General features: G+C 47.5%; 6 protein-coding genes, 2 long non-coding RNA genes and 1 other non-coding gene across 23 annotated transcripts in view; 3 read left to right on the plus strand and 6 right to left on the minus strand.

Moving 5' to 3' along the window:
• Nucleotides 1-13,809: 13,809 nt before the first annotated feature.
• On the plus strand, nucleotides 13,810-24,231 carry Paqr7 (progestin and adipoQ receptor family member 7). 7 transcript variants are annotated; one of them, XM_020158730.2, is made up of 3 exons: nucleotides 13,810-14,091; nucleotides 17,957-18,056; nucleotides 22,304-24,231. In XM_020158730.2, exon 3 carries the CDS (start codon nucleotides 22,331-22,333, stop codon nucleotides 23,366-23,368), a length of 1,038 nt encoding a protein of 345 aa, XP_020014319.2. In that variant the 5' UTR covers nucleotides 13,810-14,091; nucleotides 17,957-18,056; nucleotides 22,304-22,330; the 3' UTR covers nucleotides 23,369-24,231. The 7 variants fall into 7 exon arrangements, with proteins under 7 accessions (XP_020014319.2, XP_073937049.1, XP_073937054.1 ...); XM_074080948.1 differs by having other exon boundaries at nucleotides 17,960-18,056; XM_074080953.1 differs by lacking the exon at nucleotides 13,810-14,091 and adding an exon at nucleotides 14,456-14,829.
• An 880-nt stretch (nucleotides 24,232-25,111) lies between these two features.
• LOC141425096 (U2 spliceosomal RNA) lies at nucleotides 25,112-25,301 on the minus strand. Its single transcript, XR_012450201.1, has one exon. It is a non-coding gene; the product is annotated as a U2 spliceosomal RNA (small nuclear RNA).
• A 1,162-nt stretch (nucleotides 25,302-26,463) lies between these two features.
• Aunip (aurora kinase A and ninein interacting protein) lies at nucleotides 26,464-48,551 on the plus strand. The gene is made up of 3 exons (XM_074080947.1): nucleotides 26,464-26,641; nucleotides 43,538-43,673; nucleotides 45,824-48,551. Exons 1-3 carry the CDS (start codon nucleotides 26,564-26,566, stop codon nucleotides 46,660-46,662), a joined length of 1,053 nt encoding a protein of 350 aa, XP_073937048.1. The 5' UTR covers nucleotides 26,464-26,563; the 3' UTR covers nucleotides 46,663-48,551.
• On the minus strand, nucleotides 47,744-60,589 carry Mtfr1l (mitochondrial fission regulator 1 like). Of its 5 annotated transcripts, XR_002212054.2 has the most exons (8): nucleotides 60,346-60,485; nucleotides 57,866-57,989; nucleotides 57,270-57,374; nucleotides 54,408-54,517; nucleotides 53,983-54,194; nucleotides 52,182-52,503; nucleotides 48,410-48,722; nucleotides 47,744-47,893 (listed from the first exon to the last, which is right to left on the minus strand). XR_002212054.2 is itself a non-coding variant. In XM_020158728.2 (7 exons), exons 2-7 carry the CDS (start codon nucleotides 57,887-57,889, stop codon nucleotides 48,617-48,619), a joined length of 879 nt encoding a protein of 292 aa, XP_020014317.1. In that variant the 5' UTR covers nucleotides 57,890-57,989; nucleotides 60,508-60,589; the 3' UTR covers nucleotides 47,744-48,616. The 5 variants fall into 5 exon arrangements, 4 of the variants coding, with proteins under 4 accessions (XP_020014317.1, XP_020014316.1, XP_020014318.1 ...); XM_020158728.2 differs by lacking the exon at nucleotides 60,346-60,485 and adding an exon at nucleotides 60,508-60,589 and having other exon boundaries at nucleotides 47,744-48,722; XM_020158727.2 differs by having other exon boundaries at nucleotides 47,744-48,722; nucleotides 60,479-60,572.
• Nucleotides 60,590-62,681: 2,092 nt separating this feature from the next.
• Selenon (selenoprotein N) lies at nucleotides 62,682-77,556 on the minus strand. Its single transcript, XM_020158723.2, has 12 exons — nucleotides 77,365-77,556; nucleotides 76,627-76,744; nucleotides 73,693-73,826; nucleotides 71,273-71,482; nucleotides 70,934-71,058; nucleotides 70,442-70,579; nucleotides 68,971-69,052; nucleotides 68,661-68,849; nucleotides 68,252-68,357; nucleotides 66,817-66,929; nucleotides 66,632-66,733; nucleotides 62,682-64,977 (listed from the first exon to the last, which is right to left on the minus strand). Exons 1-12 carry the CDS (start codon nucleotides 77,554-77,556, stop codon nucleotides 64,807-64,809), a joined length of 1,680 nt encoding a protein of 559 aa, XP_020014312.2. The 3' UTR covers nucleotides 62,682-64,806.
• A 4,764-nt stretch (nucleotides 77,557-82,320) lies between these two features.
• On the minus strand, nucleotides 82,321-84,401 carry LOC141425005 (uncharacterized). Its single transcript, XR_012450038.1, has 3 exons — nucleotides 84,163-84,401; nucleotides 83,620-83,739; nucleotides 82,321-82,599 (listed from the first exon to the last, which is right to left on the minus strand). It is a non-coding gene; the product is annotated as an uncharacterized lncRNA (long non-coding RNA).
• Nucleotides 84,376-89,317, plus strand: LOC141425004 (uncharacterized). The gene is made up of 3 exons (XR_012450037.1): nucleotides 84,376-84,604; nucleotides 87,996-88,555; nucleotides 88,868-89,317. It is a non-coding gene; the product is annotated as an uncharacterized lncRNA (long non-coding RNA).
• Nucleotides 89,318-90,722: 1,405 nt separating this feature from the next.
• On the minus strand, nucleotides 90,723-223,772 carry Man1c1 (mannosidase alpha class 1C member 1). Of its 4 annotated transcripts, none has more exons than XM_074080954.1 (13): nucleotides 222,973-223,772; nucleotides 170,130-170,226; nucleotides 154,534-154,620; nucleotides 120,177-120,292; nucleotides 117,767-117,847; nucleotides 111,364-111,458; nucleotides 107,176-107,293; nucleotides 104,008-104,101; nucleotides 99,772-99,887; nucleotides 95,646-95,865; nucleotides 93,683-93,855; nucleotides 92,521-92,636; nucleotides 90,723-91,493 (listed from the first exon to the last, which is right to left on the minus strand). In XM_074080954.1, exons 1-13 carry the CDS (start codon nucleotides 223,501-223,503, stop codon nucleotides 91,367-91,369), a joined length of 1,971 nt encoding a protein of 656 aa, XP_073937055.1. In that variant the 5' UTR covers nucleotides 223,504-223,772; the 3' UTR covers nucleotides 90,723-91,366. The 4 variants fall into 4 exon arrangements, with proteins under 4 accessions (XP_073937055.1, XP_073937057.1, XP_073937056.1 ...); XM_074080956.1 differs by lacking the exon at nucleotides 222,973-223,772 and adding an exon at nucleotides 221,485-222,322; XM_074080955.1 differs by lacking the exon at nucleotides 154,534-154,620 and having other exon boundaries at nucleotides 222,973-223,770.
• Nucleotides 223,773-266,745: 42,973 nt separating this feature from the next.
• The window catches only part of Ldlrap1 (low density lipoprotein receptor adaptor protein 1), a 23,772-nt gene continuing 4,930 nt past the window's right edge, over nucleotides 266,746-285,587 (minus strand). Inside the window, exons 1-9 of one of the 2 annotated variants that reach the window (XM_074080957.1) lie at nucleotides 285,076-285,587; nucleotides 281,828-281,970; nucleotides 280,950-281,062; nucleotides 278,820-278,934; nucleotides 272,959-273,031; nucleotides 272,522-272,605; nucleotides 271,544-271,674; nucleotides 270,128-270,162; nucleotides 266,746-269,008 (exon numbers count right to left, since the gene is read on the minus strand). The exon at nucleotides 285,076-285,587 is cut by the window's right edge and continues 1,824 nt beyond it. In XM_074080957.1, the coding sequence (XP_073937058.1) occupies nucleotides 268,864-269,008; nucleotides 270,128-270,162; nucleotides 271,544-271,674; nucleotides 272,522-272,605; nucleotides 272,959-273,031; nucleotides 278,820-278,934; nucleotides 280,950-281,062; nucleotides 281,828-281,923 (792 nt within the window). In that variant the 5' untranslated portion in view covers nucleotides 281,924-281,970; nucleotides 285,076-285,587 and the 3' untranslated portion in view covers nucleotides 266,746-268,863. The remainder of the gene's footprint in view (nucleotides 269,009-270,127; nucleotides 270,163-271,543; nucleotides 271,675-272,521; nucleotides 272,606-272,958; nucleotides 273,032-278,819; nucleotides 278,935-280,949; nucleotides 281,063-281,827; nucleotides 281,971-285,075) is intronic. The other variant, XM_020158764.2, reaches the window with a different exon arrangement.

Consider the following 285,587-nt stretch of genomic DNA (forward strand, 5'->3'; position numbering starts at 1 on the left):
TTTTGTTTTTCTTTGACAGACCGTGCCCTAATTCTCCTTCTCTCCTTGCTTTGGATGGACTGTCTTGTTTCCCTCTGTGGTGAGGCACCCAAGGGCTGGCCCCCTCCCTCATTCATTCTGCTTATCAAGAAGCCTGCTCTGTGCTGAGTGCTAGCAATGCAGAAAAAGTCACAGGACAAGACGCACAATGTAGGAGAAGACAGACAATTAACAAGCATCACAGTGCTATGGGCACTGGTGGGATCACCAGAGGGACCAATACAGCTACAAACTAGGGATGGGGTGGGACCAACCAAGGAGGGTTTCCAGGAAGGAGTTGCCACCTGGATTGAGTACCAAAGAGATAAAGCCGAGCAGATTTTATAAAAAGCAGCAGTAGGTGTTTCCAACATGGGGCACAGCAGGTGGAGGGCTGAGAGGCAAGGTGGCAGTGTGTGTGAAAGACTGGACTGTGGAGGGAAGGAAGCAAGGAAGCGTGAGGCTGGGAGGTCACAAGGTGAGAAGTTTGGACTTGGTTGGGAGGTGCCAGAGGAGGGGAGCAGGGTTGGGTCTGGTTAAAGCTGTCTGGGCACTCCAGAAATACTTGTCGATGGAATGTGCATAGGAGAAGGAATGATAACTACAAGGTTCTGTGCTGTGTCCTGCAGGACAGAGGGGGCAGTAAGTGGCCTGACAGTGGAAGGACAAGCCAGGCAGGTGCTTAGACACAAGCCAGACCCCCCTTACTTCCTCCACAACTCCCCTGCTGGGCCCCCTCTGCTACTGGCAGTAGCCTCCACACTGGTCCCGTTGCTTCTGCCCTTGGTCTGTGCAGAGTGTCCCCCACGGGCAGCCGAAGAGCCTTTTATGCCAGGTTCTCCCACCTTGGGGTTCTGCACAGTGCATTTGCCTCCTCAGCTATGCCAAACACAAAGAAATTGCTGTATTTGCAATCGCCAGTGGATCTGGCATGAGCAAAGCTGGCCCGGAAGGCACTAATGTCCCCAGGGGCTCATGGTAACCTGGGCAAGGTATATAGGTGGTGAGCTCAGGGCAAGAGCAACAATCCTGACCCTGAGCTGACAGGCGCAGGGAAAAGTCTGGTACCATACACCATGCAAGCTTCATGTTGCCTCGAGGAATTTATATTCTGCCTCCCAAAGCACCACTGAAATCTTCCCAACAGGTGGAGAAGGACCAGATCAGGTCTGAGAACTGTGACACCCCCGAGCTTGCAGAGGTGTTGCCCTCCCCATGTACCTCCGATAACATTGCTAACATTTCTGAGGTGCCACCCAGCCATTGCCATTCCTGAAGGTGACACCCAGCCCTGGCCCAGCCTCTAGACTTGTCTTGACAAACTCAGGAAGATCCTGACAATAAGAGCTTTTGGAGCTGGGAATGCAGCTCAGTGGTGGAGCACTTGCCTAGTGAGCACAAGGCCCTGACTTCATCCCCAGCACTGCCATAAAAAGGCTTCCAGTCTCGCTCCCGGAGCACAGGACAGTGGCAACAAGAAGCCAGATGTCCAGTGTCTGCTCTACTCTCTGCCTGGGCTCTGGACCCTGTGGCATGTCATGGAACCATGCCCAACTTGGTCCTGAAGTGTGATGCTGCCACTCAAAAGGTCCCATGTGCCATTATGGGTTCCACCATGTATCTGGAGCTGCTGACAGAAGGCAGGGAGGAACCACAGCTCAAGCCCTGGGGTCAAGATGATGAAGAGGGTCTCTGTCCTGTGCTGAGGACTCTGGGGTGGGCTTTTCCGCTGCTGTTCTCTCCTCTTCTGGTGGATGTGACTCAGCCCCAGGGAAGGGAGAGGGTAGGGCACACCACCAACCCCCCTGATGCCTCTGAGTGGTATGGATACATAGCATCTGTGGCAGGAGTTCATTCTCTCTCTCTCTCCCTCTCTTTTTTTGGTGGTAGTGGTACTTGCGCTTAGCTCAGGGCCTCCCACTTGCTAGCCAGGCAGGCACTCCTACTACTTGAGCCACTCCATCAGCCCAGGAGTTCATTCTCAAGTGACAAAGCACATACACTCATGACAGCCTCATAAGACTTTTTTTCTGTTATACTAGGATTGAACCCAGGTCCTTGGGCATGCTCGGCAAGCACTTTACCACTTGAGCCTCATTCTGAGCGAGAACAAGCCTTTGAGAAGGAGCCTGTACCTATGAAAATAAATATCAACCCACTACTAACACCCTCCCCTCCAAAAAAACCTCATGTGGCCTCCCCATAGCACCAAACATACGATGCAGTCCTTATACCTTAGGATTGGTGTCAGGCCCGAAGGACCTTTTCTATTCTTCCCCTGCTACCCTCAACTCAGCATAGGGCCAAGGTTTTGTGCCTGCTGTTCCCCTGTAACCACACAAATGTAACCTTAGCAGCAGCAAGGCATTCTCTGATGACTTTCTCTAAAATAGACACCTCCTGCCCCCAGCATCACTCTCTATTTCTTAATCTGCTTCATTTCTACCCCCAGCCCCACCTATTTTTTTGGGGGGAGGGGTACTGGGGTTTGAACTAAGGACCTTGTGGTTGCTAGGCAGGTGTTCTACACTGGAGCCTCTTCCCTCCTCTCAGTTAATGTCCTTCGGAAGGCAGAGTCTGTGTCTAGCCTATTAGCAACTGTACCCCTGGCACCTGGAATAGGGTCCCACACATAGCAGATAAGGTGCTCAAAAAGTACTTGTGGAAGGAAGATGCCTGTATTCCTGAATACCTGTGTGGACTGGACCCATAAATTGTTCCCATCCCCCTTCCACTGCCACGATCTCTGTCTCTATCTGTCTCCAGCTCCATGGTGCTGAATCTCCCACCAGCTGTCAGTGGGGGGAGTGGAAATTTCCACTTGGAAGCTGGAAGGGCAGTCTCATTCCCTGGCCTGGGCTAGAGGGACTGAGGGGAATTTTCCACAGCCACAAAGTGTGTCTGTCAGCAGTGAGTGGAGTAGCTGGGGAGTCCAGAAAGGGAACGAGACTGCTGGTGAATGTCTGTGCCTGCCCGTCTGCCTAGGTCTGGACAGTGCACAGTGTCTGCAGATCTGTAGATTGGGTCCTCCATCTGGGCTTATCTCACACTAGGATCCAGCCTGCCTATCTTAGGGTGTCCTAGAACCAGAGGAGGAGCTACAAAGATCTGAGGCTATCAGCAAGTTTAATCTACTCTTATCAGATGAAGAAACTGAGGCCCAGACAAGGGAAACAATTTGTCCCAGGTTTTACAGAAAGTTAATGACAGGGAATAAGCTCACACTCACTGCAGCCCAGTACCCTGGACTCTGTCTTAGACCTTCAGGCTCCCTGAGTCTTTGGCATTGCCTCACACACACACACAACCTGGCCTCAGACCTCAACTGTCTGTCCCTTCTCCCCACACCTTTGTCCCTGCCATACACTTTGATACACATTAAAAAAAAAAATGGTGCTGGTGGAGTGACCCAAGTGGTAGAGCACCTGCCTAGCAAACTTGAGGCCCTGAGTTCAAACCCCAGTGCTGCCAAAAAAAAAAAAATGCTGTACATACGTGAAAAATATACATTTAACTGGGAGCCAGTGGCTCACGTCTGTAATCCTAGCTACTCAGGAGGTAGAGATCAAGAGGATTGTGGTTTGAAGTCAGCCCAGGCAAATAGTTCCAGGAGACCCTATCTTGAAAAAACCCATCACAAAAAAGGGCTAGTGAAGTTGGCTCAAAGTGTAGGCCCTGAATTCAAACTCCAATATCTCAAAAAAAAAAAAATTGTGTCCAGATTGTTCCCTATCCCAATGAGATCAGAATGTCCAGATTGTTCCCTATCCCAATGAGATCAGAATGCCTGGGCTTGGCTGGGCAATTGTATTTTGCAAAGGTCCTGGGATTGATCCATGTGCAGCAGGGCTTGGAAGCACAGTTGCACCCATGACTGTCCCTTGGCTGTAGGGCTGCAGATGACCTGGTGGTTTTCTCCCTCTCTTCACTGATTTATTTTCTGGGCTCTTGGGCCTGGGCCCCAGGACAGACCTTTGCTGAGCAATTATATCTCCCTTCTGTTTCTGCCCTTCACCTAGTCCCAGGCCTCCAGTCCACCTGGATTGCCTGATCTGACCAGTGCCATTATCACTAGTTGCTTAATAAATATTTACTGTTGGTGATGGCAATGACCTTGAAATTGATGCGCAGTCTGGCTAAGAGGATCCTTGATGTAGAAGAAAGAAAAGGGCTTTGGGGACAGGCTGACTTGGATCCCAATGTCAGTCAAATCTGCTTGCAACCCTTGGGTTTCAGTTTGCTCCTCTGTGAAGGAGGACAGGGAGTGAGAAATGCTTCTTAATAGTTTGTTTGTTGTAAGGATCAAAGAAAAGGGCCCAGCCCTGCACTGTGGGAGCAGGCTGCTCTTGCCCTGATGGTAGGGAGTGCTGAAAGCTGCACCCTGACTCCAGCATCCTCCCTCTTTCTTAACCTGCCTCACTTCTATTCATGGTATATGGACTCCTTTCCTCCTTCAGATAATGGGCTTCAGGAGGGTGGAGTCTGTGTCTGTCTTATTTGCAACTCTGTCTCTGGCATCTGGAATGGGGCCCTGTATGCAACAGGTGAGGTGCTTGTGGAAAGAAGATGCCTGGATCCCTGACTACCCTGTGTGACCTGGATCCACAAGTTGTCTCCCCATTCCCTCCCATTGCCACAATATTTATCTGTCTTCAGCTCATTGGTGCTGGCCGGTGGAACCTCCAGAAGGAAGGTGGCTTATATATCCAAGTGTGATGTCACATGTCTATAATCCCAGCACTTGGGAGGCTGAGACAGGAGGATTGTGACACCAAAGCCAGCCTGGGCTACATAATGAGAACCTGTCTCAGAATAAAAAAGAAGCAGGAGGGGGAGCTGAAGGAAGAGGAAGACGAGGAGGAGGAGGAGGACGGTGGCTGGGAGCCTTCTAAAAGGACCCTGTCTGAGGAGGTTCCCTCCATGACAGGTGAATAGAGAGAGCAGCACTTGAAGGGTGGAAGTCATCGGGGCTCTGCCAGAGTGCCACTATCTGCCTGGGAATGCAAGGCAAAGTCCCAATGAGTTTTTCTGGAAATTCACAGAAGTGCTGGAGGGGGATGGGGTTCAGCCTCTGAGTACCTGCTGAATCCAGCATCCTCTTCCACAGTCCAGGGCCTCAGCTGAGATTATTCCAGGGCACAGTGATGAAGCTGTAGACTGAATAAGAGAGGAAAACTCTGACAGCAAACAGCATGGACACTTTAGTACCTAGACGATGAGACTGTGTTTGTGGACCGAAAGGCAGAAGGTACAGGAGTTTCTCACACAGGCTCTGGCAAAAGAGAAGCAAGGTGCTGCCTCAGCCACCAAACACAGCTCCTTCAAAGACTGCCCCTGGGGCTGCCACACTAGGAACCAGTCTGTGCTGGACATCAGTGGAGCTGCCACAGGCCTGTGTATCAGGCAAGGCCCCTTATGTCCTGGGCCGAAGTTGTTTGCCAGTCTGCAAAGATCAAGGGCCTCTCAGATTCAAGCAGGCAAACTGAGCATATCAGAGGCCAGAGCCTAAAACCAACTGTGGGGCCTCAGGAAGTCAGTCAGTGAGTCTGAAATCAGGTAGCAAGTCTGAGCAATGACCTCCTCCATGTAGTGAGAGAATAAAAATCCTAAATTTGTTGCTTAGGGCTGGGGTTGAAGCTCAGTGGTAGAGTACTTGACTGAAGGCCCTGAGTTCCATCCCTAGCACTGGAAAAAAAATTGTTTAAAGTTGTTAATTGCAATGCTATTTTTAAGGACGCTTTATAGAGCATAATTTACACATCACAAAATTCACCTTTTTTTTTTTTTGCGGCACTGGGGTTTGAACTCCGTGCCTACACCTTGAGCTACTTTGCCAGCCCTTTCCTTGATGTTTTTTTTTTTTTTTTTTTTTTTTTTTTTTTTTGCGATAGGGTCTTGAGAACTATTTCCCGGCCTGGCTTCGAACTGCTTGCTATCCTCCTGATCTCTACCTCCTGAGTAGCTAGGATTACAGGTGTGAGCCACCGGTGCCTGGCAAAATTCATCTCTTAGAAGTAGAATGTAAGCTGGAATATTTGGTTTTGGTGGATTCTTGGAAGTGGAATTACTGGCCTGCTTGGGAGCAGAATTGTTTTGATTATCTGGGTACTTTGCATTTTTATATTCATTGTAGAACCATCTTGTTAATTTCTTTCTTCCTTTTTTTTCCCCCCTTGGTGGTATCAGGGTTTGAATTCAGGGCTTCTGCTTGCTAGGCAGCACTCTACCACTTAAACCACACTTCCAGCCCTCAGCTTGTCAATTTCTATAAAAAATAAATCAGCTAGGAGTTCGGTAGAGATTGAGTTAAAGAACTGGATCTTCAGATATACTTTGTGGATTTTATTGTACAGGTCTTGCACTACTTTTGTTAAATATATTCCTTAATATTTACTTCTTTTTGATGTGACAGTGAAAGAAATAATAACTATAATTTATAACACATGATATTTTATTTTTGGTAATGAAGACTGAACCCAGCGCTTCATGTGCCAAGCACATGCTCTACCCCTGCCCCAGCTCCTATGGCACTGAAAAGAGAGATAAAATGAATGTGCAACATCTGGGGAATCACAAGCGTTGGTCTGTTCTATTGGTAGGATACTCTGGAGCTATTAAAAGTCATTGTTTAGCCAGGCACCAGTGGCTCACGCCTGTAATCTTAGCTACCCAGGAGGCAGAGATCAGGAGGATGGCAGTTCAAAGCCAGCCTGGGCAAATAGTTCCATTAGACCCTATTTTGAAAAAAACCCTTCATAAAAGAGGGCTGGTGGAGTGGATCAAGGTGTAGGCTGTGAGTTCAAGCCCCCAGTACTGCAGGGGGAAAAAAAAGTAATTGTTTAGGGATAAGGATGTAGCTCAGTGGCCTTTTTCCAAGTTCGAGTAGGGAGCTGGCATAGACTTAATGTTCTGAGTGGTAGCCAGTAAGAACTGGCTGCCCAATATTTATTTCTTCTTTGGCTGCATTTCCTTCCCACCTTGTGGCTTTAACTAATGAAATATGAATGCATGTGATGTGTGTCAATCCTAAACAGAAAGTCTAAGAGCCTGATCAGAATTTATGTTGTTGGAATTCAAAGAGGGATGCCCCCCAAAATATGGCATTTTTTGACATGCTGAGCAATTTGGTCTAAAGCCTTAAAAGCAAACTCAGAATCAAGATCCCTCTAACTTTTCCTGCTCCTTTCTCCCTAAGCACAGGGCAAGGAATTCCTTTGACTACATAAGACCAGATTGCAAGTGGGCATGGTGGTGCACACTGGAATCCCAGCACTCAGGAGGCTGTGGTGGGAAGATCACAAGTTCAAGACCATCTTGGCCTACCTAGTGAGACCCTGTCTCCAGAAAAAACAAAACAAGAACAAACAAAAAAAGACAGACTGCACAGTCAGCCTTCAACTCATACCCTGAAATTTCATCATCTATGAGGGGAAAGAAGACTGACATGTAACCCATGTAACCAATGGATGGACTTTAATTACAAGACAATGTCTGTCCTTTGGGCTCACTCAAATTCAGTGAATTATTTTGCAAGTTGGTTTCTATTTTCCCCTAATAATTGTTTACTATTCTCTTAAAAATTACCTACATTCCCCATTTCTCCCTTCCTCCACTATAGACACAGGGGTCTAAACACTTCTGGACAATCTTGACCTCATGTGTAACCACACTCCTAGATTATTCCCTTTTTGCATATTAATAAATTTGTATGACAGGCTGAGTGCAGTGACTCAAGCCTGTAATCCTAGCTTCTTGTGACTCAGAGATTGGGAGATCTCAGTTCAAGACCAACCCAGGCAAAAAAAACCACCAGACCCCATCTCAACCAATGGCTGGGTGTGGTGGCATACCTGTCGTCCCAACTTTGTGGAGAAGCACGAATAGGAGGATTGCAGTCCAGGCCAGCCCGAGCATATAAAACAAGACCCTATCTCAAAAATAATCACACAAAAAGGGACTGGTAGAGTGACTGAAGTGATAGAGTGCCTGCTTAATAAGAATGTGGCACTGAACTCAACCCCTAGTACCAAAAAGAACAAAAACAAAACTGCACGCCTTTTTGTTTTTTCTTTTTCCTTTTTTTTTGGAGGTGGGGGAATGGCAGCATTGGGATTTGAACTCAGGGCCTCTTACCACTTGAGCCACTCTGCCAGTCCTATGCTTTTCTTTTCTTCTGTTAATCTTTGTCAGCTTATTCCAATGAATCTTCAGGGAGAGGGGAAATTCCCCCTTGACCCTGCCACCACACTCAGCCTCTGAAGAAGTAGCTGGCTGCACCTCAGGGTTGCTCCATCAGCTGGGGCCCTAGAGTTAGGATGGCATGGAGAAGGAATGAGAACTACATTCTAACTTACAGTGCTGAAACATGGGGGTTGGTTGTTACTGCTTTATAACCTAGCTTATCCTGACTAGGATGAGGTACTCAGACAAATGTTTGTTGAAAAACTACAAATGACACAAAAGAGCAGAACAGGGGATTGGTTAGGTAAATTATGATCCATAAATACAGTGGAACCTCAGCCATGAATAGACGTGAGGAAATAGTTATATACATACAAGGAATGATCCCCAAGAATGTGAAGTGAGGGAGGAAGGTAGCAAACACTGAGTGGTATGTATGCTGCTGTTTGTACAAATAAAGGGGGAGGCTGTGTACACGTCCACAAGGGGCCGGCACATTGAGAAGTGGGGACTTGACATAGCAAAGAAAACGACTTTGTCTGTGCCCCTAGTACCTGTTTGAGTCGCTTTTTGTGGGCTGGTTCTTCTGAGCATTTCCCACGGCTTGACACTCTCAGATTAAAAAAAAAAAAAAGTTTCCATTCACTTTAAGTCATGAAACAGTTTCATTTCAGTAACTTGCATTAGAGTCACAATTTCAGACTATTCGGTCAACAGCTTCCTCTTCCCCAGCCCAGGCTTGTTCTAGGCTCAAAGCCAGTTTCTTTCCTCCCATCCTTATTCTCCCTGCCTTCCTTCCATTAATCTCTACAAGTAGTCCTGTGATACGGCAATGACCAGGTGTGATCCACCGCTTCTGGGGCAGACATTCTCTGGGGAAGAATGGGTCCATCTCTCCTGGATGCTAGGTGTACCCAGCTGAGACTAGGTTTCTTAGAAGCAACTGGTGGGGTATGGGAGGTGCAAGTTATTTGGTGTTAGGGGAATTTGGTGTTAGGGGAAAGCCTCTCTGAAAGGTGACATCTAAGAAAGATCTGAGGGCCAGTACAACAATAATGTGATAATTTAAAAAAAACGATCTCAGGGAAGTAGGAGACCAGACCTGGGAGCTATCTGCAGCCTGTGGCTGGTTGTTGGTCTCAAGGCCCTGACACTCCAAGAAGCCTGAGGCTTGGCTTAGTGTTTTGCTGTTGTTATCTTGAACTTAATTTGAATGAACTCTGAGTTTTCATTTTGTACAGGGCTCCCTCCACAAGTTGGGCAGTTGGTCCTGTCTGGAGCAAAATAAGTTCCAGGCAAGGTCACAGAACCAGCAGGTGTTGGCATCGTTCAACCTAGAGTAGAGAAGGAGGACATGGCTGGCCTTTCCTCTATTCTGCCCTATGGCTATTGCCCTCCTCCCAGCTGCCCACTGTGCTTCTGACCCCTCTAGGACAAATGCAAGAGGGACAGGTGAGGATTCAGAGGCAGCAAAGTTCTGAGTGTATTTTCCAGATTGCTGCTTTAGATGACAGAACCCAAACAGAGCAAATCTTTTGGCTGGGAGGCCAGGGCCTCTCCAACAGCTCCCCTTCAGTACTTCGTGAGGAGTGTCCCAATCAGTTAATTTCTGGCACTGGTCTGCCCCTAGGCCAGCAGACCAGGCAGCTCCCACAGCTTCCAAGAGAGCCTGAGGGAGGAAAGTGGAAGGATGCCAGGTGGGCGTGTAGGGTGGGGCTGGGTCAGTGTGTGTGGTGCTGTTCACCACTGATGACGCTGAGATCTGAAATAGACCCAGAAGGTGCCACCTGAGCACTCATGTCTGCCACACTGGAGGTTGTCACTGTGGATTGCTGTCTGCAGATCCCTGTGGTAGGGGAGGGGAGAGAGCCAGTTGCCTACGATGACCCCTCTGTTCTCAGGACATCCTAGGATACCTCCAGTGGGGGTCACTAGACCCTGCAGAGATCTTCCTGAGGTTGGCTCTGTCTCATGGTCCAGCTCTGGCCAGGCTCCATGGGGATGCAGCCCCTACCTGTGGTCTCAGAGATACCAATTCTTCCTCTTCAGATTCTCAGGCAAAAGCCAGACACTAAGCCATGTTGTCCTAGAAGGCAGCTGGTCTCCTTCAAGCCCCAACCCACCCCACTCTCTCCAAAGTCAGTCCTCTGTCTAATCCCTGATCCCAGCCCCTACACTGCCCTCAGATAAAGTCCCATCCCTGGAGCTGGAGGCATGGCTTAAGTGGTAGAGCACCTGCCTGACAGGCGTGAAGCCCTGAGTTCAAACCCCAGTACCGCCAAAAAAGCTCAACCCCTAATACCATCCGCTACCACCAGATTCTCTGGGCTCAGCCCTATGGCACCACAGCTCATTCCCTAAACTCACCCAGGTCTCACACCTCTGCTCCTCTGACAGGCTGTTTCCTGGAGGCCTCAAAGCTGTGAATTTCTGAGAAACTCATCCTACTGCACAGGGTACCACTGCCTGTGCCCTGCTGACATTGTGATCTTGAGCCAAGCTTCTGGGTTTGAATCATGGCTTTACTGTGTGTAGGAAGCAGGAAGTCTTCGTAACTGCTTAACAACACTCCTCAAAATTCCAGAGCTACAACAAACCCTAATTTTTCTCTCTTGTTGGCAAAAATTGGGGGGAGTAAAGAGCAAAATAATACATGGCATTTATCAAGCAGTGACTGTATCCCAGGCACTGTGAGCACATCACAGGTTTTATTTCATTCATTCCTCATGCCAGCTTGTTAGTGTCATGACCTTGTTTTTGAGTGGAAGAGACTGATGAAGAGAGGTTCCATGACTTGCCCAAGGTAAAATAGCTTATGCACAGCAGAGCTAAGATGTGAACCCAGGCAGGATACACCCATAAACATCACTGTTTTGCTGCCTCCACTGAATGAACAACCTTGTTTATGTTGGGGACAGCTCAAATACCATGCATTCATCCTTTCTCTTGAGTCTCTTACCTGACAGTCCCCAATCTCAGAGGCCTAGTTTTCTGAGGCCTGTTAACTCCTTAGGCCTACTCAGGAATCCAGTCTCAACCAGAGACCTTGTTCCTCTGAAGGCTGAGCCTGGGACAGCAGCCAGGTGACTCATGGTTACCCATAAGTCTCTCCCACCTCTCCCTGACACCCCCCACACCCCCCTCCCACCCCAGCTTCTAAGCTCAAAGGATTACCAGGGTCTAGGCTCCTGGAACAGTAAGTCATTGGCCTTACGCAGATGCCCACACTGAGCTGGGGGAGGCACTCTTGGCTGTCCCGTCTCTGGGAAGGGAGCTGTTGCAGAGCAGGGATCTAAGCGTTGGGCTTAGATCCAGGCCTGCCACTAGCCCATGGGTGGCATTGGTAGCACCTTACCACATGTTTTCTCATTCACAGACTGAGGTAATGACAGAACACCCTCGAGGACATTGCTTTGCATCAGGCCTGATACATAAGCAACGGCTCCATAATTGATTACTGTCCTCATTTTCATTTATCTGCTCTCAATTATCTGCCAAAAGGTTCAGGTTAAGCGACTTCTCTTCTGAACGTATACCTCTCAGTTGACTTTCCAGAGGCTGAACATCTGAAGCTGTGCAACCTGGGGGGCATTTCTCCCCTCTGGGTCTGATTTTCTGTCCATAAAATGACACACTGGCCGATGCATGAGGCTTTACTGAGCTAAAGTAAAAGTCCCTGTGACCCCTCCCACTAATTTATAAAATGGATTAATTTTAACCTTTCACAGCATTGTCTAGATCAGAAGATGTCAGCACACCAACTGTTTGGCACACCAATTAGCACATGATAAGAGCTTAATAAACTGTTGCTTTAAAAACAAGTTCAGGGTTGGCAGAGTGGCTCAAGTGATAGAGCGCCTGCCTAGCAAGCATGAGGCCCTGAGTTCAAAACCCTTCCTGCCCCGAAACAAGTTCAAGCCGTGCACCGGTGGTTCACACCTGTAACACTAGATACTTGGAAGACGAAATCCAGAGGATTGGAGGATCAAGAATCAGTTCCAGGCCAGCCCAGGAAAATAGTTCTCAAGATCCCATCTCCAAAATAACCAGAGCAAAATGGACTGTAGACTGGCTCAAGCAGTGGAGTGCCTGCTTTGCAAGCTCAAAGCCCTGAGTTCAAACCTCAGTCTCATCAAAACAAAATTCAGGAGCTGGGATGTAGCTTGGTGGTACAGTGCTTGCCTAGCATGTGCGAGGCCCTGGGTTCGATCCCAGGACCAAAAAAGAAAAGACAAAAAAAAAAAGTAATTCAAGGGCTGAGGGCAAGACTTAAGCAGTAGCCCCAGGTTCAGTCCCCAGCATCACAAATAAAATAATAAAATAAGTTCGGTATAGCACAGGTGTTCTAAAAATCAAAGCTGAATCCAAACCATCTTCCAAGTTTTTAGTTTTTATTCACTATAATAGACTGTCTTCCATTGTATAGAATATTTTCTCCATAATGTCTTTACTTGGGCTGGAAGTGTGGTCAAGTGGTAGAGCTACTGCCTAGCAAGCTCAAAGGCCCTAAGTTCAAACACCAGTACCGCCACAAAAAAAAAGAGTCATAATGTCTTTACTTATTTTAATTTTCTCCCCCATCTGTTCTAAATGAGGATTTTCTATGCTACTTTTTCTATCCTCGTGGGTAATGAATATTTAAGTAATTCTTTCTATTTATTTATTTAGAAAGAGTCTTGAATTCCTTGGCTTAAGGGACCCTCCTGCCTCAGCCTCCCAAATAGCTGGGACTACAGGTGCAGACCATCATCTAAGTAATTCCTACAGGTTTGTCCAAACAGAGCCGGGTTTCATGCTTTTTTATTAGAACCACAGATTCATTATAATGTGGATTGAAATATCCCTTCCTCCCTCTAGTACTTTGCAGTTTACAAAGAACCTTCACACCTGTCATTTTATTTAATCCTAACAGGCCTGTCGGGTTGGAGATTGCAGATTCTAAAGCCGAGGCCCAGATGGAGCAAGGACACTTGCCCAAGTCTCCTAACAGTTGGGATAGTGTGAGGCTTTAGATCCCACCGTGCCTGTGCCCCGCAACAGCTTCTCTCAGCGGCCTCCCAGCTCCCTGAAGACAGAGCAGTGACCCTCCATTCACTGGGCCCTGGGCTCCCAAGGTGGGATATGGGTGTCATATCCCTCCAAGCCCCCTGGACGGTTCAGCAGGTCCAGGTCTCCGCACAGCAGAACCGGCAATCCATGGCATCCTGAGCCAGTATGTCCTGAAGGCCTACCTTGTGCAGGTACTCCCCATCCTACAGGTGCCTGCACTCCTGGGGAGAAGGGAGGGTGACACTGGGTGTTTTAAAACAAAGGTCCAGACAAGGAGCACCCACCACACAGGTCCTGCCTGGGGAGAGCTTTGGGTGGGAGCTTGAAACCCAGTGGGGGACGCAGCTCTCCAGGTGATCGCGTCTGTGCCATAGCAGCCTTGCAAGGGGTGGGGTGGGGTGTTGTGAGTCCAGGCCCAGCACTCTGGATGGGACATTTGTCTACTCTCTTGCTAAGCTGCCTCCCACTGTCTCCAAGTTGGCCAAGCCCGGAAACTGGAGCTTGTGGTTCCAGTCATCCGGAAATGTGAAAGGTCAGGCGGAGCCTCCGCGGCCCCCCTGCAGAGCCCAGGAACTTGGACAACCACTTCTGCTGTCTGGGCCTCCTTGTCTCGCGTCAGTACAGTGACCACAGGAGGTCCCAGGACGCTGCGGCGGCCGCTGGCAGTGACCGCTCCCAGCTCGAGCAACGGGCTTGGCCCGGCAGCGGGAGGCGGCCTTGGCCGGGGAAGTCGCAGCGCCGCCTGCCCTCCGCCAGGGGCGGGGCTGTAGCCTGGCCGCCCCTTTATCTGCTGCCCTGGCGCCCGGGACGCCGCGGCTGCTGGCAGCTCGGCCCTGGCCAGAGGTAGGACTGGGCCCGGATCGCGGGAAGCGGGCGCGGGGCCGAGGGGCGCGGGCGCGGCGGGTGCTCCCGGCTGCCCACGTGCGGGCGTCCAGGAGTTGGGGCGGCAGTGAGGCCCCGGACAGCGGCGCAAAGGGGCACCACGGGCAGGGGAGGGGCTGGGAGCACCGCGGAGGATCGACCGGAGGGAGGAACAGAGCTGGGGTCATCTGGGGAAGGGTGCGCAGAGGAAAGGAATGGAGGTGGGGATGGGGGTGGGGTGGCGGTGGGGGGGCACCCTGGACATGGAGGGGAGGGTGAGGATGCAGGTATGGCTCTGGCTAGGGAAGGGCAGGGAGGGAGAGAGGGATGGAGAAGGGGAGAACAGCGGACCACCTGTGAGGAGGTGGGCAGGGGAGTTGGGTTGGAATGCACAGGCAGGGAACGCAACCCCCATAGGGAGCACCCCTTTCCTGGAGGGGGAATGTAGGCGAGAATGGGTGCGGGTAGTCCATATTGGAGAGCCATGAGAATATCACTGTTGGAGGCCAAGCAGGGCTCTTGCTCCCTGGGATGGGAATACCTCACCTGGGGTCAGGAGGGGAGGGAGGCCCACACCATCCACAGCGCTGGCCTCCACCCACAGCCTTTGAAGACCAGCTTTCCCTGGGGCAGCCCCCCGAGGCCTGGGGGGCAATGTCGGGCCAAGGCACCTGTTGGAGCTCCTCTCATTCCAGGGTTTGTGCACCTTGGGGCCCCTTGGTAAGAGATGACCTCTATTCCATCTCTGTTCTCCTGTGTAGAGGACCCTTCCTGGTCAGCAGAACAACTCGGATCAATTTCCTGTGCTCTGTGCTGGGAGACTGTAGTCAGTTTGCCTAACTTCTCTGGGCTGTTTTCTTCTCCAGGGTCCCCTCATTTGAGCAGCAGTGAGGGTGAGCTCTGCAGGATTTCCTCAAGAATTAGTCATTCCATTCTGATCGCATTTCTGAGTACAAATGGTGGCCCAAAGTGCAATTACAAATGAACAAAAACTTTCTGTTCGCAGTCTTGGAAGACTTGGAGGGGCTTTTTTCTTGAAACATGGTGGGTTGAGTTGGCACTTGGTTTGTGGTGAGGGAGGTGACCCAGTTACTGGGAGACCAAGGGCTTGCCATGCCTCGTTGAAGATGGCTCCATCATAGGGATGGACTCCGAGTTTATTATGGTGACTGAGACAAGAGCGCTGGTTTTGGAGTCTGACAGAAGTACTGTGCCCACCTGCCTCCTGGCCTGGAAAGACAGGTTGGGCTCCAGGCAGAAAGGCGAGGAGAGAGGGAAGGCGTGGGGGAGAGTTCCTGGAAACAGCAAGCTGCCCTAAGTGACTAATGTTTGTGCCTAATGGTAACTCAGGCTCTGCCATAATGTGCCATCCTTGGCAGGACCCTCAGGAGGGTTTGTCTTGGATAGCTCCAACATTAACCCTAGCCTGGCCTTATTATTATTGTCATTGTCTTATTTATTTACCTTTCTTAGGTAAATAAATAACAATAGTGAGATGCCCCATCTCACTCTGTTGCCCAGTCTGGCCTTGAACTCTGGGCTCAAGTGATCCTCCCACCTCAACCTCCTGAATAGCTGGGACCTGGGTTTATTATTATTTTTTTAAATTTATTTTCTTTATATAATTTTTTTTTGAGAAAGGGTCTCTCTGTGCAGCTCAAGCTGGCTTCAACCTCACTATCCTCCTATCTCAACCACCTGTCTGCTAGGATTATTTATTTTTTAACTGTCACGTAGAAATTGTCCTTATTAGCGTAGTGGCAAAGTGTTTTGCTACATTTATACATTGTATAACGTTTAGATCATAGCACTGTTTTTATCTAATGAAGTTAGACTTTGTTCGCTCTGGCAAGATAAAGCAAATTCTTTAAGAGAATTTGCTGAACAATCACATCCCAGAAAAGGAACAATGCATGTTTTGCATGCCAGGAAGGAGACAGAGGGAGAAGTGGAATTACAACCAAATGACGCTGATAACGGGTGTTACTTAGGCCAAGAGGGCACAGTAATGCCGAGGTCTTGCCCTCAGGGATTAATTCGCTGGGCTGTTAGTTGTCCAGGGCAGAATATTAAATGGCTCTGTTCATTGTGAGACACTAGCACCTGGCACATTGTAGGCCTAACTGTTGGAATGTCACAGGGCTCCAGGGTCCCTTTGAAGTCATTGGTGAATTCATGCTCTGCCTTGACTTTTGAAAAAATAGGGCCAAGAGTGGAAGGAGTGTGTCCATGGTCACCCAGGGTTTGAAAGACTGAGGCAGGAATAGTACCCAACAAAAAATAGCAGAGCTGGCACTGAGCCAGGGCCAACATTGAGCATCCCAGACTTTGTTTTGCTTTCACAAGAGCCCAAGAGGTGGCTCTTTTTATCCTGTGATTATAACTGAGGAAGCCAACTCAGACAGATTAAGGAACTTTTGTCAGGTTACCTAGTAAGTTTCCAGACCTTAATGGAGGATCCAGACAGAAGATTCTGTCTTCTCCTGAAATAGGCTGCCAGAGGCAAGTGGTGCCCTTTCCCGTTCTCTATTTCCCTCCTGCCTGGATCTTCTAGGCCCACCGGCATTTCTGTGGGTGAGCCCCTCGGGGCAAGGAGCCTGTCAGCTTCCCCAAGGCATTTGCAGTATAGCAAGCATCCAACAAAGTCTGTGGATGGGGTGACCAGGGCTTGCTCTCCAAATCCCACTTCCCCCATATCCACACAGGCCCAGGGGAATATGGAAACCTTTGATCAAGCATGTCACATGTCACATGGAGACCTGAAGAAGCTAGGGTGGCAAGCCTTGGAGGAGGGAGGGAGGAGACTGATCTTGAGTTTAGGAAAAGGGGAATGTGGTGGTACATGCCTGCAATCCCAGCAGTTGGGAGAGGATAGCAGGAGGATCATGAGTTCAAGGCCAGCCTGGGCTGCATAAATGAGACTACTTCAGAAAAACAAAAGCAAAAGAAACAAATATACATGAGAGATATGAAGGTGGGATGGGGGACTTGGGAGTATGGGAGAGGAAGGAAGGAAGTCTCACTGTAGTCCTGGCCATTGTAGGGGCCCCATGCCTTTTGTCTTTCAGGTCGCCTGCTGGAACCATCTATCCTCTTGTGCCCTCCCACTTTGGGACTGGGCTGTTGACTCTAAGGCTCCTTTCCCTGGGGATGTCACTTCCCAAACACCTCTCTTGGGCCTGTGGGTGCCAATTCTCAGGTCATAGTGACTCTAGAGGGGTCACCGTGGATGGTCTTTGCTGAGAACAATTTAATTATTAAATAAGGTCAGTGTCCTCAGAAGTCCAAACTCCAGCCAAAATTTCCTGGTCTGAGTACAGGAGACACGGTTAACTTTCTGTCTGACTCCCCAAATCCAATGGCACAGCTACTGAGGTGCTTTTCTTTTTTCTTTTTATGGTGCTCGGGAAATGGAAGGAAACCAGGGCCTCATTTATTTGAGACAAGTGCTCACCACTGAGGTACACCCTAGCCTCGGGACTGAGGTGTTTTGTTTTGTTTTGTTTTGTTGCCAGTGGAGGGGACACGACTGAGTTTTTTAAAAACCCAAGCTCACCTGCCTAGCACTCCAAGGCTCTGATTTCAAACCCAATACTGAAAAAAAAAAAACCCAAGCAAATTGAGCAGTCTATGAGGTAGAGAGGTAGATAATATTATAATTCCCATGACAGAGGTAAGGATCAGAGAAGGTTAGTCACTTGTCTAAGGTCTCAAAGCAGGTATGTTATGGAATCAGGTATCAAACCTGCTTGTCTGCATCTGAAGTCCACCTCTGCATAATCCTTTATAAGAAAGTTGCTGTTTTCTCCTTTTTTCCTAACTTTCTCCTCTTCTTATTCCAACCAAGTAGGGGACAGGAACCAGCCAAATTTGCCTGACATTCATCAACCAGGCTCTGGACACCTGATCCCAGCCAGCTTCACTCTTGCCTTGCTCTGTGATCTTGGGTAAGTCATGATTTTCGGCCAGCCCTGGGCTTTTCCATGTGTCTTACACAGAGGTGAATGGGGAGGTGCTTTCTGCAGCTGAGGCCTGGCTAGGAGGGCACACAGGTACCAGTATGGGAGTCTTGCAGGCAGGAGAGAGGGTTGAGAGGTTGTCTATAGCCCCACCCTCTGGTGACATCACACAAGGTACCTCCAGGCCCTGGAAGCCCCACCTCCAGGGCCCTTTACCTGTGGAAGTGCCACCCAGTGCTTGCATCTGGTGACTTTAACCAGTCACAGCAGAAGCCATTGGTCCCCAGGCTCAAGGGAAACACCCCCAGGTACCCAGTGCAATTTGAGAGGCCTGGAGGGGCCTATGGAGGTGTGCTGGGCTGGGCTAGGCCACCTGGAACAGGCAGGGCCTGGCAGCCTGGTGGGCAGACTACTCAGGATACCATCATGGTCCTTTCCAACTGGTTCATGCTGGACCCTGGTGCCTGCTTCTCATTTAACGCTGGATTCAGGGGATGAGAACGAATTCTGAAAATAGATGCATTTAGATGGCATAGAGCCTCTGCCTGACTGAGGTCTAAAGGAAATAGGGCAGCAGGACCTCTGTTCCTTAGTATGTTCTGTCTGTAGGGCCTACTATGTCAGAAGCACAGGGCTTGTGAGTAGGCCCTGTCCCCCTCCGGAGGAGGAGCTGGGCTTCCCTGGTGCAGAGTAAGCGGGCAGGTAGAACCAAGGGAGACTGAGTTGCCAGAAGCCTAGGTAAATACTTTACAAGGGCTCAGTTGCCTGCTTCAGACTGTGGGATGCAGGCAGGTGTGACAGGAGGAGGCGTGCAGCAGAGTGGTTAAGAGTATCTGTGCTCTGCTGGATCTGAATCTTGGTTCTCTGCCCCCACCCCTTACCTCTCTGGATTTCACTGTCTATGGAAAGAAAATGGGTAGAATAATACCTACCTTACAGGGAAGTTGTGAGAATTGCAACAGGCAGTGAAGAATGAGCATATAGTAAACACTTAACTACATTTCAGCTGGCTCTATACGGTAATTATTAGTGGGAAAGGAATCAATCCTTGGTCGTTTAAGTTTGGTACATGTAGGTTCAACAAAACTGAAACTTCTTTCCTGTGGGACTTCTCAGAGCCTTGGGAAGTACTGTTATGCCTTGGGAATTTCCACGAGTGGGATATAGAGAGAGGACTAGATTGAATAGATCATAGGGGTCTCGAAATGAGGTGTCCACAGGGCACCACTGAGCTTCATCATTCCTTGATCTTTTCCTATGGCAGAATAAAGATCTTGCTGGGTTAGACAAGTCTGAGAGGGCCTTCTGGCCTCTGGGCTCTGGTTTCCTCCTTCAAAACAAGGGAGTTGCATGAGTGTTTTTGGAAGCTTTTTCTGTCCGCCCCCCTGCCCTGCTCCCCGCCCCAGTACCACTGAGGTTCCGAGTTGGGAAGACAAAGCTGTGGACAAGAGTGGAGGCCAAATTGTTGAGGCTGAAGCCCTGCCTCTTATGGAAAGGAAGAGGTTCAGTCATGACTCCCAAACCACCAGGGCAAGTCTCTTGCTCTGGTAGAAATGGCCCCGTCAGCAGGGTCTGCTTCTTAAACCTATTCTTTGCCAGGCTGTAGGGGTAGAGGAAGTGGGACAACCCTGTGTTCCCTGCAGTTAAGGGAACACTGCACTGTGTGCAGTGGTGTAATGACTGATTTAACTCCTGCCTCTCCTGTGGACTAGGAAAGGCAGGTGTCAGTACTGACTTCAGAATCCTAAAGCAGGAAGAGTTTAAAGATGGTAACAAGGCTCAGACCTGTCTTTTTTTTTTTGTTTTTTTTTTTGTGGTTCTGAGGTTTGAACTCAGGGCCTTGTACTTGCTAGGCAAGCATTCTGGGGGCGTTGAGCCACACCCTCAGTTCTTTTGCTGTTATATTTGTTTTTCAGATAGGGTCTCATGGTTTTGCCTGGGGCAGCCTCAGACCTGTGATCCTTCACTCCCTGAGTAGCTGGGGTTACAGGCATGTACCACCATGCCTGGACTGTGCATGAATTATTTGGGTGACTTTGGGGTGACCACAGGGCCATTGGTGGTGGAGGTTGTGAATGCTTATCCTGTCCATACAGTGTCTGGTGCAAAGGTAGCTGTATGAGAATGAGCAGTAGACAGAGTGCTTGGGTGCTGAGTCCAAAGAGCTTGCTGGAGAGAATTTATTTGGTGATTGGGGTGGTGGGGCGGGGGAGTGTCAGCTGGCAGGGTTTTCAATAGGTGTCTGCGTTAATGAACGATGATAAGCCTGAATGAAGCAGCAGGTACCAAGCAAAACAGTCAATAGTTATGTAATAGCTCGTAGTGCTCACCACCCTGACTTGCAAAGGGCAGTTGAGGTTAGTGGTTAAGCACACAGCCCGAGTCTAGACTGTGCCTCTCCACTTCCTGGCTAGGTAAATGGGTAGGGTACTTGACGCATTTTTACCTCAGCTTCCTTACCCTGAAAATGAGAATAATTTGAGTATCTACCTCACAGAGTTGACAGTAAAGTTTCCATGGTGGGGGGGGGGTTATGTGTAAAGTGCTTAAAGCAGTGCCTAACAGCCGGGTGCTATTGGTGATTTACTAAACCCATAATCCTAGCTACTTGGAGACTGAGATTGGGAGGATCTCAGTCAAGACCAGCCCAAGCAAACAGTTCCTGAGACCCCATCTTCAAAATAACCAGAACAAAATAGACTGGAAGCCTGGCTCAGGCAGTAGAATACCTGCTTTGCAAGCACAAAGCCCTGAGTTCAAACCTCAGTCCTACCAAAAAATAACAGTGCCTGGCAAGTCATGAGTGCTGTGTAAGCATTTGCTGTCCCTTGATTTCCTTTCTGTAACCTCTGCCAGGTCATGGAGTTCCCCAGGGCGACGACTGAATCCTTTTCCATGGTCCCCTTTTCCCACACACCACACACACTGTGGGAGGCAAAGCAGCCTCCATGTCTGCTAAGCAAACAAATGAATGAATGGAAAGACTGAATTGTGTCTGAATTGTGTCACCCACTGTAGGACAGAGAAAAGGAGTGGTGGAGGGACCCTTGGTGGCAGAAGATTTCAGGAATAGGAATTCTGCTCAGGGGTGACACTGGGGTTAGGTGGGAAGTTGGGGAGCAGGGAGCAGTTATGAGGCCTGAGTGCCAGGATGAGAGATTAGATTTGATTTATATAGAATTAATAACCCTGGGCAGTGGGAGGAGGGGCCGAGGAGGAACTAGAGAGTGGGGGTTTAATAGGATTTGGTTTTTGGCTGGGGACTTTTCTCAGGAAAAAAAGTGGCCTTGGGGATTGGCTCTTGAAGGGTACGAAGTGTTATCAGAATGCTGTTATGTTGGTCTTTCATTCAGCAATCAGTGCTAGCTACTTGCTAAACACCAGGGGTTTACAAAATTAGGAGACAAACTGCCTACCCTCATGAGCTCACATGAACAATTTTAATACCTATCAGATGTGTTAAAACAGTCAAAGGACGGTCTGATGGTAGACATTCAAGTAGAGATGGCAGGGGACAGGGAAAGCATCACAGAAGAAATGAGTTTAGATGAATGAATAGGAGTTTTCCAGATTGATAAGATGAGGAAATTGTTTTAGGCAGAGGGAACAGCTTGTGTGAAGCTATAGACGTGTAGCAGCTGTGGTGGGGGGTTGGGGAGGCTGTGGTGGATTTGAAGTACACTGTGGTTGACCAGAAAGGCTGGGAAAGAGGTGGGGACCAGACTATGCAGGGGAGCAGCCAGTGGGAGTCCCTGGCAACTTTGAAGGGGCTGTAGTTAGAGGAAGTAAGTCCATTAGTAAGGTCATTGTTGCCCCCAGGTGAACACTGATGGTGGCCCCAACTTGGCCGGAAAGCCCATCCCCATCTCCTGTATTCAATGTGACAGGTCTGTACTTAACAGAGAAAACAGTGGGGGTTGCTGTGTGGAGCCTGGATGGGGAAGGCAGTGACCAAGGCAGAGCCTTGGGAATTCTGCAGCCCTCAGAGTTACTGAGCACTTACTATGTGTCAGGCCCTGTTCTAGGTACTAGAATACATTAAAGAACAAGCCATGCTCTCACTATCCTGGGGTCAGAGCTGAGCTCTTCCTTAGGACGACTCTTCCCAACTCTAACCCGGCATAAGGACAAGGGGATGAGGAGGAGGGAAGAAGACTGGGGATCAGAGCTGGGGTTGCTACAGGGGACAGGGAGGGCACACCAGGCCCCTGACTTCACTCTGGCCTTTCTCCCAGCTCCCTGCCCAAGCCCCAGCCATAGCCATGGCCATGGCAGTAGCCCAGAGATTCAGCCACCTGCTGTCCAGTCTGTGGCACGTTGGCCAGAAGCCCATGCAGCCTGAGCCCATGTTCACAGTGGACCGAGCTGAAGTGCCACCACTCTTCTGGAAACCTTACATCTATTCTGGCTACCGGCCACTTCATCAGACCTGGCGCTTCTACTTCCGCACACTGTTCCAGCAGCACAACGAGGCGGTGAACGTGTGGACACACCTGCTGGCGGCTGTGGCGCTGCTGCTGCGGCTGGTCATCTTTGTGGGGACCGTGGACTTCCAGGAAGACCCTCATGCCCTGCCCCTCCTCATCATCATCTTCACCTCCTTCACTTACCTCTCCTTCAGCGCCCTGGCTCACCTCCTGCAGGCCAAGTCTGAGTTCTGGCACTATAGCTTCTTCTTCCTGGACTACGTGGGCGTGGCGGTGTACCAGTTTGGCAGTGCCTTGGCCCACTTCTACTATGCTATTGAGCCCGCCTGGCACGCCCAGGTGCAGGCCATTTTCTTGCCCACGGCTGCCTTCTTGGCCTGGCTTTCCTGCACCGGCTCCTGCTACAACAAGTACACCCAGAAGCCGGGCCTGCTGGGTCGCACTTGCCAAGAGGTGCCCTCAGCACTGGCCTATGCCCTGGACATTAGCCCTGTGGTGCACCGCATCTTGGTGTCCCCTCACCCTGCCACTGATGATCCAGCTCTTCTCTACCACAAGTGCCAGGTGGTCTTCTTTCTGCTGGCTGCTGCTTTCTTCTCCACTGTCATGCCTGAGCGCTGGTTTCCAGGCAGCTGCCACATCTTCGGTCAGGGTCACCAAGTTTTCCATGTCTTCTTGGTGCTGTGCACACTGGCTCAGCTGGAGGCCGTGACGCTGGACTATAAGGCCCGGCGGCCCATCTATGAGCCTCTGCACACCCGCTGGCCCCACAACTTCTCTGGCCTCTTTTTGCTCACAGTGGGCAGCAGCATCCTCACTGCCCTCTTTCTCAGCCAGCTGGTGCGGCGCAAACTCCATCAGAAGACCAAGTGAAGGGCCATGGGTGGTAGCTGGGAGGGAGGGAGGAGTAGTGGAAGGACAGAGGCTCCTCCAGCTTAGCTCCAGATCGGAACAGGCCTGGTAAAGTTATTTGTGTCTGGCCTGCGGTGACTCCCTGCATACACCTTAACTGCCAAGGTAGCACTGGCCAATCTTTGGACTTGGGGATTGGGCAGGAGCTACTGGGTCAACTTCTGGGCCCTCCCAGCTCCCTGTCCTGGGAGAGGGAGAGATGAAAGTGTGGGCCACCCTGGCTGCCCTTCCTCAGCCTCCCACTATGGGAGTGGGGGTGGTGAGCGTGGATCAGGAGCCTGGTTGGGGCATCTGGGTTGTCTAAGAGGGAGGTGAAACTTAGGCCAGGATCAGATTGGGGCTGAATGGTGGGGGTGGGGGTGGGGCACAAAGGGGGCTCAGCAGCTGCCACTACCCAAATTCTACTGGTGAACAGAAAGGGGTAGGCCCAGGGATGTGCCCCAAAGGCAGACTGTGCTAGACGAAAGGGGATCCTATCCCATGCCCATATCCTCCACAGTGAGTCTCAAAACTCCTAGTTCTGGCCTCTGTGTCCCACACAGCTATGCCACTTCTTTCCTTGCTCGTGGTTCAGCCTTCTGATCAGTGTTTCCTGCAGGATTACAAAGGCTTTCGTATCAGGATCAGTCAAAGGAAGTACAGAGAGGGAGTAGTTGGTGCCGCCTGAGGCATTCGGCCTTGAGTGAGGAGGAATAGAAGGGCTGTCCAGACAGAGGGGGAAAACCTGTGCAAAGACCCGGGGTGCAGAAGGAGTTCAGTGGGGCTGGAGCTACAGGTGGTCTAGACTCTGTTATGTCCTGGATGCAATAAAGTGACTGACAACAGCTGCCTCTTTGTCTTCTGTCTTCTGTCCCAGGAAGGCATTTCTCTTCACAGTATTGGACAAGTCTTTAGGGGAAACCTGAGACCGCTAGAAGTGGACAGAGTGGGGAACAGTTCTTGTTTTATTTTTGCCTGGAGGTAGAGTTGGTGTGAGGGCCTCATTGTGTGTGTGTGTGTGTGTGTGTGTGTGTGTGTGTGTGTGTGAGAGACACTTCAAGGAGCAGGGGTCAGCTTTGTTACTAAATAAGCTTTAAATAAGCTTATTTAATAAGCTTAAAATAATAAGCTTTAAATAAGCTTTAGAAATAGTTAAAATAATGTGTTTAAAATATACATAATTCCACTTTTTTAATTTGACCAAGATTTCAGTTTTTTGGTTTTTCCTTCAATCACAGAGGCTTTAAAATTTTTTGAAATACATTATTATTGTTACTTTTTTTTTAATTTATTTTTTCTTTTATTTATATGTGCATACAATGTTTGGGTCATTTCTCCCCCCCTTCCCCCCACCCCCTCCCTTCCCCCCACCCCCTCCCTCTCCCTTATTGTTACTTTTTATGGTGCTAGAAATTGAACCAGGGCCTGGTGCATGCTAGGCAAGTGCTCTACCACTGAGCTGCATCCCCTGGCTCTCACAGAGGATTTAATGTGTTAATATTTATTTATTTATTTATTTTCAGTATGGGATTTAAACTCAGGCCCTATACCTTGATCCATTCCACCATCCCTTTTTTGTGATGGATTTTTTTCGAGATAGGGTTTCGCGAACTATTTGCCCAGGCTGGCTTTGAACTGAGATCCTCTTGATCTCTGCCTACTCAGTAACTAGGATTACAGGAGTGAGCCATCCACACCCAGCTCTAACCATTTTTAAATCCCGCTCCGGGGTGCACCACTCCTGGAGGTACTGCAATACCAGGTCGGTGTGTGGAGTGGACGGAGCAAGCTCCTATTCCATCTCCTGTTCCAAAAATCCATTTAATATATTGTCCTCGGATTGAGGATGTATCTGATATTAAACTGATTAGCACAGACATTACACTTGGTCTTAGCCAAAAGGCTGAGAAACAATGTGTTAAATTTTATAATAATTGTTTTTCCATAGTACACAGGCCATATATATATATATATATATATAAATATATATAAAATGAAATTAGAAAGATGAGAAAAAAGGAAAGCTGGGGTGTGCTTCAGTGGTAGAGAGCACGTGTAAGGTGCTGGGTTCCATCCCAGGCCCATCTGAAAAAAAAAAAACCTAAATAAGAAATACCCTTCCACTGCTAAAATATTCTGGGCTGCCCCTATGTAATATATTAATAGATATTTATATGTTAAGAATTAAAATATGTATATATACATATACAGCTGTGAAGATTGGTGAGGCATGGAAGCAGGTGGATAGGATGCATTTTTGCCCTTCCCAGCGGACTTTAAGAATTTACAAAATCTTTTCACAAATGTTACTTCACTTGATTTATTTTAAAATCCAAGGCCACGCAGTAATTGCTGGGCGCTAGTTTGCTCTTTGTTTTGTGCTTTGCGGTGCTGGGGATGGGACCCAGAGTCTTACACGTGCCGAAGGCTGGTTCTTAACTTTTTTTTGGTGGTGGTATTTTTTGGGTTAACTCAGGGCCTCACACTTGCTAGGCAAGTGCACTACCACTTGAGCTGCTCTATCAGCCTTTTTTGTGATGGGTGTTTTGGAGATAGGGTCTCCCAAACTATTTGCCTGAGCTGGCTTCCAGCTCAGATCCTGCTGATCTCTGCCTCTTGAGTAGCTAAAATTACAGATGTGAGCCACAGGCGCCCGGCATGACTTCTAATTTTTATTTCACGTTTTCAAAAATCTTCCATGTGGAGTTCGGTCACTACGAACTTAGTCACAAGCTCAATAACCACTGTGATAAGCGTTGAGGAGCCCGGCTCTCTGGAGTGAAGGTGAGGACAGAGCTAGTCGTGAGCCTGGGGTAGTTATAGTTACAGTAAGGACATGCAATTCAGCAGAACCAAAATGGACCAATTCACACAGCAGGGTTTCTAGAATATTGCTCTCCAGTAAGGATCAGAAGGAACATGGACGTCTGGGTGAGCAGACAACCACTGCACCCAGAAGGTTGCTCCAATGCAGTGGGCGGGGCCTTGAGAGGGGGCGGGGCGACGACCAGGGCCGTGCTCTTCCGGGGGCGGTGCTACGTCCTGACGGCTGCGGCGTGGCTCCGCCTCCCGCGTTGGCGCGAGATTCGAACAGCCGCGGAGCCGGCGCAAGCCGTTCCCTGAGGCGTCCGGTGTGCGGCCCGCGGGAGCTTTGCTGGCCTGGTTTCCTCAGTCGCCATGAGGCGGAGTGTCCCCGAGGAGGAGGCGTGTGGCGTGTGGCTGGATGCCGCGGCTCTGAAAAGGCGGAAAGTGCAGGTGGGCTAGGGACTTTGGGTTTACGAGGGAGGAATTTGGGGGGCACCTGGAGGTGATGGAGACGAGTCCGTGACCGAAAGAGCAATAGCTTCGGGGACTCACAGGCGAAAGGAATTGAAGTCTGAAGGAGGGGTTGCGGAAGGACGGGGTGGGCTGTGGAGGGACTTGGAGGGGCTAGGGACAGGATTTGGAGGTAGGGGAGGTGGTGAGGTGAGAGCTCGCCAGGACGCTAAGTGCCCCCTGCCAGAGAGTACTTAGAGGCTGGAGCAGGGAGAGATGGTGCCTCTGGCAAATTGGGGAATCGTCACCCCGGCGCCATGATGTACCCAGCCTGCCAGGTTGCAGATCCTCTGCTTGTCCAGAACTAGTAAGTTTGGGCAAACAGAAATAGGAAATAGGGGAAGGGGAGCTGGTCTAACTCATGATGAGCATCCGCTGGGTCCCACACACTGTAAGAGGCGTTTAATATGAATTGTATGTGTCATTCCTTTTTTTTTTTTTTTTTTGGTGGGATTGGGGTTTGAACTCACAGCTTTACAAGTGTAAAGCATGTGCTCTACAGCTTGAGCCACACCTTCAATTCATTTTGGTCTGGTTGTTTTGGAAATGGGATCTCTCGAACTATTTGCCTTGAACCTGGCCTTCAACCGAGATCCTCTCCATTTCAGCCTCCCAAGTAGCTCGGATTACAGATGTGAGCCACTGGCGCCCTGCTGTGTCATTACTTTTATTAGGAATGAGGGAACTGAGTAACCCAGGTTCACCCAACTAGGAGGGGCTGAAAATCACACCCAGGTCTGCTACCTAAGCAAGGTGCTCTTTAGTCATTGCAAACAACCAAAGCATGAGATGATTGTTGTTTATTCAGCCTGTTATGCTGGGCATTGTGCTGGGTGTTTTAGATATGTTATCTTGGTAGAACAACTAACTCTATGGTTGATAACACAGTGAAATCCATTGAATACATTAAAAAGTGTACAATGCTTAAAATAGACACCAAGGGCAGGATTCTTGATGTCATGTTGCTTACAGGTTTGTTTGTTTGTTTGTTTGTTTGCGGTACTGGGGTTTGAATTCTGGGCCTTGTGCTTGCTGGACAGGCCCTCTACTGCTTGAGCTATGCCCCCAGACCTTGCCTAGTCTTAAGGGGGAAGAAAAGCAATGTACAGATAATAACAATACCTAACATTTGTTAAGTGCTTACTATTTGTCAGGCACTTTGCTAGGATTTACCCACCTTATCCATAGCAGGTACTCACTCAATCAGTGAAATATATTCTGTCATTATCTTAGTTTTATAAATGAAAACATTGAGGCTGGGATTTAAAATTTACTCAGGTAAGCAGGTGTTTAAGCTAGTTCTGATTGTTGCAAAGGCCAATACTCTTAACCCATCTCTAGGCAGAAATATGGTATGTCCCAATAAATGGTCTCAAGGGAAATGTGGTTTGCCAGACCAGAAAGATTACTACTGACTTGGGGTTATCAAGGTAGATTTAACTGAACAGGTAGATGGAGACTTGAGATTTAGTTTGAGCAGTAGTCTGAAGGTCGAATGGTTAACCTAAGTGTCCAAACCATAAATGAAAATCTTTTGTAGGTGGCTACAACCTTCTGAACAAAAATCAATGGAGGACCCTTAAAATAAAAGGCATCTTACACATTTATAGGTAACTCACTGATGTGCTACATAATCTAAATGTATAGAATGTACAAAGAAACATCTCCCTTGTACAACTAATTATCTTTCCCTTCTCAAAGGCCTGGACTTTCTTTCTTTCCAAAGACATTTCATGTTTGCATAGCAAATGCATCTTTTTGCTTCCTTATCAATAGCAGCAATATTTGGCAGTTTGCTTTTTTCACTTGTTGCTCATTTATGGATCATGGGTTTTTTTTTTCCCCCCACAGTATTAGGGATTGAACACAGGGCTTCACACTTACTAGACAAGTGCTCTATCACTTGAGCCATGTCCCCAGCCCTTTCTTTTTTAAGTTTGTTTTTCGATAGGGTCTTGTGCTTTGCCCAGGCTGGCTTTGGACCAGGATCCTTCTACCTCTACTTCTGGAGTAGCTAGGAGTACAGATGTGATGTGCCCTATCGTATCTGGCTTGCTTTTTGAGATGTGGTTTGTTGCCTGGTCTGGCTTCAAACCATGATTCTCCTCCTTTCCTCCTCTCTAGTAGCTGAATTCATGCCACCATGTCTGGCCCTCTGGTGTTTCTTCTAAGAGCTTGAATCGCATCACGAGGGCCCCACTCTCATGACCTCATTTAACTTTAATTACCTCCCATCAGCTCTATATCCAAATACTATCACACCAGGGGTCAGTATCAGCCTATGAATTATAGGGGAATACAGTTCAGTCCAAAGTAAGTATATTTACCACTCCCTTATTGATGAAAAGATGTCTCCAATCTTTTGCTATTAAAGACACTTCAATAATGGAGAATGTTGTACACATCATATTTTTCATGTGTGAATACATCTGTAGGATGAATTTCTAAAAGTGGAATTGCCCAGGTTAAAAAAAAAATGTCAGATATTTTAAAATTAAGAATATGAAATACATAACTTTGATCAGTAAATAAAAATTCTCACTCCAGGTGCTGGTGGCTTATGCCTGTAATCCTAGCTACTCAGGAGGCAGTGATAAGGAGGATCCCGGTTTGAAGCCAGCTGGGGCAAATAGTTCCTCTTCCCACTTGACTTCTGAACAGAACTGTCTGCTATTTTGGGGAGGATGGGGAGCGGTCACTTGTAGTTTATCCAGTAAGACAATTAAGGCCTACATTTGGAGTGAGTTTGCATCTCTCCCGGTCTCACTACCCATAAAGGAGGCAGCCTTGGCTTCATTATTTAGGCTGTGGTGCAGAGGATACTGGATTTGTTTTCACTTTTTTAATTTAAAAGGTAATATATGTTTATAAAAATAGTATAGAGTTGTTAAAAAAAGAATGCAACTACTGTTAACAATTTGGTATTCTTCAAGATAGTTTATGTGTGTAAATAAGTACAGTAGTCCTCTTATTTGTAGTAGATATATTCCAAAGCCTGAGACCTCAGAAAGCACTGAAACCTATATACACTGTTTTTTCCTGTACTTGTATACCTATGAAAGTTAAGTTTATAAATTAGCCACAGTAAGAGATTACCAACAATAATAAAATAGAGCACTTATAACAATATACTGTAATAAAAGTTATGTAAGTATGTTTTTTTTCTCATCTGCCACAGGGAGGGTAGCATATGCAGTGTGGATGAATTCACTGGAAAAAGGAATGAATGAGTCACATTCTGCTGGAGCAGGATAGTACAAAATTTTATCATATTATTCAGAATGACCATTTAAAAGTTAAGAATTGTTTATTTCTGGAATTTCCATTAATATTGTTGGGCCTCCGTTGAGTGTGGATAACTGAGCAAGATCTTTTTGTTTTTGCAATTCCTGGAATGGAACCCACGTCCTTGCACATGCTAGGCAAGCGCTGTGCCACTGATCTGTTTCAGCCCTGAGTGTGGGTAACTGAAACTGCAGAAAGCAAAACTTCCAATAAGAGAGACCTACTGTATATACATTTGCTTCCCTTATGTATGGGCCTACTCATTTATCACTAAATATATGGTAGAGAACTTTCCATATGAGGCCTACAGGTTTTAATAGGGGATTTTTTTTTTTTGGCAATATTAGAGTTTGAACGTAGGGCCTTATGCCATTAGGCATGTGCTCCTCCACTTGAGCCATGCCCCCCAGTCTTGAGATTTTTTTAATTTACATCGTTTTCAAAATTTTTATTTTAACTACTCTTCCTCTATGTTAAAACACTAAAAAACATTTCTAACAAGTTTTTTTTTTTCTATACATTAAAGAGGTAAAGGGTTGGCAGAGTGGCTCAAGTGATAGGTGCCTATCAAGCACAAAATATGAATTCAAACTCTAGTACCACCAAAAAAAAAAAAAAAAAAGACAAAAAGATTTAAGATGTGATTTATATATTTGCTGGTTATAGTTGTATTTAAAAGTCAAAATTAAAGAAGTAATTTCTATTTTATCTTTACTTATAATACATTTAGTTTCTTACTCTTGAAATAAGTAGTAGAGAAGGAAAAATGACTGAAAGAGAAATGGAAATGTAGTTTCGAGGCCAGCCTTGCTGGAACACTGAATGTCAGCTTGATATTTGACAGCTTTACTGACATTCAGTCCATCGGCAGGTTCTTCAGACTCTGCCTTTAAATGTGTTTAGAATCTTATTTCTCACTGCCCCACCTCTACCCATGTGAACCTGAATGACCTTTTGCTCACTGTTAAAATTAATCCCATCTCCCCATAAAAAGCCACAATCTTTTTAAGGCCTATGAGCACCGTCTGGCCATGCTTGTGCTCTTACTAAACCTTTTAGACTTCTGGTCCACCTCTCTGTTTCACTCTGCCCCAGCCTCACTGGCTTTCAAGTAAGCAAACCTCTCCTTGGCGCTCTTGACTCCTCTGCTTGAAATGCATAGGGATTAGATAGTCACATGTTCTATTCCTTCATTTGTTCAAATATCAATTTACCAGTGAGCTCTCTCTTAACCACCATAAAATAATGACCTTTCCCTTATCCCTATGCTCCATACTCCCCCACTTCCTTATTCTTCCTGTATTTTTCAACATAGCACTTGTCATCCTTCATAATACCATATGCAGTGTATTTCCTTTTTCATTTATTGTCTTTTTTCTCCTACTAGAATGAATGTTCCATCAGGTAGTCCTTCAAACAGTGTCTGGTACTCAGTGAATACTTATTGAATGAATCCATTAATGACCTAATCCATCTGGGCTTTGCTTTCTCTGTTAGAGTTGTCTCACTCTGGTGAAAGGATAAGTGGAAGGACTTTGAGCTTTCTAGGGTATTAATGAACTGGAGACCTAGGAAAATGGCAGTTTAAAGTATATATTTAACAATCCCCCTTTCTGATATTTATTGAAAATGATTTTTTAAAAATAGGGTTCGTTTCATTGAAACTGAAAAGGTTCAATAAAAATACTGAAGCCCAAGATAGCAGCACTGTTACCATCTGTACTGTAAGACTGAGAAGGATCTATAAATATAACTTAAAAATGTTTACAGTATAGTGAATTTTTATAATTGTATATGCCTTGGCAGCCATTTTAATTATAAATTGGACTTTCTCTTGCTGGGCACCAGTGGCTTACGTTTGTGATCCTAGCTACTTTGGAGGTAGAGATCAGGAGGATCGAGGTTCAAAGCCAATCTGGGCAAATAGTTCGAGAGACCCTATCTTGAAAAAAATCCTATCACAAAAAAGGGCTGGTGAAGTTAGTCGGGGTGTAGACCCTGAGTTCAAGCCCAAGTACTGCAAACAATTAAAAAAAAAATTGGACTTTCTCAGTACCAGAAGCAGGGCCAGTCACCCTTTTACATAGCTCTATGCCTAACTCCCTTCCCCCTAGTTCATGGATCTCCCTGTGTGTGGTCTTCAGGCATGTCACCTGGGATCAAGGGTTCAGGAATAATTAACTTTTTTTAACTTTATTATTTTTATTATTATTGTTATTGGTGCAGCGCTAGGGGTTGAACCCAGGGCCTTGTGCATGACAGGCAAGTGTTCTACCACCGAACTACATCCCCAGTCTGCAGGATAAAATCTTTATCTCCGTCTTGGGTCTACTAATCATTGGAGATACTCTGAATCTTAAAGATCCTAAATTTAAAACAGTATGTTCTTTGTGCAGTGACTTACGGTTTGTAAAACCTTTTACATGTAGCATTTCACTTACCTTCTCAGTAACTTTATGAAGGAGGCAAGATTATTTTACATTTTATAGATGAAGGAATTTAAGTTCAGATGTTTAGAGATTTGCTTAAGATAACATCAGAGTAAACACAGCTCTGAGACTTGATCTTCTTTTTGTATTTCCTCCTTCTCTTTCCTTTTCCTCCTCTGTTTGTTTGTTTTTGAGGTGGGGAGGGTACGCTAGGCAAGTGATCTATCACTGGACTACACACTAGACCCTGATTCCAGGTTTTGTTTGTGACTCCGGGTTTAATGTGTCTTTTTCATAATATGTAAGATGTCCTCAGACAATAAAAAGATAAAGATGGTTCCACCTCTAGCATCAGAGAACAAGTGTCCAAATACCACAGTCCATACATGCCTTAGAAGCATGAGATTGTTTTATGGGCTTAAAAAAAGAAGAGATTACACTTTACTGTGGGTGAAGAAGTGTGGTGATTTTAAAATATGTCCGCAAATTCTTCAGTGCTTCTCCCTTCAGAAGATGTAGCCATACCCTGCACAGCTAATGTATGATAATAAAAATGCTCTGAGGCCCACCAGTGGCTCACGCCTATAATTCTAACTACCCAGGCAAACAGTTCTTGAGATCCCATCTCAAAAGTACGCAACAGCAAAAAAGGGCTGGTGGAATGGCTAAAATGCCTGCCTAGCAAGTGTGAGGCCCTGAGTTGAAACCCCAGTACCACCCCAAAAAAAATATATGTATGACCTAAGGGCTAGGGGCATAGCTCAGATGCACAAGGCCCTGAGTTCAAACACTGCAAAAAAAAGAAAAAAAAAAAATATATATATATAAGGAAAATTGTGTACTACAGACTGATTGTGGTTACATACTTCTGTTAACAATGTAGCAGCGTCCCATGGGTTTCAGGGAACTACTCCTGGAGGGGCGTAGTGGGAATGTGCTGGAGGGATTCCTCCTCCAGTACATTTCAGTCGCGGCACATTCTTTCTCCTAAATGAGCACAGTACTCCGTTTTCTTTTACGAGACTGTCATCTGCTACTGAGAGGTTCACATGTGGTCATGGCTGTATTGGAAGTAGTTAAAATAAGGGAAAGCTTAAACAGATCTTCACTAAGAAGTGCTTATTCGGGGAAAAAACTGATGGACAGTAAGTGTACTAAAACATTGTAATACAATGACTTGGCATCCTTGTACTACAGTTGTACATCCATTGTACCATGGTGACCTCTGACATCCCATAAGTGAGAAAAATCTCATTAGTAGGAAGCCCATTTTATGACAAAGTAATGCTAGTGTGTGTAGACATATGGGCTCTCCAATTTAGGAGGTATGATAACTTGAAGAAATTTGATTTTTGTCTTCTCCGTTTTCACTTTTCATTAGGTTTAAAGGAGAACCAGTGCCAGATTGTTCTGAAAAGGAGCCTTGTAATAATTTTCTGATGTTAGATTACTTGGAATGAAAACCTTCGCATTACTCAGTGGATGTACCCTCCCATCAATGTTTTGGGCCTTATGTGTTACTCAATTATAGTAACAGGAGCTTATCTTAGCTTGATCACATTATTAAAAAAGCCTCAGTGTTTTCTCACAGCTTTGTTGATGTATTATAAATGTAATGAGTAGGTGTATATAAAACAGAAACTGGAATCTATTCTTCCTGAATATCTGCCTTCCTAAAATATTTATTGAATCTAGTTCCTATTATGTATGCTATCTTAAGTATGTGGAAAATAGAGGGGGGAAAAGTATGTGGATCAAATGTTGATTCTAAGATTTTTGTAGGGCGATAAATGGCAAGTTCAGAAGAGGAAAAGACTTCATGTGGCCTTGGGAATCAGGGGTGCTTGGGTCTATGCTAAATTATCCTGCATCTCAGTTTTGGGTGTAAAAAAGTCTCTTCTGTGTGAGACACAGAAGTGAGGACAGTGGAGGCCATGGGGGGCTGGTGTATAGCTGAGAGTGTGTTATGGAATATGTGAAGGGTTTTTGGAATGGAGTGAAAGGTAAACTGGAATCATTAGTGTGAACAGTCTGAGTCTACACTTTATGCCCTGAGTAGTAGAGAAACAATATATGGATGTTTTTTGAGTAAGATGATAGTTATAGCTGTCCTTTAAGAAGATTAACCTAGAAACTGCTGTGGGATCAATTGAAGTAGGTAATGAGTGGGGGCCTGACCCGTTAAGAGACTGTTGTCATAGTCTCTGGCTGTCATCATAGGGGCTAGGTAAGAGAGTTTATGAAATGAGACCCTGAACTAAGGTAGTCTGTCATTAGTTCTGTAAGTTTGGAGAGTTTTGAGGCACATTTTGAATTAAGATAGTCATACATCACTTAGTGATGGGGACTTCATTGTTAGGTGATATTGTTTTTAGGTGATCTGGTCTTTGTGTGAATCATAAAAAAGTATGACACAAACCAAATGGTACAGATCAGTCATTCAACATAGCCTGTTGATGCAATCAGAAGGCAGGTAAACAAAAGATGTATTGATGCTTCTGCTAGTATAACCTGGTATACTGTTTTACTGAACACCTTATTTTTTTCATAAACAGAAGTTTACTAATGATGAAAATATATAAACCAGTTTACTTTATCATTATTATCAGGTATTACATACTGTTCTTAATTCTATGTGCTGTACTTTTATACTACTGAGTTGTTTACACCAGCATCACAAATAGGAGGAATGTGTTTTATTACAATGTTGTGATAGCCACAATGTCCCTATGGAGCTCATAACTACACTTTGTTACTAATTTAACAGAGGTGCTTTTGGAGATGCTCAGTGAAGCTTCTCTTGGTCAGACTCCTGAAATGGTCCTCCTTGAGTGCACTTGTGCCACAGCATCCTTTCAGCCTAATTTGATGAGGCATGACAGTGCTGTTAGGTTTTTCGTCCCAAATGTCATCAAATTAATGTTGTGAGAGACTAAAAAAGGAGAGGGGTCTTGGTGAAAATATTGTCAGTGACTTTAGAAGTGGGAAGAGAATGAGATAGGCCCTGGCAAGTGTAAAGGAAGAGGTGGCATGATAAAAATAGCATTTTCATGTTTTCAAGCAATGTCAGTGTACATGGAAAATGAAACTTGATACAAAATTCAAGACCAAAGTAATTTATGAAAAAAAAAGGAAGTTGAATGAAATTATGTCCTAATCTTCCCACTTCTCGGCCTTTTAGGTAAGCACACGTGAAAATTATGTACTAGTTTTGAAGGACAAAATGAATCACAAAAGGGGAATTAAGTTGGTTTGAAGTAAAACTTTAACACAAACTCATAAATTAAAAGAGATTAAATAGCATGAGGGTTCAACAGAATTTAAGTGCTGTAGATGTGTAAAGACATTTTCTCAGCTAGACGCCAGTGGCTTACACCGGTAATTCTAGCTACTTGGGAGGCTGAGATCGGGAGGATCAAAGTTCAAGGCCAGCCACAACAAATAGTTTATGCGTCCCCTATCTCAAAATAACTGGAGCAAAATGAATTGGAGGCATGGCTCAAGCGGTAGAGTGCCTGCTTTGTAGGCACAAAGCCCTGAGTTCAAACCCCAGTATCACACAAAAAAAAAAGATATTTTCTCATTTCTCAAAAAAAGTGCCAAAACATGTCACAAGAGAACCTTGTTTATATATGTGGTTTCTTTTTTTTTTTTTAATGGTGCTGGATTTGAACTTGGGGCCTCACCTTTAGCAAAGCAGGCACTCTGCCCCTTAAGCCACTTTACCAGCCCACAAAGGGTCCTTGTAATAGCAAGAATGAGGGTCATTTTTTCCTTTTACCGTTGTCAAAGAACACCATGCATGTGATATTCCAAAGAACTATGGAGTCTTTGGTTTGGAGGATGCATTTCTGTAAGTTAAGTTCTCTCAGGGTTTTTTTTTGTTTGTTTGTTTGTTTTTTTTGGTACTGGGGTTTGAAGTCAGGGCCTTCACCTTGAGCCACCCCACCAACCTTTTTTTGTGAAAGGTTTTTTGAGATAGGGTCTTGTGAACTATTTGCCCAGGCTGGCTTCAAACCTGATCTCTGCCTTCTGAGTAGCTAGGATTACAGGTGTGAGCCATCCATGCCGACCTAGCACTCAGAACATTTTTATAGGGTAAGAATTGTTAATATCAAGATTAGTGCTTACTAAGGGTTTTAGTCCTGCAGGAATGTGATGCCTATTAGGTAGGCTTTCTTACATTGTATAGCGTACATGTAAAGAGTGCCTTTATTTTGTGTCAAGGATAATCAGCTGAAGGACTTTGTACCTGAATCTCTTGCCATTGCAGAGGACCTGTTCCCAGAGTCTTAATACTCCCCTGAGATAAATGTAGATCCATGAAACCCTGGGTATTCTTTTTTGGGGGAGAGGGGGCTGGGACTGAGGTTTGAACTCAGGCCTTCATGCTTGCAAAGCAGGTGCTCTATCACTCGAGCTACACCTCTAGTCCATTTTGCTCTGATTTTTTTAAGATAGGATGTCTCAAAATATTTGCCCAGGATGGCCTTGAATGAAGGTGCTTCCAATCTCAGCCTCTGAACTATCTAGGATTATAGGTGTTAGCCACTGGTGCCAGGCTCCCTGGGTATTCTAACAGAGATGTTAAAACAGTATCATTTCTAACATCACTCTAACCTAAGGAAAAAACTTCCTTAGCTCCTGCCAAGTATGGCCAATTTGGTAAAAAGCTTTATTCTGAGAAGTTTTGTTAACTGAGGTCTTAACTATTAATATCCTTTTTTCTCTTTGAAGCAGTAAACTTTACCAGGACAGAGTCTGTTTTGTTCACTGTGTTTTCAGTCCCATGATATAGATACTCAAATATTATTCACATTATTTCACATATCTAGAACATGGCTCCCATAAAATTTGAAGAGCCATGTGTGAACTTGGACTTTATTATAATGTGTTGACTAGTTTCCAAGAGTGAGCACCTCGAGAGAACAAGGTAGAAATGTGTAGCATTCTAGTTTGGGGAATCATGTATTACTTCTATCATACACTTTATTGGTCAGAGTAGTTACAGACTTCTTCCAAAGTTCAAGTAGAGGAAATTACCTCTCCACTGATAAAAAAGTGTAATGGTCACATTATAAGGAGAATGTGTTAATGGAAACTCTTGTATTGTCCATCTTTGAGAAAGATAATGTTATAGTTGTTTATAGTTTTCATCAAATTTGGAAGTTTTTGGTCCTTATTTTAAGTATATGTTATCTCCCTCCAGCCTTTTTTAACATTTTTTTGAGACTGATTATATGTATGCCTTATAATCCCACAGATGAAGACTTTTATTCTTTTTCAGTTTTGTTTCATTTTGGATAATTTGTATTGCTGTGTTTTCAGGTTTAATTATTTAGTCTCTAAATAGTCTGTCATTAAGCCCATCTAGTGAATGTTCATCTTTTCCTTCCTTATTATGATACTTTTTCCTTTAAATCTCTAAGTATATTTGAAATAACTATTTTAAGTTAGTTATTAACTTGTCTGCCAATTCTGTTGTCTGACCTTGCTGGGTGTTTCTCTTAACTGACTCTCCTTTGCTTCCATTATAGATGTTTTCCAGTTTCCTCATATGTCGAATTTATTGCATGGTAGACATCATGAATGCTACATTGTGTGTCTGGATTTTGTTGTCTTTAATATTGAAATTTGTTTTGGCAAGTGCTCTCAGTTTGGTATTTTCAAAACTTGCTTTTAAGCTTTGTTAAGGTAAGTTTGGGATAGGTTTTGCCCCAGGTCTAGTTTAGCTCTACCACTTGAATGCCTCTGGCGTTCAAGGTCATCACTCTCTGCTCTGAGTAGTGAGAACTCAGAAGTCCCAGCCTTGTGTGAGCTCTTGGAACTGTTTAGCTTGCAATTCCAGCTTGCAGTATCTTTTTTGCCTAGCCTTGTGGGGTTTCTCCTAACACAGGTGTAGCTCAGTATTCAGTAATGAACTGACGGGATCTCTATGCAGATTTCTGAAGGACTTTCTTTGAGCTCCAAATCCCAGTCTCAATTCACTCAGTTTACAAAGCCTGCAGTGCTCTGCTTGGGTATGCTTTCTGATCTGGAAAGTGCTTCAGCAGAAAGCTAGGGTGATCTCAGGGCTCACCTCACTTGTTTATCTTTTCTACATTATTTTAAAATTTGTTTTTTTTAATGTATCTTTGGTCTAGTTTTCAAGTTGTATATGGTGGTGAAAGAGTGAGCTCCATATTAGCACTATCAGTTGAAGTATGAATTTTACATCCAGGATTTTCTCTTTTTTTTTTTTTTTTTTGTGGTGCTGGGATTTGAGCTCATGGTCTTGCATGTGCTAGGCAGCCACTCTGCCACTTGAGCCTTACCTCCAGCCCTTTTTGCTCTAGTATTTTTCCAGTAGGTCTCCCGTTTTTGCCTGGGCTGGCCTGGATCCTTTTACTGACGGATGACAGGTGTGCACTGGTACACCCAACTTATTGGTTGTGATGGGGTCTCACAAACTTTTTGCTCATGCTGGCCTTGAACTGCATTCTTGATCTTGACCTCCTGAGTATCTGAGATTATAGGCATGTAATTACTGTGCCCAGCTGTTCTTCCTTTTTTAACCACTTAAAGTGCCATTTAGATCCGAATTAAATGAAGTCAGCTCTGAGCCAGAATTAATAACTTGGAGCCAGGTGAGGTGATACAAGCCTGTAATGCTCATAATAAGCAAGAGAAAATAATAAATCACACTAAAAAAGATGAGACTATATCTATAGTTAGCTGACAAAAACTTCCTAAATGCCTATCTTCCTGTTTGACACTCTAGTGTAAAAAGGCCTGAGATGTAAGTGTGGTAGCACTGGTGCTGTTTCATTGCTCCTCCTCTTAATAACAGCCTGCTGTATTATACCATGCATTCTATCTGATCACAATGCAATAAAACTAGAACTCAACAACAAAAGTAAAGACAAAAACATGCAAACAGCTGGAAATTGAATAACTCATTACTTAATGAACAATGGGTCACTGATGAAATAAAAGAGGAAATTAAAAGGCTCCTGGAAGTTAGTGAAAACGAAAACACAACCTACTGGAACCTATGGGACACAGCAAAGGCAGTCCTGAGAGGAAAGTTTATAGCCATGAGTGCATATATTAAAAAGACTGAAAGATCTCAAATCAATGACCTAATGATACATCTCAAACTCCTAGAAAAACAAGAACAAGCAAATCCCAAAACAAATAGGAGAGAAATAATAAAAATAAGAGCTGAAATCAATAAAATAGAAACCAAAAAAGCCATACAAAGAATTAATATCACAGAAAGTTAGTTCTTTGAAAAAATAAGCAAGATTGACAGATACCTGGCAAATCTGACTGAAATGAGGAGAGTAAAAACCCAAATCAGTAAAATCAGGAATGCAAAAGGGGCGATAACAACAAATACCATGGAAGTCCAGGAAATCATCAGAGACTACTTTGAGAACCTATATTCTAATAAATTTGAAAATCTTGAGGAAATGGACAGATTTCTAGATACTTATGATCATCCAAAACTGAACCAAGAGGACATTAATCACCTGAATGGATCTGTAACACAAAATGAAATTAAAGCAGCAATCAAGAGTCTCCCAAAAAAGAAAAGTCCAGGACCTGATGGATTCTCTGCTGAATTCTATCAGACCTTTAAAGAAGAACTGATACCAACCCTCCTTAAACTGTTCCACGAAACAGAAAGGGAAGGAAAACTGCCAAACACATTTTATGAAGCCAGTATTACACTTATCCCAAAACCAGGCAAAGACACCTCCAAAAAGGAGAACTATAGGCCAATCTCCTTAATGAACATTGACGCAAAAATCCTCAACAAAATAATGGCAAACCGAATTCAACAACACATCAAAAAGATTATTCACCACGACCAAGTAGGCTTCATCCCAGGAATGCAGGGATGGTTCAACATATGAAAATCAATAAACGTAATAAACCACATTAACAGAAGCAAAGACAAAAACCACTTGATCATCTCAATGATGCAGAAAAAGCCTTTGATAAGATCCAACACCATTTCATGATAAAAGCTCTAAGAAAACTAGGAATAGAAGGAAAGTACCTCAACATTATAAAAGCTATATATGACAAACCTACAGCCAGCATTATACTTAACGGAGAAAAACTGAAACCATTCCCTCTAAAATCAGGAACCAGACAAGGATGTCCACTATCTCCACTCCTATTCAACATAGTACTGGAATTCCTAGCCAGAGCAATTAGGCAAGAAGAAGGAATAAAAGGAATATAAATAGGTAAAGAAACTGTCAAAATATCCCTATTTGCAGATGACATGATCCTATACCTTAAAGACCCAAAAAACTCTACTCAGAAGCTTCTAGACATCATCAATAGCTACAGCAAGGTAGCAGGATATAAAATCATCATAGAAAAATCATTAGCATTTCTATACACTAACAATGAGCAAACTGAAAAAGAATGTATGAAAACAATTCCATTTACAATAGCCTCCAAAAAAAAAATCAAATACCTAGGTGTAAACCTAACAAAAGATGTGAATGATCTCTACAAGGAAAACTACACACTTCTGAAGAAAGAGATTGAGGAAGACTATAGAAAGTGGAGAGATCTCCCATGCTCATGGATTGGTAGAATCAACATAGTAAAAATGTCGATACTCCCAAAAGTAATCTACATGTTTAATGCAATTCCCATCAAAATTCCAATGACATTCATCAAAGAGATTGAAAAATCTACTGTGAAATTTATATGGAAACACAAGAGGCCACGAATAGCCAAGGCAATACTCAGTCAAAAGAACAATGCAGGAGGTATCACGATACCTGACTTCAAACTATATTACAAAGCAATAACAATAAAAACAGCATGATACTGGCACAAAAACAGACATGAAGACCAGTGGAACAGAATAGAGGATCCAGATATGAAGCCACACAACTATGAGCAACTTATCTTTGACAAAGGAGCTAAAAATATACGATGGAGAAATAGCAGCCTCTTCAACAAAAACTGCTGGGAAAACTGGTTAGCAGTCTGCAAAAAACTGAAACTAGATCCATGTATATCACCCTATACCAAGATTAACTCAAAATGGATCAAGGATCTTAATATCAGACCCCAAACTCTTAAGTTGATACAAGAAAGAGTAGGAAATACTCTGGAGTTAGTAGGTATAGGTAAGAACTTTCTCAATGAAACCCCAGCAGCACAGCAACTAAGAGATAGCATAGATAAATGGGACCTCATAAAACTAAAAAGCTTCTGTTCATCAAAAGAAATGGTCTCTAAACTGAAGAGAACACCCACAGAGTGGGAGAAAATATTTGCCAACTATACATCAGACAAAGGACTGATAACCAGAATATATAGGGAACTTAAAAAACTAAATTCTCCCAAAACTAATGAACCAATAAAGAAATGGGCACGTGAACTAAACAGAACTTTCTCAAAAGAAATTCAAATGGCCAGAAAACACATGAAAAAATGCTCACCATCTCTAGCAATAAAGGAAATGCAAATTAAAACCACGCTAAGATTCCACCTCACCCCTGTTAGAATAGCCATCATCAGCAACACCACCATCAACAGGTGTTGGCGAGGATGCGGGGGGAAAAAGGAACCCTCTTACGCTGTTGGTGGGACTGTAGACTAGTACAACCACTCTGGAAAAAAATTTGGAGGCTACTTAAAAAGCTGGACATCGATCTACCATTTGATCCAGCAATACCACTCTTGGGGATCTACCCAAAAGACTGTTACTCCAGAGGCACCTGCACATCCATGTTTATTGCGGCACTATTCACAATAGCCAAGTTATGGAAACAGCCAAGATGCCCCATCACTGACGAATGGATTAAGAAAATGTGGTATTTATACACAATGGAATTTTATGCAGCCACGAAGAAGAATAAAATCCTATCATTCGCAAGTAAATGGATGGAATTGGAGAACATCATTCTGAGTGAGGTTAGCCAGGCCCAGAAGACCAAAAATCTTACGTTCTCCTTCATATGCAGACATTAGATCAAGGGTAAACACAACAAGAGGACTGGACTCTGATCACATGATAAAACGAGAGCACACAGGAAGGTATGAGGATAGGTAAGACACCCAAAAAACTAGATAGCATTTGTTGCCCTCAATGTAGAGAAACTAAAGCAGATACTTTAAAGCGACAGAGGCCAATAGGAGAAGGGGACCAGGAACTAGAGAAAAGGTTAGTTCGAGAAGAATTAATTTAGAAGGTAATACACATGCACAGGAAATCAATGTGAGTCAACTCCCTGCACAGCTATCCTTATCTCAACTAGCAAAAACCCTTGGTCCTTCCTATTATTGCTTATACTCTCTCTTCAGCAAAATTAGAGATAAGGGCAAAACAGTTTCTGCCTGGTAGCGAGGGGGTTGGGGGGGAGAGGGAGGGGGGCAGGGGGAAGCGGGGAGAAATGACCCAAACATTGTATGTACATATGAATAAAAGAAAAAAAAAAAACAGCCCGCTGTTATGGAATGCTTTCTGTGTGCCAGGAATGGTGTCTTTCGTGTGAATTAATTCACTAAATTTTCATAACTGCCATATGGGATAGTGCTACTATTATCCCATCCCACACTTGAGAGTGAGATTAAGTAGCTTTCTTATACACAGCTAATAAGTAGCAGTGGCAGAATTGGGATCGATTTGAACCCAAGCTGTGTGGCACAGAAGCCATGCTCTTAACCACTGTGTAACTACTTGAAAACTATTGAAAATGGATCAACTGCTGATGTAGAATCATTAATTATCCTTAAATCTAAATAGGAGTGCTTGTCTTTTTTTTTTTGGTGGGACTGGCGTTTGAACTCATGGCTTTGCACTTGCAAATCAGGAGTGCATTGTCTTTGGATTCGTTTCAGCAAATGTTTGTTTAGTTTGCCTGATTTTTACTGGTAAGCAGAAAGGTTGGGCTAGGGTTGAATATGTGAATTCTAAGAAAAATAACATCAGGATGGCAGGAAGTGGCAAGAGATGATGTCCAGCACAAAAGACCTAGAGAATACTATGAGTGGAGCCCAAAGGGTCCAGTATGGTTCCAAGAGTCACTTGTGTTAAGTTTACTTTCCTGTTTGGCAGAGAACCTAGTAATAGTTCTATTATTGTTTTTCTCCCCCTTCTCAGACACATTTAATCAAACCAGGCACCAAAATGCTAACACTTTTTCCTGGAGAGAGAAAGTCTAATTGTTGTCAAAGAAGGATTCCATCTGCAGGCATTCGACAGACCAGCATTGCTTCTTTCTTCACCTTACAGCCAGGTATGGTAACATCTGGGAATGCTTCATTGTCCAGGGAGCAAAAAAAAGAGTGTGTTCACTTCCTCCTCATTGGAACATTTATGAGAGGTAGTGAAACCAGTATATTATGTTAAACTTCCCTGATCTGTTGTGTTATAAAACACAGGAAATCATCACCTTTTGAAAAGCAATATATGCATGCTTTTACAAACATACTTTGCAGTTCTGTTTTGCTCAGCGTAATAGTCACTATTTGTATTCCCTGATAGAGCAGTGTGGGAAGCTGCTGCGAGCAGGCTGGAATTTATAGAGTGGAGTTCCTACCAGTTCAAGTACATTGATAGGAGTGCTCTGACTCTTGGTGTGATTCAGGATTGCTTTGTATCAACTTTTTTTTTTTGTAATACTACTGTTTGAACTCAGGACTATATGCTTACAAAGCAGGCACTCTACCACTTGAGCCACTCCACCAGCACTTTTTTGTGTTGGGTATTTTAAAGATAGGGTCTCATGAACTATTTGCGTGGACTGGCCTTGAACTGTGATCCTCCTAATCTGTGCCTCCTGAGTAGCTAGGATTATAGGCTTTTTTGTATAAACTTTTAATGTGCACTCTCCTGCCCCAAAACAAAATTTAAACACTCTTGGACTTTATATACTAGGGGGAGATTTTTTTCAAAAATACCTTTTCCAATTGCAAAGTCTGATATGTTATAGTCTACATTGGATTCTTAGGTAAAAATTGAGAATTCTCATACAGCAGTTTTTACAGAACTTTTTTTTTATTGGAGAAGGAAAGGAAATCCGTTAGTCTGCTTTTTTGTAATTAGATCTTGGTGTAATTTGGGTAGTGTGAGAATCCCATGTCATTCATCCTTAATGCAGAACAGAATCTGTTCCACTTCTGATAACATAGGCTGGACATTAGGTAATTTTGTTTTAAGTTATTGTTCTTCCTACCGGTTGATTTAGCATCCTAATAATGTCTTCACTCACTTTCTCATGAAATGTTTGGGGATCGGTAGACCTATGTTCTTCAACTGTCACCAAAAAGTTGGATGTTTAATGTGATATTTGAGCTATTGTGTGCTGAGCATGTTTTTCTTTTTTTTTTTTTTTTTTTTGGTGGTACTGGGGTTTGAACTCAGTGCTTTGGCACTTGCTAGGCAGATGTTCTACCACTTGAGCCACGCCTCCAGCCCCCAAGCATGTTCTTTAAGGGTAACATTCAGGAGCATGTATTTGGCCAGGATCACACTTATTAAGAACCATAGTAAATAAAAACAAAAGCAAAATTATTGTGTCCTATGTTAAACAAACCACATAAATTAAAACTGAGCTAGAAAAGTAGGCTGTAGTCTAATCATATGCCATGGTGTTTTTCTTTTTTTTCCCAGTACTGGGATTTGCACTTGTTAAACAGACACTCTACTATGATATGCCATTTTTGACTATTAGGTAGAGAGAGACCACAGGAAATATTTACATATTTGAGTGGGGAGAATATAAGATCTATGAGGGTTTTTTTTTTTTTTTTTTTGGGTGGGTGGGGTTGTACTAGGGTTTGAATTTAAGGCCTTGTGATTGCTAGGGAGGCGCTGTACCACCTGAACCATGCCCAGAGTCCTTTTTTGCTTTAGTTATTTTTCAAATAGGAGTTTTTTTGTGGGGGGGTTGTTTGGTGGGACTGGTGTTTGAATTCAGGGCTTTATGCTTACAAAGCAGTCACTCTAGCCCTTGAGCCACACCTCTGGTCTGGATCTTGTTTATACCCAGGTTGCTCTGGACCATGACCCTCCTAGTTAGGCTTCCTAAATAGCTGGGATAACAGGTGACCATTACTGTGCCCAACCTTTATGGGTTGAGATGGTAGCTGGAGAACTTTTTGCCTGGGCTGGCTTCTAACTGTAATCCTCCTGGATCTCTGCCTCCCAAGTAGCTAGGAATCAGTTCTGAGCCACTGCACTGTGCTAAGATCTATGTTTTTGAAACATTATTACAAAGAGAATAGGGATATTGAAAACAGGAAGATCAGCTACAGAGTAATTTCAAAGTCTTAAAACTCCTGCACTAGCTAGTAATAGTAGCCATTACTGATTTCATAAAAAGGCAATTAAATCCTACTTGGCAGTTTTCCAACAGATGATATTTGTCCACTCCTGTTTTACTAGGAATGACAAATGGAGGTAACCAGAGAAGTGTTTCGTCTAATATAGAAAATCAGATGAACAAGAAGTCCAAGAAAGACGTAACTCAGCTAGACCATTTGATCCAGGATTTGGGGGATGAATGCATGGCACTCCCTTTGGCCACTTCAACCCCTGCAGGCATTCAGGTAGCTGGACTTTCTCTTCAGCCTCTTCAGACTTCTGGCCACCGCAGTATGGAAACCCCATTTTTAACAACAATGCTGTCTTTGCCCCAAGACACCCTGGTCTGTGCTGGAGAAAGTAAAGCCTTTACCCAGAACTTGGAAAGTGCTTGTTTATTGGACCCAAAGAAGGGCATGAGGGAGTCTCCCAGGAAAAGGAAATGGCTTCATGGATGTAGGACAAATTATCAGGGTAAGGAAGGACACATTAAACCACCCTGGGGTAAATGCCATCAGCCCCTGGACAAAGGTGAATTGGAAAGGAAGATATCTGCCAAAGAAAACAGGCAGGCCCCCATTTGCCTTCAAACTTACAGGGAATCCTGGAGTGGAGAAAATACAGAATCAGTGAAACAAAGCCTCCGTCCTTTTTCTGTATTTTCCTGGGAGAGTGAAAAAAATGACAAGGACTCCTGGAGTCAACTTTTCACTGAAGATTCTCAAGGCCAGCGGGTCATTGCCCACAACACTAAAGCGCCTTTTCAAGATGTAACTAACACCACGAATCAGGATTTAGGGCACATTCTTGACAGCCCTCAGGCTCTGTGCCAGGATCTGCCCATTCAGTTACATCTACAGCCCAACTTGCTCTTTACCCAGGACTCTGAAGGTAATCAAGTTATGAGGCACCAGTTGTAAACATTTATATGAGGGTTTGGTTCTTAAAGTACCTTAAAATGGCAGAGATGTAGGAAAATATCTTGTAGGGTGAGGGTGAGGGTGTGGGGGGATAATGAGGGTTTAGGTGGGAAGTTGGTATGTGATAAAGCTGTTGTCATTATTGAGCACTTTCTTTGCGTAAATAAAAGCAGGAAATCAGTGCCATTGGTTCAGAAAGTGTAATTGGCATCATGCTTGTTCTCTGAATGAGTCTATGCTAAGTGCTGAGGATGCAGGGTGGAAACAGCAACCTCTACTAAAGAACCTGCTATTCAGTCTGCCCAGAGCCATCTCTTTGCCCTTTCAGATGCCTGGCCAGGTTTTTGCTTCTTACAAAGTTCTTTTCATCTCTAGTATAATCTCACCCACTCAGCCTGAGTTTAGGATCATTATTCCTGACCCACTTTGAGAAATAAGGCAAATCTCTCCAACCTAGGTGTGTGGCGGTGGGGGAAAGAGAGAAGGAAAATTGTGGTAGTTTTATTCTTTTGTACTTATTTTTGTGGTAACTATACTACATTCTAAAGTTATATATTTTGTTTAAATATCTTTCCCTAAAAAAAACCTGAGCTATGTAACAATCTAGATATGACTATTATTCCTCTTCCACAAGGTGGGAGGGAATCCCCTTTGTAAAACTATGAATCCAAGTTAACGTTCTGATGGTAGTTAAAATACTAATTCTATTTTTGAAAAAGCAACTTTTTAATAATATATTTGTTATTACTTTGTGCCCAACCTGATAGGCAGTCTAATTTGGCCTGTGGTCTACTGACCACATCATGTTGCAGGTGTGGTACTTGAGGTCTAAACAACCTCTGGGGCAAATGCAAGTTATCAGATAGAACTGCTTTTGGGAGTTTAGAGCACAATCTCTTTGGAAAGAAGGAATAAATCCCCTCAGGAAGATTTCTCTTGTTAAAGGACAGGACTTTTACAAGGAAAGAGGGGAAACCAGGAGCCTGTTTAAAGTTCATCTACCTTAAAATTAACTGGAATTCTGTACCCCAATGGACACTAAGTGATCCCAACTCTAGAATGGACAAAGAAAATACACTACTTCTCCAAATCCTTCATTTAATGTCAGATAGTGCTTCAATCCAAACACAGAGTATACATACCATAGGAAAGGGCCCAAGGGCATCTGAGTCATGCATGATGTAGTAGGTCCAAACCTTAGCCCAACCCAGAGGAACAGTCAGTCAAGGGCCTGGAAGAAGGATGGTATGCTCATTCCCCTCCACATTTACCTTTCCTGCTGGACTTAAGTCCATGGAAGTTTTCATTCAGTGGAACTTGAGGGCCCAGGGCCTTAGAGGGTAGATTTGGTTGTACAGTATTATAAAATATGTTTAAGAAAAAACAGCCCAGGCCTCCTAGCAGTAGCCCAAGTATTGGCTGGTCCACGGGCCTGACCTCTACATCTAGACCAGGAAGTGGTGATTGCTGGGCATTGGTGAAAGTTTGTGATGGAGCAGCATAAGATCTTCCCTGCCCTGTGAACATGTACATAAACACATAGCCCCTTCCCCTCAGCCCTGTTCTGCTGCAAAGAAGCTGAGAGTGAGTAAAAGGTACACACAAGGTGTCCAGTGAGACCAGTTATTGGGTCTAATGCAATGAAGTAAAGTCATTCATTTGGGACCTATTTTCACACTGGGGCAAGGAAAAGCAAGAAACCTGTACTTTACCCCTTAAATGGAGACACTCCACCCTCCACAATTACCTGTAACAAATGTCTCAGTCCACAGGCCTTAGCTTTTGCTAAGATTGAAGTATGAGAAACAGCAATCCAGTCTTTCAGTCCAAGCTCTAGTTATCAAGACTGTTGCAGAAGATTTCAAACTGAGAGGCAGAAACATCTGCAGTGAGGAAGGCAGCTATTGAAGGAATTCCAGGAGCATGAGACTGAGTTTTGCAGAGCAGTGTGCTGTCAATTTCCTTTTCTACTAATATCCTCTTCCTTCAGAGCAAACTTCCTCCTTAGGACCTCTGAGATAAGCACGGCAGGGTCTTCCTCCTTTATTAAACTCCGGGTCCTGGAGACACAATAATAGCTTATAGTTAGGGAGTACTTGCTCTGTCCTGGGCAGTGCTCTGTGTCTGAATCCTCACATCAGTCTTGTGAGGTAGCTGCTATTACAAGTTCCTCTTACCTATGGTAAATTGAAGCACAGACTGGCTTGCATTTTGCCCATAGTCATTAGTTTTCTAACGAGCAAGTGGTGAATCTAGACTTTAAAACCAAGCTAACTGGTTCCAGATCTCATCTCCTAAAGAATTTTACTATTTTTTTATGGGTAAAATACAGGACCATCAACTTGTTGAGGTTGGCCTCTGATGGCTAAGCTTCTGCACCCACCCTCAGACCCTATCTTTTTGTGGAAGCACTTCTCAAGAGAGTTTTCAGTGGAAGTGACTGATGACTCAGCCATTCTGACCCTTACTAGTTCTAGGGAAAAGTTGTGCTGAAAATATCCTACTCCGCTCCCCACCTCTGAGAAGAGCTGATATATATTTTTTTTTAAATAAGACATCCAAAATAATAGCAAAACATTCACATTATGAAGAACTTGGAGGGAATAAAATCAACTCCAGATTGGTGTAGGCTCAAACTACCTAATGTGCCACAGAAGATACCTAAAAAATAGTTGTCTGAAATTGTAGTGAACTTAACATGCATCCTTTTTTTTTTTTAATTAGGATATATTCATTGTACAGGGAGGATTCACTGTGACAATTTCAAATATGCTTATATCATACATTGGTTAGATCCTCCAACCATCTCTCTCCCTTGACCCCCTCCCTGCCCCACTTAAAGCAACTGCAAGAGGTTTCATTGTTGTATTTCATATAAATATGAAGTCCAACAACAATACTGCCCTCTCCTTAATCACACATCTTTTTTTTTTAATTTTTATTTTATTCATATGTGCATACAATATTTGGGTCATTTCTCCCCCCCTTCCCCTCCTACCCACTCCCTCTCCCTCCCTACCCCCTTGCTACCCGGCAGAAACTACCCTGACCCTATCTCTAATTTTGTTGAAGAGAGAGCATAAGCAATAATAGGAAGGACCAAGGGTTTTTGCTAGTTGAGACAAGGAAAGCTATACAGGGAGTTGACACGCATTGATTTCCTGTGCATGTGTGTTACCTTCTAAGTCAATTCCTCTCGAACTAACCTTCTCTAGTTCCTGGTCCCCGCCTATTGGCCTCAGTTGCTTTAAAGTATCTGCTTTAGTTTCTCTGCGTTGAGGGCAACAAATGCTATCTAGTTTTTTAGGTGTCTTACTTATCCTCAAACCTCCCTTGTCACATTCACATCTTTACGAAAGTGTTTTTTACTGGCCTTTAGGCAATACAGAAAGGTCAATATTGATTATTAAGCCTAGAAAGTAAAAACAATTGCCTTTGTTCTGTCACATTTCTGAACCTTTGCTAACTGGGCTACTTTCCTATTCTTAGTCATTGACCTAGGTCCTTTTATTACAATGTAGAAAATATCCCAGAACGTAAGTGGGAGGAGGGGGCTTGGCAATAAGGGTCTTGAATCCAATTTGGTCCAAGAGGCAAGTAAAAGAAGTTTGACAGTCAAATCTATAAAACACTGTGACCAGAAGAAAATGGTACAAGGCAGACCAAAAGAAGATAAAGCATAGCCAGCACAGTGGCTCACCCCTGTAATCCCAGCTATCTGGAAGGAAGATATGGGGATGATTGTAATTTAAGGCTAGCCTGGGCCAAAAGTTTTCCAAACCCCATCTCAACCAATAAAAGTTGGGTGTGGTGGTATACACCTATCTTTCCAGCAATTCGGGAAGCGTAACTAGGAGGATCAGAGTTCACGTCTTCCCTGGGAATAAGTGTGAGACCATATTTAAAAAAAAAAAAAAAAAAAAAAAAAAAAAAAAAAACCATCAAAAGCAAAATGGGCTGGACACGGCTCAAGTGCTAGAGTGCCTGCCTAGCAAGCTTGAGACCCTGAGTTCAAACCCTAGTACCACAAAAAAAAAAAAAGATGATGAAGTCTTAGCTGAATATGGGGATGTAAGAAATCAAAGAACTGTGGTCAATACCCAGATGAGGAAGGTCAGAAAAGTACCTTCCCTAAAGAACAATTACCAAGAAGCAATGAGGTAGTCACTTAGCCTTATCTAGCTCTTGTTGGGTTTTTTTTGTTTTTTTTTTTTTTTTTGTGGGACTAGGGTTTGAACTTGCTTTGAATATGCAAAGCAGTTCTACTGCTTAAGCCAAACCTCCAACCATTTTGCTTTGGTTATTTTAGAGATTGGATGTCATGGACTATTTGTCTCTAACTGTGATCCTCCTGATCTCAGCCTTCCATGTAGCTAGGATTACATGAACCACCAGTGTCTGGCTTCCTTGTCTACTTTTTGCGGGGGGTGGGGGGAGAATGGGGCTCAGGAGACAAAAAAGGATCATTGTACAGGGTAAGTCATGATCCCTTCAACAGGAACTTCATCAACTCAGGAGAAAGACCTCACTTCCAAACCCTCAGACAGATTCTTTCCCTGCATTAACAAATATACAGCTGCACTGCCTGGGCAGTGCTGGCCATCAAGATCTGGATGTCAAACTAAAGTGCTCAGGAACCTACATTTGAACAAGTTCCTTTGGTAAGTCCCAGGCAGCTGCTCAGACCATACTTGGAAAAACACTATGCAAAGTGGTGACTCCCTCAGGCTGGAGCTCTAGGGCATCTCTGCTAGGTAAGTTTCTCAAGGGGGTCAAAGGGTGGTGTTGCTTCAGTTTCAGGCCTTATCAAATGCCCTTGGACTTGAGTAAAATCAGCTAGAGCTCCACTCCTTAGAAATTCTGTTTTGTCAAGTAAAATGTGTATTTTTAAAACAAATCTGAACAGTTCTATGGGCAGCCAGGTTTAAGAACTCTTTTTTGAATCCCAATAGTCTTGTTTTCAAATCCCTGAATTAGTAGGATGTTTTGCATTGCAGGACACTGTTTTAATGTAGAAGCCCCCAACTTTACAAAATTCTACCCAAAAAAATCTTATCAATTTGAAGTACTAAAATTATATATCAAACTCCCAACTTGGAAGAGTAAGGCATGGAGACACTGTCCCTAGCAGTATAAAAACTGAAGGGGTGGGCTGTGGGCATGGCTCAAGTGGTAGAGCACCTGCCTAGCAAGTGAAAGGTCCTGAGCACCAAACCCAGTAGTTAAACCCCAGTAGCATCAAAACAAAAAAGCTCAAGGTTGAAGCCACTAGAGATAGAAGGTGGATTAGATGAGCCTTCTTATAAAATCCCTACTGGCCTAACATTTGTTTGGGACCACTTAACCCAACAAATATAAAGTGTTGCTCTTTCCTCAAACTGGGCCCCAGGCACTAGGCAATCAGCTAGCTTTATGAATGAAGTCATGTGGGTACTAATGAGAACTTACTATGTAAATATGCTGCATTAGCTCATTGGTCAAGGGTAACTTTAAACCAGAGCTCCTAATTAAATACTTACAGATCTTGGCTCTGTTTTATCCGGTGAAAGTCCTTCAGAATACCCATCATGTCTGCAAAGCTGCTGGCCTTGGACAAAGAGATGCAGTCATCCTCTTCAGATGAGCTGCAGGTAGCTTTGTGTTCTGGTTTGCAACATTCGGGGCTGGCAGAACAAAGCAGGGGGACTGATGGAAGCTCAGGGACCTCTACCTCAGTCTCCTCGGTGATGTCACTAATGACAAAGGAAGTTGTAGAGTGGAATGAGGATCCAAAACAAGGTAAGGGAGAAGAGACATTTGAACTTCCTGGAGATAAGAAATCTGGCGTTAATGAAGCCGAAGCTGAAAGAGAAAACAATAGGCATGGATGGACATTGGGGCTACAATATAGCAATGATATCTTATCACCACAAGCACTGCCTACAGAATATATTCATTTTCTGAGCTGACACCAAGAGATTCTGAGCGATCCCAGGATGGTACCTGTAGCCAGTGAAGCCCCCGCCCCCAAATCCTTCCTACACAAGGGTTCAAGAAGATGGAGAAACACAGGGCTCTTCCAGTGACCCAAGAGGGCAAAAAAACCATCCCATAAAGGCCTTGGCTCCTAAAAGCTCCCATTCCATAGTGGATTATGGAGTGACAGTCTAGGCCTATCTTTATCCTTCTCTAACTGGAATAGTGCTTTTGACTCTGCTTCTTAGAATTTTGCTATCTGTGAGCTGTTGTTTTGGGCAACATTAGTATGGCGATGGGCCCAAATTTTTTTTGGCAGTACTGGGCTTTGAACTCAAGGTTTCACACTTGCTAAGCAGATGCTCTACTATTTGAGCCATACCTCCAGTCCTAATATGCCCAAATTTTAATGGAGACAATTTCTAAGTGTCTAAGATTTTTCATAGACTACTTCTACTTGTCTCTTGGATGACAAAAAGTAGGCAAGAAATAAATGGAAAATTTAAATGCAAACTGTCCATAAAGCTTCCATGAGAGAATTCAAAGAGAACACTGATTTTTATGTGCTTCACCAGGTGATAATATTTAGGAACTATGTCTTTAAGCCACTGAGCTTTTTTTTTTTTTTTTTTGGTGGAACTGGGGTTTGAACTCAGGGCTTTGCCCTTGCAAAGCAAGCATTCTATCACTTGAGCCACGCCTCCAGTCCATTTTGCTCTGGTTATTCTGTAGCTAGGTCTCACGAACTATTTGCCTGGGCTGGCCTCGAACCACAATCCTCCTGATCTTAGCCTCCCAGGTAGCTAAGATTACAGGCGTGAGCCATCAGTGCCTGGCACGCTGAGCATCTTGGGAGAGATCTACTTTCTCTGGTTTAGACAGGCTCCCATCCATTTCCAGTGGTTCTGCCTTAACTGCAGGAAGAAAGCTAGAGGGATAGGGAGGTGATCTCTGGTTTAAAAAAAGACAGGACAGGGAAAGGTGCTTAAAGGGAATACATCTTGTGGTGGTGGTAAAAAAATGCTTACTACATTGAAAAGCAAAGCTACTGTGAGTTCATAGAAAATGTGATTTTGAAGACACTGCAAGAAAGCATTGGTTTTATGGCTAAGGGAGGGAATCTGTCTGGGAGTTCACAGCTTAAGAGAAGACTTTGTTACTAACCAAACCATTTAGCCCAAAATAACTAGTGGAAATCATCCAAAAGACACTATAGGCTAGCCAAGTCTCAGACTAATCCCCTTAGTCCAAGGTCTTCTAAGTCCCCCTGAATCAGAGATCAGCATTTTCCTTACCCCTGTCCTACCCAAAAGCCAAGAGGAAAGGACAATCTACTCTACTATAGCCTGATTCAAGGGCTCCTACCGACATCAGCTGCCACTATCTTGGCAATTTGGCTGCGCAGGTGGCTCAGCTCATCTTGCAGTTCAGTGGTGCGACTTAGGGCTGGCAGGGCTGGCTTCTTCAGGGCCAAGAGCCTCTCCTCAGACCCACGCAGGTTGGGTACTGAAGCATTGCGCTGCATGACAATCAGAGGGCTGGGCTTCCAGGTGTGCCTCAGTGGGCGTGTATCACTTCTGGACCAAAGAAAGACAAAGCTGTCCGTGACAAATGGCTGGCCAATATAACCATCCTAAAATTCCTTCACCTCACAGGTTTCACTCCCGTCTTGAGCCCAGAGCTCTCATCCCTATTGCCCTCAGCCTCTCATGAGCACCCTCTTTGCTGCTTGCCACTTCTAGGAAGAAGCTGCCCAATTCCCTAGCAAACTGGCTACCAGCTTCAGCTACCTGACCCGGGCATATGTCTCCTCTTCATCTGCAGCAATCCAGGCGATGTCAGCCAGAGTAGGGACTGGAGGCACATCTCTCAAACACAGATCAGAGATATTGGGCAGGGTCTGTGGGGAAGCCAAATCCATCAACATTTACTGACAAGTAAGCAGACTGATACACAGTGAGACACCTAATCCAGCACTGGGTGTCAGGAAGGCTTCCTAGAGTGGGTAGAAACAAGTTCCTGGGTGGAAACAGCTTGAATAAGAGACCAGAAGCAAAAGTTTGTGGAGTTATAGATCAGGTCTTCAGTGGACTGGCCTGAGTTACTTTTTTGTTTTTTGAGATAGGGTGTTGCTATGTAGACCAGTTAAACTTTTGTTTTGACTTTGCTACCTCTACCTCCCAAATGCTGGGATTACAGGCATGCACCACCACCAGCATTTAAGTCGATTTTTAGTAGATATGGCTACTGTCTACAATCGTCTTGTCCTCTGGTTGTGAGAATAATTATGGCTGTTAAGATCACCAACAACTTGTTAAATCAATGGGAAATTTCTCTTGGCTAGCTCTTTTTATTTATGTTTATTTTTTTTGGCTAGCTTCTTTATATCGTTATAGCTAATTGGGTCTTTGTTATTTGATGCTGGGAATTGAACCTGATAGCTAATTAGGATTTATATTATTATAGCACTGTTGTTTTAAGCAAATCTGGTAATTTGAGTATTTAAATGTAAATAGAAGTGATCAATTATTCAAAAGTAACTGAAATTTCTTAAAATAGCTTCTCAACCTAAATGAACAGCAAGCAAGGAAAAATTAGGATTCAATTTTATGCTTATTCCGATTAAAACAAAGTAAAAAACTTGCATCTACAAAAATAGTTAACTACACTTAAGACATTAATAGTTATTATGTCATCACTGTGTGATTACATGTAATTTATTTTCCTTCACTCTTTATAATTTAATAATTTTATGTCATTAAATTTAAAAATATAGTAAGACTTCCTTAATTATTTAAGTTAATCTAATTTACATCAGAAATCTGAGGATATTAATTATAATACCTATAAATTCAATTGTTTCTGCTACAGATTGTTTGGTAGGTGGATAAGGAGTTTGATAGCTACTGCTTTTTTAGTACAGTACCTGGGACTCACAGGAGTGAAGTGATACTTCAAGGTCACAGAGTATTTCCACTCACCCAGGAGCTACTGTTTAGATGGACCATTAAAGAGAAGCTTTAATTTGTTTTCCTGGATTAGCTCTGAATACTCTTGGCAATTAAATGAATCAACACAGATAACTACTTAGCACAGTGCCTGACAAACAGTTATGTGCTTAGTAAATGTCAGCTAATATTATTAATACTATTCACACATACTCCTGCTCTGAGGGAGCCTGTGTCCTTGACTATCTCTGCCCTGCAGCATCTGGCCAACAGACTAGAGAGGGCACAGTCAAGTGTGGGGCAACCTCCATAGTCAGTTATACTCCCTAACTGTATTTCCCCTTGTTTCTGATGCTTCAGAGGCACCCAGGACCACACCCTATTGGACCCTTTAGGCAATTCTAGATAGTTGGCAATCTGAGTCATAAGACAGCCCTCACCCATACATACTTCCAACCCCATTCCTGACTCTAACCCTGACACCATTATTAACTCCAGATCCAGTTCTGCAGACTTTGCAGTTAGCATCTTATATAGAATCTTGGCTCCTTCATTTCTACCTAGACCTGGGACCTTTCATGCATATATTTCTGTATCCTCTGTGTGTATAAAAAGTACTGTGTCCCAGCTTCAAACTTACACCCCTATCTAGCCTGGAGATGATGCTTCACCATGAGTTCCTAGATGGAGGCAGCTGGGCCCAATAAATGCTACTTAGCTTTCTACTGTAGGAGGGAGTCTCAGAGACCTAGGCCATGAGGGTGGCTGCAAAAGGCTCCCTGGACACAGAAGGCTAAAGTAGCCCAGTAAAGGCATGGCCTATTTAGCCAGAAAGAGGAGCTGGGGATTTGAAGCTTCAGAGAAACACTAAAAATAGTAGCTAAGTGGCCAAGTCATAGGGCTGGTGAGAAAAGTGGAGTTCCACTCAAGAATTACAGCACTTGAAATAAATCTGTACTGAACTTAAGTCATCCTATTCAAATCCAGCCTCTTTACACCATCCCTGTAGAATGTTCCAGTCCACATTTCTAGGCATCATTCCAGATCTAATGACACATAATCTCATTGGGTCCAGAGACTTGATATAGACTCAAAGTACTCTTTGTCAGTACTATAGATAACTTTTTTTTACAATGATGGTAAGCTGTTTATCTGAACTGTCCAATATGGCAGCTTGTTAATCATCTCTGTGAACAAATACCTGACAAAAAACTTAAGGAAGAAAAGACATATTTTGCTCATGGTTTCAGAAGTTTCGGTCCATCACGGTGGGGAGGACATAGTTGGTGAGAAAAGTGGAGTTCCACTCAAGAATTACAGCACTTGGTGTCCCATTAAGAACCTGCCAGTTTGCACGCAAACATCTTTAAATACAGACGTAACCTATCTGGAGATCTGGTTCTTTGGAGGCCTTTGGCCTGCTCTGATAAGCTTGGTTGCTACACCCTGATGCAATCTGAGTCACTTACCAGATAAGATGCAAAACTGTTAATCTATGAGCAAATTGGAAATTTGACTGTTGTGATCATTGAAAGCACAGTGATGAGGATCTATCATAATAAGCACTTAGTAAATATTTCTTAAAATGAAAAAGTGACCAAGAAAGATTGCCGTGGCAAATGCCAAGATGTCTGGGGCACAGAGTTGCACTGTTCTGCCACAGTCTTTGAGTCTCTACTTTTCCTGCCCTTCCAGCACACTCACCTCAAAGGATGCCCGGGCACATGGCTTCAGGGGTAGATTGGTCCCAATTCTTCTTACTACACTTCGAGCAGCCCCATGGGGCTTGTTTTGCCAGATTGGGATAGTCTAAAGCAGAGAGAGAGACAGCCACAACCTTAGTGACAGTCTAGCCATTGTCCCTGCCCTCGCCCTCTAGCAAGGAGACTGGATTCCCTACTCCCAGGGACAGAGCACCATCTGGGAGTAAGTCAAGTCTCAATTATGCCTGAGGGAAGGGTCTCTCGTTGCCAGTCTTCATCTTGGCTAGCAAGCAAGAGGCACCTGCTGCTGCTAAGGCAGTCAATGCTGGGAGGGCCCAGTCAAGGGGCTAAGAATTAACTGGGTATAAGGACAATGCAGGCTTCCCTCCCCTCCCTCTGCAAAGAAAGGTAGAAGCACATTGACTCCTGAGGTGTTCACAAGATTACAGTAAGCTCTTCTCTGAGGAGGGAGGAAAGTCTTGCTCCAATTCCAGGTCTCCAGGGGAAAGAATTAACTGGAATCTTAGGGCCTCATACAGTACTTCAGCAGGTCTAGCACTCAGTCCCTTCTCCCCCCATCCTGGGAATACCACTTACCACACTGGCTTCCATCCCTGACATTTCGACCAACTCCAGCACTTGAAGGACAGGACAGCTTGGGGAGGTGAAAGGTGTGAATCCTTCATATCAGGCCATCTTGACAAACACCAGACTTCCCTTCCTGTGAAACAATCCCCACGGTGGAGACTCAATGGCTACCACATGAACACAAAACAGGCCCTGTAGAGTCATGACTAAAACCAAGATCTCTGATGTTTTGCAGGGAGAGAAAATCTGCCTGAGAGGTTGCCTGCACTTAACACTGGCTTTTCTAAATCTAGACCCTAAAGGTTGTGTTCCAGAGAGCTTGGCCTTACTGGGCCCTAAGGTTTTGGGCAAAGCTTCAAAAGATCCATATAGAACCTTTGGTAGCTATAAAGCTCATGGGCAAGCCAAACTGAAGGTGCTATCCAAACTCAACACTGATTCTATTTTTTGAAATACAATACAGAACAATTTTTGTTCTCTCTATGGCCATGCTGGGGTTTGAACTCAGGCCTTCACACTCACTAGGCAGGCATTCTAACACAACTCCAACCTTGCATTCATTCTTGAAGATGAGATCTAAAAAGCACTGTAAGTGCCAACCAGCCTGCATTGCTTGGTCCTTGCAAGGGAGTAAGAAAGAACCCACAAGTCAGCTTACGCTAATTTCAAGCTATTGGAGTACAGGGAAAAGTGGGGGGGGGGTGAGATAGTGTTGGAGATTGAACCCAGGGTCCCCTAAGACTCCTAGCATTGAGCCACACCTCCAACCCCAAGAGCCAAATTTTTTTATACTGGCTTAGCCACCTACTGGCTCAACCTTTGTCAGTGTTATTTCTCAAACTGTAAAAAGGAGCCAGGAAAAGCTGCCACTCTAGGATACCAAAGGCCTCGTGAAATAGGGAATTTTAAGGTGATTAACGAACTTAAGGAGTCATATGAAAATATGACAAAAATAGGTGGCATCACTCCTGACTGCATTCTTCACAGCTGTGCTAGCATGGTGAAGCAGATAGTCAGCTCATGGACTCCCTTGTCCATCAAATGCCAACAGTAACCACTAATGCCAGGCCCATAGGGTCTATGAAGGGATAACAGTCATGCTCTCAGGAACTCACAGTCCATCAGAGACAGGACCTGAACACATCATTCTAAGGAAGGCTCAATACCATTTACTTGAGAGGCACAAGAGGCAGGTGGGCTCAGTGCCCTAGCCTCAAGGCCCCATGGTGTGTACAGAGTAGGTGGGAGGGGGAGAAACAGCAGCACTAGCACAAAAAGGTGAGGGATATGTAAAGAGGGGCAGAGTATCACAAGGCTGCAAAGATCCTGAGGGCTGGGAACAACTGAGTGAGAAGTCTTGCTCTGAAGAGATGGACTGAAGTGACAATGGCTCTTTCTGGAGAGTTTCTTGGACGTTTTTCTTCTACCTTGGGAGAGGAGGCATCATTTTATGATACACATGGGGAAAGGAAGCTGGAGAGGAAGTACATGCAGCAAAAAGCGCCTAAAGTCTGTCCATGTTTTGCTGCGTCCAGCTGGGGCTCCATCTTCCCACTTCCCTTTAAGCCTTTTATCAAAGTCCCTGGGTGTGCCAGGCTCTGAGTTGAATGTCAGTGCCTGCTGCAAGTTCACTTAACAGTGCTGCTGCATTTCCCACTTTAGTCATTGCAGCCACTCCTCCTCACCGCCAAAGGCTCAGTTGGACCAACCCTCAGCCGCAGCCAGAGGAATTTTAGCAAAACACTAATCCCGTGCTCGAGAGTTTAAACCCGTTTGCCAGAGCCAACGAGATAAAACCCAGACAGTTCAGCGCACCGCCCGTGGACCTCCACACGGCCCACCCCATCTCTGCCCTGGCCAGACCGCGCCCACAGCTGGCCAGAAGCCTGGACAGCTAGCCAGAACACACTTCTCCCTCGTCCTCTGCCCTACCCCATCATAGACCCAGCAGGCCGCTCAAAGCCTGCTGCGCTTGGCCAGGAGCTCCTGCCGTCGTGGGACGCGGGAATGGGAGCGGGAGAACAACTTTGCTCCGAAACCCCGCCCGCCGCGGGTTCGAAGCGCCCCTTCCGCGCGGCTGACCCGACGTGCTGATGCGCGCTCTCCCGGCTCGGGGGACAGCTGCTCCGGAGCAGGGCCTCGCCTGCTCCGACCTGTGCTAGCGCAAAACTTTGCCGAGCGCGCCGCGACGACGACAGTCCCCCCATCCCACGAGGGCCCCGTGCGGCGCCGAGGGCTGCGGGACCCGGCCCTGGCCGCGCCCCCTCCCCCGGAGCGCCGACCCGAGCAGGACCAAGGTCGACCAAGTCCTCGCCGCCTGCCCAGCGGCCCTTGAACCCACAGGCCGGCGCCGGTCTCCAAAGGAGCGAGGCGGCCTCGCGGAACGCGTTCGGAACGGTTTGGTCTGGCCTGGCCTCGCTTTGCTGGGTGACTCGACCGAGCAACTACCCCTTGAGAACTCAGTTTACCCCCTGCCAAGTAAGACATACAGCGGCTCCCGCGAGAACTCGCGCCGGAACGGGAGCTGCGGGCTCCGCATAGTGTCCCGCACCGACGCCCGGTCTACGGTTGTGCGGGAAGGCCGCGCTCCTACTTGCCGGGCTGTCTTCAATCATTTCTCACCTCAGACTCCGGCTCCCAGACTCACTCACCTCACGGCCCCTCCTACCACAGCCGGCCGCCCAGCCTCAAACGCCCTCACTTCCGCTGACCCGCCCTCCCCGGAAGCGATCCTTTGCGGCTGCGCGCCAACGCGGCCTCCTAGGGGGCGGGGCGCCGGCGGAGGACACGCCCCCGAGCGGGTCGGGCCCGCCTCTGCTTTCTGCTTACTTGGTCTCCAAGTTCAGTCCCATCCAACTTCCGTGTTGCTGCTCGGTTCCTAAAATGTGCAGTGTCTGCTGTCCCCACTCCTACTGCAAACTTCAGTCCTCACGTGGCGTTCCAGCTTCCACATCTGGCGCTTACCACGTCTGCCTCGTCCTGGTTCCCTGAGTTCATGTTTTCAGCCAAGGCCTTTTACAGTGTCCAGCAAGAATGTGCAGAAGGGAACCGGGGGTGTGGCTCCCTAAGTGTAGAGCACTTACCTAACAAGCAAGAGCCCCTATAAAATTAAAAAAAAATAGGAATGGGCAGAAGAGCCCCTTTCTCCTTTGATTGTTGCCCTCTAGTGCTTTGTAGCTTTCTTCTATTCCTCTGTTTTCTCTCTCCCTCTCTCCCTCTTTCTCTCTCTCTCTCTCTCTCTCTCTCTCTCTCTCTCTCTCTCTCTCTCTCACACACACACACACACACACACACACACTGTGTAGTATATTCAGTTTATGGTTACATGGTTAAATTGCTGGTTCTGGGAGAGAGAGACCCACGTTCCTTACAAGCACACAAGCCCACTCCCTCTCTGTGCTGAAACCTTCACGTCTCCATGGCATCCAGCTACTCCTCTGCCCTCAGTACATGGCTTTGCCTGGCTCTCTGGCTGCAGTTCCTCCGTCCCAGAGCTGCAATCCCTAATCTGCCAGTGACAGCTGGCTTCGTGGGTGAACAGCCCGTGTAGTCACAATGGGCCCCACGCCCAGAACAAAAACCCATACTGCCTTACTGCTCTGCTGCTGCCCTGCTGAAATTATAGGCATGTGTTGCTTGATAACAGGGATACACTCTGAGAAATGCATGCTTAAATGATTTCTTCGTGGGAACGTCGTGGAGTGTGCGTACACAGACCTAGATGGAATAGCCTACTGCACACCTAGGTGATGTGGTAATAGCCTATTGCCCCAAGCTACAAACCTTACAGCATGTTACTGCACTGAATACTATAGGCAAGTGTAACACAACGGTATGTGTACATTCAAACATAGTCAGGGTACAGTAAAAGTGCTAGGTGATAAGTTTTCAACATACCGTCACACACACAGCTCATTGTTGACAAACCATCATTAGGAAGCACATAATTGTATATATTTTTTGACAGTACTGGAGTTTGAACTCAGGGCCTCTAGGAAATTACTGTTCCTCTTGAGCCACACCCTCAGACCTTTTTGCTTTAGTTTTGTTTTTTAGATAGGGTCTCATGCTTTTGCCTGGGCAGCCTCTGACTGTTATCCTTCTACCTCTGCCTCATGCATAACTGGGATTATAGGCATGTACCACCACTCCTGGCCCTTGACTATGTAATTTCTTTAACATGAGACATTTCATTGGACTTTCATTTTGCACAGAGCCCAAGTTATGAAAGGTTGATTTCAGGATGGCAAAATGTGCTTTAATCATTACTTGCAGGGAGAATGGAGCCTCCTAACCAGGGAATTTACTTCTCCAAGTTCATGATCAATTGATAGGTGATATAAAAGGCTGTTTGACCCTGCAGTGTGATTTATGCCCTAGAGCCCTTCCCTGTGGGTCAAGCCAAAGCTAGGCTTTGAGACTCTATCTGCTCAGCATTTTACCTTTTCCTCATCTGCCTCAATTCCTCTTTTACAGGTCTTTCCTTTATAACGTATACTTCTCTCCAAAATCACTGAATGCTTATCCCAGGCTCTGCTTCTAATTGAATGGGTCTAACTTCAGGATTGCTGTCAACACAGAGCATCGAATTCTCAAAATAGTATGTTCTATCTACCATTTGTTCTGTCACAAACTTATTTTAGGCAAGTCACTCAGGCCCTCTGGTGACAGACAGGATAATCTTCAAAGGCATTCCAGCTCAGGTATGTCCCCTGCCAAATGCCCTTGCCCATCTGTCAACCTTATCCGAACAGGGGAAGGAGTCAAGACCATGGAAGGACAGAACTGAACATCTTGCTCAAAGGAAAAGAACTGAGAGCCACCCTAGTCTCTCCAATTTTATTATGGAACATGTCTGAGGAAAGTGACAGAAGGCAGCTAGGGACCTCCCAGCTGGGAAGGGCAAAGGCATCACACGAAGACAGAAAGCACAAGCACTCAGTGCTTCACATAGGACTAGGACTGCTCCATGTGGTGTGGAGTCCACTCCCCTGGAGCAGCAGGACGGGGAAAGCCTGTTGGGGTGCAAAGGCCAGGCCTCTTGAGGCCCCGGGGTGCAGGGGACCAGCTGCTGCCACTCAATCCTGACAAGATGGTAATGCACTGAGAGAGGCTTAGACACCCTTCCTCACTGTAGGGGAGGAAACTGCCTCCCTGGACAGAGAACCTGGCAGAGCACATTGGCTTGTGCCCTGTTTGGTCCAGGGATCAGACACCAATGACTCGAAAAGCTTTCCTTTCCACATCGGGGAAGATAGGCAGGGGGGAGTACCAAACCAAATATCCCTGAATCTAGACAGCTTTTGGCCTCACAGGTGGGTTTGAATCTCAATTCTAGCATTCTGAGTGACCCCAGGCAAGTCACATTGCTTCCCTGAGAAAAGTTTCTTCAATGCAAAACGGGAACAATTATCTAACCTGGGTTTGTCGTGAGGGCTAGTTAAGTAAAAAAATACTGGTCATGATGGCAAAGAGCCCCAAGGACAGAGGCTCTTGGGAACCAGCTGCTTTTGTTAAACTTGGTACAAAATGGAGACTGAAGCTGGCTGTGAGGCGAGCTCAACATGGGATGGGGATTCCATGGCTGGCAGGGGACCTCAGCACAGATGAGGTTGGAGTGGGTCTGAAGAAGAATTTGCCTTCCTTCCTTCCTTCCTCCTCTGCCAGGTCTGATTGAGCCCCTGCTGGAACGAGGGAGGGGACAAAGAGAGAGAGAGGAGCTAACTTCAAGTCTTAATGAAAGGAAGTCAAGGGTGCCTTCTGGGCTGTTGGTTGCGGGGTAGTACTGGGGTGTACTGATCCGTGGAGGACTGCGTTTAAAAAGCTCAAAGAGAAGGAAGAGAGAGGCATTTCTTCCCTTGTGCAACTGCGAAGACATCAAGCTGGACCCATCTAGGATTTCAGATCTAGCTGTCATGGGGCTGCTGCTGGGAGAAGCCATTGCTCCTTCTTTCTCTTCAGCACTTGGGTTATAAAAAAATATCCACAAACTGTGAGAAAGTTCGCATAAAAACACTTTTCTGCATGTATAAAAAAAGAGACTGGTCAGCAGCTCAGAATATGGGCCAAGGCCCCAAGAGTGGCTAACTGGTCTGGGTGCCTCTGGTGGCCAGGACAGTGCTGACTCTGGGGGAGGATGGTCTATGGCTGGGCTGTGTTTCTATGGAGTCTGGTCTGAGGGACAGGAGGTGTCACAGGGGCGCTGGCTCCAGCCTGTACTAGAGTAGGCAGCCAGAATGCATTGGCCCTGTGGGAACCTCTTGGGGGCTCCCCTCCTAAAGGCGGAAGCTTATTTCACAGTGATCTTCCCCAAGTCCCCAAAAAGGCTCTTGGTCTAGTCGTCAGGTCTGCCAAGTGGTCTAGGGAGAAGGGTTGCTGTGTGGCTTTCACTGCTATGGGAGGCACTGCACATAGGCTCCAGAAGGCTGTCTCTAGCTGAGAGTGACCCCAGCTGGGGGCATCACGCACAGGAGGCAGCTGAAGGGATGGCCATAAGGAAGGCAAGGCAGACAGTTTGCAGCCTGGCCCCCTGCACTGGCGCTCCCAATGTTTCCTTTGCGAGTGAAAGGCAGCAAGGAAAGGAGGGGGTGGTCTTATCTTTCTAACCCATTACTTCCTGTTCTCCACTTACGAGGGTCTGGACCACGTGATAGGTAAGGGCCAGAGATGTCACCCCAGGCCCTGTTTTGGGAGTTCCCAAGCAGCTTCCAGAACCAGGTGGATAGAGCATAGCTGATGGAAGTGTTTGAGCTCAGGGTTCATCTCCTCCCTACTGCTGAGGCAAAGCCTTAGTGGCCAACCTCAGTTGACACCAAATCCCAGGCAGCCTAGGAGGGGTAGGGAGGGTGCATCTGGAGTCTGAAATGAACTAAGGACCTCTCTGGCTCTGGGACCTGAGAGGTCCGTCCCCAGGCCCCTACACAGCCCAACTTTGCAAGGGCTCAGGTGCACTAAGGCTGGAGGAGGGGTAGGCCACGCCGGAGGCCCTCCTTTAGGAACTGCATGTAGGTGGCAGTGGACGGGTCTTCAAAGGTGGATGAGAAGCTGAAGACATTGTTGTCGATGTCCTCAGGCTTCAGGGAGGTGATATCCAGGAAGTAGTTGGCATTGATGTGGTGGACCTGGGAGAAGGGTTGGGTGAGGAGAGCAGGAAGCCCTGGGGGAAGCCACTCTGGGCCAAGCCTGCTTGCTCTGGGGTGAGAACAGATGGGCTATGGGTGCAGAGGGCCCTCTCCAGAACCTGAGCCAAGCCAAACTGGGCTGCTCTCTCCCATCCCTTCCCTCACAGGACCTCTGACTACCAAGCACCTCCCCACCTCATCCACTAGGTGAAAACCTAGCACCTTTCACATCACTTTTTCCTCTACACCATCCCCCAAATGGTCTCTCTCTCCTCTGATTGCTGAGCTCCACGATGGCTTCTACCACAATGCCCAGCGCTCATGTGCCTGCTTCCCCATCGTCTCACACTCCAACCAGTGGCTTAAGGGTGGAGCTGCATCTCTCTTTTTTTTTTGCATACTGGGGTTTGAACTTAGGACTTCGGGCTTGCTAGGTAGGTGCTCTACAGCTTGAGGCATGCCTCCAGCCTCCCCTCTCAGGTGTTTTTTTGTTTGTTTGTTTTTGAAACAAGTTCTCACTATGTATCCCAGGCCCGGAACTGGAACTTGTGATGCTCTTGCCTCAGCCTCCCAAGTGCTGGGATTACAGATGTACACTATTGCACTTGGCTCTTGGAGCCCTGTCTTTATCATTCTGAGAAAAGCCTGGGACAAGCCTGGGAAAATAGTTCATGGGACCCTATCTCGAAAAACCCATCATACAGAAAAAAGGGCTGGTGTTATGGCTCAAGGTGTAGTACCTGAGTTCAAGCCCTGGTACTGCAAAAAAAAAAAAAGCCTGGCAGAGTGGATGTCCCATAAGTGAGCAAACAAGTGAGGGGATAAATAAGTGAACCAAGAATCAAGTCCCCATGAGCGTCCTGTCTGCTCATCTCTGTGACCCCAGAGCCTTGGCCCGAGTGCTCTACCGGGTGAAAGCGGTTGATGCATTTTGGTGCCTAGCTCTCCTTCCAGGCCTTTCCACTCTGATCTCCTGACACTTCCATGACACCTCCAGTGAGTGCTCACTCTCGTCCCCTTGAGCCTGGGCCAGCAGAAGCCTCATGCCTGCCCTTTTCCTCCACCAGCCCTCACTGGACACCCCTTCTATCACAACCCAGCCCAGTTCCTGGCTGTTCCCATCCTAAGATCCTAGGGCCACTGACCCCCTCCTACAGCCCCAAGTCCCACACTAGCTGTCTCTTAGTGTGGCTTCAGTCAGAGCTGTAGATACTGAGGCTAACAGGCAGGTCTAGCTTCGAAACCAGCTGCTCTTCTTAACTGTCTGTAACTTTTGCCAAGTTCCTGAATCTTTTCGAGCTTCACTTTCTTCATCTGCGAAATGGGCATCCAGTGATCCTCTGTCTCCCAAAGCTGCTGCAAGGACCCAATGAGAGGACCTGGGCTGCCAACCCTGGGCTGGCTGCCATGTTCTGAGGGGAGCCTTCCCTCCAGGCCATGCTTCTGTCCTCGTGGGGCTATGCTGACCCTGCTGCAGGGCATTGCTCACTACAGCAGACTCCTTCTCATCACTCCTGTTGTCCGGGGGCTGACTGAGGCTCAGATCAGCTAAGAGCCTTGCTCAAGGCTTCACTGCCAGAGGTGGTAGTGCCAAGCCCGAGGAGCCTGCACATCCGGTCCCCTGCTCACCACTCCCCGGGGCTGTGGTGCTCACCACGGTGCCGTTGGGCAGGCAGATGATCATCTCCACAGGGAAGCTGTACTTCTCCAGGTGCAGGCTGGCCAGCTGCCTGTGGGATGCGTTCTCCTGGTTGCTCTGTGGGGACAGTCAGCACCCTCCTGACACCTCAGCCCCAGTACTTTCCCAGGGGCTCCCGTGGGCTGTTCTAGACCGCTCACCTGCAGGTCCTCCAGCTCCTTCACCAGGGACCAGGTGCTGATGAAACTCTCATTGAGGAGGGCGAGGATGGGCGGACTTTCCAGGACGGTCTCCCGGAGAGTCCGCCCGGAACCTGTGAGGGAGAGGCCCAGGCCAGAACAGTGAGGTACCTCCATGTGTCTTACTGTTTTGGTTTTTTCCCTGGTACTGGAGTTTGAATTCAGGACCTTTCACTCGCTAGGCAGGTACTCTACCACTTAAGCCACATCCCCCAGCCTTTTTTGCTTTATTTTTCAGATAGTCTCACTTTTGCCATTTCTGCCTCCTGAGTAGCTGGGATTACAGACGTGTACCTGACTTGATTTTTTTTGGCAGTGTGGGGTTTGAACTCAGAGCCTTGTGCTTGCTAGGCAAGCACTCTGCCACTTAACCCATGGCTATAGCCCTGGACTTCTGAGATAGGATCTCACTAACTTTTTTGACCTTGAACCTTCTATTTCCACCTCCCAAATAGCTGGGACTACAGACCTGTGACACTGCACAAGCCCTCAATCAGCAATGATTTGTTTTAGGTAAACCTCACAGGCTAAACCCAGGTGAAATAACAGATTCACACAGAAGGTACAGAATAAGGGGTAGCTGGAATTATTGTCAGTAACAAATTGGAATCCTGGGCTGAGATTTGGGCTTGGGGTTTTACACACTTGTCGATAGTGACAGCTTCTTAAATCCACGGAACTCTCTGTGCCCCAGGGTCTTTGCACACACTGTTTCTCTAGCTAGAAACCGCTTCCTCTTGCCGTAACTCCTATTCTTCCTTCAATGTCTCACTTTATGTCACTCCCTGACCTACCAGTTACATACGGCTGTGCCACTCTGAACTCGAGTTGAGTAACACTCACCACACTTGCACCATACTCGTTCACTGCCACGCTATGTGATGCCAGTGCTTAGCCTACCGCTCAGCACAGCAGGTGCTCAGAATGTTTGTTGAGTGACTGAATGAGGGCAGGGGCACTGTTCTACTCAACTTTGTACCCACTGATGATACCCAAAGCACTTTGTATCCAGCAGGTCTTGGGTGGATTTTCTGAATAAGAAACACAACCCAGCCTCTGGCACTGTTTCCTCTCATGGCTATTGCTTTGTAGAGTGCAACTCTGGGGCACTTTCACTACTGAGAAAACAGAGGCTCAGGGAGAAGAAGGTATTTGGTCAAGGTCACCAAGCTGCAAATGGCTGCATCTGAACCCACACTACAGGGCCCTTTCTTCTGCACTGGCACCTTCCTGTGGGCTCAGCACAGAAGTCCCAAGCCTGAGCTGATGTCCCTATGCTGTACAGCCTGTGACCCTTGAGGTTCCAGTGAGAGAGTTCTGGTAGTCAGAGCCTCCTATGCCCCAAGGGCTGTAAAGTCACCCCATGTTCCCTTAGAACTGGCTGAGTCTCCCTTACCTCAGCAAGACTGGTCATCCAGGGCCCCCCACAGCAGGATGGAGTGCACCAGCTTGTTTTTGGCCTTGGCTCGGTCGAACGCCTCAGTGAATGGCAGGTAGGTGACCTGCGGTCAGACCAAGATGGAACAAAGCTACTGTGTACAGCCAGGGTCCCATTCAGGGGCTGTGTGCAGGGCGTATCTACACGTGTGGGTTTAGGTAAGTGTGTGCATGTGTCTGAGTGCTAGTGCACCTGTGTGTGAGGGGGTTTGGCTGAGCCAGGCTGAGTGTCCTCCAAGTGTCAATGGCAAAGGGGAGGCTGCTAAGGCTCAGGCTGACCCTGCACACACACATGTTCCAGGGCCCACACTTGCAGCACAAGCCTGATCCTCAGCCTGATCCTGGTCTTCACCCCTGCCCAGTCTCACCTTCTTAAAGGGGTACATGGCCACCTCCAAGCGCCGGGTGGCCTCCTCCCAGCTCAGCTCCTGCTGCCACTTGATCTCCTCAAACACAAACTGGAGGGGCTCCCCCGAGGGCAGGCGGCTATCGATCCAGTTGCCATCCTCATCCAGGATCACGGAGGGCACTGAAGGGCCCATGGCCTCCAGCTCCATCTGGGCCAGGGTCAGCCATAAGAGCCATCTCAGAGATGGTCCCTGAGAGCCTTTAAGAGACTCTGCTCATTATGGAGGCAGGGAGACTGAGGTCCAGGGAAGGGGCTTCAGCTGAGTTTACCTGGGGTATGTAGCCGATGTCTACCTCCATGCCACTGCTCTCACTGGCCCCGTACAGCCACTCCATGTCCACATTCAGTGACCTGGCGACGCAGGGCAGAGCACTGTGATTGTCAAAGCCCATTAGCTACATGCCAGACTCCATTTTGTTTAACACAAGCAATCGTCCAATTTCACAGATGAGGACACTGAGGCTCTGAAGTGGACCTAAGATGCTGGGATTATGACCACAGAGCATAGAGTATGGACCCTTTCCTTTCCACAGGCACTCTGACCGCAGTCACTGGGCCAGCCTGGACAGTTCCCAAGGGCGCTCATGGCCTGACTCACGTCCTACCCATGACTTTTTCCCTTCGAGGCAGAAAGATGGTCAGTGCCTTGCTGCATGACCCAGGCTGGGGCAGGAGTGAGATTGGAGCCTCTGGTGGGCAACAGGTTTAATCTGGTCAGTGTGATTTGCAGGCCCACCACATGGGGGAGCTCCAGGACTGACAACCAATCACCTTTGTGGCAAGTGAGGCACCAAAGGTGCCCTCACCTGTGGTGTCCCTGTGCCCTGGTTCTTAGGGGAGGGAGAGAAACCACTCCCACTGCGAGGGGCAACATGCTCTTCTAGGCTCTACTAACCATCCCTTCACTCATACCTCAGGGGTGAAACAGGCCTGCAGTCAACCTCCCACTAAGCAGGTGAGGAAACTGAGGCCCAGAGAGGGCAAGGCCTGGCCCACAGCCACACAGCCCAGTGCTGCCAGGGTCAAGAATTAACTAGGGCCTCCTGGCTCCCAGCCTGGTCTTATCCCTGTATAAGTATCACTCAGGCATGCTAAGTGTCCACTGCTATCAGGGAGGAATCTTTGAAGCCAGGCCCTTCTGGATTCCCTGCTACACTGACCGGTGGCTGACCCTGAGTAGGTGAGGGGTGCAGGCAGGTGGCTGGCACAACACTGCCCCAAAAGATCCCCTAAGATTCTGTGGGGGGTGGAGGGTCTGTCTTAGGGTCCTGACATGTGCTGTTTCCTCTGTCTGGACCCTGTCTTCCCCTGGGGCTTTACTTAGTTGTCACTTCTTCTAGGAGGTCTTCCTGGACCTCCATTGGCAGGAGTCCTGCCACCTGATAGCCTTGCCTTGGCGGCATGAGCAGTCGTGGTGGTCTGGGGCCCATCACAGGATGACAGAGGCATTAGCTTCAGGGGGGACCTGGTGGCTGTTGTGTCGGGCCCCACAGAGGTGGCGGCCCAGTGACAGCCTAGGAGATGCTGGTTGGATGATGGTGTCACTCCTAAGCGCCGCCTCCTGTCAGCGCCAAGCCCCTCCCAGGAGCTGGCTGGGGCGGAGGGGGAGGGGCGGGGGGGTGGCAAGGAGGGATCAGAAACAGGTTGGGGGGGTCTCTGGGTCCCTCCACTCTGAGCCCTTGCTGTTGGGACAGGACAAACTGCATCAAGGTGCCAAGGCTGCACCCAGCCAGCTCCTACCTGTGATTGGGCACGAAGAGCCGGAAGTCACGAATGTGGGTGGCATCTTTGGAGAGGATGATGTGACCGGTGAACTGGCCCGGGGAGAACCAGAAGGGGAAGTCGGGGGGTTCACTGAGCTGGAACTCGGCATGGATCCTGTAGGGAATAGGGTCTGCTAAACTACAAGCCTCATTTTCTTCCCCAAAGCCTGGGAGACTTTAGGGGAGAGGGCTAGACAGGTAGAAGAGAAATGGGTGTGGGGCAGAGAAGGCACGAGGCCTGCAAATGCTGCCATCCTTCCAGGCCTGGTTCATGTATTGCCTCTTGGGGAAGCCTTGCCCTGACCTTCCCCTGAGCTCCCCAGCTTCTTGAGGGCATGTATGACCTGTATCATGGCCACCTGTTCAGAAAGCCTGAGAACACAGAGCGGGAGAGGTGGAGTCAGGGGCCTTAGGCCAGGCCCTCCCCTGCCAGTGCTGCACTGCCCGGTGGGCTTCGCAGCCCACTCACCGGAACACCACGGTGTAGTAGGAGTCACTGGTGGCGGTGAGGCAGGCCACAGCACCCTGAGGGGCAAAGCGGGTCTTCACGAAGGGCCGTGGGTGGAACATGCTCAGGAGACGGTGGATGATGACCTAGGGATGGCAGTGGAGACCTCAGGTTAGCCTGGCCTGGATCTGCTGGCTAGGGTGGCTCTGGACCTAAAGGCTATGGGACAGGGGAGGCCAGAGGGAGGCAGGAGAGCAGGTGGGGCAGGCCTGGCACTAGGGTCTAGATGCAGATGGGGAGGGGCCCGGGCTAGGGCTGGGCAGGGCAGGGGAACCCAGGTCTTACCACAGCTGCCCTTACCTCCTTGCCTTTGGGTGGCGGTGGGTAGAAGCGGTTGTTGGACAAATAGCCAGTGAAGACACTCAGTTCACTGGGGATGATCCACCAGGGTTCACCCAGATCCTGGCCTTGAGGGGGAAGGAAGGGCCGGAAGTTGCGGGCGGCAAACACTGCACTTGGTGAGGCTGCAGTTGTCCAGTTACGGAGGCCAGACAGGGCAAGGCGGGAGACCTGGGGTAGAGGAAAGCCAAGACTCTGGGGTACTGAGGATTATGGTTGTGGGGGGCCCTTCCCTTATTTGGGAAGGAGGTCTCCCTTGAGCACTAGCCAGACCATAGTCCAAGGGAGCCCAGGAAAGTTCCTGCCCCAGTGATGGCCACAACCTTGGCCCTGCCTGCCAGAAAGGGGTTCACTTCATCCTTCCAGGCACCCAGCCACAGCAGTGCCCCAGTGGCCCACTCAGCAAAGCCCAGGCCAGAACATCTTACGCAGGACAATGGAGTGAGGGAGCTGAAGGGGCCACCCAGGACTGGTGCAGGGTGGTGAGCTCAGGGCCTCACACACAAGCCACCACCAAGCTCTAGGCCACATTGCCCTCCACCAGCCTTGCTTTCCACCCCTGATCCCATAAGTCTCCTGACCAGATCAGAGTTTGAGTTTGATGCTGAGTCTGAGGAGGGAGGCAAATGGCCATCTTTTGTGTGAAATCCAGAGTCAAGAGCAAGAAGACACCACAGGGAAGGTGAAGAAGTCACTCCCAGAGAGGGCCCTGCCCAAAGTGTCACCTGCCTCATCTGCTGGGCCCCTGGCAAAGGCCTTTCCTAGCCTCCTTCCTCTAGCTGAGCTCATGGTCAAGAAAGAGCAGGGTCAGAAGTCACAGGGCTGTCTGCACACAGTGTGGAGCTCAAAAGGGTGCCCTTGAGCAAGAGGCTGTCTTGTAAAAACTTCACCCTCCACAATTCCTCCCTCTCCTTACGAGGTACAGGAAGGAGTGGTGCCCACTGAAATATTAGCCACCAGGACAGTAACCTGGTTTCTTTAGGGAGCTGCCCAGTCTTTGATGAGCATCTCCAAGGTGGCAGAGCCAGGCTGGTGGAAGGCAGTAAGAAGGGGAGATGGGAGGAAAGAGATGCAGGAAGTCTCTGACCCCAAGGGATTTACCAGGTGGACTCTCAAAGCAGAGTTGGCTGTGAAGGGCCTGGCTGGTCCCACTCCCAGGCTGCCCAACCCTGCAGAAGCTGCCAAAGAAGGGGTGCTACCTTTGAGGGGCTCTGCCAGGGTGGCCCAGGGCTGCAAGGGCTGGATAGGGCCCAGGTCCTGTCCCACCCCATTCCTACTACTCTGGGGGGGGGGGCGGTCATCTGTTGGACAGGCCCATCCCCACCCACTCCACCTCCTCCCCAGGTCTTTCCGTGGAACATTAAACTCAAGTTTCCAATCACTTACTGGGCACCTCCGCTACCTAACTCCCCGCTCCCCCCCCACATTCCCTGGGCATCTCAACTTCAACACATCCTGACTAGTGTCATTCCCTCCCCTGCTACGGTCCCCATCTGGACAAGCAGCCTGCCCACATGCACTGGTCACCAGCCAGCAGCCTAAGTCACTTGACCACCCACCATCAACAGCCACGCCTTTCTTCTTCTCCCAGCATCCTCCTGGCTGCCTGTGCCTTCCAGTTCCCTGCCTCCTCCTGTCCTGTGAACTGGTCTGTTTGCCTCCGTCTGTCCTTGTGTTACCTCCTGCCACCCCTACCCTAGCCACCCACCAAGTGGTTTGAAAGGAAGCAGGATGGCTGGAACATGGAAAGCCAAAGGAGTAAGCAGCAGAGAGGATGGACAGGTGGACAGGATGGCTTCTCTCTGTGATAGGCACAGACCACATAGACCATAAGGCCTGGTGTAGAGGAGGTGCAGGCAACTGGAGCATTTGTCTGCTTGTCTGCTCCCTCCCTCCTTCTCAGGGGTCCTCCCCCTACCTCCTTTACCTCCTGTCAGAGCTGAACTCAGGTCCAGGTCACCACAGTGTAACAGTATGTACCAGGTGATGCCAGCCATCCGCTAGAGGTCTGGGGAAACGGGCGGGCAGGAGGTAGCCATTTCAAGAGAGGCAGTGTGTCACCAGGGCTCTCCAGCACTTGCTCTTTTTGCCAAACAGACTCTCCTGCCAGTGGGCAGTCTCTGCCAGATGTCACTCCCTCCAGGAAGCCCTTCCAGACCCCCATTGTGGGGAGCAGATCATGCTTCTCTCCTGCTCCCCGACCAGACTGGGAACCTGGACAGCAGGAACCTCTCCTGCACTCTTGGGCACAGGGGGCATACAGAGGGCATCTGACAGTGGAGGGAATGAGGAAGGGGACACAGACAGGCTAAGGAGCAAGTGTATGTAGGCCATCTGCTGTCTGTGGTCCAGCCCATGGGGGCACCCCACCTCAGACTCACCCCTAGGAACCCATCTTTGCTCTTTGTCATGGTCTCTGGAAGCAGAGGCTGGAATTGGGCTTCTATGGTGAGTGTCTCCTCACTGGGGTCAGGGGGCAGCTCTTCGTCCTCATAGCTGGCCGCAGTAGTCGACCCTATGGGACACAGATGGCTAGAGAGGTCCTGCCCTTAGGCTACAGGCCTTGCTTCTCTCAGAACATCTGTGATTAAGGGAGCCAAGGCTTGGAGTGGGGATAGCAATTAACAATCACCCAAGAAACAACCAATGTGTATCGCATTTTACTTTCACAATAGCAGGGGGACACAGACAATATTACCAACTCTATTTTACAAATGAGAGTGTAGAGGCTCAGTGGTAAAGTCACTTCCCCAAGGTCACATTGTTAGGTAGCAGGGAAGTGAGGATTCAAATGCAGGCCTGTTTTGGTCTCTTTTGGTCTTGGGAACTGAGGAACTCAGTCAAGGGAATCAGAGTAAAGAACACAAGCAAGAAACAAAACCAGGCTATCTTTGGTGTCACCTAAAGAGCACTGGTATGTGGTGATGAGACCACTTCTCCCTGCTCTTCTGGGTGCCTTGATCCCTTGTACAAGGAGGGTAAGACTGAACTTGACTTCTCAGATTTTCTGCTCACTTGCCTACCTTGTGTCTGTCCAGCATGGAGGGAGCAATGATGTAGGTTTAAGGAAGAAGCCAATCTTTAAAGCAGTACTTACAGGCTGGTGTTGTGGCTCAAGTGGTAAGGTGCCTGCCTAGCAAATATGAGGCCCTGAGTTCAAACCTCAGTACTGGAAAAAAAAGTATCTGGGCAAGGTGACACATGCCTGTAATCCCAGATTTCAGGAGGAAGATCAAGAATTGGATTTCACAATGTAGCCTGGGCTATACTGTGAAATCCTGTCTCAAAGCAAACAAACAAAAAAACCCACTCAGGTTACCTGGGTGCAGTGTATACTATAGTCTCAGTTGTTAGGTCAAGACAGTAGGATGGGTTGGACCTGGGAGGTTGGGGCCAGCCTGGGCAACATAACAAAACCCTATCTCAAAAAAAAAAAAAAAAAAATAGGGCTAGGTGGGGCTAGGGATGTAGCTCAGTGGAAAAGTATTTGCCTAGCTTGCAAGGGTTCAATTTCTAGAAAAGTAAAAAAAATTAAAAGACCACTGCTGCCAGCATTTTACACTTTCAACTTTGCTTCCCAAAAACAGTTGTTGTCCTGCTCCCAGCATTTTATAGCCCTTTAATTTTTAATTTGTTTTTTTTTTTTTCAGAACTGGGGATGTAACTCAGGGCTTTGTGCTTGCTAGGAAGCACTTCATCACTTGAGTCACATCTTCAGTCCTTTTTCCTTCAGTTATTTTTCAGATAGGGTCTCACGCTTTTTGCCCAGGCCAGCTTCAGACCATGAATTTCCTACCTATGCCTCCCTTGTAGCTGGGATTACAGGCATGAGCCTGCCTCACCTAGCCCTTTGGTTTTGTCATAAAAAGTGTTATTTCCTGAATTATAAGTATCATTTGCTTGTTATAGATCGATCATTTGTTAAGAATTTAAGGGATAAAGTGAAAAATTAAACACTCTGTTTTTTTGCACTCATAGCCTGGAGGAACTGGAGGGATTCTTTTCCCCTGACAAGGATTTATGTTACAGCAAGCTGTGCTAACATGTCATTATGAGGGGACTCTGGCTCTCTGATTATAAAAAAGGACCAGAGGCAGCTGTGCAGATGCTCAGAGAAGCATATGCAGGCTGAGAGGTAAAGGCAGTGTCAGAGGTGGCAGCCTGTTCACTTCAATTGCTTTCATGATGAGCTGCCTGCCTCTGACACACTGATGCACAGTTACTGCACCAAACTGCATCTTCATCTGACCTTCCTCCTCTAGCAGCAACCACAGGTCACCGCCAGCAAGTGACCAACCTCCTAGTCATCCCTGAGACACAGAAAGTTCACAATGATATTATGGGATTTCTGTCCCAGAGAACAGCTGGCTTTTCTTTGTGCTGCCTCTCTTATCTATTGACTGACTTCCACCAAACAATCTGGGTACCAACTAGGTGCCCAAGATCATAAGTTTGAGAAACACTGTAAGAGGTTGGTGGGAGGTGAACACAGAGTTTGGGGATGGCTGGGGAGTGGTGAGAGAAGTGTTTTATAATTCACTGGAATGTTTCAGCCCCTCATCTTTTTTTTTTTTTTTTTTGGCAGTACTAGGTTTGAACTTAGAGCTCTACCATTTGAGTCCCTCCCCCAGCCCTTTTTGCTTTTAGTTATTGTTCAGGTAGGCTCTTGTGTTTCTGTCCAGGCTGGCCTGGACTGTGATCCTACTATCTATGACCTACCCATGGATGACCAGAGGGTGCACCATGCCCATTAGCCCTTCATATCAATCAATCAATCAATCAATCAATCAGCCACTGATACAAGTAGGCAAAAATGGATAGCCAGAGGGGCTAGAATCCAGCCGCACCCATGCAGAGCTTCCAACCAGTACTAATAGTTTGGGCTCAGGTCCAGTGAACAGCTACCTGATGATCACTTTGCCACCACCTTCTTTAACCCTCACATCTGTGAGCTGGGCAGAACCCTGGGAGGACCCAGATGGTCAGGTTCTAATCTGGCTCCCCTACCTTGTAGCTTGAGCAAGCGGGTGGATCTGTCTGTGTCCTAATCTCCCCAACAACAAATACCAGGACAGTGTCCATCTCCCTGAGCTGTCATGAGGCTTAAAGCAAGAACCTACATCAAGTGCCTTAAGTGACTGTGGCAAGGGAGGTGGTCAGGGCATGCTGACTAGTGTTATTATTCAAAAACATGAGGAAACAGACTGGGTGCTGAAGCATCTCACTCAAATCACCAGCCACAAAGTGTCCCAGCTGGGGACACAGGCTGCCACCAGTGCAGATGCCCTCCTCCCTGTACCCTGCCTCTCTGGTACCTGTCAGTTTCTCAGCAATGGGTTTGAACTCCTCAGGACTGATGTACATATCCTGGTCAGTGTCCAGCGAGGAAAAGAGAAAGAGGCCATCTGTCCCCAGAGCCTTCAGTGCGGATTCCTGCTGGGGAGGAAGGGGCTGGGCTGAGCACAAGTTAGCTGTCCCACTCTGTACCTAAACAGGCAGTTACTTCCTGACCCAGCAGCTCCTGCCACTGTCTTCCAGAGTTCCCAGTCCTTTCAATTTGTTCAAATGTCATCTCTGAACAGTCCCAGGGCCTTCCCTCCCCTTTCCAGTCACTTCTGCCTGGTCCCTGCTTCACTGAGTATTCATTCACTGTCCTTTTCTCTGAGTGCCCCTCCCGGCCTGTCGCCAAACCTCTTCCCCACCAGGCCCTGTCCTGCCTCACCCTGTTCTTGCCATTGTCCTCTCCTGCCTCCCCTTTCCACTGACCAGGCCTCCCGAATCCCCCTTTCAGGGTCTCCTGGCCCAGCTTCACTTCATGCCTTTGTCTGCTGTCACTGTCCAAGGCATCTTCTCCCCCTGCAGTCTGTGCAGCTCCTGCCTCTCCCCCTGGCCAATCTTTCTGCTGCCTCTCCACCGTTTCTCCAAGTCCCCTGTCGCCCCATTCCCCGTTCCGGTCCACCGTCACTGTCCTCTTCCTCCCATCCCGGAAGGTACGCCCGGGTCCACCCCACCCGGCCACCGACCCGCAGCGCCCCCATCCCGTCCCCGCCGACCTGCCGCGCGGCCGCCTGGGTCTCGGCGATGCGGGCGCAGGCCCGGGAGGCGGCGGCGGCGACGGCGGCGGCCAGCAGGGCCCCGAGCAGCGTCAGGGCGCGGGCGCGGCGGCGCGGGGGCGCGGGCGGCGCGAGCGGAGCGGCGGGGCCGGGGCTGCGCGGCCGGCGTTCGCTCGGCCGGGCCCGGCCCATAGCTGCGGCTCCGAGGCGGCGGCTCGGGATCGGCGGACGCCAACTAACTGGCCGCGCGGGCGGGGCCGGGGGCGGGGCCAGGGGCGGGGCCGCGCTACAGTGGGCGTCAACGGTGCCAGACCGTGGTGGGTGACCTCACTGCCCTCACAGGCCCTTCCAGATGCCCCGGCCTCCATCATGGCCTCGGCGTCCCACGAGAAGGGGCCGGGGACCACCAAGCCTCCTGACCACCTCTGCTAGCAGGAAGGAAGGAGCCCAAGGCCGAGCCACCCTCACTCCACCTGTTCCCCCAGGGTCTCAGGCATCCAGAGCAGAACAACTGAAAAGGAAATCCGCCCCATCCTCCATGCTCCAGCTGGAGGGCCACTTCGCAGAGTCATCCTCTTTCAAGCCACACGCAAGTGGCGCGGGAAGCCCTGAAACCTTCACATCCAGGGCCAATAGTTCCTCCTTTATAAAGAGAGCCACAAGAAGCCCTTTTGGGGGACATACGGAGAAGGAGTTCCTTGGGAATGGAGCAGGTGACATGACTCCGTGGGTCACCGGCACCTTCTTTGCTGGGTCTGGCCTGGCACAGGAGTGGTTTTACTGGAGAACTCTTGGCATACTTGGAGGAGGGCCTTGAGAGGAGAGGCAGAAATACTTCCCTAGCTGTCAATCTCCAGGACCCCTGGTTCCTGCCAGGCTTTCTGCTATTATATGGAGCCCTGGGCCCGGGAGTGGCTGGCTTCACTTTTCCCAGGGCCGGCTGTGAAGCCTCAGCCCCGCCCTGGGATACCACCTGTCACCCCCGTGGGTGTGCGTGTGCCCCTGTGGGGTGTGGGAAGTTAGAGGGATCTAATGGATTCTAGGCCCCTACTTTGTGCTAGACCTGGATTGGGCGTTTTGCAATAGTATCCCATTTTGTTTGCTTGCTTCTTTTAAAATCAGGAGCCTAAGGTCTGGCACCCAGGTCTGCCTGAGTCCAAATCTCTTGCCATCCTACCTCCATCCCCACTCCCCAGGGTCCAGCCCACTGAGCTGGAAGTGGGGGACTGGCCTCTACTGCCACTTCTGTCCTTTAGTTACCAGTCACCACAGTGCCATGAAGACAGGGCCTTGTCCCCCTAGCACCCACGCGGGCCCTAGTACAGGCGCTCCACAGTATCTGTTGGATGGGTGACTTCCGGGAACTTTCCTTCAGAGGGACACATTGAGGGCCCTGACATCTGGTGTTGGTGGCCCAAGGCTTCCAAATGTGCCACTTCCAACTCATTATCACTAATGTTTGGGGACGCCCTGCATACAACAGATGCTATTAGAAAACCAAATTCCGTTGTAGCAGGAAGCAAAACTAACACAGCACAGAGCATGTTAGAAGAAAAGATTGATGAGCCCTGGCCCAGGGAAAATAAAAGAGGGGCATTATCTTTGCCAGATTACTTTTATTTATAACACTTGTTTTTTGTAAAGACACAGATTCCTCCCTAGTCTCCACGGCCTAGGGCAAAAGAGATGGTGATGCAGGGTGTCTCTCAAAGGGATGGGGGGGAACCTGACCTGGGTGCTGCCTCACTAAGCAGGGGTGGGGTCCCTGCCTCCACCCTGGTTTGTCTCTCTGTGTCTCTCTCTCTCTCTCTCTCTCTCTCATACACACCCCTGCCTGCCCTCCAGTAGTGCCCTCCCTTCCCTGGCCTACACTCCCCAGGGAAGGCCCTGCTCCTGTAGGGGGCGCTGCTGCTGTCTAGTTTTCCTCTAGCTGTACCAGGTTCAGAAGCCAGGGAGAGGGAGGGCCATTTGGTTGTGGGTTTTTTTTTTTTCCCCTTAAATTTTTTTATCGACACATTAAAAATGGACATATTTACAGAGCATTATGTGACATTTCCATACATGAATACATTGTGCAATTGCTCAAATCACCGTGCCTCAGGTTTTTCTTTTCTGTCTTCTGGGTCCCTGGACACACAGGTGATTTCCCTGAAGTCACTGCTAACATCTTGGCAGTCAATGATAAGAGTGGCATTTGGGAGTGAAGAGACACTTGGGGAAACTTAAGGCCTCTGGCACCACGGCAGGAGTAGCATAAGCATGCCTGGACCAGGAGGGCCTCTCAACTAAGTAAGTACCTACTTATTTCCTGCACCAGGAACTAACTTAGGCTCTGGGAACACAGTAGGGAAGAAGACAGACAAGGCATTCCTCTCTTGAAGGCGAATATACTACCAGGAGCAGGGAGGTGATAAATATACCAACAAGACAACTTCAGGCGATGGTTAGTGTGACGAGTAACACGGGGCACTGGGGTACAGTGACACAAACAGGGTGGGCAGCCTCAGATAGAAGGTGACATTTATACTGCAATCTAGATAGAATAATTACTGTATATGTAGTGCCCTTATTACACATTTATCCTGCAACCTGAATGAAATAGCCAACTATCTGAAGAATGAAGGAAGGAGCATTCCAGGCAGAGAAAAGGAGGAAAGGCAAGTGCAAAGGCCCTGAGATAGAGATAAGAGTGGTGTGTTCAAGAAGTATGAAGAAGACAGAATGAGCAATGGGACAGTAACAGAATAAACTTGGAATAAAGGCTGGAACATCAGTGGCTGGAGTGGGGTTTGAACTCAGGGCCCTGTAGTTGCTAGGCAGGCACTCTACCAGTTGAGCCATGCCCCCAGCCTTTTTTTGTTTTGGTTATTTTTCAGGTAGGGTCTCGTGCTTTTTGCCTGAGTTGGCCTCATACCATGATCATCATCCTGCATAGCTAGGATTACAGGCATTCACCATGTCTGGCTTATTGTTGAGATGGGGTCTTGGCTCAAACAGAGATAGTTTGAGCCACCACAGCTGGCCTTATAAAAATCTTGTAGGCCACAGCATGGTTAACCCTCAAAATGTCATGCTGAGTGGAAGGAGCCAGGCACCAAGGCCACAGAGCACGGCACTCCATTTATATGAAATGTCCACAATAGGCAAATCCATATAGGCTGAAAGTAGGCATTGGCTGCTGGGGGCTAAAGGAGAAGGGGCGGACAGAGGACAGGGAGTGACAGTTCATGAGTACAGGGTTTCTTTCTAGGGCAACAAAATGTTCTAAAATGACATGAGAGTGATGATCACACAACTGTGAAAATTCGAAAGATCATCAATTACACACTTTATTATTTTTTTTAAAAAGTTGTTTTATAGAACTGAGGTTTGAACTCAGGGCTTCACACTTGCTACGCAGTCACTCTACCACTTGAACTACTCCACCAGCCCTTTTTCTTGCTGGGTATTTTTGAGATAGGGTCTCCCAAACTATGCCCAGGGATGGCTTTGAACCATGATCTTTGCTTCCCAGGTAGCTAGGATTATAGGTGTGAACCACCAGCAATGGGCAATTACACACTTTAAATGATATCCAACAAGACTGCTTGTTTTTTTGTTTTGGTTTGGACTTTTAGAGAACTTTCTGGTGCCTGGCCGGAAGAAGGTGGCAGACAGAGGCTGGAGCTATCTTTCCTGTGCTGGGCAGGACTGGCACTGCACTGAGAAAGGTTGCAATGTGCTGGAATCAGAGTCAGGCCTCACTGAGGGGTTGCAGGCAGGCAGGAGAGATCAGAGGCTTGAGTTCTGTTGGCTGACAGTGCCACTCTGAGGAACAATGCCTGCTGGGTGGAGGGAGTTGGGAGGCATTTGGGGGGTGCTGGACGGCGAGGTGCTGTGGTCCAGGACCAGTGCGTCTGGCTGAGCCACCCTCATGGAGGTGCCACAGTGCAGTGTCAGGGAGCACTTGTGTGTATAAGCCTGGAGCTCTGAGCTACCGGGAAGGTGGGGCCTGGGCTATGAATCTGGGAGCTGCCAGCCTGTGAATGACGTTTAAAGCCACAGGATTCAATGAGATCATTGAAGGAGTGAGAGGAGAAGCAGCCTTTGGCCCGTGTGGCCGCAGATGCTGCTGTGTCTTGGAGCATTGAGTGGCTTTGGCTGGATTCATGAGCACGGGGTTGGGGCTGTGATTTGCCAGGAAGTATATTCATTTTAGGGGCCTAGACAGCTTGGCTTGGCTTTTGAGCTATCTAGGCAGGAGAAAGATTTGTTTCCTGGGGTGAGGAAAGGCTGCTGGGTCCCTGCCAGGTCCTTCCCGGGTTGGGAAATGTTTTAATTATTCCTCAATAGGAAGGTACAAAAGGTGTCCCAGATGGACACTGTGTTTCCAGATGTGGAAGCAGAGCCTTGGCTTGTTTAACCCACTGCCCAACAGTTGCCTGGAGCCTTGGAGATAAACCAATGCCCCGGCCCCACCCCAGTTGGCTGGGGGACAGGAGGGACATTTCACAAGCTCCTGGGCAGGAGGGAGTCTTAGTTGAGCTTCCTGGGTGAGGTTTTTGGAGTTCTGAGCATTGAATACCTAAATCCAAGAGGAATTTTCCTTTTCATAAAACCACTCTCCCCTCCCTTCTATTGCCTGTCCGGGACTGGAGTGAGATTTGAAAATATAATGACAGCTGAGTTCCACATAAGCTATAAAACCCAAGCCTGACATTTGGGAACCTTCCAGCCATTAGTCAGGCCGAGCAGATGGTGATGGACTCATTGTCCCAGATTCTGTTCCTTCTGGCTTGTCCATTTTGAACTGTGTCCAGGCCAGGGTGGGAATGGGGCTGGGACAAGTAGCTGTCCTGTGTTGCTCAGGACCACAGGAGCTGGGATGTGTGATATGAAGTTCTAAAGTGGCAAACTGAGACAAGCTGGTCATCCGAATGAGGGAGGGAGGTGACCACAGGCTGAATCGAGGTGCTTTGTTACGTGAACTCTCATCTTAGTTGTGTGCCTGGCTACAAACAGGTAGAGAAGAGGAGGGCTTCCCAATGACGCAAAAAAGTGTGAGTGCCTCTATTATACAGGAGGGTCATTGTTATGAGTGATCTTCAAATTAAGGCAGGGAAAACTCAATAGAACTTTAAAAATAAATTTTTTATTTTTGGTTGGGCATGGTGGTGCATGCCTCTAATCCCAACACTTGGGAGACTGAGGCAGGAGGATCATGTGTTTGAGGCCAGCTTGGGGCTACATGAGACCCTGTGTCAAAACCAGAAAAAACATATAAAGTTTTTAATCAACACATAGTAATTGTAGACATTAATGAACAAAGTGGTGGTTTGATATATGTAATCATGGCGTAATGATAAGATCAGGGTAATTGGTATATCCATCACCCCAGTCGCTCATCATTTCATAGTGTTGGGAACATTCAAGATGCTCTCCTCTAGTTATTCTGAAATACACCATTAATTGTCAAGTATGGTTACCCTATTGTGCTATCTGGCTTCACCCCCATACCTGATAACCTCCTTTCTGCCATCGCCCGCCCTTCCCAGGCTCTGGAAACCACCAGTCTACTTGCCACTTTTTATTAGCACAAATTGTACAATGGGGCTTCATTACATTTCCCTGCAAGCATATAAATTTGCCCCTCTATTACTTTCTTAGCTCCCCTTTCTCTTTTAACAGTTTTTAGTGGGTTTCATTATGCTGTTTCATATACATGTATAATCTACTTTGGTCATATCCACCCCCTACTGCCTTCTCCTTTCCCCATCAAATAATATTGGTGAGAAATTTATACTAATTATTTATTTAAGAATGCTAGGGAGAAATTTATATTAAGAGTTTCTTGGTAACCAGTGAACTATTTTCTTTCTTTTTGGCAGCACTGGGGTTTGAACTCAGGGCCTTGCTCTTGCTAGGCGGGTGCTCTACCACTTGAACCACTCCACCAGCTCTCTACTTTACTTCTATGAGATCAAGTTTTCTAGCTTCCACAGATGTGAGAGCATGTGGCTTTTGTCTTTTTGTGCCTGACTTAATTTACTTAACATAGTGTCCTCCTGCTCCATGTTGCTGTAAATGACAGAATTTCCTTCTTTTTTCATGGTTGAATAATATTTATATATATCTATATATAGATGTATATAGATATCTATATAGATATATATAGATATCCCCCCAGTGGAATTTTTCTAATCTAACTCCAAAAAGAGAATTTGAAAATTTTGTGCCTTAAGTTAGCAAGTGGTGAAAGAGATTCCATGGGTTTACCTTGGGGACAGCAGACACTGACCGGAAACTGCCAGGAAGGTTTCTGGGAGCTGGCAATACCCCCCTCTTGATCAGGTAGGTCGGTACTATGGGTGTGTGCACAGGCTGACATCCCTTGAACTAGACATTTAAAGGAGCATATATTTTATAGAGCTCTGCATCTACATTTATCTCAATCAAAACCGTTTTTAACGGTTCACTTAAAAGGGGTGTAGCTCAGTGGTAGAATGCTTGCCCAGCATGTGTGAGGGCCTAGGTTCCATCCCCAGCCCTGCAAAAAAAAACAAAACACACAAAAGCTCCAGGAAAAACAGGACTGGTTGGAAACCCTGGAGCCATGGAAAAATAAAAATCAAAGGAAGACAGGCTGGCTGAGTCCTCAAGGGTGGGGCTTCCTGGGGAGATGACAGACTGGAAACAGATGAAAGGGAAGAGGGGCAGACAGTTCCTCACCGCCCCCCCCCCCCCCCCAGAGAGGACAGGGCAGGGAGGTATGTTAATTGTCCCTCAAAGGGGGGGATCCAGGTGTCCAGAGAGACTTACCAGGGAGAGGCAAGAGCTCAGTGAGCAGGTGGGACTGTTTGCTCTGAGAGCCGGGGGCCCTCCGAGCTTTATGGGCAGCAGTAGTCCAGGGGCTGCTACGTGGCCCCTTGGTGATCACATCACCTTTGGACAGGGACAGTGTCAAGGCCACATGGTGACTGCAGGTGGGAAACCATGTGACCGAGGAAAAAGCCGGGGGAGGTATATAGAGAATGACACAGCAAAAGGTGGACACAGGTAGAATCCAGGCCTGTGGAGGACGCTCCATGGAAGCCTCCTATGGGGGAAGGCTGAAAGCAGACACAACATGATTTGGGCAATATTTGCTTTTGAACCAGAACTCACTGATGTCACACATGCCACAAATCCAGAGGATTCCATAAAGGAAAGAAAAGATCCCACAGTGGCGGCTCCCGCACTGGCTGGCCGAGAAGAAGGGCAGGTGAGGAAGGAGCTTCATTTGTTTTAAAAGTGCAGTTTGAGGGAGTGGGAGACAGAGGGGAAGGCAGAGAAAGATCAAGGGAAAGGTGTCAATGCTCTTGAAGTTCCCAGGCTCCTGGAAGCAGAGGGAGGTGTTGGAGTTGCTGGGCCAAGGGCACTGCGTCATCTCTGCGCTCCTGGGACTCAGGCTTAAATGCGGCTGCACAGGAATCAAGAATGGCTTCCCGTGGAGACTGAGCTCAGGAGCAAAGTATTCCTAGGTCTCTCCATGCAGAAGCCAGGGGAGACTAGGAAGTGGAAAGCAGGTTGTCTCAGTCTCAGTTAAACCTTTCCTGGCGTCTCACCGCTCTCGGATTAAAACTAAACTCTAGCTGGGAGCAGGTGGCTCACACCTGTAATCCTAGCTACTCAGGAGGCAGAGATCAGGAGGATCATGGTTCCAAGCCAGCCCTTGCAAATAGCTTGAGAGACCCTATTTCAAAAAAACCCATCACAAAAAAAAAAAAGGCTATTAGAATGGCTCAGTGTGGAGGTCCTGAATTCAGGTCCCAGTATCAAAAAAAAAAACAAAACCCAAAACTGAACTCTTACCCTAGCCCACCAGACACCATGGGATGGAGCCCTTTGCTGGCTTCCCTAGCCCACCCTGCGTCTGCTCCATCCGTTCTTGTCCCTTAGACTCAGGCCAATTCTTCCTACCTCTGAGCCTTTGCACCCACTGTTCCCTCTTGCTGGAAGTCTCCTCCCCCAAACTGTGACAAATGTCAGCTCCCAAGAGGCCATCCCTGACTTCTGCATTTCCAGTGTCCCAGGTACTCTCCCTGTCCCCTGTCTGTGGCCTCCTACATTCTACTCTCCCTCCACACACCTAGCAGATGTGTTTCCCTTTCTATGCTGGGCCTCCTACTGCCCGGAGGTCTGGGAGCCCCATGGGGGCAGAAACCTTGCCTGTCCCCCTTCCAGTTGCCAAGTTAGTCCCCTGTCCACTGCCTGGCTAATAGGAGAGACTTATGGCTACTTGTTGAATTACAAAGGCTGGAAGATTCCAGAACAGGGGCTGGGGCTGCAGCAGTGAGTCCTATAACCCAACCTGGAGAAGTTGAGGGAGAGAGACGGGCAGCCAAGAGTGGCCAGGAGTGGACGGGTCCTGCTCATAGAGCAGTGGGCTATGACCCAGACAGCCCCCCCGACTCAGCACCAGGTGCCAAGAGCTGGTTGCAAAGGTGACCTGGACATTACCAACCTGTGGGCTCAGCGCCTGGAGGAGAGGGTGGCCTGTGTAGGTGTTAAGACCTGGGACAGCCACAACTGAAATCTAAATTGGGCAAGACAGAAGTGTCCTAGGCTCTGTTATTGAAAAGAGGCAGAATATGTGAGATGCTGTCCCCTGGATACCACATCTCCTGGCCCAGAGCAACAAAGGCCTCTGGGACAAACAGCTGAGATTTTTTCACTTAGACCAGGCGACCACATAATACCCTATCCTAACTGGAGCTGTTTTGAGAACAAAGAGGACACGAATGCTTAATTACGTTGGGACAATAGGTTAAAAACCAGCTGTCAGGAACCAAGGTCATGAATTGAGACAAGGCCACCTAGGTTTGGGCCATGTGCGGGTGGGGAAATGAAGTGTGGGAAGCAGTAGGGAGACCCGGTGGGCCTCTGCCAGCAATAGCCATTTGACTTCCCTTCCCACCTTGGTAAGTGGGGTGTCATCTCTTCCTGCCGAAGCAGTAAGAAGGATTTCTTAGGGACTCCGTGAAGAGGACAAATGAGTTGGGCTCATTTGTCCATGTGGGCCAGGCCTGCTTCCCACATGAGCTCTCTGTTCCTTTTGCTGCGGCCAAAGGCCCCACCCCCCTCGCCAGGCTGGCACTGCAATCCTGGACAGTCAACAAATCTCCCCAGTTTCCCAATTTCCATAGATTTAGGGCTAATGGCAAAACGCTTGCTCAATGCGAAACACAGAAAATGTTCTGATTTATTGCTTTGAGAGTTTGGTCTGTCTCCTGGGCCTGGTTGATACAGTTTCCTCTAAGTTTCGAAGCATTTTGTTTAAAAAAGGAGAATTTCTGACAGCAGTGTTTTGTCTCACATTTACGCAAGGTTTTACAGTTTATAAGGGAGCAATAGCAACCATCACTACTATACATTGAGCTCCAGCATGGATGGGGGCTCATTAACCCTGGAAACCACTGTTTCCACAGTTGGAGAAGCAGGGCTCAGAGTGGTTAAGGGGCTTGTCCAAGGCCACACAGCCCTGGGAAAAGGAAGAGCAGAGCTGAGTGCAGCTCTACCTGGTTTCAGAGGCTGTGCTAGCCCTCTGCTCTCTCCTCTCTCCACTTCAACTTGACCTATTGTACCCATGTGCAGATCGACTGTGAGAGAAGCCAAAACACAACAAAATTGTCAACAAAAAACAGAGGCTAGAATGAATGCAAAAATAACCGGGTATGTTCAGGGGAGTCCTCGAGTTTCCAAACAATATGTTTTGTGCTAAATTATTTTTGCAATGATGCAGGCAGTGGAGTGTCCGGTGGGGCCTGAGCAGGGCACTCGATTTTGAAGTTCTAATTCTGCGTCGTTCGAACGGCAGCCGGTGACCACATATGGCTGTTTAACTTGCATTAGTTCCTCGGTCACACTTGCCACATTTTAAGTGCTCCATATCCACGAGGATCCTATTGGAGAGTATGGGTACGCAGAAACTTCCACGGTGGGCTTCGTTCCCGGCCGCCTGCTCCTGCTTGTCCTGTCTGTTGCAGGTGACAGGCTCAAGTTATGATACAGGTCCCTCTGCAGCCCAGGGACCTCTAGATGGTGCCCTACCACCCAAGCTGCTTTACCCCTCTCTGAAGCTCCAGGGATGCAAATAAAGGGCAGAGTGGCCACCAACTGAGGCCTGGCTACTTAAAGTGGGGTCTGGGGACCTGCAACATAGATGTCCCCTGGGACCTTGTTAGAAAAGCAGGGCATGGGGCTCTATGTCAGCCCTGCTGAATGTGCATCTGCATTTTAACAAGGTCCCCCGGTGACTGGTGTGCACATTCAAGTCTGAGACGCTCTGATTTAAGAGACAGACTGAGCAGGATCAAAATACTGCTCCAAATATAGGAAACCAAACAGATATTTTCAGCTGCGAGAAATAGCCTCAGCCCCCCTGGCCCCCAGCAGCATGTGATTAAGCATTAGTCACAGAGGGCTGAGTGCTGTGTCACATGACCAAGGGACAGACTTCCAAGGACAGACCCCCACAGGGAAAACTGGGGGAGCTGCCCATGGCCCCATCTCACACTTGCTGGGGCCCCTTCCCCAGAGCAGAACAGAACCACATCTTGATCTCAGGAATGCTGCTTTTCAGTCACATCTCCCAGTTTTGCCTTTCTTTCCAGGGCATGGGGCTATCTGAACAAGCACACATCATTTAACTCAAGTCCCTGGACAGGACTGTGCCCTGTCCCAGGGGTGTGGTGCTCCTCAGGACTCCGTGCCTGGAGCTAGCCGTAAGGAACCAGCATCCAGCCATCCATGAAGAACAGGTGGGAGAGGTGGTCCGTCCTGAGCGAGGCTGAGGGTGAAGACAAGGCTCACAACGAGGCTGGTGACCACCGAGCAGGCTAGGGCAGGGCTGCAGTGGGGAAGGCTGGGCCTGGGCCTGGGCCTGGCAAAGCTCTCTCCCACCTGCTGGGAGGTAAGGGAGCCCTTAATGCCCATCTCCTCTCAACTGCCTGGGGCCGTCCTTATTTTTATCCCTGGCATGGAGTTAAGTTGCCACAAGGTTGACATTTCTCCACCTGTGAGGGCCTCCTGGAGGAAGAATTTTAAAACAGCTGTTTTTACAAGTTGCTTCCAGCAATAAAACAGAGGACAAGGATGCCAGGAAGAGGAGAGGGGAGAGACAATCTAGGAGACAATCTAAGGAAACACCTGAGCTAGGGTGAGCCGAGGAAAGGTCAGTGTGCTCTTCATCACTTTACTGTTCTGGAAAAATCCAGACAAACTGAGCAGTCCTTCTGTTTCTGCCTCTCCAGAATGCAGTTTCTCATTTGGGTAACACATCTCCTTTTTCCCTTTGGGGGAATAGCCTGTCACCCATTGCATGGAGTCTGGGTGGGTCCGTCAGTCAAGATGACTGCCCTGAGCTGGGGGTGTAGCTCAGTGGTAGAGCACCTGTTTAGCATATGCTGGGTCCATCCCCCGTAACACACACACACACACACACACACACATACGCACACACACACACTCTCTCTCTCTCTCACAGTGATGCCCACCACAGCCTTGCCTCGTGCTCCAGGCCAGGCAAGTGGAAAGGAGAAAGAACAGCAGAGCCTGGATACTTCGGATTTGGTCATCCTGATGGTTCCTGGGGAGGCCACTCACGCCCTGGGTCTTGTGGGAACTAGAGTTCTAGCACCCAATCTTTCTGCTCACTCTTTCCTGAGATTCTGAGAATCACCCATGCCACTTCAATAAATTCTTGTTTTGTTTTGTTTAAGTTAGAACTGGTTTCTATTATTTGTAATTAAGATTCCAAACAGACACAAACCCAAACTGGCCAGCAACAGGGGTTTAGATCCACACAGTTCGATACAGCACACGATGAGACATAGCGGTGACATACATGTATATTTGTAGACATGGAAAGAGCTTCACAATATATAGTTAAGTGCAAAAGCGGATTATAACAAAACAGTATGCATAGGATGATACCATGTTTGCAAAATATATATTCTATATATTCATAGAAAAAGTCTTCAAGAAAATATAACAGTATTCATTCTGAAGAGTAGGGTGGTCAATGATCTTTCTTTCTGCTTGTCTGTTTCCTAATCTTCCTGCAAGGTTTGTGCAGTGAGTCTTTCTGTTTTGCTTTTTAAAGTGTGTGCAGTGGTTCGCAGTAGCCCCTCTTCTGTGATGCCTACCTAGCAAGAGTGCGTGGTTTGTTCATTGAATGCCGGGTTCCCACTACAGGGCTGATGCCCACAGCTCTACTCAAGATCCTGGGGGTATGCGAGCCTCTGGGACAAGGAAGCAGCGTTTCCTGCTCCCCCAGGGTGCCAGGAGCATCCCACTTGTTCTCACAGCAACCTTGAAAGGTGGAAGCTCTCCCTGCTTGCTAGAGGAGCCCAGAGAGGTGAGGTGGCCTGCCTGGTATCACACAGCAGGGATTTTTTTTCGGTGCTGGGGACTGAACTCAGGGCCTTGCACTTGCCAAGCAAGCGCTCTTCCACTGAGCTAAATCCCCAACCCCACACAGCAGGGATTTAAAGCTAGGTCACCTAGCCTAGAGCTCCAACTCCCAGAATGCTACTCAAATGTACAGTCAAAATGAAGCCACTGAGCACAGGGAGGGCTCACCACCATCCTGGGACAGCAGCTGTGTGGAGGGAACAGTCTCTGCAGCCTAGGGATACAGTGCAGATGCACCTTGCTCTGCAGATGGCCTCTGGGTTCAGGCCAATCTCAGGGCAGCCGGTGGTGCTCAGCCCTCTGCTAGACACCCCTTCCTGCTGTTCCTACTCATTTTCTAGGTCTTGGCTGGAAAGTCCCCTGCCCAAGGCCCTTGTTCACCTCCTAAGGTAGGTCCTGTCCTGGCCATTACTGGCGATGTCCCTTCTGTAGCTCTGCTCACAATGTGCCATCACTTCACTTCTCTGGGGTGCCTGTCTGCTCTACCTACCTGACTACAGGGAACAAGACTCCTGTCTTGCTCACAAGTGTCCCTGGCCTTAAGCTCAGCATCTGGTCTGTGGCAGGTGCTTACCAAGTACCTGCTGAGTGACAGAGAAGGACAAAGGACCAGGGTGGCCAGGAAACTGCAGAGGCAAGGGTTGCCTCTGCCTCCTCCTGTCTGTGTGACCTCAGGCAAGTGGCTGCTCCTCTCTGGGCTTCCTCTAAGCTTCAGCTTGAGTATAAATATACAACTCCTTTGATGGGATTGGCCAATCTCCCGCTTCCTGAATATATTAGGACCAGAATTTGAGGGAAAGTAATAGAAGTTGGAATTGTTTAGTAAATTATACCTCAGATCAGCTGCTGGCTTGGTTATTCTTTCTGATGATAGCCTTGTGGTGGTTTTCCAGGAGCCAGTGGTGTGCAATGAGCCCAATCTTACATCTTATTCAATAAACTCCTTTATTCTAGTTCACAGGTTTTTCCATTACAATAATGAAAATAGAGCTAGTGATTTTTAACACGTAGGCCCAAATCAAAGGGGGAACCCTTCCTAAATTATAAGGTGAATGACACATGGTTAAACACAGAGTAAATATTGGGAAAAAGACATTAAAAATATAGATAATGGGTCAAGATTGTGTGTGGACACTTCAAGGTTTCCTTGATCAGAAGGAAACTGCTTCAGAGAGCACATGATTTTGGAAACTATATTTATAATTGTAATAAAAATTAACTGTAAAGAAAAAGTAAAATCAAGCAAAAACAAAAACCCCAAATCTGTAAGGAAGTGAATCAAATGCACAGGGCGGCAATGCAAACCACCCCCTGTCCTTTGGCCCTGCAGTGGCAAGTGAGTGTGTTTCGTAGGAATTCTCCATAGAAAGGAATGTGTGGGCCTGGCTGCTCTTGCCTGACATTGCTGCATCTCCAGGTCCTGTCTCCTCACAGAGGAAAAGAAGTTGCTTGTCCGACACATCAGTCCAGGGTCTGCCCAGGTTGGGGCCTCCATTCCCAAGGCCTTTGAGAACAGTCCTGAACCCCAAGAAGGCAAGGCATCCCTGAGGTGCCGGAAGTGGGGAATGGGTCACTGCCGGCGTGTGGCCCTGCCCAAGCTGTCCGAGTGGTTCACTGGCAGCGGGTGGGCCTCAGTGTTGAACACCCAGTCCTCCAGCGAGAGCACATCATCTTCAGAGAACAGAAGATAGAGGTATCTGTGCACAGGGGAAAAAGGCAAGGAACAAGACATGGGTCAGAGCCAGGGGTTGGGTGGCTCAAGCCTGTAATCCTAGCTACTCAGGAGGCAGAGATCAGGAGGATCACAGTTTGAAGCCAACCTGGGCAAATAGTTCAAAAGACCCTATCTCTAAAAAAAAACCCAACATAAAAACCATGCTGGTGGAGTGGCTCAAGGTGTAGGCCCTGAGTTCAAGCCCCAGTACATCAAAAAAAAAAAAAAAAGACACAGTGGTCAGGGCTTGGGGAAGGAGTCTTGGGCCTGCGATGGCCTGTGGCTAAGGGCAGGGAGGTCAGAGGACCTGGTTTAATCTTGGCTCTGCCCCAGCCCCTAACTCTGTTACCTCACACTTGGCCAGCTTCATCTGCCCGACCTGGATGTGAGCCCTACGAGGCCCCCTTATGGCCTAAACTCCCTTTCTTTGATGGATGGCCCATCCAAACTCTCAACTCCCCTTTACCTACACTCCAGTTCATGACAGGGACTGAGACAAATGGACTGGCTGTAGAATGCCAGCTTCTAGCTGTGGGGTATCTACTGGAAGGGACTGGCAGGGCCAGGGTTAAAGGACAAGGGCCTGCTCTGGGAAACAGCAAGGGAACGGGGTGGCCTACCCCACCCCAAGAAGGTGGGGAAAGGTACAGCAGCAATGTTACAGAAGCCACAGGGAAGTCAGCCATAGCAACCAGTGTTGATGTCACCATCATCATTACTATTCCCATTTTATAAGGGTGACAGTTTCAAAGCTTCTGAAAAGAAGGATGAAGACCATGGGCAACCTGTCTACCAGTCAGTACCCAGCGGCCGGATTCCAGCTCTGGAACTCTGAGGGGGGACAGGCTCACCCCTGGGGCTCAACCCTTTGGTCCCCAAGCCCTCTATCCCTTGTGGGCTCTTGTCCTGTGACTGCACAGCATAACATTGGGAGGACACTGGCCCACCCTGCCCTGTCCCCAGCAGGAACCATGTCCCCTCTGGGGAAAATGCTGGCTGGATTGACTTACTTCAGTGTTTCTGCCAGAAAGAAGCTCTGCTGCTTGTTGTCATGGTTGGGGATGCTGCTGTACACGTCCTGGATCCCCGAAAAACCAGCTTCCGTCCTGCAATATTTCTCCAAGGCCTGTAGGAAAAAAGGTGGCCTCAGCACAGACAGGAAAGGCCCCCAAGACTTATGGCATTCAGTGGCCAGAGTTTGTGAACACACAGGCTCCATGCTGCCTCCTCCCCTCTGAGAGTTGCCCTTAACTGAGCTCTTCCCTGAGGCTGAACCTAGCAGGGGCTTCTCTGTCTGTCAGGGGACCAGATGGACCTGATGGATGGACCACAGTAGTGGACAAGTCACTGATGACACCCCAGGGAGCCTCCAGAGATGTGGTCCCTGGGCCAGAGACATGCACACCTGTATAGAAATGCAACTTGTCCCTTCTGAGGGACACTAGGCACACCACACTCAGCCCTTGAAGGTCAAGAACTAGGTCCTCAGGGAAGCAGGTGGCCCAGGACAATGAGCCAAGCCTTCACCCTGAGCAGGCCACCCCGTACCTGAATGTGTCCCCCAGGACAGCTTGCCAGGAGAGGACTCATCAGCCTGAGAGCAAGCACAGGGGTTGATGGGGAGAGGGACAACGAAGGCTCAGCGTCCACCAAGGAATCTTCTGGAATCCTACCTTAACTCGGACACCTACCCAAGGAAGCTGTGAGATTTCCAGCTAGGAGGTTGCAGCTGAGGGAAGGCTGAGCCAAGAACGTTAGTTACTCGCACTATCACAATTAAGACCTGAGGCTGAGGGAGCTGTGGCCAGAGGATGGAGGAGAGTCACTCCTGTCAGCCTGTCCTGTTGCAGAGGACGCACCTCAAGGAATGCGTCCAGGATTCTGCTGGGACAGTACCTGGGGGGTGTTCTACTCTCTGAATACCTTCTGCGTCTGCAGACAGCCAGGAGACCAAGGCCATGGACACTCCTGCTCTCTTCCCCAGTCTGTGACCTGCCTTGCTGCAGGGAAGCCTCCTTCCGGCTAGGGCTCTTGGCTCTGCAGCCCCTGCTTGACCCTTGGTCTCTGACCTTTGCCCACAGGGCAGCGTGGTGACCTTCCTGAGTGCTGAGCCAAGGGCTCTGGGGCTCTGGCCATGATTTCTCAGGGACACCTGCCAATCCAGTCACGCACCATTACCACGTCCCAGCCCCACTCCCGGTAGATGGGGTTGTGTGTCTGCCGCCACAGGTACATGTAGCTCTCCACCACCTCGGGCCGCAGGATGTAGTAACTCTCGCCCAGCTGCGTAGCCACTGCCTCTCTGCCGGAGTTGAACCAGAAGGCCTCAGGCCCAAGCTTGGTGTCTGTGGGAAAAGTCAACAGAAGCCCTGGTCGGACCCCACCTTCTGCTTTTCAGGCTTTGGGGGCCTAGAAGGTCTCTGCAGGGGCTGACAGGGGCTGCGCCAGGCAAACAGGCAGCTTCCCTACTGGCTGCACCAAGGCAAGACCTTGAGACCTCAGTAATTTTGTGGTTTTGGACCCAGAATATGAGCGAGTGGTCTGAGAAGGCAAAGGCTTGGCCAGTGTCCCTAGATGCACACTTTGAGACCTTAGCTGTCCACATGATGTTAGCTAGAACTCAGCCAGGAAAGGACCTCAGGTTGGAGCAGATTGGGGAGCCTGAGTTTCAGGATTTATTAGGTCCTTTGTATACCAATGTGCCAGATGCTTCTCCACAGACGCTCTTCCTTAGGAAACTGCTGAGGTGAGATGAGAGAGGAGTCCAGGAAAGCACCTGCTCAGACAGAGGGGCCTCAGTAAAATAGGTGGGATGAGTGCAGGGTTTTGTTGTCGTTGTGCTGTCATTTTTGTTTTCTGCAGGACAAAAATTGTAATATCCGCACAACTACTTCTTACAATGTCAAAGGCTATACTGGGAACCTTATATACATAAGCTCAATCCTTATTATTATTCCTCTCTCATGCATGTGGGAACTGGATCAGAGAGGCGAAGTAATTTGTGCAAGGTAAAGACAGCAAGTCGAAGCCGTGCTGGGATGTGATCCTGTATCTCTGTCTGAGGCCCTTTTCTCCCTGGGCTGTGCTCTGCCTCCTCTCCTGGGCCTAATGCTCTAAGTCCAAAATTTGGGGTATGTGGGTGAGGTCTTTCTCATCCTGTCCGAACCAGTGGAGTACCAGCTCTCTTCCTATGTGTGTCCTCTCTCTCCTGATTGGGCCTGGAGGCCCAAGAGGCCATAGGAGGCTTTCTCGAGAGCCTGGCTGGCACTTTTGGTATCACCCTACCTTCCACAGAGGGCTTCCTGGAAGAGGAGTCAGCTAAACTCTGGCCCTTCTGATCTTTTCCAATGGTGCAGCAGTTGCTGGCCATCAGAAGAGGTGGTTTTGCCAAGTTGCTAATGGGGTGAGGGCAGGAGCAACTGCGCAGCCAGCAGTGGGCGAGCTGGGCTGGCTGGGACAATAAGCGGCTGTCTTTTATGGCCTGGGCTGATTATCCCAGACAAATAGCAAGCTTTTTATTATTCCTGAGATTCCTTATTTGTTTATGGCCCTGGCAGAGCAAGCCCTAGGAAGAGAATGGACAGCCAGCTTTCAGGACCCATGGAAAATCTGACTTCCTGGGAAAACAGCTCCGAACACCAGCTCCCATGGGCGCTCAGACATCACCATGTTGCTTGCTGACAAAAGGCTTTCTCCTGGGCCTCGGGAGAACACTGAACAGATGAGAAAACAGACCACTCAGCCAGGACCGGCATTGTGGCATTCGAGCCAGGAAGCTTTAAGGCCAAGTCCTCCATTGCAGCCTGGAATTCCGGCTCAGAGCTGTAGCAGTTCCAGGGAGGTCCAGACAAGGGGTCTGGTGTTTTTGTGAGGGGTGAAGCATGGGAGGTTGGGCTGGACAGCAGAAGACCTGGGTTCTGATCCAGGCCCAGCTACTTATGTGCCATGTGACTTTGGCTTAGTTGCTTCCCCTCTCTGGGCTGACTCAGTTTCTCCATATGTAAAATGAGGTGCTGAGCTCAAGTTCTGCAACATGACCCTGACCCTACATCTGGTAAGTCTGTGGTGAGCATGGCAGGTTTTTCTGGTGTCTGGGCTCAGTCTCACCTGCTGCCCGTTCCCCTTGCAGGGTTACCTGAACGAACGTATGACTCATGGCATGTCCTGGTGATCTGGGCTGCGAGCTCTCGGTAGTGGGCCCTCTTTTCTTCCTTGGCATCCTCGGCACCGAGGGCGATCATGCCCCCTGAGAAACAGGCCAGGTGCCCCATCTTGTGGTCCAGAATCCCCCCTCGCCACTCAGCAATGTAGGTCAGCCCCCCAGGAGAGACATTCAGCAGGTAGGTCTCTATTGCCTGGGAGCAAGGGGGAGTGGGCAGGGAGGGAGAGGAAAGGGGACAGAGAAGGAAGGGAAAGGACTGAAATGAGTGCCCTGAGCAGCAGGGCAAAACTTCCCCCCGAGAGGCCCCTTAATCTCTGCTGGCCGAGGTCCCTGGCACTGCTGGTGAGAGGTCCAGCTACCAGGAGGTGAGGCCTGGGGCTTCCTGGGAGTTTGGGATGCCAGGCAGCTGTGGGGACGAGTCTCTTACATGGTCTTTTAAATACTCTATGTGTATAAAAACACTTAAGTCTTTGGAGTGGATTGTCCTCCATTGTCTCTTATGACAGAGGGTCTTAAGCTGAAGTCCAGTGGGCCCCCAAGATGTGCTCAGCACCTCTGCGGCTGTGCATCTCATAGGAAGGGTCGAAAAGGACCTGCAGGGAATGCACAGCTGCTCTCTACTGGAGCTTTATCACGATTCCTTTCTTCCTTCAGCGCCAGGCATGTGCATTGCAGTGCCTTCTATAGACAAGGGGTGAGTGGCTTGTCCTGGCCACTCAGCCACACCAGGACCCTAGAGCTTGGCTCTTCTGCTGTCAGCCACTCCTTTTGGTGGTAAAGGGTCCTGAGGGAGGCTCTGGGATGCTGGGGTGTGCAGGTGTCAGGCTATTGTCATTCCCAGGAGCCCTAAGACTGGGGTGATACAGCTGTTCACACAGCTAAAGACCATGGGCTGCTAGGTCCTGGTCATGACTGGGGACCTGTGGGACTGTCACTGGGCCTCTGCCTCCCGTCTGCCTGTCCATTCCACGCTATAAATGATGGATGGAATTGTATCATGTATCGTGAGCCTGTTCAGGTCTTCAGAGGTTCCCAGTGCCCACAGGACCTCCAAGACTCCCTGATGGGCACCCCAAGGTGTAAGTTGATGCTACAGGTTGACTTCTGGATGCCGACTCTGTGGGTTCAAATTTATTCTTCCCAGTTACAAGCTGTGTGGCATTGGGCAGGTTATGTGCTCTCTGTGTGCATCAAATGGGACTCAGAGCATTAGCTACCTCACAGGGTGCAAGGGCTTAATGAGATGTCTGCAGAGCTGGGCATACTTCCCAGCAGAGATTCCAGAGAGTGCTGGCTACCAGTTCTCGGTCTTCCCTCCCACACCCCATCTTAGCCTCTTTCCATTCCCACCCTCCCCGCCTTTGGATATTCTGTAAGCTGTTGCTGCTGAGCGCTGTACCAGGAGCTAGGGATATGGCTACACTGTGGATGGGCCTCACCCCTGGCTGGAACCTTCCAACAACACTGAATGCCTGTGGAAATGACAACCTGTGAACGGGGTTTTGAATGAAATACATGGAGGAGACGAGATGAAATCGTAGGGGAGCCCTACTTTGCAGAGAGGTTAGAGAAGTTCCTGTCTCAGATCTGCTCTTCTGCCCACAGGCTGACTCTGACTTGGCCTTGAGGCCCCTTCCAGAATGCTATGTTCTTGGAAAGGTCATCTCCAGGCACCCTTCTGCACAGTGCTGTCCCCATTTGGAGCATGATTCCACATTGTCCCCCCAGGACTCTGAATGCCATGTGACACAGCAGCCTCAGGCAGTAGCCCCCAGCTGGGGCCTGAGCTAAAGATGCTCAGACAGGCTTGGCTCCTGGACCATTTCTTCCTTTCCCTCTCCTACAGGGCCAGAGCTGAGGGGCTGGCTGTGGGACCCTCACTAAGAGGCAGATGGAGAAAGGCTGATGATGTGATGTGCTGGGGTACACACAGGAGCTGTGCTAAGGAAGCCTGGAGAGCCACTGGATGCCATGTTGGGTTGCTCTGGGCCCAGCCTTTACTCCTGGGTACAGCACAGTCCCTGCAGTGCCCTGCCTGGCTAATTATCGATGCAGGGAGAGGAGCATCAGTTGTCACTGTATTGGATATGACAGGATAGACATCTGGGGAAGAAGTAAGGATGCCACACACCGCAGCTGGAAGTCTGCATCTTAAGATGGTCTCCCATAGGTTATTTCCATTTGGGGCCAACCTCAAGTCAAGTAAAGAGGAAATTACAGACCAGTGTCTCTTTAAGATACAATTGAAATGAGCAGATGTGATGATAAAAACCAGGGCTTTTTAAAGTCCTGAGAAAAACACAGGATAGCTTGGGCTGGCAGTGACTGGGAAACGTTTAAATCACAGCAAGATGCAGTGCGAAGTGCTGAATGGAGAGGTCGGGGCTTGGGATTGAGTCTTGGCTCTGCCATTTGAGTTGGGTGATTTCAGGCAGGTCATTTCACTTTGCTGCAGACTCACTTTGCTTATTTGTAAAATGAGAATAAAAGTTCCTGGGATGGTCTCGAGGACTAAGGAGAGAATATTCAGAGAGAGACTCAGCTTTGCATCTGTCCCTGGCTACTCCTTCCTTTGCCTCCACAGGGGAGCCCACCTGAGCCTGCCCAGAGGGACTTCAGGTCAGTCAGGTTCTTCTGTGACTGGCAGCTGGCCAGGGTAGGCAGGAGCACTGGGTTTGACTCAGAACTGTGTTTGTGTCCTGGTTCTTATTGCTGTGTGACCTCGGCTCTCTCAGCCTCAGTTTCATCATCTGCAAGATGAGTCTAAGTAAAGACCAGGGACTGAGAACGTGTACCAGTGGAGGCTGCAGACTGATGCCCTTCTGTGGCACTCAGGGGTGTGCCCAGCCAGCTGCCCTATCTGAACCTCCCATGCCCACCACAGCTGGACAAAGGTCCAACCTGCTGGTTTCCAACACCAGAACTTTCAAATGATGTCACTAGGCCCTCCTGAGTAACTAACTGGTCAGGGGTGCAGCCGGGACATGGGATCAACAGCTTCCCAGGTGATTTTAATATGTCAACAAGGTTGAAACCACTCAGAATATTCTTCAAAGCCCCAGATTTGCCAGAGGCCCAGCCTTTACCCAGGGTCAGAAAGGCTCCTGGCTCTTTGCTGGGGAGATCAAATGCGAAAACAAAGTCAGTTCTCTCCTGAAGTGCTTTCTGTAGAGCTCCCAGTCTGCTTAAATAATTCATGGCCACTTTTTCCCTAGAAACGTCAATGCCCTGAGGGCAGGAATCAGCGCTCACTGTTAACTTTGTGTTGACTCTGCAAAGAGCAGCATAAAGTGCTGGAGCTAATCCTCCAACAGGGGACTCTGTCCTTGGTCACAGCCCTGTCTGCCCTGAATTGGGCTCAAAGGTATCTTTAGGTGGGTTGTGGGATTCCCTAACACTCTTCCCAAGTTTGTCCTAACGTCTTCCTTCTTTGGAGGGACTCATCTCAGCCCCCCACATCTGGTTCATTCCAGCAGTGGAGACTAGCAGCGGACCCAGCTCTGCCAGTTTGGTGCCATGTGGCCTTGGGCAAGTGCATTCCCTTCTCTAGGCCTTGGCTTCCATTCACACAGAGAGGAGCAGAAGTGAATGCCTGCACATTCTGCCGACCTCTCCCTCTATTAACTATGTTTTTTTTTTGGTACTGAGGTTTGAACTCAGGGCTTCATGCTTACAAGGCAGGAGCTCTCCTGATTGAGCCAAACCTCCAACCCACTATGTCACCTCTGGTTTGGCAGGAAGATAGCCGAGGGTCTCTTCATCTGTCTCAGCCACATCTGCTGTGAGCCAGGCTATAGTACATTAACTGAAGTTTAGACACTCTGGGGGAGGGTTTGAACTATGGTTTCTGAATCAGACTGACTGTCACTTCCTATGAGATCCTGGACAAACAGCTCAACCTCCCTGAACTTGGGAGGAGTCATGAGACAGGGCAAAGTGTAGCTGGTGTGGGTCTGCCTGTCATTCCTCCCAGCCCACCCTGGGCAGGGCCGAGCAGGCCTCTGCCATCTGGTCCCCAACTGGCCCCAGCACTGAGGGGTTTGTGTGAGAGCCAGTGGCTAATGTCCACCGATCCGTGAAGATTAAGTGCTCATCTTACCTCCAAGGCTTCGTAGTACATATTTTTAGCCTCTGTATCTGTCTTGGCAGACATCAGCCAGGATTTGATCAAATATTCATAAAAACTGTCCCCGAGTCCTCCAACTGAGACGTGGTCTGTGGGGGGGAGGGTGAGGGGTGAAGACAAGAATGTCATTCCATCTGCCGCTGGCTGGGACTAACAAGTGGGTGTGCTTGGTGGCCCAGAGCTGGGCTCAAGTGGAGCTGGTGTCCAATCAGTATCCACCAAACCCCAAATGGGGGCTGAGAAGATATAGCCTGTGACACAGGCTGCTCAAGGCAGGGGTGTCTTGAGCGGGCATCTTGCATCTAAGTGCATGGCTCATTGGGGGCCACACATTATCTGACTGTAGCAGGCTGAGGACACAGGGCCCAGTATTAACTGTAGATGAGCTGTGCTTCCTTAAAAAGATAATCTGGTGGAGGGAGTTCTGAAATGTTATTGCCCAGTAACACAGTAACTAACTAATGCTGGGCCACTTCATAAAGGCCACAGAAAGGAATAAGAGCTGTAACTCCGAGCCCTGCTGCAGAGGCTGAGTTTAAATTTAGCAAATCAGGATGAAGGAACTCAAGGGTGTCAGAATCAGTCTTGAAGACCCTCCTCTGCTTAGAGGCATTCACCTGTAGGGCAGTAGACCAGCCACACCCACAGAATAGGGTGTGGCTGAGTGAGGAAGCCTGTTTGCATCTGTGGGGGAAGATGGACAGCAGAGGACAACTAATCGCAGAAGCAAGATGAGAAATCATGCCACTTACGCTCTGAAAATTAGCAAGGGGAAGCATAAATGCACTGGGCAGACTTAACAAAGAACGTCCTTCAGTTTGGAGAGATAAAGAGAGAAGGGGGCAGAGGGTGGACCTAAGGGAGGATGAGTGGAGTGTTTTGAACACTTCTGGAAAAGAGAGTAAGAGAGAAGACAGGGAGAATACGTCCACAGCTATGTACTGGGTGTCCACCATGGCCAGGAGCCTTACTGTGTTTATAACCAGTCTTTCCAAGAGTCCTGCAAACAGCACTGTTGGCCCATTTCCCATGTGGGAAAACTGAGCATGAGCCTGAACAGCTTGTCCACAGTCACTGTACTAGGAAGTGGAGAAGCCCTCACTGGCTGCACTAGATACAGTCAGCCAGAGGGTGAAAACACCCCTGCTCCCAGCCTTCAACCGTGTGGCTTCTCACCTGAGCCCTGGCTTGTGCTGACCCTGGCCTGCCCTCCCCACCCTGCCTGGCTGAGTCTTCCTCATCAGCCACAGCTCTCTTGCAGAGTCCTCAGAAGGGCGTTCCCTGCCCCTAGATCTAGTTTAGCATGTGACCCAGCACACAGTTCCTGTCTGGTGGCCACCTGAAATGAGGCACGTGCCACATCTTGCCAGTGTCTTATGTGCAGGGGCAGCTGTCCTCACCACAGTGGGTGCTTCTTGTCATTGGATGCTCCCAGAGTTGTCAGAAGGCTCTGTTTATGGGCCTGCAGCCCCCACTAGACTATGGACTCTTTGTGGGGAAGGACCAGGTGTGATTCTCTCTCATGCTCAGTGCCCACATAGCAGTGAATGCTGGAGGAGGTGAGTGGGCCAGAGGTATGAGCAGTGCTGGGAAGGGACTTGACTGTCATGTCAAGTGCAGACCTCCTCATATGATAGTGGAAGGCGATATGGTCCAGGGCTTCCTCTGGCAGGGGTGTTCAAGAGAGGGGCGCCAGGTAATCAGGGTCTCACCATGCTGCAGTGTGTGTGGTATTCCCCAGTGCTGTGTAGCATACAGTGAGAAGCACAGGAGCAGGAATCAGATGTATATCTGTATTAGCATGGGGAAAGCCACTGCCTTTGGGCCTCAGCCTCCCCATCTATAAATATATGAGAAGGAGGAGAAAGTAGATGGTGTCCAGGAGCCCAAGAGCAGAGGTTGGCTCTGCTGGTTCCTGCCAGTGCTTACGCTTTCATGGGTCCAGTCCTGTGGCCACAAGCTTGGGACTGGGGGAGAGGAGTGTGAATGAAGCTGAGGAGCTGCCAGGCTGGAACTGTCATGCTCCCAGGCCTGATGGAGACCTGGACTTGCTATCTCCCTCTCTGAGGAAAGTGAGGAAAGTGAGGGGCCGTGCTGAGGGGCTGGTAATCTTTCTTGGCAGATCATGAGCTCTAAGGGGTCTTAGGCTGGTCTTAGGCATGGGGAGCCCAGTGGATTTACCTTGGATGTAGTCTTAGTGACAGGAGGGCCTTGGGCCTCCTGATACCCTGAAGCTGGGCTTCAACGCAGAGTGGGAAGAAGGTAGGAGCAGAGGCTGGGAGACTGGGGCCCTAACTCCCCCTTGGCCTCTCTCCATTGTAGCTTCTGCAGCTGCAGCTGGCTAAACAGCCCCTGCGTGGCTGGAGAACCAGGGTAGTTCTGAGGAGTCAGGGGGGAAAATCGTGTGAGAGCTCTTAGCTGAAGCGAGGTGAGGACACAATCATCTGCTGGAAAGCACACACCCCAAGAGAGTCTAATGAAATCTGAAAACCTAAGATGATCCCACACCCAAAACCAGGGAGGGCAGGCCTTGCTGGATCAGAGCCAGTGGAGGAAAGGCTGCCCCCAGATCAGGAGGGCCTCTACTCTTCAGCAGCACCAAGTCCTATGTTATTAATATGAACTGGCTCTTCACATGTAACCAACTTTACCCATACCTGTGGTCCCTGGCACAGCCTGAAAAGATTATGCCTGGCAGTGGAGTGGGGGTGGGTCATCACTGTTTTCTGGGCAGCTTTACCCCTTTCTCCTTTTTAAGGGTTTTCTGTATTGTCCTGGGCAGCTTGGCTCTTTATCCAGTCAGGCCTTGCAATTAAAAGCAGTTAGCAGGCTAAGAACATGGCTCAAGTGATAGAGCGCCTGCTTAGCAGTGGGAGGCCTTGAGTTCAAACCCCAGTACTGCCAAAAAATCATTTAGTAGTCATCAAACTGTCTCTTCCTATGGCCAACACCTGTAGCTTGAGCCTTTACTCACTCCCTGCCCTGTGTTTTGGTTGAGGACACTTGGTGTTTTGAAGATATCACTGGGGGAAATTCCTGGGTGGCACTTTCTGGGTCTCCCAGGCCTACAGACGGTAGAGGCTTGGGTGACAAGGACAGACCTCTGACATTTCTCCATGCTGACCCTTTAGACCCTGCCTGTATCATTCCCTTTTGGGACAATCTAGATCACCTTTGGAGGAGTAGGCTGATAGCTCCCTCCTGAACCCCTTCTTGGCACACAAAGAACCTATCTCACTCTCTTCTTGTTTCACAGGACAGGAAACCAAGGCTCCCAGAGACAAGCAAATTCTCCCAAGTCTTGCAGTAGTTAGACACATGTCTGCTTTGCCCAAGCCCTTGCCATATGACTAGGGTTGGAGGTAGGGGAGAGGAGAGGGTCCTCATTCAGGTAAAGAAAGTGAAGGTGGGAGCTCTGGCCAGGTCTTAGGAAGGCTCTACAGGCAGTGCTCATGGACCACGCCACCACCAATTTCTGCTGACTGTGAGAACATGACCAAAGTGTTGGTGAGGAAAGTAGAGCTGGCACCTAGGCTGCTTCTCCTAGAGCCAGCCCGGATTCTCAGCTGGGTGATAGCAAGGGGCCTGGGAGACTCCTCAGCACTCTTCCTAGGTCCTCCAAGCCCCATCGGGCAGTGAGTGAGGTGGGACTTGTGAATGCTGCTCCACTTGTTTGGGTTGCAAAACAGTCTCTAAACAGGGCTAGCTGAAAATCCAGGGATGGTTCTTGTAGGCTTAAGGCATAGTGGTGAGTTAATGATTTTTATATTATTGTATACCACAGTTAGTCCCTGCTTAAAAATCTAAAACCAAAGCTGAAGTGGGGAGTCAATGAAGGGGCTGGGGGGTGGACTCAGGGCCTCTCTGGAACCACTTCCTGAGCAGAAAACTCACCTTAGACTTTCCTGTGAGTTTTGGGGGAGAGTGGAGGAGGCTGCACAGAGCTCCGTGCAGAGATGGGAGCTGGAGAGATGGGTGAGGGCATCACAGGACAGGGCTTTAGTAAACAGTTGTTGTCATATCCACAACAGCAATAATGACAATGGAAAGGTCCCTAAGCCACCTGGGGAAGCAGGTGGCACTCAGTGGCTGGTGCTAATGCCTGGTTGGGTATGCTCAGATATATGCCTGGTGCCTTACTCAACTGGGCCTTGCTGGGGCCCAGGAAGCCTGAACAAATACCCGAGGGACAGTGGCGTCTGTACTCACGTTGTACCCAGTTCCCGCTCACTGGGCTGAGGAAGTTGGGATAGAGGCCGAAGGGCTTATCGATCTTCCTGAGGACCCGACGGATGTTCCTGACCTGTGGGATGGACACCCAGCACACCATCACTTTCCTGAAGGAGCCACTGACACCCTGGCTACCAAGGATGCATCAGGTGGCTCGGGTGCACAGAGGAAACCATTGTGGTGTAGCAGGAGGGAGAGCCATGACTGAACTGCAGGCTCCCACAGACAGAGGTGGCGAGATGCTCTGCCCCCATGCCCACACACTGAGCATAGCAGGACACAGTCAGGTGGGGCCTGACTCATCACTTCTCACACTGGCAACTTTGCCTGGTGCAAGCTCACGCTAGGCCTGCTGGGTGATTTTGAGAATGGTCCTTTGGTGGAGGGTGGGGTTCAAGTAAGTGACAGTAGCTCATTTGTAAGCATTATGTGAAGTATCTTTTGAATAGGCCATACCTGGTTCAAGTCCAGCAAGCCAAATGAAATATAACCAATAAGTCAAAGAGACATCTGGCTATCAGTTTACAATAGCCAAGATATGGAATCAATGGCTAGAGAAAATGTGATACTCATACACAATAGAATACTAGTCAGCCTTAAAAAAGGACATTCTGCCATTTTGGACATGGGCGAACCTGGAAAATTTTGTATTAAGTATGAAAGGCCAGGCAGAGAGAAACAAATAGCATCCAACCTCACTTACACATGGAGCCTGATAAAAGTTGAACTCATAGAAGCAGGGGGTAGAATGATGGTGGGCAGGGATGGGGTGGGGGTGAGGAGGTAAGGGGAAGGTGGGGTCAAAGGATACAAGTCAGACAGGAAGAGTGCAACAAGAGAGACCTATTATACACATATTCTAGTTAGTTAGCAACATGGTGTCACCTTCTTGCCAATTGCTGAGAGTAAATTTTCAGTATACTCATCACACACACACTCACACACACACACACACACACACACACACACACACACACACACGGCACCAAGCACAGGAGGTTAATTGAAAAAGGGTCACAACTGGTGATTTCATGTGGTCCAACCTCATAACATTTTAGCTTACCTGGCCCCTTGGACCATACATATTCCTTGCCCTACACAGAATAGCCACTGGGTCTCACTTGGAGCAGGACAGTGACCACACAGTGACTCACAACCGAAGCTGCCCCAGTGGGAGCAAGCAGAGACTGAGTTTGCAACACTGGGGCTGCACAGGATGAGAGGTGGGATTTAGGGCTTTTTCCACAGTTGTCTACCCTGATCAAACATTCTGTTCTGTCCCACCCAATGCATGATCCGATGGGGGAGAAAGGGACCACACTGTTCCTCCCTATTAGGTTAGTCTACACAGTGTAGAGCTGGGGCAGCAGCTGTCAGACCTTTCCTTCCAGGGGCAGCACTCAGCTTTGCCACATCAGATTTCACGTCCGTTTACGTTAACAGTCTATTATGGTGGACAGGAATGTGCTTGTACCTGAGTTATTCTCAACTGTTCTGGTAATGCGCAGTGAAACAGGCTAAATTAACTCCCCTGGAGGGTGCAGGCACTTCTAGAATTTGGGCCAATTTGTTGACTGCCCATAATTGCCTCTGTGGGAGGCATGACTGGGGGATGAAAACAGCCAGACAGGCAAATGTAGAGAGACAGAGATAGACAGACTCTAGAGGAATAGCCTGAAGCTTGCTGTACTTATCTGCTGTGGAAAAAGCTGGAAACTCCTGGGCCTGAAGCCCAGCTTTTGCTTACCAGCTGGCTGGCCCTGACAAGTTACTTAGCCTGAGTCTCAGTTTCCACCTCTGTAAAATGAAGATGGTGGAAGACCCAGCTCCCAGGGTTGCTGGGGGGAGAAGGGGATTCAGAGCTGTTACAATGTGCCCTGCACACAGCAAATGCCAGGCAGTGGCAGCTATTTCTCTAGCCTAACCAGAGAGTAGCATGGGCTCTTCATCCTACTCCACCTGAGCTGGTCAGCTCCAGAAAAAGTCTGGCTCCAGGGCAGTGGAGCAGGCAGGAAAGCTGAGGCCAGGGGCCTGATGGGAAAAGCATCCTTTATTGGAAAGAGACTAAACTCACCCCATGAGTTGCCATGGGGAGTCACAGGAGGCAGACTCCTCTCAGTAGGAGGAAAACGACAGCAGGGATAGTGCAGGGTGGACAGTATAAGGGGGACAGTGAGAGTGGAGAGGTCAAGCAGCTCTTCCTGAGCCTCTAGTGGATGCTCAGGTGGGTTGCTACACTATATACAGCCATCCCAAGCCTGGTGTTGAGGAGCACCAGGTGTGTATTAAAATGCAGACTCCTCAACCTGGGGCAAAGCTCAGGAATCAACTTCCTCACAGCAGTGCAGGGCAATGCTTTGAGGCCAGCTGGCAGCACGAGACTGGGGCCCACCAGGTAGAGATGCAAATCCATCACTTCCCCTCCCCCTTGTTAATCTAGGAGGCTGGCACCCAGAGGGAAGGTGGCAGAGCAAAAGACTTCTTGGGGAACTCTGGAAGGCTCTGGATGGCAGGCTGTGCATACTGCCCAGGCCTGTACCTCTCCTGAGGGTTTCCCAGAAGGTATGGGCCATTGTCAGGACTGGATGCTGGTCTGTGCCATCCATCTCTCTGCACCCATGTGGCCTTGGACAGTGGGAACAGGAAGAAGGAACAGTAATGGGCTTCTGCTATGGGTCAGAATCACTGGGCCAGCTCATTGCCAGCACAAGCCAGTCAGGTGTCTGGAAGAAAAAGGCAGGCAGATGTCACATGGAAAAGCTAAATGTCCCTGGAAAGGGGAAGTGTGCATGGGTGGCCGATTCCTGCCGGCACAAGACAGTGCTTGAGTTCCAGTTGTATTTCCTCCAGATTTCATAGTTCACACATTTGCCACGAACACTAGTGCAAACCTTCCTGGCAGAGCTCTGCCTCTTCCTATCCTGTGTGGAATCCTGGCAACTCTGCGTTCCCCTTCCCTGCCACCTGGTGTCAGGGCACAGTCAGCTCTTCCACAAATAACTATTTGCCATATTAGCAGTGGTTTGGGGGCTCCTGGTCTCTCCTCAGCCCCCACTGATCTGTGAGGGGGACACTTGCCTATCTCACTGTCTGCTCTTGTTGGGTGGGTGGGTGAGGGACTGCCTTAGGAGGGAAGGGGAGACTCACCTTTTCTGCAAAGACCTGGTTGCCAGAGAGCTCTGTAAGATGTAGGAATTCCAAGTGCAGGGATCCAAACTCTGCCAGGATGCTGCTGCTACCTGCGGTGGTCCAGCCCCAGCTCCCACTGGAAAGACAGAGCAACCTCTGTCACCATCTCGGCTACTGCTCCCGGCTTCTTTTGCTGATGAGGACACTGAAGCTGGAGAGGTGATGTGACTTGACAAAGATCATTTGAACCCAGGCCTGTCTGACCTACAATAGTCTTTGTTTCTACCATTTAGCAGCTCTTGTAAGACTTGGAAGCTCAAGACCTGGCATACAGAGATAGCAAATTTATAGGTAACATGGGTAATGCTATCTGGGACCACAAAGACCCCACGGGACACTCTGGCCATCCTCTGGCTGGAAGACCTACCAGTTGATGATAAAGTTGCTGGGAGTTGGGTCCAAAGAGGGTTGATGAAAAGCAACAACCCTCCTGTCCCTTCCTTCTCCCTATACTCTCAGTGCTGCCCAAGGTCACACAATGGCCCATACTGGAATTTCCTGGGACATGCATGGGTGGGCAGTTGGCTCTGGTAGGACCACAGCCCTGGAGCTGCGAGACTCAGGAAGACCAGGGTTAGCAGTAAGAAAGGGCTCTCAGAGCTGGGGTTCCTTGTGATGCAGGCTTCTCAGCATGCTCTACCCTAGCCATGAGGCCCTAATGGCCACTTCAGGTCTGTGCTACTGAGGAAGAAGAGCACAGAGGCAGTGCCTGTAAGTCCTCACACCTGCCTCAATAGGCATAAAAACAGGCCAGGGCCATGACCTTGCCTGCCTGAGTCACACAGCAAGGGCAGAGTTGGGACCAAAGTGGCTGAAGCCTGAGTGCTCTGCCTTCTGCACCACAAGATGCTGAGCAAGGATGCTGCCTTCAGATCTCTCACTGTACTCCCTGGGGTCTGGACCCACAGGTGCAGGGCTGAGTACTGGCTGGCTGGAGACCTCAGGCAACACTTAATCCTGTGTGCTTCAGCTTCTGCATCCAGGAAACAGGGTCAGCATGATGCCTCCTGGATGGTCCCATGGCTGAGGGCTTTTGTGGGGATTGAGAGAGGAGGAGGGTGCAGAGTGGGGTGGCCTTGGTCAAGCTGCTTCACCTCCCCATGCCTGTTTCCTTATATATATGATTACTTTCCTGCTGGACATTTAGGTCAATAGGGGTACGGTGACTCTGTAGGGAGTTTGTGGAAATTTGAGGGCAGGGCAGGATGGAGGGAACTCCTTCTATCTGTAGGGGCTCCATGGTGCAGTTGGTGTGTGGTAGGCTGAGGGGCCAGCTCTGCCAGGAGCCCCTCTGCTTCCCAGGCCTGCCCATCTGTTCCTCTGTCCCCAGGGATGGGACTTAGGAGAGTAGATGTGTGTTGGGAGGTCACTGTCTGCCATGCAAGGGGCAATACTCTTCCTGGGGTGGGCTGGGGCTCCCCTGAGCTTGTCCCGCTCCTAACTCTGCTCTTGTCTGGATGTGGTTTCTGGGAGAGCAGGGAGCTCTTCCAGGAGGCAAGGACCCAGTTTCTGGAAGTAAATCTCAGGTTTTGAGATTTTGGGGGTCAGGTGGCCTCAACAACCATAGAGACAGTCACCCTGCCTCTGCCTTGTTGGGTATCTTCTGACCTGGGCTGGGCCCTGCACAAGGGGATGATTGGCCCCTGGGTAATAATAAACTAAGCGGCTCCTTCAAGTTGTCTGTCTGTCACTCTGTTTACAGCCCACAGGCAAAGCATGGTTAACCCCAATGAACAAAGGAGGAAATTTAAGCTCCAGAGAGAAGTGATGTAGTCAAGGTTAGGTGGTGGAGGCAGGATTTGAAATGAGGTCCTGTGGCTTGTAGTCTCCTGGGAGGGGATCTCCCACCCTAAGACATCCTGAACTCTCCCAGGGAAAATGAGGGAGCTACCCCCTCTCTGTTCCTCTTCCCCAGGCCAAGTAAGACTTCTCCCTCTCTCTAGGAGCTGGGTGCCTGCTGGAGAATGATTAATGCATTTGGGGTTCCCAGGGATATCCACTGTAAAAAAACAAACAAAACCCCCCCACCAATCACCCAGCTGCCTTTTGTCCTCATTTACTTGCACATAGATCCCTCCCTCTTCTCTCAAGTCCCGTCCCCCCCCACCCCATGCTCAGCAGCCGAAGGGGGCTTCTGTGGTGAAGGCACCCTGGATGGAGGCTGGCAGGTAAGTTATGTATGGTTTGTTACTATTTATGAATTCTTAATATGGGGCAGGTAGCTTTGGTAAATTATCTTATCTCCACAACTCCAGAGGTAGATTCCACCATCTTTACCTCACAGGGGAGAATACTTAGGCTCAGAGAGGGGGAGACACTTTTCTAAGATCACATAACAAGTGGTAGTGCTAAATCCAAATCCAAATTCTAGGTACTTTGTGCCCCAATGCATGTGCTCTGGGTAGCATCCCAGAGACTAGGGTGATCCTCTGATTGGTCCTGTGAACCAACAGAAGTTCTGTCCTCCCCTCCTTTCCCCTCCCAGTCTTTAAAGTGCAGGTGGGTCTGCAGCCTGCGTTCCCTGGCAGAAGTGGCAGCCCCATAATGCCCTTTCCTGGCTCAACCTTCTATAAGTGCAGTGTAATCATTAACTCTGGATTCTAATTCTAACTTCACTTGGCTCCTGTGTGACCTTGGGCAAGTTACCACACTTCTCTGAGTCTCATTTTCCTCACTGGCAAAACCCTATAGTTGTTTTGCTGTGGTTAAAAGAAAGAATCTGTATCATGGGCTCCCATTGTGCCTAACACAGAGAAGATACGTATATGTGTGTGCAGTGGGAGCACACTCACATGAACATACATCTGTGTGTGTATGTATGTGCCTATGTCTGATATGAGTGTGACTCTGACAAAGGCCTGCTTGTGTAGCTGAGCCTTTATGATTTGTGCATGTGGCAGTAGAGTATATGTGAGGCTCTATGTGAGCTAGTGAGACTGGTTTAGCCACAGAGGTCTTTAGATTGGCCAATGTCCCTGTCCTACTAGTCTAGTGGTCCCTGTAGGTCATAGGTCATGGCTGGTCCTGCCTTTGCCTCCTAAGTCTTCTTGTGGAGACATGATGGCCCATCTCCTCGCCAGGCAGTGCTGGGGCAGGGCCTAGTAACCTATCCCTCCAACCCTTCCTCTCTAGTTGCCCATGGTCAGCCTTGCCTGAGTAGAGGCAACAGTGTGGGTTCCAGTCCCTGCAGGCCTTCTCTGAAGAGAGATACCACAGCACTGGATACAGGCATCCTTGCCACTCTCTCATTTTTAGCAATAGACTCTTACCCAGAAAATGACAGTGAGTGGCTGCCAAGAAATATACGTGGGTATACATATACATACTGCACCTCAATGTGCAAGCAGCCTAAAAATGCTCATGCTTCCTCAGCCAGAGATGCAAGGGTCTGTGTGGGACCAGGTTGTGCTCTGAACGACACAGGTGAGGCAGGAGGGGAGCCTTGGAGAGCTCCTGTCTCAGACTTGGGGAGGGGGTGCCAGGAGGACCGTGATTGTGTCTCTCAGGACCAATCTTTGCAGAAAAGGAATCTGAGTTGAGGTCCAAGCGTCTGGGTCTGGGGCACGGATCCTGGCCGGAAGGACAGTTTCCACTGACCCGGATGGCCCTTCCCAGTGAGGTTTTGGTGAGGCCAACCAAGAATGCTTCCTCCCAGAGAGGAGGAATGATGACAAGAGGCAATGCAGCAGCTTTGGGCACTTGCTTTGAGGGGTGGTGAAGGGAATGATGTTCCCATGGCTCCTGAACCCTTGCTAGGGAGAGAAGTATTTGGGCCAACATTGCAGGCTCTGAGTCATGACAGTGCTGTGGGACGTCTGCAGAGGATCAGCTCTCCTTCCCACATGGATGGTCAGGCCAGGCCTGGGTGGCCTAAACCCCAAGAACCAGGTTTGGTGACAAACACCTGATCAGGAGAGTCCTTCTTTAAAGCTGGTTTTCATATGACACTGGCTTGCTTTGACAACCCAAATAGGAATTGTCCTCGCCTGTGCCTCAGTTTCCACATCTGTCAAAGAATAGGCTCAACAAAGGACTCACTCCTGCTTGACTGGCGCCTGCCCCATCTTCCTCACCAGGCACCATCCAGATAGGACACAGGCAGTGAGCACAGCTGCAGCGCTACGTGGGAAATGAGAGCTCTCCTACCTCTTGAAGTTCACGACACCCTTTGGGATGCCTGTGGGGGTGTTGAAGGCTGGCAGGAGCTTCTCTCCCAGCTTGATGGCCTTCAATCGGAACACCTGCAAAAGTAAAGTCAAAGGGCACTGTGAGTCTGGGCCAGGTGGGGGAGCCACTCCAAGACTGCTGCTGGTAGGATGAACCCTCCATGGTTGGAGCCCCAGAGTGGGAGGAGTGCTGTGTCAGGTCCTACAGCCAGCCTGAGAAGGGCCCGGTCCCCCCAAATTACTGGCTTTGTGACCTTCGGTGATGCAGTTCTTCTCTGAATCTTAATTTCTGTCTGTAGAACAAGGATAGTATTCCCTCCTCAGATGGCTGCTGGAAGGGATGAAATCAGGTGCTCATCATGACATGTTCACCATAGTGTTGGGATTATGACAAAGGGCTGCCCATATGATTAGGTGACCACTGGAAGATAAGGGGGAAGCAGATACCTGGTGTGGGTTCGCCTCCAAGTCCAGATGAACACCTGGCTGAGATGGAGCAGTAACAAGTGGTCAGTGAGTTCACAATGCAGGACCAGAATGTTACAGGCTGAGTGCTATGGCCTGAATCTGAAGAGTTTGGTCCCCTGCTTAGGGCACTACTGGGAGGTGGTAGAATCTTTAAGATGTGTGGCCTAGTGCAAGGAAATTAAGTCATAGGTGGTGTGCTCTTGATGGAGATAATGGAACCCTGGCCCCTTCCTGTCTCTCTCTTTGCTTCCTAGCTACAATGAAGTAAACAGGCCTCCTTCACCATGATGTGCTGTAACACCACAGACCCAGAGCAACAGACCAAGTGACCATTGAACTGAAACTTCTGAAACTGAGCCAAAACAAACCTTTTGCTTCTTTTAAGTTGATTACCTCAGGTACTTTGTTACAGTGATGGAAAGCTAACACACTGAGGGGTGTGGGAAACAAGTAGTACCATATGGACAGAGAGTAAAGAACACCAGACTAGAAGCCAAGACCCCTTCTACCCCCAGATTCCAGAAACTTCTACCTCTGGGGCTACAGTTTCCCAGCGTGAAAGCAGGGAATAACCCTTCCCCTGATACTTTGATGCCACCCACTTTACAGCTGAGGAGTGAAGGGAGATGGTGAATAGCTTGTCCTAAACCATATGTGTTAGCAAGGGAGCCATCCAGGGTTCCAGGGTTCTAGGCTTCAGGGCCCCAGCTCAAGGCTCTGACCGTTCACATTGCCAGGTTAATTCAAAAGGACCTGGGACCTCCTGACTTAGCAGTGTCCCTCCTAGCAATTTATTCTAAGAACATAAAAAATGACAAATGTTGTAAAGATTAAAGTTTATGGCTATTTATTTCAGCATTGCTTAGAATAGTGTGTACTAAATATCAAACAACAGGGAAGTGTTTAATTATGGCTTATGTGTGTAATGGAACACCATTACTAAAATGATGCTGCAGAGCATTCGATAGCAAAGAAAGGGCTCATAATATCCTAAGAGAAAAATATTTCAAAACAATATAATTCAACTTTAAAAATTATATATACACAAAGAAAAGAAGAAAACACATCAAAATATCAATAATGTTCATTTCAGAGGGGTAAGCTGATAGACAACGTCTGTTTTCTTCTTTTGGCTTATCTTTACTTTCTGTGCAATTTTAATTAAAAAAGATTTTGAGATGAGTTCTAACTACATCGGTTAGTGTGTTAATCAGATTTTCTGTCATTGTGTCCAAATACCTGACATAAACAACTTCAAGGAGGAAGGATTTCTTTTGGTTCATTGTTTCAGAGGTTTCCGTCTATCATGGCGGGGAGGTGTGGTGCAGCAGAACAGCTCGTCATGGCTGGCAGGACCCTGTGCTAATTGGCTTCCTCTTTCTCCCCCTTTTACTCCACCCAGGTCCTCAGTCTACCAGGGATAGTGCCACCCACATTCAGGGCAGGTTTTGTCCCCCACAGTTAATCCTCTCTGGAAACGTCCTCACAGAAACACCTAGCTGTGCTTTACTAATCTTCTAGGTGTTTTTCAATCCAATCAAGTTGACAATCAAGATTAACTATCATTCTGGGTATGGTGAACACACCTGTAATCCCAGCTTTGAGGAAAGCATAGGTAGGAGGGTCAAGATCCAAGGCCACCCTGGGCAAAAAGCGAGAGTGCTCTCTGAAAGAAAATTAAAGCAAAAAAAGGCAGGGGACATGCTCAAGTGATAGATCACCTGCCTAAAAAACTTAAAACCTTGAGTTCAAAGCCCTTATACCAAAAAAAAAAAAAAAGCCCCCCAAAATCAACCATCACACCCAGGCTGGTTTCTAATTCCTGGGCTCAAGCAATCCTCCTGAGTAGCTGAAAGTACAGGTGCACACCAATACAGCCAGCTTACACAAGTTTTTATAATAAAAACAAACCTATGATATAATTGGTCTTCTGTATCTGCAGGTTGCACATTCATGGAATCAACAAAATGTAAATTAAAGAGATTTTAAAATACTGCATTTGTACTGAACATATGCAGACTTTTTTCTTGCCATTATTCTAAGGCTCCACTCAAATTAGCCTAACCTACTCCATTTTGTAAAGGATTCCATCTCATCTGGCAGGAAGGCTGTTTGACTTTGTTTTTCTGAACTCAAGTGGATTCCCACTTGTATCTTGTTGACAAGCACATGATGTCATAGAAAGGATTGTATAAGCTAACAAACACCTTGACAAAATTTTGAGAAAGTAACCACCTCAGTTACTTCCTGAAACAGTCAGCTGAACCAAAAAAACAAGATGTCAGCAGTATGTTCCTTCTGCATCTTATATGCTTATAAACCCCAGCCCTAACTTCATTCCGGGCCAATCTTTCCTCTTAGAAAGTGAATAAATTTTGCTCCTACTTTGATTCTTGTTTTTTGTGAAATCTTTCACACCCCATGAACTGACAATTATTCCCTAAATGGTATAGTAGAACACGGCATTTACTTTATATTAGCTACTAATAAGGTATATGGGAGGTTTCATGCAAATACCACCCTATTTTCTAAAAGGGTTTGAGCATCCATGGGTTTGATGCCTGCAGAGTTCCTGGACCCAACACCCATGGACACTGAGGGAGGACTATCCATGTTGTCTTTAAGAGATGAGTCCAGTCCCCAGCCAATGCTCTAGTGGGGGACATTTCTGGAGTCTCTGACCATCTTCCCTGACCTCCTGGGTGGCAAAACAAAAGCTTCTGGCAGCTTTCCCTGCTGCCAGCAATTAAAATCTGCTGAGACCATGCATTAGGGGAAGAAGCAGGGAAGGATTTCCCTTCTCATAGCCCTTTGAACTGTGAGTGGGTTGAGGCCTCCGAAGGTGGAGGGTGTCATGGTCCTCTTACTAAGGAGGGAAGGAAGAGCTACAGGACCCGAAGGATGGGCTAGATAAGCGGACACTGTCCATCACCAGACAGTGGGTCCCAGAAGTGGGCCTAGGGTCCAGTCACATGAGAATTCTCCTAGAAGCTGGTCTAGAATCTAAAGGATCAGGTCACTGCAGAGCTACAGAGTTTGTGCTGGTGGACTCAGCCGGTTGAGAAGCCTTGAGAGAAGGGCTCTCAAGGCCTTTGGTCTCATGGGAGAATCCTGATATGGCGAACACAGGAGCCACTGCAGCACCAGCCCAGATATGAGGCCCCAGGCAGCTTCCTGGCTGCCCTTATTTCTGAGGACGCTGAGCTAACTCTTTTGAAATGTTCCTCTCTGCCAGAGAACCATGTCCTCTCCTATGGAAGGCCTGTGGCTGGCCAGCACCACAGGTCCCAAGTGTCTCAGGGAATACGCTGGGAGAGAGTTGAACTGCTGGGGACAATGGTTCTCCCTGCCATCATGGACGGGAGCTGAGGTGTGTCTACAGACTTTCAATTCTTGCAATAGTTTGTAGGGAAGCTGAGACTGAGACAACTAAGTCTCAGAGTGACCTCCCCAGGGCTGTGGAGTCAGGTAGTTCTCTCACAGAAACCAAGCTGCCTCTCAAACACAGGGATGCAACCTTAGTGGCCAAGGTTCCAGAACAAAGGGGAGAGAAACAGAACTGAATTATGTCCCATACAGTAGGAACGACACTGGGTTGGGAGCCAGAGCCCAGGTCAGATCCTGCTGCTTGGCAGTTGTGGGCCTTGGTGAGTGTGTACTATATCTGAGCCTTAGTGTCCCCATATGCTCAATGAAATGGTGGAGTGTACTCTGGCTGCTTCACTGGGTCTTCATGGAAATCAAATGACAGAAAGTTTATAGTGAATGTGCTTCTAAACTGTGAAATGCTGTGCCAACATCAGCTGGGACATCTGTGATTATGCCTGCTATCTCATTTTGCAGGGTGGGCCATGCCAGCAGGGGCTTCTGCCGCTTCCTCAAAGGCAAAGAAAGGCAGGGCAGGAGGGGTGGGGTCCCTGTCAGCAGTCCCTCTACACACATTGTGGGAAATTTTAAAACGAGAAGACCTACTCAACAGGTGCCCACCATGTATGAGCTGGGAACAGCAGGGAGGGAGACCTCAATCTGGTGTGGCTGAGCCCCGAAGACAAGCAGTGACAACCGAGGCACCGTGCAGAAAGGTCACTGGATCAGGAGTTGCTCAGGACACATCCCTCAGTGACTCACAGAGGTGAGTCTCAGTTTCTTCATCTGCAAGTCGGTGGTAACACCCACCTGATGGGTGGTGGAGCTCCCCTGGGTCAGCATCTGGCATGAGGAGGTGCCCAAGGACAGAGGAGGACTATGGAGTTGTGCTGCTGGGCAGGGGCTACAGGGATAGATGATGAGGAGCATGCTTGCCCCAAGGGTGCTGGCCACTCAGGCCTCTCTGAGCCATTTTGCACGTCCTAGGTGCCCTTGTCCACAGACCCCTGCTGAGTGCATGTCCTGGGAAGTCAGACTGATGGTCTCTTCAGGGAGCTGAAGGCTCAAAACCACAGATGCCCTCTAAGAAGGAACAGAGCTAAGGGAGGGAGGGAGAGGCAATGGGTCTCCTGAGGATCAGCAGTTCCTTCCTGAGTTGCTGACCCCCAGATCAACCTGTAAGCCCCAGCAGCGCCTGTCTTTCCCTCCTGTGTGTCCATCTTGGACCACGCTACCAGGGTGGGGCGGGGGGGGGGGGCAGGCAAATGCACATGAAGCACATGAACACCTTTTTTTTCTGCTCCTTCTGTCATTTTCCTGTCCTGGGGTTTTCAAATACGATTCCAGCTCTGGGTGGCTGGAAGCCGAGGGCTCCCATCTACAATTTTTTGGACAAATTGGTACAAGCAGTAATCTCTGCAGAGAAGATTATGCTTGATGGAGAGTGGCCTGAAGCAACTGGGGAGATAAAGGTGCCTGTTGTCGCTAAGCCTTACTTCAGCCAGGCAGCCAAAGGGAGGTGGAAATGACTTCTGGACAACAACGCTGGATGGGAAGAGGGATTTTCTGAGGTCTGCCTACCTCACTCCACAGCTCCTTGGGCAGCAGGAGAAAGGCATAATTCTTTATCTCTGGGTTGACAGAGCAGGGAGAGCAGGACCCAGACAGCAGCTGAGCTGGACAGAACAGCCCTCCAGGTTATGGGGCTGATAAATGGCCTGTGTGTTCTGGGGACCCTGCCAACCTGGCCACCTGATACTCAGGGTGTGCTGTTATGGGAGCTCACGAGGAGGGGATGAAGAAGTCTCCTGTTCTACAGAGCTCTGTGCTATTCAGAATTCTCTGGCAAAGAGGAGAATATAGAATCTGGAGCCACCAGCCCTAGGCCAAACCCTTCCTCCCTATCCCATTTCACCATTTCATAAGAACCCTTTGATTTTAAGGGGTATCATGAACACCAGCAGGTGAGGGTGTGGTGGATTGAGGTCTAGGTCTTCTGACTGTGGATGGCTCTGCCTTCCTACCCCCACACTTCACAGCTCTCCTTCTGGAAGCCTATGACCAGCAGTGGTGGCACCATCAACCTCACTGCCTTGAGACTTGGAGTGAGTGCCTGGCTGGTGTGTGGCTTAGAAGGGGAGAAAAGAGGTGGCTGTGGAGTAGGAGAAAGTCAAGGACTCCAAGGTTGAAAATGGTGAACAATAGTGGTATTGGCTTTGTTGGTCCTGAGAACCAATGCCTGAGAAAACCAGCATAGTTGTTTGCCAGGACTATGCATGCAGAGATCTGAATGGATGCGGTTGTTGCCCTCAGAGAACTCTACCTGCTGTGGGAGCCAGGTGGGTTCATGTGGGTAGAAGTGAGCAGCAGAGAGAAGGAAGAGTCTTCAGGTAGCACCTGGAAAACAGGTCCTTGAGGGCTCTTGGGTGGCCTCTGGCAGATCGCCGGCCTCCTTGAATCTCATTTTTGCATTGGAAAAGGGGTATGATTGATGTTTTCCAAGGCCCTTCCAGTCTGAACAGTTCTGAGGTTTCCAAGAATCAACTTACCTCTTCTCCTGTCAGGTAGAAGGCCGAGAGGAGTCCTCCGATGTAACGGATGTTCACTTCAAACAAGGATGCTTCTCCACTCTGTGGGACAGGGAACAGCAAGGGCATGTGTGAGCCCCCAGAGGCAGCCAGGCCCTTGAGTCTGCCCATACCCGTCACCCCCCACAACATACACCTGTGCCCTGATCTGGGGCACCCTCAGTGGACCAGCCACGGTCAGTTTTCACAGCAAAGGTTGAGAAGGTTCAGCACTTGCTTGGTGGTTTCTACTGCACATTTATAATATTCCAAATAAACACTGGGTTTGGCTCCTTCCCCAGCCCTTGCTGAAGGCCATTGGAGCAGTTCTGCCTGGCTGTGTGCCAGCAAGCTCCAGGATCTCCAGGACCCGAGTGGGAGCTTCTGGTGAAACTTGGCCCGAGGGGAGGTAAGTCCTTGTCTAGTCGGTCTCTCCCCTCTCTGGAGCCCCCATGGCTTAGCAGAGGAGTGGAGAAGTCCTTCCCCAGGGTGACAAGTGAGAAAAAGTTCTGAGAAAACTGTAAGGCACTCAGGGCAGGGCCATGGCTAAGTATAGGAAAGTGTGTGTGCAGGAACCTGCAGTCTCTCAACCTTGCTGTCTGCTCTCTGTTGGGTCTGTAAATTAGAGGTGTTGAGACATCATGCTAAGAATGAGGCTTAGATTAAAATCCCACCTGGGCCACTTACTTGGCTTTGGGATTTGAGGCATTATAGCTTGCCTTTTCCTGCCAAGGTTCTTCTTCTGCAGAACAGGCTGACACCACCTCCCATGAAGGGTAAACACACAGGTGGTACAGTAAGAAGCTGCCCAGTCAGGGCAGGGCCTTCAAAAAACAGCCTGTGGTACAGCACTTGCCTAGCAAGTGTCAGATCTTGAGTACAATCCCTAGTACTACCAAAATCAATAAATAAGCAAGCAAGCCTGTTTTCACTTCCCCTTAGCACATTTTCTGCTCCATGAGGTTTTCTTTTTAATTTTTAATTTTTTTTGATAGCAACAACCATCATCTGTTCACCTGGAAGAACTTTTCCATCAGCAAAACATGTGTGAAGCCTTTCAGCTTTACAAACTTTGTGAGCTCACCCATTTTCTCCAGATGAGAATGATAGGTTTCTCTTTCTTCTGGGGATACTCCCTAACCATCCCCAGCCTGCCTGAGTGTCCCCAGGGTCCCTAGCCCTCTGTGTAGCTGCTGCCATTCTCTACCCAGAAGAGCCAGGATCTGCACAGGGGAAAGTGGACCCCTGAAGATGTTCCTCCCCATCACCTGCCTCTCCAATTAACAGAGGAGGATGCAGGAGGTTGCTACACTTTCCTGGCCTTACACACAACACCGGAAGTAGCAAACAGCCTCAAGACGATCCTAGTAATTATGACAACAAGGATGCCACTTTACATCTGCATTGGACTTTATAGTGCCATAAAATGTTTTCCAAAACCCTCAGTGTATTTAGTCCTCATGAACCAGGTGTTGCTATCATCCTCATCGTTCTGTCTTGCAGTGAGGAGACTGAGGGAGGACAATGCCTTTCCCTGGCCTGCCTCTGGTGGAGGGCACTCCTCTTCTCGTGCTGCTCTCCAACCTCCTGCTAGGCTTCCTCTCTGCCTAGCTCCATGCTGGCAAAGCAGCCCCTCCAGGGGGTAGAGGCCTCATTTCTGCCAAACTGCAGGAGGCACCCCCTCAAGACCTCTGTGCCTCAGGACCTGGCACTTGTGGGGCTACACGTGAAGCTCTCCTCCCCTCCTTCTCACTCCCCAAATTCACACACATGGCCTTTTTTAGTGGTGAGCAGAGACCTCTAGGCCAGATCCACCACTTAGTCTAGGCTAGGAGATCAAATGGGGTGAGTCTGGCCTTTGAGGCTTTTGAGCCATCCAGATAGGCTGCTGTCCTCTCTTGGCCCTGACCAGAGATTCCTGTGAGAATGGGAACAAAGAGGGTCCTGGACTTGGTCCTGGTCTCCCCGTTCACCAGGTCATGATTGCTGTGCTGGGAGCATTCAGGAATGGTGCAGTTGGAGAGCTGAGCCACATCTTCCCCCGACAAAGACACTTTGTGTGACAGATTCAGCTCCAGAAGGGTCATCCTGGGTGTGAGCTATATGCCCAAGATAAGCAATGGCTAATCTAGTGGGGACAAAAGGGATGGTGTAGTTGTCTTTCCTCCCAGGGGAGGCCATCAGGCTGGTGGGACATTCCCATCTTAAACCAGTCTTAAGGGACAGGACTTAGCCTGGAGTGCACTGCAGCCCTGGTTCTGGGACTGCCTGCTGTGCGGCCGTGGGCAAGACCCTTGATGTCTTTTGAGTTTCAGAGGTCTCAGGGTGGAGATCTCACCACTGAAGTACGGGGCTACTTCTGGCCTTAACACCCTGAGGGTCTCTGACTCACCACATTCAAATGGAAGCTTTCTTTGACCCAGGCCTTGGCCTCCTGGAACTCCTCCTTCAGCTCCATGAGGTAGAGGGTGTCGAGAGAATCGATGATCGTTGCCCCACTGAGGCCGCCTGCAGGCACAGAGGATTGCAGGTGTAAGCCAGGGTCATTCTTATCCTTTCCATCCCTAATTAGACAAGCTACTGCTCCCCAGGGGCCCCAAAATGCCCAGGCAGGCTCCAAGGCACTATCCAAGGGGATTCCAGTGCCACCAGCGAAGGTGAGGTAGAGACCCAGCATCTTCCTGTACTGCTTCCTCCTTAGAGCTGAAAGGTGGGGAGACTGAGCACCAGGCGAGCCCCTTTACAGACAGGTGTTGGCCCTGATAGTTCCCCCACCCCATATCCCTGTGTGTGACACATAAAACTCAATGCGGGCCAGTCCTGATTTGCTCATTCTTTTTCCTATTTTATTCTGGGAGAAAGGTAAAGATGCACAAACAACTTATTCAGGGAGATATCTGTTGTACTACTGTATGTCATGGGGGAAGAAGTTGGGGAAAAACTCCAAATCTCACAATAGTTATATAAGTTATAGCTTGAACGTATGAATTAGGGACATCATGTAGCCACCCAACCACACAGGAAAGGCAGACCTGCATTTATTTACTTGGTGAGATATCCCTGGGATCTGTTTTTTGTTTAAAGCACAGTTTAATTTCTTTATTGTAAATGGAAGTGAGAGTGTGTCTAACACTGAGTGGTAGAGTCCAAGGGGATCTGAGTGCTGGCTTACAGGTGCTTTTTTGTCTTCAGCTCCTGGGTTATTTTTATAGCTAGAAATTTATTTCCATTTAAAAAGAAAAAGGTTGGGCAAATAAACTAAACAAGTGCACAAACCAAAAACATTGTGGCCATTCTTATTCTAGGACAGTGAGCCTGTTCCTGCCACTGGGCCTGAGACAGTACAAAACAACAGTTGTCCACATTAACCATGGCAGAAGAGAACCGAGGAAGAACTTGTGCAGCACAACCAGAGCCTGGAGTGCAGGGACTAAAAAAGCAGAGAGGAAGATGAGCCTGGTGCGATCTGAGGGCTTCCTGGAAGAGGGGGCTGCCTCTCATTAACACTTTATAACTAGTTGTTGCAGCAATTTCCTTTAGGGACCAGTCATCAGTTGTCTCTCAGTATCCTTTGGGGAAGAGTTCCAGTACTCCTCCTTTGGATACCAAAACCTGTGGATGCCCAAGCCCCTTCAATCAAATGGTGTATATGACCTACACACATCCTCCCATACACTTTACTTCCCCTCTAGATTACTTATGATGCTAATACCATGTGAATGCTATGTGAATAGTTGTTATACTGCATTGTTTGTTTAGGGAATAATGACAAGACAATGTCAGTACATGTACAGTACAGACATAACAATTTTTTTCCAAATATTTTTTATCTGTGGTTGGTTGAATCTATGGAAGGGGATATAGAGAACCCACTATATGGCTCTAAGACAAGCTGTCCATACTGCGTCTTCCTTGCAGAAGCTGAAAGTATAGAGGCACAGGCTCTGCCCTCTGGAATGGAAACAGCCACTGAGGGGCTCTGAGCCCCCTGAGCCTGGGTATGGGTCTGGCACCTCCTGCATTCAGAGTTTGCATCTGGGCTCTTCAGCCAGTGCATCTCTAACTGCTCAATTGTGTTGACTTTGCAGACAGAGGCTCCTGAAACTCAGCCATGATCGGACAAGGTCTGACAAAGGGCATGGCCTGGAAGAGAACCAAACTAGAAAGCAGCAGGGGGAGGGAGAAGTTGGGAGGAAGACAAAGCCAAGATAAAAGACAACATCACCAAAAGGAGGGCTGGCCTTAGAAGTGGGCCGTCGTGGAAAGCCGTGTGCCCAGATGGTTTAGGTCTTAGAGGTGAAGTGAACTTCCAAATGCCAGTCCCTCCCACACTTAAGGACTGATAGAAAACACACTCTATGGCCACACAGTCTTTTCTGGTTTGTCCCAGTGGCCTCCCCACTAGGTGGCAGGCTGGACTAGGTTCTGAAAGGACTTTACCCCTGGAGATGCTCAGGCCAGGGGATACTGATGAGACAGAGGGAGGCTAAGACAAACCCAGGCCTGGAGCCCACATCACAGTTCTGCTGCTAGGGCCTGTGACTTCCCAAACTGATGTTTTAAGGGCTTGGAAGGAGTTTTGAGATCCTTCACCTCATAGAGGGGGCCCAAAGAGGGTGGGATGCCCTTAAGACCAGACAGAGGAAGGCCTGGGCAAGTGTAATGTGTCCCTATCTGTGTACATGGCCTCTCAATTCTCTGTACAAATACTTTGGGATCTGATGGTTTGCCCCACTGCACTGGTCAGAAGGAGGAATCTGAGCTGAGCAATCTTCCAATGTGGTCCACACATCTAATTTCTGAATCCTGCCCTGGGTCGCCTATGCTCTCACTTTACGAGCCTCTCTGTCCCCTGGGCCAGGCCAGGATCAGCGAGGGCTCCTCGTGACCAGCTCTGCCTCGTGACATCTCTGGGGATGTCTGATGTGGACAGCTGAGAAGCAGCTGGCTGAGGTTTGTTGGCAAGGTCCTGCCCCTGCTCTGGGGTCCTGGATCCTTTTGTTGGTTGGCCTCCTGCTCCGCCCTGCCTCCTCCCCACCACCTCCTACTCCCAGCACTTGGCTGGGCTATTGTCCAGCAAGGCACTTACTGGAGTGCTTTCCTTTCACGCTAGGGGTTACCCAGGGGCCAGGCTGGGTAGGAGGGAAGGCCCTCTTTCCAATCCAACTCTAGGTACAGACCTGGGACAACTCTCAGGGGGAAAGAAACATGCCCTTCAGTAAACAGACCTAGCACTTATATGCAAAGGAGCAATGGGGCTCAAAAAGGCAGACTGGGGCTGGGGGCACGGATCTAGTGGTAGAGCAAGGCCCTGAGTTCAAACCCCAGTACCACAAAAAAAAAAAGACAAAAAGGCAGCCTGGACCCTACCCTGGGATTAGAGCTGGGATGGGTTCCAGGTAGGTCCACTCTTCCAGCTCCAGCACTGAATCCCACTTTTCACAAAGGACACCCCTGTCAAAGGAGGAGGCAGTGAAGCATGTTCACAGGTGTCCCTGGGTTCAAATACCAGTGTGGGCCAGTGACACACCTGCTCTAAGCATTGAAGTTCCCATCTGCAAAATGAGTGTGAGACCACTGGGCCAGGACAAAAGTAGTTATGGTGGGTCCCTGACATGGCTGGCATAAATACATCTGATACATCCATCTGTCCCTGCTTGGTATAGACTAAGTGCTTGATAAATCAGTTCGCTGTTCTCATTTCTAGCGTACCTTGGCCCACCTGGAAATTGTGGCCTGGCCAGGGTGTCGGGGAGGGCAACAAAGTGTAGACACTCACTTGGTCCTTCCCTTGGGAAGGCTCTTGGGAGCAAACAGTATGGTCCCATCTTATTCTTCTGACCTTTGGTTACTGAATAAAGCCTTCTCCAGACAACCTCATGGGGGTAAAGGCTGGCCCTGGTGTCAGGGAGATATGAGTCCAAATCCTGGCTCCATGACATCTCAGCTGCATCCAGAGCAAGTCATGTGATCTCTGAGCCTGGTTTCCCTTGTGTGTAAGCAGGATGACAGCAGGACCTGCCTCAGGAGGCTGCTGGGGACAGTTAAATAGGTAGTGGATGAAAGAGCTGGCAATTCATGAGTTCAACACAATAAACAGAGATGTGGCCCTCCGTACCCAAATGGCCCTGGGCAGCCCTTCCATAAGGTCTTTGGGGTCCTGCTGTGTCTGCTGCTGAGGCCATTTGACCCCTGACCTGGCTGTACATGTGCCTCTAGGACTCCTTCTCTTTACCTCCTATATACTGTGATGTCACCAGTCCTCTCTTTTTAATATATAAGGTGGGATATATTAGAGAGAAAGGAAAGGCTACAGTTAGAGAAGTGCAGTAGAGCCCAGAAACTGGTAACTCGCTGCTTAGGTGAAGGCTGGGGTTTTCATGGACATTATAACTCTGAGTTAGGCAGGTTTTTCTCATTGGCCGTGGATTCGCTGGCTTTCTCAGGTGAACTGGTTTGGTTTGCACCTTTATTGCAGGAGGGGAAACAATCTTGAGAGCATTTTGCTCATCAGCCCTGTGGCAGATCTATCAGACCCTTTATCTTCTCTTTAGGATGGAGAAGTGCAGTTTACAACTCCCTCTCAGGGTGCAGGAATGCAGATCTCTAACTCCTCAGGATGCAGGAATGATATTGCTCTCTGGGGCAGGGATGGGCTACTCACTCATCTGCCTTAGGTGTCCAGACCCAACAAATACCCCCCTGAGACAAGAACCCAACTGCTGTTGGGGAGAGGGGCAATGACTCATCTAGCTGCTTTGTGCTGACAATGGGGTGACAGGGAATAGGTGAGGTGGTACTTGTCTCAGGGGTTGATCCGTGTAGTCTCCAGGAACCCCGATAGAATGGGATGGAGGGCTCAGGCATAGGCAGAGGTGAATATTCCTTGACTAAGAGCTGGATGGAGTTTGATACGTTGGACCTGTTGCGATATGAATCTGGAAAGAGCATTTATTATAAAAGGCCCAAATAGGCATATTAGAAGGAGCATAAAAAGGGGTCTGGCAAGGTCTACATATCTAGGAATCCAGACCCTGCAAAATCCTGTAACTCCCAAGAAAGCTCTAAGCTGCTTTATGGTCTGGGGGAGTAGAAAACGGAGGATTGGGTTGATTCGCTCATGACTCAGGGAGCGAGTCTGTCTCTTTAAGACCACACCTATGTAGGTGACCTATGGGAGGCATAATTGAGTCTTCTCCTTAGGTGACCAGTCCTCGTAAAATTAGATCTCCCTAGCTCAGAAAGCTGCCATAGCTCCCCAACACCCATGCAATAAGGTATGTCTACCCGACTTCAAACTTTGCATGTGTGGTCTCCTTCCCAAGAAAGCTTCTCTGCGTATGTTGGCAAGTTCAAAATCTGCACATTGTTTAAGGTCCACTCTCAGTGGCAGCCTTCCCTGATTCCATTAGCTATCCTCCTTGACTCAGAGTACATCCCAGCATACTCCTGGCCTCTGGCTTGGCACCCTCCACTCCCCCCATGCACTGTGGGGCTTTGTCTAACCCTCTAACTAGGCCACAAGCTCCCTGAGGGCAAGGGTTTCCTTAGGGAAGGGTTCCTCTCCTGTCATCATCCCTCCTGCCCCCTCTCCTTCATTAACCTTGCAGCCATGTCTCTAAGCAGCCTCAAAGGCCAGAGCCCCCAAAAAGGCCACATGCCATTCTCTGTAGCCTCCTCACACATCCCTGCTTTTGTTGATCTTCTATCAGCTCTGCTAGGGTGTGCCTCCCCTGTTGCACGTTCTGGGAAAATCTAGAGCCCACCTTGATGTCTTGCAGCCCACAGAACCATTTTGAGCCTCACCAATGCCGTGCACAAAATCTCACCCTCCTCTTGGTTCAGCTTCAACCCTCCTCCTCTGAGAAACCTCCCGGCCCCCTCTGTCTCTAGCAGAAGTACATCCCCATTCTTGTCAGACTCTGAAAGAATCGTCCATGTCCTGTCCCTGTCCATACCACCAGGAACCCCTGTCTGCATCAGAGTTGTTTCTGTGCCCAAGAAACAGCTGCCAAGTGAATGAGGGAAGGCAGGAGGCAGGAAGCCAGGCTGGGCTGCCGCAGCCTGTTCTTATGCCCCTGGCCTGGTGCTGGCTCTACTGGACTTGGCCTTCAGTGCACACTTTCTCATTTCTTTCTCCCAGCCCTGTGATAGCTGTTTCCCAACTTCCTTTGCTGGTTCCTCCTCAGCTAGTTCCTTCCTCTGCTGGTTCTCTTGGCCTCTATGGACTGGGCTGCTCCCAGTCTGGGCTTGTCTTTGTTGTTGCCCCTCTTCCATAGTGATCCCATGCCATGCTGTTGGCTCCCAGGCTTAAATTTCCAATCAGGACCTTGTCCCACCACCCACATACACATCCAGCTTCCTGCCCACATTTCCACTGGGGGGGCCTCAGGCATCTCTTGCTAATTTATCCAGAAGTAATCCTCCCTTCAACCTACTCCCAGTCCCCCATCTTGGCTAACGTTCACTTCCTCCTCCAAGAGCCAAGTCCCATGCCTCTGCTGTTTCTCAGGCTCCCCTGTCCTGTAGCAAATCCCTAAGTGCCCCTAGGGCTTCTAGCTTTGCCTTCCCTCTTCCCCCACCCCAACCCATCTGTCCTCAACATGTGATCAGAGTGATTCTATAAGAGTGCAGGTCACTCCAGCCACCACACTCCTTAGTTCAAAGATCTTCCATATAACTTGGAGTCCATCCCATCACAGTCAGGGCCTGTGTGATTTGGCTCTGCCCATTCTCAGTTTCTCTTCCTCTTGCCAGGGTTTTGCCTTGAGCCTCTTAAGCTTGCTCCACCATTGGCCCTTATAGCTGAGGGTCCTTCTGCTGAAATGGCACCCCCTCACCATCCCATCCTCTTTGATTCCTTATAGCCTGTATTACGGGGGGCATCACACAGATCCACTCACCTGGTTTGCTCTCTGTCCTCCATGCCTGGAACACTTTCCAGCCTATTGCATTGGGGAATGAAGACCCCCTGCCCTGGGTGGGGAGGCTTCTGAGGGCTGTGTCCCCATTTCCATCCTCAGCACCTGCTTCCAGCCTGGGGCTCAATGGCATTACAGGGAAATTTGTCATGCTGAATAAACTGAGCCCACTTAGTGAGCATTAGTGGTAACCATATCCAGGGCAAGGTTAAGTTCACTCCAGGGGCTAGTGGCAATTGACAGAGAGGACTTCTCTCCAGCTATAGCAGCCTGGCTGAGGTGACTAAGTACACCCAACCCACCATCCTCCAAGAAGTTTCATGTTGAGAGGTCTCCTGAGACCTCCTCCCAGGGCTGCCTCGCCAGAAGCCACCTGTCTACCTGCATTATGGTTTGCATCCACTCTACTGACTGCCATATTAATGGCAATGAGGTTTTCATGTGATGTTATATTAGTAAAGAGAAATGGGTCAGGCTAAGCAACTCCAGTTTCAGGAAGAACATTTAGAAGGAAAAAAATCACTGCAGGCATAGCCTATTACCACAGTATCCCCAGAGCCACAAACTAATGGCTGCATTTAATTTAATGATACAATCCACAGAGACTTTTCTTAATCTATAAACAACAAATATTTTTCTTAGCTTCCAAAGAAACCAAGGAGGCTGGGTGGCTGATGGCATTTTCAAAGATGACCACAAAGGCATCTCCCACCACATAGGAATGAGGCTCTGCTTGTGACCCTGACACTCCTCCCATGGCTCCTCCTCTCACACCTGGGCAGAACTGGTGACTACCTGGACCAACAGGAGAAAGCAGAGGAAGGATGGTCTAGTTTCCAGGTGCAGACATTAAGAAACTGGCAGCTTTCCCTCCCTGCCTCTTGGGATGCTGGCTTTTAGAACCAGCAACCATACTGTGTGGGAGCCCAAGACAGTGGAACACACAGGTGTCCTGACTTGACAGTTCCATCAGAGGTTTGGTCAACAGCAGGAGCAATTTCAGACATGTGAATGAGAAAGCTTCCAGATGATTCTCTCCAGCTTCAGAGTCAGCCTCAGCCGAAGGGCAACACACTAGTACAGAGATAAGCAGTCTGTGCTGCACTCTTTCTGAATTACTGATCCACTTAATCTGTGAGCAGAATCAAATAACTGCTTTAAACCACTAGGTTCTGGAGTCATTTGTTATGCAGCAACAGCACCTGGAATGTTCTGTCACATGGGTTTCTACGAAAATTAATTAAAATGACATCCCTACTGCCCCAAAGCATATTGTTCAAAACCACGTTATCTTGTATGATGAGTCCTTCTAGCTTCATAGCGCCCTCTTAGGAATCAGACCTTTCTGACGTGGGCTGGTTTACCCGTTCTTAGGCAACATGGTTGTCCCCTGCTCCCAAGATGTCACTGTATTGATGCCAAACTTAGTCCTCCTGCTTCAACCTCCTGAGGAGCTAGGACTACAGGCTCTGCCACCGCACATGGTGAGATTAGATCTTTCCATTTCTATCTAGTTTGGTTTCCGTTTTGTTTTGTTTATTCCTGGAGTTTCCCTGGGTCACACAAAGTTGCACCAAGAGGCTGTTTCTGGACAAAGGTTTCTTGGATACAGTGAAGGAAAGGCATTTTAGGAACTATTCCTGGAACCCAAGAGAGTGCTCTCAGTAGAGCTGATTAATAAAAGATGATCAGATCTGATCATGTTCTGTTTAAAAGCCCTCAATGCCCCTGTTCTCCAGAGTCAAAGTCCTGAGCACAGTGTGCAGAGCTGTGGTCCAGGCCTTAAAACCTCTCCAGCTGCACTGCTCTGTTGTACTCAATGCTCTACCCAAAGCAAACCATTAGCAAATCCCCAAGTCCCCAGCAGTGTCTGTTGACAGATGTCCCTCTATATGGGATGCTTTTTGTCCTGGTTCAAATGTGTCCCTCCACGTTCCTGTGTTGGAAACAATCTTGCAGGAGGGAGGTGGAAGAGGTGATGAGATCCTGAGGGCTCTGCCCTCATGTGTTGATCAATGCTGTTGTCACAGGAGGGGTTCCTGGTCATAGGATGAGTTTTGACCCCTTTCCTTCTCTATTGCCTGTCCACCTTCCACCACAGGATGACACAGAAAGAAAGTTCTTGCCAGATGCAGTGTCTCTATATTGGACCTCCCAGCTCCAGAACTGTGAGCCAAATCAATTCTGCTTATTATGAATTACCCAGTTGGGCATTCTGTCATGGCAGCACAAAGGACTGAGACACAGTTTTTCAGAGTTGGCTTGGCAAACACCTTCTCTTCATCCTGGCTTGCTCTCAGCATTGAGTATTCTTCCAAGACATTCCTGAGCTGCCAGGCAGGCCTGACCACTCCTCCTCCAGTGCCTGCAGCTCTGCAGTGCCTCTCTCTGAAAGGTATTGCTTGCACAACAGCTTGCATCTTTGTTTACTTGCCTGTGAGTCCTGGCAGTTGTGGGTCTCATTCTTCCCAGTGGCCCAGGGTCTCTCCCCAGGCCAGGCACCATGCAGGCAGGTACAGTGACTGCTGAGTGAATGAATGGCCAGCAGAAGCCTTGACAGCAATCGTCAGATATGCAAACACTTCACAGGGCCTCTCAGCCTCGGAGAAGACACACCATGCACAGCAGAGGCCAGCTTGAGGGAACTTGCTGTCAGAGGGCAAGGATGGGCAGCTGCAGATGTAGGAACCCTGGTGGAACCAACATCCCTACCCTTCTCAAACAGATGTGTGCTTTGTTACACAACCAGCCAGAGGCTCTGTGTCACTGCCAACTGAAGAGGGTCACTGTGACAAGTGTCCAGACACAGCTCACAGAGCAGTCTGCTTGACAAACTCCTCATCAGAACATGGATCATTTATAAAATGTTGATGTTTGATTTGTTAATTTTAAAACAAGAGTTAAGGCTGCTGTCTGACCTGGAAAGCTGTGTTAAGGAGTTCTTAATGGGGCTGCAAAACAACCGCCGAACCACTTTGGTCTGAAAACATCTTTGAGAGATAGAAAGGGTAGGTAGAGACACTGGAGCCGAATGGTGCAGTCCACCTGCAAAGTTACACAGGGAGCAAGGCAAAGTTGGAGCCAGAAACTACCTCCCAAACCATGTAACCTTGTGGCTTCCAGTGAGGCAACCTGGTAGGAGAAAGAGCATAGGCTTTGGAGCCCAACAGATCTTGGTTCATCCCCAGCCCTGCTGTGTGACTTTTTTTTTTTTTTTTTTGGTGGTACTGGAATTTGAACTCAGGGTCTCGTGCTTGCTAGGCAGTGGCTCTACCATGCCCCCAACTCCTGGTTGTGGGATTTGGGACAACTGACTCCACCTCTTTGGGCCTCAGCAAAACCATGAGGAGCTCTTTTTAAGTGGTGTGGTGATAACTTCAGGTGAATGTACACAAAGAACTCCCATGTGTGCCCAGCACTTAGCAGGCACTCAACATAAGAAAGTAAGACACACCCAGCACACAGGAGGTACCTAACGTGTGGGGCTGTTACCATAGGCTCAGTTCCAGCACAGTAGACAGTCAGGCTGGGAACCCTGGCAGACCCTTGGCTGGTGTGGGGAAGGGAATTGTACTGCCTTCATGCCAGGCAGACAGAAAATGTGGGCCTGAGGAAGGCATGTCAGAGCCAGGCAGGGACTGGGTATGGCATTTTAACAGTCCAATGTGACTACAGCACCTCCGGGCTCTACCTCTGCCTGGGTGACTTTGATGACTATCAGGTAACTCTTCACTGCCCACCTACCTATTTGGGAGGGGTAAGCATCCCTGCCCGAGCAACTCTGGGCTTGTCCCTGTCACTAGCTTTGGCTTCATGGCTGGTGGGGAATTAAACTCTGCTCTGGACTTCATGCTTGGCTGTGAAACTGCCCATGAGATCTGTGCATGTGATTTGGGAAGGAAGCTGTAACATGCTTGCACAGTTGAACCTGCTCTCTCCGCTTCTATGTTACACCCCTCAAAGCCTCAAACTGCCACCAGTCCAGCAAGGACAAGAGATACATGTGGCAGACTTGGACCAGACTGAGCACAGCCTAGCCAAGGTCCAGCTTATGTGAAGCCACAACAAACACAGGCCTTTTTCTCCTTTGGTACTACCAGGGATTGAACTCGGCCTCACATTTGCTAGGGAAGTGGTCTACCATTTGAAACACACCTCTAGTCCTTTTGGCTTTAGGTTATTTTTCAGACAGAAGCTCATATTTTTGTCCAGAGCCAGTCTTGAACCATGATCCTCCTACTTATACCTCCTATGTAGCTGGGATTATAGGTATGAATCACCGTGCCTGGCTTTGCCCTCTTAAAGTCTGTTCATGTGGTTCACACTCACTAGACCATTGATTACACATGGTCCATTCTCCAGTCTCCAGCCCTTACCTCAAGTCATCCTCTCTACTTGAAGTGACTCCTCTAAGCAAAATGTCCCTCCTGTCCCATCTTGGGATGTCTGCTTTACATTCTAGATGGAAAGTTTTCAAGAAGTCCCATGGGGGTCTTCTTGTAGTCCCCCATGGACCTGATGTTTTCCTTGTCAGAACTTTTTTTTGAGACAAATCTTGCTATGCATCACATTCATTAAGTTCAAAGCTGACCTCGAACTCTCAATTTTCTTAAGTCTGCCTTGGTATTAGGATCAGAGAAGTGTGCCACCATGTCCGGCTCAGAACTTTTGGAATGAAGGAACTTTTTCACTGTCTGCTACAGTCATCTGTGGCCTTTTCTAACATCTACCCCACACAGAGAGTGACTTCAGCACTGGACTAAAGCCAGCACAACCCTGCAGAGTCAAGGCAATGCTGGGACCTGCCAAATGAAGAGGAGATACACTCTCCTTCAGGTGAGGAGGCCTCCCCGACAGCTGATGCCCTGATGAGAGGCAATTCCTGTGAGATGTGAGGTGTTGGGAGCCAGAGGCCAAATCCACAATGCTCCAAGAATCTGTCCCAGGTAGGCACACCAGAAAGGGTGGAGTGTGGAATTTTGCTAAATGACAATGACCAACCAGACCTTGTCAGAGGTCAGCACCAACCACTTGCTTCACCAGGCACCATGATGTAACACACACCTATTTTACACCTTGTGACAACTCAACTATTATTCCTCTTTCACAGATGAAGAATGGGGCTTAGCAGAATTAAGTTACTTACTCAAGATCTATCCATTTGCACCAAGTCTAAGTTTTGATGCCAGCTGAGCCTGGCATTGGAGCACTGCCGTGAAGGGAAGGCTGTGGCACTGTCACTGAGTTTGTGCAGAATGCACATGCTGCAGGGACAGAGCAGCTGAGATGGGATCTGGATTCCGACTGGGGAGCGCTGCTCAAAAGAGCATCACAGGTAGTGAGGAAGAGAGACTAGCAGGTGGTGAGAGGGTTGGAGCCCACACCCCACAGGGCCATGGAAGCTCAGGGAAAGGGGTATGGATGGCTTAGGGATCAGATCTGACTGGGTGCCAAATAAGCAGTGGGGAGTGGGGCCCCAGAGGGGATCCAGGCAATGCTCTCCATCTTGGCTTGGTAAGCACCCACTAGTCACTTATGATAATGAGGGAGGCAGGAGAACTGGGACTTGTGCCTTGAGACCCCTCAAAGGCTGTCAGAGATGCCCTGCACTGGAATGCAGCCATTTACCCATCCAGGGATAAGAAGGATCCAAAGCAGACTGCAGATCTGGGTGCTATTAGCCAGTTGCTTCAGCCCCACTGAGGGGCCTCCAGCTACTTCTGATGGGCAGGGCTTCCCAGGCCCAGAGGCAGAGATATAATACCCTGCTGGGTATGCATTGTGGCTACAGAGCTATGCATTGATCATGGCAAACATCTACTCCCAGCATTTTCTCTCAGTGTGTGGGCCAGAGCCAAGAGGCACAGATATGTGGCTCTGATAATCAGATGAACACTGGTTACTGAGAGGGCAAGCAGAGATGCCCCATTCACCCCAAGAAACACACACAGCTGGCAGAGATCATGTGGGATGAGTCTGGTACAGAGCGGAGCCCCAGGGGAGGGTCCTTCTAGCTGCTGGGATGGCCGAGCTGCCGAGAATGGGCAGAGCCTTGGAGATACAAAAACCCAAGTTTGGATCCATAGCATACTCACTACCTCAGTTTCCTCATCCGTATAATGGTAGTAGTAATGCCTACTCAGGAAACCAACTTGAAGGCTACTGATCCCATACAGTGAGGGCTGCAGCTGTCCTCCTCCTCCTCCCCCAACTGGCCATTGTTGCTGACAACAGCAACCACTGTGCAGCAGTCTTGGGGGCAAATGCCCCCCTGGTGGGCTGCCCCAAGCAACGCCTCTTTTAAACTTCACAACAACCCATGAGAAGGGTGTGATTGCTGCCCTTGTTTTATAGATGGGGAAATTGAGACTTTGAGTAAGGTAAATGACCCGCCATGAGGAATGGTAGTCAGGACCTGACCCAGGCTGCCTGCCCTGAAGAACTGTTACTTCGCTGCTGTGCTATCCACTCCTGTGTAACTGTGAGGACAGAACTGGTTCAGAGGGCTGAGGGTGCCTCGCTGGGGCCTGGCCATGTGTCCTACCCAAGTCTGCAATGCTTCCTCTGTGGCAGCTGCCACCTAGGCATGAGAAGCTAGTTATCTCTCTCTGGAGGCCAGGGAACCCTCCATTAGTACTTCATCATGGACACTGACCAGCATGGCACCACCTCTTACATGAAGCCAGCCCAGGGCCCTCCACAGTGACATCCTCCTCATACTGCCTAGGTCCAACTGCTCATTGCCCAGTTCCTGCTGGGCACAGGAGGTCTGATTCCTGGACAGGTGGTGACTGGAGAGGCAGAGGTCTGACCCTAATTCATCTCTGCAACCATCAAGGTACTTGCAGGGTGCCAGTGCTAGAGAGGTTCTGAGTCACATGTAATGAATTAACCAGGAGAGAGGACCAGCTGCTAGACCAGTGGCCCTCCTCCATCAGGCCCCATGCATACCCATCACCAGGGAGGAAGGGAGATTGCCTGTCTCCTCTACAGACCTGGGACTTCCATTTCTTAGCTTAGAGGCTCCTTCCAAATCGATTCCTTAGCAGGAAAGACACCTCTGTGCATTTCACAGGGAAAGTAGCATAGGCTGCCACTTTCAGACTTACCTATGTTGACCACTAACTGAGGGGCAGGGGGTCTGGCAGATCCCCTATAAAGGACAGGTGAGGGGTCTACTTTGGAGTCTGGAGCACCTGGAATTCAATCCTACTTGGCCTCTGGCTAGCTGCACAGCCTCTGGCCAGCTATTTCACCCTGTGAGCCTCAGCCTCTTCCTCTGGGAAATGGGATAATGACCACCACTGAAGCAGATGGTCCTTGCAGGTGCACAATGATATCTGTTCTCTTTAAATGTACATGGATTGTAGGGGGGTGCCTGTGGGTTGCCTTTGGGGTTCTAGAAGCAACAGTGATAGTAGGAAAAGCACAGACTATTAGTCGGAAAACATTTGAGCCTTGGCTCTAGGGCTTAGCAGTTGTGTGACCATGATCAAGTGACTTAACCTCTCTGAGCCAGCAATAAATCTGAATCTATAAAAAGGGACTAGAGTAATACCTCCTGGAAGGTGCAGGACTTCCTGTCCAGAGTTTGGCAAAAGAGGAAGCAGAAGGGCGAAGGGTCTGTGCTGGGCAGGCCCCTCCCCACTGGCCCACAGCCTATCTGCTCATAGCCAACCCAAGCCTCGTCTGGGCAGCCAGAGCAGTTTCCTGTCAAAACCAGCCTCTGTGTTAGATCTTGGGGCCACAGTAACTCATAGACACAGCAAACATTCCATGGTCCAGAATACAGCTCTCTACACCTAGAGAAAACACACAAAGCAATTTCCTAAAGATCATCCTGGGAGAGGGGTTTAAGGCTTCCCTGGCCAAGGTGGTTTTGGGAACTTGTAGGCACCACCCTTTGTGACTCAACAATTAAAGCCCAGAGGATCTGCCATTCTCAGTAAAGGTTTTCGAGGATGTCAGAGGAGTAAAAACATCTGATTCAGCAGCACAGTGGTTAGAAATATGTTGTAACCTATTTTTGCCAATCCATGGAAGGCACATCTCAAATCATTAAAAAGCCATTGTACTTAATCACGCACGGAGAAGGCCAGTCTATGCCTCTCAGATCATTTCCGAATGGTTTCAGGGTAACTTTCAAAGCCTGACAGGCAAGCAAGGAGGCGATTATGACAGATGATAATCTGGGACTTCTCGGTCTGGTTCTCAGAGGGAGAGGGATCTGAGAGAAAATCGCCACCCTGACCGTGGCCTTCATAGCATTGGACACAGTACTGAGGCAGAGTCCAGCCCGACTCTGCCCTGGGGGAGACCACAACTGCTCTCTGAGACAGTAAGATGAAGCAAGCAAATGATTCCACAGCACTACGGTGCAACTGGCGGAGGCCACGCCGCGGTTAAGGCTGTTTTGGCCTGGGTCTGGAATTGCCCTTTGCCCTGTGACCTCACAGATTCTTACATCTCTCAGAGTCTCAGGTGCTTCATATGTAAAGTGGGATTCTGGCCTCTTAGGTGGGGCAGTATGTGAGTGAATTCTCATAAAGCCATTATTGCAGTGTCTGGAACATTTTGATAAATGTTGTCTGAGCAACTTTCCAAGGAGGGAAGAAGACTCAGAGTTGGCTCTGGATCAGGAAGGAAGAAGAGGAGTCTACAGAGTGGAAAGTTGGAGGAGGGATATCCCAGGCAGAATAAGCAGCATGAGCAAAGGCCCCATGGTGACAAGTTGATCAGGGAGGAAGGTAGAGTATGTGGGGAGGAGGACAACAGAGGCAACACTGCCAGCTAAATTGGAGCCCCTTGGGAAGGATGTTGAGTGCAGGCTGAGGGCCTTAGGCTCTGAGGTGGGGACGATGAGGAGAAGGTGTGATTGTCAGCAGGGTGGGACTGTGAGCCACTGTGTGGTCTAGATGCAGACTGAGGAGTGGTGGGAAGGCTGCTGAGAAGGCTGGGACATTGTGTGGGACCCAGTCTCTTCACAGGGTCCAGAACTGCATCACACATCTTCTTCTAGGCCTCAGACCATGCTGAGCATTCATCGTATCAGTAAGACTACCCGTTGCTGTGACAAATACCCAAGAAAAACAATTTAAGGGAGGAAGGATTTCTTTTGGTTCATGGTTTCAGAGATGTCAGTCTATCATGTGGGAGGTGTGGTGGAACAGATAAATTCGCATCACGGTGGCCAGAAAGCAGAGACAGAAAGAGAATGCCTGGGTTAGCAGTCTTTCTCTTTTTCTCCCCCTTTATTCCATCTAGGACTGCAGCGTATGGGATGGCGTCATTAACGTTCAGGGTGTCTCTGAACATGCCCTCACAGACACCCCTGGAGGTGTGCTTCACTAACCTCGTAGGCACTTCTCAATCCCATCTAGATCATACATCTGATGCACTAACAGCAAGAACGCTCACCCAGCATCCCAGCCTTTGCTGGAGAACACCCTCTCCTGGGCCCTGAGAGGGTCCCCCTGCCTTTCCCTGGGGCAGAGCTGAGGAAGAAAGCTCTTGCCCAAGCGGGAGCCACACTTCCCAGACCTTCTGCATCTTGGGAGAAACACCTGTGGGATCTTCCTAGGCTGAGATGACCCTGGGAGTCACAATCTGAAGATGATGGCGCTTCCATCACCCTGATCCCTGAGTGACTGTAAGCAGTAGAACTTTCCTGCTACCATCAGCTTGCTTTTGATAAGCAAGTAATAAAGGGCTGTTGTCTCAATCTACTGCAATGTCTGGGCTTATCTGTTACAGCAGTGGGCCTGATCTTACCTGCTAAGTGGAATGACCTCCGACACGTGACTACACCTCTCAGCTTCCACAGTGGACTGCTGACAGCTCAGAAGGATGCCAGGTGTGAGAGATGCTTTGTATCAGGGAAGGTCTAGGGATGCCATCAATTACCAGGGTTACTGGCTCTGGCCTCTGAGAGCTTGAGGCTGCTGAAGGGGAGGGGAACTAGCATGCTTGCTGCATGGAGGGGGCAGTGGAAGCCAGGGGTCCAGGTCCACCAGCAGGTCCTGACCCTGCTGAAGCCTCACTCCTAATACCAATCCCATAGCTGAGCCCTTTTAGGGAGGAGTCTGGGCCAGGCTCCCATCTGCAGGCTGCTCCCCTGGGAAGCAGTCGGCCCAGACTCCCTCTGATAACTTGTTCCAGCCTCTCACAACTCATTAGCAGGAAACCGCATTCCCTGCCAGGAAAATGCGCGCCTGATTTTTCAGACACGTCAGGTAGACTCTGCTATCAAAACCTTGTCATGTCTCTGCACAACCTCCACACACTCTGGGGTCCTTTGCCAGCTCTGTGCTCGGCATACATTGCCTTTGGAGATTTGAGGACTTCTCATGGCTGAGCGTTGTGCCAGACCATCTGGCGGGGAACAGGGCTCAGGATAAAGCCTACATGGGTGGCTGAGGCTCAGCCTTGTTCCCACACCCAAGCCTCCCACACTCCTAGCCAGGCCTGATGCTGAAGACCCTATGTGGAGGCAGAAGGAAGGCCGGAGTGACATGTGATGAGCTGCCTGTGGCCATGGGCAACTTCCATAAGACACTGGTCATTTCCTGTCCTTTTGCCAGAGTGTGTGTGGGGGGGTTAGTTCCCTCTTTCACAGGTTAGGGCAGGGTGCTCCCTCTAGTCTGTGGAGCCTGAGATGGGTGAGTCCTACTCAGTCTGTACACCTGGCTCCTGCTGTCCCTGTGACCTCTACTTCCACTGCTCTCTCATCCCTAACTGCTATCCCTCTCACCAGCTCTGGCTGGAGACATGTAATGAGTCCTCAAGTCACTCACTACAGAGAAAGTCATCAATGCCCAGACCACAGCAGCCATGTCAAGTCTTCTCACACACAGAAATGAACCTGTTGGCTTCTTACACCACCCCAAGGGCTGACATTATCCCTGTTTTCCAGAGGAGGGAATTCAGACTCATGGAAATTAACTGGCTTGCTGCCTAAAATCACCCAGTTAGTCCAGCAGGTGTAATGTGAACTGGGTATACCAGCTTCTATAACAAGCATGGTCATCCTACAAGCTAGGTATCAAACTGAGAATTTCATTCTTAATCCTCGTAACAGGTCTACAACATAGGTGGTATATAATCTCCATTTCTAGATGAAGCTCAGGGAGGTTAAGCAACCTGACCAAGGCTGCACAGTACATAAACAGGAGCCATGTCTGAATGCCTGCAGTGGAGTGCTTTCTCCCAGCACCAGCTGTCTCAGAGGTGAGAAGGGCCCCATTAGGGACGGCACAGAAAGCACATCAAGATTCTACTAAGGAAGGGGCTACCAAGGGAAGTTCCCGCTTTACTTTCACTTTCTGCCTCCTCAATAACTTTTGCTAAAACTCTCTCACATAAAAAAAAAAAAAAAAAAAAAAAAAAAAGAATTCGACCAAGGGAAAAAGCAGGATACATGCTGGTCACCACTTCATTAAAAACCTGGTGTACATGGATCAGACTGGGGGGATTGGCAGGCAGTGGGTATGGTTTTCCCAGTGAGTGGTGCCTGGCATCGTTTGTTAGTTCACAGTCACTCTCAGCTGAATTCCAGTGAGTGGTGCCTGGCATCGTTTGTTAGTTCACAGTCACTCTCAGCTGAATTCTGCCTCACAAAGATGGCTAAGGATTAAGGATGTTCGAACAGGAACCAGGATTGCAGGTGCGGCAGCTTAACTTTTCCTTGGCCTGGAGAAAGGTGGTGGTGGTGGGTGGTGCACCTCCCTCCCCAGGTACAGGAGCCACCTGGCCAGGCAACCTCCCCCCACTAGTTCCCCAATCTGACTGCATCCCAGACAGGCTTTTGTCTTGGTCAGCTATCCATGCACACCAGAGATCATGGCACTGAGCACTCAAGAGCTCCTGAAAAGCTAAGACGTGGAGGCTGGGGCTACAGTGGTTATAGCCCCAACAGTGTCAAGAGACACTCCATCATGGAGGCCAAGGTCAAGAAAACTGCTCTGCAGTTGCCCTCTGAAAGGCCCTTTGTGACTGGACATGGTAGTACATGCCTATAATCCCAGTTAGTCAGGAGACAGAGGCATGAATGATCATGAGTTGAAGGCCAGACTTGGCAAAAGTTAGTGAGACCCTGTTTTTGAAACACGGCAGAAGGGCTTGAGGAATAGCTCAAGTGGTATAGCACTTGCCTAATATGTGAGGCCCTGGATTCAATTCCCAGTACCACAAGATAAATGAATAAAAATAAATAAATAAATTGAAAACAAGAGGCCCTTTGTGACCCAACCCTGCCCAGGGTACCTTTCCTGCTTTTCATTTCATGCTTTAATTACACTCAATTAAGTGAGCCACACTGCCGACAGCCTAGGTTATCCCTTCTGCCCACAATGCCCTCTTTCCCCTGTCCTCCAGTTCCTCGAATGTGCACTACTGATCTTAACTGACCTGAATCTGTCCCCCAGCTTTCAGATAGTTCAGAGTCTCTTCAAAAGTCATATACCTAGCCTGGTACAGGTGGTGCACGCCTATAATCCTAGGTACTCAGGAGGCAGAGATCAGGAGGATCATTGTGGTACGCGCTAGCCTAGGCAAATAGTTCACAAGACCCTACCTTGAAAATACCCAACATATAAAAGGGGTGGTGGGGTGGTGGAGTGGTTCAAGTGGTAGAACGCCTGCATAGCAAGCATGAAGCCTAGAGTTCAAAACCCAGTACTGACCAAAAAAAAAAAAAAAGCGTCATATACCTTAAAGTCAAGTGTGGTGCACAGCTGTAATCCCAACATTCAATAAACTGAGGCAAGAGGATCAAGAGTTTGTTGAGGACAGCTTGGGCTACAATAGGAAGACCCTGTCTCAAACAACAACAACAAAAACAAAAACCCCCACATACCTTAAACATCCATTAAAACAAACACTTTAGGTGAATCCTTAATAACTCCACCCAGAGGCAAAGTTAGCAGGGGAGACAGAAGGCCAGAGGGGGCCTGGAGCAAGGTAGGATGGACATGCCCCATGATGGGTTCTGGGAAGCCTAGGGATGGCCTTTGAGGCTCCTGGCAGTCTCATGCTAGTACTACTCTAATGACACCACCATGCCACTTCATGTGCTGTGTCCTCTCCCCAGAATGCCCTTCTCTTCTCCTCTGCTGGGAAATGCAGCTCATTCTTTAAGGCCCAGATCAATGTTACCTGATCTGTCTGTGAAGTCCCCAGAGGTGAGTCAGTGGCTCCTTCTCTGTATTCTCATAGCACTTTGGTCTCATTATGATGAGTGGTTCTTTCCTGCCAGGAGAATTCTTCAGAGCAAGGTCATGGCCAGTTCACCTTTGTTTCTGTAGCATCCAGAACTGGCCTAGAAATGCCTCATGAATGAATGCGCCTCCTTCCACTAAGATCCCAAGGTTCCTATTTTCCCACCTTCTACTGGGCCTTCCTTCCTGTCACAAGAGGGATAAACTGTACCCTTTGTCTTTAACACCCCGTTGGTATTGACCAGAGCTGGATTTTAATGGTGTTTTGATAAAAGGCAGCTTCCACATTCATTTTCCTTGGCTAATTACATTTCCCAATTGAAACGCTTATCTCTGCACTGGTGTTAAAGACATAATCACTTTCCAGAATGGATTCAAAGGAGGTGAGAAGCAAGAAAATAATTAAGCCAGCCTGTGATTGAATCAAATAATTAAGCAGATTAAATCAGTTGCCTGGGATCAACAGCCCAGCCTGGGCATGGTTCTGATTGTCTTACAGACGGGCATCATTTCCTGTGAGTTGTAAGTAAAGGAGTGAATGTTTCAATTGAATGCAAATCAGGGTGGTAGGAATTCCAGGAATGGAAAAAGGGAGAAAAGCAAATAAAGACATAATTCAAGAGTATGTCCCAAAACTGAAGGCATGGATTTCCAGGCTAAAAAAGTCCACTTGTTTCCAAGAATAATAGATGAAGGGTGATCCACACTAAGATACGTCATAATAAAATTTCAGAGCACTGAGGATACACAGAAGGTCCTATAAGCTTCCAGAGAAAGAGATGGTCACAATCAAACAATCAGGTTTCCGAACAGTATTAGACTTCTCTTCAGCAATGTTGGAAACTAGAAATAATGGATTGATTTCAAAATTCCAAGGGAAAAATGACTTCCATCCTAGAATTCTTTCTTCAGTCTGAGAATAATTAATTATTCATTTTAATATAAACCTGAGAGTAGAATAGAGAGTTTCAGATTTCAAAAATTTCAAATATTTCTCCAGTGTCCACATGCCATTTTCCAGAAAACTACTCAAGGATGACAACCAAGGTATCCAGCAAATGGGAGATCTATTCTTATAGATCCCACAGCTAATATCACGTTTAGGGGTAAAAGGTAGATCTTTCCCCCAGGACCAGGAATAAACACAAATGTCCACCTCTACTTGACATGTACTGGAGAGCCTAGACAGGGCAATTAGGCAAGAGGGAGAAATAAAAGGCACCCATAGTAGAATAAAAGAAGTGGCATCAGAGGATGCCAATGATGACACGTGATGTAAAGAAATTCTATTCTACTAAAACACCATGGAAATAATGAGTTTAGCAAGGTTGTAGGGCTGACCAATTGCATTTTTGTATACTAGCAGTGAACATCACAAAAATGAAATTATGAAATCAATTTCACTTAGAATAAGCATCAAAAAGAATAAATAATTAGGTATAAATATCTATAGACTTGTACACTGAAAACTAGAAAACATTGCTAAAATAAATTAAGGAAGATCTAAATAAGCAGAAAGACATTTCTCATTCATGGATTGGAAGATTTAATACTGTTAATATGGCAAGACTTCCCAAACTAATCTATCAATGCAATGTAATCCTATCAAAATCCCAATTGGTTTTTCTGTAGAAGTTGACAAGCTGATTCTAAAATTCATATGGAAACACAAGAGACTCAGAATAGTCAAATAATCTTGAAAATGGACAAAGACAGAAGACTCATATTTCCTGTTTTAAAAACTACAAAGCTGCAATAATTAAGACATCATGCTATTGGCATAAGAACAGACATGCAGATCAATGGAATTGAGAGTCCAGGATGATACCTTATAGTACAGTCAACAAGTATGCTAAGGCAACTCAATGGGAAGAAAAGAGTCTTTTCAAAAAAGAATATTGGGACCATTGGATCCACATGTCAAAGAATGAAGTTGGAGTCCTACCTCACATCACACACAAGAATAGATTCAAAACAGATCACAGTCTAAAAGTAACAGTTTAAAATATAATTCCTTTAGAAGACAGGAATTGCCTTGAAGACCTTTTACACAATGGTTTCTTAGATATGACATCAAAAGCCTAAGCAACAACAAAAGACAGACAAACTACACCATATCAAATTAGACACTTCAGTGCTGAAAACTGTACCGTCAAGAAAGTGAAAACTGTAACCCAGAGAATAGAATAAAGTATTTGTAAACCATGAAGGATTCATGAAGGACTGGGTACCCAGCATATATAAAGAAGTCTTATAACACAACAGCAAAAAGATAAATCACCCAATTAAAATATAGGCAAAAAATTGAATATATTTGGATATACATTTCTCTAAAGAAAATATAGAAATGGTCAATAAGTACATGAAAAGATGCTCAGCATCATTAGACATTAGGAAAATGCAAATCCAAACCACTATGAGATTTCATTTCATATCCAATGTAATGGTTATAATAAAAAAGACAGTAAGTGTTGTCAGGGATGTAGAAAACTTGGAACTCTCATATATAGAGATGGGAATATAAAATGGTGCAGCCTCTTTAGAAAATAATTTGGCAGTTCCTCAAAAATTTGGCAGTTCAACATAGAGGTTCCACATGTCCAGCAACTCTACTAGGCATATGTACTCAAGAGAAATATAAATATATGTTCACATAAAAGTTTGTACACAATGTTCATAGCAGCATCATTCATAGTAGCCAAAAGTACAAACACCCAAATGTCCCTCAACCGATGAATGGGTAAGTAAAATCCAGTTGATCCATCATGGAATATTATTAAGCAATTAAAGGAAATGAAATACTAGCCCATGCTACAACATGGATGAACCTGAAAAAATTTATGCTCAGTAAAAGAATCCAGACATAAAGTCACATAAGATCACAGATTGTATGGCTCCATTTTAGTGAAACATTCATAAAAAGGAACTGTGTATAGGCAGACAGTAGACCAGTGGCTGTCTACGGCTGGGAGGCAGAACAAGAAGTGACTGTAAATGCATACAGGTCTCTTTGTAAGTGATTGGAGATGTTGGAAAATTAGATTGTGCTGGTTTCTGCAACTCTGCAAATATACTAAAATTCACTGGATGGTACACTTAAAATGGATGAATTCTATGGTATGTAAATTACATGTCAACAAAACTATTTTGAAAAACAAGAGCGGGGTCAAAAGATCCCCAGAGATGACAGCTGTGCAGCAGGCTGAGGGGTCAGAACGCAGCAGGCCCTGAGGCTCGAGGAGACTTCTGCGAGCAGGTGAGATTGATGTGCTGCCCAAGGATCTGAGCATTGAGCAGATTTATACAACTGTGAGAGGATGTGGAGATATGGAGCAATAGACAGGTAACAAGCTAAGGAGCCAACAGGGCAATTATTAACTTCAGGGAAAACAAATGGTTATGGAGGAAAGGGAAGGAAATCATAACTGAGTGAGGATCAGTCATGAAAAGTGTATACATAGCCATGATGATGCTGAGCACTGAGAACCAAAACTAACACATCTGTAACAGAAGGAATGGTGTGTGTGGGGGGGGCTACAGTAAAATGTCAATATATATCCACTAATATAGCTTTAAAAATCCAAAACTCAAAGGACTGCTTATAGTAAGTGCTGGTGAGGATGTGGAGAAACTGTAATTCCCCAACACTGCTGCTGAATCTAGAAAATGCAGATGCACTTTTAAAAAGACCATTTGGCCAGGCACTGGTGGCTCACGCCTGTAATCCTAGCTACTCAGGAGGCAGAGATGAGGAGGTTCACGGTTCAAAGCCAGCCCGTGCAAATAGTTTGCGAGACCCTATCTTGAAAATAGCCATCACATAAAAGGACTGGCAGAGTGGCGTGAAGGCCCTGAGTTCAAGCCCCCGTACCAGGAAAAAAAAAGAAAAAAAGAAAGAAAAAGACCATTTGGCAATTTTCTTACAAAGTTAAATGTACACTTCACATATGACTCAACAATTCCGCTTCTGGTGATGCAGCCAAGAGAAATGAAAACATACATCCACACAAAAGCTTGGGCATGAATGTTACTAGTGACATCATTTATAATAGCCCCAAGCTGGACACAATCCCAAAGTCTGTCACCTGGGGAATGGAAAGTCCAAACCATGGTGGATGGATACAAAGGAGTACTTCTCGCCATACAAAGGAGCAACTGGTACACAGGAGGTACTAATTTAGAATGACAGGAAGCAGATCTCTGATGGCCTGGAGAAATGGGGTGAAGGGAAGGCTGACTGCAAAGAGGCACGGGAAACTTTCAGAAGTAAAAATGTTATCTTGGTTTAGGTGGTTGAAATGCATTTTTTTTTGGCAGTACTGGGATTTGAACTCAGGGTCTTGTGCTTCCTAGGCAAGTATGCTGCCACTTGAGCCACACCTCCAGCCCCATGAAAGGCATTTTTCAAAATGCAGAGAATTGCACTCAGAACAGGTGTGTTTTATTGTATTAAAGTATACCTCCATGTAGTTGATTTGAAAGTTAAAAAAAGAGAGAGAAAGCTATTAACTCAAATTAGGGCTTCACAGGAGGCAGTGTGTGAAGCTGGGTCTTTAAAAATGAAGTTGGGAGGTATGCATGAGAAAGCACAGGGACCTGTCCAGGCAGACAGAATAGCCAAGTCTGACAGCTGTCCCTGATGTCTATTGCCCCTTGATTTCTACAAAAAGAGCAGCCAAGATTTTAACTGAGCACATGGTCATGAGAATGGAGACTACGTCTCCCAGCCTCTCTGGTAGCTAGGTGCAGGCCTGTGATCAAGTTTGGCCAATGGAATGTTAGTTGAGATGGTGTGTGGGTGACTTCTGGAAACTATGTTTATAGGGAAGCGACATTCTCTTCTCTTCCTCTTTTTCTGTTCCTGCTGGCTGGAATATGGTCATGATGTCTGAAGCCACAGAAGTCACAAGGTAGAAGCTGCTCCCAAGGAATAAACGGAACCTGAGTCTGTGAGGATAGTGGAATCCATCATCAACCCCACACTGCTGCCTTGACTTGGCAGAAAGAAACAAATTTCTATTTTGTTTTAGTCACTGCTGTTTTGGTTTCCCAGTAGTTCCAGCAAAGTACAATTGTAATTAATACAATGAACAAAGGCAGAGTGAGAGGTGATGTGTTAATGTCACTAGTGCTTCAGGCTCTCTAAGACACCTATGTACCACTCTACTCTTCTACTTGAAGGCAAGACCTCAGTTTTCCTCATCTGTCTGTTTCCAGGCCTTGGCACATAGCAGATGCTCAGTAAAAATACCCAGTTGACTGGAAGTCCATGGGCCATGGGTGTTCCAAGCCTTGGCACAGGAGACTCTAGCCACTCTTGAAGGCTGAGTCAGGGCCCTCTGTTCAATCATACAATCCTTGAACCTAGTGAGGGCTCGGGTACTCACTGAAGCATTTGCCCATCCTTTTTCAGGATGGGTGCTAAGCAGACCCTTGAATTGCATTCCAGGGCACCTACTCCTCTTGCTCAGATCCTTTTCCATGTTCTGCTTGGGGTAGGACTGTCCAGACCCCAGTAATCATATGATACAGGCCTCAGCCAGTCCACACTTTCCGTTCTTCTGGATATAAGGATTAGCTAGGAACAGACAGAACCACAGGCATCACTGAAATTGATCAGAGCTGATCTTGGGACTTACACAGACACTCAAGAAAGCAGCTCTAGCTCTTTTGCACCAGACACCAGTTGGGTAGACGCTGTACCAATTTTCTAACATGAAGGAAGGGCCAGTCTGAGAATGAAGACAACCCAGAGAAAACAGTTATCAGTCAAAGAAAAACTGAGTCTTGGTTTTCATTTGAGCCCTGGATCAAGTTGGGCCTAAAGACAAATTCTAGTGATTTTCAACCAAGTAATCCAGTAAATTTCTTTTGGGCTTAAGTCAAATGGGCTTGGCTCTTCAATCAATTATATCCCTGAGAGTACAAACTAACACAGTTGACCTTGAGGGCCAATGTCACCTAATGTCATCTTAGGTTGAGTGCTAGCACCTAATACAGGTGGAGGACAGGGTACCACCAGACTGTGGCATTAACTCCACTTCCTTTCGAGTGTGGCTGAGTCTGAGAACTCAAACAAAGCTTCATTGATTCTACCTGGTATGTGACATTGTAAACCAATCTCACATTATCAGCACAGCAAAAATTCCCCTATAAAAACACAGGAGTCTAAAACGTTAATCTGAGAATTAGTGGACATTTATCTTCTTTTGGATCAGTATAATTTCCTCCCATTTTTTAAACCTGCTTTCTGAACCACCTCATTTATCTGAGCTTTCAAAAGCTCATGCAAGACACATAATGCACTTCAGCTACAAAAAAATCAATGCTTGCGATGCATTTTCACCAGGATTGCTATGGAAATTCTGCTTCTCAGAGGCCTCACTGCGAAAAAATTTTATTCATGAATAAGAGCCAGAATAGGTATGAACAAAGCTTCTCCTAATTATCAAATCAAGAAGGAAATGTAATTCTAAAGACATATATTCTTTTTATTTTTAAAGGGAAAAATTTTTGTATTAGTTTGGGCCCTTACCTCTGTCAACCACCCAAGACAACTGACTTTAATTAAAGACCATTTACCCTAATGGATGGAATTGGAAAACATCATTCTGAGTGAGGTTAGCCTGGCCCAAAAGACCAAAAATTGTATGTCCTCCCTCATATGTGGACATTAGATCAAGGGCAAACACAACAAGGGGATTGGACTTTGATCACATGATAAAAGCGAGAACACACAAGGAAGGTATGAGGATAGGTAAGACACCCAAAAAACTAGATAGCATTTGTTGCCCTCAACACAGAGAAACTAAAGCAGATACTTTAAAGCAATTGAGGCCAATAGGGGAAGGGGACCAGGAACTAGAGAAAAGGTTAGATCAAAAAGAATTAACTTAGAAGGTAACACACATTTTCTGTAAATCAATGCATGTCAACTCCCTGTATAGCTATTCTTATCTCAACTAGCAAAAACCCTTGGTCCTTCCTATTATTGCTTATACTCTCTCTTCAACAAAATTAGAGGTAAGGGCAAAATAGTTTCTGCCTGGTAGCGAGGGGTAAGGGAGGGGGAGGGAAGGGAGGGGGCGGGCGGAAGGGGGAAGAAATGACCCAAACAATGTATGCATATATGAATAAAATAAAAATTAAATAAATAAATAAATAAAGTACCACGGGGGGGGGGGGGAGACCATTTACCCTGGGAATGGATGGCTTGCTGCAATTTACACTGAAGAGACACATTTGCAGACAAATGGATTGCAGTCCTTAGATTTTTGCCCCAATGACAAAAGAAGTGATTATGTTCCCTCATCACTTCCTCACTCTGAAGAACTCTATTAAGAGAATAATTGGAACTGACTCTCTGCTACTCTGCATTTTAAAGTGTGATCTATTTCAATGCCAACAACGTTTTTTCTCCTTTTAAAAACAAGTGGTATTTAAGGAAAAATGCCAGCTGGGTGTCTATTTGAGGAGGGGCTGTAGGAAACTCAAAGTTGATTTAACTCTCTGAAGCTAGTTGCTTGCAAGTTGTGTGAGTGGCCTGGAGCCTGAGATCATAGCAGTGGATGGTGTGGAGACAGTCTCATTCACACGCAGGATCTGGATGCCTGGTTCTGCTCTTCCATCTCTGGCTGCCAAGTGCCAGAAAGCTTTGGATGGAGTTGTTTCACTCCAGGGCTGTGGAGTCTGAATGGGAATCTAGGACCTAAGGCTTCCCTATTCTTCTGTGTGTAGCCTGAAAAGAGACCAGTAGATCTACTCAGCATAGGGTTGGGGGGAAAGCCCAAAATGTAGGGGCCTGGTGTTGTGTCCAAATGAGCTCCAGGGATGCCTTCTCTGTGATCTCATGATCACCCTTGCAGGCTGCAGAATGACTGAGTAAAAGTAGGTCCTTCTGTTCTATTTGATCAAATGGAACTGAGCTCAGCACCAACGGTAACTAGGTACCTGGCCATTTATCCCAAATTCAGGAAGGCATGACTGGCCTTGGCCTACGAAGATGGGAATTCAACTTCTTTCTCCCACACTGGTCGGTGAACTATTTGCTTATCGAGCTGTTAGAGTGGGAAGGAATCTGAGTGTGTGGATTGAAAATCGTTCCTGATTTTCCACCCCTTCCTGGCTCCATCCATGACTTTGGCCATATGACTTAGCAGCTTCATCATGTTTGGTCTGGGAATCTAAAGGCAGAGAAACAAGTCTGTGCCCCCATCCCTCATGAGAGCACTGTGAGCTCTACATCATGAGAAGGAGACATATGGTCTCACAAATCTGCCACGGGGTTGATAAACAGGATGCTCTTAAGATTGTTTCATTCAGATAAGGGGCAAACAGGCCAGCTTAAGGGGTGGTGTGGGGGGGGTTATTGAGAGAGCCTTCACTCATGAATCCATGATCAATGGAAAGAGCCCACCTAACCCTTACCCTAACCCAGCATTAAAACATCCATAAAAAGTCTCAACTTCCACTGTGGCAGGGAGCCACCAGTTTCCAGGCTCTGCTGTGCTTCTTTAGCTGCAGACTTTTCCATCCCTAATAAATCTACCTGTGTGTGCACTCTTTGTGTCTCCTGAGCTTATTCCTAAGCCCAGTGAAGACAAGAACCCTTGGAGCAGCCCCCCGCCAACAATCAGGAGATGGAGTCTGTCTCCTCCCCCTTGTGTCCAGGCTGGCATTCTAACTGGCCCTGACCCACAAAATGCTGAGTGTGCCAGTCCTGGGCCTAGGCCTTCAGAGGCTATGCATGCCTCCACCTGTTCTTTTGGAACCTGCCTCTGACATCAGAAGAAATTCAGGTTCACATGGAATACAGCTGAGTCATCCAACCAAGGCGATGCTAGATCAGCAGCCACCAGATGACCTGAACCTGACTGCAGACATATGAGTTAGTTGCAGCCAAGATCCACAACTCAGAACAAACAATAGATGCTTTTGTTTAAATCACTTAGTTTGTTATACAGCAATAGCTAACTAAGATCAGTCTTTTAAACAAGTGAGGACCCTGAGGCCTAGAGAGGGGCAAGGCCTTTCCTTGGTAAGTGCCAGTGTCACTTACTCAGGGCCCTTCTAATGACATCAATCACTGATCCTTCTTCATGAAGCCATTGTTTCTCACCTTTACTAAGTCATCAGCCTTCAGGTTCTGAACGAAGTACAGAACAGATGCATGAAGGCTGCTGGCAGCCATAAAAAGGTGAAGTATACCTCATTATTTCCCAACTCTAGAATCAGAATTAATTAGACTCTAGAATCATGTTCCTAGGAAGCCATTAGGTTCCACAAATTATAATCCTGGGTTCTGACCTAAAAATCAAACCATGATGGCCTTTTCCCAATTTATGAAAAGTTATAAAAGTCAATAGGATTTTTTCATATTAACAGTAATCTATAAAAGACACTTACACCAACATTTGGCACACAGTAAATGTTCAATGAATGTTAGCTATTACTATTACTAATTCTCTCACAAATTTTTCTTAAGCCTTTGATGCTTGTTCCATTTGTCAGCCAGCAGGTCAAATGAGTGAGCAGCAGGCACAGCGGCCCCTATCCAGCCCTGTGTAGGCCAGGCCCTTTAAGGACATCCTTGTAGTTTACCTTTGCAACACTTCTCTGAGGCACAGTGAGATTAATCTACCCATGGTTAGAAGAGCTGGGAGGTGGCTAAGCAGGATCCCCACCTCAGCTGTGGGACCCAAGCCTATGGAGGAACAGATAATGAACATCCAACTCTGTTCTCTCTAGTGCTTATCAAAGAATGCTGGTAAAGAATGGGGATTGAACAAGTTCAGAATAAGTAAATAAATTTCAATGGGTTCAACAAAGAATTTAGTGCTTCCTTCTCCAAGAAAGGAGACATAGGGTAAGAGTGTGAAGGATCACCACCCCTACTCCAGGCCCCTGCACTGGAAAAGACTCACTGTAACCCAGAGGTTGGGGAGGCCACACAGTTGTGTCTGATTAACACACTTGAGGAGGCTTACAGAGCCCTGGTAAAGAGCTGGGCTTTGGAACTGACCAGTAAGGATGATAGCCTCAACCCCAACTGTGAACAGGAGACTGGGGTGCTGCCCTGCCTGATGGTGCTGGTCAGCTGAGGCAAGATCACCTTCTACCCTCTCCAGCACTCCTCACTTGGAGCCTGGAGGTCCAAGTAGTTTGGACTCTTGCACAGCAATGGACAACGGTTCTGTTTCTGTGAAAATCTGGGGATTCCCAAGGCTCCTGGAAATGCAAGTCCCAAAGCCCCACTGGAACCAAATGAGAAGAAATTTACCAGGGACTTGCTCAGATACTTTCCACTGACCTGGGAGTGAACTCTTCACTACCTCAGGTACTAAGATTATTTATGATGTTGTCAAACACCATTTTATAATTTTTAAATACCATTTGTTTGATGGTACTGGGGACTGAACCCACGGCTTACATGTGCTAGGCAGCACTCTACCACTGAATCATATTCCAAGTCCTTTTGTTTGTATTTTGTTTTTAGACAGGGTCTCCCTAACTTTGCTGGGCTGGCCCAAATTCTTGATCTTCCTGCCTCTATCTCTCCAGTAGCTAGGATTATAGGTGTGTACCACCAAGTCTAGTTTAAGGTAGGGGTAGTGATACACACCTATAAAACCAGCACGTGGGAGGCAGAGAGTCAGGAGGATCATGAGGTCAAGGCCATCCTAAGCTATATATTGAGATCCTGTCTCAAAAAAATTTTTTTTAAATAAATGAAAATAAAAAGAATTTCCTATGAGGCTCTGGTTTAATCCTCCTGACCCAACCTTTGAAGTTGGCTTAAGTTAAGAAGCAGCCTCATTTTTCAGATGAGGAAACTGAGGGCTCATTCTAGATGAGTAAGCTACTTGCCTAGAACCACACGGCCTCCTGCTGCCTCTCAGTCCAGTGCTGTTTTCTTTCGTAAGCAGAGACATGGGAGTGGGGTGGGATTAGTGCCACTGTTAGATGCCATCATGCTACCTCATTTCACTTTCAACACACCTATTTTACCAATGAGGAAACAGATCCAGAAAAGCAGAGTGATTTGTCCAACATAATAAATGGCAAAGCAAAATTACAACCCAAGTTCTGAGTCTCCACAGCAGCAGGCAGAGATCTGAGCTCTAGAAACAGCGCTTATTAGGGTCCCTGTCTGGTGAATGGCAGCTGCTATTGTTTGGGTATGATTCACTTTATGTGCTGGAAGCTGGTCACCAGTGTAATGCTGAAAGGTGGTAGGACCTTTGAGAGGGGCCTAACAGAAGATGCCTGGGTCATGACTGGCCTCCTGTGAGAGTGAGCCTAGCTTCTCCCCACTCTGTCTCTTGCTTCTTCTCAAGCTGTGTGACCTCTCTTCTGCACATGTTCCTACCATGTTGTGATGTTCAGAAGGCCCTCACCAGAGGCTAAACAGATGCAGGGACCTGATATTGGGCTTTTAGCCTCCAAAACTGTGAGCTAAACAAAGATCTTTTCTTCATACCTTACCAAGCTTCAGGTATTTTGTTATAGCAACACAAAATGGACTAAGACAACAATAAACTAGCAGGACACAATGATGCATGGTTAAGGCACTGGATCCTGTAAGCAGCTCTCAGACAGTATACGAGAACTGATTTGAGACTGGCAGCATTGGAGAACATGAACTAGCCTCCCAACGGGGCTGCCTTAAAAGAAATATGAGTCACTTCTATGATCCTAGTAGATTTGTTTTTTAAAAAACATGTAAGTTTTGAGAACTGTTAGAATGAGACTATCAGTTTTGGAAGGATGAAGGGCTGGTCCCGAAATATGACTCCAGTTTTGTTCTCTTAGGTTATGCCCTCGGAGCTTATTGAAAAATACTTATTTCATCTGAGATCTTTACCTCCTCTGTGTTTAGAGCTGTAAGTTGGTGCAGTATGCAGTAGCTACCATCTGCTCCTGTGACACCTCTTCCAGCAGCAACACGCAGGCCCACCTGGACTGTAGTATCTCAGTGCTTCGCAGAGAAAGGAACAAACAGCTCCTGACAGGACCTATCCCTGGCTACCCATTCTAGTCATCAGTAGCAAAAAAAAGCAGAAGCTGAGCTCCTTGCCCCAGGGAAGCTCCCCATACAGTGGTTAAACTGGGGCCAGAGACCTCCTCCCCCTCCTATTCTCAATACTTGTTTTCCACCCTAGCATTTAACTGTTTGCTGCTGCCTCCCTGTGCAATTTTAAGCAATGTTCAAGCAGAGTCCAGGTCTGCTTTATCTCTGTAATCCCCAGTGCTAACCCAATCCTTGGTACTCTGTAGGAGTTTAACAATGGCTTCTCAAATGGACAATGAATGAATGAATAAGTCCTGTCCAGAGACTCAGTTGGTGGTGATGCCTATGATGGTGAGGAGTGGGGCTATTGCTGTTCAAGGTTACAGCAGAGTTCAGATTGCGAAGAGGCTGACCTTGCCAGCCTCAAAGCCTACAGGAGCTTTTCCCACCCGGCCTACACCCTTTTGAAGCCCTCAAGAGCATTTTTAACTCCAGATCCAGTTACCTCAGAGGCAAACCAATTCTCTAAGTAAAAAGAATGTGAGCAGATTATGTATTGATTGCCATCCTCCCAGGTCTTACAGAGAAAGCCCCCTCACCTGGGCTCTGCATGGGGCACCGATGGGCCAAGTGGCAGCCTGACGGGAGGTCCAGGGGCCAGCACTTTGAACAGCCTGATTTTAGTGCTTTGGAAATCTCTGCCTTGTGCTGATGGCTTTATTGGCATTTCCGCTCCCTAGGTTTTAAAGAATGAGAAATCTGTGGCTGATCATATATTCAGTAACCACGTGCACTTATTCGAAGACCTAAATTGCAGAAATAACTTGCATGATTAGTTGAATGAATATGAGCCTGGATCATCAAGCTCAATCTATGGATAAATCGGGAAGCAGTAACTGGGCCATGCAGAGGGCAAACCCTCCACAATCCGTCTCTTCTGCTGGGTAGAGGCATGTTCTTCAGGATGGCCAAGGTGGGAATCCTAGACTCTGCTGCTTTGAGCTGCTGTGCCTCAACTGCTTATGCACAGAGCCATCCACAACCTAACTGCCAGCTCCATGGCAGAGGTAGCTGAACCTCTAGTTATCACCAAAGGACTGAATTGCTGACAATTAGCCAGACCCAGGGAAGACCATGAGAAGAGGGCCATGATCTCACTTCTGGGCCACAAGTTTGTCTTAGTGCCCACAGATGAGTGCCAGCAAAAAGAGTAACCAGCTTTGGGTCTCCAGCTTGGGATTTGCTTTGTCTAGGTACATTCTCACTGAGCAAATAATCCACAACCCCCTGTTTAATAATCTGACTCTCACTCACCCAATGCACTTCCTGTAGAGGATTCTGCTGATCCTCAGGCTGCAGTGTGCATGCTCAGTTCTCCCCAGGATGGACAGCAAGGATTCTCCCTGGTCAGAGCCCTGTCCCAGCAAGGAACCAGGCTCAGGAAAAGCACAGACTTGCTTTGCACCAGGACTCCCCCAGCCCTGACTGCATCTCATGGGGTAGGCCTGACAGACATGCCCACAGCTCCCCCAAGGTGAGTCTCTAGTTCTGGGCCCAAGATTATTTTCTAGAGGACACCCACCAGGGCTGGAGAGGATGGGTCATGGGGGGAAGTGGTCTGCAATCCTTCAGATTCACTACAAATACTCTTCCTTCTTGCTCTGTTATGTGATATTGATGTGAGGGGGCTCTAGGTTAGACCTTGAGCCGGCAGGTTGTAAGATCAAAAGCTAGAGGACACAAAGTAGGAGACAGGCACCATTTTACCATGCAGTGGGAGGTAAACTGACCTAGTCTTTTGCATCAGAAGCTTCCAGGGTCACAGAAGTTGGGTTCCAACTCTGGCTCTGCTATTTGCCAGTTGAGTGACCCTGGCCAAGGTACTTAACCTCTTTGTGGCTCAGTTTCCTTATGTATAAAATGTAGATTATTTCTGTAGAGAATCTTTTGTAGAATCAATGATATATTTAAAAAACTCAGCAGATTGCCATGTGGTAAATGCTTGAAAATGTTAGCCAGTCCTGTTCTAAGAACTTACCCTAAGAAAACATTAAGACCAGTGTATGAAGCTTAATGAACTCAATTAGGAAATTCATCTCACCATTGCTTAGCACAGAAAAAAAAAAAATCAGGTATAACCTAAACATCCAGTAAGTATAATATAATGGAGAATATAGTGACAGCCTGCTTACACAATAGAATAATGCAGCTATTAAACATGACAATATAAGTGTTTAGTGTCAGCTTGACAAGAGGACCATAAAATTCCAAAAAAAATAGGTCACAAGACAGTGTGTACTGTATGATCCTATTTACATAAAAATACATACTTCTATTTATTCCTTTGCATGGGGACATAGCTGATAGAAGTGATAGCAGAGGAATTTCAGGAGCTTTTCTAGCTGGTTTTTATTTGTAATTTCTAATTAAACAGGCATTATTGTTTATCATTTTTTTAAAAAAGAAAATAGATGGAATAATTTTAAGGGTAGAAAGGGATTTCCCACTCAGATAACCTAGATGAAGGGATTTGTTCAAACTTCATCACTCTCCAACTGAGAAGACACAAGAGAAACGGCAACCATAAGAAGGAAAATGCCATACCTTTAAAGGTTTTATGCTCAGGAGAGTAGCTTAAAAATGAAAGTGTCTCCAGCCATCCTCCATTGCTCCATCCTGCAGGAAACCAGCCTTGAAAATCAGCAAAAAACCAGATATGAAACGGGCCTGTCTCCAGATCCTGCTACATCAGAGAGTCAGGATAAGAACAGATTTCTGTTTTACCTGGCAAAAAGGCCCTTCCTAGTGAGATGAGAAAATTTGGGACACAAATCAGCTCTCTGGAAGCAGAAGTGACATTTTAACAGGATCAGCTGGAGGTCGGTGAAAACTACAAAGTCTAAATATTCTTGGTGTCATAACTTTGTCAGCTGTGTTGAAGTTGACAAGATGCTTACCCAGCACCTCGAGACCTATGCCAAATTGAAGTGGTTAGATACGTAAGCCATGATAACTACCCTACAGCATTCTGTTGCAAGCAGGTGCTGACCAGGCCAAGGCCACACTGCCATGGCCTGCTTGCTTCCCTATTCTCCCACCCTGGGGGCCCTGCTGCCCTGGAATTGGGTCTCCGGATGAGAGAGGACTTCATTTACTCAGTTGCCTATGCTTTGCATTGGTACTGCAGGGGACTCTGGGGTCTTGGGGCCAAAAGAAGGTAGTGTCTGCCTTCAGGAAGCAGTATCTGCTGCAGAGCTGTTCTTCAAAGACATAAGTTCAGTGACCTCACACAGACCACACTGGCTGAGGCTGAAGGAAGATAAGGGAACAGATGGAGAGTCACTAAGCCTTGGGAGAGATAAAGGGCAGAAGCCTGAAACAGCAAGGCTACAGACCTGCTTTCCTGGTCATTGGTCAGGGAAAAGGAGCAGAGACAGGATGAAGGGGTGAGAAGCCAGGCCAGTGTGGCAGGCAGCATCTGTGGGCAGAGTGAGCTTAAGCAGGGAAGGTAAGAAGGGTCCTGCCCTGACTGTGGAAATAGGAGACTTTTTTGTTGTTGTGTGTTTTTCTGATCTGAGGCCTATGTTCCCCAGGCTGGCTGCTAATTCCTGAGCTCAAGTGATCCTCCTGCTTCAGTCGTAGCTGGGATTAAAGCTATGTACCACCATACCTGGCTAGAGACTTTTCTCATCAGAAGCATCTGAAGTCCTCTGGGTGGCTACCCGAGAAGGAAGGGGCAGACATCTACTCACACTCCCCAGCCCTTTTTAACCACACTTCTGAAACAGTGCAGTTACACAGAGAACATCCTATGTTACCTGAGGGAGGGACTGGCCCCTAAGTAGTGCATGGCAGCAGCCGGAAGACACCTCCCTACCTCAGTTGTTCTGCCTATCATTTGCAAATACCATTGTCACCAAATATCTGCTGAATGAAAACCCTTAGACAAACTGATCCCTACACTACACAGTGCTCCCCCTCACAGAGCAGGCCTCTACCCAGGCGGCCCTCAGCCCAGAGGGTCAGGGGTGCTCATGCTTGCCAACAACCTACTGAACCCCACATCTTTGGGGCTATGGGAGGGGACTGATCATTTCAGGATCCTCACCTGGCTCTGTTACCTGCGGTTCCTCATTTGACTGTGTACTGGAATCATCAATGGAGACTAGCGTTAATGCAGCTCCCTGGGCCAGCTCCAGATCTGAGGAACCAGAACTGCTAGGGTGGAACCTAGGAGTCTGTGTTTGCCAAAGCCCTGCAGGAAGCTCTGGTGCCTCCTCTGGGTTAAGAAGCACAAATTCATCTAAGCCACTCATGTCACAGACAGCGAGGCTGAGCCTCAGGGCATGTAGGGGAAAGGAGCCATTCACACAGGAAGTAACTGCACATTGGGGATGGGACCCAACTCTCCTGCCTCCCCGGGCAGCTTGGATAATATTAATGCAAAGATGATGATGATGATGATGATGATGATAAAGAACGATGACAGAACTACTATTTACTGGTACTTACTGGTACTACTCTAAGCCCTTCACAATGTATTAATTAATTGAATTTTTACAACCATCATCTTATGAAGTAGATACTCTAAATCCTATTTTTATAGAACAGGAAAGAGAGGCAAAGAAAGTTTAATTCACTGGTCAGACAGTCAGAAATTAGTAAATTGGGCATCCTGGTGCCTTACCTGTGCTACTAACCAGTTAGTGTAACTGCCTCAAATTCCTAGGACCACCTCATCCCAGAGGTTTTGTTCCATCCCCAGTCAGTGATTGGAGATGTTTCTAGGGGATGATCCCTGAGCTACCTAGCTTTGTTCCCCAAAGATGAAAGACCTACAGCCCAGTCTCCAGAACCTGGGGGAACCCAGGTCTATGGGACCTGCTTTTGTACTTACATCTCAATCTGGTGAATTTCATGTCCTGGGAATTCAAAACCCTTTAAATGAAGCCATGCCACAGGAGAAATAAGGACTTTAATGTTTGCTTTGAGCAAGAACAGGACAGTCAGCTTTTCCCAGTGTGTTTCCCAAACAGAACTCTCTCAAGCAGCCAGCAGTGATAGCCTCTTAGACCGTGGTGAGTGTCATCGATAGTCTCATCTGGGTGTTTGGGATTTTGTTCTCCTTGGTTTGGAGAAGACAACTATTTTGCCTTTACTTTTATTTATTTATGGGAGTAAAGTGTGAACTCAGAGCTTCACACTCAAAAAGCAGGTGAGCTACCAATTGAGCCACACCTCCAGTTCATTTTGTTCTGATTATTTTGGAGATGGCATCTTAAACTTTGCCAGAGCTGGACTTGAACCTTGGACCTCCCAATCTCAGCCTCCCAAGTAGCTAGGATTACCTAACACAGGGAAGAAGGGCACAAGAAACCATAGTGAGCAGTGTCAACAGAATGCTGCAGATTCCTTTGAATCAACAGAATCACACAGACCCTGCTGTGCCCTTCAGTTACTTATTTATTTATTTACTTTTTGGATGTCCCCAAATACCACTTGGGCCTGAGGCTCATAGTGCTGCTCAAGGCAGCAGAAACAAGAGGTCCTGGGCCTCATGGAGGTCCCAGTCCCCAAGGCAGAAAAAACAAGAGCCTAGCTTTGGAGGCAGACAAGCCTGTATGTGACTTGCCATGCTGCCTCTTTACCATGTATGCAGCTTGAGCAGGTTACTTGTCTCAGAGTCTCAGTTTCTTTGTCCTATCAACACCACCTCACAGTGTGACTGTAAGGAATAAACAAACAGAATAGGAGGTACCTGCACTAGCAGATACACACCTGCGTCCATAACCTTCCTGGAGAAAAAGAACCCAAATTGTTTGTGGGTTTATCTGTCAGCTTCAGTGGCAATGGTGAGAAGAAAGGGGATCCTTCTTGTGGAGTCTGAGCAGGTACCAGCTTCCAGGCCCCTCACCCAGTGTGAAAGACAAGGAGCAGGAGCAGGGCTGCATTGTGACTGCCCTGGGCCCTAGCCCTGTTGCCTTTGTGGGCCCCTTCTTCCATAAAAAAACAAAAATTATCTCTTAAAATTACACTGGTATAAAAATGGATCTCACACCAGCTGGATGCATTATTATACTTGCTCTGTTCTTCTGATCTTTAAATTAATATTAAACCAAGGGAGTGGCTCAAGTGGTAGAGTGCCTGCCCTGCATTCAAACTCCAGAACCACCCCCCCGCAAAAAAATTAAAATTAAAACATTTCGTAGGCTCAAGGCACCGTATCTACTGGAAGAATTAGCTTGGTGCAGGTGTGTGGCTGGATGCTCAGAATCCTCTTCCCTCCAGACCCGAGGCCCCAGGCCTCCTGTCCTCTAGGAGGCATCAGCACTGCCTGGTGTGGCCCCCTAAGCTTGGCCAGTGCCATTCCCTACCTGGAAGAGATTTCACTGCCTTCTGTTGGAATCTACCACCTAAGCAACTCTTGCATCCAAGAATTTGTCTGCTCCTACAGGACTCCTCCCAAATGCCACTGTCTTCCAGCAGTGAAATGTGGGGAGCTTTATAGAAATGTTTAAACAATCTCAGGAACATTATGCACAGAAGGTCTCCTCAGATGCTTGAAACATCTCTTGCAGATGTGGTCCTCAGCACGTATTCTGTCTGGTGGCACAGGTGGAAATTACTTGTCTTATCTCCCTTGAGCCCACTGTGCCTTGCTCATTTTTGCACCCTCCTCCCCACTGTATACCCAGCTCTGAGCTAGACACACAGTAGGAACTCTGTACAATGTTGCTGAATTGAATAAGAATGTAAGCAATAACTCACCCTCCTTGTCCCCATGCACTGTCAAGTTACTAATCATGAAACAATGTCCAGACACATTTCTGGCCACAGCTGTCTCAGGAGCTGGGTTCTATGGGGGAGGCCATGCAGTAAGAAGGCCCTTGCCACGGTGGCTCCCTTCCTTTGTCCTAGTGCTCTTCATGGCCAAGAAGGGATGGAGGAGAGGGGAAATCAGACAACAGCAACTATCTCCACATGGTCCATTCCCAGAGTTCAAAGTTACTGGGGAAAAAAATGAAATTGTGCATTATCCAGTCATTAAAACAGAAAACAAGGGCAGTGAATTCCAAACCGCCTTTCAGACTTGATGAAAAGAAAAACAAACTTGACCATTAGCACCAAACTGTGCTGACAACACACTTCCGGGTCTCTTTGTCCTCCGCAGCTCTCTAGAGCTTCTTAGCAATTCCTATTGATCCCTGTGTGGTTCTCATGCCGACCAGTTGTGCTTGAAGAATGGCCTCTGTCTGTGGAGCATGGACAGTGATCTGCCTGCCTCAGATCCAGCGAGCCAAGCAGAAGGGGAAGCTTGGGGTCCCACCTTCCAGAGAAGTGGCTGTGGCTTAGCCCCACCCACTGTGGGGCCACCATGACCCCTTTGCTGACCTCCCTGCCCACTCAGCTGCAGCAGACTCTCCTCAGCCAAGAAGAAACACACCAAGAGTGGCCAATCTCCTACTATTTTAGGACCTGGAACTAACCTGAGAAACCACATGCCAGATGCCCACATAGTGTGTTAGGGAACCTGGAGCCCAGAGAGGGAAACTTGCCTGAGTGGCACAGAAGACTGGTGCTGCAAAACAATCAGAAGCCTGGTTTCTTGGGGTGGGAGGAAATACTGACAGTGACATTCATGGGATTCTCTTTTATGATCACAGATGGTTTCTTCCCATGATCGCGCCCATTCTTGCTGAGCTCAACATCTATCTTTTAGACCCAAAGGGGCCACCATCTTGCTTGGTCTTCCCTCTAGGTCTTTGCATGTGTGTTTTGGTACTGTGACCTCTCTCTTACACTTTTAGTCTCAGAGTACAGGCTGTCTCCCCCAGGAAACCATCCTTTCATGAATGAGTTGAGGAGCCCTTGGTGTGAGCTTGACTGAAACTTCTAGTTCATGGTTCATGTCCACACTAGTCAGGGAAGTTCACAGGGTGTCTATCTTGCACATGGTGCTAGGCACTAGACAGTTATTGCCAGATAAAGGAATGGTCTCCTATAATCCAACAACAATCCTGGGAGAGGGTGTCACCATCCCCATCCTACAGGAGAGACAACTAAAGCTCAGCGAGGAAATGTGGTCCCTGCCCAGTGAGTTACTAGAGGAGCCAGGATTCACAGAACCCATGACCCCTGACTCTCCAATGACACCCCTGTTCTGGCACAGTCCCCAAACTGGAAAAGTCACACTTTATACCACTTAGCCTATTGTGTCACAGCTGGGGTGAACTGGGAAGCAGAGGGACCCACCCTACAGCACCAGGGAATGGTAGTGAAGGCTTTGTTGACAGCTCCTTCTGCTTATAAGAAGCATTGAGGCAGCTGTCAGGGAAGCCCCAAATCACTCCTAGGTAAAGGGAGGAAGAACAAGACCCCTGCAGACCAAGGCTCACCAGTAAGTACAGGGAAGGTCCAGGGAAGCTCCCTGGAGCTGGAGCTTTGAATGGGGTGGAGGGAGGGAGGCAGTATGCAGCAGGAGGCTAATGTTGGCATACCAACAATGGCAAGTGTTGGCAAGGACAGAGGAGCCACTAGAACTCCCAGATACAGCCTTGGAATTACCAGTTGGTTTGACCACTCTGGAAAACTGGCAAATTCCCAGTAAAGCTTAACATACTAAAACAGTATGACTCCACAACTCAAATCCTGGATATGTCTCCACATACTGATGACTATTTCCACCAAAAAAATATACAAAAGTACTCATCACTCTCAGACACTCCTGGGGGAATGGTAACTCATGGGGCCCTATGGAAAACAGTCTGGCAGTTCCTCAAAAGTTTACATGTAGAGTTATGATATGGTCCAGCATTTCCACTCCTAGGCATACACCCAAGAGAAATGAAGACCTATGTCCACACAAAAATTTATTCCTGAATGTTCAGAGCAGCATTAATAATAGCAAAAAAGAGAAAATAATGAAAATGACTGTCAACTGCTGAATGCATAAATAAAATGTGGCATCTATTCAATGGAATATTATTTGACAATAAAGAGGAATGAAGCACTGAAACATGCTACAATGTGGATGAACCATGAAGCATTATGTGCAACAAAGAAACTAGTTACAGAAGACTAGGAATTGTATGAAACCGTTTATATACAGTGCTCAGACTGGCAAATCTTCATAGACAGACAAAGATTCGTGTTGCCCAGTGCTGAGGAGTGGGAAGGGAGAATTGCGAGACCTGAGGAATAACTGCTAATGGGTACAGGGTTGCTCAAATTAATTGTGGTGATGGTTGCAAACCTTTGAGAATACACTAAAGAATCACTAAACTATAAACAAAAAGTACTTATGGCAGGTTACTCATAATTTCCAAACACTGGAAATGAAAATGTTCAGCAAAAGGAAGTATGACATTGTTTTTAAAATGGATATTACATTTGACAGAATTCTTTCAAAAACACACTTAGCAAAATACTTAACTTTCAAAGAACTTAACTTTCTTTAAGTTACTTTGTCTAAAAATGTATTACATTATTCAGGTTTGAGACTACTGTCTGCATGATTTACTAGACATTAAATATTACATATAGTGACTATAATCTTTCAGTGTTAGTAAACCACTCTCTATGGATCAAAAATGGTTTGCCTACTTTTAAATGATTACATTAAAATGGCTTTATAATATCCTGAATATATGACCTGCACAGCCTAGAATATTTATTAGCTGACCCTTTAAAACTCTAAGTGACTGCTGACTCTGGTGGCAAAATGCCTGTAATCCTAGCACTTGGAAGGGGAAGGGAAGAGGATCATGACTTCAAGGCCAGCCTGAGCAACATACACCAAGCCTGGTATCAAAAACATCCATTAACAGTAGAATAGATAGATAGCCCGAAAAAGAATCGACTATTGCTTATGATAGAATAATAAGTGAAAAATGAAAGCAAAGCATGAAAGAGTATGATATAAAGCCCGGGCAAATAGTTCAAGAGACCTCACCTCCAAAATAACCAGAGCAAAATGGACTAGAGGCATGGCTCAAGTGGTAGAGCACCTGCTTTGCAAATGGGAAGCCCTGAGTTCAAACCCTAGTACCACCCCCCAAAAAAATCTTAAAGCAGACAAAATGAACTATGGTGACAGAATCAGAATAGCAGCAACCTTGGGAAGTCTATTGACTAGGAAGAACGTGTGAGGGACAGACACAAGAGAAGCTTTTATTTGGAACCACACAGCAGGTCCACAGGTGCATCCATACATAAAGTTCACTGGGCTGAGGGCATTTTATTCAATGTATGTTGTAAGTTATACCTCAATTTTTAAAAGGTAATTAAAAAGGCAAAATAGGGCTGGCAGAGTGGCTCAAGTGGTAGAGTACCTGCCTAGCAACCATGAGAGGCCCTTAGTTCAAACCCCAATTCTACCAAAAAAAAAAAAAAAGGCAAAAAAAATAGAGGTTTATGACCAGGGTTCAAACCTGGCTGTGTGGCTTCACTCAGGTAAGTCCCTGCCCCTCTGCGCACCTGTTTCCCCACCCTTAGGCACTTGACCAGATGGCTGTAAAGAACCCGCTGGTGTTGCCAGACTGCAATTCTGTGAATTCACATACCTATGACTCACAGAGTTTGCTGTGAAATTTGGCAACTTCTTGCAGCTAGTGCGCCAGCGCTGTGAGAAGAGGGGGCTGGTTACTGTAGGCTCAGCCTTGTTTCCAAGGAAAGAAAGGTCTTTAGAAAGTGGGTGGAACACACTGCCACCAGGAGGGAATGTCAGTTTCAATACGAATCACCTTGTACATCACCAGCAACTCTCTCTGGGAACAGACACCCTGACTCACTGCTCTCCCCACAGCAGCAAGACTTGTTGCTAAAAGTTCAAATTCCAAGAGAACAGCAATAGCTGAAATTCTCTCTCCAAAAGAAAGAGAAAAGAAAGAGAGAGCAAGAAACCAGCCTAGTAACCAACCAAGAATCCCAGGCCCTGAGTGCAGACCCTTTGTTCTGATGCAGACGAGACCCAAAGGAGGATGGACTCCTGAGGCTGCTGGCGCCAGCACTGGGACACGAACCCAAGGCCCGTAGCCAGAGCTTTCTTTTTACAACTTGCTACTGTATCTTCTAGATAAATTAATTCTTCTCTGTGCTGGAGGGAAACCTTTTAAAGAAACAGAAAAGGGCCAAGATGCATCTTAATTAGAAACTGCCTGGAAGAAAGCTTTCTGGAGGAGAGCAGTGCAGAATTGTGCCACCAACAGCCCGGCCTGGGAGCAGGAAAACCCAGCAGGCCACTTTCCAGGGGACTGCTGGGCTCTGATAATCACTCAGGTGACCCAAGAGATGTTCTGAATATTAGAAGGTGGCCAAGGTATTGCGGATGTGTCACAGGGCTGGAGTATTCGAGTAGCAATTGCAGATCATGCCTGACCCCCAATGTGGGGTTAATATTTTCATCCAATACTTTCCCTTTGCCAAAGGCCCTCCTGCCAGTAACCAGTGCTTCTGAATCATTTCTTCTGCACTTTTACAATCTCTGACCTCTGGATGGAGCAGTCAGGACTCTAAAACATATGACTGCTGGTAAGGTTTGGTGGCTGCCCCAAAGTCTGACCAGTTCTATCCAAGGAATTGCAAAAGCACCACTTGCAAAGCTGAGGACAGCAATTTCTCAAACTCCATTCCTAGGTCAGGAATATGTGCCACAGCCTGCCAGAATCAGTGAACAATCCACTCTAACACTGATTTTCCAGGAACTATGGATGGCTTTTATTTCCAAAAAGAAAAACTCCCCCCAAAAATTCATAAAAGAGGATATGGCATTTTCACCAGCTAAGTAAAAATGCTCTTGTTATTCAATCAAAGAAGAAGAGAAAGGCACTGGAAGGGTGGTGCATACATGCACTGATGTTTGCTGAGGACTCCATTTTACAGAGCAGTAAAGTGAGCATCAGAAGAGTGTGACTTGTCCAATTTCACTCAGCTGGCAAATGCTGGGGATGGGAATTGAACCCAGAAGAATCTCTGAAGTCAAAACTGCTACCTCCCCAAAACAAACACAGAGTAGGCATCATGGAGATCCAGGGACATCTGGAGAGGCAAGTGGTTGCCTGGCTGGCAAGTCTGCTATTCCCAAGGGAAGAGCACAAGGGGAATAATTCACCCCCCATGAATTGACCTGGGAGGACTGATGTGTGTGTATGCGTGTGTGTAAGACAGTGTGAGGAGTCTGCAGAAGGCATTACTAAGTCACACACCCAAAAGCAATTGTAAAAATGACATCTCGGGGCCTGGATTTATTCCCTCTTCAACATCGTATCTGCTCTGTTTACAAGGCAAAGAGATTTTTCTCTCTGCCAAGGTCGAACATTCCTAGCCCGTGATCTGAAAATCATGCTGTGTTCACTTTGCCTCTTAACTCACCCAAGGCCATAAATCATCCCCTGGAATGGAGATTTTGCTGGCATTTCTATCGGGGATCCAAGAGCAGAGGCAGAATCCAATTTGGGGCTCTCACGGTCATCCTGGGGCCAGCTCAGAGCAGGGGAATTCTGCTTCTGGCCACACAAGCACCTTCATCCTTAGAGAAGATGTCCAGGAATCAGAGCTGCTGACCAAGCAGGACAGCTACTTTTACAGGGTCTGTTTGCTGATTTTAAGTGCACTTTGCGGCAGGAAGTCAAGGCAGCTGACAGGGATGAGACACAGCAGAGCCAAGCCTGAGATGAAGAGCATAAGGGAAATAGGACAGGCAGAGACTGCAACAGGCAACTCCCTCATTCTACATTTATCGGGAACCTACTGTGTGCCAAACACTGCTCCTTTCTTTGGACTATAATTACTCATTATTAATTAACAGCAGTTTGTATTTGATGAATGCGTGGGGCAGATACTAAACCAGATGTTTACCACAGATCAACTTTATTTAATCCTTGTAACTACCGGGTGAAGTCAGTTTATCCCCACTGTATGCACAGAGGAACTGAAGTGCAGAGAGGTTAAGAAGCTTACCTCAGGTCACATGACTAGTGAGTAGCAGAGCCAGGATTCAAACTCTGGCTAGTCTGGCTCTCAAATCCCTGTTCAGTTCGTGTCACTGATGACTAATGGCAAGATTTGCAAGTAGGAGTTTTTGGGTTATTATGCAGATTTCCTATGGTGGAAGACAAGGGAAATCTGAGTAACTGCCGACCCTGGACATTAAGTGCAGGAGTCAATGGAGGAGAAGGCACAACACCTACTCTGGAAGCCACTCTCTGTCCCTACTCCCTTTCTATAGCCACTGTATGTGGCCACCAGGGAAGGGGGTAGCATAGCAGTTTATGGCATGGGTTTTGGAGTCCAGTAGACCTGGAAGTCACTGTAAGTCCTGAAACTTGCCAAGTCTCAGTTCCCTCATCTGTGAAATGATGAGGCAATGGATCACCGAGACTTGACTTTACTGTGAGAAAATACAAGAGGATGCAGCTATGTGATGCATGTGCTGTTAGCCCCAAACCACATACCTTCTGAAAGACAATTTGCTCTGTAAAAGCTCTCAGAACATCTAGCTCCTGAATGGGGCTATGAATGGGGGCCTGTGTTTTGAGAATTTGACCAAGGACAATTTGGCTAATCACAGAATGGGTGATGCAAAGTGTAGGCTGGGACTCAGGCCACCAGAGTTCACATTCCAATTCTACAGGGTCACCTCCAGCAAGTCCCTTCCCCTCTTCGAGCCTCAGTTTCCCCAACTGAGGGGGTTGGACTCCTCATCAAAGGCCCCTCCAGTGGCAACATCCCAAGCCTCTCTACCCTATAACATTTCCCCACAGCCACAGGAAGACGAGTTCACATGGACTGTGCTCATCTGGAAAGATGAGTTAAGTACTTTCAGAGTTGGCTGGCTGATGTTTAGTGCATGAACATCACTTAATACTTGCCCTGGAACCATTACATAGATAAGAGGCTGATTTATTCCAAGCCCTTCCTCTGCTAAAAATTCCAGGAAGCTGCTTAGATGAAGTGAGGGGTACACTGCCTACTAGTGGGCTGCCCACCTGAGATTTCTGCCTTGGGCATTGGAGGGCTAGGGGTACACAGCATGAGGGATCAGGCAGGCCAGCCTCACACCCCTCATGTGGGTTCCTGGGTTGAGGAGACTGGGCATGCAGTGGTCAAAATAGGAACAGTGTATACTGTCTGAAGGGCCCTATCATTTTCATGGCAGTGGACACTTGCAGATGCCACCATGAATATCAGCACTTTGTGTGGATTAACTCACTACCTTCTCAAAACAATCCTGTGAAGGAGATACTATTATTATTTGTAGATAGGTTGGAAACTGAGGCCCAGCGAGGTTAAGAAACTTGCCCAAGCTCACACAGCTAGCAAGTGGAAGAGCAGCATGCAAATCCCGGCCCTCTGGCTCATCAGAGGATTCCCGGCTCCTCAGCCAGCTCATTTACTTCCCCTAAGTCCTCGCCACGGGCATTAACATCTGCTGCTTCACAGGTGAGGAGGCTGGGCTTCACAGGACTGAGCCACCTGCTTTATGGCATGATAGCTGCCATGTTCTGATGGTCCCCACTCCTCCATGCTGAAAGTCATCTCTGTAACAATAGCACTAAGAGCCTCCTGACTGTCCCAATGGGCCAACTCTCAAAGGAGGGGAAAAGGGAGGTCTCTGCCTTGGCCTGAGCCACAAGGCTAGGAGCAGGCTATGTCTTTTTTGGTAGAGGCCACTGGGGCCTTGGAGAGTTTTCTGACAGGGCCTGCTGAGCCGGATATGGGTAAAAGGAAGCTACTTAGACACTAAAATGCTGAGGACACAAAAACTGGCTGGAGAGATGACTCACCAAGAGATCTTATACTCAAATAATAGATTTGAGGAAGGGCAAGGGAAGACAGGAGGGGGATTCAATTTGGTGAAAGGCCACACAGGCTCAGCATCTGACAGCCCTTGCTGTGGCTCCTCTAAGTCTCTGCAAGAAGCACTGGCAAGAACTTATTACCTATCCCCATGCACACAGTCCCTCAAGCTCTGCAAGCCCAGGCATGAGGCTGCAGCAGCCCTGTTCAACTGTGCACGGTCTCCCTGTGTATCCAACTCAGCCAGGCAGGGTAGGATAAGCACTGCCTATTCCCCGATCATCTTGAAGTGCCCCGTGTCTGCAGGGTGCAGCCTATGCAAGTTCATGAATGATCGTGGTGGTAGGGTCTAGGAGGAATGTGACCTAGCAGCCCCAGAATGCAGAAGAAAAGTGGTGTGTGGCATGCTGCTTCACTCAGGCTACCTCCCCTGCTTCTATCCCCTGCTTCTATACCCAGCTAGAGCTTCTCCCAGGCCCTGAGAATGGAACCCTCATCTTCTAGGTGTGTCTCATAAGCGTCTGATTCCAAGACCTATTTGCCATAGCAATAGCTGCCTGCTACTAACAAAGTCTATGTGTCAGGCAGGCCTAGGCTGGGGATCTGATGTTATCATTAGTTCCACTTTAAAGAAAAAGTGAGTCTCAACAGAGAGAACTGACACGCCCAGTAAGGTCAGAAAACAGTAAAGTCTGAATTTGAACCCAGATCTGTCTGGCTCCAGAAACAGAATTTCAAGGCAATGAGGACCCTTCATATCACTGTCTGTGATTACCTCTACTTGTCCCTCTCTGAGAGCCCTGTATAGACCCCAGAGAGCACCAGGGTGCCAGTGACCATCTTGGCAGGTTGGTGGAGATTTCACTGTGTGATTTGCCTTACCAGCCAGCCTCCAGGCACAGCACCCAACAAGCATGTGGCAAGTAAAAGTAAGTAGATCCTAAGCAGTCTCCTTTCTCCCAGGCCAGCCACCCATAATGGCTCATCTGCTAGCTACAGAGGCAGGCTCCCTGATCACTGGCCAGGAGGGTTATAAGTCCTGGGCGGTCAATACCCAGGCCTCACCAAGGCCATTGCTGGGGCTCAGACAACCCAGAGTGCTTCAGAGCTAACTATGGACTCTCTGGAGCAATTGCTAACCTCATTTACTATGGAAGAAATAATAAATCATATAGATTTTGTGGTCCTTTGCATGTCTATACACACTCTCATCTATCCTCATAGCAGCCCCAGCATGAAGGATGAATGACTAGGGGCCCAGAGAGGTTAAGTGACTTGAATTTGGCCCCACAGCTCAGGAGAGAATGAGGATTTGCACTCAAGTTTTCCAATTCAAATCCAGGTTCTTTCTACCACTCCAGGCAGTCCACACTCCATAAGGCCTAATAATCAGAAAGGAGCTGTTTGAGATTTAAATCCTGGGCCCTAAGGAAGTTTACAGAAGAGTTTCCTGTGATGGTCTGAGATAGCTGAGCCTATGCTGAGCAGTTTCAGAAATGGACAGCCTCCTTGCCTCTCCCGCCCCCCACCACCTGTTTCCTGAATATTTGCAAACTGTTTTGAAGGAAGGAGAGGGGATGCTTTCTTGATCACATTTGTTTGTTCTAGTGGCCAAATATCCAACTTCAATGAAATCCACGCCAGCCATCCTTCCCTGGGGCTGATGGGGAAGGTATATGCAGGTCTCTGTCCCAGGCAGGTATTTGAGGCTGAAGAAATGTCCCGCCTCCTCCATCTGACTTAACATTCCTTTCCAGGAGTCTATCTTCAGGCAAAATTTTATACACAAAGTCATAACTCCTGCATCATTTTTTTAAAAAACAGTTAAAAGTGAAAGACCAGGCCAGGTGGTGCACAGCTGTAATCACAGCTACGTGGGAGTTGAAGGTGGGAGGATCATAGTCCAAAACTGTCCGGGGGCTGGGGAGGGAGTGAGACGATCTGAAAAATAAGCCTTAACAAAAGAGTTGGAGGCACAGCTCCAATGGCAGAGCCTAACAAGCACAGGCTCTGAGTTCAAACTCTAGTACTATTAAAAAAAAAACCTGGAAACAACCTTTGTCCAACATTTGCAGAATGGTTAAATGAATCATGGCATCACATCCACACAATCACCAAAACCATTAAAAAACTCTCTATGAGCTGGGCATGGTGGCACTCATCTCAGCTGGTTGGGAGCTGGTAAGAGGATTGCTTGAGTCCAGGAGTTCAAGACCAGCCTGGGCAACATAGTAAGACCCATTCTCAAAACTTGTGTTGTTGTTGTTTAAATAAACATTTTTATGAAAATATTTAAGTGACTTAGGGAAATACTTATAACTTAATCCAAAAAGAGGAAGGAAGAGACAGATAATTGTGAACAAAGGTGGGGGGACCCATGGAAGGACAGATTAGAAGGAAATGAGCTAAGACATCGATAGTGGCTACATTTACCGGGTAGAACAAGTTTGTTTTTTTGTTTTGCCTGTTTTACATTTGTTTGACACTTTCCCTTTTCCCCTACATATCTAGGATAATCAGAAAAATAAATACATAAAGCTACCCAAACTCATATCCCATGCCCCTGCCAAATGGTGTCAATCAACCAGGCACACAGGAAGGACTCTGCGCTGCTAGAAGGAGGGTCTTCACGCTTTTCCATAACTCAATACCTGTGACAGGCTCTCCACATACACAGGCCACAACTTATAAATCTGCCCCTAAGGATTTTCTGGGGATTTATTTCATCTCAGACTTGGTTCTTTGGTTCTGGACTCCAGGAACCAGGATTCCCCAGGGGTGAGGAACAGACAGGAGGTTGGTTTCCCTCCTCCAGCCCTGCTCAGCAGCCACCTCTCAGGGAAGGAGGCTGTCCTTGGGTGGGTGTCACATTTGAAATTGAGGTTGGGGCAAGGACAAGCCCTTGCACTCTCTCGAAGACTCAGAGAGGAGCTCTCTGAGCTCTGGGTTCTGGGAATGCTGTGGCCAGGAGGGACAAAGCCAGCAGCCAGTGAGGCAGCAGCAACATACAGTTGTTCTGTCCTCTGTCAGCCAGCATGAGAGACACACCCCAACACCACTAAAGGCTGCCTGGGTATCCAACCCCACTGGACCTGTGTTCGGTCTCTCTCTGAAGACCATATGATCTCACAGCCTTGCTTTCCTGGAGGAGCAGTGTCCATCCCTCACCATTCCTACTCACCTTTCTAAGTTTCTTTGCTTTAAATCATAAACGCTAACTACACACCATGCAATCTGTAAGGATGCAGAGGAGTACTTGGGTCTAGGAAGTCTAGGAAGCCAGAAAAGCCCAGAGGAACAGATGAGGAAAACCCCAGGTCTTAGTTCAAGGCAAAAATAACCCCAAAATGAAATTCTAGTTGGCCATCAGGGGGATGGTGATGAGTTAAAAGCCATCAACTCACCAAACATGTTGCCCTCGTAGCCATCCTTCGTGAGCGGACGGAGCTCATTCTCACCCATCGCGTAGAGCTTGTAGTTCTGCCAGGAGAAGCGCATCATCTGCAGGAAAGAGCAGAGGATGGGGACTCATGAGATGACGCCAACTGTGTGCTCTGGCACCTGCTGCACATTCTGCATGTTAAAAAAAAACTCCTCTACCAAGTCCTCCAAACTGGGGAAGGCAACTTGCTCTAACCTTAGTTTTATTCACACAGAACTGTGAGAAAAGTTATGGTCCTCCATGCATCCAGTCTACCCAGAGATTTCTTAGAGAAAATACACAAAGCATTAACTAAATTCTAGCCATGCTTCTTTCAGTGTCAAGTGAAAACCACCTCTTCCCTGTTTTGCTCTGGCCTAATCTTCTTAAAGAAAGGAAACTAACTCACTGAGCGAGCACCTGTTGTACTCCAATAAAATGACCCTCTGAGCAAGTATTATAAACTCTGTTCAATACGTAAGGAGCCACCTAAGCTGAGTCAGTGAGTCAGTGAGAGGGTCAGGAATTGAACCCACATCCTCTGGCTCCAAAGCCTTAGGTCTATCCTCTAAAATCACTGTGAGAGGGCTGGGATGTAGCTCGGTGGTACAGCGCTTACCTAGCATGTGTGAGGCCTTGGGTTCGATCCCAGCACCAAAAAAGAGAAGGCAAAAAAATAAAATAAAATAAAATCACTGTGAGAGTCTCTGAACTACAGAGACTAGCACCCCAGAGATTAGCACCTACAGAGTGACCTAGAACCCAGCTGGTCACTAACATGTGTTGTTTTCCTGGCTCTTTTGAGGACAGACATGCCACCTGTCTTGCCTCAGTTTCCCACAGAGCACCAACACAGAGCATAGCACACACACACATCAATGAGTAGCCAGGAACTTTGTCATCCCAGGTGTGTATGAGTTCTCACTATGTAAAGGCAGCTCTGTGACCCTGCAGCAGCATTGGTCCTTTCCCCCAGAGCTGCATTTAGCACAGGAGGCTGAAGGATAGGCAGGGTGACAGGTGCCCCCATTACCTCCCTCACTTGTTTTACAGTGTGCCCCTTTCACCTTTGTATGGCAAGCTGCAGGAGGGCAGCACTGGGGTGAGAGTGGGGCAGGGGAGGGAGCCACATATGCAGTGGAGGCACAGCTGAGGGACAGGTGGCTGGGGAAGCAGCCTAGTGCAGGAAAAGAACTCAGGCTTCAAGATTAGTGGGGCATGAGTTGCAATCCCACTGCTGCTGTCCTCCTGCTACTTTGACATGAAACTAAGCACCTGAGTCTCAGCTGCTTTGCCTGAGGTCTGCATCAACATGGCTGAGAAGGTCTGCTTTGCCACAAGCCTGGAAGGTTTCAAGGAAAGAACCAAGCAGAAATGCCACTTCCAACATCCAGTGATTGACAAACCCTAGCTCCCCTCCCTTCTTGACCATCAAAGTACCCATCCAGATCTCCAGATCTTTGAGCCTCCCCCATTTCCCCCTGCCCCCCTTTTAGCCATCAGCTAAACCATCAGCTTGCATCAGAATCACTGGGGGCTGTGAAGCAGATTGTGAGGTTCTGATTCTCCATGTCTGAATTTGCCTTTGAAACAAGTTCCCATAAGATACAGCTGGTCCATGGGCCACACCTGAGAACCATCGATCTACTTATTTACAAAATTGGGGGTGGGGCAGTACTGGGATTTGAACCCAGGGCCTTGCATTTGTCAGGCAGGCCCTATATCTCTTGAGCCACTGTCAACCCTTTTTGTTTTAGTTATTTTTCAGATATGGTCTTGTGTTGTTTATTTTACCCAAATCAACCCTGGGCTGAAATCCTCCAACTTATGCCTCCTGCATAGCTGGGATTACAGATGTGTACCACCATGCCCAGCTTGTTGGTTGAATTGGGGTTCCACTAACTTTTTGCCCAGCCTGGTCAGGAATGGTGATCTTCCCAATCTTTGCCTCCTGAATAGCTAGGATACGAGCCACTGCACCTGGCATACCACTGATCTATTATAGAGGGCAAGTATCCCTAATCTCAAATGCTTGGCACCAGAAGTGTTTTGGACTTCAGATTTGTTTGGGATTTTAGAATATTTGCATATACATAATAAAACATCTTGGAGAAGGACCAGGTCTAAATACAAAATACATTTGTTTCACATAAATAGCCTATTTTATATACAAAGCCTGTAGGTAATTTTATACAATATTTTTAGCATGCCTACATTTTAACTCCTACCTGCCACACAAGGCCAGGTATGGGATTTTTCCATTTGTGGAGTCATGTTGTTACACAGAAAGTTTCTGACTTTGGAGCATTTGGATATTAGATTAGGGACACTTAATCTGTACTTTCTTGTTTCTACCTCTCATCCCACTTCCAGACACTGTACTGCCTCATATCTCCTGGTCTTTGTTATCTTCCTGCTCTAAGTGTCCCTCCTTCTAGGACATGGCTACCTGCATTCCCCAGCTTGGCTGCTCCTGGTGCCCAGGCTTAGAAGCCATCTCTTTCAAGCACTTCTAGAGAGAAATACAGTCACACTTGCTGCAGTGACCAAAATGTGCAGGAAGGCAGACCTAGAAGTGCAGCCTGGACTCCCTGAAAGAACAGAACACTCTACAACATCTTCCCATGTTACAGCTGATGAAACTGAGGCTCTAAGATGGAAAGTGGTTAGGGCGGCAGCGCCAGCTGGGCTGGAGTCCAGCCCCTTTCTCTCCCAGGGCAGCAGATTCTATCTCACACTTGGCTGACATGGGGCTTCCTGGTGACACACATGCAAGTGTCATGGTAATGCATGTCAGGGGCTTGGTTCCATTTCTCTGTTATTTTCTACTTATCTTCAACTGGCAATAACAAAAAATAATTGCTGGGTATGTGTGCATGAGGGAGACTGCCTCCTCCCCAGGCTCTCATCTGGGGGATCCTTCTGAAGTCAGTGTGGGGACGGAGGACAAGTGGATGGGATGGGGAAGCAGACTAAAGGAACATGAGCAACAGCAGTAAAAGGAGCAGAGGTGGAGGTGCACCCTCACTTAGAGAGAAGTGGGTGTTTGGGAATAATTATGGGAATCAAAGGTGTCTACAGGGTCTCAAGGAGCTGTCCCCACACAGTGTGGAGATGTTTGGAATGTACCTGTCCTCACAGTCACCCACGCTGGCAGAGGGGGACAGAGGCAGCTGAAGGCACAAACAATTCCTGTGTCACCTGGGAGCTGCCTCTATGTGCCACCCCACTTAGGTCACAGGTGCTCAGTCCAGGTACTAGATAAATAGGGCACAGGGGAGACCCCCTGCCAGATAGTACTTTTCTGTCTTCTGAACCCCAGTGAGCACCAACCAGGTGTCCTGTCCTGGGCTCCAGCTGCAGTCTGGACAGCAGCTGTGGTGGGAATGCTCTCCTGGTCTCTCCCCTCTCCTTCATGCCACCTGCTGGTCATCTTCCTCCAGGTTCCAGCTAAGAGGCACATTTGCAGGGAGCCCTCCTTCCCAGCCATACCTAAGCCGGGCCCCTAACTCAGATCCCTCCCATATTCCTGATGCAAAGCTCCACAGCACCTGAGGTCAAGTTTTTATAGCTGCAGCTACCTTCTTAGTCCCCCATCCCCTATTTGCAGCTGCACATCTACCATCCATCCAGGCACTGGCACACAGAAGGTCTTATTAAGCATTTGCTGAATGAATGCAAGAACACAAGAAAACTGGTCCTGGAGTATAACCCATGGCTAGGAGACTCCATGTAGACCATGCACAGCCAGGTAAGACTGGAACAGGCAAACAGTCAGAGAGCAGAGGTGTGCAGAGGGACAAGCACATGTCTCAAGGACAGCTTGGTAAGCTGCCAAGGGTTCTGATGTGCAGGAAGGTTGGACAGGTAGGGCTGGGAGGAAGGTCCATAGAAAGGTTGCTCTGTCCACTCTGGAGCTGGTGACATGTGCTATAGGTGATACCTGCATTTTATAGATGGACAGTCCCTGACTTCACACTTAGGCAGTTCTAAGGCCACAGAGGTCATCCAGGCTACCTCCTGCCCCATGGTAGTTCCTTGATGGAAGATCACTGCCTCTTTGAATACCTCCCTGATGGGGTGCTCACCACCTTACTAGGCAGCACAATTAATTGCAGAGTTTCACAAAGTTCTTTCTTAATAGATCTGAGTGTTTTTCCTAGGGAAGCTGGCTCATCCTGCTTCCTCAGCACACAGCTTCACTACCAGGAGCAACGCTCATGGCGCTGAGGCTGCCTGCCTGCTGGTTGACCAACCCTGCTCCTTCAATAGCTCTCCTTGTACAAAGCTCTGAAATCCCCCTGCCCCAGCCACCAGACCTGCTCATGGTACCCTTTGACAGTATAGACCTAAACCACATAAGGTTCTTTCTGGGTATCACAAGACATTGCCATCCATCTGTTGTACTGGCTATTCCTTTGGTAAGAAGCAGAAACCAAAGTGCAAACTTGCCCTGGTTACATCTGGACCAGCTGACTACCCCCATGCCGTCAGGATCTTACCATTCAGCACATGTGCATCTAACTGCTATGGCTAACAGGCACTTGATGGGATGCCATCTGTGTCTCTCCACAGGTTTGGGACAGAAGCATAAGTGAGCCGGCTGAGGATGGAGGTGGGAACAACAGCAATGACTGGCTCCTGGATCCAGCACTACTCACCAGCATCTGTCTGCAAGCAAGGAATCCAGCAAGTGACAGGTACAATCCTCATTTTTCCACTTTTGTACATGAAGATATTATGAAAGACAGGGTTGAAATACAAAAACACTCTGCCCTGGTACAGCTAGTTCAGGAAAAATAAATCGCCTTTTTTTTTTTTAAAGGAAAATAAGGGGTTAGACAGGCTTGATCGTTCTTAAAGAGAACTCATTTTGGCTTCTACATATCATCATTTTTTGTTCTCAATGCTTATAAAACATTAACTTAAAAACCTATTAGTCCCATTAAGATGGCTATACTCAGAAAGAAGGACAATAAAAAGTCCTTGGCCTAGATGTAGGGAAGTCAGTGCCTGGTGGGAATGGAAATGGTGTGGTCAGTTTGGCAAAAAAAAAGAAAGAAAAAGTTAAATGTGGAGTTACTATATGACCTGGCAACTCCAATCCTAGGTATGTTCCCATACAGAAAAGAGTTAACATAGCAGGTCTGCCACTTCTGCCCTCCAGAAAGACCTGCTTACAAGGTTGGGCCTGCTGGGTCTGGGAAGATGGATTTCCTGAGTGTTCCTGTTACTGTTGAACTGATAAAGGTAGCTCACCGTACCTAGATTGTTTGTACCAACACAGGGCTTATGCCGAACTTTGCCTTCCTCCCAGAAACTGGGGTTTCAGTACACATTAAGCAGAAAGTGCCTGCATGACCAGCCCCCAGTGAAAACCTTGGAGTTTCAAAGAGCTTGCCTGGTAGACAATGCCTTATGTGCTGTCACAATCCAATGCTGCACAAATTAGGTGCATCCTCTGTGACTTTACTGGGAGGGGACTCCTGGAACTTGCACTTGGTTTCCTCTGGACTTCTGTCCATGCATTTTCCCCTTAGCTAATTTTTCTGTGTGTTCTTCACTGGAATAAATTACAGCTGTGGGTAGGACTATGTGCTGAGTCCTGCAGGACATAGTGAATCACTAAATATAGCGTGGTCTCGGGGACCCACAACACATACCAAAATAAAAACATATGTCCACACAAAAACATGAATGCAAATGTTCACAGAAGCACTATTTCTAATAGCCCAAATAGGAAACAATTCAAATGTTCATTGATGAATGAATCAACAAAATGTGGTATAAGCGATACAATGGAATATTATTTAGCATAAAAAGGAATGAAGTACTGACACATGCTACAACGTGGATGAAATTTCAAACACTATGCTAAATGCATAAAGCCAGTCACAAAAAAGTTACCTAGTTATAATTCCAATTATACTCAATGTCCAGAATAAGCAAATCCATACTAACAGAAAGTGGAATAGTGGTTGCCAGGGGCTGCCAGAGGGGAATGGGGAGTGACTGATAATGGGTCTGAGGTCTTGTAGGGGGTAAAAATGCTCTGAAGTTGATTGTGATGATTGTATGACTGAATATGCTGGAAACTACTGAATGCTGAAGTACTAAATTACTCTGGAATGTGAATTACATCTCAAAAAAGGTATTATTTATATACTTAAAAACTATTATCTATTTGGAAACAAATAGATATACACCATCTGATGACACACAGAAGGAAACAACACTGCAGAAATATTTCTACTCAAAATGTCTGACTGAACTGAACCATAAGGAAACATCAGACCAGTCCAAATGAAGGGACATCAACAGCCTTCACTCTTCAAAAACAAGGTCATGAAAGAGAACAAGAGACTGAGACACTCCTAGACGGAAGGAGACTGAAGAGGTAAGAACGACATGCAATACGTGATCTTGGATGGGTCCTGGGGCAGAAATAACATCCACAATTACATTATTGTCACTGCAAAGGACAGTACTAAGACAACTGACAAAATGTGTGTGGGGTACAGAGACCAGACAGTAGCACCGGATCAGTGTCCATTTTCTGGTTATAATGGTTTCACTGTCGTCAGGCAGAAAAGTGTCACTTCTTGGGAATACACAGTGATGTATTTAGAGTTGTGGGATGTTATGTCTGCTACATACTCTCAAATGATCTGGGAAACAACAATGTGTGTGCACTAAAGTGTGTGCATGTGTGCATGTGTGTAGATGAGTATCTACATATGTGTACATGTATGTATACATATATACGTCTGTATATAGATAGATAGATATAGATTTCGCTCTCCGTATATGCATATATATAAAATGTTAGCAGCTGTGGAATCCAGGGAAGGTAAGTAGGTGATCATTAGAATTTTACAACTTTTCTACGAGGCTGGGAATATTTTTTTTAATAAGCCCATTAGGGAATTTTATACAAAGTCAATGACATTTTCACTCAAATTTCTACATTACAGAATTTTATTTTCCTCCATTTTTTATAAATTATGGCAGAATGTGCTCATTGCCAGTCACCCTGCAGTTCCTCTCACTCTAGTTCCTCAAATGCCGGGTTGCCTCCTCACTTCTGCTTCCCCAAGCCTGTTCCCCAGCAAATAAATTGGCAACCAGCAATTGTGGCTTCTTCTTTTATAATTATATCATCATGTTCAAATGAAGTGCCCATCTTTAGTCTGTTTTTGCTCAAAAAAACCCCAAATTAAAGCTAGCCATGCACTGGTGGCTCACACCTGTAATCACAGAGGCAGAGATCAGGAGGATCGAGGTTTGAAGCCACCCTGGGCAAACAGTTTTTGAAACCCTATCTCAAAAAAATTCTTCACAAAAAATGGCTGGTGGTGTGGCTCAAGGTGAAGGCGCTGAGTTCAAACCCCACTACTGCAAAAAAAAAAAAAAAAAGCCCCCTTTGTGGTTCTGAACATTTTCTACATTTTCTAGAAGTCTCAGCTCAATTTGGACTTCATGCCCTGTCTCCTGCTTCTGGGTCACTCCTTTCTCTTGGGCTCAATTCTGAGCCCTTTTCCTTTTCTCTTCTGTATGTATCTTTCTCTATGGTTCAGAACGCTTGGCGTCCTAAATGTTCATGTGCTGGAGGCTTGAGCCCCGACGTGAAGGTACTGAGAGGAGGTGGAACCTCTAACAACAAGTGAGGCCCAGTGGGAGGGGACTGGGTCACTGGGGACACCACCTTTGGAAGGGATTAATGCATGTCCTGTCAGAGTGGGTTAGTTCCTGTAAAACTGCAGACAAAGTGGGTTATTATAAAGCTGGCTCAGCTTTCTTGGCTCACTTTCTTGCTTCCTCTCTCACTATGTGACCTCTCTTCAGCACATAGTTGCTTCCTCTTTCTATTTCTCCACCAGGATGTGACCCAGCACAAGACCCTCACCAGAAGTGAATGCTGGCACCATGCTTTGTACCTCCAGAACTATAAGCCAAGTAAATCTCTTTTCTTTATACAGTACCCACCTTAGGTACTTTGTTACGGCAACACAAAATGGACTAAGACATTTTTACAGGTAATTTTTTAAATGAAGTTGATGCCTATCTACCCATCAATCTCTCTATATTTTAATGTATCAAAAGAACCCAAGCTCACTGCAGAAAACCAGACACAGAGGAAAACAATTCCCCACTATTCAATTCCAACTGCCATTTTTGTTTTGGGATCTTTCCATTGTTTTCCACTAGTGTATCTTGTCTCTTCCAATGAATATGGCATAAACATAATCAATTTTATTATCCTTTGTAAACAGCATTTTAATCGCTATCTAGCCTAGCAAATAGATTCATTATCATTTACTTAATCTTTCTCCCATTCAGTTAAACATTTTGGTGATTTCTAGTTTGTTGCTACTACAAAATAATGTCATAGTGTCATCTTTGGGCACAAATACTTCAAATAATTCCTTAGGTCACCTATAGAAAATTGCTAGGAAAAATATTTAGAAGTTATTAATATGTGTGGGGATTTTAAAGACTATAGCCAGATAGCCTGTTGTGCTCTTCACTGTGCAAAAGTTGATGAATAAGAAAATGTACAACAATTCTGTGAGGATGCAGTAAAGTAATTCACTTGGGTAAAACTGACATAACGAACAATTAATGCTGATGCTGGTGCAGCTCTGTGCATGCTTTATCTATCACCCTTGATTTGGGTTGTTCTGTGGGCTTGACAGGAGATGCAAAATAATAAATCGATATTAAAAACTGTTTTTGAACTGAGTGTAGTGGTGTACACCTATAATCCCAGCACTCAGGAGGCTGAGGCAGGAGGATCCCAAGTTCAAGGGCAGCCAGGGCTTGGCTTTTTGAGACCTTATCTCAAAAAAAAAACCCCAAAAACCAGAACAACAACAAAAATCTGTGTTTTCATATGTTTAGTGATAAGCAAAAAATGCTCACTATATAATATTCATTGGAAAAGCAAGATTTCAAATTATACAATATGAAATTCGGTGGTCCATGTACAAGTGTGTTTTAAAAAAACACTGGAAGAAAATATATCAAAATACTGACAGTGGTTATGTCCAATAGTGAGCAGTTTAATTTTTTTTTCTGATTGACCTATATTTTCTGAATTTTCTAATTTTCTACAGTGACTATCTAGAAGTGTTTGTGGTGTGAAAAATAAAGGCTGTTAAAGTTAAAAAAAAAAACAAAAACAAAGAGAAGAAATGACAGGGTGCTGCCTGTCAAAAGGGAGGGCTGGGAAAAAAAAAAAAAAAAGGAGGGCTGGGATGGTTAGCCTTGGGGCGATAAGACCTGAGGAGCTGAGTTTTGATAATGTTTGGTCTTCCCAGTGGGGAGTCTTATCCAGCAGGAGACACAACAAAAATAGAAGCAAAGGTCCAGAATTCCAAAACCAAACAGAACCTGAAGGCCAGACACACAATGTATTCCCAAAACCACATTTACCAAACTGTGTGAGACTGAGAGGGGAAATGACTTGACACAGCTAGGACACAAAGGTTATGAGCACTGTCTCTAAGAACGGGGGCCACAGCAGGAGCAGCCTGAGCTATAGCAAGAATATTGAGGTCAGACTCAGAACATAGCTAAGAATCACAAGACATGAAAACCAAATACCAACAAAATTTGTACCTCTGGCCCTCCCCTATGCATCCTAGAAATATACAACAGGCCATCGTAGTTGTGTGTGTCCATGCTAGAGACAGAAGGCAACTCTGGAGGGTCTCTGGAAACCCGTCCTTTCCAGCAGTGGGTTTTATGGTCAGAGAACACCTGAAAGGAGTCCACAAAAGCCTTCCCATCACCCAGTCTTACAAGGGTAGAAAACAAGGCTCCATGATGAAAGACTGTGGCTGAGCACTCAGAGGTGAGGCCTGAGACACTTTTCCAGTTCTTTCTCAAACAAAAGACAAATCGCAAATCGCTTAAAATTAAAAAGTAGCAACTGGGTGGAGGCAGACATCACTCCTGTGGGTCAGCTTCTCTTTCTACCTGTGTCAGAGTTCTAGTTCTCTCCTGCAGAAAACTGACTGGAACCTACTGTGTCATCAGGTCCAGGTGCCCATCCAGGACAACAGAACCAGGAGAGACATGATGTCATGGAAGAGGGGAGGAAATACAGGTGTTAGCAAACCACCTCCAGAGGGGAAAATGAATGGAAAGTTTGCTCTGAAAAGTTCTACAAGGGGCAACTAGGGAGGAAGGGGGCGAGCTGAACTAGTGAGATGTTTCTCCCTTAAAAAGTAACCTCCTTAAGGGAGGGGGTGGGGGCAGGGGGGAGAAATGAACTAAGCCTTGTATGCACATATGAATAATAAAAGAAAAATGAAAAAAAAAAAAAAAGTAGCCTCCTGCACACAGTGGTCCAGAGCCACAGTGGCTACCCTCAAAGCTGCCAAGAAGGAAGATGGATTTTCCCAGTCATCAAAGGCAATCACTTACTCCATGAGGCATGGTCTCACTGGCATCTCCCAGCAGTGACACCTGGCCCCATTGGCAAGGCCAACCAGGAAAGGATCTGCTCTCTAATGATCCCAGACCTAATGACTATGCAGCTAGATTTGAATGGTAGACTGTTGTTGTTGGGTTTTTCCACTTTCAGTCAGCCCAAAGGACCAGCTTGATACCTGAAAACCACCAATGCTAGAGCTCTTGATCTGCCCCAGCTGGGTGCAACACACATCTGATTAGTGATGGCCTCTGGTTTGTTGCACAGAGGCTGGGTGCAGGTGGGATTTTGGGGAACTGGGGGAGGGAGCAGTAAAAAGGGAGGTGCTGCTCCACTCCTCATTTTCAGGTTTGCTTGGGCTTCTGTAAGGCAAATGCAGCAATGAAAATGTGACAGGACTCCAGTGAAGGCCAGACAGCTCTCCCACAACCTGCTGTGAAAGGATTCAGGTTCTGGAAGCTTGCCCTGTCTGTTTCTGTTCCAGGGTGCCATGGTTGAAAATGTGGGCTCTGAAGGGAGAGAGGTCCTTGCTACTCAAAAAGTGGCTCGAGACCCGCAGTTGGCAAAACAGGGAGCACCCCAGGCCCTACTCAGACCTGCTGGAGCAGAATCAGCATTTAAACACGAGCCCAGGTGATTCAGGTGCACACTGAAGTTTCACAGGCCACTCTCAAGCTTTGCCACTACCGGCTCTGTGGCTGTGTGAGTGTCTTACCTTCTCTGAGTCTCAGTTTTCTCATCGAAAAAAGCAGGAATACTTAATCCTTACAATCACCCGCAGAGTAAATAAGATAACATATGCAAAGTGTCTAGTTCAGTGGCCAGTACACAATATACACTCAATAAAAACCAGCATCCAGGCTAGGCACTGGTGGCTCACGCCTGTAATCCTGGCTACTCATGAGGCAGAGATCAGGAAGAGGGTTGAAGTTCAAAGCCAGCCAGGACAAATAGTTCAAGATACCCTATCTTGGAAACATCCAACATAAGAAAGGGCTGGAAGAATGGCTCAAGTGGTAAAGTGCCTGCCTAGCAAGCGTGAGGCTCTGAGTTCAAAACTCAGTACCACAAACAAAACAAAACAAAAAAAACAGTGTCCAAAGACTGTCTCCTATTCATTCACCCCCTAGGTATCTCTCCATCCACTTCTCTTTGCACCACTGTGAGCAGTGCCTCATCCCAAACACATCTGTCCATGGATCCTGCAGCAGCCTCGTAACTCACCTCCTACACTATTTTCAGCACTGTAGCCAGAGTGATTGAGACATAAATTTATTCATATTTCTACTCTACTATACTTACACACCTCCACCATGTATAAAGATCAAACTCCTTAATGAGGCCCACCAACCCTGCAGAGCCCCATCCACTCATACCTCCAGTTAGTTCATCCTGCCTATCTCTGCCTCAACTACACTAGCTTCCTTTCTCAGTTCATCAAAGAACATGCCTCCCCATGCCACAGGGCCTTTGCATGTGATCTTCACTCTGTGAACTGCTCCTCCCTTTTTGCCTGGTAAATTCCACTCATATTTCAGCTCTCGGCTTAGCTGCCTATTCTTACAGAAGCCTTCCCTGGTCTCCTGGATCAGGTAGAATCCCCCTATTATGGAGAGTTATTAAAGCTAAAATTTTGCATGGGTTTTATGATTCATTAATTAGTATCCAGGGAGGAGGGTAAAGGAAGAAGATTAAGGTGATGGTATATGATGGACTTCATATACCTATATGAAACAGAACTAAAAAATCTCTTGCAATTGCTTTAAGTGGGGTGGGGGTAAGGCTGAGGGGGAGAGATGATGGAGGCAGTATTAATAATATACAATATAAGACTAATCGGAATTGCTACTACAAATCCCCTCCCTGTATAATTAATATCTCCTAATAAAAATTTATTTTAAAAAATTAGTATCTATTTGTCCCCACCACAGTGTAGGCCCCAGGAGATTCTGTTGGTTCCCTTGCTCACTACTGTCCCCCAGCACCTGGCAGAGTAGCCAGCATGTAGAGGCCCTCCATAATGTGTGTGGAATCAATGTGTAAGATTGGTGGCAACACAGGGAGCCCCCTGGGCTGCTCAGATGGTGGGGGATGCCTGTGACAGAAAATCCCATTGCCAGCTGGGCACCGGTGGCTTATGCCTGTAATCCTAGCTACCCAGGAGGCAGAGCCTGGGCAAATAGTTTGCCAGAACCTATCTCAAAAAAAATCCTTCACAAAAAAGGGCTAATGGAGTGGTTCAAGGTGTAGGCTGAGTTCGAGCCCCAGTACTGGAAAAAAAAAAAGAAAGAAAAAAGAAACTTCCATTGCCCGGGGGCTTTAATTTACCCAGAAAGGTTTGCCAGAGGCCCAGCAGGGCAACAACTACACAGCAGGCCTTTGGTCCTACTGCAGTGTGCAGATACAGGCAACAGAAGAGACCAGAATCAAGTCCTAGCTCTGCCACTGCAAGTAGATAGCTCCCTGACTGCAAAATGAAGGTAGACTGACCATTTTCAAAGTGCTGCCTTCCTCGCTTGAACCTTCTGTATAAGAGGAATTAAGGTTTCAGATGAAATTAAGGCTGCTAATCAGATGACTTTGAGATTAGGAGATGAGCCTGATTACCTGGGTGAAACCAAAGTAATCACTAGGGTCCTGGGAAGGAGGGTCAAAGTAGTGAGATGTGAAGAAGAGTCCACTGGCCATCGGTGGCTTTGAGGATGGACAAAGGGACCAGGAGCCAAAGAATGCAGATAGCTTCTAGCAGGGATTCTCCTAGCGAGGTCAACTTGAGGGACTGAGGGATCCTCAGGTGGTTGATAAAGCACTGTTTCTGGGTATGTCTGTGAGAGTGTTTCTAGAGCATACTGATTTAGATCAGTGGACTAAGTGTGGGCAGAGACCATCCTTTGGCTAAGTATGCAAACAGCAAAAAAAACAGAGGAAAGGTGGATTTGCTTCCTCTCTTCTGGTACAGGGTTCCCTTCTCTTCCTGCCCTTGGACATCAGAGCTCCAGGTTCTCTGGCCTTTGAATTCGGGGACTCAAAGTGGTAGCCCCCAGATTCTCAAGCCTTGGGCCTTGCACTGAGCATTATAGTCCTTGGCTCCCATTTCTGAGGCATTGGACTTAGACTGAGCCATGCTACCAGCTTCCCTTGGTTCCCCAGCTTATAGGTGGCCTGTCAGCCTCCACAGTTGTGTAAGCCAATTCCCCTAATAAGCCCCTTCTCATCCAACTTTCTACCCATCCATTCATGTATTTTTTTGTGTGTGTGAGACAGAGATTCTTTCGGTTGTCCAGGCTGCTTGAACTCCTTAATCCTCGTGCCTCAGCCTCCAGAGTAGCTGGGAACTGAAGGTGCATACAACTGCACCCAGGTCATTTATCATTTATCTGTCTTTACCCTATTGGTTCTATTTCTCTGGAGACCTTGACTAATACACACACACACACACACACACACACACACACACACACTCACACACACACACGCCTCCAGAAATTAAGGCAGCCTGGGCAATACCTTGATTTTTAACCCAATGATACCCATTTCTGACTTTTCAGACTTTCAGACTTCTGACTTCCAGAGCTTTAAGGGAATAAATTTGTGTTTTAAGTTAGAATTTGGGTGATTTGTCATCACAGCAACAGGAAACTTAATACATTACCTCAGAACCTTTGCACCTGCCAATAAGTAACTGAATGAACAAAGTAAGCCACCGAATCTCCATCTCACTTTACACTCCAGTGCAGCACTTTCACCATAGGGGATTCTGACATTCTGGAGCTTGGGCACCAGCCCCTTGCCATCTATCAATGGCAATGTTTAACACCTCTAGTGGATAATACTTCTTTCATGTCTGTCTCCCTGCCTTTCAACGTTATGACCTGTGCACTGCACTTCTAACCCATAGTGTAGAGCCTCCCAAATAGAGGGTGTCAACACGGCACATGTGTCTTATGTTATGTCCCTATCATCCAGTAGTGGGCATGTGAGCATTTACAGTGAGCCCAGTGCTGGCTTAGACCCTTCCAAAGGTGGTTTACCATTATTAGCTCTGTTTTACAAGATGAAACAATGGTGCCCTGGAGGGTTGGATCACTTGCTCAAGGACACAAACAAACAGTGGCAGGGTAAGGCAATGGGGAAGGAGAGCAGCTCCCGAGCCTGCACTCTTAACCATGACAGTGAACTGCTTCCCACCCAGCCACCCACAGAGGTGAGATTAGCATCTCCTTTTCTCTATGCAGCTGGCAGGTGGCAGAGCCAGTGTGAAGCCCGGGTCTGGCTGACTCAAAAGGCTGTGTCCCTTCCATCTCACCAGGCCACTCCACTGTCTAGCGAATGAACTGACAAAACATCAACCCAGCACCTCTGGGCAGCATGTGGCACACAGAGAATCAAAATGAGGACCGGCTGCTGCCTGGTGCCTGGGCCAAGCGGCCCAGCCTCATGTCTGCTTCTCTTTGGAAGCAGACACATCCACACTCGTTCTCTGGAGGGAAGCTCAGTCTGCTGGAAGGAGAAGATGGCCTGCTTTAACACTGTACCAGCAGAGCCCAAAGCCTCTGGAAACATGAAAGAGGCTGAACCAGTTCTTTTGCCCAGGATGTGAGAATTGGGGAGGAAAAAAGAAAAAGAAACAAAGGAAAACAAGTAGTGGAGTGAGCCGACTGGAGCCCAGTAAGCAGTCACTCCGAGGACTGGGTTTTAGCCTTAGTGAAACTGTCTTATCACCAAGAGGGCCTCAGTGGCCTGCTTCAGGGCCTTTGGGTTTCATAGAAGGCCCTGGGCCAGGGGTGGGAATAAAGGCTCCCGGAGGACAGGAGTCTTGCTTTTGAGTTGTCAGGTTTAACATCTCTCAAGAAGCTGGCTTTGGGTACAGAATCCTCACAGAAGCATGTGGAACTGTCTACATTTTCTGTGGTTCTCTTTGGAGCCAAAAGAGGATTGGCAGGTCTCTCCTCAGAGTTTCCATCCCTGAACTCAAGAAAGAGGTCTAAGGACCTCTGGCTTCAGGGAAGTAAAGGGCTCTGTTTCCTGTCCAGTACAATTATTTCAACTGATGATGGAAAATGAGTATTTGTTGAGTACCTGCGTATATTATTAGCCTCCGTGCCAAGTGTGACCATATACTTCCATGGCTACTGTAGGAAGCAGGTATTAAGCCAATTTTACAGACAAGGAAACTGAAGTTCAGAGAGGTTCAGTAAGTCAAGGCACACAGCCAATAAATGGAGGGGTTTGGATTCAAACCCAGGTCTGTCTGACTGCAACCTTTGCTTCTTGCTGTTCCTATTCCAACCTTTTCCCAACTGGCATCCACTTGGAAAATATGTACTCAGCATCTCCTATGTATCTCCTATGTACCCTGTGCTCTGGTATACACAGCAGGAAACAAGACCAGAAAGGTCCCTGCCTTCGGTGCTGTACTTCCTAGTGTGGGCAGATAGACATTAAGAAGCAGAATTTCAAACGGTGATCAGAGCTATGAAGAAAAACCAAGTAAGATAGGTGTGTAGAGAGTGACTGAGTGGGTGGAGGTGGCCAAGGAAGGTCTCCAAGATGATGGCTGAGCTAGGCCCTTAATGAAAAATCTGGGGAGAAATCTCCTGCTTCCCATTTATAGACTAAGAATTGCATTTGACTCCTCTATTCCTCCCAGGCCCCCATCACACAGATTCCAAAGTACAGGAGAAGGCTTACAAAACCCACTGAGAAGGTTATGGTTCACACTAGGAAAGAGAATTCCAAGCACTAAACAGCCCAGCTCCACCTCACCATAGAAAATGACTAGGGTCCTGGAGTCATTCATCCTCAGAAGCCCAGGAGCCACCATCCATAAGCACTCCTTGAGTATGCACTAATCAGACAGCTCACTGTAGGTTTTCTTTCCATTTTTCTAGGTCAATGGTAGTGGGTGACGTGCAGCAGTACTTCACTTCCTAATAAGGGGTTGGTGGTATTTCCTCACTCTGCAAGACTGAATTTCATGGGACACTTAGGCCATTTCCGTTGGCAGCGCTGAGCGGAAGCACTGTGTTTTTTAAAGGATTACTACAGCCGTTTTATGAAAGATAACCTTAATCACATGGGAGAGAGTAAAACATCAAGTAATGAGACAGAATACCAAAGAACAATTAACTGTGAAAACAAAAAGGCCCTCGTCATTATTGGATGAGCTACTGGAACTAGAAGAGAGAAAACACAGAATGCCAAGTTTCACAGATTTTTTGAATTGTTCCATGCTCAGAATCAAAGCTTGCCCAGGCCTTCAGTTTGCCGGAGTTCTAGCTGACTTTAGCTTTCTCTTCCCACCTCCCTTCAATCCACTCCCTGAGCACACAGCTTCTCCAGCTCTACAGCTCTGGCTTCCAATGGGACCAGGATTTTCTCTTTCCTGAGCTACCTCCAGATCTGGACTTCCTGCTGGGCCTGCAAACCTGATACAGGAAGTTGGAAGCTCCCACGGTGTGGGCAAAACAGACCCTTCCACGGAAGGGAGACAAATGAACGGGTAGTCATGACAGGGGACTCAACAAAGCCTTCATAAAATTCCTCTTTCCTGTACCTTCTTTTGAGGTACAACTGTGGGTGACAGTGGCTCACTAGGGCTCTTTCATAAATCTCAGACACAGGCTTTTTCCAACACTTCCTACAAAAGAAAGGCCTCGGTGAGATTTCTGTCCCTGACAGAATATATTCTGCATAAAGAAGGAAACCATAATGTTTTCTCAGTTCTGAGCACACTGGCTGAAAAGCACCATTGCATAAAATGCTTTCAGCTGGGCTGCTGGACTGGGCATTGGAGTGGGGATAGGGTAGGGAAATGGGAGAGGTCTTCAGCAGCTGAGCCTTTTGTACAGAGGGGGCCTCTATTCCACCTGTGGGCCTGCCAAGCTGCTTTTTGTTCTTTTCTGGGGAGGAAGAAGAAATTCTTGTTTTCACGATGGATGTGGTGCTCCATTTGGGAACCTGAGAGAGATGGAAGTAACTGTTTACCCCCTGTTTTTGACTCTGGGCCTAGCTGTGCCCATGTATGATGAGCAAAATAGATGAGCCTCATTAGCTGGAATTCAACAGCTTCCCTCCTAGCTGGAAAGTTGCTAAGTGAGAAAGGCAGTTAGGATGGAAACAAGCAAAAAGACTGAGAATTTAGATGCAAAAATGTTCCCTGAGTGATTAGCTATGGTCATTTAAGCCATTAAAAGTTTAAACCCTCTTGAGGTCAGGGAAAGAACTGGAAGAAAATCAGAGGCCGTTTCCCCTCTTCCTATGAACCCAGCAACATTTTAAAATGCAAAGCATCTCTAAACAGCTATTTGATTAGGGTGGTTTTTTTTCTTCTTTTTTCTTTTTCCAACGAGGCTATGATAATTAGCAAATGCCTAAGAGATGAGATTTAAATACGCCAATCAGCCCATCTCAAGAGTTTAGCTGAACAATGTGGAATGTAATTATCTTTAAGTGATAACCACTTTTGTGGGGTCACAGCCATAGCTGGAGATCTGACACCCCGCAGATGACCTCTCCTTATGGTTGGAGCCCCTGCTCTTCCACTTTAAAACACCTTTAGTGATGCCAAGTATTATCTGAAAATCCCACCAGTGTGACCTTTAAAGAGAATGATTCTGAGTACGCCTGGTGATAACTCTGACACCATTTCTTCCATTAATGGGCATTTTCAAAATCAGCAGAATGAAGGAGATAACCTGACTTTACAGAGGTGCAAACAGACTCTCCCCAAAATATCTACCTAATGCTCTATTTTCTCCACCAGTGATCATTTCTTGGGTTGGAAATCATCAAAACCCTACAGATTCAAAACCCCTTGTGTCTCCTGCAACCCATGGGTTGTGCAAAATAGGACCTGCAGTAGAGATTGGTCTGCAATAAGTCAGAAGATTAACCGAAAGGAGAGCAGAGTGCAGCTGTTTAGAAGTGTTTTTCTGCCTTGCTACTGGGGAGCGTTGCTTTGTGAAGAGCTACCCTGGTTAAAACTAAGTTTTTTTGAAGATATAGGCTACTATCATACCTGGTCCATTTTTCACCCCACCACTGGGCTTTCCCAATTCTTAAAATAGCTTTTTATAATGCTGCAATGGCAAAATGGCTAAGAGAGAGGAAAGCTTCACTTCCTCAGCCATAACTACAGAAATGTGTGTCTTGGACACAAAGGGATGTTACCAAGCAACATTACAGAAATGAGTAACATTGATAATCTATTCCATAGTAATAGCTTTTATAATTAAAGATTACTGCAAATACAATAGACCCCAACACAAATGGGAATAATGGAAAGATGGGGCCATCTCTCTGCCTGACAGCAACTCTCTTCCTGTCTACACATGAGCCATTCTTCTCCATGGGAGTAGAGAGGTCTGTAATTAACCACCCACCAGGGCCGGTGGCCATAACTCTAATCAGGATAGCACTGTCTTGACTAAGTTCTCACAGATGATAATTAAAGCCACCAGCCTCACTTGTGAGATCTGCTTACAACTGAGCAGTCCATATATTCCATGCATGTCTAATAGTGATGGATTCTCCAGGTACCACTGGGTGATGTCTGAGCAGATTAATCACGAGATAAGCATCTCCTCATGTGAGGGCCTTGAGTCACATCCCTGCCGCATGAGTCTTCACCTTTTCTTTTAATCGAACAACACTTTGCAATTTCAGCTCCATCCATCAGGCACTTCCATTGTCTGCTAATAGAGTTTACAGAATCCTATTCCCTAGACTATAGGCAGTGCCAGGAAATCTTCTGTCATTCCTGTATGTCCAGGAACATTTCAGACACACAATGCACTGAACTTGAACTTCGACCATCATTGGCTGACGAGCTGTAAAAATGCCAGCGAGGGCTCTAATTCATAATTAGATGTTGGCTGGACAAATTACCTGCCAGTGGTACCTTTGCCTGCCACAATCACACAGGAGAATAATGTTCAATATGGGTATACAAGGAAAGAGAGAGCTCTCCCGGGAGGAAATGTTTTGCAAAATCTATTTCCTTGACAATTGTTTTCCAAGCAGAATCTAGTACTGTAGGGTTTCCTCCCCCATGCTTTTGAACAATTCTAGTATCAAAAAAAAAAAAAAAGTTAAATGCTCGAGTGTGAAAAACAGAGTAAAATAGAAGGAAAAATTAAGCTTCCAGATTTGAAAGTTTTTAAAGCCAGGGATTCTTCACCTTTTCGGGGGGAGGAAACAATGGTCAGCAATGAGCCGAAAAAAGGCCCATGGAGAGGTAGATGGCAGACAGGATACTGTGCTGGGCCCCTCTACCCAGAATTGGAGGATCAACCTAATCTCTATGGGGGTACAGCCTCCAATCACCCCATTCTGGGGTTTAAAGAAGCTCCAAGAACCCAAACAGCCAGAAGAGTACATTATATTCCCTAAAAATTATACAACCTCTGATTTTCTAAGGCCCAATTTATCAGACAATGCATAAGAAACTATGTCCTAAGTTTTTATTTAGAAAATGATCTTACGGACTTGATGGGCTGCCTAGGTATGGACTGAACCACACTTTCAGACCAGGACAGACCAGTGCTAAAGAATGCTCCCAATCTTGGTTCAAGTCATCCCCTACCCCTACCTCATGGCTTCAATAGAACTATTAGCTCAGCTCTATATAGGTCATGGGAAATCAGGGCACCTTTCACATACCCATCTACCCATTCATCCTGTTCATCACCTGGTATTAAGTAAGTACAATCTACTCACCAAGAACTGGGCTAGATATTGGGGCCATGGAGGAACAGGGTATGTACCTGCTGGAGATCATGTTTCTTTTAAAGGTGCTTCTTGATTTGGAGTTGATGGATGGGCTTCGGGGAGCCTGTGGACCCCTTGATCTTAACATAATTCTAGGCATGTGTTTTTTTGTGCATATGTGTGTACGCACACATGCTATTGGCATCATTCCAGGAAGAGGGCTTATAGTTTTTATCAGATTAGCAAAGGAGTCTGTGACCCAAGAAAATGTGAAGAGTCCCATGTATGTAAACTATGATGCAAACTGCTGTACTGTTATAGAGAACTACCCAGAGGGAAAGGCAAGAAAAAGCTGTCAATGGAGACAATGTTTGGGAGGGACCTTCTCAAATGCAAAGGAGTTCAGCTTCCCCAGCTGGATGTCAAAGAAGGAAGGCAGCTCAATTTCTTGCTTCAGGATGGCCCCACAGCTGTCACCCACACCGCTCTTCCTCCTCCAGGGTCATTCCTCCCACCATTTACTTATTTCCCTGAGTGCCCCTTCTGCCTGGCTCTGTGCACAAGACAGATGTGGGTTTGTCCCTGCCCTCCTGGAGCTGACATTCTTGTGAGACAAGCATCAATCAAATGCACACACAGATGTATGATTATAAATGGAGATCAATATGAAGTAAGCGAACAGATAAGGGAAAGAATGGCTGCCTACGAGGGGCCTGATGATTCCAGAGATAAGGAAGGCTTCCAGAGCATTCCGACACTGTACTCACTGGCCAGCAATCTGGATTATAAACTGCCCCACGGGTGTGAAAACTCCTCAAGGGAAAAGGCCACAGATCTCTCAGCTTCATAGCTTATCGAGCTTGCAGCACCAGGCACTTGTATTTGCTGAAGAATGACAGTGGAAGCACAGGCAGTCCTATGATATTTCTTATAGTAAATATTTTTAATTTCTTTCAGGTGCAGAGGGCTCATCTCAGATCTCCTTCAAGCCCAGGCACAGCAGAGAACCATTAACAAAGCATTGGCTGGGCAGCAGGCTGCCCATGTCCCCACTCTAATGGAACTGTGGTTTCGCTCCCCTTTGCTGCTATTCTCCCACAGTCCTTCAAAATTCAGCCTGGCTTTGCTTCAAGTTTGTGCCCATTCCCGCATGCCCCTGACCTCCAGCTGAGACTTGTTCCATCAGTATGAGGTGGAAAGATATGGCCCAAGAGAGGCAGTTTATTCTTGGTGGAGGAGACAGAGACACAGTGGGGTCATTTGTGCATTCAAGAAGAGAAGGAAGAGTTTGCAAATGTGTACTTTGGAGTTAACATTAATTATTGTCCTCTCCCTCCACTAGAATGGAATTTGTATTTTTTTATCTGTTTTTGTTCATTGCTGTGTCCCTGGCACCTGGCACACAGTACATACGCGATACTTATTTGTGAAATAAATGTCAGTGAATGAAAAGGAACTCAGGCATGACAGTCTAAGAAAACAGCCAGAAGCAAAGGCAGGGAGGTGATAAAATACATGGGACAGGCAGCAGAGCAGTACGGTGGGGAGCTGTTTAACAACCAGCTCTCTGAATACAGCTCCGACATGAGCACTGCTTGATACTTTCACTTACCTTAACGAGTAAGATGAAAACGAAATAAAAATACACCAGAATTTTGTCAATGATGTGAGCAACTTCTTTGACTACTAGTTTTTGACTACTAGAAGAATCTTTTGCAATTTTTTGTGCCACACACAATGACACTGCATTATTAACACTTTCTCCATCACCTTTCTAAGTCTAGATGATTATCAAAACAACAAAATCAAATTCACATTGATAGTGTTTTCCAATTTCCGTGGTGTAAATACTTCCACCTCTGCCCACTTCCAGCTAGCAGCATGATGTCACTGAACAGAGCTGGTGTGTGCAGTGGCACGCCACTGCACGTGCCACTGCACACACAGATGCACCTGATAAATTATAGACGGTAGGAAAATAATTAGGAGAGGATGAGTTTTAAGTATTTGCTGCCCTTGTTTTTAATAGAATCTATTTAATGGTAAGTTTGTATAATCAGTTTTTAAGTGATGGCCATTCTTATCAGTCAGTTCACAAAATTTCTGGCTCTCACAATCAGTTCTAGCACATACTGGATACATCAGACAGGCAGACTAGCCTCCCTTCCGGCACTAGAAGGCAAGATCTCAGCAACTTCAGTGTCGATAGACTTACTCAGGGCTGTGCTATCAGGAGAGTTAGAAGGAAACTGTATTCATGTTACATACCATGGGACTGAATGTAGTGCACCAGGCCTGCGTGGCTCTTAGAGAGAAGGGCATGCCCAGGTTCTCTCTGCCTCTCAGAGGCTGGAGGAAGATGTAGCCAGCTCTGTGCTTCTTATTTTGTGAAGCATGGAACCTGGAAAATGGTAGCCTGAGGACTGAGCCAGAGCTGCCAGAGGGTCAGAAATGAGAGGTGTTTTGATGTCTGTGGTGAGGGTAGCTGCTGCAGAAGTAGAACCACAAGCTAGGTTGATTGCAGTAGGGCCAGGAAAGTGATCCTGGAGAAAGCCACCAGAAACAAGACACCTGTCCCCACTCCACATCCCATTCAAGCCCCAGCGAGTGCAGCTGTGGGTGAATTAATGAACAGCAGAGGCAGGTGGACGACTTCACAGATCAAGTACACCCCACCCTCTGTCAGCAGAAGAGGCCTGCAGGGAAGAGTCCACAGGGCCAGTGCTGGCCAAGACAGAAAGATGTAGACTGCAGGTGACACAGGAAAGCAGGACAACCTCTCTCCTCCCTCTGTGTGGTAGACTCAAAGTTTGATGGGACATGGGATGGCCTGGGGAAATGAAGGGTGCTGTGTGGAGAGAGACTATGAGAAGGGCCTGTGGAAAGAAGGAAACAAGCCTTGTTATCCCAGACACAGCAGAAGGCCCATCCAAACAATGGTTGAGCCTGGGATTTAGGGAACACAGAAAAGCCTAGCATGGGCAGGGAGGGAATGGTACAGAAGCAGAGAAAACATGGCTCTAACACAAAAGTCTTGTTAACTTCACTGTCTGCTGGACCATGTTGGACAAGTCCCTCCTCCCAGAGCGTCAGTTTTCTCACCTGGGAAGAAGACGAATTTTGAGAACTATTTAACAGATCAGAGGAGAGAAGGGAAAGGGGCTTATGAGGGGTAATGGGCTGTGGATGAGAGGGCCCTCAAAGAAAACGTAAAATTTAAGAGGCAAGTTTGGGTGAGCGATAGGTTGTCTTGTTCTCCTTTATTTGGCTTATTCCAGAACCCCCTCACTCTCACCAGCCCTTAAGAGTCTATGGTTTGTGCATCTCACCATCAAGATCAGAATGGACTAACCAAGGGTCTTACTCTCGGTCCACATCCTGGCTCTGCTGCTTTCTAGCTGTGTGACTCTGGGTGTGCTGCTTATCATCTCTAAGACTTGGCTTCCTTCACTGTAAAACCAAGAGAACCATCCCTGCCTCCTAGAGCTACTGTGCAAAAGAATAACCTATGGGAAGGCCCCACCCCATCACTGAACTTTGGTTTTGGATGACAACATCTGCTAGGCCACCTAGGGAGGGACCAGATGCTGCTGGAGAGCAGGGGATGTGGTCTCATCTTCCCTGGGGACAGGGAAGTAGACAAGGAGACCAGCATTGACCACCACAGGGGCCTGGCTGTAAGGCCTTTAGGTAGGTGGGCTCTGAAAGGAACAGCTGTCCAGCTGGTGAGTCAGACTGTACACATTCATCCATGTCCCTCCATCCTGAGGCTGGTCACAGCTCAGAGCTCATTTTCCCACCCTGCTGAGGGGTGATAGTGCTGTGAGTTACACGGTGCTTTCATTCTAGTGAGAATGACATGGAAATGGCTACAGCAGCTGGGTAACTTACTGAGGTGATAACTTACAAAGCCCCTCTGGGTAACAGGGAAGAGTGTGAGGTTCCTGCTTTTCTATGGCTCTGGCTGTATCAATCTCTTTTTTGTGTGTCTGTCAAAGGGCAGCCCCCAAACCCCCAAATGGGACATAAATAGAACTGAGGTACAACAAACTACTATATTCTCAGCACAGGGAGTATAAGGCCCTAGGTCCTAAAATGGAAACTGGGTAGGAAATTATCTCTTGCCAGAGAAGAGTGTGAACATAAATTGCTTGTGTGTGCGGGTAAGTCACTAGAGCAAGTACCTGGGGCTGGAGAAAGAAGGCACCACCACATCAGGCCTCGGGCCTCTCTGTGTGGTTTTGTTCAACCTTCAAGCACCTCCACCCAACCTCACCCAGCCAGGTTGGCCTTTGCACCATTGACCCCCTTCTCCCCAGCCTCCAGAACGAGGCACCAAGAAAAGCACACATGCAGGGCACTGAGCTAAGTCTCACAGTTGCCTTACTCCTTGCATGGGGTTTTCAGGACACAGAACCCTGCAGTGGGTGATAGTGAGCATGGCTGAGACAAGTTCCCACTCAGAAGGTGGAGGGCCCTGAGGTCCGCTTTCCATCTGGAGCCCAGGCCCAAGACCTTCCCCTGGCTGGATAAGGCCAGGCTGGTCTAACTCTGCATCTCTCCTCCTTGACCCCTCCCTGACCAGAGAACCTAAACACACAGCATGATGCCAACATAGGCATGACTGAACAAGTATCGGCTCTTCTAATGCCTACTTCCAAGAGCATTTCCCAACAGACTACTACAATCAAGCAGGCCTCACACATCTGGCGCGCAGTAGAGATGCGCAGAATTAACTGCTAGACTCCAGAGGAATTCAAAACTCAGGCCGACTTATTCCAAGCATGAAGCTGACCTGTAAGACTGAAGTAAGAATTTTGGCTGACATGGTGGCAAACACTAAAAATCAGTAGCCCTGGAGAAGGTGCCACATGTTCCCATTGCCATGTTATAAAATTATGTTTTTTTTAAAAAAGACAGGATTTAGCTGGCGGAGTGGCTCAAGTGATAGAGCGCCTGCCTAGCAAACACAAGGCCCTGAGTTCAAACTCCAGTGCTGCCCAAAAAAAGTAATAAATGAATCTTTAAAAAAAAAAAAGGCAAGATTTAATTACTACATATTGTGTATCAGATTATACCCATGAACATGTATAAATCTTATGTGTCATTTAAAATTTTTCTTGAAAAATGTGGTATCTATACACAATGGAATTTTATGCAGCCATGAAGAAGAACGAAATGTTATCATTTGCTGGTAAATGGATGGAATTGGAGAACATCATTCTGAGTGAGGTTAGCCTGGCCCAAAAGACCAAAAATCGTATGTTCTCCCTCATATGTGGACATTAGATCAAGGGCAAACACAACAATGAGATTAGACTATGAGCACATGATAAAAGCGAGAGCACACAAGGGAGGGGTAAGGATAGGTAAGACACCTAAAAAACTAGCTAGCATTTGTTGTCCCTAACGCAGAGAAACTAAAGCAGGTACCTTAAAAGCAACTGAGGCTAATAGGAAAAGGGGACCAGGAACTAGAGAAAAGGTTAGATCAAAAAGAATTAACCTAGAAGGTAACACCCATGCACAGGAAATCAATGTGAGTCAACTCCCTGTATAGCTATCCTTATCTCAACCAGCAAAAACCCTTGTCCCTTCCTGTTATTGCTTATACTCTCTCTACAACAAAATTAGAAATAAGGGCAAAATAGTTTCTGCTGGGTATTGGCGGGGGGGGGAGGGAGGGGGTGGAGTGGGTGGTAAGGGAGGGGGTGGGGGCAGGGGGGAGAAATGAACCAAGCCTTGTATGCACATATGAATAATAAAAGAAAAAAAATTTTTCTTGAAGTTAAAAAAAAGAAATAATCCCAACCCAAGACCCATCGGAATTTTGGACTGTCTAGTCCACTTGGACCCTGCACCCCCTCCAAAAAAAAAGGAAGCAATTCCTGCCGACTCGCTTTCCTGCCTGCAGCCCCCCAGTCAGGCTCAAGCGCGAGATTCTCTCTAAATCAGAATATTCCAGGAGAGACTGAGGTTGGGGCAAAAGGGCATTTCTTTATGCCCTCCCATTAACCCTGGTGCACGTCCCCGAGGGACACTATCATTTTCTGTAGGGTTTTTAAAAGGAAGAAATTTCCTTCAGTAGACTTAGAAGTCAGTCCCCCTGATCAGAGGCTGACGAGACATGAGGGGAGAAGCCCGGAGCTGAAGAGGGAATGTAGGAGGAAGAGGCTGCCTCCCAACCAGCACCATCCTGCTCTGCTCATCCATCATCTTCTATCCCCAAGGGCCAGAGGAAAGAACCAAAGAATAGTTATCCATTTGTATTTGTCAAACTCAGCTCACTCCCTCGAAGCCAAGAAAAGAGATTTAAGCTACAAATGTCCGCCAGTTCCCTGTAACTAAACTAGTCATTTGGCATTTTGAAAGCATCTAAGATTCACAATTACAGAGGCAAGGAAGGGGGTCATCGCTTCAGCTCGCCCACACCTCTTGTAAGGGCGATTTTAAGCCTGAAGAACAGCATTTGACAGCAGGTTCCTCTGTAAGTTCCCTGAAGCCCTGGAAAGGGGCTGCAGGGCCACCACAGGAAGATACTTGGAGATACAGTTTTGTCCCCACATTTTATGGATGAAATCAAGACCTGAAGAAATGATGAAGACTTGCCCAGGATCATACAGTGAATTAATTCTTTAATCTATGACTTTTGGGGAGGACGTTGGCTGGAGTGCTCAATCAGAGCTATGCTCTAAATTTTGTGTTTGTTTTAAAACAGCCTAGCTCTCAAGATGGTTTGCTTCTACCCAATAAGGTCTTGCTTTGTTTTCAGCCTCTTCAGTTATCAGAGGACAGTGTGTGTTCCGTGAGCTCCACAGCACTTTGGGACCACAGGAAATTTACAGCCTAAATGTGAGCCAATTGCATTCCACAGTATCTGCCATAGTCAGTCTTCCCAGTATAGCCACACACAAAGTGCAAGCTTGCTACACATAAAGAAAGTATGATTACATGGTGAGTACCCACCCAACCTGCAGGACACTTTCCTCAATTCAAAGCCAGGATCCAGCCCAACAGTGACAACTCAGCAGCCACCTCCAAATAAAGTCAGAAGTGCTTTCCTTCTACAAGGCCTTGCCCTCTTTTAGGAGTCAGGTGCCTCAGGAAGCAACTCAGGGCTCTAAGACAACACTCTCTATACAAGATAACAATCCTATGAACTGGGTATAGTAGCTCATTCCTGTAATCCCAGCTACTCAAGAGTCAGATATTTGAGGATCATAGTTCAAGGAGAGTCTAGGCAAAAAGTTAGCAAGACCCTAACTCAAAGAACAAGCTGGGCATGGTGGTATATCCCTGTAATCCCAGCTATGTGGGAGATGGCGATAAAAGGATTATAGTCTGAAGCCTTTCCAGGCAAAAGTATTAGACTCTATCTGAAAAATAACTACAGCAAAAAGGACTGGGGCATGGCTCAAGTGGTAGACCACTAGAGATCCTGAATTCAAAACCCCAGTATTACCAAAAAAGAAAAAAGATGTCAGTCCTCCAATAGATTTCATCTATAAAGGCAACCTTCAGTACTGCCATATACACACAACAAAAACTTGGCTCAGAGGGGTTAAAAGATATGTCCATAGTTGCACAGCACATCAGCAGAGATAAGTGATTCCCAGGTTCTTGGGCTGGGGGATAAGAAGGCTGAAGCACTAATGTGACCTACCTGGGCCCCTAGGAGTTCCCAAACTTGCCCACTGCCCAGCTGGTCTTTGCATTGCTGGCATTCTGGTGGACAAGTGTTTGCCATGGGTTGTCCTACACACTGCCTCCTGTCTGCAGCATCCCTGGCATTTACTCCTTATAGGCCAATGGCATCCTCCACTGTGACAACCAACACTTTCTCCAGGTACTGAATGTCCTCTGGGAGGCAAAACTGTCCCAGGGGAGAATCACTAGAGGGCGGCAGGTTTCAGAGCATGCTGCCTCCATTCTGTCCCCCTGCCCTTGGGAGAGAGCTAGGCCGCTCTGGAACTTTCCTGTAGGGGCCAAAGTGGGAAGCCACAGCCAAGCCTCAGTGGCTGAGTGCTGGGGAAGGAGCTTTGAAGCCCATTATTGTCTCTAACATGGCCTTGCTCAAGATACGGCAGGGTCCCCAAAAAACCTGGAGTTCATTGGGCTTCCCACCTGAGAAGTCAGACAACCTCATCATGAGTGGAGTGACAGGATGCCCAATTAGGGGAAATCTGAGTTGGGGACACACAGCAGTCCCATCACAGCAAACAATGGCTTTCTGTCGGGTCCCTGGAGAGTCAGGCTCTGACCCACAACACTGGGAGACCATCAGGAATCTCAACAGAGAGTGACAATAGAAGTTAATGTTTATTAAACACCTACTACATGCTGGGCATTCTGCTAAGCACTTTATGTATACTCCAGCCCCGAGGATGGTACCATTATCACCCACTGGGCAGAAAAGGAAACCAAGACTGTGATTTTGAACTTTTGCCCAAAGCCCACTGCATGTCAGTGGGGGTCCACAGGTTCCACTTCAGGAAAGAGACCCCACAACAGTGCTAAGCCCACTGAGGCAGGAAGAAGATGGCACAGCTCAAGGCCAGCAGCAAGCTCTATCCTTGTCTGAACAACCAGGTGCCAAGTGCTGCCAGTAGGTCAGCGCCATTCCTGAGCGAGTGCTGGGGGACTTCCAGCCTGTTGCACAGAGACGGACGACGCCAGCTGGAAGAGCCCTTGAGACCGTTAGCCGAGTCTCACTTCCCCGAGAGCCTGACTCTGCCATTCAGAGGAGTGTCCCTGGCAGTGAGCTGTACTTGCTGGAGTCACAGGTGCACTTAGATAGGCCATTTGTTTCCAGCAACCAGGAAGGCATAGCTGTCTTGAACAGGATCCCTTGCATTGCCTGGACCTCTAGTCAGAGAGGCCTCCACTGGGAGCCATGCAGCCTTCAAGCTGTAACCATGACTTGGCCCCTGGGAGAAAAGCTTCTACGAGTCCTCTAGAAGTGTCTGGAGGCTCTGGCCAGGCAGTCGGGCCTGTAGGAGACAGGAATGGCTATGATGGGGCCAAAGAGACATAGCCTTGGCCACTGCTGGACACAGCACAGGCCTCTGGGTTTCTGAACCCCTCACAGCAGTCCCTGCCCTGGCCTGTCTTGGCCTCAGCAGGCAGACACCAGGATCTTCCTTCCCCCTCAGGAGTGACTGGCACATTGATGTGGGACTGAGTCATAGTGTGCCTCAGATGCAGCAGGACTTATCTGCTTTCTTAAATCCCACAACCCATCAGTCTGAGGAAACACCTGCAAGTAGCCTGACTGAACACCCAAAGCACAGACTTCCTGATGGGAAACATCGGATTTTCTTTCTGATGTGTGACCTCTGGTCACAGCCAAGGTGGTAACTACCACATCCTCTTAAGGTCTGTGGTTAAGGAATATGCACATTAATCTGAGCATCAACAGAGCAGAGGAGCACCCTGCTGCAGGTCTAGAACAGCTTCCCCTGGGGCACTGGACTAAGTTGCAGGAATGGTGGTTCAGACACTTCTTTGAGGAATCTTGGTCTGTGGTGCTGGGTTGCCCCTGCCTACCTGCTGGGAAAGACAAATGGGAACAGCAATATGTCCACCTCATACCACTTGCAGGGCAATGATCAGCTCAGCCCCAAGAACAAAGCAGGGAGCTCAAAGAAAGGCTTAAAGTACAACCCAAGAGGCAGGAAGCTCAGGAGTCAGGTCTGGCCTTTCTCCAGCAAGGGCAAGTCTGTCCACTTCACCTCTGGACAGAAGAAAGAACGGGAGAGGATTTCTAGAACTCAACAGCAGCCATCCCCCAACTCTCAGCATCCACTGATTTCTATAATGTCTGCCAGTCAGCTGGTGGACCCCATTCTGGGTCTCCACCTAGGGGGAATCTCTCCAGCATCAAACTTCTCATTCACTAGTCATCCCTCTTTCCTCTTAAGCCAACCCCTTCCAGTTCTCCCTGAAGGAGTCCTTATTTACTGAATGAACAAGTAAAAAGAAGAGAGTTTAAAAATAAACTTGAGTAAGAGCAATAAAGCCTCCCTTCAGCCTTTGCCATTAAAACCAATTTGAAATAGGAGAGCCAGATTTTCCAGGTGAGAATTATAGGGTTTGTGGATTAGGGAGACAACCAAGTCTCCCTTATTTTCCTTCTGTAAGGACTAAATTGATATTTACTAGCACAAGCCAAGAGCAAAAAGGGGCAGCCAGCTCTCCTAACAGTCATTTCTACCTCCACATTCGGTAGATTTATCAGAGCTAAAATGGCAAAGAGAATTCAGAACATGATACATCAAAGGCAAATCCTGTACTGTCCCAAACAGTTTACTATTGTTAAAGGCCAGTCCCTTGCCAAAGGCGAGGTTTGGTTAGGCCTGGAAAGGCCATAGAGTCAAGCAAGCAATTCTGACCTAGTCTCGAGGACAGCATGAGCTCCCAACACATCCCTGAAGTAAGTTCAGGACAACCCTGGAGCCAACAGCTCTGTGGAAGAAGTCAGGAGTGGTGGTGGCGGTGACGGCCAGAGGACACACGACCCCTAGAGGCTTCAACATGGTGAGCACGATTCGGTAACAAGAGGCTTCAAACTCATAGAGAAGTGCTGTAGGGATCCCTCGGGGGGGTTTCTGGGGGTTTTTTTGTTGTTGTTTTCTTTTGGTCAGTACTGGGGTTTGAACTCAGGGCTTTGAGCTTGGTAGGTAGGTACTCTACCACTTGAGCCCCCAGCCCTACTGTCAGCTCTTATAAAGTCTTACAAATTCAATAGGGTCACAGCCCATCCTGAGTCAGAAGTGTCCCATAAATCCCTTGAAGGTGAGAGGAATAAACAACAGGTAAGAAAAAATGTTGTGGGCTTGACTTACAATTTATCAAAGGTTACCAGTGTATCTTGTGGCAAAAAAGACCCGCCTTGTGCCCCTGGTATGTGGAGACACCCAGGACTCCACAAGGGACAGATCTGTGTACATGGGGTTATCTAGATTTGACAATCAGAAGCTGGTTCTGTCCTACCACTTTGGCAACTCCGCCAGGGCAGTAGCTAAAGGTCTTCTTGGCATCCAATATAGTCACAGATAAGACACAATATCCTAGAGAGTTTTCAATATGAAAAGCAGCTCTGGATTTTGTCCTGTGACAGCAGGTAAGGACAAGACACTTCCAGCAGATGTAGGGCAGCTTCAGAAGGGCAGCAAGCAGTGCTAAGAACCCCAAACCAAGAGGTATCTTCAAGAGGCAGGGAGTTCAGCCTTTGGGGACCCTCCATCCCAGAAGCCACCTGTATGTCTGATGCCCAGAAACAGAAACATGCATATGAGCAAACTGGCCTCTAAACAAGCCCTGAGACTATCTCTTTGACTGTGAACCTGATAAAAGACTCACCAACTTGAACTTCAGTGCCATTAAGAATAGCTCCAAAACTGGGGGAGGTTGATGTAGCCCAATGACCTAATCAAATGATCAGCCAACAGAAACTACAGATTCCCCAGTCCACCCCCTCCCACCCAGAAATTGCTGGCAATATCCAGAACTGCAAGGACTTCTTTGCCCACAGAGAGGATCAGTCAAGAAAGCCAAGAGGACAGGAGAAAACAGAGGGTGGAGTCCAACCCAAAAGGAGGACTTCTGACATTCAAAAAGGGGTTAGAAATGGCATGTTTCTATATGCTGTCATGTCATGTACTTGTCAGGATTACAGAAAACTGAAGCTCACAGTCTCCAGTGAAAATCACAAAGCTTCTTCAGACAATCTACTCAGCCTGCACTCTGCAAAGAAATGGTGCCAAGAGTTCTTCTGAGCCTCGAGTATCTGTGAGTGGCAAGTGCTAGACAGTCCACTAGGGAACACTTTCTATGCTGCCATGTGAAAACTCAGATCTAGAAGGCCTGGGCTCCTTTGTCGTACATGCCAGGCATAAGGGTTAAGAACCAAGCTTGTGAATTCTCTCAGGAAATGGGAGAGATCCGCTCCTGCACACTGATTTGGATTCCACTGTTAAGTTGTTGATGGGAAGTAGGAGACAGGTAGTCAGGGAAGAATGACAGTTTGGGGATTAGTGTGATGACAATTAGCCAAGTTCTGCTCTGCTTCTCTTTACAAAGAAAACTTCCCTTCACTGTGCTCTTAGAATGCCATGTTAGAAGAGAGACATTTCCATGGCAACCTCATACACATTTAGTGATGTGTCACTAAATTTGTGTCTGCACAAAGGCACATTAGGAGACTTTTTGAATGTGGCAAAAGAAATAGATTTTCATAATTGAATGTTGCCCTCTAGTAGAGTTTACCATTTGCTGAAAGCTGGGGCTACAGCAGGGGATGCTAACTGTGTCTCATTGGAATCCAGGCACAACTTAAAATCTCAGCAGAGTTCAGATGAGGGCTTATCTCTTTGGGAGACTGCTGCCCAGAAAGAGGCATGGACAGATGGAGACACCACCAGGGGTCAAGATGGCCTCAGCAGACCGGGGAAAAACAGATTCACTCATGTCTCACCAGAGCCTGAGGAGAGAGAAAGTCTAGCTGCATAAGAATCAGATGTGACCCAGATCCTCCCCGGCATTCTGAGAGCCTCATGAGCCCAGGCCATCCTCTGTTCTAACAAAGAAAGTGCAGGAAAAAATGAGCACCATCCTCAGAAGCTGCCCCAAGAAGTGGAGCACAGCAAAAAGAATGCTGAATCCAGAGCCAGAAATCCCAGATGTGTGTCCCAGTTCTACTGCCTCTGAATCATGGAACTGTGAACACCACACTTTCTCTAAGCCTCAATCTATAAACTGGGAACATGATTCCTCATTGCCAGGTGCTTCAAGGAGGCAGAGAATGGAGAAGCATCACATTCTAAACTCTAACACCGTTTGTGTTTTGGGGCACAAGCCTTAGCCTTTGCCATGTGCAGGCTGGGTTCAATGATAGATGACCACCCCAACACTTATTGTATCAAGCTGGGGCTGCTGTAGGTTTAGGTGACCTGACTCCAGATCCTCCCAGGAACTGGTCCAGCAATGGGGTAAGAGCCCTATAGCACCTGTCTGAGCCCCAGAGGCCCAGATGCCAGACTTTCAGGTCCTCCCCACCCCTACACCAATCCCAGGTTCTCAGCCAGTCAGTCCACAGCCAGAAGGTCTGAGAGTCGTATCAAGTAGACTGAACTCACACGAGCCTGCCAGCTCCTCCCCCAATTTCTTTATCCTCTCTTTTCTCCACTCAAACTAGACCTTGACTTCTACTGCTCCCAAAAAAGGGGAGTCATCTTGTAAAAAGCAAACAAAAGAAGCTAACTCTTGACTTTTGAGCCTCTACAGGCCTTGGTCCTGGCAATGAGAGGTAAAAGGACCATCTATGACTTCACTTCTGATGCTTGATTCAGAACCCAGCCCAAGAAGGAAACAATTAGTTCCTCAGCCTTAGGAGAGAGGCGGGGCTTAGAGTAAGGCATGGCAACACCATATTGGAGCCCAGTGAACTATCCTCCCCTCCTGCACAGCATTCCCCCTACACACCCACACGCCCACATATGGATGCACACACACCCACAACAGCCTGAGATGTGGGCTATCTTGAGCCCACTTCCTCCTTCTGACTTGTAATCTGTCCTTCCTGGGTGAGACCACACTCTGCTACCATCCCACAGGCTCAGAGGCAAACACCCCATACCCACATGCACCTCTGGACCAGCCCTCCCAAGCACACCACACAGCCTTTCCCCAGCAGGGCACCTGCGTTGGCTCAGTCACCTGTGACTACCCAGCAGTGCTTGTAAAGCTCACCTGAGTGAAGGTGAAGAGCCTGGGGAGGCCCTCTGTCCCTTCCTTACTTGCTCCTCATGCCACTGGTCCCAGTCACCCTAGAAACTATTCTGATCCATGCCAGAGGGTCTGAACACTCAACTGCAAGAGTCCATACCTCCCCTCATACAGTGCTGACGACAATGTAAATTGTGTAGCCACTGTGAAGAACAGCCGGGCAGCTTCTCAGTAAGTTAAACAGAGACACCAGATGACCCAGCAATTCCACTCCTATGTATGTATGCAAAAGAACTGAAAACATGCCCACCCCAAAATATGTACACAAACGTTTATAGCAGTAATACCCATAATGGCTCAAAGATGGAAACAACCCAACATATATCAACAGAGGTTGCTGACAAACAAAACACAGTTCATCCATGGAGTAGGATTTGGACATAAAAGAAGTAAAACATGGATGAACCTTGAACATGTCTTAAGGCCACATATGGCATGGTTCTATTTATATAATATATACAGAATAGAAAAATGCAGAGACAGAAAGCAGGTTGGTGGTTGCCAGGGGCTAGGGTGAGGGACTAGGGAGTGGCTGCTAACAGGTACAGGTTTCCAGCTGGACCTCTGGAAAAGTACTGGAACTAGATAGTGGTGATCATCACATAACACTGGGAATGTACTTAGTGCCACTGGATTGTACACTTTATTTTTTAAATTTAGTTTGTCAGTACTGGGTATTGAACTTAGTGCCTCATGCTTGCTAGGCAGGTGCTCTACCACTTGAGCCACTCCACCAGCTTTGGGTTTTACACTTTAAAATGATTAAGATGATGAATTTTATGTTTTGTGTATTTTATCACAATTTTTTTTTGAGATAGGGTTTTGCTATGTAGCCCAGGCTGACTTTGAACTCTCAATTCTCCCACTTGTGCCTCCTGAGTGCTGGGATTACAGGCATTTGCTACTACATCTATCTTTTATCACAATGTTTTTATAAGTCACCACCTCACCCAGCAGTCTCTACAGTTCCTTGGTGCTCTGCAGGACCTCTGTAGCCTTAGCTAAAGAAAATCTGGAATCTGCCTCAGGACTATGAGGAAGGCATGTTGGCCCTGAAAAGCCCAGGACTATAGGGAAGGGTGCTGGCTTTGAGCAGCTGGGTCCCCTTCCAAGTCCAGCAGAGACACCACCACCATGTGTGGATTCAGGAAGTCAGGTGCTTTTAACTTAGCCAGTGAGACAGCTAAAGGGTCCTTCCTAATACAGGCTCTGTGAGGACAGGCATGGAGGAAGGAATGGGGACTCATTTTAGTTTTCAGCACCTCTCCGAAAAGGCCAAACAGCCTAACACCAGCTGTTGAAAACACTGTAACCAGAGTCACTTTTCAGTCGAGCAGTAATAAACTGAAATTGACTAGCATGGCCTTGTCTCTCACCTGGTACCCCAGGGGGAAGAGCAACCTTAACATTCAGACTTTAAGTTGCCCAAGCCACTAAACACAGTCAAAGTGATTTCAGCAAGACAGGAAAAGCCAAGACAACTTGGTTGCTACAAGGCAGGGCTACTGTTGTGGCAGAGCTCTCAGGAGTTCCTTAGCCATACCCCAGGCCAGGCCAGAAAGCAGGACAGCCTCTGTAGCAGCAGTGAGAACTCAGACATCAGGAAAAAGTTTGGGAGGGTGGCCAGAGTGAAAATGACACTGAGACATCCCTGGGATGGCAGTTTCCCCAGGGCTTTGCCAAATGAGCCTCCCCTGTCTTAGTTTTAAGAGAACACACCACTTGAACAGAGAACTGCGGCCACAAGGTAAGAAGGATGTAGAGGTATCTATTTGGCCACTGCCTGCTTGTCACTCAGAAAAGACAAAATGCATCTTCTTCACTCTATGATTTCTTCCTTTCTTCGACAGCAGTAAAGACGGAACCATGCCCTTCCCACCACGTACAGCCTCCTCTTTCCTGATGAAGGAGCCAATTCCATTCTTCACTGTGTGTCCAGGCCACAGGTGTACACACCCTATTTCCAGAAAGGAGGGGCTGTAAGCATTTGTCTGAGAAAAAGAGTAAGCTATAGTGGCCAGGCTCACTCAGCAATAGGCTAGCAGAACAGTACCATGGCCATCCTCAGGGTGAGAAGCCAGAGAGCAGAGAGCTCAGAGCAGAGTTCTTTTCTGCAGAGGTCCAATGGTGAGTCCACTCCTTCAGCAAATGGTTCTCAATCCTTGATGGCAATCAGGAGCAAAGCTTGAGTCTCTGCTCAGTAAAGATAACCCTCAGTAAGCCAGGAGAGAGGAAGGAGGAGACAAGAGCAAGAGCAGCCTCTCAGGTGGCTGAGAGATGCTAGCAGGCTTGGCAGGCAACCAAGGTGATAGAATCCATTAGCAGAAGGAAAATGGAGGCTGGACATGATTCTCTTGGCCTCTGTGCCACCTGACTATACCTTCTCCCCCAATCTGTTGAAAACACCTTGACCAGAGTCACTTTTCAGCTTTGCAGTAATAAACTGAAACTGACTAGTGCCGGCCTCATCTCCCCTGGTACCCCAGGGGAGATGAGCAACCTTAACTCAGACTTCAAGATGCCAAAGCCACTAAAGACACAGAATGGTTTGAGCAAGACAGAAAAAGCCAAGATGACTTGGTTATCTTACCAAGACAGGGCTGCTCTGGTGGCAGGGCTCTTGGGAGTTCCCTAACCACATCCCAGCCCAGGAGCCTGTCTTCAAACCCAGGCCAGGCCAGAAAGCTAGGCAGTGCCCCACATCCAGAAAAAGAGGGCAGGCCTCCTTCTCTAAAACACTGGTGTCCCAAAAGGCCTTTCAGTCTAGGTATTCCTCAGAGAGCTTTGCACTTGAGCCTTTGATCCCTGATATGTCATCTGATGACTCCTCAATGCAGTCCTGCACCATAACCCCAGTCAGTCCCAAACCCAGGTCTCCCCCATGATGTGTCCACATAGGTTTCCCAAGCGTCTCACTTTTATTACATCTAGAGTTAAACTCATCTCTCCTGCCCAGGATTTCTCACTGACCCTACACCTGGCGTCAGCACCTACCCCAGGAAGAAACCTTGGCTACTCCAAACCTCACCTCCGCCTCCTATATCCATACCTATGAACATCTACAATTCAGTACATGAGCTTCAACCCCATAAGCCTAACACCCCCGGCATTAAAAGTCATTCTTTTCCCCAAGTTCTTGGCTCACCCAACACATGGCACTTCCACGTGTTACCATTGTGTACACACCTGGTGCACACTACTTAGATGTTCTACTCATTGAGGGCAGAAGCCACACCTTTACATTCTCACAGCTAGGTCCCTGCCTGACACGCAGGAAGAACCAAGTCAGTCCTCTGGAAAAGGTGAACCAGAGCAAAATGGATAAGCAGCAGGGAGTTAATATTCCTCTTGCTACACATTAGTTCAACTATAGCATCCCATAAAGTCTGGTTCAGACCTGTTTGGCAACCAGATTTCCAACACAATCAGCTCTGCAAATTCCAGCAGCCATAGGAAGACAGTTTTCTAGAGCAACAGTGATGGGAAAACACAAACAGCAGCTAAAAGTAAGTGGACTGAGGATTGCATTGAGACAAAATGAGTGGGAGAAGAGACTGAGCCCAGAGGCCCCCTGTCCCTCTCCCATTTAAGGAATGGCACCCACCTGGGAAAACAGGCAGAGATGGACCCATGCAGAAATGCCTCAGCATCTAATTAAACATTTTAGACTCCACTGCACATGAGGAGGGACCTACATCCCCCACGGAACCCTGACAAATGAGTCGTTTCCAATCGATCTATCACTATAGCATCTGGGTACCACAGGAAGATGAAAATAAGACCAGCACATAAGTGAAAACCAATATACAAACAGTTGTCTCCCACATAGGCCTGCAGCAAACCACAGGCACAGCCATCTGCCAAGCTCCATGTTCGTCACTGTTTCCTGCAGCCAGTGGCCTCTGAGTAAGCACGATTTAATGCGAGATTTAACAGAGAGGAATTTCTTCTCTCAAGTCTGATTCTCCACTATCATCCTAGGCTGAATGTCCACCCCTTGAAGCTGAAATGAAATCAGTGTGGGACAAATAGGATATGTTTTATTTGTTGCATCAGTCAAAGACTTTGTTAAAATAAATAGTTGGAGCAGATTGAAGAAAGATTGCCAGTTGGCAAAGGTTGAGAATTCACAGGTTTCTTGAATAGACATAGAGCTCCGTAGGGGACCCTCCTGAAGCCCTGAGGAGAACGCTTATAGGAATCTGTAGCACATTCCTGCTTCCTGTAGCTTGCATCACAGGAGGCCTGGAGAGATTAGATTTGATCAACCCAGGTCAGTAATTCTCAGGTTAAGTCACATCAGCACCCGGTGTGGCAGAAACAGTAGACAATTGCAGAACATGGCTACACAGGGTAGTGCGCTGGTTCAGTTCTTTCACTTCTTCAGTATCTCCTTTCTCCTGGGTATCCATCAGTTACTCCATTTACGGAGAACAACCTGCCCTGCTGCCCCCAGAACCTCTGTAATCCCAAGGAGCAATGTGCAAAGGCTGCTCTGTTAGCTGGAAAGCAGCAGAGGCTGCCATGTGAAGGAGGGCAAGGGCCTGTTGGGGAATCACTTCTGGAGAAGCAAATATTTTCATTTCAGCTGTTTATGTCCTGCCTGCTTCCCCCGAAAAGATTTAGGTGGGACAGGCAAATATTTATACAGCTAAGCAATGTTTCCTTACCTCTTAGGCATCTGTTTGTAGTAGGAAGTAATGCGGGCACATGACAATATTACACTATAAAAGTCCTCCTCTTCACCTTTCCTTTGGGTCACTGAGTATAAGTAAGACTCCACAGGCAATCAGTGTTTTCAATATTTTTCTTAAAATTTTAATAAATCAATGACTTCTTTTGATCATGGGAAGAGCATATGCGCTTAACTCTGGAAAACTCAGTTTGAATCAAGTCTCTACCCCAGCTTTTCCCTTACTCAATTCTGGTGCAAGTTTTAAAGAGAAAAATTTCCAGCCTCACCCATAAGCGGGTAAAAGGGAAATACAGCCAGAAAGTAGATGTAGCCTAGGTTAAGACAAAACCAGATCAGGTTAGGAAAGCCTGGTTGCACCTTAGAACCACCTAGGAAGTATTTGAAGTCCCTTTGCTCAGGCTGTACCCAATTAAATCTGCATCTCTGATTTCACAGAAGGAAGTCAGGCAGTAGCATTTACTAAAATCCTCCAGGTGATTCCAGACTGGAGTAAAGGTTACAATCCCTGTTCTCTAGATTCACAAGACTGCTTCTTTTGAATGCTTACCAAGGCTACAACAATTTCCACACTATTCCATCACAAAGTGAAAACTTGTCCTCTAAATTATCCCTGTCACCATTCAGATGATGTCATCAAGACCACCATCCTCAAGGCCAGCAGAAGAGATCTGAATCCGTGGATCATAATGTAAAGTGGTCGGCCTGGAGCTGGTCACATCCCTCTCAGGGTCTCCATTCTGCCAGCTGTGAACCAGGATTATTGGTGGTCCATTACCCTAAATGCCACAGGCTAGTGGGTGGATCAGCTGATCTCTTAATGGGACACGGGTTCTGCTATGAACACCATGCACACGGAATTTCTGACCTGATCTGCACAAGGGGTAGGCATCATCCTAGCCTGCTTTCCTCTGAAGCAGACTCCCTGGGGATTCTTACAAGTCAAAAACCATTTTACTAACATATGAGTAAACTTCAAATTCCAAGGCTAGCAAACTGGAGTCCTGCTCTTCCCACTGGTACCAAACTGAAAAGCACTTTACTCAGAGCCCAGAGACTCTTGTGCTGTAACTTAATCCGGAGCTTAATCACAGGAAATGCACATTCATCTCCCTCAGTTCCATCTGAATTGATGCACTCTGGTACCTTTCTCAGCTACTCAAGGATCACCTCCTGGCATCGTGACAGGGAGGGTGCTACACAATACCACCTCTAGAGTGTGGCCTCTACCCCTTCCCTTACTACACACACGAGAAGGCAAGGCCTCTATCTGAAGCCATTAGGAGTTTCTGGACTGAGCTGCTGTTTTTCTGCCAAAATACGAACCTGAAAAGGGTTTCCATATACTATATAGATAGCAAAATTGATTATATTTTAGAGACTGCTTTTGAAGAGGTCAACTTCTGAAAGGAAGAAACTAAAACCTTCTTTTCTCATTGATTCCTATAATTAAAAACCAAGACAATTCCAGAGCTCCACATGGCATGTGACACACATGGAGATGGCTGCTGGAAGAGTTAGAGAGGAAGATTTGCTGGTTTACATCAAGAACACAAATGCAGGAAAACAAAACAGGTGCTGGAATGTCTTCAGGAACATCAGATTTACTTGACAAAGTTTAGGTTTAGCCTCTGAAAAGCTCATTCCAGGGAGAGGGATCTTAAATAAGAGACAGAACTTTTATTCACCATCAGACACATTCCCAGCCACATTCACTTTCCGGGGTGGGAGGAGATAGATGTCAGACCTCACAGCATTCCTATAGCCAGCTGCCCTCTGATCAGTAATCCAGCAATTTACCTTCTATGAACAGTTTTTTTTTTTTTTTTTTTTTTTTTTGTCGTTGTTGTTTGTAATGTGGGGATTTACAAACCAAAATTTAAAAGGCAGTCATTAGACTAAGGTAAAGAACCCAGAGAAAGTATTTGATAGTTTGGAAAATCCTCAGTAAAGACATGGTAATGCAGGCTGGAACACAAACACTTCTTCTAACATCTAAAGCAGATGAGCAACAATGCAGAAGTGATTTAAGATGTTATCAACCAGAAATTAGGAACTCTTTTGAGAACTGCTGTGTCCATTCAAGTAATAATTTCAACACAAAATTATGTTTCACTCATCCAATGCCAATTTCAAAAAAAAAAAAAATAAGTAAGAATCTTTAAATACATAAACTATGCAAAGATCCATACATCAGGCATTTGATTCAGGAGTCTTTAGAGATCTATTCAAAGTCTGCTAATTTGTACTTTCCATAATGGCAACAAGTTGGATTAAATGGTTTCCTAGCCAACTATAAGTTAGAAAATAACAAAACAGGAAGAGTACAGACTAAAGCAGCCAAAGATAGGTATCCTGACAGCTTTAAGAAATGACAGCTGACAGCCTACCAAAAAATTAAATAAATAAATAAAAGGAGAGAAAAACTGTTTCAAAGCAGCTGAATATAGAACCTCAAAAAAGTAGCATCCACAGTGTTTGACTTAGAATTAAAAAATGACTAGCCTCCTGAAGAATGCATGGGTCACGTGGGACAATGTGACCCATAACCATAAGTTAAAACAATCAACAGAAACAGATCCACTGATGACAAAGATGTTAGAAATAGCAAACAAAGACTTTTTTTTTAAAAAAAAAAGCTACTATAAGTATGTCTTAGAATTGAAAGGAAAATGTATAAACAAATAATGAACACATTAAAAATAGAAATTCTAGGCTGACAGAGTGGCTCAAGCAGTAGAGCTCTTGACTAGCAAGCATGAAGCCCTGAGTTCAAACCCCAGTACCACCAAAAAAAAAAAAAAGAAGAAATTCTAGAAGTAGAAATTGCCCACAATAAAAATTTCACTGAGTTGGTTTGACAACAGATCTTACACTATAGAAAAAAAAAGTTCAATGAACATGAAGACAGATTTACATAAGTGACCTACACTGAAGCACAGAGAGAAATGCTAAAAAAAAAAAAAAAGTGAACAGAGACTCTGTGACCTCTTGGACAATATCAAGCAATCTAACTTGTATGTAACTAGAGGTCTAAATAAAAAGAAGATAAATTGTATAGGAAAACATACTTCAAAAACCATGGGCCAAACTTTTTCCAAACTGACGGAAAAATATCAACCCACAGACAAAGTAAGTTCAGAAGACACCAAGAAAGATAAAGAGAACCACACCAAAGCACAGCATAGTCAAGTTGCTGAGAACCAAGGACAAAAAATCTTTTATTTTTGGCAGTACTAGGGTTTGAACTCAGGATCCTTGCTAGGCAGGCGCTCTACCACTTGAGCCACTCCACCAGCCCACACAGAAAACTTAATCCCAAAGGCAGGGGAAAGACATCACATGCAAGAGAGTGTCCTCTAACTTCTCATCAAAAGCAATGCAGGCTACAAGACAATGGAATGTCATCTTCGGTGTAAAGAAAGAAAAAGTCAACCTAAAAGCCTAGATGCAGCAAAAATACCTTTTAAAATGAAGACAAAATAGAAACACTTTCAGATAAACAACAGCATCAAGAATCTGTCACCAGCACACCTACACTACAAGAAATGTTAAAAGAATTTTCTCAGGTTGAATGGAAACAATGCCAGACAGAAATCCACATATATAAGGAAAAAGTGAAGGATACTAGGAATGGCAAGAATGTGGTGAAAAGTCTCTCATTCATGAATTTTTTTAAGACAACTGGCTGTTTAAAAATAAAGCAAAGACAACACAAATATATTATGGGGTTTATAATACACATAGAATCTAAATATATAACAGAATGAAGACTGAGTAAATAGAAATATATTGTTATAAGGGCTTTTATATTATGCATGAAATGATACATTATTTCAAAGCAGATTGTGATACAGATAAAAGCTCTAGCAATTAAAACAGTCACTTTAAAAATGTGCATATAATAGAAATCTAAATACTTGATTAATCCAAAAGAAGGCTCGAGCAGTAAGAAAAGAAACAGGATATACAGGACTAATTAAAAATAGTTACATCATAGATTTGAACTATGTAATATTCAACTATGTAAATATTACATTAAATGTAAATGGAATAAATGCTACTTAAAATGCAGAAACTGTCAGGCTGAATTTAACAAACATGTTCCAATTATATGCTCTTTACAAGAGATACGCTTTAAATACAAAGGTATAGATGTATTAAAAGTTAAGGAACCAGGTATAACAAAGCATGCCTGTAATACCAGCTTTAAGGTATTTATAGGTAAGAAGATCAGGGTCTGAGGCAGGAGACCCTATCTGAAAAACAGGGGGGTGTGGCTCAAGTGTACAGTGCTTGTCTAGCCAGTATGCAAGGCCCTGAGTTCAAAAACCCCAGTACTGTCAAAAAAATTAAAAGGATGAATCAACCAAGCATGGTGATGTACATCTGTAATCCCACCTACTGAGAGGTAGAGATAGGAGGATTATGGTTCTAGGCCAGCCCAGCAAAAAAGTTAGTAAAACCCTATCTAAAAAAAGCAAGCCAGGTGCGGTGGTACACGTCTGTTATGCCAGCTACTTCAGAAGGCAGAAGGATGAAGATCAAGATATAAGGCTGGCCCAGGAAAAAGTGTGAGATGCTATCTGAAAATAAGCACAAGGCCCTGAGTTCAAACCCCAGTACCACAAAAAAAAAAAAAAAAAGACTGAAAGGATGGAAAAATGTATACCATACAAACATCATATGAAACCTGAAGACCCTATAACCCTGTATTAATGAGATAAAATATACTTCAAAGAATATTATCATAAATGAAGACATACAGCTATAATATTAAAAGAATCAAGAAGATACAATATTAAAAGTTTATATATCATAACTAAAACCAGACAGGCACTCTTCCACTTGAGCTACTCTGGCAGCCTGATACCATATAAATGTTGAAGAAAACTGAGACTCTAGGAACAATTTTATTCGAGTTACTTCTACCACTTGGATGAAATAGGTAAATTCCTTGAAAAATAAATTGACAAACCTGGCACAAACTAAAGAAATTCTGAATAGCCCCCCATAACTGTATTTAACTAATAATCTAAAACTCCCCCAATCCAGACCTCCTATCAGCTTTACTGGTGGATTCCAGCAAACATTTAAGAAAGAAACAATATTAGCAACCCATAAACTCAGAAAACAGAGAAAAGAGAATGCTTTTCTTATGAGGTCAATACAAAGTTGACACCAAACACCAGAGAAAGGCTTTACCAGAAAACCTTGGACCAATATCCTTCACAAACACACCTGCAAAAATTCCCAACAAGGTAACAGAAAACCCAATACAAGTTTGGTTTAACATTCTTTTCAAATCAGTATGATTCACCATATTCACAGAATTAAAGAGGAAAACAGCATCACCATCTCCACAGAGGCAGAGAAAGCATTTGATGACATTCAATCTCATTCCTGACTCTTAAAAAAATATATTCTTAGCAAAGTAGGAATAGAATGGAATTTCTTCAACCTTCAATTAAAGGCATTTATCAAAAACCTAGATCTAGCTGGGCCCCACTGGCTCATGCATGTAATCCTAGCTACTTGGAAGGCTGAGATCAGAGGATCATGGTTCAGGACCAACTTGAGCAAAACAATTCAAGAGACTCCATCTCAACCAACTGCTGGGAGTGGTGCTGTACGCCTGTCATCCCAAGCTACCAAAGGAAGCATAAATAGGAGGACTGCGTCAGGCCAGCCATGGCAAAAAGCAAGACTGTATCTCCAAGATAACCAGAGTAGAGGCATGGCTCAAACTGTAAAGTGCCTTCCCAGCAAATGTGAAGCTCTGACTTCAAAATCCCAGCACTGCATCTGCCCTACCCCCTTGAAAAACCCTAAATTTAATATCATAGTGATGAGACAATATTTTTCCCTGAAAAGGAAAAACAAGCAGAGATATCAGTTCTCATCCCTTCTATCTAGCATGGAACTGGAGTCATAAGCCAGTGAAGAGAAACAAAAGGCCTACAAATTGGAAAGGAAGAAGTAAAACCATCTTAGCTCAAAAACAACATGATTGTATATATACACAAAAGTATACAATCTCTTTCTTAAGAAATCTGCCCCCCAAAATTCAATGAATTCAATGAGATCACATGGTACAAACTTAATATATGCTTTTAAAAAAAATCTTTCTATTTCCTTTCTATGTAGTAGCAATAAGCAACCAGAAAATAAACATTTAAAGAACACCACTTATAACAGCATAAAAAAATGTAAAACAGATTTACAAATAGACATAGTGAAAGATGTTCAAGCCCTCTACATTGACAGCTACAGAACATTTTTAGAGAAATTAAATAAAATCTAAGTAAATGGAGAGAGACTGAATCTTTCATGAATTGATAGACTCAATATTATTGTAGATTTGGTTTGGTTTTGCTGTTGGGGGTCCAACCTAGTAATGGAGGGCAGGGGTAGAAACTAGGGCCTCCTAGGGAAATGTGCTACCACTGAGCCACACCTCCAGCCTAAATTTTGTTAAGATAATGGTTCTCTCCTGTTTGATTGATGGACTCAAGACAAATCCAATCAATCCCAGCAGGTTTTTTCACTGAAACGGACAAGCTTGTTCTCAAGTGTATACAGAAATGCAAAGAGCCTGTAATAGCCAAAACAAGTTTGAAAAAGAAGTTCAAAGATGAAGGATCACATTGGCTGTTTTTAGACATACTATAAAGCCACAGAGCAAGACAGTACGGACTGACAGGAAGACAAAGCAGTCGAATGGAAGAATACAGAAACAGAACCTCATGTGTATGGGGTCAATTCCTGTGACAAAGGCATCAAAGAAATTCAATGAGGAAAGATTATTTTCAACAAATAGTGCTAAACAGGTAGACATTGGAATGGAATATAATCAGTCTTAACTCTATGTAATACCATCTACAAAAATTAATTTTAAGTGAATGAGAGACCTAACTGTAAAAACTGAAAAGTTCAAGCCTCTGAAATGCAGAGTTTTTGTTTATTGTTGCTCTATTTTTAAAGTAGATATAAAAAGCACTAGCCATAAGAGAAAACAGTCATACATTGGACTTCATTAACTTTTAAAACTCCTGCTTTTTAAATAACACCATTAAGAAAACATAAAAAACAGGGCTAGAGGCATAGTTTAAGTGTAGAGTGCCTGACTACTAAGCACAAGGCCCTGAGTTGAAATCCTAGTACCACCACCATCAAAAATAAATAAATAAATAAAAACCCAAACCATAGATTGGGAGCAAATACATACAGCTAACAAAAGACTTGTATTTCAGAATACATAAAGAATTCCTACAAAATTCAGTAAGATGATACATAGCCTAATTTTTAATTAAAGGAGCAAAAACAGACACAAGAAAAATATAGAAATGGCAAATAAACACATACAACATCAATATTTAACAGAGAAACACATTTAAACTATAATAAAATATCACCACACACCATGAAGAATAAGCCTAAAAAGGTGAATAACGAATGTTGACAGGGATATGGAAGTAGAGCTGGGCACAGTGGCTCACACCTCTAATCCCAGCTACTTGGGAAGTGAAGATCAAGAGGATCACTGTCAAGGCCAGTCCAGGCAAAATGTCAGTGAGACCTCCATCTCAACAAATAAGCCAGGCATAGTGGCACACATCTATGATCCTAGCTGCACAAGGGGCCCCTGGTAGGACTGAGGTCAGAAACCAGCTAGGCAAGTCAGCACAAGACCCTATCTGAAAAAACAAACCAAAAGGAGCAGTGTGGCTCAAGTGACAGAGCGCCTGCCTAGCAAGTACGAGGCCCCAAGCTCAAATCTCCAGCAATGCACACACAAAAAATTAGCATAATTGTTCATCTCTCAAGGAAGGCACTAATCAAAACGCCAAAGTTTCCTCTGTAAAAGTTCCCACAAATGGCACTGAACTTAAACAGATGGACAACTGCTCTGGCTTTTGCCTTTAAAGAAGACTCAAGAGTTCCTGTATGAACAGGAGCTGTTCGCAGGGCATAAAGCACCTGCAACTCTTTTGTTCTCTTGGTGGGTGGGGCCACCAGGCAGGTCTGACTTTCAGTAACCGACTACCACATGGACTGTGCATGAAGACAACCAAAGCTGTGCATGTGAGCTGGGGACCAGCCTGAGGGGAGGGGAGCAAAGGAGAAGGAGGGAGGCAGGAGGCAGCGTCCTCCAGCCATGAGAATTCTCCGAAGTCTCCACGTTGGGATTTTACCTTCACAGGCCATGGAAATACCTAGTTAGCACATCTTCCCTTCACTTATGCAAGCACCTCGCATGAAGGCCTTGGCCAGAGGGTTGTAGGAAATCAGAAACTGCAGCTTAGTGTTTGGATGAACCTGGTCTTTTTGGACTAGAGGTGCACAGCACTAGAACAATAATCATCCTTGGTACATGACACTTTTCCCTGTTCTATGTGTGGTGCCAGTTTTTAAGTAATAAATACCCATTTCACTGGAGGCAACTACTCTTCTGAGTCCCACGTCCAACATTTTTTGCTGATTTGGCCAACAGCAGCACAGACAAAAAGTTTCCTACAGCTCCTCCCTACCACCACACGCTTCAGGTGCAAACAGTGTCTTCTCTAAACCAGAGTCATTACTCACAAGGCTGGGTGCCCACCTAGAATTCCAAGAAGCTTCCCTGCACAGGGCTTTAAAAGCTGCGAGCTTGATACGTTTTTTTCAATAAGAGAAAAGATGTAAGCCCCTTTGAGCAAAGTATGCCTAATATATATCACAATATTTATTTTTGGTGGAGAAATGGATCTGTCTTCCGGGAAAGCTAGAGAAAAGGCATTTTGTGAGCTTGGATGTAAATCAGTCACTGAAAACCACCAGGGAATCTACATTCTTACCCCTGTACTAACCATACTGTGAAATAAGCAGCTGACTTTCAAAAGTCATCATTTCATTTCCTGCTCTAACACTAACGACAGAGTTAAGGATGTGAGGCCTGAGAAGCGATTGCTCCTGGAATGCCCAATCCCCAAAATGATGGTGCAACTCAAAATGAAAGTAGAGCCACCTGACCTGCAGCTGAGTTGTCCAGCTGGCGGGGACACATTCTGAGTGTCCCTCTAACCGCAGCTCTCAGTTCTACAGAAGAAGGAGGTGTGTAACTAGGCTTAGGACAGAAGGGTCTCCCAAGGGACTGTCCAGTCATTTTAGCCATCTACTTAAATGGACCTTACGGCCCAGCAGGAGGGAAACTGAAGAAACTGAGGACAGAGGTAGGGAAAGGATCTTCAATGAATTTGCAGCTCAGAGCTCTTCTAGGGGAAGCTACTTAAATCTGAGCTGTTCCTAATATTAATTATCCTGAACATCTCACAGACTCGAATTCACATGCTACAAAGAACACAGCACTTTTTAATTTTCCTACCTGATCCTGGCATCAGTGCTGATAAATCAGATCTACAGAGAAACCACACATGATTAACAAACCAGCCCATTAATGGGGAGCAAGGATCATTTGCCAAGATGAGTTACTCAGACACCATCACATAGGACAACCAGCAATATCCTGGAAGCTCAATGCAACAGGCAAAGAGAGCCATGCTGAGGCAACTCGAGGCACCCTGTGCCCAGGCAGCTAAGATTTTACTTACAGGTATCACCTCCCCACGTCCCTCAAGTCTGCCTTGTACTCAGAAAATTACTGCAACTGCTAAAGGACCTCTTGGGCTGCTAAGCCCCTATCCTGGCTGTGGCTTCTCCCCTGGGCCTCCCCAGAACCCCAGGTTTCCTCATGGAGAAGTCCCAGCCCTGGCCATCAGCAATCTTAGGCCATCAGCAATCTTAACTTTTACTTTATAGATCTTTAATGAAGTCAGTCATTCTAATATCTGGGCTCCAACTAGAGGTCAGGCCGTAGTCTAGGTATTAGAGCAGATCTACAAGTAAAACAGTGAACAGGCAGGAAAGGAGAATGCCAGACTCTTGATTTTACCAGGAAAACAGAGCCCCAGTGATAAAAAGGAATTTCTCTCCAAGTTCAGAGTTAATGATCTTGAGCCCAGGCTGGATTCTTAGCTAGTGAATAGGGTTATATGGTGAAATTCAACCCACATTCTTCTTGCCAACCCAGCACTCCAAAGTGGTGCTAACCAGAGGAAGTGGCTCTTGCTATAGTTTGTCTGAAAGCACCAAATGGGCAAGGGACACCCCAATTCCAGTACCCTGTACTCATTGCACCAGACTGCCCAATTCCCATTAACAAAAGCTCTCTTTACTGGGAAAACTGGCATTCCCCAGATCAGCAATTGACCATCATTAGATGGCCCCAGGACAGTGTGAATTCTTTTACCAGAACTCTAACAAGTTATACATGCCCAACTCTTGTTATATGTGAGAAAAGTCTGAACCTGAAGCTGTAAGAAATCCACCCATGAGTAATGACCCCTATTGGAAATATCGGGGTGCTGCCACGATCACAAATTGGACACATGTTTGAAAGTTGATGAACAAGGCAAAATTTACCTCTGCAGGAGGGGTGTATGTCTCTGACCTAAGTCAGGCAAGCCAGCACACACACAACGGGGCAGGGAACTGCCTCCATTTTATCCCTTACGCAGCACTGTCCCTTTTCTCTAAGGAGGGAGCTCAGATTCACCATCTTCCCAACTGACTAAGGTTGAGGTTTAGGGGAGGACATAGGGGAAGAACAGACATGATTGGAGAGCATGGACAGAAACTTAATTTGGTTGGTGTCCTCAAAGACAAAAAGATGACCCTAAGGCAAGAATTCTAGGATTCTGGGAAACTGAGGCCTGAAATGACTGTCTGACCTGAAATGGCAGCACCAAGTATATAATTAGCCCATGGGCCAAGGGGACCTTGGAGCAGAGATTCCTTTAGACAATGAATGATTATCCTAAAACTAGCTGTTTGAGTTTTAGAACATTGGATGACAAAAAATTCTGTTTAAAGGCAGAAACTTTACAGCCAGGCAACGTGCCACTGAGCACAAAGACAACTGGGGAAATTAGCTAATAGCCACAATGACAGACATAGTCCATAGTATGATATTGGGGGGTGGGGAAAGGGGACCACACCCACGACCCTGAGATTAAAGCCTCATGCTCTACCAACTGAGCTAGCTCTTTGACAGAAAAGACCCTTGTTGATTCTCACACCCCCACTTCCCTGTATGACCCTGGGATCTAAAAGGGAAGGCTGCTAACAAGCCTCCACCCCTTTGCATTTCAGTGAACACCTTTACTCTTCATGATTCCAACCCCATCTCCACAGTTCAATATGGATGCTAGGAATAATGAAGCTCCCAAACATTTGAATATCTACTCATGGGTAGGAGCGAAGGACACAACAGTGGGCACCACTACCATCAACACTACCACACACTATTTTCCTTGACTTCTTGGGACTAAGATGTACTAAGAACCTGCTAAGGAGACCCTGGCCAGGCTGCTAGACCACAGAGGTGCCGGAACTGGAACGCAGAGAATCCATGACCAGTTTATTCACCTTTCTCTTATCCCATCCTAGAGAAAGGTTCAGAAAGGAGAGGAAGTGATTTGCCCAAAGTTGGACAGTTGACAGCTGATCTAAGACTCCAACCCATGTTGTCTGGGCGTCCCGTCCTCTCTCTACCACATTGCGTTCTCCAAGGTTCCAAAACTGGGGAGTGAGGAAATAGTTTGTTCTAGTGACAAAGTGTTTCCTGGTGTTCCCAGAACCTGCAGCTTCAACCCATCTTATTGTCATAGACCTCCTGCCCATGTTCATCTCTCAAACTAGAATGTTCATAAATATACTTTATTGGTCTCAAGCCTGAGTGTCCAGTTTCCATTCACTCTCATTTATCACCCTCTCTAGCTCTGCCCCAGTGTTTACTTTCACTTTAAAAACCTCATCTTGTAAGAACAGGGTCCTTTTTATCTGATGCTAGCCCCCCGCCTCACCGCCTTGGGTCTAATCAATCCATGTCTGGGAATAAACAAACCAGAGATATATGTCACAGTCCCTTTTGTGAAAACAGACACCTTTAAAATTATGCACCCCTAGGCGTAACAGAGAAATGTAAACAAGAAGGAAATAAAGACACCCCCCGCAATAATCCTAGATTAGATGAGATAGCAAGGATGGTAACTCCATGTTAATATCTAATCCAAAAATTCTGCCCACATTTTTCAGGTTGTATGGGGGAGAGGTCACACTCAAGAAGCCTGAAGAAACCACAGGTTTTCAAAACATAATGGTGTGCATAAACCAGCCCTCCACTCTGAGTAGCTTACATCTTCGAGATAGTAAGACAGAGCCGCTGAATACCAATTGCAGGTAAATGCAAGCACGCCTCCAGCTACTAACAGGGGTGCAAGGAGACACCACGCTGACAGATCCAGAGAACTAGCAACCAACGCAGACCTCCTCCCACTGTATTACTTTACACCCACCTGCAAAGCATAGAGTCCTCACACCTCCTACCACCCCAGCCACCACAGCAGTCATCGCCCCCAGTCTCTGCTGGCACAGGAGGTTGCTTTACATGGAGGCGGAGAACCAAGTTCCCCACTAGCCAGCCCACCCCTCCAACATGGCTCCCAACCCGAGACTTTCGGATGTGGATCACATGGACCTCTTCCAAGGAAGACACTAGTTAATTCTTGATCCTTTTGGGGGATCCTTTGGAAAATCTGATGGCTGCTCTGGTCATACCATGAAAATCAGCACACATGCAATTTATGTATAATTTCACTAGAAGTTACTTGCCTTTTTAGGGCGTCCAGAAGGGCAGTTAGTGCACGCAGAGGCAGCTTTGAGAAAGGGAGCTGCAGATGGTCCAGGTGACTGAATAAGAGCCCCTTAACAGAAAGAGGAAAAGCGATGACCCTTGCTTAACTGCTGCAAGTGCCTTCAATTAACCTTTGAGATTTCAACAAGAACTTGGGAACTGAAAGCCACAGACATGCACTCACTCACGTGTGCACATGTTCACATGTGCACGCCCACACACAGGCACAAGGACTCAGCTTCTATATGGCTTCCTATCTTGACTTCACAAAACGTCCTGTGAATGCTAGTTAAAACCATCTCAAACAGGGCTCTGCCTAGCACAGCTGGGTCAGAGCAGAGATAAATGGGGCAAGGTAGGCTCTGGGGAGAAGGACAGCTCCCATAGGGGAAGGGGACATCAGAGCTCTCCACCAGCTTTGAGTAGGTCTGGCAGGGCATGTCCTGACCCTTGCTGCCTGTTTTCCCTAGAAATCAAAATCAGAGAGGCCTGCTGACTCCCTTGCAGCAAACCAAGAAGTGGAGACTAAAGCAGCTCTTTCTCTCTGGGTCTCCGGGGACGGGAGATTATCCTCTTCTTTCTAGGGAGAAGACCCTGGCCCAAGGCTTGCCCACAGCCCCCTCGTGGCCTGGGGGTGTCACTGCAGCCCCCTCTGCATTGCTGGGCATACACCTCCCGCAGGCCACTCTAACAGGGATGGAGCAGGCTCTTTAGGCACCAGGGTGACTTGGCAACCATCTTCAAACCTTGGTGAGGCTGTTTGTTTTTGATTTCTTATATTAAGACTCAAACTCCTAAATCCCTCCCTGGTACAATCCCTACAGGGAAGCAGTCCAAGACCTGCTTCATTAAGCCAGTAACCCCGGGTCATTACTACAGCCTTATTGATCATTCCTTTCTGCATCACATGCAATTATGTACAACTGTTCCAAAGCTCAATAGAAACAGTAAGCAGAACTACACAAGGTCTCTGGTTTGTAGGGGGATGACTAGATTGAAAAATATTAGCAAGACACCAAACAAATACCTCTCAAATCCTGGTTTTCCAGGTCCTACAGGGGTTGGTGGTGTGGGGGTTGGGGGGAGTCAAGACTTAAAGACACACAGGCAGAAACAGTTTCCAGAGGCTCCTGTGTCTACAACTGCAAACGGAGGGTGCCCACTAAAGAACCTGAACTCTACTTTCACTAGCAGCTCTAATGAGGGACAGGAGTGAAGCCTGAGCTAGAGACTCAACCTCTGGAGGCTGGGAACAGTTGGTCCTGAGTTCCAGCTACTATCGGTCAATGAACTGAACGTCTGGTGAGAAAGTGTACAGAGGGAGAGAAGATGGAAAGTTTGGGGAGCGGGAAGAGGCGCAGGGTCCCTGAAGGGCCTAGAAGGCTGGGGCAGGAGGGACTGGGGTCAGGAGAAATGCATAGGAACATGAGGTCTTTCCTTGGGGGGCGGGGGGGGGCGGTGCTTACCTCCTTGATTTTCTCCCGCTGGGCTCGAACTCGGCTCTGGGGCTGCTTACTCTCATTAACCCTCATCCCCAGGACCGGGTGGCGGAGGCGGCTCCGGAACGCGTTGAAGTCGAAGCTGAACGGGACGCTCTCCTCCCTCGGCCTGGGGACCGCGATGCTGTTGCCCCGGGCCGCGGTGGCTTCCTCCCGGGGTCCGGTGGGACGAGTGCGCCTCAGCCACTCCTTCCTGCGGCGGGCACCAGCCAGGCTGCCGGGGTCGTCCTCGCCTGGGGCCGGCGCGGCGGGGGCCGGGTTGGGAGGCGGCTCCTGCTCCCGGGCCGGGTGGTGACCGGGGACTTCGGCCACCACCTCCAGGCCGGGCTGCTGGGTCCGGAACAGACGCTTGAGGCGAAAGGAGTGCGGCAGCAGGAATAGGGCCCCGAAGCACAGGGTGATGAGGCCCGAGAGGAAGAGAAGGAAAAGGAACTTCTGCGGCAGCCGCAGCCCCCACGGCGAGGCCGGGACGAAGCCCGGCGCTTTCCTCAAGAGCATCGTGGCCTGGCACAGGCCTGGGGACCGTCAGCTCCGTCCGGGACCCTGGAGGCTCTCTGGCTCCCCGCACGTGTCCGCAGGGGGCTCGGCAAGGCGTGCTGCTAGGGCGCCGCCTGGGGTGGGGTCCGTGGGCAGGGCTGCCAACACGGAGTCTCGCCGCTCCGCTCCCGGGACTGTCCCGGAAGTTCAGGGAGTTTGGAGCGAGTCCTCCCGAGCTAAAGCAGGGGCGCCGCGGCCTCGGCGGGGCCCGGGCGAGCCGGGCGGCACGGCTCAGGGCCCGGGCCCGCAGCAGCCGGCCGCGCGCCGCAGCCTCCCCTCCGGCCGCCGCGCGGCCCCTCCCCGCAGCGGCCGGGTCCGCGGGGCCCGCGCCTTCCCGCGCTGCGGCCGTCACATGCCGTCCGCGGCGCCCAGGCTATCGGTGCGGAGGGGCGCCCGCAGGCCCCGGCCTCCCTCCCGCGCTTGCAGGCGCCCAAAGTTTCAGCCTCAGAAGCAGTTGCCAGAGGGGGCCACCTCCAGGGGTGAGGCGGTGGCGGGGCTGGCGTGAGAACGCGCACACCCGGCTGGGTCACGACAGCGTCCTGGCTCGGCTATCGGGACACGTCCACAACTTTGCTGCGGCGCGGAGTGGGCGCCGGGGCGCGGGGAGAGGCCGGGGAGCGGGAGCAAGCACTTCCGCGCCTTTGGAGCCAAAGGGCTTCGCAAGCTACCCCAAAACGAAGAGATGCTCGAGCCCTGGTCCGGAGCCCGGCGCCGTCCACTACCAGCCACGGCTGGGCGGCTGCAGCTGTGCCCAAGAGCGCGGGCTCCCGCCTCGCCAACTCGGTAGGGCTCGGGGCTCCCGCTGGGATCACCTGTTCTCGACCGCCGCCGGCTCGGCGGGGCGAGCAGTCCCGGCTGCGCCTCCCCCGCTGCAGCTGGCGCCCTCGTAGCGGCGCTCCAGACGGGCTGCCGCAGGCTGAGTCGCCGCGGCCGCCGATGCCGAGCCTGCGCCCCACACGCGCGCACAACCTCCCGGACGCCTCCGCCGCTGCCGCCGCTGCCGCCGCTCGCTCAGGCTTTCACTGCGACAGCGCCCGCGGCCCCGCCTCCCGCCGGGCCACGCCCTCAGGCCACGCCCACCTGCGCGCGCCCTGTGGTCCGGCCCCTCCAGCAGCAGCCGCGGCGCTGCAGCCAGGCCAATGGCCTCGCGTCTGGAGGCAAGGGGTGCAGGGCCTGAGCGAGGGTGGGGAGGGGAGCCAGGCTCCAAGCCACGCCCCCTCAAGGGCCTGCGCCGTGCACACTACCCCCCTTCCCCATCCCACCAGCACCAATGGTCCAGCTGCGCCGGGTTGGCTAGGGCGGGGTGCAGAGTGGAGCGAGGTCATTGGCTGCCTCTGAGGGATCCCCGTTGGGCCACAGTCGCCCATTGGTTTCTGCCCAGTGTATGCTGGACTGGAAGCGATCGAGACCTTCTTCCTCCGCCCGCGCTGCTCTGGGTTTTGGTCCCCCCGAAGGGGCAGGAGACGGGGCTAGTTTGGAGGGCGCTTGCTGGTCGTGGGGTGACCCCTCTCACCTCTCAGTGTCAGCTGGAGATGCTCAGGGAGGTGACTGCCCGCACACTGGTCCGAGGTGCTCAGAGCTTCCGCACAGCAGCAGTGGTGCCTCTTAGGTGGCAGACTGGGGAAGGGGAGAGAGGGGGACGTGAAGGGGGCTGGAGCCAAGTCAGGGAGCCCACTGCTCTGCTTTCCTTTTCTGGAAACCCATAACGGGACTTGGGTGGGGCAGTGAAAGACGCTAACCCGAGCCTTGGGGCGGGGGAGGGGGAGGAATGAGGATATGGGCACATGATACGACATACATGTACCTAGATGCCCACGTGTGTGTAAATACACATTTGTGCTCTTATGCATAGGTACACCTGCACAAAGAGATTGGCATATGGATGTATGCCTGCATACAAACATACACTTAATTTAGGTATGGACACCCAAGCAAGTATACCAAAATATACATAGACACGTATATATTAGTACAGTTTTGACTTGTGCACACATATACACACACTCAGACAACATAGCTCACACACATGCGCACTGCCAGGTGTGTATTCTCTAGCACGTGTGTACAGACCCCAAGGCCCTCACATTCCTCCTTAGACTTAGCCTGTGTCTTGTCTTGCTTTAAACCTAACCCAGGGCAAAGCAACATCGGGCTGTATGGGTCTTTCATGCAAAACACTTTATAGAGACAAATAACAGCAGAGGGAGAGACAAATTAAGAGGTGTAATAGGCAAGAGGGAAAATACCTGCTTTCAGCTGCAATTTAAACTGAAATGCAGCGTTGACGAGACAGAAAATACTGCAGGGAAGCCTTTCCCAACAGAAGAAGTGACCCAGGTAGGCTCTCACTTCGTAAATCTTGCTTGTTCCCTGAGGCCTACTTGGGCCAGCCAGCTGGGACTGAGCCATCCTTCTACCCTGGCCAGGCCACTTACAGCAGGCCCACTCTTGATATTTAAATACCCCCCCCCGCAATGTAAGTTTCTTTCAACTGAAAATGAAAGACAAAAGTCTGCTGTGGGTAACAGGTAATATTTTGGTCACTGAAGAGGAATAATCCCATCCAATGCACAAATACATCCTGCCTAAATGCAAAATTCTAATTGAAATGTTTCAGTCTCTTGTGAGTTTAGTTGGAAGAAGTCAGTTCCCTAAAGTCAGCTGTGAACATCAGAGATAAGCATATGACTCACTTGAATGCAGGAACCCGGAGACAGGGCCTGACATCTCCCACACCTCCAATGTCCGAGCTTCTCCTCTCTGGGTCCCACCCTGGGATATGGAAGCTTGGCCTTGGAGAGCCAGGCAGGACCCCAGCATTCAGTGGAGACATCTCTAGCACTGAGTGTAGGAAATCACTGGTCAGGTCTCCCTGAAGGTAGGACCCAGGAGGAAGGGTGGAAAGGCTCAAGGCTGAGTCTCAGAAGGAAATGTCTGGTTGCTTTCTGTGAAGTGACACTCCAACCAGTCCTTGCCACATTCCATGAGCCAGGGGGAAGGTAGGGTGCAGCAGAACTGACACGTGTTTCAAACTCAGGCTATAAAAACGAAAGCCTGCAGCAAGCACCTCCCTTTCAAACTGATGGACTGCTGGTGATCCTCCAAGCTGCTGATCCATGATCTTATAATCTCCTATCCCCGCACCACTACCCCGTGGGCCTCACACAAATGGAGGCTCTTCTCCTGATGAGTTTCTTTTTAATGATGTGTTGTCGCTCAGCAATTGCTGAGACCCTCAGGGCAGGAAGTGGCTGGCTCACCTCTGTAGCCAGCCCAAGTCTAACCAGTGTCTTGCACTTTAGTACTGTGTTTGTTGAATAAATATATGAATGAATAAGTGAGTGGCTGCCCTTTACAGATGAGGAAACTGAAGCTCAGGGAAGGGAGTATCTTCTGTGTGCCGAATACACACTGCTTCATTTACTTTTCAGAACAATGTTTATAGCCCCATTTTTCAAGAATACTGAAGCTTTGAGAGGTTCGGGATCAGTTAAGTCTCTATTGAGGCTCTTCAGAAAAAACAGAACCAACAGATATATAGAAAGATTGATATTACAGGAGTAACTCATGTGATTATGGAGGCTGACAAGTTCCACATTCTGCTGTCTGCAACGTGAGGACTCAGGAAAGCTGCAAGTGATACAGTTCCGATCCAAACCAGAAGGCCTGACAACCAGAAGGGCCGATTGTGTAGCTCTCATCAGAGTTTGAAGACCTGAGAACCAGGACCACCAAGATCCAAGGGCAGGATAGGATGGGTGTTCCAAGGGGAACACTAATTGGCCTCTCCTCGACCTCTGATTCCATTCAGGTCCTCAGTGGGGCGATCATGCCCACCTGCCTGGATGAAGACAGAGCTCTGCTCAGTCTACCAATTGGAACTCCACCCCCTTATGGAAACACCCTCCCAGATACTCCCAGAGATGCTGTTTCACCAGCTATCTGAGCATCCCTCAGCCCCGTCAAGCTGACACATAAAATTAAGCATCACACCAGCTTTCTCAGTTTAAGTCAGAAATTCAAGTGGGACTGGAAACAAAAACGAACAGCCATTTCTAAAAATCTGTTCTGTGCACGAGTGTTTATTCAAGTTAGATGGTAGGTATTGCGCTAGTGTTGAGCTGGACACAAAGATGAGCAGAGTAAAGAAGTATTTACTGGATACCTACCTACTAGGTACCAGGTGCCCAGGCACTAGGGTGCAGCCCCAAGTAAGGCAGACATGAAGCAGCCCCCTGTGTGGGAATTCGTGTCTAACAGGCAACACGGACTGATGTCCACTTGGCACCAGTGCTGGGCTAGGTGCCTCACCACACCTCCCCCAACGCTCACAGCGGCCCTCTCTGAGTTCAGTCTTCAGATCCCAATTTAACAGGGAAACTGCTGCTGTGGGGTGTGACATCATTTGTCCAAAGTCACACAGGGAATAATTTATAAATATGAGAAAAACAGGCCTGTCTAATCCCAGAATCTGTGCCCTTTCTTTTAATAATATTGATGAGTACTAAGAGTAATGGCGTGCTTACTATGTGTCAGGCTCCTTTTAAAGCATGTTATAGAAATTAACCTATTTGACCCTTAACCCCCATGAGACAGTTACTATTATTACTGACTTTTTTGCAGAAAAGGAAACACAAGCACAGAGCTGTTAAGGAACTTGCCCAATGTCACACAGCTGAGAGGTGGGAAAGGGAAGATTTATATCCTGACAGTTAGGATTCAGAACCCTAGATGTTTTTCAAAATTGACTGCTTTGCAACTTGTAAAGCTGTTAAAACAGCTACCATAGAAGATCAGAGTCCAGAAAGAGGACTGGTCTCAGGCCAGGTCTTCCCAGGCTTGTTGGGAGGGTTCTTTGAGCTCATTCAGTCACTTAAAAGTACCTGCTGTGTTCCAGGCACTACACCAGCTTAAGGATAGAATGGTGAGCAAAAACAGGCACATTCTTCCCAGCATAAAGCTTACAGTCTAGTGTAACAAATAACTCCAAATAAGTATTCAAGCTGAGGTAAGAGTTAGGAAGGGAGAGAAATGCAGCCATAAGAACATGTAACAGCGAGTGAGTCTGGATCCAGATTCATAGGAGGTAGTCAGGGAAATTTTTCCCTAAAGATGAGTGGAATTACCTAGGCACAGAGGGACAGTAACAATGCCAGGCCAAGGGGATAGCATATGCAAAGGCCCTGGAATAGAAGGAACATGATACTTTTAAGAACAGAATAAAGTAGTGTGTCTGGAGTAGAGACAGTAATGGGGAAAGAGGAAACCACTGATTCAGGGCAGGGTGGCATGGTGAGGTAGGGGCGGGGAGAGATTGGATGAACTTTTTTTTGAGGTATGAGTTTGAACTCAGGGCTTCAACCTTGCAAGGCAGGCGTTTTACCACTTGAGTCACTCTGTCAGCCCATTTTTTGTGATGGGTTTTTTCAAGATAGGGTCTCACAACTGTTTGCCCAGGGCTGGCTTCGAACCACAATCCTCTTGATCTCTGTCTCCTGAGTAGCTAGGATTACAGGCATGAGCCATGGGTGCCCAGCTGAATGAACATTTTTTTTTGGTGGTACTCAGGGCCTCTCACTTACTACACAGGTGCTCTATCACTTGAGTCACGCGCCAGCCTTTGGATGAACATTTTTAAAGGGAACTATAACGGAAGGCAGAATGACAAAGTGGGCACTTCAGGGAGGGTTTTGGCTGGGACTGGGAGTGGGAAACGAGCAGGACTATGAGATCCCAGCTGTAACTGGAAGCCAAGATGGAAAGACCCAGGTGATGGCTTGAATTGGGTTGTGATGAACAGGGAGGTACCTACCCTGGTCCCCCAGAGCGCCAACTCCTTTGCTGAGATGGGAGCCATTAGCCAGGCTGGGGCGGTCAGTGGTGCAGTCTGAATCACCAATGATCATTTGTCCCATTAGAGTCACAGACTAGAGATAAAGCCAAGCTCTGTCCCTGAGATAGTCATCTGGCAGCTTCCTTAATGGCCACAGACAAATTGGGTCCCAGGAAGGAGAGACAGAAATGATGGGGGAGCCCCTCCTCCCTGCCCTGAGAGCACAACAGTTAGTCCCCAGATAAAAAGCCCTGCAGCCATCCTGGGCTCACCCTAGCAGGCTGTGGGAGCCAGCCAATGCCTTGCTGTGCTAAGGGCCAAGTTCATAGTCACAGAGCCAGACACCTACACTCAACTCTCCCAACAAGAGCATGGAATTGCCCTTGGACTCTTCTCAGTTTTGTCCCCAGTCCTGCAAGAGAAACAACCATCACCTGGGCCTTTGCCCTGGATCCCAGCACAGGACACCTAGTGGTTACATCATGACTTGGCAGTTGGGGAATTCTGAGCCCAGGGAACATCTGGCAAGGCCTGGACATGATTTGGACTGTCACAAATGTGTGTGCAGTGGCTCAGTCCTGCAATCCTAGCTACTAGGGAGGTAAAGATCAGAAGGATCACAGTACAAGGCCAGGCTGGGCAAAAAACAGTTTGCAAGACTCCATCTCAACCAGTGACAGGAGGTATGGACCTGTCATCTCAGCTATGTGGAGAAGCACAAGTAGGAAGTTTGAGGTCCAGGCCAGTCTGGGCATAAAGCAATATCCTATCTCAAAACTAACCAACAGAAAAACCATGCTGGGGGCATGATTTGAGTGGTAGAGCGTCTGCTTAGCAAGTGTGAGGCCCTGAGTTTGAACTCCAGTAACACCAAAAAAAAAAATTAGGGAGGAATGCTACTGGCATGTAGTAGGTAGATGTCAGGGATGCGACTACACATTCCAAAATGCACAGCACAGCCCCTGGCACACACAGAAGTCTCCAGCCCCAAATGTCAGCAACACAAAAGGTGAGAAACCCCAGCTTAGGGCCAAAGCTTTGAAGTCATACAGGGATGGGTTTGAATCCTGGCTTTGTCACATATTGGCTGGTTGATCTTGGGCAAATTGCCTAACCTCTCTGAGCCTCAATTTATCTATCTGTTGGACGGGGTTAATACAGATTGAGCATGCCATGATACTCAAAATATTTCAGACTTTGGAATTTCCATGTTAGAGATACTCAACCAGTAAAGTTCAGGAAAATATTCCCAAATTCAAAAACCTCTGAAATGGGAAATACTGGTGGTCCCAAGCAGTTCCAGGAAGGGCTCCTCAGACTGCAGTAACACACACATCAAAAGACAATAGAGAATCACGTGTCCACGAAAAGCCTGGGCAAATGTGATGCTCAGCCTTCAAGGAGTGGGAGCAGGGCTGAACTTGACCTGCTCCCACAGTCAAGTCCTCAATGGATTGGAGAAGGGGAACAGAGTGGTCCCAACAGGGACCCTGGAGTCACAGTGCCAGGTTTAAGTCATCTCAAATACCTACCGGCAGTATGCCCTTGGGCAAATTGCTCCATGTCTTAAAGCCTATTTCCTCATCTGTGAAATGAAGGCACTCATGGTGCCCAGCAGGTACGTTGGTTATGACTGAAGGAGCCAAGTTTTGTAAATGTCTTAACACAGTGTCCAGAATAAAGCGAGTCTTCAATAAATGGGAACCAATGTTACACAAGACAAAAAGAATCACCACAAACCAGGCTTGATGGTGCATGCCTATAATCCCAGCATTCGGGAGCCTGAGGCAGGAGGATCAAAAGTTCAAGGTAAGCCTGGGCTATATAGCAAGACCCCATCTCAAAATAACAGCAATTAAAAAAAAAAAAAGAATCAGTACCACCTGGTTTCCTAGAAGAAAGAGAGCATGTCCCCGTGAGGACTCATCCATCAGACTACACGCTCCTATGTCCGTTCTGAAGATACGGCCTCTGCCTGGGTGACAGTTGTGGCTGTCTATGAAGTCCTATTGTGCTGTGCAGAACTTTGGGGATAAGCCAGCCCTGTAGTGGGGAATTGAAAATGTGTAATCAAAGGCCCAGAGTGTGTGGGTAATTTGTCATGAGACGCAGAGCTGGCGTTGGCTGTGAGACCTGGAAAATCCCAGCTGGGACCACTTCCACAACCACAGGACAGCATCAAGGCTCTTCTGGTTCCCAGGGTCCCAGGTCATGTTCACCTCACTGTCACTGCAAGGATGAAGTGAATGAAACACTGTGAATGTCTGAGCAGAGCATTGGGCTTACAGCAGGAACTAAATGTTAGCTATTATTATTTATGTTACTGGCACTTTTGAAAGGGCGTGTAAAATAAATATCTTTGAATCTCATAAAAACACATTTCGAAAAGATTACATCAAGCCCCATAAAGCTAGAAATAAAATAGTATCTTTAAAACCCTGACATAATATAGTCACCTGGTTCTATTTGCTAAGACCAAGAAGTGTTGTGTGTGTGTGTGTGTGTGTGTGTGTGTGTGTGTGTGTGTGTGTGTGTCTGCTTTTTGTTGTAGTTGTTTGGCAGTACAGGAATTTGAACTCAGGGTCTCACGGTTGCTAGGCAGGCACTCTACCATTTGTGCCACACACCCAGCCCATTTTTGCTTTAGTTATTTTTCAGGTAGGGTCTCACATTGTTTGCCCAGGACTGGCCTTAGACCAAGATCCTCCTACCTATGGCTGTGGAGCTGGAATGACGGCAAGCACCACCATACCCTGCTTATTGCTTGAGACGGGATCTTGATAACTTTTGCCCAGACTGGCTTCCTACTGCACTCCTCTGGATCTCTGCCTCTCAAGTAGCTGGGATTACAGATATGACCCACTGCATCTGGCCCTGTGTCTGGATTCTATGTAGTCTCAAAGTGTCTGCCCCTTGAGGGTTAGCATGGCAAGAAGAGCACAAGGCCTGAGGCAGGTGTTGCTGGGTAAAGACCACCTGGAACAAATGATAATGGGAAGTTCCCTCAAAACCTACCCATTTTATGCCATTCAATTTTTTTCCCCACAACTAGAAAAATAAGTCAGAATGGTAGCTTTGGTTCTTGTACACCTGCAATCGAATCCAAGTTCTGCCTCCTGGTGCCTATGTGACCCTGGACAAATCACTCCATCTTTTAGGGCCTCAGTTGCTTTGGTCATGAATTAACAGTTATTTATCCCCTATCTCTGGATTTCCGAAAACCTGCTTGTAGTAGGCCCCACCCCCTTGTGGTTGAGAAGAGTCATGTGACCCATGTTGACCGATGAACTGTGAGCAGAAATGACAGCTGTCACTTCTAGGCCAGAGCATTTACTTGTCCCCTTGCCAGGTGACTGACAGTGATTGAGAGGCAGCTGCTCTATCATCTGGGTCCCTGTGTGAGGAGCACAGCCTTCTGCAGGTGCACTGGCTCAGCACTGGCCTGTGGCTTAAATGAGAGACGGATGTGTCCTGTGTTGAGCCACTGAGATGTCTGCATTTTTGAGTCATTTGGTTTCTGATTTTTAAAACATTCTTCAAAAAGGTAAAACTGATTTTAATAATATGCTTTATTTAACCCACTAAATCCAAAATACATTGTTTCAGTGGCACCGTGAGCCAGGCTCCATGGGGCTGGTGGCTGCTAGACTGGACAGTAAAGGGTAATGACCCTCACTCTGAAGCATCCCAATGAATTGGCCCTTAGATTCGTCCAAAGGATTTTTAGAAAAGGAAATCCAGTATCTCCTAAATCAGGTGGGATTTCAGATCAATCTCCCTAGTTTAGTCTGCAAAGGCGGAACTTCCCTTCCTGTGCTGCAACTGGCTGTCCTTTCCCTGCCTTGGCTGTCCATTGTCTCCTTAATGAAAGAGGGAAAGAGGGAGGAAGGAGGGAGGGAGAGAGAGAGAGAGAAAGAGAGAGAGAGATCCAGACTGAGTAGAGGGAAAATCGTGTGCATGGTATGTAAAATGTTCTCAGCATGCAGGAGTTGGGATTCACTAAGTCCTGTGGGGGTGGGGCGGAGCAGGTTAATGCACATTCTGCTTTGAATTCAGCAGGGGTGGGGAGGATGATTGAGGCTTTACAGACAGGTGGGCCTCACATCCCAGGCAGATGGAATTCATTTTGACTTTGGATGTTGGCTTAAAATATTTATATACAGGATCAAGCGTTGCAGGTAATGCTACCTTTTTTTTTTTAAGCTTTTCAAAATTAATTATATTTTGTTATTTCTTGAGTGTGCTTTTTGTTTTTTTCCAGTTTAAAAAATTGTGGAGCCAGGCTTGGTGGCTCACACCTGTAATCCTAACTACTTGGGAGACCTAGGCAGAAAGTTTTTGAGACTTTATCTCAATAGATGGCTGGGTGTGATGCTGCATGCTGGTCATCCCAGCCAGGCGAGAAGCTTAAATAGAAGGATTGCAGTGCAAGTTGGCCCAGGCATAAAGTGAGACCCTATTCAAAAAATACCTAGGGAGCTGGGTGCCAATGACTCATGCCTGTAATCCTAGCTACTTGAGAGGCTGAGATCTGGAGAATCATCGTTAGAGGCCAGCCCTGGCAAATAGTTCACAAGACCCTATCTCCCAAATAAGCAGATCAAAATAGACTGGAGGTGTGATAAGCGGTAGAGCACCTGCTTTGCAAGCATGAAACCCTGAGTTCAAACCCCAGCATCGACACAAAAAAAAAATTGTGGCAAAATACACGCAACATAAAATCAACTCTTCACCATTTTAGAGTGCATTTCAGTGTTACCAGACGCATTCACAGTATTGTGCAAACATCATCACCAGCTTATTTCAGTTAACCTAAGTTCCTCAAGATTCATCCACATTGTAGTATATGACAGAATTTCCCTCCTTTTAAAGCATGTCTTCTAAGCAACATTCAAAGGTTTATCTGTTCTTATTTTTCCTGTTCTGGGGATCAAACCAGAGCCTTGCAAGTTCTCTACTACTGAGCTATACCGTAGTCCAATTTCCTTCCTTTTTAAGGCTGAATAATATTCCGTGGGGTGTATAGTTGACCCTCTGTATTCATGGGTCCTACATCTGTGGATTCAACAAATGTAAAATGGAGAATATTTAGAAAAAATTGCATCTGTACTGAACATGGACAAAATTATCTTGTCATTATTCCCTAAACAATATAGTACAACTATTTGTATTGGATATTGAGCATAATTTAGAGCTGATTTCAAGAATACAGAAGGATGTGTATATATTGTTTACAAATACTATGCCATTTTATACAAGCAACCTGAGCATCCAAAGATTTTGGCAGGTCCTGGAACCAATCCTCCAAGGATAGCCAGGGTCTGCTGTCTACACAGCATTCACTTACCTACTTATCCACCAGTGGACACTCAGGTTGCTTCCACATTTTAGCTGTGGTGAGTGATGCTGCTGAGAACACAGGTGTATGTCTTACTCTGTTTTCTGTTACTGTAACTGAATACCACAGATGGGTAGTGTGGCTTATGAAGAACAAAGGTTTATTCCACTCATGTTTGTGGAGGCTGGAAAGCGAAAGAGCCATTGCAATAAACACACGTTGATTCCTTTTTAATTAATTTGTTGTTACAGGCGTGTGTTATTGTTGTTAAAATGGGATTGTGCTGCACTTAGTGCTTGGGAAATTGGCTTCTTCAATTCACCAATATGTCAGGAGCATTTTTCCATGAAATTAAATATTCTTCTACCTCGTCATTCTGAGCAGCCAAATAGTGTTTTTTAAATGGATATACCATGATTTATTTGCCCAATCCACTGCTGTTTAGCCACGTAGGTCTTTTCTGGCTGTTAATTACAATTGACAAATAGGTTAATGCTCTCATAAGGCCGGGCCTCTGAAAGAATGCTCAGGCGGGGGCACAGTCTGATGGGGGAAGGGACAATCACCCCAGGTGTCCTCTGCACTGTGGCTTTGCTACCTAAGATGCCACCTTTGTGGAGGTGAGGAGGGCATGGCCTTATCAGCGCACCACGGGAGATCTGGGTACAGTGTGAGGCGTGCTGGGGACAGAGGGCTGGGGGGGAGCCAGGTCTTGCACTGCCTAGCTCTTCAGACAGCCTCTCCCCGAGCCTCAGGTTCCTGTTTGGAAAATGAGGATAATATCAGTCCCTTGGCTGTTTTTTGTTTTGTTTTTTCCAGTACTGGGATTTGAACTAAGGGCCTCATGCTTGCTAGGGAGGCGTTTTACCACTTGAACCACTCTGCCAGCCCCCTAAAAATTGTATATTTTTTTAGGCCTGGCATGGTGGCCTGTAATCCCAGCCAGAATGGGGAGATCTGGAGAATCACTGTCCAGGCCAGTTTTTTAAATAAGAGAGCCTATATGAAACACAGCTGAAGCAAAAAGGACTGCAGTTGTGGCTCAAGTGGTAGAAATCTGCCTTGCAAGTGCAAGGCTGTGAGTTCAAACCCCAGTACTGACCAAAAGCATATTTTTATGGGACATAACATGGTGTTTTGATTACATGTATATATTGTGGGATGATTAAATCAAGCCAATTAATATATATGCTATATGCTATCACATGTTCTTTTTTTTCCCCCAGTACTGGGGTTTGAACTCAGGGCCTTCACCTTGAACCACTCCACCAGCATATTTTTGTGATGGGTGTTTTTCGAGATAGTGTCTCACAAACTATTTGCCCAGGGTTGACTTCAAACCAAGATCCTCCTGATCTCTGCCTGCTGAGTAGCTAGGATTACAGGTGTGAGCCACTGGCGCCTGACTCATACTTATTTTTTGTGTGTGGTGAAACACAAAATCTGCTCTCAGCAATTCTCAGGTATATAATACATCAGTATTAACTATCATCACTCTGTCATACAAGAAATCTCTTGCATTTATCTTTTTTGGCTAACTGAAATGTTACATCCTTTGACTGACATCTACCCAGTACTCTCCCCCTCCAGTCCTTGGTGACCATCATTCTATGCTCTGTTTCTGTAAGGTCACATTTTAGACTTCACATATAAGCAAGATCATGCAGTATTTGTCTTTCTATGCCTGGCACATGTCACCTAACATGGTGTCCTCCTTATCCACATTGGTGCTAGTGTGGGATTCCTGGATTTGAAAGTTGAATGGAGCTGTGCTGGGTGTGTATATGTATGTTGCATTTTCTTTGTCCATTCACCCTCGGATGACACCTGGGTTAATTCCATAGCTAGGCTATCTGAACCATGCTGTGTGAACACGTGTGCGCAGGTGTCTCCTCAACGTGCTGGTGTCATTTCCTTTGGATAATGTGGGTGCTCTGACCCCCACATTCAGATATGAGTGGACATAGTGGCGTTTGCTGGATCTTATGGTAATTCAATTTTTTTTTTTGAGTAATCTCCACACTGCTTTTCATAATGGCCATTGAACTAATTTATATTCCCACCCATGGGGCAGTAGAATTCCTTTTTTTCTGTATCTTTCTTGTTATTATCTCTTTTTTTGTTTGTTTTTATGGTACTGGGATTCTAACTCAGGCCTCATGCTAGTGGCTAGGTGGGCGTTTTACCCCAGTCCTTTTCAATTCTTTTTCTTCTTGTGGGACTGGGGTTTGAACTCAGGGCTTGCACTTGCAAAGAAAGTGTTCTACTGCTTGAACCACACCTCCAATCCCTACCCCAGTCCTTTTTGCTTTAGTTAATCTTCAGATACAGTTTCGCACTTTTATTCAGGCTGGCCTCAAATGAACTGTGATCCTCCTACTTGTGCCTTCTGAGTAGCTGGGGTGACAGGTGTACTCTACTATACCCAGCTTTTTTTGTGGGTCTAAATAACTTCCCTGGCTGACCTTGAACCACAGTGTTATCTTCATCTTTTCTATGGTAGCCTAATTCTATCAGCCCTGAATTCAAACCCCAATAGTGCCAAAAAAAAATGTATATTTATATGCTATGCAACACATTTTGACAGATGTATATATAGTGAAGTACCACATATATTAATGGCTTGATTCACCATTCCACAATGATATCTTATCCACAATGATTTGCTTTGTATTTCCCTGATGATTAGTGATGTCGAGTATCTTTTCATGAACCTGTTGTCTGTTTGTATGTCCATAGAAATGTGTATTCAGGTCCTTCACCCATTTTTAATTGGGCCATTTGTTTCCTTGGTATGGAGGCAAGTTCCTTACATATTTTGGATATTAATCCCTTATCGACTGTACGCCTTGCCAATATTTTCTCCCATTCCCTAATTGTCTCTTCACTCTGTTGATCATTTCTTTTGCTATGAAGAAGCTTTTGAATGTAATGTAATTCCATGTATCTACTTTTTTGTGTTTTGGGGTCATATCCAAAAACTCATTGCCCAGACAGTGTTGGGTAGTTTTACTGTTTCAGGTCTTATGTTCAAGTCTTTGATCCATGTTGTGCTGATTTTTGGTGCGGGATAAGAGTCCAGTTTCATACTTTTGCCTGTGGCTATCCAGTTTTTTCCAACACCATTTATTGAAGTGACTACCTTTTCCCCATTGCGTGTTTTTGGCCCCTTGGCATTGCTGTGAAGATTAAATTAGGCTGCCTGTGAATCCTGGTTAAACAAGACAGATTGAGCACACATAGATAGCTCTGTTCCCTCCTGACACTCCATGAACATGAAAAACAAGAGAATAATTAGCACAGGAGAGGGGATAATGTTAAGGACATTGGAGGGCAGCAGAGTGGGCCAATAGGCTGTAACTGAGGGGTTCAAGGACTCTGAACCCCTAAACTGCCAATGAGGAAAGCTGGAAGCAACATGACTTCACTGCTGAACCCCCCAAAGGCTCAGGAATTACTGACAGAGACCAAGGCAAGGGGGTCCTAAAATGGGGGTGTGGTTCCCTCCCCTTCACTGCTTTGCTTTGTGCCCAGTTACTCCTCCTAGATGGAAAATGGGGGTCAGGGTCTGAAGGAGAGGTGTGAGAGTGGCTGTCCTCTCCATGGGCACACACTGTATGCCTAGCATTCTGATGGGACCCAAGTGTCAGGGGCAGGGAGGGGCCCCTGCAGGACCCAGAAGAAAGCCTGGCATCTGATGAGCTAGAGACAAGAGCACAGGCGGCAGGGCAGGTGGCTGGAGGGCTGCCTCCCCCACAACATTCCCTCTGACCATCCTGTGAAGATGGGGACTCAGAGGCCAAGTGACAGAGACCTTCCCATGGCCACACTCCACTTGCCCTGCCCTCCTCCGCAGCCCCCACCCCCCATGCCCATGCATTTGGGGCCTCCCATGGGCCTGGTCTAGGTTCTTCTCTTCAGTCCTCCCCAGCTCGGAGAGGAGCAGAGAGAGTCTGTCCTCCTTGTTAGTCCACTCTCTGTCCCTTGGCAGCGCCACTGCACTCTGCTCTCAGGAATCCCTGCTCCCCATCACCTGTCCTGTACAGGACCAGCTGTTGTGGTGTCTGCCCTCCCAGAGGCCCATGCACCTTCCCACCCCATGAAAGGAAGGGGGCTTGGGAAATCAAAGCACGGGAGCTCCAGTGGGAGAGTCCAGGGGAAGCAGCAACCATCTCACCTGCAGGTGCTCAGCCACCCTGAGGGGAAGAGGTGTTTCTGCTCTGTTTACCCACCTGGGGCCAATAGTGACACACTGGGGACCAAGCCTTTAACACACGGGCCTTTGAAGAACACAATATCCAAATTACAATGGAACCTTTTGCTTCAGAGCTGTCTAGCTCTCTATTCTCTCTAGCAGGAAGACACACTACAAAAGATGATAAGCAACCAAGCTATGGTATTTCCACAGTCCTGGGCCTTCTTTCAGTCCCTAGTAATTGCTCTGCTTCCTCTCCCTGCTGCAGGGCCTTTGCACATGCTGTTCTCTACTTCTGATTCTTTTCCCTCTCTCTTCTCCTCTCCCTTCAGATCCCAGCACAAGTGTCATCTCTCTCCTTCCAATTATTTTACATCTCCATTTTACAGATGAGGAAAGAAAGGCTCAGAGAGGTTAATTTGCCCAAGAGCACACAACCAACAAACAGTACAGCTGGGATTTGAACCGAACTCACCTGACTCCAGAGCCTGCTCCCAATGCTACGCTATGTTAGACAAAGGCAACTTCACCTGTGTTCAAAAGTCAGGGGCAGGACATGAAACTTCCCTGAAAATAAACAAAGATGATGCATCAGAAAATGTTGGCATGCCCCCCAGGTGAAAGGTCTCAGATGCCTGGCCCTAGCGCTCAGAGAACATCAGTAGGCTGAGTTTCAAATGTAGCTGAGCAGAGGAGTCGACGAAGCCCAAAACTGCTGCTCTCCATCAGGGAACAGAGAGCAATTAGCTCCGAGTATCAGGAGAGGAAGCGTTTGTCTCCCACTGGCATTCTCAATTTCACGACAAACCCATAGTCCATTGAGCAAAGTGTGCTTAGTTCTCATAACTGAACAGGCAGACTGTAGTAGTACAAAGAGATCCTTGTTTAGGAGGGGCAGTATCATAAAGCAAGGACCTGGGGTAATACTGTCATTCCTGCCTGCTGTCCTTCTGTGGCCAGGGCCAAGTGAGGGGAGCCCAGGAGCCCAGAGGTTCATAGAGGATTAAAATTTTGATTTAAACCTGGGCATGGTGGTGCACACCAATAATCCCAGCACTCAGGAGTACATAGCAAGACCCTGTCTCAAACAAAACAAACAAAAAAATTGATTTAAAAACGTGTAATATCTGCTCAGTTTATAAACAGCCAACAGTCATTTGCCACCCCCAAGCCAGTCCTGGGAAATCTTGGAATAGAAGAACTGCATTCTCTCTTCCTTGGCCACCATAACTCAGATCCCTCAAAAGCCAGCAGTCACAGGATGGTGAAGAAAATTGACAAAACAAAGGCACTTGGATTAGTGACCCAGCTCTGCCCCTTACCTGCATGTGGTCTTGAGCATGAAGTTTCTCCTCCCTAGACTTGCTGCTGCTTCATTCATAAAATGAAAACGTTGGATGAGAACAGAGGTCCCCATCCCCACCCCGTGAAGCCTGGCTCCTTCAGCTGAGGATGCGTTGGGGCTCTGCCATTTTAGAAATCCGAGTCATCGAGGAACTTGGAGGATTCAGCTTGGGAAAGAAAAGCTTCCCAATACTGTGACTGTGTTCTTGGCCGTGGGACCTTGAGGAAGCACCTTGTCCACTCTGGACCTTGGTTTTCCCATCGAGAAATGGAACTCTTTGGACTTGGCAGTCTCTGCATCCCTGTCAGGACTCTACCCTGAAAATAAGACCCATGGTGTAGGGGGAGGGGCGGCAAAAGCAAGAACAAAGTGACTCTCGGAGATTCTGTTAGGGACAGTCCACAAGACAACTGGGAGGACTGAAGTTTGTGAGAAGTGATGAGTCAGAAACCAGTGAAAGGTGTCATGGCCGCGGCTTTTGCTTTAGAAAGAACAGAGTGCTGGGGAAGGCAGTAAGCATGGGATGTAGGAGTGTGTAGGATGGATGGACGGAGGGACAGGTGGGTGGAAGGCAGCTGGGTGGAGGAGGGACGGGTGGGTGGGCAGACAGGTAGGTAGATGGGGAAAGGATGGGGGTGTCCAGCGAGTCCTGGGGCATAAAGAGGAGGCACATACATTTAGCAAGACAAGGACGCTCACTAAGACGAGTGGCTGAGGCAAGTGAGCTAGTAGGTGAGGGGATGGACTTGGTGATGGGCAGGTGGGCGCGTTTATAATAAGGGGAATGAGGAATAAAACTTGGCTGACTTGTTTGGGTTTCTTGGCCATTCACCCCATTTCTTCCTGTTCCCCTTCAAAGACACCTGAGAAGGTCGTGGTGAGTTTCTATGTTTGGAAATTGTACTACTGGTTGCATATGAAATTGTTTTATGTAGTTACGGAAATAATCTTAGAAGAAATCCAGACCCAGCTTCAAGTCACACTGAATCATGGAGCAAGAAAGGTGTTCCCTTTGGGTCCTCTTTTAATCTTTCTTTAGATTATGTATGCCAAGGAGAAAATTCCACCTGATGCCATCATGTCTGACTTTCACTGACACTTGTTAATCTCTCCTTTTTTAACAAGAGAAAGTATGCTTTGAGATGACAGCCTTAGACGAGCGATGAAATGTGACATTAGGCTGTCTTCATTGGGGTGCATTTTACTGTTGTTCAGTGTGTATGACCAAATTAGGATGCTACTAGTGTCACAAAAGGGCTTCCTTCTAAACAACTGTATTCCAGTGAACTGACTGAGGAAAATACATATGCCTAGAGTGTCCACTTATAGTATTTTATGTAAATATTAAGTGAATTGTATTTATTTATTCTGGAAACGAGATGCTGGATATGGCATCTCCCAATTCTTAAGGATTGCAAATGTTTAGAAAATACTGGTAGCCGGGCACCAGTGGCTCATGCCTGTAATCCTAGCTATTCAGGAGCCAGAGATCAGGAGGATCAAGGTGCAAAGCCAGCCCAGGCAAATAGTTCATGAGACCCTATCTCGAGAAAACCCATCACACACAAAAAATGGGCTGGTGGAGTGGCTCAGGCAGTAGAGTAGAGCACCTGCCTAGCAAGCGTGAGATCCTGAGTTCAAACCCCAGTGCCACAAAAAACAAAAGAAGAAAAGGAAGGAAGAAACAAAGGAGAGATAGAGAGAAGGAAAGAAAGAAAGAAGGAAGGAAGGAAGGAAGGAAGGAAAGGAAGAAGGAAGACATATGGGCATGTGGCCCAAGTGGCAGAACCAGGCCATGTCACTTCTAGGCCAGCGACACTCAGACCCTTCTGAGCCCATGGCTCATCTCTACCATACCCCTTCTGTTCTCCCCACGCAACACTTCCCATTCTTCTGGCTTGCTAGACCCTCTTTTGCCTTCAGAACTTTGTCCCTATACCTCTCTCTGCCAGAGCCCTCTCCTCCTCCCTCTTAACTCTGAGCCCTCACACCTTGGCTGAGATGCAGCCTCACCCAGGAGGCCTTCTCTCATCCTCACTGCTCCCAAGGCATCTGCCTGCGGTCAGCACAGCACTCCTCAATGGTGGAAAGACTGAGACTGCTGGCCAGGCCTGAGGGCCTGGGAAATGGGAACAGGTTGAGCACAGGGACACCCTGTTCACTTGCCCCTCGCTCAGCTGCCGCAGTTTTACTGAGTGTTCCCTGAGGGCCGGGCACTGCTGTAGTTGCTGGAAACTACAAGACAAATTTATGTATTTCTCTTTTTTTGGCAGCTCTGGGGTTTGAACTCAGGACCTTACACTTGCTAGGCAGGTGTTCTTACCGCTTGAACCACTCCACCAGCCCTTTTTGTAATCGTTTTTTTTTTTTCAAGATAGGGTCTCATGAACCATTTGCCAGGTACTAGCTTTGAACCATGTTCCTCCTGATCGTTGTCTCCTGAGTAGCAAGGATTATAAGAGTGAGCCACCAGCACCCAGCTATTTATTTCTTTATTTAAAAATTTTTAAGATAAAAAATGTTATTTTTGTCTGATTTCCCCTTTAGAATGAAGAAAGAGTTGGACTAAATAAATAAATAAAATGACAATGCATATATATATATATACACATATATATTTATACTACATATAATTTCAGCAAATAATAAGCTGTTCAAGAAATTAAAACAGAGCCAGGCACTAGGGGCTCATGCCTGTAATCCTAGCTACTCAGGCAGCAGAAATCAAGAGGATCATGTTTGGAAGCCAGCTGGGTCAAATAGTTTGCAAGACCCTAACTTGAAAAAGCCCATCCAAAAAAGTGCTGGTGGAGTGTCTCAAGTGGTAGAGTGCCTACCTAGCAAGTGCTAACCCCAGTGCCACCAAAAACAAAACAAAAAAGAAATTAAAACAAGCTAGTGTGATGATATACACCTGTATTTCTAGCACTTGGGATTTTTAATGAAAGAGGTGGTGATGGGATCAGACTGGGTCAGCAAAGGGCTCTCTAAGGGGTGTCATTTATATGGAATGTTAGGAAGCCAGGGAAGAGGGATGGGAACAATGAGACCCTGAGGAGCACAAAAGTGCTATGGTTGAAAGAACATACAAGGGGCTGGGCCAGGTAGCTGGAGCAGGGGAGCCTCAGGCAACTGTACCTGTGGGGCTCCAGGAGAGGCCCCAGGCTGGGAACAAGCAGGAAGGAGCCGGACTTCTTGCCTGCCTGCAGCCAGCCTCCCCTGAGTGGCTTCAGAGACCACCAGCCTCTGCAGAGGCACTTCCTGTTAACATTTACCTTGGCTGGTGTTTATTAATTGGCTCTATTAATAGACCTTTGTGGGGTTTTTGCCTTTCCTAAGGAATAACTTGTAGAAGCAGTGTTTTTCCCAGTCCTGCCTAGTGTAATGCGTCAGCATTGCAAGTTGCTCAGCCACCCTCATCTCTGGACCTTTCGTTGGTGTGTCCATAGCACATATGCAATTATTGAGCAGGGAACGCCACAGATCTAGCCCCTGCCCTCATGAAGTGTGTATTTTTTTGTGAGAGACAAATTTGGAAGATCCTGCAGGTTTGTTTTCTTCCTACGTTAGGTGACACAGCAGAGTTGGCCCTGCTGGGCTACCCCGTCTGTAGAGGACATCTGATGGCACTGTGAGTGGTCAGTTCCTGCATACACAGCCCCTTTCATGTTCTTCCAGGGTCCTCACCACCCATCTCTGTGCCTTGGTGTGCTAGTTGGGATTCTGTGGTAAAATGGGGTACAGAGAGATATTTATAGGAGGAAATGTCTCATAGGAGACCAGGAAAGCTTGTGGTATCATTTAGTCTGAATCCAGAGGCCCCCAAACCAGGAACTCTGGTGTTGGGTGGCAGAAGATAGATGTTTCAGCTCAAGAAAACAGAGAATTCACTCTCCCTGCACCTGTTCGTTCTATTTAGGCCCTCTAGGATTAAATGACACCCCCCTTTCCTGGTGAGGGCAGATCTTCTTTACTCTGTCACTGATTGAAATGCTCATCTCCTCTGAACAGTTGTGGACACACTGGCAGTAATTATGGGTTCATTAGTTATCTGGGCAACCTTAGCCCAGTCAAGTGACACTGACAAGCAATGGCTGGTGTTGCTTACTACCAGCTCTTGATCTGTTTCTTGGTCTTGAGGTCACATGTTTAGCCTCTTAGGCCAACTGTATGGGCTGAGTCCTCTTTCCTAGAGACTGTGGTACGTTCACCTTGCGGGTTTTGGCAGGCATCTCTCTGCTGGAGCCCTGGCCATGTCAAGGACCAGTGCTGAACGTGGGAGTTCAGGGGACTGTGGACGTGCTACTCTTCCCTGCCTCTCACTGGGCCCTGACAGGCTCCAGCACTATGTGGCCATAGTGCTGAGTGGCCCAGGCCCCTCGTGGGATGATTCTAGGGGAAACAGACAAGAGACAAGTGATTACCATAAATCATTAGGGTTGTTATCAAAGAGAAGACCAAGTACATGAGGAAAGACTTGGGACTTAGCCTGGGGATGTCACAGGCTGGGTTCTCAGAAGGCAGAATTGAGGTGGCAGTCAGTGTACAGAAGTGTCCCGCAATCAGTACCTGGGGAGGAGGCAGGGAGCTGGTGAGGGAAGGTGTGGAGCTGCCATATAGGTTTGGTGCTGGCCTCGGCCGACCCTGTGGGTATCTCTGGAGCTGGAATGGTCCTTCAGAGTTGTCCTGAGTTGTTGGAGTTGGCTGAGTCTGATTTCCTGCTGTCATCAGTCATTGCTCAATCACTGGATGTGGTGGGTAGCCCTGGATGGGGTGAAAACTGAGGGGTACAGGCTGCCTGCTAACAGTGTCCCCAGGCCTGGAGCACCAAGTCCTTCACAGAATATGGACACGGGTTGTACATCTTATGTCCACCATAAGGAGCTTCAGGAAGACTTCCTGGAAGAAGGGAGCCTTCACTTTGAGGGTGCAGGAATGGGCAAAGAGAGAAGAGTGGTCCAAGAAAAGGGGACAGTGTGTAGGAAAGCAAAGGCCAGGTGAGAAACAACACTCTCAAGGAATGACATGACCCAAGAGGAAAACAGGGTGGGCCCATTTTAAGATAAATAAAACCTCCATGAGGCTACCTGAGTTGTCCAAAATAAAATTAGAGGTACATGGGAGAACCTCATTTGAACCACACTATGACCTCAGAATTCAGAGTCCTCCCACACCACACCACATCTGAATTCAAGCCAGGGTCATTTTCCTCTCCTTTGAAATGGCCATTCCACTTTCTACCTTCCCACTGCAGGCTGCGTGAGTCTCCACAGCTCTGCTCAATGAAACATTAATGTCCCTTTCATTCCGGCATACACCCTTCCATTTGAAGGGATCGTATTGAAGGGATTTGGGTCAAGTTTAAGGTTAAGTGTTGGTTTATTGTCTGGAAATTGGGTTTAGACTGTGGTCATGGTTACTGTTTTGCAGGGACTAAGGTCAAGGCTGAATTAAAAGTGGATTCTGACAGAATTTCTGGTCAGCCAGGCTTTAGTTGGGGGCCAGGTTTAGAGTTTAGTCTATTCTAGTAAGGGCTCAGCATGGAACTGGTGTCAAAAAGAGAGTCTAGAACAAAAATCAGAGCTCAGTCTTAGAGAAAACTCAAGGTTCAGCCTGGAACCAAGATCAGAGATTGCTCTAAGACTATGATCAGGGTTAAACATGGAGCTGAGGTCAAAATTCAGTCTAGGGTCAGGCTTGGGTCTTGACCTGGAACCACTCAGGGTCCATCTTAAGCCTGAGCTTGAAACCAGAGTTTTGGGTCTCAGGACTGAACTTCAGTCCAGGGGTTGTATATGTCAGATGCTGCCATTTGCCCCAGTGTACAAAATAAAGAGATGAGTAACGGTGAAGGGCTGAGAAAGGAGGGTTATCAACAGCGTTGGCACACTGGAGTGAACCAAAATAAGCACTTCAGCCCATCTTCAAAGTACAGACATGAGCTTTTGGCTTAACTAGAAAGAACTGAGGCAGGGGCTAACAGGTATGCATAGTTAAATAGTCCCAGTCCTAGCACATCGTGACTTAGTTGGCCATTATCTCAGTTGTCATTTTGGGAGGGGTTCAGGAGGAACTGTTGTCATCACGGGAAAGGAGCAATCTAGGATCAAAATAAGCAAGTCATTGTTGTCTACCTGGTGGTCTGTCTAAAGGAGGCTCTGCTGTTCCCTTTCTTTGGGGAACTGATTGGTGTTACCAATCAGTCCTGTCCTACCTGGATTCCAAGGTGACTGCAAGGCAAATGTCTCAGAGCAAAGACAGATTCAAGATTCATGGGCTGAGTCAGGCACTGGTGGCTCTTGCCTATAATCCTGGCTACTCAGGATGCTGAGATCAGGAGGATTGCAGATTGAAGCCAGCCCAGGCAGATAGTTCACAAGACCCTATCTTTAAAAAACCCATCACAAAAAAAGTTCTGGTGGAGTGGCTCAAGGCATAGGTCCTGAGTTCAAACCCCAGGATTGCAAAAAAAATCCATCAGCTGGTTGGGGAAAGTGCAGGAGGATTGAAAGTTGGAGGTCAGAGATAGGGGGTGTGGTGGCTGGAGTGGGGTACCAAACCAAGCCCTGAGAGAGAGAGAGAGAGAGAGAGAGAGAGAGAGATGGACTCAGGCAATCCCTCCTTCCTCCAAAAGAAAGTCAATCAATCAATCATTTCCACCAAAACATCCTCTCCAAAAAAAGGAGGAAGAAATCTGAGGTTGGTTTCTGTCAAGGACTCCAGGCTGCCCCCCATCTGAAAGATGTTATATAGAAATATATATTTATATTTATATAAAATATATTATATATATATTCAAAATTCCATTATTGTCAAAAGGAGAGAAAAAAGGACAGATACAAAAATGGAGAAAGAGATTGTAAGTTTTCTCCTGCTTTTAGCTAATGGGGTCTAAGCAAGGAGTCAGTGGTTTTTAGCAAAAGCAGTTGAGGTATTTTAAAATTCTCCCCCTTATGCTTGAACATTTCTCAGTCTGGAGGACAGTAGGGTGTTAGCCTATCTGGCTTTGTAGGTTTCTTGGTCAGTGATAAACTAGTACAGAAGGGGGATAAAAATTTGAAGTATGTAAGTCAAAAGAACCCATTGTTTAAGCCTAAAACTAGAAACACCGTTGTAGGCCCCAAAGTGACCACGTGGAGAGGAATGATCTGGCCGAGAGATTCTTTATGGCAGGGTGGGAGAGGAAGAGAGCCAAGAGAGCCAAGAGAGAGAAAAGAGAGGGAGGGGCAGGGGCTTAAATACCCCTCAGTGAGACCCGGCATGATCTGATTGGTTAGGATCTTATGGTTCATGCTGATTGGAGGTTGGGGCAGAAGGAGGATTCAAGCTAGACTTGAAGCAGGACAGTGACCCTGGGAAACAGAAGCTTAAGGGTGCAGTAAGAACCTAAACCTATCGGCGCCATTATTGCCAACAACCGTTATAACACAGAAGGCAAGAGAGAATAAAAGTCAGAAGACATCCAATTAAATGAACTGTGTACGCAGTTCTCTTTTAAATAACTCAATGAGTACGGGCTACTAAATGATGTGTTTGGAGTTGGTAAAAAATAGTCATTTTTGTCTCTAGTTAAATAGAAAACCCGTGGTCAAAACTATGAATTTACTTTCTGTCAGTGATTCCTGGAAGGGGTTTAGCGTCAGAGGAGCCATGTATTAGAATACTTTCCTAATCTTCAGCTTTAGTTACTTTGGAAAGGTTTGGTACAAGTGACTCCATTTGGATTTTGACAACTGCTCATTTTTCTGAGCAGTTTTTCTCCAAACCATTTGTCTCTGAACAGTTTTCTCTGAAGATCTCCTCTGATAAACCATCCTGTGGTTTGGCTTTAGTGGTCCCTTGTCACCAATTTGAGCTTTTTCCCAGATGATCTGATTTGATCCCATAATGGAGGGGAAGTAACAGATGGGTCAGCTGGGAGTCAGAGCCAATAAGCCCCTTTTGGCCAAATTTAAGCAACTAAGAGGGTTAGAAGAAATGGTTCTTAGGCTGGGATTACCTGGAGTTTATTCTTAAACCTAATTTTGTTCTGCAGGTATGTCCTGGTATCTCAAAAATGCTGCTCAGATTGCTATTGTTCAAAGTTGTACTTCTGCAGAATGTCAACAGACAACAGTTTAAAAGTTTTACAAGTAAAATGCAAAATAAAACTGTTGGGTCTGAGAACCTGAAGGACAGATGAGTGAGTCAGTATCCCATCTCCCGTGGAGAGCACCCTGAAGAGCCCTGCACCCTAAGGAGCTCATAAATCTGCATTCCTGCACCCTGAGGAGGAGATAAAGGGTCTGATAGATCTGCCACAGAGCTGATAAACAAAATGCTCTCAAGGTTGTTTCCCCCCAATAAGGGACAAAAAGACCAGCTGATCGAAGAGAGCCTGTGCACTTACAAATCCATGGCCAATGTAAGAACCCACCTAACCCTTACCCTAACCTAGAGTTAAAGCATCCATAAAAACCCCCAGTCTTCACCTGAGCAGGGAGCCACCGGTTTCCGGGTTCTGCTGCTTTGCTCCAGCTGTAGCCTTTTCTTTCTCTCTAATAAATCCTACTTCGCATACTGGCCTCGGCTCACAAGTCAATCAGCTGCCTCATGAGCCAGTTCTCTGGCCTGTAAAGGCAAGGACCCTCGACACCAGCCCGCAACATTTCACACCAACATGTAACAAAACCAACAAAAACAAATATTTAAAAAGCTAACTTGTTTGACAAGAATCATCTTCTAAGAGCCAGAGTGCAAATGCTGCAGAGACTGAAATGTACATGACAAAAAACAAAACAAAAAAATTAGAATAGCTGTGGTCATAATTTTGAAAAACAGTATAGCAATGGACTGAATGGTCTAGTTATTTCCATTGTATACAGAGTTTTAGGATAATTGTTAGGATTGACAAGACTATACCAGCACCATTAAGTTTTCCTTGTTACAATTAGAAACACATAGGGTCAAGTGCCAGTGGCTCACGCCTGTAATCCTAGCTACTCAGGGGGCAGAGCTCAGGGGAATTGTGGTTCAAAGCCAGCCTCCTCCACAAAAAAGGGCTGGTAGAGTGGCTCAAGGTGTAGGCCCTGAGTTCAAACTCCAGTATTGCAAAAAAAAAAAAAAAGGAGAAAGAAAAAAAACACATGGACACAAGCCTACAAAAGGCTAGCATCATGAATAATTTTAATTTGGAGGACACAAGCATGGTAAAGACATTTCCTAAGCTCTGCATTCTAGGTTTATGTATTACAAAGGAGCCAGCAACAATTAGCATCACAACTACACAGATGTCATATATACATGTTAATTTAGTGTTTGCTCTTTTTTTGGTGGCACTGGGGGTAACTGAGAGCCTTTTGCTTGTTCAGCAGGCACTCTACCACTTGAGCTATGCCTCCAACCCTATTTGCTTTACTTTTTTTATGGGGGTAGGTCTGTGTTTTTGCTCAGGCAAGCTGGACTGCAATTCTCCTATTTATGCTTCCTGCATGGCTAGGATGACAGGCATGTGCCACCACACCCCACTGTTGCTTAAGATGGGCGTCTCTCTAACTTTTTGCCTGGGCTGGCCTGGAACTGTGGTCCTCCCTATCTCTACCCCCCAAATGGCTGGGATTATAGATACGAGCCAACATGCCTGAGTAGTTTTTATTATTAAAGCCAAATTTAGGATATTTGCCTCAGTAAGATAGTAAGTATGTAGAAATAAAAACTTCAGATTTCTCATTAAGTTAGGTGGGCAGTGCGAGTGACCACAAATAGTCTGATTCCCTAAGGGCAAAATAGTTTCTGCTGGGTATTGAGGGGGTGGGGGGGAGAGGGAGGGGGTGGAATGGGTGGTAAGGGAGGGGGTGGGGGCAGGGGGGAGAAATGACCCAAGCCTTGTATGCACATATGAATAATAAAAGAAAAAAAAATTTTTTTTAAATAGTCTGATTTCCTAATGTACCAATGTTTCTCATATAGCTATATGTGCTCTTTTGGTTAAGACAAATATCTGTAAGTCAGGGTTTAAATAGCAGGACTGCCCAAATGGCAAGGTTTTTTCCCATCTGAGTAGTACTTCTAACAAATAGCAGAAATGTCAAAAGGTTTTTTTTAACCATTTTTATATTGAAGGTTCATATGCAATACATTTGGGATACAACAGAGCATTAACTGATTATTTTACACATATTAAACTTACACATTTTAAACTCTGTAAATATTTGTACAACATTTAGGTAAATTTCAAGCACATGACTCTATGTCCTTTTAGTCACAGACCTATAGGGCATTAAATGTATTAGAATCACTTAAAATAATAGTTATTTGTTTAACCAAATATAAGGTGGTCCTTTAAAAGACTTACATATAAACAGATATTTAAATGAATTCTGATTTAGTTAAGGTCCAGTTTCCTAAGTAGCCAAAAGCCTAAACCACCTGCAGAAAATTCAAGTAGTTACCTTAACAAAATACAAAATCTTTTATTTGAACCAGGTTTTTTTAAAAAATGTTATGAGGAGCAGAACAATATTCTTACAATAATAGCCTTGTTATTATATACATAATTAGGTTCTAGTTTTACATCAGTACATTAAGTAATTATGATCGTAAAAATTCTTTAGGCAATTGTTATAGTAAGTGTATTTATATACACAAACTATTCATAAACTATCTTTTATAAACTTTGTAAGAATTACTCATATACTTTGCAACTTTTCTGAGCCTTCTGGTCTTTGTCTTATCCTTTTTTCCATTTTGGAACAAACCTTTAGGACGCTTACTTTACAAAATCCTTCCTCATCCAAAGCATTTCTTGTTCCCTTTAATTTTTTCTTCAAAAATATATTTCCAGAACTTCCTTATATCTGTTTCCTATTTGCTGATTCTTTTCTCTTTTTTTCAATTTGCAAAATTTTTGAACTTACACAAAATTGTTTAGTAAAGTAAAATATTCTGGGTAGCTTTATATTTTAACGAAGACACAAGAAGAAAGCAATCTTAAACAGTTTTTCTACAATAACAATTTACAAAAACACATCTGTTAATTGATCCAATTAGAAAAGAGAGTTGAATCCAAATTACACTCATGATAGAATGAAAGATTAAGATTACTATCCAAGATGGGTGCTGGTAACTCATGCCTGTAATCCCAGCTACTTGGGAGGCTAAGATCAAAAGGATTATGGTTTGAGGCCAGCTTGGGCAAGTACTTCACAAGACCCCATCTCCAAAATAACCAGAGTAAAGTGGACTGGAGGTGTAGCTCAAGTGGTAGAATACCTGCTTTGCAAGTACAAAGCTCTGCGTTCAAACCCCAGTCCCAGCAAATCCTTTTTTCTTCAGTCCTGAGTTTAGGAGTTTATTCTTGAATGCCTGCATTCAAGATCTGATTGAGCCAAGAAGTTTGAATAACTGGTTTTCTTAAAAGTGACAGCAGAAGAGAGAGGGTAAAAAGAGAGAAAATAGAGGAAACAGCTCTTCTACTTAACTTTACAATAAGAACCAACCTAAAGATGTTCACACATACATACACAAAAAAGTTTTAAATTAGACATGCCAAAAATGTCAATTTAAGCATGCATACAGTGAGCTCAAGATTTTTGCATCTTGCAAAAATATAGTGGCCACAAGTACATTGGTTATTTTTAGGAATTCCAGGAGTAAACTGAGTTGTGCCTAATGCTGTTCTTTGAGGACTCATTTTGTTAGACGCTCACATTTGTGACTGAAGCAAGAGTCAGTACCAGGAAAGTGTTTGGGTCAGTCTCCAAAAGGACTGTTGACATAGCCATCAGTTTTTAGCCTCCATCATTATGGATACAAGCTAATAGACATACACAAAATGACACATAAAAACAATTACATTTATTCAATGCAGTCTTAGACAAACCACTGTTTTGCCTTTTTTTTTTTTTTCTTTTCTTAGTAGACTAGAATTCTCCCTAGGGGGCAAGACAGGCTTAAATAACACTTTTTATTCTTAAGCAAATCACAACAGAGATCTCAGACAAAAACACCCTGGTTTCTCTGTCTACCTTACATCCCTTCCCTGCTAACTGCCAGCACAAAGTCCAAACTTCCTTGTCACAAAACAGCATAAGTCCAAATTAGTTCAAATGAACACAAATGCTTACAAAAGCCTCCCAATAAGGAATCCATATTTCCTTGTTAGACAAACACTAAAAGCCCAAATTGTTCAGATGAACCCCCATTGGGCCCCCAAAAGCTTCCAGACAATAGGGAAAAGGAAGAAAAGGCCTAAGGTGCACTGATTAGGGAGAATTTAACAAGGGTCAAACTTTAGGGACCCTGGAGTCCGAATGTTTGTTTCTCTGCCTCACCAAAGGATGGTAAAAAGCAGCTAATGCAGTTTAAAGTGAATGATTAGAAAAGGTCCTTGGAATAAAAGTAATTCAAGATGTTGTGTGGGAAAGTTCACTCTTTCCTCTCCAGGGTTAACTAACTGTGAGTAGCTAATGCTTAAAGGATGCATTTTTTCCTGGCTGGCTCGCCAAAGCTGAAACTGGAGTTTTCATGATCTCAGTCCTGCTTTTGGGAGGGAAGCTGTTATTGGAGAAGTTGTTATCACTTTAAGGGAGCAATCTGGTTATAATGAGTAAGTCATCATTGCCTGGTAGGCAGTCTGTCCTGCAGAGACTGCTGTTATTTTGGGGGGAAGACAGTTTCCTTCATTCCTCTTTGTAAAGATGTCATTGATCAGCCCTGTCCTTTCTGAATTGCAAGGTGAATAACAAAGACAGAAGCAAAAATGGAGACTGAGATGCCAAGTTTTTCTCCTAGTTTTAGTTAATTTGTAGGCCCAAACAAGGAATCAGGGCTTTTTAGCAAAAGTAGCCTAAGTACCTATCACAAACTCAAGGATATGAATCTGCATCTGATGGAGGAGTGTCAGGGCTACGCCAGTTCACACATGGAGTAGGTGCTGTGCTCAGGGTGGGAATGAGGTAGCAGAGCGCCACCCTCCTCCTTAGCGATGGTCTGCCCCCTGCTGCAGATCTCCAGATCTCTAGCGATCTCCTGCCCCTACCCCAACACACACACACACACACACACAGAGACTCACAAACACACACACATCAGGACGGTGGGGCTGGGATTATATGTGTAATGAGGTACTGAGAGGAGCGCTTCCATTTGTCCCCCAGCTGGAGTACAGAGCTGAATGAATAATTGATGTGGCTGGGGATGCAGCTCAGTGGTAAAGCACATGTTTGCACATGCAAGACCTTAAGTTCATAACGAAAGCTAGGACTATAAAAAAGGTACAGTGTGTGGGGGGGGGTACTTGTGGGAGGGGGGAGGTGAATGAAGAAGATTGAGGTAAGGGAATATGGTTGATAGACTTCACATACTTACGCTAAATAGAACAAAGAAACCACTTGCAACTGCTGTAAGTGGGGTAGGGAGGGCGTCAAGAGGGGAAGATGGTGTGGGTGATATAACCAATGCACAATATAAGCCTTTTTGGAAATGTCACAATGAATTCCCCCTGTACAATGAATATATCCTAATAAAAAAATTAATGGAGAATAAAAAGACCCTGAATTCAATCCCCAACACCAAAAAAAGGAAGGAAGGAAGGAAGAAAGGAAGGAAGGAAAGAAGGAAGGAAGGAAGGAATTGCTGAGCAGCTGGGGCCGAATGCAGCTCTGCAGCTCCCACTCCTCCACTTCTAGAAGGTTGGGGTGGGAAAAGGAATTTTTCAGGGGTGTGGATCTGGGTATTTTCTCCCCGTTTTTCCCAGAGACCCCTCCCAGCCAGGCCCAAAGGGAGAGACACCAAGAAAACTATGTTATCGTGGAGATGGGAAAGAGACCCTGTTGGGAGGGAAGGCTCACATTTCCCTTGTGGGGACATTTTCTGGCATGGCAGACCTGTTCTGCTCCCTGGGCTGGTCTGAGCAGGGAGAAGAGAAGTGACAGGTGGAGGTACTGTTGGCCGGCAGCCTGGGGTCCATTATCTGCTGAGAAGTCACACAAAAGATCTGAGCTTGAGCAGTCTTCTAGTACCAGCCAGGGAGGACGACCCCCACCCCAATCAGGATCCCCAGGTCAGGAACCACAGGCAGACAGCTGAAGGCTGAAGCCAGGGTCACAGGGAGCTGGAAAAGGTAACCACAAAACAGATATCCCATCAGGGACCTGTGGGGGCTGGGGAGCCACAAAACCCTAAAAAAGGATATGTGTTCAGCAGAGAGCCAGCAGGTTACCACCTGCCACACTGAGGGTGTCAGCAGCTAGTGGGATTAAATCAGGGGAAAGAGGCTGGCCTTGCAGGTGGACAAGAGAGGAGGTGCCAGTGGACCTTGTTCCCTCAGCCCACACCAGAGAAACTGGGCCCACAGTGGGGGAGGGGATGAAGCACCCACCCAGGCTACACAAGGAGCCTTGAAAAACCTGTACTAAGTGAAAGGGACATCACGTGGTGTATGAGTCTGTTTATATGATATGTCCAGGACAGGAAAATGCAGATCAGAAGTTGGCTAAGGCAGTGAGGGGCTGTGGTTGAGGATGTTAGCAGGATTTCTCATGGATGGGGTTCAGCAACTGCAAAACATATGTGCAATGGGGATACCAAGAGGAGACCAAGAGAAAGGAACAGAGTAATATTTGAAACAATAACAACTAGGAATTTCCTCACAGAAACGTCAGACAGCAAATCACAGGCCCAGGGAGCCCAGAAAACACCAAGCTGGAGAAATACAAACAAAACAACAGCAAACACACCAGCTATCTCAGGTTCAAACTACAGAAAATCAAAGATAACAAAAAGAAGTCCCAAAAGAAATCAGAGGGGAAAAGCACCTCCTCACCTATAAGGGAGCAAAGATGATTACAGCTGACATCTCAGAAACCACAAAAGCAAGGTGGGAGCAGCATGGAAAAAAGCCCCACCAACCTAGAATTCTGCACCCTGGGAAATATCCTTCAAAAATGAAAGAGAAGCCAGGTGCCTGTGATTCACACCTGTAATCCTACCTACTTGAGAGGTGGAGATCAGGAGGATGGCTGTTCAAGGTCAGCCCAGGAAAAAAGTTTGCAGATCCCATCTCAACCTGTAGCTGGCATGGTGGTGCATGCCTGCCTATCATCCCAACTACTGCAGGAAACATAAATAGGAGGAGCACAGTGCAGACCTGCATGGGCATAAAGCAAGACCTTGGTTCAAAAATAACCAGAGAGTTAGGCTCTGGTGGCCCATGCCTGTAATCCAAGCTACTCAGGAGGTAGAGATCAGGAGGATCGTGGTTTGAAGCCAGCCCAGGCAAATAGTTTGTGAGACCCTATCTAAAAAAAAAAAAAAAAACATTACAAAAGGGCTGGTGGAGTGGCTCAAGCTGCCTAGCAAGCATGAGGCCCTGAGTTCAAACTCCAGTGTCATCAAAAAAAAAAAAAAGAGCAAAAATGGCTGGAGGTGTGGCTCAAGTGATAATAGAAACTTTGCCTAGCATAACAAGGCCCTGAGTTCAAACTCCAGTACTGCCAAAACAGAAATAATGATTTTCTCTGACAAATGAAAATGAGGAATTCTTGTCACTAAACCTGCCTTGCCAGCAATGTTAAAAGAAGTCCACATAAAGAGAAGCAGAGCACAGAAGGTGTTAATACTGTTATTTTCCTTATAGACAGGGGATTTCTTTTTGGGGTGATGAAAATGTTCTCTGACTGAAACACTAAAATCCACTGAATTGTACACTCTAGGAGGATGAGTTGTCTGAAATGTGAATTATACCCACAATGAAGCTGTTATTTAGAAATGCGGGGTTCAGTTTGGGAAGATGAAAGGTTTGGAGGTAGGTGGTGGTGATGGTTGCCTGACAATGTGAATGTTACTGAACTCTACACTTAAAAGTGCTTAAAACGATGACATTTAAAATTCTACCATAACTTTTAAAAATAAAATTTAAAATGGAGGGGGAGGTACCCCACTATCAAACCACGAACTCCCAGATATTGGAGTCAGGACTAGGGAAGTCCCAGCCTTGGCAAATGTCTGGGGAAAGAATGAAGGGCCTTCCCCATGGAGAAAAGAAAAAAACCGAGACCCGGAGAGGTGGTGGCACTGCCACCAGGGGAGGCTGGGGCTGGAACCTAAGTTTAGTTCTATGGCCTATGCCTGTACTGGGTGGGCTAGATTTCCCTGAGAGTCCCCTCCCCCAGCTGTGCACATCTGTCAGCCTCTATGGGATGAGGCAATGCCAGGAACTTGGCCAAGGACTCAAACTGCAGGCGCTTCCAAGGGGTGGAGTTGGCACCCCTTGGCAGCCTCGCACTGAGGCTGGCGCTGGGCCCTGCATGGCTGCTCCCTCCTGCCTGACTTGAGTTGTATTTCTAAGGCCACACCTTGCCCTGACAACCCAAATCCTCCTGGCTGGGAGGCAGAGGCTGTCTGGGGAGGGGGTATGACCTCAGCAGGTCCCTACCCTTCCTTGGGTCCCCTTAGGATAATCTAGTTCCATCAGCTCTCCTAGTCCCACCCTTCTAATGTGGTCCTGGAGCACTCAGCCCTGCCTTCGGGTGGCCCTAGTCTGAGGGAGAAGCTTCAGTCTGAGGTGGGAGAAGAAACCTTGCACATGTGTTGGAAATGAAGACTGCCCTCCATCGCCTCCAGGCTAAGGAGGAAGGACCGCCCTAGAGTCAGTAATGCCCAGTCTGATGGGGGAGACCAGGAGTCCCAGGCATCGATGCCTGGGCTTTGGTTGGCTCCTCTCTCTCAGACACCCTCCCTTCTTCCCAATTTGGAGTGAGCAGCCCACATCTCTCTTGCTCAGAACTCAACATAGCTCCCAGTTTATACACAGTGGCTTCACCTTAGGCAGTAGGCCGCAGCCAGTGGCCACCTATCATGACAAATAGACTGCCCACAGGCCAAGGCCTGACAGAAAACACATGTTCCTGACAAGCTATTTGCTTTTGGTGAGAAGCTCTCTGGCCTGGCTGTGGCTGCCATAGTCCCTAGGACGGCTCCCCCTTGGTCCAGGACCTGCATGGGGCAGGTCCACAGTCATATTGTGCAGAATCAAGAACTCAGATTGGACAGATCCTTTCTGTCTCTGTGGAGGCCCAAAGATCAAGGTTGTCCCAAAGTTAGGAGGACCCCCTCAGAAGCCTGGCTCTGAGGACAGTGTTAGCCTGGTTCTCACTGTACCACAAAAGTCAAGAGTGATTACAGAGAAAGAAACTCAGAACCTGTCTCCATCTATAAATTGGGTTGATAAGAGTCACATCTCTGAGAAGGTCATGGTCAGGGTTATACTGGGACAGTGCAGTCCACATATCAGCATCGTGTCTAGACAAGGTGCACATTTGCTGGTTTTCTTGTTTTGCTTTTTTTTTTTTTGGTACTAGGGTTTGAACTCAGGGCCTACATCTTGAGCCACTCCACCAGACTTTTTTTGTGATGAGTTTTTTCAAGATAGGGTCTCCCCAACTATTTGCCTGGCTGGTTTCGAACCTTGATCCTCCTGATCTCTGCCACCTGAGTAGCTAGGATTATAGGCGTGAGCCAGTGAGGCACAGTCTCTCATTTTGCTTATGTTTTGTTTTCCCTGCTCAGCATCTAAACCTTTCTTATTTGGGAACAGGGAGACAGATCTCTCCTGTCTGTCCCAGTCAACCAGGAGCAGGACTGCCACTAGACTCCACCATTCCAGAGCCTGCTCTAAATCCAGGAAATAAAAAGGTGCCAAGAGGCAGAGAGATCATGTTTTGGGGAAAGGGTGGGGGTAGCAACACTAAGCAGGATGTCTAGCCATGGTGGCCCTGGCCACAGCAGCAGCTGACATTTCCTGTAGGGGCTCCTTACCTGTGCCTGAGTTGCTGGACAGCCTTGACATCTGCCTTCTGTTTGAGCCCATTTTTTCCAATCAATCCCATGAGCCACTTGGTGACTTTCCAGTAAGCTCCTGTTCTACTTAAATTAGTGAGAGTCAGTTTTCACCAAGAAACTTGACTGGTTTGGAAATTGGTCTGAGGGGGTTTCAGATGACACCCCTTCAGGGAAATGGAAGAAATGACTATCTGCTATAGTCCTGGCTGAAGGGAGGGTCCAAGGCTGTGAATCTAGCGGACTGTGGTATGTAGCGATGAAACAGCTCATTAAATTACACTTAATTAATTAATTAAACGATGGCCTGTGGCCATCTGGAAAAAAGTGCCATCAAAGGTGGAGCTCTGAGGGCCCTAGTCATAGACACTGCCAGAATTCAGGAACAGCAGGAAGATTTCAAAAGTGGATGTAGCTTCTCTGACACTGGACAATGGGAAGAAAAAGAATGAGCTTAAATCCCTAAATTTTTAGCTCCAGTCACACCTAGGATCATTCCATATAACTGGGCTAAAAGTCCTATCTTTTTCTGCAGCAGGACTGGGTTTGTGGAAAACCCAGGGCAGAGTCGGATCTTTGACCAGGCCGAAGTTCAGTGGCTGAACTCACAGCCTCTTCTTCCTCCACAGACTGCATGACCGTGGACAGTTCCTCCAGACTGGGCTGGGTCTCTTCTCTTCTTGCTTTGCAGCCCTGCATGTGTGGGGGGCATCAGCTCCAAGTAACAAAACTGTGCAAATGGAGGCCCAGGGGTGGCTGGGCTCCAGGCACCCCAGGTGGAAGCTTGACTGTCCTCAGGGCTGGCTTCATCAGGGGAAGTGGGAGGCAGCTCACACTGGCTTACAAGAATTGACTGTGTGTATCCTGACTCCATGTACAGGAATGTTATGTTGGTAGCTTGAAATTGGCCAAGATGGGCATAGTCGCACCATGGAAATTAGCAAATGCTATAGATCAGGGCTTTTCTTTCTTATTTATTTATTTAAATTAGAGAGGCAGTGCCAGAGCACTGCTAGCTGCATCCTAGACATGGCTCCCTAAAGACACAGCATGGACCACCAGCTTTTATGTGCCCAGGAGAGATGGACACAGACTCTCCATTGACCATGAAGCCAGGTCCTGCCCAGACTCGCTGAGAGCCAGCACCACAGGGTGTCCCACCCTGACTGACTTGGTCCCATTAGGATCCCGTCTGGAGCTGGGGTACGGGCTCAGTTTTCCTTTAAGGGCAAGGGCTCTGAACAAAACTAGAGTTCCTCATGGAATGAGTAAAGATGAACTGGAAGTGGCAGACAGCAACCAGTCCCCTGTCCTATTTGAGGTGATGCCTCAGACTTGTCACCCTCTCTCCACACATGCCTGCAGCCCCTCCCCACCTGTCTACCTTCAATGTGATGCTCAGGTCTTCACACAGGCATTCCTGTGTGTTAGAGGGTCTTGATAACCCCAGTCAGAACACAGACCCCCTCCCAATTCTCACTGGCACATTGACTCTGCCTCCTGCCCTGGCTTTGTAACCCTCTGGCTTCTGATCCTTGCATGAACTATGAGATGAGACCCTTGAGGGCAGGAAACAGGTCCCACTCCACATGCCCACTGCCCTCAGCCCAGGACCTGGCACACAGAGGTCATCTGGAAAAGAACAGGTGGGCAAGTACCCAGCTCCAGGACTCCCACTGGCCAGGTCCCTGGGTCCCAGACAGGTCCTAGCAGCCCCTCCACCACTGCGTTCCCCAGCTGGGCTACTTCACACGCTCAGCACGGACTGCCTTACCTCCACTCTCAGCCTCCTTCCTGCTTTACTCTTTTATTAAGATTCTAATTAAATAATTTTAATTAAGTGTAATGAGCTGAATCCACAAACTTACTGCGATAAAGCAGCATTCAAGACGTGCTCTCCTGATCTTCTCGGTCCTGGGCAGCAGGGCCTGCGTGACTCAGCAGCTGGGCCCGACTGCCATGCTCACAAGGACATGCTCACAAGGCTCAGCTAAGGCCTCCCCTGGCTGAGCCTCCCCTCCACTCCCTGCTTTAAACAGAAATCTCTCTGTAGGGACAATGAACACTGACCCGGGCCACACTGCAGGCCTCTCTTCTAGTCCATGCCACAAGTCACTTGATGTCTCTGCCTGAGGTGTCACATTACCTCCTCCACACCAGGCTTCAAAGCCCAGGCCCAGGCTCAGGACTGAGGTTTGCTAATGCCCTTCATCCTGCTTTCTGAAGTAAGGAAAGCCTGGACCTATCATCTGTCCCCTGACCTTCTGTGTGGCCTTCATCATGTTCCACCCACAACCTAGGCCCCTCTTCAATTCCTAACAAATAGAAAATCTGGATAGACGTGAGGGAGCCGCTCTGAAAGTAAAGGTGCGAGTTAGGCCTGGCACTGTCTCTTCCTGATTGTGTGACCTATAGCAAGTCACTTTATCTCTCTGAGCCTCAATAATGACTGCCACCATTGACCAATCCTCTCCTATAAGTCACCCTGCTTTGTATTCACTGTCATAGCCTATGACTTTTGAACTTGGACGGCCTGGTTCAAATCCAGGCTCTTCCCCCTCAGCTGAGTGACTTTGGACAAATAAGTTCACCTCTCTGGGCCTCAGTTTCCTCTTCTGTAAAAGGGAAACAGTACCCATTTCAGAGGGCTGTGAGGATTACATGAGGTGGTTCATGTATGGCCTTCAGAACAGTGCCTGACACACAAGTGCTCATTTAATCTCCACCCACTCCACAATGAGGAGACTGAGTCATCATTTGACCAGGATTATGGAACTAGCAAGCTACAGAAGTGAGAGTTAAACCCAGGTTCCTCTGACTGGTAGCTCTGCTCTTTCCACAGCGCTGAAGTCATGGCTTTTCCCAAAGGCCTGGAGGTTCAGGAAACTCTTACTTAGGGACGATAGGGCCCAAACATCTCACTTTCCAACTGGGAGGTGAGAGTCCTGCTCCAATCTGCGGACTTGGGCTCTGAGTTTAAAGCCCTGCATGTGGGGACCAGGGGCTGGAAGTCCTCTCCACCTTAGCTGTCAGAGACCTCCAGGTGGCCAGCCTTCAACACTGCCAGGTCCCAGGGGCTACCTGTTCTGATTCACTGTGGATCCAAGACTATGGAGTAAGCTGGGGCCTAGAGAATGCCAGAGCTGAAATCAGACACCCCACTACTTCCCCTGCAGACAAACAGGTACCCACAGACACGTACAGAATACACATGCCTGCTCCCAACTCATACACACATATGCCACGTTCAGGTCCTCATTCCTGCGGCACACACAGACCCATGGAACTGACACTCTCACTCATTCACTGTCTAAGAAAGTTCGCCATGTACAAACACTCTGCAGTGCAGCCTGACCCACGATTGGAGGGACACAAGGACACACCAACTCCCACTCAGATCCTGGCCACACCTAAACCACAGACACTCATAGTTACAGACACGCAGCCTGGAACCCCCACCAAACCCAGGCCCCTGGCTGTGCTGTTCCTTGACTAACCCAGATGCCCCAGGTAGAAAACAGGGAGGAAATGCCCCTCCTTTGTCCCCCTCCCACTTCCTTTCTCAAGCCCAGAGTTGCCTCTTCCTGGGCTCTGGCCTACCTACTTCAGAGCCTCCTGAAGGTCTCTGCACTGGGACCTTCTCCAAGAGCTTGGTGGCCTCACACCCCAGTACAGAGTCCCCGCAAAGGACTCTGGCTCCCTCAGGAGCAGGTGAAAAGCTCCTGCAGGTCCTGCTCTCCAGTCCCATTGCCTGCTCAACTCCTCCTTCCTCTCTACCCTTCCTCCTTTTTGCCCCCCACCTTTTCACATTCTGAACTTCCGGGTTTGCACCTGCTCTTTCCCCCACCTCAGCTGCTCTCTCCCTGGATCAGCAAAGCATTTGATTCCCAGGCTGTCCTACAGTAGCAGCATGGCCCTGCTGGGTCCCCCTGTCCCCTTCCCCTGACTTCCCCCTCACAGCACTAATATGAGCTCTTTATACCTATTTGCTGGGAGGGTCTGTGATTCCCCACCAGCAGGATGTCAACTCCACAAGCATGGGGATTATTGCCATTCTGTCTGCTGCAGTGGCCCAAGCCCCTAGAACCCAGAGTGGGCCCTCCATTAGTGGTACCGAGTGAGTGGCGCTGGAGCCCAGCCTAGTTCAGCTCATGTGTGGATACCCCAGGCTGTGGTTGTTGTATTGTGGGGTCACTTCACTGAGTCTCCGGGCTCCCATGCTGGGAGTGTCAGTATGGGAAGAGGCTTGACTATCTGGGTCATCCCGGCCACCCTGCCTATCCATCCATGTGGCTCCCTGAATTTCAGGGGCGGGACATCTGCAAACCACTCTCCCACCTCCCCCCTCAAGGATTCCACCCAGCTCCTGCCAACCATTTGCAATCCTGAGACTGTAGGAGTGGCCAGCACTGCCCTCAGCTCCAACCTTGTCACATTCCCTGAACTCTTTCAGGAACCTCCTTCACACCCCAGCCTCTCAGTGACTGTGTAAGTGGATCTTCTTTATACTTTCTGCTTGGGACCACCAGGGTGGGATGTTTTCCCAACTAGACATGAAGTTTGTTGTTTTTCCTGAGGACATAATTTGATGATGGGGAGGGGCGGGCATGTGCACCTGAGTGGCATCAGGTGAAAACTGGTGGGATGAGACTATCTCTTCCCCAGCTCTGCCACCTTGGGTGGGCCTTACCCTGGGGTGACACTGGTCTCCCCCAGCCCTATCCTACACCACCCACAAAGCAGCCAACAGAGTATTATTAACTCCTGAACTGACTCCATGACTCCTTGCACATCCCTGTTTGGAGAGGACTATCATCATTCTGTTTTACAGATGAGGAAACCAAGGCACAGGCTATTAAGTCACAGATGTGGTAACCAAGTGGCAAATCTGGAGTTCAAAACCAGATCCATATTCTGTGCTCCAGAGCTGTGCCCGAAATCACAATTCTACACTCTGGCTTCCAGGTGTCCATGCCAGCAGCCCAAGCTGCAGAGAGGATCTGGGCCCTTGAGAAGGAGGAGAGAGGTGTGATAAATTGATGCTCATTAAGTGCTTGAGAATTCACCAAGGTCCTCCTCCAACCTGTTCTTATCGTAGTTATTTCCACTTCCCCGCAGGCCCTGCCTCCCTCCAGCCGGCAGCCCCCTCCTTGGAGCAGGGCAAGGGCTTTTCTCTCCTCTCACTGATGGAATGAGGACTTGGTGTGGGGTCCATGAAAAGTAAGGGTCAAATCTCAGCTCTGTCTCTCAATTGCCCTCAGGATCTGGGAAGTCCTGTGTCCTCTGAGGGCCTCAGAGGGGAGGGGGGGAGGCTGAAAAGAGGGCCATTAAGGGCTCTTACAGGATTAAGATTCTAGACTCAGCCAGGTGCTGATGGCTCATGTCTGTAGTCCTAGCTACTCAGGAGGCAGAGATCAGGAGGATCACAGTTCAAAGCCAGCCTGGGCAAATAGTTCACGAGACCCTATTTCAAAAAAAAAAAACCCAATCACAAAAAAACCCACCACAAAAAAAGGGCTGGTGGAGTGACTCAAGGTGAAGGCCCTGATTTAAACCACAATGCTGAAAAAAAATTCTAGAATCTTGCTTTGCTTTGAAACATTTTGGAAAGCAGGACCTTTGGTTGGGGGGGTAGGGGAGGAGTGGACCACATACCACATACTTTGGTTTACCAGAGCGTGCAGGGCCGCTGGCCATGAGTGATGACACCCAGAGCACCTCTGCTCCGTGCCCACAAGAAAGTATGTGTGACAATGGTTTGATAATCTGTAGGGGGAACATCGGCTACAAGGTCCCAGTGCCACCACTGACCTTAGGCTGTCCCTTCTTTTGGAATCCAGTTCTCTCAGGAATCCAGACTGGTCCAACCCCTTCTACTAAGTATTCACTGTGGTCACTCTGTGCCAGGTAATGCCCAGCATAGCAGCCATGGGGTAAATTGACACACGTCCTGGCCCGTGTAACGGAGCTCCCAAGCTAAAGATGGTGTCTCTACCCTTGTCACCTTTCCTTCAAGATCTGGCTGTACCATTCCTGTCTTCTAGGAGCCACCCAGTGTCCCTGTCACCATCCCTTAGCTCTGACATCAAGTGTCCTGCTGTGTAGGAAAACTAGTCATGGCCAGGGGCTTTCTAGAGTGCCATGAGCTGCCCTCTCCTCCCAGACTACAAAGGGTCAAGGGCATCCTTGACATGTGTCTCAGCCATCTCAAGACTGGTAGAGCTGGGGCTCAGCAGTGCACTCAGTACTGTTGCCTGGCAACACTGACTTATGACCCACCCACCTCTGTCCCAGCTGGAAACAGAGGCACCAACCTGACCCAGCAACTCTGTGCAGGCCCTTGGCTAATGTTATTCTGCATTGGCTTCAAGGCTCCCAAGCAGCAAGGTCATTGTGTTCTCCAAATGCTCCCATTAGCCTGTGGAGAGGCAGGGCCACACTGGGGCAGTGAACACAAGATGTGAATTTCCAGCTACCTCTCTCAGCAGCCATGTAAGGCAGGCAGCTAGTGCCTAGAGCCTCTTTGGGCCTCAGTGACATCACCTCTAAAATGGGCTAACATCACCTAGCAAGGCTGTTGCAGTAGCTGTGTGGGTGCTGTGCTGTTCCAAAGGTTTTATTCTCTTCCCTACCCTCACTGAGGCCAGTGTCTCTGTCCCTTCTTTGAGGGGCACCAGAGCTCACACTTGGCCACAATGGCAGGCTGGACAATACTTCTAGGGGCAAGATGGGGCCTGATGTGATGAGACAGTCCCTCTGGGGTTCTAAAGTGCCATGTCAAAGTTCAGGCACCTGGGCCTAGGCAGGAGGCTCTGTTCTGCACGGTCTGTGAGGTTGGCCCTTCCCTGGCACTGCTGGGGGACAGCCACTGGCCAGAAGCTCCCAGTGTCCCTCACTACCCACTGCAGGGATGTTGGAGAGGCAGAGTAGGACAGGGATCTGTCCTTTGCTCTACAAGGAGGGGTAGTGTGGTGGAAATGAGCTCTGGGGTCAGACAGCCTGGGTTTGAATCCAGGACCCACTTCCTACTGGATGTAAGATAGGTCAACTTGTTCATTTTCCCTGACCCTGGGTTGCCCCATCTCTTAAGTGGCACTGGGATCACTACCTCATAGCATGGTTGTAAGGAATCTTATCAATTCCTATGGGCCAAGGGCTGTGCTGAGCTCCTGACTTTTACATCGATATTGGGTGTAAAGGACCTAACAGGTTCAAAGGTCACTTCCTAACAAACACACAGGACACCTGTCCTGATCTGTACATGGAGAGCAGTGGAAGACCAAGTAAAGACCAGGCCCTAAGCCAGCACCCCAGACATGGGCTCTGCCCTAGTTTCCTGTCCAGGGTTGTGGGAAAACCTAGAGGCTTAATTGGGATGCTTTCTCCTGGAAAGAAGGCCCAATATCTACCCAGTGAAGCTGAAGGTCATGTCAAATCTGAAAGGCAACTTTGTTCTTCCCACTTCATCCGTTATGCATCAAAGAGCAGACAGCGGGTGCTCGGGATTCATAATTTGAGACATCTGGAGACTAAAGATGTTGGCCAAATTTAAACCGAAAGATGAACTTGTTGGTGTCTTTTCAGATTATGGGGGAAAGAAAAAAGGAGAGGATTTCTCAGCCTTCTCTGATCCACTCAGAATTCACAGGGAGTCTGCCCAGTGGATGATGTCAGAGGGCTCTGTCTCTGCATTTTGGACATGAGATATGACTGCTTGGGAGGGATAAATGCCCAAGGAGACCCCCACAAGCTGCAGCAAGGGGCAGAGGCCTGGGATGTTCAAAGGCACCTGAGTGTGGCCTTGCTGTGACGGTCACTGGGAGGCTGGTTGGCAGTTCAATCCACATCTCCTGGAGGCCAGGTCTCGGCCGAGTGAGGGTTACAGGAATGTGAGATGGGCCTGGTCATGCCAGCACTCAAGGTAGGACTGCCTTCTTCACCAGCAGGGATCTGATAATATTAAGTACCTGGACTCAATGCAACTGCTGTGGGCAAAGTCAGGAGCTCAACACAGCCCTTGGCCCTCAGGAATCTCTCAGTTAACGCTAGTTGCTGTCAGCCATTTTACTTTGACTTTTTTTTGATGGGACTGGGGTTTGAATTCAGGGCTTCACACTTGCAAAGTACAAAAAGCACTCTACTACTTGAGCCACATCTCCACTTCATTTTGCTCTTGCTATTTTGGAGATGGGGGCCTTGTGAACTATTTGCCCTGCTAGTCTCAAACCTTGATCCTCCCAATCTCTGAACCAGGCTTTACTTGCACTTGCTTAAATATACTTAGTCCAAATTCCCTTTTGCTTTGATAACCTTTGAGCCACCTGAGTATATGTACTACTAACAACATGACAATGTCCACCTAAGTCTCATAGACCCAAGGATGCAGTGGCATGGCGGCGGGCGGGGGGAACGACGGGACTGGGTAGTGCTATACCCTGTTCACTGATGGGAAAATCAAGGAAAGAGGTAACTGATGGAGTCACAGTTCCTATGTGGCAGAGCCAGAGCTGAACCTTGAGTCTCCCAAGTCACTGAATCACCACCCACTATCCCCCACCCATGAAGCCACACCCCCGAGTTTATATAGACTCTGCCTGGCCCTGCCCCTAGCACTGTGCCCAGGCCTGGCTTGAGAAACCACAGAGTAAGTTTGGCAAATAAATACATGCTGCGGATCATTTGAAAATGTGCTGGAAACGAGCCACCTCCCTAGAAACTAATACATAGTCCAGGGGTTGACAGACCCTGGTCAGGACCCATCTCCAACCTCAGAGACCTCAAGCAGTGCTGACGCACAGGATCACTGGTGCAGTCTTGATGGTTACCCCAAGGTGACCTTATCACACAATTGTCCATCTGTGGGTGAAAGGGGGCCCTCCAATGGCCCTACAACAGGGGACCCAAAGGCTACCCCACTCTGGTACTGCTTCTGGGCATGTGGTCACTGATTCTCTCATCGCCAAAGAGCAGGAAGCACTGATACTGCACCCTGTCACCAGGTCACTCCATTGAAGTGCTGCTTGTACTTTAAAAAAAGACATTTATTATTTGTCTTTTTCCTCATTAGAACTTCCTCCACAGCATCACAAAGTGAAGCAAGACTTGGCTGTGGACACAAGGGAAGCATAGCTGACAGCTTGTCAACAGGAGACCGGAGGGAGCCCTATCATGGCCCACATGGCAGAGAACCCCAGCTCCTCATGCCAAAGACCCAGGGACGGCCTGTGAGCCCTTGCTGCCTCTGACAAAGGTATGGGGTGGGAGCAGGGCAGGGAAAGGAAGTTATCTTTGTTCTGGTAAAGACACTCTTAAGTCAGACACATGTCTGACTCACAGGCTCAGTGAGATACTGGATTCTAAGAAATGCTGGGTGTGTCTCCTGGGGCTGAGACCTGTTCTGACAAGCCAGGCCGCTGGGGGCTCCTCAGGATGGAAAGATGCTCATGGCCTGGCTGGGTTTCAGGATGCTGAAGACCATGGGGCCAGTGGGGAAGGAAGAAAGAGATTCTGCAGACAGCTTGCCACTGGGATGGCCTGATTGGGGCCACAGTGTCAGAAAAGAGAACAGCACGATGCTTATGGAGGTTGATTTCGTTTCACCCTCGGAACTAGCAACTTCAAACACTTGCATCTTCCCAGAATCGGCAGTGAGATAGCTAGCAGGGCACGGAAGACTGTGCCAGTGCTGTGTGGAAAGGCACCAGATGGTTTGTTATGAAACACATTTTGGTCAGAAAATAGCTGGGGCTTTTTGGTTCTGAGAGGACAACAAAGCTAGAAAAAAAGGTGTGAGATGTGAGAGGTGGTGATGGAGAAAGCAGCTTTGGCATCAGATCTGGGTCTACTCCCAACTCCACCTCCTCCACACGAGGCCTCAGTTTGCTCATCTATGAAATGGCTGTGAAATATCCTACACAAATCCAGCACTAGGCTTCATATACCATCCCAGGAGGTATGGGGTGTAGGGTCTGGGGACACTCACGCAGATGCATAGACCAAACAGAAGAGCAGGCACAGCCTCATTCATGGAGTGGGAGGCAGGGATGGAACCCCGAGGGAGGGCAGTTGCACAGAGGTGATCACAGTCAGACTGGGAGTCGCAGGCAGCCAGTTCCACTGGCTCCTGCTCTTGGGGAACTTTGGCCCCTCCTCCTGGGGGAAGAGCAGAAAGCTCTATTTAACACAGCACCATTAAGGAGCCCTGGGAGCCACATCTGCAGTGTGTGCTTTAAAGTGCCAAGCTGTGTGTCATCTTTGGTCAGGGGCTGCCTCTCTGAGAGCCCTGAGGGCTCAAGTCCGGGTATGTAGACCCTGAGGAAGGCGAGAGTAAGGACCCAGGCCCCTCTGCAGGTTTTGAGGTTCCTCCCGTGCTCAGAAGATGCTGGAATTCTGACTGCTCTTCAGTAGGGACTGGGGATGTCCCTAGGGAAATCCAGGTCCTTAAAAAGAAGGAGGGACAAGAAATGCTTTGGTCACTGTCCTGACACCCTCATCCAGAGCTGAGATGGCTGGAGAAGAGCCAGCATAGTCACAGCACTGCCCACACTACATGCCTGACAAGGAACTGGCTGCCTACCATCAACCAAGAGTCACTGAATAAATATTCAAGGCATCTTTCAGTTCTGAGAAAGAGCAGGTTATAAGCCTCTCTTCCCCTGCCTGACTGCCTATAGCTTTCATCTGCAGGCCGCCACAGATGCAGGTAGGAAGAGGCAACTGGTAAGTCCTGGAGCCTACTCCCCTGCCATGGATGGCTTTGGTCATGCTGGTTATGTCCTGCTGGCCCCAGGCCCTCAGAAGCTGAAGAGCTCATCCTGCTCAGTGCCACTGCTGTCAGGCTTGTCCCAGTCGGTGGGAGAGAGGCACTGGGCATAATGGATGTCCTGTGCTGACAGCCCAGTGTCTAGGACCTGTGGGTTCGTCCGCGACTGCGCCAACCTGGAAGGCAGAGATATGTGAGCTGAGTACGGCAAGAGGCTGGCAGACCCTGAGGAACCAGGACAGCCTGGCCAGCACCAGAAGGGAGAGGGCAGGAGTGGGAAAATGGCTGGACCCATGTCCAAGAAGGAACTCTATGGTGCCAGGGAACATGGAGCCTCTGATCAATGGGCTATCCCTGGAGAGTCAAAACTGTGGTGCAGGCAGTGGGCACTCATAGCCTGAGAGAGGAAGGGCATGCATGCATGCTGAGCTGGCCTGGTTAGGAACCACAGGGAGGACAAAGAACAGCAACAGGGGGGCTGTTGGCCAAACCCAGCCCAGCCACGAGAAGACTACTTGCTACAATTCTATTCAGCAATGTGTTCCCAAAAACTAATTTCAAAAGGGAGACAACCTAAATACCCACAAGAATCTGCAGAGGTAAGTAAATGATGGCCACATCCTCAGGAGGGCTCACAGGAGTATAACAGCCTAGAGAGAGGCTCCAACACACGTCATCAAATGAAAACAGCAGGATCCCCAAAAGCCTGGGTGATGAGCCGATCAATGCAAAATAATGCGTGTGTGCAGGATTAGCATGAATCAGGCCCCGCCTAGGCCGTGGGATTGGTGTTATTTCTGTTCAATGCCTTACTGATTTTTGAAATTGTTAATAAAAGGTATGTGATCCTTGAGCACTCTGGGAAAGCAAATGGAAGCTTTACTTCATATGACAGGCTGCAGTCAGCCAGAGATGCATGGAAGATGGTGCAAAGGTCTCTGCCTCCGTGACGGGCCAGACATGCTGCACCTGCCCAGGCTGGACAGAGGGCTTTCCCCCAGGCTGTGCTGCAGTATTTGGTTGGGCTCAGAAAGGGCCAGGCAGCCCCTAGGAGTGGCTTCTGACTTAAAAGCAAGAGCTTTCTAAACACACCTACCCTAAGGGGCTGCCCAGGAGAGGCTCCCTTCCCAGGTAGTGAGCTTCCCATCTCTGGATGCACTCAAGGGTAAGGGACTCTCCCTGTGAGGAGGTAGAGGGCCTTATGTCCTCAGACATGGCAAAGGCCCTGGGAGGAAAGGACAGGAAGGGCCAGCCCTAGTCCCCATTCTTAGCACAAGGCTCCCATCCAACATTACCTGGAAAATGCTTCGTCCAGGCCATCGTCCAGCTCCTTGGGGAAACAAAGCAGGAGGTGAGATGTTGAGTAGGGAACCCATGCTCACTGTGGGGAAGACTTGGGCAAGTCACAGGGACTCAGGACACTAAAGGGAATGGTTGCCGGAGGAACGGGTACAGGCAGGCCTCCTGTTTGGGTGGTGCCATCAGTCTCTGATGAACCTGAAACTGGGGTATGGGACAAGAACAAGGCTTCTGGAGGTGGGCGCAGGTTCAACTCCCAGCTCTGCCAGTAGCAGCCTGGGAGATCTGAGGCAAGTCCCACAGCCACAGCCTCTTTGACACTCAGCTTTTTCTTCTGTAAATTGAGGGACCTGATGATTTCCAAAAAGGAAAGGGTAGAGAAAGAAGATGTCTGCCTTCATCTACTTCCAAAGTCAGCCCAAACCCCAAATTTGTACTTCTAGCACTCAGGAGACTGAGGCAGGAAGATTGGGAGTTTGAGACCAGCCGGGGCAAGACCTGTGTCAAATAAATGAGGAATAACTCCAGTCAGGATCTCAGAGACTCAGACCAAAGTTCAGGCAAGGTTCCTCCTTGGCCTCTGGGGTGAGTCGGGTAGGGAAGTCCCCAGACAGCAGAGGACAGGTTCAAGAGACAGCCCAGTTGCCCCCAAAAGTCAGAGGAAACTGACGTTGTTAAAGTCCTTCCATATTCTAAATTTTTCAAAATTAACAAGCAAAGGGATATGGATGCTGGAGCAGAAAAAAGACAAAGGAGGCACAAGTGAAAAAGGGCAATCAGTTCTGCAGGTTATGTAACAGGGCTGTGTCACTGACAATTACTTGGTCAGTAAATGTGGTTATGAAGATGTCAACATCTAGTTGACATCTGGATGGAAAGGCAAGCTGGAAATCTTTCTACTAATTTTGTAACATAATCTGAAATCATCTTCAAACAAAAATTTAAAATAAAAACCCCTCAGATTCCTCTGGGAGATTCTGTGGGCAGACAATCTCCTCATTTCCTCAGTGAGGGGACAAAAAAGCCGAGACACAGAGAGGTCAGGGGCTTGCCCTGAGTCACAGGGAGTTGGGAGCCAAGCTGACAAGGGTCCAAGTCTGCGTCTCTGCATTTAGATGGCAGAGTGGGGAGGAGTGTCAGGCAGAATTCTGCCACACCAAGAACAAGGGCTCCTTTGGCTGGTCCTGTCGTGGGCAGTCATGATGCTCAGGCCAAGAGTCCAGGCATTGTGAGGAGACAGCTGTGCTGGGAGCTGGGCCTGCTGGGGACACAGCCCTGGGTTCAAAGGGGACATTGTTCATCCTCCACCCTGGGTGTAGGCGCTGCTGGGCTGGGTCTGGTCCTCCCAGAGGCCCACATGTTGTAGCCTGGACCCAGAAGCTGACTGGGTCCCAGGCCATACAGCTACTCACCCAGATGACGCTGCTGCTACTCAAGGCTTGAGGTCGTGGTACCTCATCCATGTTAGCAGTGTTAGCACTAACCGTAGACAGTGGGGCCTTTGCCGTCTCTTCCAAGTCCAGCAGGTTTCCAGTGGCAACCACTATGAGGAGGTCAGCCAGGGGTGTCAGTGGGACGTAAGCCACTTCTCTCCCAGTCCCATCTCTTGACCCCATCTGGATGTTCCAAGACTGTCCAGGTCCTGACTTCTTCCTTGGACCTGGTGATACTAGACCACCAGAGCTCCGCCCTAATACATCCCCCAACTACTGGACAGCTACAGCTGCCTGTAAGGAGAGAACTTGCCCCCCTCTCACTGAGGGCTGAAATAGAAACTTTTATATCCATGACAATTGGATTGCTAAGTTTTTAAGGATTTTTTTTTTGGGGGGGGTGTCGAGAGTTTAAACTCAGGGTTTTGCACTTGCTAGTCAGGTGCTTTAATACTTGAGCCAGACCTCCAGCCCTTTGATCTCTGGTTACTTTGGAGATAGTGTCTCACTTTTTGCCCAGGCTGGCCTGGACTACCCACAATCCTCCTATTTTAGGCTTCCTGTTGTGGCTGGGATGAAAGGCATGCACGCACGTCCAGCTTTTTTCTATTGAGAAGGGTCTCACAAACTTTTTGCTTGGGCTGGCCTTCTGATCTCAGCTTCCCAAGTAGCTAGGATTCTAGGTGTGAGCCAGGCATATAGCCAATTGCTATATTTTTAAGAGCACACACAGGATGGAAAGCACACATGTACTTATATGCTTGTACAGGAACATGTTAGGATAAACACATACTCAATAAAACAACTTTTCTCATGTCTACATTTTCTAACTTACCTAGAATGAATATGCATTACTGACTGAACCACAAAGCCCCAGCCCAGGAGGAAGGGCTCCCCCTCATGAAGGGCAGGCTCAGTGCTCTGTAATTGAAGGTCCCATCCCTCTCCAAGACTCACAGCTTTTCAATGAGGGGGCGCTGTCACGGCAGGTCCCCAAGATGTCCCCTCCTTCTTGGTTGGCTTTCTCCCTCTTCTCTTTCTCTGTGGAATCAAGGCACAAAATGCAGGGAACTCAGACCTCTGTCTCCAGCAATCATTGGGAAGGGAGTTGGCTGTGGCCAACCTCAGGGGGCAGTTTTAGGTCTCTATCTGGGAGGAAGGGCACCATGCAGATGTCACTTATGCCTCACAAGCACCTTGAGGAAGGGACATGCCTGCTGCCCTTTTTTTATATAAGGAAAAACTGAGGTTTAGAGAGGAGAGGGAATCTATTCAAACTCACAAGCCAGTTAGGGAATGAGGCTGGAAGCCAGCCCAGGTGTGACTCCAGGCCTTTATCCATCTCCCTACCCTAACGCCCACCCCACCCATGATGTGGATGAAAAAAGACTCACCTTCCTTGGACACCTGCCAGAATTCAAAGGCAACTTTGAAGGCCTGGGCTACAGTGAGGGTGACAGCCTGTGCCTGAAAAACAGGAAGTGAGGGCAGGCAAGGGCCAGTGTCAGCTGGGGAAGCACGAGTCTGAACAGAGAGCGGGGGACTCCCTCCTTGCACCTGGACTCTATCCCAGGTCCTGGAATGTCTAGTAGGCGGAGGTAGGGGCCAGGAACTACTGGGGAACCAGAACAGCTTGGCGCCCATCTTCACCCTACAGTCACCTTCATCCCAGACTCCCCCATGGCTGTTCACCTCCACCTTTCCCTTCAACCGGGGTGTCCCTAAATCAATTAATTGTGAGGCTTACTTGCTCAAGAAGCTCTGGAAGCTTATCTGAGGACTTCATACGCTAGTGGAGCCCTTGGGACTGGAGAACAGAAAGGCCACGTTGGAAGGCCCCTGCCTGAATAAGCCACAGCCAGAGAGGTAAAGGTCAAGCTCTGTTCAGGACAACGGCCAGAAGGGCTGATAACCAGATCCCAGCAAGGGAGACAGTGGCTTACAAGTCTCTTGCCAGAAGCAAGATGTTAGTGAGTGCTAGGGACCAAAATCATTCAGTGCAGTAACCAACCTGTAAGGGGTGGGGGCACCCTGGCTTTCATGCCTAGGGAACTCCCATTCACCCCTTCAAATGTCACAACTTCTCTCCTGTCACCAGCATGAATTTCTTCCTTCTACCTGGCATCATGCAGATGAAAGAGTCACTAGCTCACATGCCTAGGTCCTAGATCAGTGTGCTCCCTACAAGTAGGACTGGGTCTGCATATCCCTGTCCTCAGCGCAGGCCAAGGTCCCTCAGAGATGACAGCAATGTTGTCCGAGAGATAGGTCTCCTGCCAGCCAGGACCTTCCCCAGCCCACATCCATCTCAACAACTTCCTCCCTGTGGTTCTAATTCAGAGTTAACCACCCTGGCTCTGGGTGTGGAAGCCCCAGAGCTTATAGCTGAGGCCGGAAACACCACCAAGCTTCCTCCTGCAAGCCCTGGGCTACAGAAGAAAGCACGAGATTCTTTCAAGTGCATAACAAGTTCAGGCCTAACAGCCTCAGTCTCATCCCTCCCCCCTGCCAGACAACTCAATTTAATTGAGAAATGAATCCACGGCCACTGCCTTCAAAACTCTTTTTTAAAAAAAGACTCAATCCCCAAACAAGCTGACTGATCCATGCCAATTAAACTTCACGAAGTATAAAATCTCATTTGAATGTCTCCGTCATTTACATTTTTGATGGAAGTACGGGTGCTTTATGGCAAAACTTAAATATGGTAATTAAGTATGAAACTCTTCACAGCTGTTTACAATTTAAGCTGTCACGTCTGAATCAAGTTTAATAGACCCAGTTACCGTTGAGAATTGCCCATGAACTAAAAATATGGGCTAATTACCAGCCCGAGTCAGATCTCTATACACCAGAGCAAAGGCTGGTCACCTAATATGGCAGGGCTATGGGAACACCATTATTTTTGTATGCAGGAAACCTGGGGACACAGGCTTATACTGTTTCTGCATAAATCTGCTTGTTCATTAGCATACATTCTGGCCCCTCTGCCCTGATATCCCAGACTGTAAGTTAAACCAAATAAAATTCAAGAAGCAATGTGTGCAGGTGGCTGCAGGCCTAGGGATGGGCTGGTCCTGGCGGCTGCAGGAATCTGTCCCAGCTTCAGCAGGAAGAAAGGCTCAAGGCCCAGGGAAGCCTTGCTCCTTTACTCCCCAGTGTTGTGCCTGGCCCTTATGAGGGCTTCTGGCCTGTGGGTCTGTCTTATTACCTGACCACTGTCCACTTGGCCCACTTTTCTATGTCTCTGTCTTGTTCCCAGTAGGCAGGCTCTTCTTAACCCCTCAAAGGGTCCAGGCTCTTAGACCAAAATAGGCCCTATCCTCTCTATAGGCCCCACTAGGGCTAAAGTATGAGTCCTGCACAAGGATTACTCCAGGAAGAGCGAGGGCCACCTGAGGCACAGCCCTGCCCCCTCTGCCTAGGTAGAACTGGGTGGCGACCCTGAGTTCCGCAACCTTTATGTCTGAGCCCACTAGCAGAATGCTCGATGAGGCCTCTGGCCTAAACAGACAGAAACAATGCTTTGCAGAGAACCTTCTCCTGGCCATGCCAACAGGACCATGGAATGGCTATGGTGCCTCAGCCTGTGCTGAAACTGCTGGTAACCCAGAAAGGAACCCTTTCTCTGGACTTCTTTCTTTTTTCCCCTTGCATTACTGGGGTTTAAACTCAGCCTTGAGCTTGCTAGGCAAGTGTTCTACTACTTGAGCCATGTCCCAGTCCTTTTTGCTTTAGTTAACTTTTCAGATAGGGTCTCTTGATAACTTTGGCTTTACCTTGATTCTTCTACCTCAGCCTCCCAAGTTGCTGGGACTACAGTTCACCAAGCCTTTTGCTCACTCGGGCAGCCCAGCAAAGAAGCAAGCGAAGGAGTGAGGCCAAAGGACTGGGGATGTAGATCAGTAGTAGAGTGCTTGTCTAGCATGTGCAAGGCTATAGGTTCCATCCCTAGCACTGCAAAAAAAGAAGTGAGGGCTTCATCAACATCCTGGGCCCTGGGTAGGCTGACTCTATCTTGTCACCCACAAGGGAGAGACCTCAGTCCTCAGTAGTGGCACCACTTCGTGTTGTGCCTCTGCACATGCTAATTCCCACACTAGCCTGCATTTACCTCTTACCACTCACCCTTTGGCCTGGCACACTCCTGCTTATGCTCTACTCATCCTTCAAAGCCTCTGCCTCTGGAAGTCTTCCTGACCTCCAGGAGGCTTCATAAACTCTACCCTACAGCCAGGCCCCTGGATTCCAGTTACCAAGACCAGGCCATACCATGCATCTGTGGGGGCAGTTGCCAGCAGGAGGGTGCAGAGCCCAAGGCACACATCTCACCTTTGTTCCCCTCAGAGATTTTGTGAAGCCCTGAGAATTTCCAGGTTTCCAAACAGGGCCAGGCCACATCCACACATTGCCAGCCTGGGTGGGCAATCTCTTGGAGAGGTTTCAGGGACCCCAAAACAGGGAGCTGAGTGGCAAAGGGTGGAGAAAGGCAAGGTGCAGTCCAGCTGGTCACCCTGACAATCTGTGCTGAGAGCAATAAAGAATTCGGTGTCCAGCAGGAGCCCTGCCCCACCCCCGCTAGCCAGGGGCCAAGCAGTAGCTAGGCTCTGGTTTCCTCAGCAAATGCCCTCTGGCCTGGAGCAGGGCAATCTCACTCAAGCCTGTCTAAAGTCCTCTGGCCAGGGCAGGATTCCCTGTGAACCTCTGGGATGGTTCCTTCTTTCTTTGACTCCTAGACCCCCATTTCAGTGGAAACCACTGCATTTAGGAACATCCCTCCCAAGCCCACATTCTGCAGCAATGGCCACAGGCCAGCTGCCCTGCCTAGCACTTGCTCTGGTCAGAGGAAGACAGGAACAATGGGATCATAATGAGTTCATATTTTTAAGTTCATGTGGCCTTCATAAGAGATATTAGCAAATTATCATCTGTGGGAACAGGTTATCATGGGAGAAGCCACTGCAGGTCAGGACCCTGGGTATCATGAGACCCTGGGTGAGTAGCAGTGACATCAAATTTACAGGAAAGAAAAAAGGTATGCAAAAGAAATTGAGCCCTATGGGTGCTGGTGGCTCATGCTTGTAATCCCAGCTACTTGGGAGGCTGAGATTGTGAGGATAGAGGTTCGAGGTCAACTGAGGCAAACAGTTCACGAGATGCCATCTCCAAAATAACCAGAGCAAAATGGACTGGAGGTCTGGCTCAAGTGGTAGTGTTCTTGCTTTGTAAGTTCAAAGCCCTGAGTTCAAACCCCAGTCCCACCTAAAAAGAAAAGAAAAGAAACTGGGGCCTTTCAGAACAATCCTGGAGGTCACTGAGGTCACCTCCTCAATTCTGTTGGCAGGCAAGCAGCTCAGAGAAGGGCACAATTTAACCATGGTCACAAAGCGCATAAGCTATGCTCAGACCCCTGGCCTGTCTCCTACTGTAGTGCCCCTTTCACCACAGGTGAAACAAGGACCCCCCCACGTCCATGTCCTCATCCCAAAACCTGTAGCTCCCTGTGCATAGCAAAAGGATTTGCAAATGGGATTAAGTTAGGAATCTTGAGATGGGAGATTATCCAGGATTACCCAGGGCCCTGATGTCATCACAGGAACCTTGGGAGGGAGCAGAAGTCGAGAGATTGCTGGTAAAGTGGCTCAAGTGGTAGAATGGCTGCCTAGCAAGCATGAGGCCCTGAGTTCAAACCCAGTACTACCCTGACTCCCCCCCCCAAAAAAAACTCAAAAGTCAGAGAAAGAGAAGGCAATGTGACTAAGGAAGCAAGACTGGAAGACTACACTTCTGGCACTGAGGCGAGGGTGGGACCAAGTTGCAGGTGGTCACTAAAGGGTAGAAAGGCAAGGAAATGTATTCTCCCAGGAGCCACCAGGAGAAACACACCTTGCTGATCTATTTTAGACTGCTGATCACTGGAACTATATGAGAATAAATCTTGTTGTTTTAAGTTACTAAACTTGTGGCCACTTCTTATGGCAGCCATGGAAATGTCTACAATATCTAAAGTGTGCCCTGATGGGTAGCAGAAAGCCTGAGAGTCACAAAAACTGTGATGTTCTTGATGTGTCTTTTGATGGGGGAGTAGAGAGGATCTTTTCTCCTTGTCTCCAAGAGCCATGGCGCACAAGTACCAGGTTCTGAGCTGTTCACAAAGGTTAATAGAAGCCAATGCTAAATCAATGGATGCTCAGAACCTCAGGGACCTCAGAAACAAAGTGGCAACACCAAAGGCTGACCCACTCCAGCTCTTTGCCCCCAAAGTCATAACAAATACCCAGAGACCACCTAGGTCTTTGGTTCACTCATCCCAGCCAGATGTGGTCAAGGAGTGGCCCGGAAATGAGAAGCTCTTGGCCCCTCAGTCATGCAGGGGAATATGAGTTCAAAAGGAATGAAAAAGGAATATGGGTTCAAAGCCTCGTTATGCTTCTAGCTGGCTGTACCATGTTCAGTATAGCTGGCTTCTGGGGTCTGCTTCATCATATACAATATGATCTTTCTGATCTCTCCCTCCCAAATAGTGGGATTATAGGCATTATAGGTTTATTATGTCTGGCATAAATAAGCATTCTTTTTGTGTGTTAGTAGGGTTTGAACTTAGGACTAGGTGCCACTCTACCAGCTGAGCCACAGCTCCAGTCCTTTTTGCTCCGGTTATATTTGAGATAGGGTCTCGTATTTTGTCTTGGCCAGCTGGACCGCATCCTCCTTAAATAAACACCATTTAATAGATAAAACCAATGGAGAGCATAATACTTTCTGCTTGTAGAGTTATGAGGATTAAACAAGAAAATACTTTAAAATCTAAAACCTAATACTGGACTGGGCATGAAAAAAGGTCATTTGTCTCCCTGCTCTGGTCACAACAAACCTAGTCCCAAGAGGGCCTTGCCTTTGCCTTCACTTAGGGGTCTTCTAACACCCCTACCTCTGAGAACTAATCCCTTCGTGACCTGTAAACCCTCCCCCTCCCACCCCCCCCACCCCCCCTGCCCCTCACAAGCCATCTAATAACAAAGATCCAAAATAACCTCGAACCCAACAAATCATGTTACAGAAGGTGGGGCCCAGGCTTGCAGGGACACAGGCTAGTCACTGCCCACAGTCAGACATCCAGCCAGTCACCACCTAACCACTGTTCTCCCAATGCCCTCATTTCAGCACCCACTTAAAATTCCCAGGGCTCTCTCAATTTTTTAAAGTGACTCTGCCACTCCCAACAGACAGGCCCCCAAGAATAGTCCCCACTGACCATTTTTCGCTTGGTACAGAGAAAGGCATGGCACTCGAGATTCTCACTGTGCTGGCTCTGGGCGATGTATGCAAATACTTTGTCGTGCATTTTGTCTGCTGTGCAGTAGGAGATCCTGAAAGGCAAGTAGGAAGTGTTACCAGTCCTGGCACAGAGCCCTGACCTCATCTGGCATCTCTCTTGAGTTCCAGAGAGCCTGCTGTCCCCTCTTCACAGGGGCAAGACTGCTGATCTGGTCTTGCCCTCAAGGCCCAACATCCTTGGCCATCTACATGGGAGGGACCCAAGCCAGGCAGGAGAGACTAGGTGAAAAGATCAAAGGAAGACATGTCTCCCTCTCTCCTTCCTCCCTTGCCACACTGAATCACACTCCTAAACAGTAAGAGCTGAACCTTAGCTGTGTACCAGTCAATGTGCAAGAGCTTTATAGATAATGCCTCGCTTAATTCTCAGAGCAACCACCTGAGACGAGCTCTGTTACTGCTAGCCTCACTTTTTAGATGAGAAGATTGAGGCTAAAGACCACAGAGGTAGCAGCAGAGCTGGGATGAACTTGTAACCACATCCTGCTGCTTCTGAAGGGTCTATGGCTACTGGCTGAAAGAAGAAGCTGCCCATTGCTGCCCTGCACCTGGTCTTTCGAGACTCAGGTTCATTTCTCCCAGATGAGACAGTGAAAAAGTCCCCCAGAAGCTGTGACCAGGGGTGGAAAACTAGAACCAGAGCTAGGGATATATGACAATGCTCTAACCAAGAGCCCTAGTGGGCTAGCAGGGAGACACAGCAGCTCCCTCTGCAGGGAGCACTCTCTGGCCCCAATCTCCATCCACACCCTCAGCTCTTCCCAGCCCTTGGTCTCTCTGAGTCCTGGGACTCCCCACCCTCTCACTGTCTGATCCTCCCACGCTGCCTCCAATCACATGAGAATCACAACAGGGGAGGGGCCGGCAGCCCAGGAGTGGGACAGCTTGGAAACTCAACCATCACTCAAGTGGCCCCAGCTTCAACTGCACCAATTCAATAACTCCACTGAACACCCCCAAGTGGACAAAGGGGATGCGAGGTCCCTAGCTGCCTCTTCTCTGTCCCAGGGGCCTGGGTTCCCTATGATGGCACCTTCCCTGGAAGGCCTTCCCAGATCTCCCCTAGTAGACCCCTCCTTCTCTGCCTTCTTAGGAAACATTATACCTCCTATTTCTGCCCATCCATTTCCTCCTAGACTGGATGCTCCTAGAGGGCAGAGGCTAAGTCAGAGTCCTCACTGGGCACAGATCACAGCATAACAGGTACTTGGAAATGTTGATTAAGGGAAGGCAGATAGAATCCAGAAGGTGAGAGGAGGGTGGCAGCTGGAAACTCTGAAACTATCTCCATGTGCCCATCTACTACTGCTTGATACTCCAGCAGACTGAGACACTTGACTGGAGACAAAGGAAGAAAGTAGTAGGATGCTGGGCAGAGGGGCTTGCTGGACAGCACTCTAGCCTGGACATCCTGATCCCAGTTCAGCCCCTCACTCACTATGCAGTCTTGGGTCATTCCCTCCCTGGGCCTCAGTTTGTTTCTCCACCTATAAAATGGATCTGGATTGTTCCTTCCAGTCTGAAATCCTACACCTGACCAGCCAAGAGAGAAGGAGAAAGCCTGAGGGTCCCAGAGCTGGACCATCTACATTCAGGCTCCAGACCCTGTGTGTAGCTTCCCTGGGATGTCTGACTGACATTCAGGGCTCAGCTGCTGTGCTCATGGCGGAAGGAAAAGGCAGTGACTCTGCAGCTCTGTACTCCCAGCCTGACTCAGGAGCAAGCACAGAGCAAGGGGAAGTACTGGGGGGATTTGGGGGGCGGGGGGACACAGGCCCAATCAGGCCTCAGCTGCCAGCTACCACTGATAGTAAGAATAGTAGCAATCCACTTAACTGAGCGCGCTCTATGAGCTGCATGCTGTACACTAGCACTTCAAAGCAGCATGATGAGGCAGGGCCTGCTCCTACCCCGCACTTTACAGATGAGGAAACTGAGGCACTGCAGTCCCCAGAAAGCAAGCAGTGGAGCCTGGATTCAGAAGGGACACTCCAATCACCACCCCCAGTGGCAGAGCAGACTTGGGCTACCCCCATGCTGAGTGTACCTGTAAATGGACACATTCTCAATGAGCTGGTTGGTGAGGTTGTCAGTCAGGATAATTCCCCGTGGCGACACCTTGAGAGTTACCTTCTGCAGCTTCTTCCCACTGGCCTTGGCCTAGGGGACACATGGGGGTCAGAGGAGCCTGCCTGCCTTACTTAGGACACTCGTCATGGGCTATATCTGGTTGCTCCAGCACCCAGACAGGAAGCCCACGTAAGGCCTCAGCTCAGGCAACTGGTAAGTGCCACAGTAGGACAATCAGCTGGCACCTTCATGAGATAAAAACAGGAACAAGGGCTGTTCACTGGCAAGCTCCTGTGCTGACCAACGGAGGGGCATCTCAAACTCCTGCCCAGGAGGAAATGCACTCAGAAGTTGGAGGACTTGCCATAGAACACACAGCTGGGAGGTCACCAAACTGCATACAAATAGGATGGTCACAGCCCAGCAGGATGACCCTGGGGACCCTGATTCTCCCACTGCACACAATAGGGCCTGACCTACACAGAGTGGATTTAAAGGGTCCTACTTACTTGGAGCTGAGCAGGGGGCAATCTGGTCCCTGGTGGGCTACACTGTCTGCCAGGCGGCTGGGTGTATGGTCAAGTGACAGCAACCTCCCCACCCTTCCTGGTGCTGGTAAGTCACCAACACTTAGGCCAGGAGCCTGAGCTGAGGGAACTTAGGCCAGAAGAAGCCAGATCACCATGGCTGGAGAGGAAGCTACTGACCCTGACCCCACAAGTCCAATGTCTCCCCTCCACCCAAGGTCATGAGCAGGACACAAGGGCAGGGCCAGGCATAGACACAGCTATTCAGGTAACAAGGTGGGAATGAGGGGCCACCTGGGCCCCTGTTCCTTCCTGACCAAGTTCTCACCGTGGCCACGATCCTCTTGACAGCGGCGGCTGACAGCTCCTCACCCTTGGGTCGCTCCACCAGTGTCATGCCCAGGTACTTGAGGCTGAACAACATGCCCTCGAGCAGTGTCTCCCGGGTGTCTGTCCAGTTCTCGGGCAGCTCTGGGGCAAGACAGGGCAGCAGTCCTTAGACACTGCCAGTAGGCTACTGGTTTCCACCAGCCCCATCTTCTCAGAACACCCAGTGAGGCGCCCCCAGGGTGCCCCCATTGTTCTTTTTACTGTTAATAACAGGCACTTGGTAAGAAGCTTTACATAAACTGTCCTCATTGACCTCAGGAGAACCCATGAGGTAGACCTGTCATCACACCCACTGTAGACAGTGATGCCTACTAGGCTGGGAGGCCATTGCATAACTGAACCAGGGAGCTAGTTGGTACCAGAGCCAAGACTTGGGCCATATTTTCAGTCCTGAGCCCAAACTTAACTTCAATACTAAAACCTGCTGAGGGCAAATCGTACCATTTTCTTACTGAATCCTTAGTAGGATCCTGTAAGGTGAATATTATTCCATTTTGCAGATCAGAAAACTGAGGCTCAGAGTGGCAAAGGCATGAGACAAAGGCCATACAAAGTGAGAAGAACTGCAGCTGCCTAGCTGGCTGCCATGGCCCCAGCCCATACTGCTTTATTTCACCTGTGCATCCAGAAACGAACAACTGGGGTGGGGTCAGCAGAGAAAGAGGAGGTGACTTCTCAAATGACACCATATCAATCTGGCAGTAGTCCAAGACTGGGTTGGAGTACTGACTCTGCTGCCTGGCTCCTCCCCTGCAGTCTAGGGGGAGTCCATGTCCCCTTTGAGACTAACACTAGGCTGCAGTAGGGCACAGAGTAGGGTCCACGGGAAGGATCCTCTGAGACTGCCCTCGATTAAAGTCACAAAGGTTGGAAAATGAGGGATGAGCCCAGCTTACTGAGCCCAGCTCAGACCAGGAGGAAGAGTTAGACAGAGGCCCCACTGGGCTCCTCTACTCAGAAGAGGGCGCTGAGGAAGTAGAGGGGCATAAATTGAGGTTTGGACCATCCCCATGATTCCTCCTAAGAGCTGAGGTCTAGGGGTGCCCATGGCTCAGTAAGAAATAGCGAGGCAGAACAGGACAGAGATCTCCAGGGAGGGCCCCAGGATGAGTACACAGAGCACTCCGCACATCCTTATCCTTCTTCTTGGCACAGAGGCTGAACCTGTAGGAGGCATTCCACATGACTGTACCCAGTCTACAGAAGGGAAAACTGTTCTTTAGTTTCACATACAGTCTGGTTAAGGAAAGAGCAGGAACTTGACAGGAACCTGCATCCGGGGGCCACCTATCCTAGACCATCCCTCCTGAAGGAAAAGCCACAGATGCAAGACTAAGACTGGGCATCGCAGGCTTTGGGCCTCTGAGGCCCTGGCAGTATGGGTTCCCACGATGTCAGGAGCAGATTCCTGGGCCCAGGGGTACCACTGGGTCCCCTGCCCAGTCTGGACCCCTGCTGCCTCTCCTAGCTCCTGTCCTAGAGCCTTAGGCTCTTAGGACACTGCTCCCCTCCTCCATAGCCAGGTGGAACCTGAACCCCCATGTCTCTCTGGATTTGCATTGAGTAAGCCACTGTTCCTCTCTGAGACTGTTTTCTCACGAGAGAGAGTGTGCAAGAGCAAGTACCTGCACACCCGCCTGTGCACGTGTGTGTGTGTGTGTGTGTGTGTGTGTGTGTGTGTGTGTCTGTGTGTTGGGGGCCCCTCCCCTTGAAATCCAGGTAAGCAGGGACTTGCTGACTAGCCATTCAGAATCTGGCATGTAGCTGGCATGCTACTGAGTAAAGGAGTGACCTGAACAACCTCACCCCCGGCTCTGCCCTCCACCCCTCAACCCTAACATGAGGCCAGGCCCCCAATGAGATGACCCTAAAGCCCAAAGTGACCCCATCCTCTGTCCCATCCACCACAAGTCTAATGCTACTTGATCCTCCAAAAAGAAACAGAAAGTCCCTGGAGTATTCCTGGTCCTGCACCAGGTGATGAGAACTCTGGAACAAATCAGCCCAGCTCTCAAACAAACCAAGACGAATGGCACCATCATCCTGGCAAACCATACCAACTATATAACAAAGAACCAATAATAATAATAATTATAATAATAAAGCAGTGGCTACTATAGTCACCTCCAACACACAGCTACCTTTCAAGTAGGCACTCTTTCACTCCCATTCTACAGATGAGGAAACTGAGGTTCAAAGGACTCTGACTTTAAAAAGCTCTTGACCACTGGCTAGCCCAGATTACCTTACCATGAGGCAAACTGCCTTAATTCTAGCCAAAGGTCAGAGAGAGTTTCTTGAAGTTGGAGGGATTTCCTCCCATCTTGAGTTTTCCTAAGCCCTGAGGCTACTTCTCCACAAGCTAAGATACCCAGACTACCACTTTCAATCCGAGACCCATCTAACCACAGATGGCAAAGGAAATACTGCCATGCCTATCGCCTATGTCCTTGGCAGACATTGCTAACAGATTGCAGCTCTATTTTCCTGTTTCTCAGCATAGGGTCCCAGGCAGGCAATACCAATCAATCAAGGGTGGCCTTATTCATCTCATTATCCATTCCTGCCTTAAGGCAAACATCCTTCCTTCCCCCCTATTTTTGTGTCCCAACTCTCCCATTTCCCCTGGCTCAGCCCTTTCCTGGCCCTTTTCCAAAGCCACTTCCGCTCCCCTCATTCCAAAAGGCCAAAGCTTGCCAAGGTCACTGGTGATCTCTTTGCTGTCAAAACATTCTCTGTCCTCCTTGACCTTTGAAATGCTTGACATTTTTCTACATTCTTCCTTCCCTAGCCTGACCCTCCCCACATTCTACCAGCTATTTCTAGACCTGTTACCACTCATCAGCCTCACAGACCCTCTGCCCCAACCCTTCACTTAACAGATGATGCAACCGAGAGGCTCAGAGAGGGATGAGACCAATGCAAGGTCACACAGTAAGTCAGAGGGGATCCCAATCCACTACAGGCAATCCCCACACAGTGACTGTTGGAGTGTTTTAGGTTCCCCATCTTCCTTCTCTGTCCCTGTCTCTCTCTCACACACCCACACCCCCCCCCAGAACTCCAATGGTACACAACTTCCTCCTCACAAGGCAACATCTACTTTCCAACTTCTGAGTTTTTGCTCAAGTAGTTCTCTGTACCCAAATGCTCTTCTTCCCTTCCCTTGATCAAAATCTCACATACCCAGTCTCTCCCAGGAGGCCTTGTCAGAGGCAGTCTAGCCCAGTGGTGAAGAACAAGGGCCTTGGTCATAGCTTCCCAGTCTGACACTTCCTGTCTCTCAGTGATCCTGAGTGAGTTACCTTCCTTAAGCCTCAGTTTTCTCACCTATAACATGGGGGAAGCAACAGTCCTGAGTTCGCTGGAATGGTTTGACCCTTGGATAAGATAATAAAATGAGATAATAAAATAAAATAAAATGCTCAGATAGGTGCTCTGCATACTTTCATCCCTCCTGTCCATGGGTTGCTTGTGCCTTTCTTGAGAACAAATCTCCTCTTCCTCAGGCAGCTGTGTACCCATGGCCCACCACTGAACTGTGTATCTTCCCCTCAAAGGACTTGTCATTTGTGTCTGTCTGCCCCTCTTTAGGATCTGGCATGGAGGAGGGCACCTCTGCCTTGTGATGTGTTCAGTCCCCTCCTGCTTCTCCCTTGGAGTCAATCCCTGTCGTGGGTCCTCCCAGACCCACTTCC

This window comes from Castor canadensis, chromosome 7, assembly GCF_047511655.1.
Source record: "Castor canadensis chromosome 7, mCasCan1.hap1v2, whole genome shotgun sequence".
Taxonomy (NCBI): domain Eukaryota; kingdom Metazoa; phylum Chordata; class Mammalia; order Rodentia; family Castoridae; genus Castor; species Castor canadensis.

What these genes read in the sequence shown, in the direction of transcription:
- Man1c1 (XM_074080954.1), bottom strand. Translation starts at nt 223,503, where the DNA reads ATGCTCTTGAGGAAAGCGCCGGGCTTCGTCCCGGCCTCGCCGTGGGGG. An exon ending in AGCGGGAGAAAATCAAGGAG is followed by an intron (nt 170,227 to 222,972) that starts GTAAGCACCGCC and finishes TCTTTCCTGCAG; the next exon opens with ATGATGCGCTTCTCCTGGCA. An exon ending in TGAGCATAAAACCTTTAAAG is followed by an intron (nt 120,293 to 154,533) that starts GTATGGCATTTT and finishes CTGTGCCTGCAG; the next exon opens with GCGGCCTCAGTGGGGCAACG.
- Paqr7 (XM_020158730.2), top strand. Translation starts at nt 22,331, where the DNA reads ATGGCCATGGCAGTAGCCCAGAGATTCAGCCACCTGCTGTCCAGTCTG.
- Aunip (XM_074080947.1), top strand. Translation starts at nt 26,564, where the DNA reads ATGAGGCGGAGTGTCCCCGAGGAGGAGGCGTGTGGCGTGTGGCTGGAT. An exon ending in TGAAAAGGCGGAAAGTGCAG is followed by an intron (nt 26,642 to 43,537) that starts GTGGGCTAGGGA and finishes CCCCCTTCTCAG; the next exon opens with ACACATTTAATCAAACCAGG. An exon ending in TTTCTTCACCTTACAGCCAG is followed by an intron (nt 43,674 to 45,823) that starts GTATGGTAACAT and finishes CTGTTTTACTAG; the next exon opens with GAATGACAAATGGAGGTAAC.
- Mtfr1l (XM_020158728.2), bottom strand. Translation starts at nt 57,889, where the DNA reads ATGTCAGGGATGGAAGCCAGTGTG. An exon ending in GTGCCCGGGCATCCTTTGAG is followed by an intron (nt 54,518 to 57,269) that starts GTGAGTGTGCTG and finishes GCTTCCCCACAG; the next exon opens with ACCCTGCCCAATATCTCTGA. An exon ending in ATAAAACAGAGCCAAGATCT is followed by an intron (nt 48,723 to 52,181) that starts GTAAGTATTTAA and finishes TTGTGTCTCCAG; the next exon opens with GACCCGGAGTTTAATAAAGG.